Source organism: Sceloporus occidentalis, unplaced genomic scaffold, assembly GCF_023333645.1.
Source record: "Sceloporus occidentalis isolate IW3139 unplaced genomic scaffold, rSceOcc1.0.p SCAF_127, whole genome shotgun sequence".
Lineage (NCBI taxonomy): Eukaryota > Metazoa > Chordata > Lepidosauria > Squamata > Phrynosomatidae > Sceloporus > Sceloporus occidentalis.
In genome coordinates this window covers 1,432,989-1,721,346 of record NW_028317107.1, presented here as the reverse complement: position 1 = coordinate 1,721,346, position 288,358 = coordinate 1,432,989, and the positions used below count along the sequence as shown (strand labels likewise).

Genomic DNA, 288,358 nt, shown 5'->3' with positions numbered 1-288,358 from the left:
TCCACCAGCAACCAATGGGTCCCTTTCTCTAAAGGGGCTATATCGTAGCAAATCATTTATTGTGAAGAACAACACAATAAACGCTTTATACAATTCTATGACTACATGGGCGCTTTGCGTCTGTATACAGGCACAGCTCCGTTTTGAAATGTTTTATTGGATGACCCAAGTCAAACGTTTTTTTACTACGAGAAAACAATTTCGGATGAACGTGCGCAGGTGTTCTTTCTAACTCGCTGATGTCTGTATTCGGTGTCATCAATTTCCCAGCTGAGGCCTGTCTGTGAGACTCTTAATATGTGTAAGGATGTTGTTGGACACAATGTGACGGCTTTTATAGTTTTATTTACGGGACCTTCGTCGAAAGCGCTCAGCATTGGGCAAAGCGCCTCGTTCCGCGGGCAGGGGGTTCGTTTCTTCACCCGGATTCGGTGTCCGGCAATTACTAAAAAGTCTTTAGTTGCAACAACGACCTTCTTCATTCTATCTAAGGAAGAAGAGACCCCTGATGTCTTGTCACATGACATCACTAACGTTGGCCAGAAAAACGCCGCTTTTCCGGGAAGCCCTTAAAGTTGTCCTTTTTGTTGAAGGACGGCGATTAGAACATCACTTCTTTAGCTGTCAGGCAGTAATATTTGCATTGCCGATAACGTCTGTTCCCCCCCCCCCCGTCCTTTTGTTTACCCAAATATAATCTAAAAACGTTCCAATGTGTATCAAACATCCCGGAGGCGTATTGAAGCTTATGATAATCGTGGGCAGCTTTATTCTGCCAGAATCGGTTATTCTCTTCTTTCTTAATAAAACGAGCGTCTGTTCAACGGCCACGTTCTAGCCTGTGTTGTCGATAATTGCACAGAATACATTCCAGCCTTCGCAGTGAAAGGATGGATAGTTCTCTTTTTTATTGTTCCAAAAGTTGCTTGTTATTGTTTGTCCATTGTGCCGGGAGAACCCTCGTTACATTCACTTAATGTTTCATTATGTGGCAAGCTTTCTGGGAATGAAGATTACTGTTATCAGTGAACTCATGTGAGGTGTACAAGTCTTAATAACGTATAACCGTAATAAACTGGAGGGTTTGAATTACGGACCCCCCCATAACGGAGAAGGAACTTATGTTCTGAAGGTTGCGTTCAATTGTCTAGACATTGGGCTTGCGGAGCGCTAATTGTGTCTTCTCCTAATAGTTCCATGATTGAGGACAATTATTTGTCGTTAAAAAATAGAAGCACTTAAATGTGGAAGGAGCTGTTCTATTATAGTGATTATAAGTTTGCATATTTCAGTTCAAGAAGACTGGCCCAAAGGAGATAGACAACATAGAGAGTGGACATCAACCTTCACATGTTTGGGAGGTACTAGCAGCCTCATATGTGTTACTAGCGTTAGACAATTAAGAAAGACCTAAGGATTGACCAAGTTTCAAATAGTTGATATTAATCCATCGATACAAACAGTATTTTAGCAAATGTCACCCAAATTTGGCAAGCTTTGTTGAGACAACCTGGAAGGACTAGAGTTGAAAGACATTGTTGTCCTTCTAGTGATCCTGTATAGACTCATGTGTCATCCTCGGAATGCCTTATTGTGTATGGGATATCAGCGAACATGCGAGGAACTGAGGTCTAGCCAGTGCTGGGCGAAGACTCAATGTAGGGTGCAATGACATATTATGACCTATTCGAGACCTAAAACAAGGAGAAGGAGTTATTAGCAGTGTGGGAATGGACTACGGTCCTACTTGAGAAGGTCGTCCCTTAAGAATGGGACACAAAAATGTTCCGGCTGGAGTTTTAGGAAATCCCAAAGCAATACTTAACCCCACAGACATATTAAATAGAAAAAAAAAAAACTTAGGATGTTCAAAATGTGGTCCAATAAGGCGTTTTAAAGAGAGGGCATTTAAGGAGAGTGTGGGTTCCACGTAGAACAACAAAGGAGGAAATAACGTGAAATATTAAGATATGTGTTGACTTTGGAACCACTTGGAAGAATTATCGTGGTGGCCAATTCCCATCAGGAAACAAATCTCGACAAAAATTCAGGTGCAGATGGGGATTTTTTATTATTTTTATTTATTGTTTTATATAGTGCCATCATATTCCATAGCGCTGTACAATAGGCTATACCCAATTAATTAAAATGATCATAAAGAGTTCTTAGTTTCATAGCTCGGCTTGTTTTTATGATACATTCCCTTTGATACATAATATTCTATGCATCTGCGATGAGATTTGTAGCCCATGTTAAAAAAAAACATTAAAATTTCAGCATACTTACAAAAATAATGTTACAAAATGAAAAAGCGAACAGTTGGCGTTCGTTACCGAAGGGTTGTTTTGAGGGGGCTTCTGACCTTAGGGAAAAGGGGGGGGATTCAGCAGGGGAAACAGCCGTCTGTAGCTCATCCACGGGAGGGATTTAGAAATGTCCAGTGTCACTAAATATAAAAGTATAAAGATAAACCATCGGATGTGATGAGCATCAGACGTCCAAAAACAAAAAACGAGCAAAAAATGAAATATTGTCAAGGAAAATAAGTACACAAAAGTGCATAATTCTTACATTAAAAACATTTGTTTCTTTAAGAAGGATATTTCTGAAATATTGATTATTATGTAAATTAAACGTTTTGGTGTACGGCTAATGTGATATATTTATTTTAAAATATAATATTTAGTATCTTATAATATGGACATAATTCTGCCTTTTACATCTTTTTTTTTTTGCCGGGAAATCTTAATTACCGTGTGACAAAAAAACAACCAAACAAGCTGAGATAGGTTGTTGCCATGGCAACTGAAAAACTTTTTTAAACGTATCTGTGTTGCTTTTCTTCAGAGGAAAGGATAAAATCACAGCGAGAAAGCACCCTTAATGTACATAGATTTTGACAGATTTACTTGTAATATTATAGCATTATTTTCACTATTCGTTCCTTTAACCCCTTAATGACAAAGCCTGTACATGTACGGCTCAAAATGCATTGTTTTCAATGGGTTTAGGGACCGCCCATTGTCCTTAAGGGGTTAAACCCTTGTACAGTCATTATTATTATTCCTTATTATTTTAGGAAAATATTTTTTTTCTCAGTAACCTTCTGGCATTAAAGCACAAACCCTCATTTACTGCATCTGGTATGTCCAAATAATCACTTAACAATGTTTGTTAGCACTACCGGAAAACTACATCCCAATTATAAATGAAGAATTCATGGAGGAAGAGGTTACTGGTAGCCAGGTAACACGGCAATAGGACGTAAGTAGGTGCCATCGAGTAGTAATTTTATTTCTGTAGGCATGGAAGCGCAAATAAGACTGTAACTGTTCTTGGTTTTTGTGGAACCGAAGCTTGTAGCATGTCCAACGTAAGCAATATGGAAAGACGTGGTCCTCAAGCTCTTCAAGCTCCTCAAACCTGTCCTGGAGAACATCCTCAAGTCTGTACTTGACACCATCCTCAAGCTTTGTCCTTGAGACCATCCTCAAGCCTGTTCTTTGAATCTGTACCTTGAGAGGTTTATGGGGATATTAACCTCAAGGCATTCTAGGCTATTGTCTATAAACCCTAAGTAAGGGTCATTAAAAGGTCTCGTGCAGTCATTGTGGATTCCCAATAAGTGTTAAAATGCAAACATGGAAGTCATAGATTGGTACCCAACATAAAACACAATGGAATCCTGATTTAGGTTTTCAGAATAGTCTATGTTTTCTTAAAATCCCTTTTGGAACACGGTGGATAATCCCCAGCTCATGGACCATCGGCCACCAAAGCAAATCAACCCTAATGCCAATACTTGGCCAAGAAGCCTATCTCTACAGACCAAAGTAACACTTATTTTGTCTGGCATTGCCCTAGTTTAAAAAAGAAAGAAAGATTATTTTAACATTGAAAGGAGTTAAAAAAGATCAAGGTCATTTTTGAGCAGGTAATGACCAACGTTACACTTGTCAGAGCTCATTAGCTGCCTATTATATTTTTGATAACATCATTTAAACTCATAATTGTTCTTTAAAATTTGTTTTAACCGCAGGTATGATGCCTCATTAACTATCATTGTTCTACAATGGCCACGTTGGCACAAATAGAGTTAAGCTGGGTGCTTTCAAGACGAAAAAAATGTGTTTTTGATTGGAGTTTTGGTCGTATTATTTTTGCTGTGATAGATCTCTCGACTCAAAATTGCATTTAAAAAGTAAATATTCAAAATGCTTTCTTGTTTGTCATCTCGTCTTTTTGTTTTAAATCGAAATTGTTCTTTTGCACTTAATGGATACATTGGAATATTTTAGCTCCACCAGAAAATTAATTTGTTTTTTTGAAAGAGGATTAAAAGTATAGTCTATTCAACCCAAACCCCCCCCCCAAAAAATAATCAGGGTCATGTAAAAACCATGACCTGTAATCATACTAGTTCAAAAAGTTATCCTTCGTCTCCGGAACCTGTGGAAGCCGTGGAAGTGTAAATGTATCTCCTATTCCCTGCTAGGCATTCCGACTCCTAGGCCAGGAGGAACTCAAAGAAGCAGCCAGATGCCGGAGACTCCAGAGGACCATTAGTGCTCCCTTGGGAAAGTCATACACAGATGAAATGCCCGAAACAATCTCGGAATGTGGTAAGTGCCACGTGTTTATTCATTATTACAAAAGAACCACAAAGGTAAAAAAAAATTGTATCACACACAAGCAACGTATGGTCTTCTGCATTGCCATGCTCTTCACCCAAGAACACTTTAAGGGATACATCTCTCGAATGCAAGCTTTCAGACATTACGAGTTCAACAGTCAGAACTTTCTACCCCCTACTTTTCTTTCCTTTGGGCAAGTAGACTGAGACCTGCAAAGGTTTTGGGTGGGCATGTTATCTTGTAGCTTCTAGATGATTGTACCATGACTGGTAATGGACAATAAGCCACGAGTGGCCTCCGTAAATTTAGTAACCTCTTTGCCTTGTGATCTAGTAAAAGGAACCAGGAAAGCTGCATCTCTTAAAACAGTGTCCACACCAACAGCGACTGAGGACACCAGGATCCTGAGCTCGCTACTTGGTACAAATCTTTGGTGCCCTCAATCCTACTGAACATTTTGAGGGTGTCTGGTACTCGTCATCCGTCTCGAGGTGCCAGGAGATGCGTGCATCTGTTGGCTTGGCTGGCCTGTGGACTTGGTGTCAGGTTGAGATGCGTGTCCTCAGCTGGTGGTCCTGTGTCACGTTCAGAAACCTTCTAGCCAAAAAGGTGAGCCTCAAAGATAACGAGGGCACAGATAGACACAGTATCAAAACACATACATGTAGCAGCAAGGGGTATAAGTAGAAGAGAAGATAAACCAATGGTCGGTGTCATTGAAGAACTGGACATTGCGTCATATTTGCATTTTACAACATTATGTTCTCTTGTCTGTGATGCAAATGTAGAACCAAAAGCTTCAGCGAGGATCAGGTACCGCATTTATAATGTCATAACCTGATAACATGAATTTCTCCTGACACTTTGATCAAGGCGGGGAAGAATAGAAGGAGGGATATCTGAGCTGACGGAGGCCATCTGTATCCCAAAAGACCACCAGGCATCCAAGGCGTTCAGGCCACTCGTGCTTCATCCCCTTTCAGACCTCTAGCAAAAGCTGCGTTTTTGGCATGGATGGAAATGATTGAGACTTTGCAGTAGTTACAAAGTCAATAATTGAGGACAGACCCTTTTAAGAGCCAGGCTAACCGAAAATGCCTAGGAGCTCACGTCTGGAGCATATCATTTCTGCGTAGACAAGAAGAGACAGATTTAAACGGTATGGTGGCCTGATAATGCCCTCTCTACGGAAAAAACCCATGTATGTTTTTAGAATGTAAATTATAGGTTTCTGTAATACCACGACCCAGGGAAAGCGGGAGGACGACCTCTAAATTGTAAGGATCCAGCTTAAACAAAACATTTTTTCTCTCTTACAAAAGAATTTTTCCTACGAGTGTTTATACCCTGGTTTTCATTGATTGCGTCTGGCAGTCACCGCTTCTCCATTGGTATTTGGTAAGGAATGGTTTTCAGCAATGAGATAGTTTTGGTTTCCTTTAAATACTGCCCGGTGTTTTCAGGGCTGTTCATCTCATGGGACTTAACACGATATGTTTCGCAGTAGCTGAATCTCTAGGATTATATCAGCATTTCATACACTATTCATTTATATGTATATACTTTTTACCTTGGGTCTAACGTCCCAGAGCGCACTCTTATACACAGGTACAGCCCGATGGGGAGAGCAGATATCCCTTAGCCACATGGCAGCCGTGGCACAGGAATAAGTAGATCTAAGGAGCGTCAGCTCTTGGTCACAGACACTAGTGGGGTCCTCAGCAATCTTCCTGCAGAGACAAATCACCCCTCTGTCTTCTACTTGCAGCCACGTTTCTCTCTCTCGCCCAACTCCTACTAAGCAGCTTGGGGGGGAAAGAAAAAACCCTTACTTCCTATTGGCATCCCAGAACCAGGACGTTCCTATAAGAGCAACTCACAGCAATCCCAGCTCCTCTATTTCTTAGTCCGATGCATCTTCAGGCACTGAACTCTCATCTGCTAGCTCCTGCTCCTCAAACATCTCCAGGATCAGAAAACATGAGCACAGATGTGGTTTGGACCATGGCAGAAGACTCTGGACCGCAGTCATGGACAGTGATGAAGAGGATGAAGACCTTCCAACTTTGGATAAAATCGTGGGGCTGCCATCTTCATCAGAGCCGCTTGCAAAGAGGAGACTTCTGAACGTCACCAGTAACCCCCGATATGTGAGCAGCTCGGAGAAGCTGCTGGTGGCTCTTACGGTTCTCATGGAGAGCGAGGGCCACGCAGAAGCTGGTGGAAGAGATGGGGTTTTGGGCTGAAGACGACGAGCTTCTGTGACTTGATAAACAAATGTTAAACTTTAATACGGTTTATGTTCTCAGTGGTTTCAAAACATAGGATAACTATCTTAATAAATGAGCGTTCATACTAAATTACATTTTATTTTCATATGTAGGAGGGTTTCCATAGCGGCAGAAAAACCTTCTTAAAAGTCCTGGTTTTGTTCTTATGTTGAAAACCACCGAAAAAAAATAAAAAAAATACCAATTCCACTCAATTATGGTTACACAACACACTTTGGTTAAGGTGGAACTATACCTGCCAGATAAAAATAATATTACAATTTATTTTTAACTAAAGTTGGAAATGTAATTATTGATGGAATGTTTTGCAGCATACATGTTTCTGCACGTGGAATTAGAATAAAATAAGTATTATAGTCTGCGGTAATACCATTTTTATTGGACTAACATTTTGTTTTTAGGATGGGCTCAGCAGAAAATGCCACAAATCAGACGTTTAAAAAAGGAGGACATTATTTAAACACCAGAGGGTGCTTTAAGACCTTTCCAGGCAGAACACAAATATAACGACTTTGTGTTCTGCGTTTGGAGCGTGGAGAATGCACTTAACGCAATCAAACGTAAGGTGGCTGGCGTTAATCCAACGGTGAATCCTAAAGAACCAGGACCTACCAAATTCAAGATCCCTTAGAGCTCCCGGCTTAAATGCAAAAGCTGCCTCTGGTCGCCGGGTCTTTCTTTTCTCACCATAAATTTGGAACACCAAGGACATTTATAAAGTAACAATGTCCTCCAAGGTTCCTTAATGGACAAGAGGGGCTGCTGCTGGTGTCATTTGTCATGTTTTATTACCGGCTACGTTGAAGGTGCCTGTTATCACATCGCTGACTTATTTTCAAGCAAAATTCTTGGTTATTGGATTCATAAAATAAGTGACCGTAAACGCCAATCATGCCGATGTGCAATGACACGTTTCCAAGACGTGGCCTTTAAAATTCAGAACAGAGTGGAACAACACAGCTTGTAAATTACACTATGGAACCCTCTCCCCTGACACACAAATTGTATCTGTGTATAGGAATATAACAGATAATTGTGCCTTGTGTGCGCCACTTCATCTGTTGCCACCTACATCGGCCATGACAATTGCATTCAGGGTTTGCTCCAAGCCAGTTCATCGGCAAGCTGTTATTTATAATAAACCAAATAAGCATTGGGTTACAAACCACAAACCTGTACTGCTCGCTAAGGAGCACAAACCGCAACATTGTCACTGCTTGGTTCTTTAGGTCGGAGCCGTTCTTATTCTCCATAGGATCCAATAAGCTTCTCGCTCTTTTGTTGCTGAGGTTTCCAGTAGACTGTTGGTTTTGCTGGGGCCCCAATATTTAACTGGTTTAGCTATACTTAACAGGCACGGTTATCTAGAAGTTCCCATTTCCGGAACAAGGTCAGAAGACGTATGGCTAACGTTACAGGGGTAGTGACTAACCGCAAGCAGCCAAAATCCGGGCAGAAACCGGCCAAGATAAATGTCCCTCACCACTCCAGAGGCTCCATAATCCAGGGGTGAGCCTAGTGTTAGTGGAGTCTGGGTGCCTTATTTGTTTGGCAGTGCCTGTATCTAAAACACATACTAACATGCAAACTCACTCTAACACCCACTCACTCTTCATGTGAGCTGTCTTGTGCTGCCGACTTAGAACCATGAGGAGTAGACCCATAGGTTCCAGAGTGTAGATTGGCCAGACCTCCTCATAACCAGGAACAGGTATAGAACATGTATAGCGTTACTGGTTAAAGAAGCCCCTTGATCGTCCAATACCAGTGGTAGTTCCTCCTCCAATGACCTCAATACTTAATCACACAGAAAAACGATGTGAAAGTCGACCCAATTTTTCTAAAAAGAACTTTCCCTTTCGTCTTTCTTAGAAGTCGCTCTTAAATTTCAACCAAACAACATTAGAAGTAGGATATTAATTCTGAGCTTGTGTAGATGGATATCCCAGGGTGAGCCATATTGTATGTATCATAAATGGAAATAGAGTTTATAGTTTCTTGTACAAAAGGGAGCATTATTCTTTAAAAAAAAATGTACGCCGAGATCCAATCGGCGAGGATTATAGTTTTGCATTTTGACGGTTATTCTGTTATGTGTTTTGTAGAACTGACATTTTCGATCTCTCCATGAGGTTTCTTTATGCAGCAGGTTTCTGGAAGAGCGTTGAATTAATACGTGGGAGGAAGAATAAATGTATAGTTTGTGGCTTTCGCCCGCACGCCCTCGGCTAGGTCTATGTTTTACTGTATATGGCCCCCTACGCTGGTCCCTAAGTGGTGTTAGCGCGAGTGCAAAAGGTGATAAAAAGTAGACTAAATATGGAAGTGATGATGGAAATCTTAGAATGTTGTTGACGATGTTTAATGTTTAACAAGGTAGCCAAAGAGGGACTGTATCTGCCTATGAGAGACAGTTGGTAGGTATTTAACCCCTTGGATAATTTACCCTCGCATATAAGGTGAAGGTGTCCCAGTTGAGCCCGATATATTACCCATGTGATATTACCCATGTGTTATCGACGGACGATTTTGACGGTAAGAACCACCTGGGATCTGACGTAATGGAGACATCCCTGATCCCAACGGTATAATATATCATTGCTTGTCATTGATTCCTTAATGAGCTGGCTTTCTGTTAGGTGTACAATTATTTGAGATTAATTCCGCCATTTATAAACAGTTCTCCAAAGGATTCTTTGTTGTCAGACATGGTAGAATGGCCCAATTAGTTTTCACCTTCCATATTAAAGAACGCAAAAAAAAAAAACCGTGTAAAAATGGTTCATTTCTCTAGACTCGGTTTGTATCCGTCTGAAATACCAATGTCTTTTTTTTTTTTTGCTAAAAATCTTATTAATAATATTAGTTTTGAGAGCTTATTCTTTATATATATATATATATATATATATATATATATATATATATATATATATATATATATACATATACACTAAACCCACGTCTTTCCATAGGGAAAAAGTTTTGTTAATTTTATCAGAATATTATACCGTTAAATAATATAAATAATATATATTAAACACATTTTTACTTTAATATCACATGCACTCAGCGATGTATTTACCTAGACCTGACCTGAGACAGTGCCATAGCAGCCCATAGGACTTCCCTATGTGACCTTTATCCTTATAGCTGTGTTCTGAGATAATATTACAGTCCCTACATGAGCTTACACTCTTGAGATATTACATCATACCCTGACTATCCACCTTGGAAGGATGCCCAACACTGGGTAGAAGACGCTGAGGCTGTAGGTAGTGTTGCTCTGGTGACCCTAATTTCTCAGTAGGGCACTCTGCCCTGGAGTTTGCAGCAGAGGGACCCCCTGGACTTGCTGCCCCGGCTTTCATCGGCTTAGGCCAGCATACACCACTCACGGTATCCAAGTAGAACATGACTTGGTTTCAGTTGCCAAAAAAAAAGATATTTTATTTAGTTTTAATTTTTTAACTCAAAAATAAAAAGCTTTTATTGTATGTGTGGGCACCCCATCAGGACCCCCAAACTGACCAAGAAGGACCAAGACCAAGACCACCGTTTCCTCAAGTGGCCTTCTGGTGCTTTGTTCAATCTGGGGAAAACAAATCACAAAACCGTGGGGAAAAAAAAACGTTTCTTCTGCGACATTAAAAAAAGACCACACTTTAGTTAAAGTAAACCGCGCTCGTGGGTCTAATTAAATGTGGATTTTGCTCCCTTCGATTTCACGGCTCCTTTTAAAATGTAAAACGGCTGCTGGCAAAGTTCAATATCCTGCGCAGAACAGGACCGCGTCCCTAGGTACAGGATGCTGCCGAATCACAAACAACAACAAAAAAAATATATAGCTCCTTGTCTCGTTTTTTTTTTCTGAAAAGCTGAATATTAAACAGAAATGTATTTTCCGTTAACGGTGAGCGATGCCCACATTCCGCAAAAGGAATATTTTATAGACGTGTCTTCAGGCCTCCTACGGTCTTTTGGGCTGAAGATGCGTTCTTTATTCTTGCAGGAATCCATTAGTTAAATCAGGCTGAAGGAACGCTGTATGAGCCTCTGCCAACTACTTTGAGAAGCCGCAGCAAACACCGCTCAGAAGTCCTTGGGCGCTCATGCCATATACATTTATTTTGTTTTGCGCTCAAGCACAAAGACCAATATTCCTGCGGCCGTTCCAACGAAAACCAAGTAATTAATCTAAGTACTTACAATGCAGCTTTCAAAGCCTCGTGCGGCGCTGGGTACATGAGTTATTATAGTGTTGGATGGAATTAAAGGGACGTTATCCCCATTTAGGCTTAATGATTAACATAAGAAGCCAACAGTCCTTTCGACGAGTGTCCTCTGTTCTAAAAAGGCAGACAAGAGTCGTTTGCTGGGGGCAGCCATTTTGCGTTAGCTGCTGAGCGTTGTCGATGTTTGAGTGCTAGGGTTTGGAAACAAATATTGATTTTAGAATAAATTAGAGTCTCAAGTTCTATCTCTTTTGTGCCATTAAAGAGGAAACATCTTCACTAACAAATCCGTCTGATCTTGCCCACAAGGGTCGCCCAGAACCAAACATTTTAGCCTTCATGAACCTCATTAGTGGGGTGGGGTTGGTATCTCTCAAGACACAAGTGAGCAAGGAACTCCACATCTGAACCTTTTAACTTAGGGTGAACCTCAAGAGCTCCTCAAAGGGAGAAATAGAGTGCAAAGAGGTATTAGACAACCTCAACCAAGAAAAGATGTACCCCACTTAGTAGAATCTCAAGTTTTAGCTCTGGTGGTCTTATTTGGGCAAGTATAACTCCAAACTTTGGTGGTCTTGCGTGGGCATGGAATAGATTTGCCCCCAGCAGAGAGCTTTCCTCTATTCTCCCTCCAGTGGTCTTCCCGACCACCAGTCTCTGTTGCCCCATTACGTCGTAATCCTTCTAAACGGTCCATAGAAAGCTTATGCAAAGAGTAAAATTATAATAGTATTAATAAAAAACAGACTGTAATGAAATTAAACTGGCAGCCGCTATTCCTCGGTCATAAAAAAAAAAACCAGTGAATATATTTGCAGAACAGATGAGAAAAGAACAATGTATTAGAAGGTTCGAGAGTCCAGAATTTCAAAAAAAGGAATAAAAAATGCATTAAAAGTAAAAACACTGACGCCAGGACTACATCACGTCCACAGCAGAGGGGAGAAAATAAGCAACTAAGCAGTTTTTTAACTAAAGGCATTTAGAGGAATAAGAATGGACTTTATTTACCCCGTTTAATTTATAAACCCGTTCCCGGTGTTTCTATACAGATTATCGGGGCTTTTAGGGCTGTAGAACCCTGCGATCCCCTCATACCCAGCAAACATTCTGACCTCCTAGAAAAGAGGGGCATCAAGGGAGGAAAGAGGGGCATCAGGGAGGAAAGAAGGACATCAGGGGAGGAGGGAGGGGAATCGGGAAGGGCCTCCCCCCTCCATGGTCGGCGTCCCAGGTACAATAAAATGACATCATATCCTGGTGCTCTGTGTCTTAAAGGCACACAGCACCTTTTAATGAAATCTATGGAGGATGAGTGGGCTCAATAGAAGATCTTCCTTGTAACCGGCCCATTGTGTAGAAGGACACCGGGGGGTTTAATCACCTGAGAGGGTAATCCGCACCCCTAGACCTGCCCCCCTGGGCCAGGATATGTCACCGCTTACATGTTTAAGTCATTAAGATGCTCTATTTGGCTTGGGGCTCAGGAGTTAACTCCTCTTATATTAATATATACACATCCGGTAATCCTGCCATAATTTAACGTGCTGTCAGTCGCAGCCGTTACGAGACGTTTTGGAAGGATGATTATGTATGCAAAAAATATGCACGATAAGAGCAAAACTGTCTAATTAATATGCAAAACGTATGCGCCTAAAAGCTTTTCATTTAATGTTGAATAAGTTTAGTACTTCCTGGTAAGGTAGAAAGCCAATTAGCTGCTAAAACACATTTGTTGTTCAGTTTAGATACAGATGAACTATTTATTGAATTTAACGACATGCGAAGAGAAATATTTCAATCTCTACGCGATAATAAAATGTATGCTCTCAGATGAACAGACAGATAATGGGGGTACGTGGGCAGCTAATTTGAAAATTGATTTTTCCGACAGTATTTAAGATGAAAAAAAAATATAACATTAAATGTATCACACTATATTTTTATTTGATGGAGGTTTTCGGGGGGAAATGCTCCAATTTGGCGTGTTTACTTGGGGTGGCTTGGAAAGGCTGGCGGCCTGGGCAGGGTTGGGTCAGTTGTCTATGTGCTATACATTTTTAATAAATTGAATAATTTGTAGGCCTTAACCCTAAGATTTGGACATAATTTTTTTTCGTTAAAAAATGGCAGTCTTTGCTTATTTGTCCTTCTCATAATGCACTGGGGCAAAGGTTAACGGATTTCTTCAAGAAGCCATGATAAGGAAAATAATTGTAGCTTTATTAGTAGCTGTCAGGTCAATAAAAGGTGCCATCTTCCCCTAAAAACTCCATCTCAGGAGGCTACAGGAACGATATCTAGTTTTGGGGCCTCCAGTGCAGTCCTTTTTATAGTCAGAAAGAGTGGGAGTGGTCCCATGTGGTTCCGCCCACTCCCTGCCAATTCTACCTACTTCACACATCTACAGCTAGTCCTGCCTCCCTTGGCTTAACCCCACCCCCATCATATAAAAAGGAATGATTGCACCATTTCTAGGATCGTCACAGCTAACACATTACGTAGCATGTTGTTCGTTTTTTTAATTTTTTTAATTTGCCTTAACGATATCACTAAATATGCAAATTTAGCCGATCCCGCTCCTTTAATCTTAACCTGCAACTGCGTTTTTTATTTAAAATGCAATACATATATACATAAAATATAAAAACTCATTAAATTATATTTTTGTTTATTTTTTTGGGGGGGGATTGGAAAAATACGTTGTTTTTTTTTTAAAATGGACAAAAGGCAAATATATTCAAGCGATGTTCTGCTCCCAATTTATATTGAAATTTTATAAACCGAGCTGGAACTATGAAATAGTCCGTTTAGATTTTTTCGAACATAAAAAGCTGCGCTAAAGATTATTATACGGTAAAAGGATTTCAGAATAACAACCCAAGGCAAGCTGCAAGTGATAAGAAGATGTATTTTTTTTTTTAAAAAAAAGATAACCACTGGGACAGGTTATACTGACCTGAAAATAAATAACAGCGTCTATGACTGATAACGTTATTACCGTGATCATACTGGGTGGTCAGACAAAATGATTTAACAGTGTTACTTCTGTATTATTCCAATGGATCCAAAGTTTTTTAAAGTAATAAAAAAACAAAAAATGGTGGGGTAATTAGCAACAGAACTTGACTGAACCTAGCAATAATTAACAGACTATAATAATTGTATATTTCATGACGTTATGAAAAAATACTTTGTCGGTTCTACAAACCAAATCCAAAACCTATGACTCCCCCAATTTTTTATGTTATTTTTTAAAATAATTTTATAAGAATTTTTGTTTTTTGAATTGAAATGAAAAATACTTCTTCCTTGGTGTTCTAAATTGTGCTTTGATTCTTTTTTTACTGTGCTCCAGGAAACCAAACTTTTTTGACTGAAATTCTAAAAGAAAGATTTTCCGATGTTTTATATGTAAGAAAAAAGGTGATTTATATCAGATTTATCTGGGATAAGAATTATTTAAAAAAATTGTGATTTAGAACACATACGTGCGTTTTAGTGTAAGAATATTTTAAACTTTACAGCAGAGGCGTATGTACCTTGGGTCCAGCATTAGGGTTGACCCAGGAGAGTGCCCCAGCTGCCCCATTCATGGTTGCCATGCTCGTTGCAATGTGTCAGGATATGATGTCATATTACATCATTCTGTTCCTTTAAAGAGGGCCGTTTCAGGAACGGTCTTCCTTAGCGTAAACGGGCCAGTTAGGGAGATCTGCCCCCCTGTTCTCCGTCAGGGGGGGTAATTGACCTATGCATGTCACTGCCTTACAGTCCCTTTAATTCTGACCTGGTATAAGTGAAAAATGACATCAGAATGTACAAGTTTTTCTTATATTTCTCCACATTTCCAAGGTAGGTTCTGGGCTTGCGTGTTCCTCTCAGGGCAGGACACAAGGTCCATCCAACTCATTCTTGTTTTATAGTTGCGTCGATCCAGCGTCCCTCTGGAGGACCATCAAAGTCCTTCAAGGTACTCATTTCTCTCATTCTAGGTGCCTTTTTTTAGGACTCAATAATGTAATAACATTTCCATCCTAAAGGTCTTCTATGGCTTGTAGACAAAAAGCATAGTTTCTTTCCAATAGTGAATTTCATTAGCACCGAGATGCCTCCAGCATAAAAGCTACAACCAAGGTAAATTCAGATTAATATCAATTAATAGAGAAATATGGGGGCCATTAAAATGAGCCGAGACCCCTGGTTCACCAATACTGTCATTAAACGCTAAGTATTGACACATTAATTATTGTAACCTGATGGTTCTATCACGCGTCCATTGAAAATTATATTTTTATAGCTCATACACAAAATCTGTATATGTTATTATACGTTAGCATTCTGAATTGTTTCAAAGAAAATGTTTTTCTCCTTAATTATAAACCCCAGTACTGTATACAGTAATAATCCCCCCCAGCATTGTATACAGTAATTTAACCCCCCAGCATTGTATACAGTAATGTTGGTCGGTGACAAAAACCTGGTTTTATCTAATTTTGCTCCTATAAACTTCCTTTTATCTATGGACCTGGAAGGCGTCATAGTTGTCAGTCATGTAATATTTTGGGGGTCTTTCCCGGCTCAAACACCACACTGCGCTAATGGTTTATGGCAATGCTAATGAAGCCCGTTCCTCCATAGACTAGTAAGTAGCGTGTCTAGCTGGATGATTAAGACTGAGCCATTCTATTGTTTCCCCACAGGCAATATGATAAGGAGTCGCGGTGTTTAGTAGATCGGGGATCAGATAACAGAGCGAGAACTCATACAAATGGCTGATATGCAGCTGCCTGAAAACATTATATTATGGGGCAAAAACTACAACTGATTTAACAAAAATAGCACAATTTTATGGAAAACATATTTTTAATTTGATCCTAGTAATTAAAAATGTACGGGTTCTTGATCATAGACTATAACAACCACCCATGTATTGTACTTCAGATAATAGGATATGTTCAGTCTGGTAGGAAACAAAATGGCGGCTCCCACTGGCAATATTTTGCTGATTTGATTAACAAAACTTTATTGATAAAGCGAACACCCCAACTATTTACATTATTGTGACATTTGGATTAAATATTGTTTTTGGGTTATTATTATATACCTTTAAGGATAGCCCTTCTAGAATCATTGTTCCTTGTCCATGGACCTCTATTAACTGACATTTTCAATCATTTTTTTTCTCTGAATTATTCCTATCTTTAACAATAAAAGTAAGTAGCCTGATTCTGAATGAATAGAACTCATTATTAGACATTTACCTATAATTTTCTAAAAAAATGAGCAATTGTTTTAGAAGTACGGATAGCGACAGGTGACCTTTTCTAATATTATTCGGCCCCATCGTTGATTATATATATTTTTTATTTTTGATTTTTTTCGGAGCTGTAAAAAAAAAAACTTGAAAGATTTCGCAATTGTCTTTGACATTTAAAAGCTTATATTTTTTTTCTCCCTTTAAGATAATCTTTTGCTGTAATTTTTTAGCATTCAAACTAGACTCCCACGTGCAAATAAACTTTCATAAGAAAAACCATGCAGTACGGCTCGTTCAGAGTTCAGAGTAACTACAGATCCCAGCAGGTCGAAAAACATTTGGCTGCCGTTTCGCATCCCACCCACCCGCAAGCTTTTAAAGAAAATAACCAAATAATTGGGGGGGAAAAAATAAATCTTCGCAAATCCTTTAAAAAATATATTTTGGAGTGCCAGATTTTCACTGATTTTTTGTTTCTGTGACATTAATGTGTACCCATCTCCAAAATAAACCTTTCAACTAAACTGAACTAAAAAAGCCTGAAAATGTGAGAATTATTTAAAAATGTTTTTAAGTTATTTTAGATAACGTATTTCCATCTTGCCGCAATGGACCCATCTTCTAACATTGCGCCTAGGAGTGGGGCTTCATCAGGACTTTTTTTGTTAATTTGTGACCTGTTGGCAGCTATTGGTGTAACTGAGTGGGGCATTTAGAAGAATAATAATGGGGTTTTATTTACCCCGTTTAATTTATAAAGCCGTTTCCTGCTGTTTCTATACACATTATCGGGGCTTTTAGGGCTGTAGAACCCTGCGATACCCTCATACCCAGCAAACATTCTGACCTCCTAGAAAAGAGGGGCATCAGGGGAGGAAAGAGGGGCATCAGGGGAGGAAAAGGGTACTTACCAAAACTTTCATATATCTTGTATTGAGGCAGCGGCTAGATGATACATTAACAAATATTAACTATATATATATGTTCCAATAACATGTAGGAATTGTGTATACATTCAGTTGCGTAAATAAAATTCATTATTTTATTCATTTAAAAAAAAAAAACCCCTAAAAAATAGCATAAAATATGGAAATATTTAACATTAAATGTTACTTTATCATTTATGGTGACCTTTAAAATACTGTATGTTAAATTGCTGATATATTTAATTTTACCTTTTTTTTTTTTAATTCCCATGACTACCTATAAGACTATTTTATTGATTCAGTAACATATCTATTGTATAATGAAGTCTATCTTCAAAAATGGAAGCCAGCACCCTCTATTGTATTGTAAGTAGAAAGTACTATGGAAAATCATCTTTTCAAAAGGAAATCCCCTCCGAGTCCCGGCAGGACATAGGCAAGCGATTGGATTCTCAGGCTAATAACTTTTCCATCTTTTTTTTTATAACTTTCAATGGAACACAGGCAAAAAATGTATTTTCCTCTTTATTTAATACATTTTTCCCCCCTTTTTCACTTGAGTTAAAGATCCGGTCGCACAGACTGTAAGCCAGCAGGATTTATCAAAATTGCTGCTGTAAAAAAAATCCACTCCGAAATCACAAACGAGGTAGAGGTTCAGGACATAGAGGGAGAAATAAAGAGGAGCAATTATAGAACAAAAGGAACAATTATGGTTTTTCAAAAGAGCATAGCCATTATATGCAGCTTTTAAATAGGTTTCCTCAGCCAAACGCCCCCTACGCACAACAGTATTTGGTATAAGGATTAACTCTTTACAGAAGCAAGGCGGGGGAATTTTTGACCTGAAAATATATAATTTTTTTGGCCAACTCAATTGTTCACCGACAGGTTCATATAGATCTGGTTGTCCAGTTGTAAGACTAAGTCAACCTTCCTCAATCAGTTACACTTCACCAAAAGCAAACACCATCTTATCTCTAAAGGTTGAGATCCCGAGTGTCTCTCATTTCGTCTTCTGTTGACTGGATTGAGTTGCACTCTACAGTTGAGTTGAAACCAGTCCAGGCCATCTTGACTTTACTTGATTTTCTGTCAATGAAAGTTATTCTATTTTTCTATGAGAACACTCTTTGAGCATAACCCCCGCACTGTATACAGAAATAACCCCCTAGCACTGTACACAGTAAAAACCCTCCAGTGATGTATACCATAATAACCCCCAGCACTGTATGTCAGTCGATGTTGACAAGAACCTGTTTTATCTCATTTTGTCCCAATAAACTCCCTCCACAATATTGGAGGCCGCCATTGTTGTCGCCATATTTTGGGTGACTTTTCTGGCTCAAACACCACACTGAGCTGATGCTTTATGGGAATGCTAATGAAGTCCGTTCCTCCATAGACTTTCATTAGTCAGAGAGTCTGTGTGGGTGATTAAGACCAAGCCATTCTATTGTTTCCCACAAGCAGGATGATAAGGAGTCAGTTTGCTTGTCTAGTAGATTGAGCTCAGATAACAGAGCGAGAACTCAAACAAATGGCTAATATGCAGCTGCCTAAAAACATTATATTACGGGGCAAAAACTACAACTGGTTTAAAAAAGAAAACACACCTAAGACCTACATTTACGTTACAATCAGTAGGACAAAAACAAAACCTTCAAATTTTATAATTTACAGGTTTTTACTTTTAAAAAAACACAACTTCTGTCTTCCTCCTCCTTATTACTGTTCCATAGTTGGTAGAGCCCTCTTTTCGCTTTCTCCTCTCATTATAAAATCCAATAATTGAGCAAAAAAAATAAAAATTGAAAGTACATTCATAAAGCAATTGTCTTCCTAGAACAAATGATATCACTCGCAAACAACTCATCTGCCGCATTGTTTTCCTCTGGGAATAACAAAAAAAGTTTCAATTCATCTCATTGTCTAAATCCGGAGTCACTTATCATTGATATCAGTGTTTCTCTGCATTTTTACCCATCTGCCTGTGGAGCATGGGAGTGGTGTTTGCTCATGCGCGCTCCCCATCCTATTCCTTTCCTGATTGCATAACTATAGTCTAACCATTTTCATTTCCAATTTCTTGTTTTCTGCACCAAAACTGGTATTGCTATTTGCTATTTAATAATCAGCCAATAAGAAGGAGGGGCAGACCCGGACTTGGAGACTTTAACGGAAGCCCCGTTTCTCCCGGTCACCTGGGTGGTGGCATCAGTGTTTAGACACGCCCCACTCCCCGCCCATGTCTGTCTCCCCCCTCCCACCCTATAGACATATAAAGCGTATGGGGCTTGCCATTGCTGCATAGTAACCGGTCCCGCCCCCCTACAATATCAACCCGCCCATGGGCCGCCGTATCTCCAGCTGTCATCAGGCAGCCGCTGGCATTAAAGTGCCAGTCCACCCCTGCGAAGGGTGTTCAGTTGCATGCTGGGATACATTACCCTGTAGCCGATGCATCCCCTTTGCGCATGTTCAGATTATTTTTTTTAACGCTCTGATTCTTTTTGAAATAGATCACAATCTTTCTTGTCTCATTTGCGCAAATTACTCTATACCATGGCGGGTCTGGCCCGCAAAGTCAGCATTTGCTGTCATTTTTGGTATCAGCATGTGTTCCGCCATAATAGTCACCTCATTACCGTCGGCACACTTCTTTAGCGCAGAAATAAGCGGGGCGACCATTGAATAAATCTAAGTGGGCGGTAGATAAATGGAACAGCCTCTCAGGAGAGGTGGTAGAGGCTAACACAGTGAGGGGATTTAAACATGCATGGGATAGACATACGGCTTCTGAATCCTGAAGACGAGACCAACGACTGATTAAGGTTTGAGGAGAGACGGGCAGTTTTTGCACCGGGCACCGGATTGCCCAAGCCCAGGATTAACACCGGCATGGAGTCCATTTAATGCCATCCTGGGTCATGTTTTTAAATTTCCAGGCCACCTTGTATCTTAACGCACTAATAACCCGCCTCGGCATTTGTACCTAATGACATCACATTTTAGGCTTTGCGGAAAATGCAATTAACTCCTCGGTCTCTTAAACAGCCAGAAAGTCCTGCTGCGTGACAGATCCCCCACCTCTCTAATAAAGCGAGCGTTTCCGACGGCTCGGAAATATATGTAATATTTGACCATATGTGTTCATATACACTGCCGGCGTCTGCTATGTTACTTCCACAGACGCACTAGAGCCTAAAGCATTTCAAAGGAGAGAGCGAAAGAGAGAGAGAGAGAGAGAGAGATAGAGAGAGAGAGAAAGAGAGAGAGCGGGGGGAGAGAGAGTGGAATGCAGCCTGCAACTTTAAATTTGATGCATTGAGAGAATGCTGGAAAGAGGCCCTGGATGCAGCGAATCTCCCGGCTATCGAGGGGAAAGAGCTCGGGGAAATACAAAAGAGAAAAACGCAGTCTCCACATGAGTCTCAAATTCATAAATTAGGCGAATCGGCCGAGGGAGACGTCCAGCACAGCCTCGCAAACTGGATGTTGTTGTATCAGAGGATGGACCCCAAAAATCTATATGACCGAGACAACTTTAACGGTAAGAGAGAGGGAGAGGGAGAGAGAGAGAGAGAGGAGAGAGAGAGAGAGAGAGAGAGAGAGAGAGAGAGAGAGAAGGAGAGAGAGAGAGAGAGAGAGAGAGAGAGAGAGAGAGAGAGAGAGAGAGAGAGAGAGAGAGAGAAGGAGAGAGAGAGAGAGAGAGAGAGAGAGAGAGAGAGAGAGAGAGAGAGAGAGAGAGAGAGAGAGAATGATCACAAGACTCTCGTACTTTCTAAATATCTAGCTCATTAAACCAGGGAGCTCATTGTTTTACGTTAATAATCTCAATATTAAGCATTTTGTTGTCTGTAACCAGTTGAGTGCCAGAGGGCAGTTGTATTATTTTTAACCATTTTTTAGTTTGGCGTATGGTCTAATTCTATTCTGAATGTTTTTGTTTTTTAAATGGTATTTTATGGTATTTTTATGGTATTTTAATAAGTTTTGGATGTTATGGTGCAGGATTCAGGGAAACATTCGGTCGTGAAGCTCACGTGTCGTGTTATTACTGTATCTTGAGCTCGGATCATAGCAGCATATAGAATGATTTCACTGTATATATATACGGTATATATATTATATATATATATATATATATAATATATACTGAGAGGTGGATATATTATTATATAAGATAATATAATAAGATAATAAACATGTCATTACAATTAAATTTATATTTATTTATACAGTGCTTTATAAATTAATACATTTATGAAATTAATAATAATAATAACAATAATAATAATAATAATAATAATAATAACCAGATGTCGAATGTGTATATTCTTGGCATACTTAGGAAATGTATTTAGTTTTGTGCTGTTTTTGATAGTGTGTTCGGATTTTTGGTTTCTGCCAATTAGAAGTGATCAGTGCCTGAAAATGAAATATATATATTGGGGCAGATTTTTATGAACTGGGAAGAATGTTATGTACCCGTTGGGAACGTGTTTGGCAAAAGAGAGTTGGAGAGAACCGAGTTTTAGGAGACAGGCGGAATCACGAGTGTGACTGCATAAAATTGTAATGTGAGACAGTTTTACTTTACTGTGAGGGTGGTAGATAAGTAGAACAGCCTCCCTGCTGAAGTGGTAGAGGCTAATGCAGTGAGAAGATAAGACCCATTCGGCCCCCGTCTAGTCTGCCCATATTACCTGCTGTAAAGACTCAAACCTTAATCAGTCGTCTGTCTCGTCTTAGATTCAGGAGCCGTATGTCTATCCCATGCATGTTTAAATCCCCTCACTGTATTACCCTCTACCACTTCTGCTGGAAGGCTGTTCCGTTTATCTACCATCCCTCTGTAAAGTAATATTAATATCTCTAGTTTTGGATTATGACCTCTTGTTTTACGGGGGAAGCCGGAACCCACAAGTCCTATCATCCAGTGACATCCACCGCCAGTAGCCGGCATGTGGTTAATCTGACGGGGCCAGAGTTTAAAATATGTTCCGGTATCGGTTAAGCAGACTGCAGAGGCTTCGGGGATTATGGATATATTCTTTAGTAACTGTAACCCGTTAGGAGCCAAAGCAAACATTGTGTCACAAACTTTAACCCTTTCAGTGCCTGGGAAGAGAGATCCTATATTTCATTCCCATTTACAGAATAAAATAAGCAATGCGTGCATATTAAAAGCCCACCGTATGCGGATGCTACGGGAGCAGTCATCTTGACTGTTCTCAGGCTCTACGTTGTTATTCCTCCTCACTGAATGATCCCTGCCCTGTTGTTAAGTTGCTGATTGTTGCTGATTGGTCCAGGCAGCCTTTGTAAGAGAGAACTTCAGGACGTAAATGGACCAAGCACCGATGGTCGCCATCTAGCGGGCGATTGAGGTATTGCGCTCAGGTGCGGCCAGCACCCGCATTTCCCTTACAGATCTGCAGTGACATCATATCCAACCCCTTAAACCAATATTAACCCCTCATCCAATACACCTACCCAGTGCTTTAAATAATAATTAAATAATATGGAATAAAACAGCTGCCCCCCCCCCCATCCAATAGAGGTGGTGACTCTATAAAGTCAGCATTTTCCAAAACAATAAAAAACGAAAAAAAAAAAACATTTTATAGTTGAAGGGAAAACCTGAACCAACATTCTGTAGATTAGTATTTATGGGGCATATAAAACAAGAGAATAAAATAAGTAATTGAAATACGGCCGAACAGATGCAATTGTGCACGGGGAAATGACAGCAGATAAATGAAGCATGATACATACAACACCGTAACTCACGGCGAGGCGAGAAGTTATGGCTCTCGAAACTTTGCTCTAAAAACTGGTTATCATCAATATGAAATATGGCACCGCCTAACGCCGCGGCGTTGATTAAAAGGCGAGTTTATCACATAAATGAGATTTCATGTTGCAAGTTTCATTCTATTAAAAAGAATAGAAAGACACAAATTCCTAAACATATTTCAGTGATCAGCAGAAATTTTAAATGGCCAGGAGAACGACGCTTCTGTGGCCCCCTGTGGCTGGGGCTTTACCAAGACTTTTTTATGTGACTTTGTGCCCTATTGCTGGGTATTGGTGTAACTGAGTGGGGCATTTAGAAGAAGAATAATGGGGTTTATTTACCCCGTTTAATTTATAAAGCCGTGTACTGCTGTTTCTATACACATTATCGGGGCTTTTAGGGCCGTAGAACCCTGCAATCCCCTCATACCCAGCAAACACTCCGACCTCCTAGAAAAGAGGGGCATCAGGGGAGGAAAAATGGACCCATAGAGGGACTGGCCATACTTGGGAATTATGAAGCTGAATAATCTAAAAATGCCAGATTCTGGGACAAACAGCCTTAGCGGCTCAGATTACAAAGTAAATGACCAATATTAATAAACGCGGATTACATGCTTTTAATGGCCGTTCCTTGGCCCTTCTTGACCTTCCCTTTTCATCGTGCAGCCCGGTAGCTACCGGCATAGCCCATGCAAAGTGTCATTTTACCAGCGAAAAACTTGGTGAAAAGGCACAGCAGGTTTCAAAGGAGATTTGCAGCTATTCCGGAGAATCTATTCAGAGACAGAGATGAGAAGAAGAATCGCGGAATATAAAGAGATAGAATGAAGCGCGTATAATGAGAGAAAGGACAGACCAAACACTGTGTAGTTGCCAACAGTCCTGATATTGTCTCCAGGCAAATTCAGTCCTTGGTGGAAGAGTCTCCGATTGCCAGTTTTTTGTGTGCTCTTGGTCTTCCATGGTAGGACTCCATCATGTATCCTACTGAATGTACTCTATAAGAACCAGGGTTTGTTATCAATCCTGTGTTAAAAGTCGAGGCACTTGGAATGCATAGTATCTCACGTGATAGTTGGGTGCCACCCATTGCCCTCTAACCTGATTGTGGGAATTGCTTTCCGGCAAAGGCAGATGAGTCCTTAAGTCCTTACACAGTAGACCTTGGTTATGATGCTAATGCCTCCTTCCTAAACCATGCGTTTTATGAAACAATGTTGTATCTTTCCTTTTAATTGAACATTCTATGAACACCCTAAACCTAACAAGGCATTTCCCATTACCCAAGGGCAGCCATCCCTTTACCCAAGGGCTCATTCTTTGCGCATGTTCTTCTGTACCGCGCCTGCAAACAGCTGCCTTCCCCACACAGAAGACACTTCAGAACGTTGCTTTATCCCTCAGCCCCTTGACAGAACCCTTTCTTTTAACGACGCGCTAATGTTCTACTAAAACAAATACCGAGTTTGTCTAAATACTGCCTGCTTCCCGAAGTCGCTATTACTAATCCGGGGGCACAATGCTGCTTCTTTAACGCAATAGGGGCTCCTTTAATAAACTAACCCGGGTGTCAGTCTGCCGAAGAAGTCAAGAAGATATGTGATCTTGCATTAATCCGGGCCCTTCAACACACAAAAAAGGCATTTGTAATAATCACGGGAATAAAGAAAATGTCAGCGGAGCGGTCCCCACATACTGTGCCACTTTAAATTTAAGCGTGGATGAGTGGGTGGGACTGTCACTTTAAATACTAATGGTACATGTTGTTTTCCAAATATATATATATATCTATAAAAAATAAGGAACATTAGTGATTGTTATGCGCTGGCATCGCTCTGAATCATCGATAGACACAGCGGGGTCTCACCTAAAAGACAGGATTTTTGTTCTTACTTTCGTATTATATATTCCATCACCATCGGTGTACAAATCCCCGCTGGCGTGATGAGTGACATGCATACATCACTCCACAAGTGTGTGTGTGTGTTGGAAGAGGACTTTATTTAAATGGCAAGAGCACCCATAGGTCACGAGCCCGGATTCATGGGTAAGGGCTTGGGCACCCAGCAGCTGATGACCATTGTCCATGATGCCATGTTGGCCAAAGAGAAGAAGGATTCCGTAGTTGTAGGACCTTTTTTATTAGACCGGCATATAAAAAGAGACGCATTTCAGGCTTTCAAGATCTCAGAATCTAGAATTATTGTGTATCTAAGATACACAATAGAGGAAACATTTGGACCAACCTCTCTCTCAGTCCTCCAGTGGCCCCCAAAATGATGTTCTGGATTCGAGCCCATTATGCACGCCGTTAATCCATTGTTGAGTCAGTATATCAGAAAGAGCCGCTGGGTGACAAGCGGTAGCTTTCAAAGCATGATTTACAACACTATAATATCTCGGGTAAATTGACCTGGAATATGGATTATATATGTGCGTAGTCATATTTTTCCTTTGAATACCTCTTTTCCATGATTTAAATCTACACACCCAAGGTGATCAACAATATTGCACCAGTGCTTTGTAATAACTGAGATTACGGCTTATTAAGTGCATTTATTTGCATACACACGGTGTTGGTCCATGATGGATGAGCCGCTTGCCGCTCGGAGCTGTATTAACGGCTGAGAATTTAAGAGTGGCATACATTTCATTTTCTCTGATTTATCCTTGGTAAACATGGAAGGACTGGGTCTATCAGTCAAAAGCGGCAGCAATACAGCTTCTCAAAACATTTAAATGGAAGGATCCAGTCCGGTCCATTAACGGACTCAGAAAGTATCAACACCGTGTTGATACTTGTAACGGGGCTCCCCTAGTGGTTGTGTGTGGAATTAACAGTAGAACACAGCGCAAATCATGGGGGGGGGGTGATTTTATCTGCAAAACAGATTATTAAAGGGGAAATATCAGTGAAAAGATATTTTTCTCTTTGAGCCCAGCCCCCAGCGCTGTATACAGTAATATTGGTCGGCGACAAAAACCTGGTTTCATCTCGTTTTGCTCCAATAAACTCCCTGTATCTGCAGTCCTGAAGGCCGCCATTGTTGTCAGTCATGTGATATTTTGGGACTTTGCCTGCTCAATCACCACACTGAGCTGATGCTTTATGGCAATGCTAATGAAGCCCCATATGCTTTCACTAGTCAGGGAGTCCTACGGGGGGATTCAGACTGAGCCATTCTATTGTTTCCTACAGGCAGTATGATAAAAAGTTTCTCCAACTGTTTCTCCCATTGTAACAGATGCTTGTTTGATATGGAATGGAGATTCTTTTTGCTCTAAAGGTTACCTCAGGCTAGGACCTATAGTTTCTATGGATCTCAACCAAAAGCAAAAACCAACTGAAAAAAAAAATTTGTCGACTCATTAAGTAGTATTTACAGAGAGATACGTCTCAACAGAGCACCATCCATCCACATCGGGAATGTCCGGGAGTGGACCAAAGAGATGTTTACAAAGATTAATGACTTTACAAAGTTCTCCGTTATATAAACATGAACTCAAGACACTTTAACCGTATAGTGAAGAGAGCTCCATGTGAAAAATTTTCCTGAAATTTTTATTAACGAATCCCCCCAAAAAAGCTTTTTCACATAACAAAAATCCTGACTTGAAATAAAACTTCCATTTAATATTTTATTCTTAGTTGACCAAGCGAGTCTATTATAACTCCGCAAAACACGCCAAAATGTTGTTATTTTGTAATAAATTGGCTTTTCTGATGTGACCTCTTCCGGATTGTCGGGAAGACGCTTCCATTAATATTCACCACCGGTGGTACTGCTGGATCTGAAGCTCGTACCGTGATGGGTTGCCACTTCAATGTTCCAAAAACCATTTTCATTAAAACTAATTAAAATCAGAGAGGTGGTATATTTATTATCTTTTTTTTTTTTTTTCTCGAGGAAGGGCAATTAATAAAGGATTAGAAAGGAATGGAGTCTTCAAAAATGTTTTCTTATTTTTCTTTGTTTCAAGCTGAAATCAATTCTCAGCTTCTTGGATCTTCTCCAGGGGTAAAATGCTTTTCGCTATCGACACAGACTTTATGACTCCCCGCTAGACTGTTATTTATTGGACAGTGATTTGGAGACTTCAAAGTTCTTCTTATGTAGCTAAATAATATGGTTGTAAACTGAGTTTTTAGTTATAACCCATAAGATCTGGCTCGTTTTCCCAGTTGCGTCTCTGTGATGGACATCCATAATTGCTAGCTGGCACATACTAGGACACGTGGAGATACCAAAGCTACTGATGGAGCCTACTAGCTGTTCCAGCTTATGATAGTCGGTGATCCCATTCCTACTGGACACAAATTAAAATCCTTGGGTACCCGTATGGCATATGTGGTTGCATGATGAGAGTCGTCATTGATAGCATGAACCTGTAGGTAGGTAAGCAATTCAATTTGCTATTTGGGCGATTATTGGTCGAAGAATACCACGGGGTTCTATAACGGAATTGTGCGTTGTAACATTAATGAAAGGTAGAACATACTAAAAACTTTTTTTTAGATAAAAACTGATTTACTATTCTTTCAGCGTCAGTATCATGGATAATTAAAGAAGGGTTGGTATTCCCACACCTTCAACTGTAAAGAGATATCTGGCACCAAACCTGGAGTTGATCCCTTTGCCTACAGCCTATCTTTTTGGTATTAAACAATAAGAAAAAAAACAAAAAAAAAAAAGAGAATAATGTATGCATTGGGCATTGAGCATAAGGGCTTCAAAAGCAGGAATACAGAAGGCTGGAGGGGAACCACTCGGCCTAGGGATGGTTAAATAATGAAACTAGGTCATAGCGAAACGCAAAAAACAGAATGCACGAAGGTGAACGTATTCTCTTTGGTTTCATGTTAATGCCTAATAGAGAACAAACAACGTATCTTGTAAGCTGAACAAGGAGTTGGTTATGTTGTTTCCACCTTCGTTGAAGGCGATTTTTTTATTCTACGAGGCGTCATCATCCTAAACTGGACATGGATATATAGCCGGAATTTTAAGTAAATTTAAGTTATTTTAAGTAAATATGAAACGTAGTGTTTGATGCATGGAATAGACATACGGCTCCTCAATCTAAGACGAGACCAACGACTGATTAAGGTTTGAGTCGTTACAGCAGGAGAAACGGGCGACTAGACGGGGGCCGAATGGGTCTCGCAGAAATCATTAACAGTGAAGCCCATAGGAATTGGAACTGGGAGTGGGTGGAACCTGGACTGGGAGTAGGTGGAGTCAAAAAGACGTTCATCGAAAACTACAATTCCTGCTGCTTTTTGGATCCTTCTCCTTGAGGTCCCTGTTGCCCACTTTCCTCCATTCATAATCTTATCACGTGCAATTCTAAGGGGGTCCCCAAACAAAATCTAAACAATTTCCAGTATTATAAAGACATCCCAGTCATTACATTTGACATTTTCAGATTTCACCGCAGGGTAGCCAACGGTCCCTTCATTTTCTTACAAGAAAATTGGTCTTGATGGAAAGGTTGATCTAGATAAAGAAGTAACAGTTTGTAAACCGGTATAATACAGAATACTAACGCATGCGTTTGCTTCCCGGCCAAATCATTAAAATAAATTATAATCTTTGGAACGCAAACCACACCTGAATATCCCTGCATGGCGTCCTCCTTTCCAATCTGTTCTCTCGTGCTTTTGTTTGAATGGAAGCCTAGTTTTCTGCAATCTACTGATAAACCACATGAATTATACACGTTCAGGGCTTGAAGACTTCTGAGTGCTTACCAAAAGCATGAGGACAGGCTTCCACTGAGCCGCTTAAAGAGTTAAATTCTAGGGTAAGCATCCTCCGGCCCTACATCTTCATTGTGAACTACAATTCCCACAATGCACAGCGTAGCCAAAGAGAAAAGGGATATAGCTTAGTATTTATTTATTATTATTATTATTTTATTTCGAAGAGTCCTGGTTTGGTGGGGCATTTCCAAAAAGGGACCCCGGTCCCACCAGTAAAAGTTGCCCCTCGTTGTGTTCCACGTTTCCTTGGGGATGCCAAATAAAATGGATACTATAGCTCGTTATGGTGTAATTATATGAAATACCATGTGTAGCTGGTCAATCTCCCATGCGAAGCTCGTTAGCCGATGATTGTCATCAAGTAGGCAACGGCATGCGCCGGCGGCTAAGAGTCTCCTCGAGGAGGCTGCTTCTCAGAACGTTGCGATTTGGCCAAGTTCTAAGTTGGAAAGAATACCGATTAATATTAACTTTTTTCCTTCTTTTCTTTACTTTTTTTTTAAATAGATTTAGTCCCCTCATAATCTTACACACACACCAGGCTCATAATACAACAAAGTACAACCCGCGGGATTTCCAATTTTCTTCTAGGAAGCCACGAAAGTAGCTGTTATTAATAGCAAACGTAAAATGCCATTAGTATCTTGTCAGCCTACGGCCTAGCGTACAATGTGCTATTAAAGAATCTTTATAAGTACGAATCCGCTAACATTTCCGACATATAAAAATAGAATTATGTATACTGCATATTAACCCAAAACGACAATGCTGCTTAAAGACTGCATAAAAGGCATTTCCCTGCTATTTTACATATTTCTTACAAATATATATATATATATATATATACTAAATAAACCTACATAATGGTGTTTATAAATTAAATCAAGCAATGCGTAGGTATTAAACCCCCACCTTTATGTGTATAACACGGGAGCTGCCGAAGGACCAACATTATTAGATTATTAGTCAACGTTACGTTATCTCTTCCTGTTGTTAAGTTGCTGATTGTTGTTTATTGGTTCCCACAGCCTTTGTAATGGTGGATGCAGGAGGAGGCAGAGAACATCAGGACAGGAATTGATGAGATTAGGGGTGGTCACACAGTCTGAAGCTGACTCTTTCTGACTCTACACTACTGTGATCTCATCTGAGACTCCCAATTGGTGTTTTTGCTACCAGTATGGTTGATATCCCTGCTTGAATACAGGTGACTTAAGTAATGACAAGTCAAGGTTTGCCCGAGGCCTCCTTTTAGAGGCATTTGGGTAACGCATTTGGCGAGTCACTACATAGTATCTTCATGATGTATGTATTATCTTTATTTCAAGCTGTCGATGGCCGCAGGAGGCCATTTTGAAGTTATTTTAGGAGAAACGAGCTGTGTATGATGAATGATCAGACTCCACACTCATCCTGATGTGTGGTTATAAATCATTAAGAGGTATCTCCCTACCAAATAACCATTACTTTCTTAATTACCGTTGGAGGTAGCGCAATGAAACCGTAGTAGCGTTAAATTCTGTGACACATCCAGATATTTTGTGCTTTCTCATCTAAAACGTATGCGCCAACATTCATTAATCAGTTAGCAATTACCTAATTAAATTCTATCCTATATGTTTTTAATTCATTCAGTTCCGGTTCTAAAAATGAACTTAGTACATAAACAGTTTATTTTATTGATATTCAAGCTGGGAAACGGCTAACGTCCCTCGCTTGCCTAACTTTCTGGTCGGGAAGCTCTCTCTTTCACTAAATATTAAATATATATATTATATATAATATAAATAATATAATATTAATAATATATTAATAGTATTAATTTCAATAATGGTACATGCACCAATGAGGCGCCTACAAATATACACTCTTGTTGTTACATTTAATGGTTAGAATGGATTTTGGACGGAGGGTTCTTTGCTGGAAGAGCAATAAAGATGTGGAATCTACTACCTACAGAGGTTGTGCTATGAAATAGATGCCTTTACATATGGGCTGGGCGATTTTATTAGCAAAGAAGAATATACAGGGATAAAAAGGGTTATAAGGTCATGATTAGTTATAGAATATTGATCAAGTGAGAAGTCCAATTTTGGAGTCGAGAAGGACTTTTTTCCCCCTTTGTCGCTTCAATGTAGGGTTGTTGCCTTCTTCTGGATCTATAGCGAGGTTGACCTTGATCGACTTTCAGCCTAAACATTATGTTATTAAGAGGAAAGGTAACATGACAATGGGTGGAATTCTTGCGGGATTTAAAGTCTTTCATGTGTCCAATGAATCCTCTTCCAATGGAATTAGAGATGTTTGTCTTCTGCATGGTGAAGAACTGAAGGTAGGTCTTCATGAAACAGCTTCTCACCAAACCAGGAAAGGTGAAAGAACAAGTGATGCGGAGAAGACATGGTGGTACTTGGTGATAAATGGGTAGCCCTGTTGCTTCATTAGCCTTCTACAATTATTATTTAAAGGTTCTTGGACACGTGATTATTGTCACTTTGAGCCAAGACCATATTATAAACAACTAAACGATGTTTATTTATCGTACAAGCGCTCGGAATTGTAGTATTTTATGTGCCGAGTCCCTTGGATCCTTCTGGTTTCTCCCCTCTAACCGTTACTTTTTGTCAACAAGGTCGGTAATGAACAGTAAAGCGAGTAAAACACAGACTGTATTTAGCTAGCGTTCAACAAACTGTTATTAGATGTCCTGCCTCGTTGACTCACATAGCGAATCGCGCGCATGGAGCTCTCAGATGACCGCGTTGAGTCATAAGATAGGTGGGTAAATTGTCAAGTCTTCAGCTGATGACCCCCGCAGGCACAGAATCTAAACAGACAAAGCTATTTATTCCCCGGCGGTGGAACAAAGGGTCAGTAAGTGAGAGCCGGCGATATATGTAAAGTTTAATTTAATAGGACAACAACTTTTATTCCGAACAAAGCCAGTGGAACTCATTAAATTGAATTCGATGAAAGCTAACAAGCTCTTATTTGAAATAAATTTCATATTCAGTCGTTTTTATACAATTACTTGAGGGACAACGTAATACAGTAGTCTCTCGTTTTTTTTTTTTTTTTTGTTATTTGTACAATTCGGGAGGATCTTTTATATTCACCGGAGGGGTAACATACTTACTATGGTTCTGTAGTTCTTATTGGAGCTCGAGGAGCATGGTTTCCCTGATTCACATTTCTTTTAACTGCAGAGTGCCTTTTTAACATAACCAGAGCAATAATATATGTAACGGGGTGACAAAAAAAGAACCCACACATGGCTGTTGGTAGGCTTCATGCTCCGTTCATGATGTAGGGTGGGAAAGAGCTGACCTCCATACCAGTTATGGAATCACCTACCGACAGGAACAGATGTTTGACTCTATCTACTCTATAAAAAACATTCCATAGTTTACTTTTCTCCCTTATCTGACTCCGTTAGACCTCAAGATCCAGCCCTATCATGTCTCCAAAGGAAAGGACATATGAGGACCTTCAAGAAGACTCATAGCTATCAGCTATCATAAGTGGCTCTTTAGTTGATATTTATTGGAACCTTGGCGGTCTCTTTGATTCCATCCGAGGTCGAAAAAGCTTACTACATCTTCTTTCTATGTTGCCCCCAAAAAATGTATCAGCTTTAACTTATGACTCCATTTTCTCTTGGGCTAATATGGTTATATCTTTTTTGTTGTTGTTGTTGTAGAAGTGAGGAGTAGAAAAAGGGGCGTGTCCTACAGAGACAAAATGGATCCGTACATACACAGTATCTAAATCAATAAAGCTTTGTAAAAATGAATGGAACACTCTCATTTAACAACAGAAATCTCAGCTGTATGATATATATATCCTTTAAAAAATATATATTTTTATGTTTTACCTCTAAATAAATTCGCACATGAGCCACAGGTGTTGTAAGTTGCTTAAACAGGAATCCACTAAACTCTTAGACTAATTTTTTTAAATAATGACATTGATTTCTCATGAAATTTGCAGACCATTTTAAATTAGGAAGGTCATTAAATTATAAAGAATGTGACAGTTTGATACAGATGGTTTTAAATAATGCAGCTACCTGGGCTAATAGATTGGAACTTTGCTTGCTAGTTATAAATTAAAAATCATAAAGCAGGAAGAGGCTTAGAGGAATCGGCGTAGAGGCTTCCAGTCTATTAAATCAGTCTGTGAGTTTGTTAAATGAGCGTTGACCTCTTTGACGGCATTTTGGGGACATCTAACTATTTAATGTCACACGACGTTCTAGGACTGCAGGCTTATCTTCTAAACCGGTCCTTTCCGCAGAAACCCGGCGTATGACGTTATATCCGCTTAATGTCACTGGGATTTATTGGGAGACGTGGATAAGTAAATGATAATTTTAATGCTAAATGAGCGTGATCATTTTTATTAAGATATTTGGGTCGATTTTGATAAAATTAATATTTCGTAGAAACAGTTCTGATGAAAATGTATAAATAATTAACATAAAAACACAGAATCTGATGATTAAGACCCATTCGACTCACGTTAATCAGTCGTTGGTCTCGTCTTAGATTCAGGAGCCGTATGTCTATCCCATGCATGTTTAATACCCTCACTGTAATACCCTCAACCACCTCTGCTGGGAGCCTGTTTCACTTATCTACCACTCTCTCTCTAAATTTACTTTTCCTTCGCTCTTAACGTTACTTGGTTTTTACCTGCTCCAAGGCAAAATGTAATGTGTTGCATTTTTTAATTCAAACAAAGAATTAGAAACTAGCTTAAGCAAAAAATATTCCCTTTCCTTTAAACCTCCTAACAAAGTACTTACATCTATGAAAAAAATATATAAAATATCCAGTTTATTTTTATTTTTTTTGTTGCTACAACTAAATTGCTATCTACTCATACAAAACACGCTCCAGGCTTCCTTCTGAGATTTTCGCAGACAATTTGCCAAAACCTTGTATATAAACAGAAATGTTTTTCTTTTTTTTTATTAAAAGGGCAGAATTTTATGTATTTTTTTTTTTTAGTACATAACTATCCTGATAAGTCTGGAAATGTATTCTAGACATAGGCAAGAAATATATTGGTATAAAAAATGTATTCATAACCTCAGCGAAAAAAAACAAAAAAAACCAGACCCGTCAACTGTGTTTCTAAACGCTTAAAAGCCCCAAATATTGTCTTTTTTTGTTTTTTTATTCCTCGGGATGGTAAAATATGACACGTTGTACCTAGGAGGAGAAGCAGGGCTTATTGAATTTTGGCAAGTCTTAAGAAACTACGGAAAAATATGAAAATAACAAGTTCCCAAAAGTACATAAGGCATTGTACGAATTCAAACCGCTAGCGTCTGGACTTGTTCGAAATAAAAATGCGCTCTAATTGTCATGTAGATAACTGCGGTATAATGGATGATTGATGCATCCGCACCGGTTAGGGGAAAAAACATATTTATATTGCATGTAACATTCAAAATCACTTATAAGGGAACAATATTTTCATGGAGACATTGAGAAAAAAAAAAATAGAGAATTTAGTTTTTTTTACCTTAAAATTTAAATGTTAATGCATGGTTAGGGCTGCATCAATGTGCGCCCCCCCCCCCCCCGAGAGCCCATATTTCTATGCCACATCAGTGAATCCTATGGCGATATTAACACAGACCAGACATGGAGCAGGTGAAGGGTCATCAGGGTTGGCTCTAGGTTTTTAGGGGCCCTAAGCCAAATTATTTATAGGGGTCCCATCCTTAATGTAATAAAATAACTAATTAATTATAAACTAAGGAACTCAATATTAATGACCACAAATGATACTACCTTCAAGGGATCTGTTACGTTTCTATAAGTGCCTTCCTGTAAGAGGCAGTTGAGACCACTGGGGGCGCCCACATGCAGATGTATCTGCTTATATTATAGCACCACCCCTGAGAATCATTTCCACCACAGGCTTGCCAAGTAGACCACCATGATTTCTTACCACGGATGAAACCCACCACTGCAGAAAAGATATGTTTCCTCCAGTGGAGGCTGGCTTTGGACTTAGGATATGGAGTTCTCAGCGTCATTTTGGGTCCTGGCACCAAACTGTTATTGTCCTCTTCTGTTGATATTGGAACCCTTTTAACCTATGGCTTAATGGTTATTTAACATGTACTTTTTAGTGTGCCCTAGGCATTTTGGAATTGTTCCACTGGGTTCTCTACGTCCGTCCAACAAACCTACAAAAGTTTGGAATTTGTTCCTGAATGGCGTTTCCTTGGAAACCTCACAATTTTGAACAAGGACACGCCGGCAGTCATCGTTCCTAAAACTTGGCGTGCATCATAATTTCAGCCTTAGTAGAGAGCCTTTTCAGTTAAGTTATTGATAATTCTCTCCTGCAAAAGTAGTTCTTCTGCTTTGCAGACAAGTTTAGAGAGTTCACGACTTAATTCCTCGATGGCTGTGTGATAAATGGCTATGGGCATGCTTCACAAATTTAATCTTCCCTGGTATGCACTATTGAGTTGAATAGTTTCTGCTTTGATTGTTTAGGTAGGGAATTTCAAAGCACAGAGAAACCATTACAATGGGCAGCATCCATCATTTCCAGGCTAATTCCACATAAGTTTCATCCTCACGCAACTAATCTTCTGCCTCAAGTACAGAAAACACATCGGTATGTAATGTACATTACTTGGCTCTTTCTGTTCGGTATTTAATCTTAAAAGAGAATTAGGCACCAGGCTAAAAAAGTATCTTTCTGAAGTATACTGCAATACACTCACAAGTACCATTATACTTATGGCTAATGTGTTTCCACCCTACCAGCGGGTTGAAGGTTAAGAAACATCACACATGAGAAAATCCCAACCACCTTCTCTAAAACTACTTTGGCTTTTGGTGCAGAAGTCTTAGAAGGTGACTTTGAACCAGCTCTCCATGATAAAAGTATAAGATGCCTATTCTTATAATTATTCGACCCAGAGACAGGGCCAAATATTTCATTGGGTGGACCAAGCAGCTATTTGAGGATTAGAAAAAAAGTAATAAAGACAATTGGGCGACCACTAGCCGCCTTATGTCACGTAGATTTATGTCCTTCCTATAACAATCAAAATATGATTGCGTTTGGTGGCCCTTGTTGTAGTTAAGCTTTGAGTTCTGGGACATTTGCTGTGGTTAGGACATGATATGACCACAAAAATTCATCATTTGTGATGTTTAAGGATTCAGAAGACCCCAAAAGGCAACAAACACAGTGGAAACCAACCACATGCTTCTCCTAGACCTCCAAGACCTTCTAATATTCTAGACCACCATTTAATTAATCAAATATTAATGGAAACCAATGACTTGTTTCTCCTAGACCTCCAAGACCTTCTAATAACCAAGACCACCATTTATTTAACAAAAATGCGAGTGGAAACTAAGACATGTTTCTCCTAGACCTCCAAGGCCTTTTAATAACCCAGACCACCATTTTATTAATAAAAGATCAATGGAAAACAACGACTTATTTCTCCTAGACCTCAAATGCCTTCTAATAACCTAGAGCACTATTTCATTAATAAAAGATCAATGGAAATCAACGACGTGTTTCTTCTAGACCTCCAATAACTTCTAATGACCTAGACCACCATTTCTTTATCAAAAAGATGAGTAGAAACTAAGACTTGTTTCTCCTAGACCTCCAAGGCCTTCTAATAACCCAGACCACCATTTTATTAATAAAAGATCAATGGAAACCAACGACTTATTTCTCCTAGACCTCAAATGCCTTCTAATAACCTAGAGCACTATTTCATTAATAAAAGACCAATGAAAATCAACGACGTGTTTCTTCTAGACCTCCAATACCTTCTAATGACCTAGACCACCATTTCTTTATCAAAAAGATGAGTGGGAACTAAAACTTGTTTCTCCTAGACCTTCAAGGCCTTCTAATAACCCAGACCACCATTTCAAGATGTATGGAAGCCAACAGCTTCTTTCTCCAAGACTCCCAAGACCAATTAAAGAATTGGACTGGCATTTCTAAAAGTGAAATCTTTTGATCTTTGATCCAGAGCACTCTCATTCCAAGTTTTCTTAGATGATATCTCTAATCCATATGACTCAGCTAAGGCCTCATTGTCACAGATCACAAAAGTTCAGTTTTCGTCCCCAGAATAAGTCTAAACTAAATTCAATCAAGCACACAGTACCTTCTTATAAGATTCCAATGAATTAAACTAGGGTTCTTACCTCTAGTTCTGTCGATGAATGGTTTTCCAGAATGGAAGCCCTTTTGATGGTGGGTTAAACACAGTTTTCAATGCAGTCACACCAAGGAAGAATATATACTGTATACATACAATCTACATATAAATATAAAGGAGAACCAGCTATCATATGCATTAAAGACTACCTAAGAGATGATTTCTTGGGAAGCCACCTTAACCCTACTTATTTCTCTGCACTCTTTTGTTCCTCCTCAAATTCCAGAAAAGAGCCCTGACCTCTTTACATTATTCATTTTGGTGGCACGCCAATGTAATTATTCTGGGGCATCTCATACAATCCGCTCCGTACTAAAATACAACTATAATTTGGCTATCATAGCCTCATTAAATTGGAACAAAAGCTGCATGTTTTTCCTGAAACTAGAAGCAAATTCTATGCTTCTATGTTGATATAACGAAGAAAGAAACTGTTAATCGGAATTAGCCATCACCACGTCAAAAATAGTTGATGGGTTTCAATGGATCTTTGCAGTTGGTTCCCAAACTTAAGGCAACCTAATAATGATAAAGATACATTTTGATGAAGATCTAAAAGCCGCGAGGGAGGAATTAGGGAGAAAAATTTTTTTCATTGTCAGGAGTGAAAATGAATTGACGTATTCCCTAGAATATTTTTTACAGTTTCATTCTTAACAGCCGCTCATGACTCCTATTAACAGATCTTATGTAAATTAATGGAAAATGATGACCTTTCAAGGACTGCCAGGGGTCCTGGAATAATAATACAATTTAGAGATATTGCATATTGAGATATCTCCGAACGAGATAAAATGTGACCCCGTCCGCACCTCATTTATTTCAGTTTGATACGTCGTAGTCGTAGCGGGTGCTGGCACCTCATTAGCGCTTGACATCTCCTGCTGTAGACTCCCGGAGTCGAGACGCCAAACCAGTATAGTTAGTTAAAATAACACGTCTTTTTGTGATGAGTAAAGTTATGTTTGCTATTGATCTTCCATAACATTCAGCAGAACATTGAAAGTGGAACTCTAATATATTTATTTATTTCAACAGTCTTGATTTGAAAAGATTCGTTCTTTTACATGCACCCTGAAATAGAAAAAACAGAAAAAAAGGTAAAAATTCTACCGTTGTTATTACGGTTCCTCTAGATAGTTTCTTAAGAGAAATAAGAAAAAGTTTGGCCAGCAGTATTGCTGAAGACCCCAAATGGGGTTTCTTGAGCTTTCCATATCACAGAATGATTCCGATGGCCATCTTTGTTCCTCTTGGTCTAAAAACTACGGGAGTCCCACACCAGGACACTGGAACCGATGTTATACACATTACGTGGATGGTCCTCACCGAATGCCCCATATCTACTCCTTTCCTGTATGCACGGGGTCCCAATTTGGGCAAAGTGCCTCCAAAAGCTGCCAACAGTCCCAATATACTGACTCGTGTATCACTCCCATAAAGCAGCCTGTAAATTCTAAAAAAGAGTTGATTACAAAAATGATTTTGGCTTCTTTAAATTTTTTTTATCAAAAAAGTATATTTAAAGCTAATAAAAGTAGTAATAAAAGGAGTAACCAACTAAGCACTGCTGAGTCTATGAGTAAATTAAAAAAAAATACACAAATACATAAAGAAGACATGGAAAATTCAGTTAAAGTATAAAAAATATATCGCATACAGAATGTTATAGCGCTCTCTAAGATATTTAATATTCAGCAGTAGTACACGCGCATGGACAGGTTGGCAGAACACAGCATGATGTATGGACACAGCGCGTAGAGACCTACATATCCCAACATAGAGTAAACTTCTCGCCGGAAACTATTCAAAGAATGTCAGCGATATTAAAATAAGCCGAGCACCCCGCTGTCTTATAATAACGGAGGGAGGCGGATAAAGTGCGGATTTCTTATTAGACAACAGCAGAAGCAACGTATCACAGTAAGGAATCTGAATGGGTCTTATTAACTATAACAAGGTTATTTCTAAAGACTTTTCCATTACATAGTGAGTCTTTAAAATGTTATTTAAAAAAAAAATACTCATTTTTGTTTTATCTTTAAAATTTTCATTTTTTTTTATTTTCGGTTTTATTTAGCGACAGAAAACGACTGCAATATTTGGAATTTTATTTTTATTTTTTTATATTTTAATTTATGTATTATTTAAAAACAAAAATCTATTCCTCTACTTTTCCATAATTTTTTTTTTTTTTTTTTTAAATCTTAAAATTTCTGAATTTTTCTCCGTATACAGACAACTTTTGAAAGGAAAGATGTAAGAGTTCAAAAGGTATAGAAAAAAATTGACCTCCATCTTAAACTCTTAATACAGTAATAGTTAATTTGTAAAATTTTAATTTCTAAGAAAAAAAAATCATGTTGCGGAAAGATCCCAAACTACTAAACCTTTTTTTCCCGGTGATCTTGTTTTATTTGGGTATTTTGATGGCAGAAATATAGTCATTAAAACAATTTAACATCTGCACTGTATACTCTACGTCTCTAATGATGTGGAATTTAATAATGAACTGGAATAGAAATTAAATTTGACCTGAGTTAAACAAGCAGTATGCGGGAAAATATTCTAAGCGGATCAAGCGGATAGGGTAAATCATACTCTCAAGTGTCCCTCTTTTAGCTCGCAAGTCCCTCTTTGTGTCCCAAATCCCTGATGCCCTCTTTCCTACCTTGATCCCCCTTTTTCCTCCTCTGATCCCCCTCTTTCCTCAACTGTTGCCTCTCTTTTTCTAGGAGGTCAGAATGTTTGCTGGGTATGAGGGTATCGCAGGGTTCTACAGCCCTAAAAGCCACGATAATGTGTATAGAAACAGCATAAAGCGGGGTAATACATCATATAGTTTGGTATTCTTGACTTAGATATCTATAAAAAGAATAAATTCATTAGATATTAGGAGGTATGGTATATGCAAACGACTTGTTATGTTATTTATTCATTATATAATTAATTTAGCTATCCACGAAGAAGTGATCCACTTAAGTTCTAGGTTGTCCAACTCATCTGGTACTCAGAGGGTTCTAAGTAGAACTCTCTGAGTAGACAAGTGGAACATCCTCCCAGCAGAGGTGGCAGAGGCTAATACAGTGAGGGTCTGGGTCTTTACAGCAGGGAAAACGAGCCAAATTCTAGGTTTCTGTGTTCAACCTGTTCTCCCCTCCACAACGCTTCCAACAGCTCAATGATTAATTCCCAGTTGGAATTCGCATGAACTTTGTTTAAAGCCCCACCGTGTCTGTTAGTACCATTTGTTACAAAATGCTGCTCGTCCAGTAGCGAAGAGAATAACATTTTATGGGAATTCAAGGCCACCTTAAGACCCAATTAACCATCGTTTGTAGATCTTGATATAAATAATACGGAGACTAATTTAATAAAAGTGTAATTGTAAATAAAAATAAGAATTACCCTGGCTTAGGGGTACATGATTAATTGCACGCTCTAGTTTAATCAAACAACACAAAAACTTTCAAGAAAACCAGTTTTTATTACAACAGCCAATCGGTGGCTGCTCTTTGCGTCACATGACAATTGAATATTCCCGGCATAATATTTACGTGACGACATAGTTATTTCTGGGAAGGGTTTGTGCCTATACAAGCACTAGAAATAATGTTTCATTTTACAAGAGTAGGCGAAGCGGTACCTTTAAAGGAACAGTACGCCATTTTTTATGGTGACAACCAAAACGGACTCTCTAAAGATCATCATAATTTCAAAATATGCCAAAGAGGGGCAATTTATTCACAAAACAACATGGGAATATTATCTTATATTTTCCATTTTTGGCACGGTCATACTTAAATATGTGTTTAGTAAATGCATGTATGTAGGTAGTGTGTACCGTGCATTGCGAACCCGATACCATTTAACCCACCAAATAACGACTCGGAGACTGAGATTGGATAAAGCAGGCCACAGCACCATTTTATTAGAAACCATAAAACACTGTGTTGGCCCAAAACACCATAAACCAATAACAAGAATATACAATAACCGATAAATAATAAATACAAATATACAAATATACATAACACATTACCGTAACATATTCAAACATAACCAACACAGGAATCTAATTAACCCCGTCCTTGCCGGCCTCTCACACTGCACAATCCAGACCACAGGTACTCACCTCCCCCCTCGTCCAAACAAAATTGACAGCTACCTTTCGCTGTCCCACCACCAATGCTAACCACCAGCCGTCCAACAAGCTCGGTGGGCACGTTCAATAAAACACCAGAGGTTAGGGGAGGACTGAGCCTTCCATTACACCAGCATCCAAACTCCATCACTTACCAAACCAGACCGGCAAGGACACGCAAACCGCCAGCTGTGACAAAAGAAAGAAAGTCAGTACACAAGAAATAGGGAGGGAGGGTGGGAAGCAGGTAAGACTGTTGGCCGTGTCTGTAAAAAAGGACAGTGACCGGGGTCACCCATAGGGCACCTTATATCACCTAGGGTCTCCCGCCCCTCAATTAACATACCCCAATCAAAACACGGACATGCCCTGAGCATGCACTCACCCACACACATACATGCTCCCTGTCCATTTAGCTACGCTGATTCCCAGGGGCCTTCCATATGGCCTTAACTGTCCCTTTAAGTTCGCCAAAATGTTGTAATTTTGATGTGTTTCCAAGCTATTTCCTACAGATATATATAAATATATAAATTTACTCACAGAGTCCATTGCACACCATTATATAAATATATAAATATATAAATATATATATATGAATGACATTTAAAGTGTAGCAAATTCCAAGTTTTACAAATTTACTGAAGGTTTCAGAAAAAAAAAATTCCCCAGGGGATCGTTTTGTCGGATTTTGCTTCTCTATTCATGTAGGTTTGAGAGCAGAAATGACAAAAAAAATGAACTTTTACTTTTACTAAAAGTATAAATAACATATCGGAATTTAGCCTAATCTCCTTACTGTGAGCTACGCATTCCTGGCACTTCTGCTCTAAAAATTCTTTTTAATTAGAATTTTTTTTTATAAAACAAGTCCAGTTTTTGGGCCTTAAAAAATATTTTAAACACAAATACATTTAAAAATGTTTAAAAAACAATATATTTATTATTATTAATGTTATGTTATTATTAGTATTATTGTTATTATCAGTAGTATTATTGTTAATATTATTATTTTTGTTATTATTAATGTTATTATTGTTATTATTATAATTATTTGCAGCATTATATTAGGTATAATCACTAAATACATACAGAAAAGTGCCTCTTGCTTCCGTTATACAGGTAAGGACACGTTTCGAGCTGCTGGGATGTGATAACCCAGGGGCAAAATGTCCCTGGAATCCTCTCTTTCACTCAAGTTTTGCCCTACAGGGGGGATTTAAAAGGCTATTCATGAAAGGCGTGCGGCTATAAAGCCAGGAAAAAAAATATTTGCCCATTCTTCAACTACATATTAAAATTGCGTCCTAAGGGCCCCTAAATCAGTATTAACCCCCCAATCTTCTACGGCTTCATACTATACGGCCGGTAATATGCCTCGGTTTTCTTACTATGATAAATGATACAGTAACAAAAAGAAAAAAATATTATTCAATGTTACAGCCCCCCACAGCAAGCTACCAGATGTAAGGTGCATTAGCCCCTGGCATTCATAATACTTAAAAAAAATGCTGTTTTTGGTATAGACTTGCATCTGAAAAACGCTACGTTATTTTGCCGCCACGCAGCAGAGAATTCCTAATTTTCTCAATTTTTAAAGAACTTTTCCCATCCAGTCTGCATACCAGGATCTGCCCCGAGTCTCCGAGCTTCTGCCCTGGTCTCAGGACGTTTGGGGGTGAAGAGGCAAAATCCCAGGGCCACACAGTCTGGAGGAGACTTGTTCATACTGCACACTGATCTGATGATATCCCAGTAAGTGGAACAGCCTCCCCGCCGACATGGTAGAGGGTAATACAGTAAGGGGAATTAAACATGCATGGGGTAGGCATAAGGCTCCTGAATCTAAGACGAGACCAACGACTGATTAAGGTTTGAGTCTTTACAGCAGGAGAAACGGGGGGACTAGACGGGGGGCCGAATGGGGGCCGATCTGCCGGCAGGTTCTATGTGTCTATGACAGATGCCGGACTGACGTCTCTGTCGGGGATATTTTCTGTAGTGACTGCGGTTGCCCCCCCCACCCCTCCCCTGCCTGGTCCAGGCACCCCAGGCAGCTGCCTGACTCGCCGGGCACTAAGACCATCCCCGCGTGGAGGCACGGAGGCCTGGGAGCGGAGAAGCGGAGGCAGCTCTGCCTGTGGGGGCCGTCCCATTTAGCAGTGCTGCTTATTCACTGTCTGCAGTCATTCATTTCACTGCTGCTACAGGAGCTCGGTGAGAAGCACGCCGGGGCATTCGAGAGATCTCCGACGGCTAGGAACGGCGCAGCAAAAAAAAGAAATAATAATAATAATAATAATAATAACGTTTAAATGCCATCGGATTTAAGGAGTTGGAGGCTGAAGGCTGTTTTAAAAGGAAGGGGGGGCAGCCCAAAACGAGAACGCATTCAGGCTCCTTAAAGGTCTACAACCACGTCCAGAGCTGTCTGCCTGCGTAGCAGCGGCCGGTGGCTCCTCGGACACCCCTGCGAGAAGAAGATCGGGGGGGTGGGTCCACGTTCCTCTGTGGCCCCGCAAAGCACCGGCACCGCCTTCCCTGACGTGGTTAAAGCAACAAAACCTTGGGCTTTTAACTTAAGCCACAACCAGCCTTGGGTACGAGAAGAGCGGAAGGGGGTATCCGAATACCCGACGACTTGTTGATTTTTTTATTTTTTTTTAGGGGGGTGTGGGGGGGGGGATTTTTGGCTTTGAAAATGGGATTTTTCTGCAATTTCTCTGGGACGTTATCCTGCGGAGAGAATTGCCCTTAAAGGTAAGAAAAGTGCCCTTTTATTTAACTCCTTGAGTTCCAGGGGCAAGGAGAAATATTTGTCAAAGTATCGGAATGACTGTAATAGCTCCGAGAGGTGGTAAAAGCTTTGGGTAAATATTTTGTTAACACTCCCCCCTCCCCCCCTTTCAGTGTGAAGCAGAAGGTGTTAAAGTTGCGAATGTGGGTTTTGAAACACGTTCTGAATTGGTTACAATTGTAGTTTGTATTTATTTATTTTTTTGGCACCGATTTGAAGCCAGGTGGTCGATTTTCGCATTAGTCGGAGTTGCAGGCAGGAGCTAAGTTTAGAAATGGGGGCACATATTGGGTTGCAGGCTGCAGGAGGGGAGTTCGGAGGGCTGGAAAATAGCTGTCCTGTCATATTGAGGCTGTTCATTCAAAAATGACTATTTTAAAATCAATAAGGAGAATACGGACTATTTTAAATATTAAATATTCTGATTGGAAGTTGAGGCATCTGTAATAATATTACAGTAATAAGGTTTAGAATGGGCAGAAGGGGCAGATTCTCAGAATAAAGGGGCAAAATTCCGGGTCATGCGTTCTTGAGCTGGCATCATCTTGCTTGACTACAGGTGACTTTACTTTACCCTTTATGTACACTGGGAAGTTAGGCTATCTATCCATCTATCTATTTATCTATCTATCTATCTATCTATCTATCTATCTATCTATCTATCTATCCATCTATCTATCCATCTATCTATCCATCTATCTATCTATCCATCTATCTATCCATCCATCCATCTATCTATCTATCTATCTATCTATCTATCTATCTATCTATCTATCTATCTATCTATCTATCTATCTATCTATCTATCTATCCTGTATATCCATCTATTATCTATCACCTCATTTCCCCCCTTTTTTTTTAAAATACCATTTTTAAGTGAAAAAAATCACATTTTAACATTTTACATGAAAATAGGACGTGCAAACTAGCCTCTTGGTATTCAAAGGGTTAAGGGTACCCTGTATTATAAATGGATGGGATTGGTTGTGTGCGTCTACATACTATGTACATACTACCCAGGAACTTTACATACTAGGTTTTTGAGGGATTTTGATTAAATGGGTTTTATTTTTCCGCATAAACGCTAATAAAGTGTAGATGAGTCCCAGTACATGTTGTTTTGGGGCTGGAATCAGTGACGGAAGCCCATGTGTGTCTCTTCTGTTTCTCATTTGCCCACAGAGGTATGATGTCATATCCTAGAACTTTATTTACCCCCCTGAGGCGCGGTACTTGGGATAGGGAGATCTCCAAAGCCGTGGAAGTTCTAGCTCCATCACCTTAGGGCTAGTATATGTTGTCAGGGTCTCCTCGGAGGAGCGCTGCTTGATCGTTTGCTAATTAGGTAGACTTGGGTAGAGTTGGGCACCAACATTAGGGAACTCTGTTGTGATCTGGGGCAGCTAGGAGAGAGAGAGTATGTTTCCAGAATTCCAGAAATGTCTACATGGGGTTGGGGTCGGACAAGCTTCCGAGGTGGTGGGTCTAGAGAAGGTCATGGCGCAGTGCTGATGCAGGCTGACAAGAAAATGGGAATAACTGGGTTAGTGGAGAAGATACTGATGTCCTTCAAGTGGCCAGATTCACACTGTCTATGCTCTGCTACGCTGCTGCCCTATCCCAAACCGTTCCTCAAGGTGTCCTTATCCCTTATCTCCTCACCCCATGCAGAGCATCGAGCTGTTTACTCACCAAAGCAGAACCTCATTGTATGTCCTCCCTGTGGCCTCCTACTACTGCACCATCACACCTGTAAAGTTTTGTCCTACCACCTCACCCCTAGCAGCAAATTAAGACCTGACCGGTTTGCCGAAGAGTAACGTCTATGGCTTTCCGTAAAGTTTCAACCTGATTTCTCTCCTCGCTACTAAACCCTACGATACTTTAATACAGCAGGACTTTGCGCTCGGAGAAAAGAGACAGATCCCAGGGATTTGACTGCTTGTGCACCAATAATTAGACCGTTCCAACTTCCGAGATCATCGAGAAATGTCCCACTGAAACATTTTTAGGGTTACCAATGGTTTCCCCAATGGTGATCGCCCGGCTTTGGGTGCTGACAAGGAACTCAAGGCTGAATGAAGGCTTTCATTACCTGGAGCTAAACAGACAACGTTCAGGGGTTTGCAGGTGACAACATGTTGGACGTCATGAAGGAACAGACTGTAGAACGGAATGTATCTATAGGCTCTTTTCACAATTTAAAGCAGACCCTGGTGACTTATTGCAAGCAGAGGGGTTCTGAAGCTGGACTGTCCACTTGGCATGTATTGAATACATTAATTTGTCCATTTCCATCCGTGTTCATTGGCCAGGTTTCTTAGTTATTCCTAAAAATAATCAGGTGGCACCAAAAAAAAGACCCACCGAGAGGGTGGAAGATAAGTGGAACAGGCTCTCAGTAGAAGTGGTAGAGGGTAATACAGTGAGGGTATTAAACATGCATGGGATAGACAAACGGCTCCTGGATCTAAGACGAGACCAACGACTGATTAAGGTTTGAGTCTTTACAGCAGGAGAAACGGGCAGACTAGACAGGGGCTGAATGGGGCCGATCTGCCGGCAGGTTCTATATTTCTAGATATGGTAGATACGGAAGTTTATTTTTTCTGTATAATATCGGAGCCCGTCAGCTCCAGTAACGGTAATGCTATTAACATTTATACCAGGCGTCTGGGGTCCCTTTTTTTTGTTGTTTTTTTTGTTTTTTTTATGGGCAAATATTTATTTTGTTTATTTTTAGTCCAGAATATCACAAAATTAAACGACAGACAATATATATATATATAAAAAAGCTTTTCTCTGGATTCTTTCATATCGGTGACATTTAAATAAAAATGTGAATTAACAGAATAGTTTAGACTTCGGGGATATTAACGTTAAGAGGTTTTTTTTTTAAAAAGTGGAAACTTTTTTTTCAGCAGGTTACCGTGTTTTCTGCTTTTTAAACGTTTAAAATTTTTTTTCATTGCCGCTATACTTTCTGTATTCCATGGTCTGCGAGGAACAAAAGAGTCTTTCACTATTTCTATATGGTTTTTTTTGTGTTTTAAGAGCACTACAGGGCAGTGGGAGCAATAAATATACATCGACAGGTGTGTTGGCGTCCAGGAATGTGAGGTTTTATAGCGCTGGTTTAACCTCCTGTAGCTTACACGTGGTTTACTCATAAACCCCACCACAGAAGTGGCTGCATGGCAGGGGAAGCAGGCAGCCGTGGCCTTAAAACTTCAATCCAGGTCCAAAGACATACAATAAACTCCCTTTCTCTGCAGACCTGGAGCCGCCATTGCTGTCAGTCCTGTGATATTTTGGGTGACTTTCCTGTTCAATCACCACACTGAGCTGATGCTTTATGGCAATGCAAATGAAGTCCATTCCTCCATTGACTTTTATTAGTCAGAGAGTCCAACTGGATGAATAAGACTGAGCCATTCTATTGTTTTCCCACAGGCACTATGATAAGGAGTCGGGGTGTTTGTCTAGTAGATTGGGCTCAAATAACAAAGCGAGAACTCATTATATTATGGGGTAAAAACTACAACAATTACTTTTTGGTTTTTTTTCCGCTTCGTTTGATCTGATCCTAGGAATAAAAAAATGGTAGGAATTCCACTTTAGAGATTATCAGTTCTGTACTTTGTTTTACAAAGATTCTCTTTTTTGGACAGTGTCAAAGGGGTAGGTATAATATTTCTTAGCAAGTAAACCCATTCCTCAATATTTCTCGGGTACCTACCCTTTCTGCCAGCTTCTGCAGCTGTAAATTAGCAGCTAAATGCTCCTCTGTGCTTCTACCTTCTCAATATGTTTTTTTATCTCGTAAATCTGTGGCATGTTCCTGGCTTAAACTCATCAATGAATGCCATATACTGTGATTTAAAAAAGGAATATGGTGAGCAGGGGAGTTGTCTAGACTTCTAAGCCTGGTGGGTTTCCCCTCCGTTGGACCAAAAGACTTTGGAGATGCTTTCCTCTTGGATGCGAAACGTCTTATCTCGTTTCTCGCCATTCTTCCTCCAACGTTATGACCGACCTTGACTATTGATCTGTTATCTACAGTAGGACATTGGTTCAGCAGCACAGCCGTTACGGCCTCGGGCTTTCCGACTTTCGATCATTCCCGTTCCTCTCAGAAGGAAACCGGTCTTCTTGTGTTCCAAGTTGCAATTCCTCTCGTGGTTGATACATTTTGGCTTTTGTAGAACATGCCCATTTTTTTCTAGAACCGAAGCATAAACCATAGCCTTGTTTTCTTAAGAGTTGGAGGAAGTCCTGAGGAAGTCTTTTATTTGATGAAGCTGTAAAAAGCGTAGATATTAGTCTTGCGCACGAGGACAAAAGACAATTTGGACAAACTTTTTGTTTTGCTTTTCAGCCCTTTCGGGTCCAACTCATTTCAGAGGGTTTTTTGTTTTTTTGGAAACGCAATTAGTAATTTTTTTTCTTACTTACTATCACTTATTCTCTCTCTCCCTCCCTCCCATCTCCAAAAACCGCTTCCCTGTCTCCGCTTCTCTTTCTTCATTTTTCTCTCCTATTCTGTGCTCTTTAGAGAACCGGGGCAAAGCGTCTTACGGGGACAACCTCTTCTCCCCATTCCTCCTACCTGATTAGAAGCGGTTTTTCAGAGAAGGTAGGGAGAGAGTAAGAAAAAAAAAAATAATAATTTCAAACTAAAATTTCGAGCTTTTCTCCTTTGTCTTTTTTTCCTCCTTGTTTTTTGTTTTTTTTTAGCATTGATACGAATTAAAAAAAACTATGTAACTATGCATTTTTTGAAGAAGAGACATTTGAGGTCCTATGTTTTTCTATGTTGGCCTAATAATTTATATCAACTTCAACTAACTTGAGTTAATAGTACGTAACATTAGGCTTAATATTTTTCAAGGGACAGCCTACTGCCGGTGACAACCATCATTTCTCGAGGGGTTGAACAAGCAGACCCCAAGGCAAACAGCCAGCGTGTATATGATCGGCTGGGTTTACCTGCGATTGTGGATTTCTCTCCCCTCCTTTATTTAGTATTTGGGGCTATAAACCTTACTAAATCTCCGTGAAGCCGACTGTCAGCTCTGTAATAGCGTGGATTAGACTCAAACAGATTGTTCTGTGCTGCAGGATTCCAGACACACTGCAGTATAATGCAGACTCAGCAGAAAACTCACTGCATTGCTGCTTCGAAGAAGCGTCCGGATTAAAGTTCTCATTCATTTGTTTTATATTCACCTGCAGAGATGCTCGGTAACACCATAGACACCGACATGTATTCGGCTACAAGACGAAGCAGCGGGCGTTTTTTTTACTAAAAAAACAATAATTCCTCTATTTCTTTTCAAAATAACTATTTTACAGTAAAGAATTACTGGGAATTTGGGGTTTGTGGGAATACAATTGAGATTGTTGAGCGACAATCTACTGCTTTCCCCAGGGTCTTATGTGCCTAACGTTTCCACTCCTATCACCCTTAGGCATAGTTCGTTTCAAGCAGTTAGGTTAGACGCGGAGTCTCCGGGTCAATGTCCTCATTCTCTGGGAAGAGGACCCGCCTTTAGCCACACCCACTCTCCACCCACTTTCCTTCCTACTTAAGGTTCAAGAGGGATGTTTCCAGTTGTGGTCTTAATTATAAATGTTATACAGGGGCTTAACTCTTTCCTACCACTAAAAAATAAGAGTACCGCCGGGCAGAGCCAAATGGTGGAAATACATTTTTGGTAAACATATCTACATGCTAATTTTCAAATAATTTTAATTTTACATTAATATTTTGGAGTTACATTGTCTCTTGTCTTTAGAATGTTTTCCCAGCATGCACCTGATTCATTTCTCTCAGCATTTTTGGAACTTGTTTATATATATATATATATATATATATATATATATATATATATATTTATTTTTTAAATGTGCATATATGTATATATATATATATTTTTTTATTTTTATTTTTTTTTTACAAATATATATACATTTATATAGATAGATAGATAGATATATATGGCAGATGTCAATATCACATGAATATAATATTCCGTAAACTCTGAATTGAATAACAATTTCAAGAAATATCTAAACTTTATAAAAAGTCTTTAAACTCTATAAAAAAAGTTTAAGGTTTTAATGGAATAGGCACATGGCGTATGTCAAGTATATCGTTCTTTTATAGCTGTGTCCAGGGTAAAGCCTCTCGCCCGTGCCCACCAGACTGTGCAGAATGGACATTATAACACGGATTATCGGCTTCCCGAGCCGGCAAAGTTAGACGTACTCTGACCGAGGACCACGTCGATACTTCAACGGAACGGAAAGAATGCTGATATTATTTAAGATTTAAGACTGAACGTTAAGGCTGGAATCGTTATGAAATATATTTTGAATAATAAAATCATTATTTTAGGTCATTTTTTATTTTAATGTTAAATCTGCATTTCTTTAACTGTTTGACGGTGAGAGAGTGAAATCATACTGATACATGTCTTTGAAAAAATTTTTTTTTTGTTTTTATAGAAGAGAAACACTTACTGTTAGAACGCAAGCCGCAGTTCAGTTATTTCAAAATTTTCTGAAAGACTTTGACAAAATTCAATATGGCGGCTGTGACTGGCACCCCAATGTTGATGATGATATCTTGGTGTATGGTATGGGAAATTCCTTTGGTAATGGTTTGGGACGTGATCCAGTTGACCACAATTCCATTTTTTGAAAGGTTAGTGTTGGCCAAGTTCCATATCAAGAAACCACAAAGTATTTTATGCAGCTTTAAGCAGGGGCCGTAACTTCCATGGGGCAAGAGGGACATTTACAAGTAGAGGGTTATGCCCCTGTGCCCCTTATATGATGTCAGCACAGTTTGGGACCTCCGATCCTGAACCTAGTTGCCCCGGAGCCCTAGTTACGGCCCTGTCTTTAAGAAATATAGATACTGTTCAATGTAGCCAAACATTAAACGGCACCCAGAAGATACAGAAGAAGCTACTACAGATGGACAGTAAGGGCAAGCATCTTACCAACATCTCCAAAAAAACTTTTTATAAAACTTTTAGTTAGTTTTTTATATTTATTTTATTTATATATATATATTCATGTATTTAATATATATATATATATAATGTCCAAAATTAACAATTGCACTCCAGTTTCTGGAGTGATTATTTAAAGAAGTCCCTGGAGTGCCGGTAACTATTTTTGGATGTTTTATATATATATATATATATATATATATAAAAAAACTTTTAATAAAACTTTTAGTTAGTTTTTTATATTTATTTTATTTATATATATTAATGTATTTAATATATATATATAAAAAAACTTTTCATAAAACTTTTAATTAGTTTTTTAAACTTTTATATTTATTTTATTTATATATATAAATGTATTTAATATATATATATATATATATATATATATAAACTTTTTATAAAACTTTTAGTTAGTTTTTTAAATTTATATATTTATTTTATTTTTTATATATTAATGTATTTAATATATATATATATATATATATATATATATATTTTATTTTTTTTCTATATAATTTCTCATCTTCAATGTAATTTTACTCTCTAGCTATCACTTCTGCTTTGGAGCCAATCTTTAAAAGTTAGCTCTCCGGAGACCCGTTACGTTATTAAATTATCTGTCTGCGTTTTTCCTTCTCCCCCACTCGGTGTCGTCTTAGTGACTCCGGCCCGTGGAAGTATATTGAGGTCCGCGATCTCTAAATGATAGTTTATGTCACACTGAGCTGGTTATGTAAATATAATTAAAGTTGGTAATTTGCGTGCAAATGAGCATTTCTCTAATTAACCCCCCTGCTATGTACATTACCATTTTGGATACAGAGTGTCCTATATTTTTTGTACGGGGCTCTTTGACATACGGCAGGGACTTGGGGGGGGTAGTTATATCGCGTGTCCCTCATTTTCCTTTTGCATGGATAATGAGCTTCTTTTGTGACAGTCGAAACTGACAAAGAGGGGGGATTGCAGACAGGTGCTGCCACCCCATTCCACGTCTCAGCAAAAGCGAGGATTTATCCGTCTTCCACATCAATTATTCAGTGAGGACGACTGAACGTACGCAGAAGATTTAGGGTTATTTGGCAAAGCGGCTTAAAAAGATTTGAAAAATGAGGAGGAAATGAACAAGCGTTTGAAATAGTGCCTGACAAGAGCCATTTACCACGGATATAGGGAAGGTTGAAAGTTTTTTTGCACGGTTTTATTATAAAATGTTTATAAATGGTCGATTTTTGGATTTCCTTAATCCATATCCAGGAACTCGTAAATTTCACCCACGCTGGGCAAATGAGTCGGGGCTCTTATCATTTTTATTTTGTTTCCCCCAGGGTTTTTAAAACATTGAAATCGTCAATACGACAAATAAAGTACAGGATTTCCCACGCGTTTAACTTTACATTAATGGCCAGTGACGTATTCTGTTCCTAGTTGGCCTGGGCCTAGGGCAGCAGCTCCAGGAGGGAGGTAAAACGGGGGGGGGGGGGCAGAAAGCTCTGGGACGTAGTGCCGGACGTGCGATGATTGGGCGGCCCTAGCACTTTAAGGCCAACGGCCGCCTGATGATGATAGGGCATTTTCTAGATGGCCAGTCCGGGCCTACTAGAACGTTCTACCCCTTGGCTGTGCTAGAGGAAAGGATTTTTGTCCATTTTAATATTAATTGAGGATTCTTCAGAGAGCTATATTTTGAGTTTATTGTTATACTTTGGCAATTAAATTTAATAATTCTATAATCAAGCAATTCATTTTCCGATGTTAAAAAAAGATACATAATAGAGATAGAAGAAAGGAAACAGTTGCCTTTCTTCGTTCAACGTTTACTTCGCTGAGCATCCCGAGCTTTCTTGAATCCTTTTACCTGGTTTATGGGCTCATTGTCACGTCTGCTGACCACTTCCAGGGCAAATCAACATCCCAAATGGCCAAAGAGGGGCACTTTTCTTTTAGGGAGTATAGTTGGAAGTATGGCTCCAGGGTGGGTTTAAGATGACTTTGTGAACTTTTGTATAGAAATTTGGAAGAAGAATAATGGATTTTATTTACAGTTTAATTTTTAAAGCCGTTTCCTGATGTTTCTATACGCATTATCGGGGCTTTAAGGGCTGTAGAACCCTGTGCTACCCTCATACCCAGCAAACATTCTGACTTCCTAGAAAAGAGGGGGCATCAGGGGAGGAAAGAGGGGGTGCAAGGTTTTGGAACGTGGGAACTCTGACATAATGACAGTTTGATCATGAAAGTAAGAGGGTAAGTGCCCTGATTTTTTTATTTGCATAATATTATAAAAATATTATTATAAAATATTTGTCATTTGGACTATTGGAAAGATATAGAATATATCCCCTAGCGTACGCTGAAACACTTTACAATTGCGCTGCTTCATATAACTGGACCTAGGACCTATTTGACATAATATAATTTTTAAAAAAAGCAAATAATTTAAATAGTTTTAAATTCCTTCAAAGGTGGGTTTTTTCCCCTCAGCCTTTGAGTACCTATAATAATAGTAATTATATACAATTGAAGACTCGGAGTAAATATACTTTATACACATTTTTACAGTGTGGCTAATGACGGCTTTTTTCTTACCTTTTACTGAATTTAATTTAGCTGAGAAGTGGACATTAAAAAAAATATATTATATATTGACTCTATGGAGAGAAAAAGCATTTTAAATGATTTACTGTACAAAGAAAATGAGGAACACTAATGGCTTTTGATCATTTTTTTTCCATTTAGAAATAAAGCTAATAAAATGTTTGTTTTTTTTTAACAAGTTTCCTGAATGCAGGACATCCAACAGTTGACTCTATGAATTCATGAGTTACACTTAACTGTATGGTAAAAAAACACTAAAATGTAAAAAGTATATATAAATTGGGAACATTTGGGAAATATTGACCTCCTCCTCCCCGCCTCCCTTATAAAAGCTGCCTGAACCAATCAAAAACAGTCAGCAACCTAACCACCACTGCAATTGCACTCCAGCTCTCGCGCTCCTTATAGGAGGCGGGGAAAGGGGGTGGGCCACAATAATGGGCATTGTGTGGGTGGAACCTAGGTGGGGAGTGGGTCTGACCAAACACCGTTCACCCCGCCCCCAAAAAACTTAAAGGCATGGTCATCAGATCTGATTTACAGATCGTCCCGGTGAAATATTGCGAGGTCCCGCTAAAAAACCCCCGTTTCCGCGGTCAGTTAAATTATGCGCATTATTTTATTTCAGATAAATACAATTATATTGTTCTAGCCAAATTTACAAATAAGAACGGAATTTTATTGCCCGCATCGTTGGGATAGGGGGAGCCTTTTACCATTAGTGTGCATTATCCTGGGCTTCCACCAGGGGTCCCCACTGTACCTGTGCAATACAGGGCAGGAGACAAGAAAACTACCAAATAAAATCACTTATTTTTTCTAAATTCCTATAAATTTTGTTATCTTTTTCAATGTTTAATATCTTTTTTTTTCCATTTACACAAAAGAAGCCCCTCTACATATAGATGTATTTTTTGTATATGATTCTAATTAATATAGAACCAGCTGGTGCTGTTTACCTATAGATTATCCCATTGAACAGATATATTTTATTTTACTCCCAGACCCCGATAAATCTACCAATGTTCCGAAGTATTTTGACAGCATTATGAAGCAAATGTGCAAATCATAAAGCATAAATGGTTATTTTTAGAGGTATTTGAAAGTTTCCTCAGTGCGAAATTTAATGGCTTTGTATCTTGGCTACCGCAGAATGAATTGCCTATTATTCGTATTGCTGGAATGACTCGTTCAGCCTTGACAAGTCTCATGGTTTCTGTTGGCATCTTGTTCCGTTTCCCAGCGCTTCACAAATAAAACTATGTTTAGATGTGTAATAAGCGAGGGGGGGCTTTCAAGAGCATGACCACACACGCTGATAAAAAAAAAATATATTTTTTTTTTGTAGAACTTTCAATAAAAAAACCCCTTTGACTTTAAAAAGAATCTGTTCTGGCATTAATTGTTCAAACCCGTGAGCGGCATCTCCTGTAGAATAAGGTGGACACAAGCTTTGCTAGGGAAGGATTCATGATATAAGCTTTAGTTTTTAGAAGAAAATGTATTATTTATATCAGAATAATGAGAATTTCATAAATGATTATGCTTTTCTTACATTAGAGATGGACATGGTGGTCAACTGCATGGAACGTCAATGGGTTTTGGGATTGTCTTGGGTCCCTTTAAACTCTTAATGGTTTCCATCAAGAGGTGGACTTCACCTCAAGTATGTACTTTAAGGTTTGTACATCAGGAAGCCAACTTCCGAACTTGACCGCTACCAACGGTTGGAAGTTCTAAAGGATGCTGAGATGTTCTCATCAGTGTCTTGAGTTGGGGTGGTTTGGAGAAGACATAGCCAAGCTAGTTATGGAATGTCACCAAGGATAGGTACCTTCTGGCACGTCAATCACTGTAGACTCCAAAATCATTGTAGTGGATCTGTCCTTCCAAGGCTGTACGACCATCATTGTAGTCTTGGGCCAGATCCAGACGTTGCCAGTCTGTGATTTTACCCAGTAAAGCATCGGATTCTCCGACCAGCTCTCTTATTTAACAGGTAATTACTCTCAAGGGCTTTTCCTTCTAATCAAACCATAGCAAGCACGGAAATGATTTCACGAACATAACAATAGTCTCAAAGGAAAGAGACGCCCTCTTTAATCATAGAGGTCATTCTTCCGTATAGGCCAATTAACATCCAGTCTCAATTTATGTCCCTTCCTTCTTAAAATAATGATTATATTCAGCATAAAAGGAAACAGAAGATTTGGCACATTCTCACCTTTATTCTTTAGTGTCTAGTTAAAGTTTTCCGGTGCATGAAGATTAAAAGTTGCTCAGTTGTGGTTGACTCTGGTGCCCAAAGACTGTTTCGGCTCGTGGATTATGATAAAAGTTATAATCAAGCCCACAAAGCGAGTCTACGTGATAATGATACGCTGAGGGCATCTCCAAAGTTGCTCTTGGTCACAATAGCGGTTAATTCGGATGTTAAATTTAACTTTACATCAGATATTGTGGGTGGGTTGGATCAGCTTTGGATCATAACCGCACGCATGCACTAATAATTAGGTAAAAGGTCCACTTTAACTCTTTCTACCATTTAAAAATACACTTCACCTTGATGTAACCCCTTAAGGACAATGGGCGGTCAATGAAAACAATGCATTTTTTCATTAGGGGGTTAATTATTTCACTCTTATTCTGTTGCTAATCTTGTGTTGTATCACTTGTAGAATTTCCAATTACACAAGTATCAAAAACGCTTTGCTATGTCCATTTGTAAAATATTTAAAAGGCTTCAAAGGGTTAACACAATTTTAAAAGATAATCTTAAAAACTCCTTTAACCCTTTCTAACTAAATTGATGTAGTCTGAGTTCCTTTAACCTAGTTTCCTATATTATTATATATTTATTAAACTAGTATTTCACGTTATATATTGTTTTTAGGAAAAGTAGGGTTTCCTTTTTTATGAATAAAATCCCCCCCCCAAAAGTTTTTTTTTCATTGTATTATTTATTTACAGGTATATAAATTAAATACAGCTATTGCATACTGGAAAAAAACAATAAAAATATGTTTCTATGTATTAAATTGCCCTGGTTGGGAAGCACTCTATATAACTTCCATTTATTTGAAATTTTTATTTTTTCTTTCTTTCCCATACACATTATTGGGGACTTTTAGGGCTGTAGAACCCTGCGATCCCCTCATACCCAGCAAACATTCTGACCTCCTAGAAAAGAGGGGCATCGGAGGAGGAAAGAGGGGCATCGGGGGAGGAAAGAGGGGCAACAGGGGAGGAAAGAGGGGCATCAGGGATTTAATTAGTGTCTTGACTCTTTAGAACACAAACACAAGGCGCTTAAATCGGATACAGTATCCTGGCGGGGGGGGCATGCCGTTAACACATGGCTTCAGGCGCTATGGTACAGAGCTGGAGCTGTGAATACTGATAGTTCAGGGTGTCAGCTTTTTAATAGAAGCGTCTGAGACTGTTATGTCTACAGCGTGTTTGCTCCGGGAACACTGAAATTACTTCCTCCCCGGACCAGACCTTTTGTAAATAGAGCAGAAATTTTGCACTCAGCTTAAATCAAGCGCAGGGGTTTGTTACGTCCCCAAAGTAAAGGGATTTAACAAAGTACAGGAGGAAAGTTTATTTAAAAGGAGGAGAGAAGTTAGAACGAGAGGCCATCATTTAACACTAGAGGGTCAGAGGCTTAGATGGAATGCAAGGAAGTTTTACTTTCCTGAGAGGGTGGTAGACAAATGGAACAGCCTCCCAGCAGAAGTGGTAACGGGAATGTAATCATCCATGGAATTGACATATGTCCTGAATCAGCAGGAAAAACAGGCAAACTCCATCCAAATCTTAAAAGGAGACATAATTGGGGTGCTTGTTTGTTGTAAATTCAAGACTGCTGGCAGCTATGTAGTTAAGCAGAAGGAAAAACTTAAAAGAAGAAGAAGAAAAAAAAAGTTTTGTCCTTGAACTGTTGCAAATCATCTCCACCAGCATCTAAAATGTATAATCTGATTACACGGGCTGACTAACCATAATGAGTACTTAGAATAAGTTCGTTCGGAGAATGGTGATTTGTATGAGCAGAGAAGCTCGAGCGAGTTAATGAACAAAGATGAAACTGCCACTTGGATTGTATTGCTTGTCCAGATCATCGACCTCTAAAGATTCTTATTTAAGAGCTGGCTGCTTGATTTATTTTAGAGAGAGATACAAACTTTTCTTACAATAGCTCTCAGCTAGGAATGAAGAGCGTACCTCCCGGGCGTCTTGATTTCTGCAGCACAGTCCCGTTTTTCCGCCACTGTCCTTCAAAGATGTCCCATTTCCCGGCCTAAAAAAGGCTAATATCTCTATAATGCCAGTAAAAGGGCAAAGAAGGGCAAAAGGGCAGTAAAAGTGCCTCTAGGGGGTGACACCGGTTATCAATCAATAATATTGAACAGTGTATTTGACTTTGAAGGTAAGTTGGCGTTTGGCCAATTCATTTAGTTTTAAAAAGTCATCGCCGAGCTCTTCTGTTTTATAAACAATTAGATGACATACTGTGTTACTCGCCTAGTTACCCAAGTCTATCTTATTATAGAGATATTGCAGAAAAGGCACTCTCTATGATGATTACTGGGGGTTTTTTCTGTTATGACTGCAACAAGTTAACTACCTGTAATGCCATTACGCCTTCCGAGTGCGCAAACCTTGTTTAAGAGGATAAATGTTTTGACACGACCACCGCGCAGGGTTAATTAATACGTCTGTATGAATAATCGGGACACGTCTGTTCCTTTTAATTTCGACACTCGCTATTCAATTCCTTTCTCTGATAAGATCAGGATTCCTCCCGTCAATTGAAATTTTTCATAGCGTGAGACTGACATGCAAATGATTTAATTTGTCGGGAATCTTACCGTTCTGACGGTCGCCTCATCACTGGACTTAGCCAAGGTAATTATGGCAAGAAACTGATACAGAGAATCTGTCCTTTGCCTCGGTAGCTTTCATCGCAGAGTAAAAGGTGTTGAAGTTCTTACTGATGCGACTCGAGCGCTAAAAGAGTAATGTGCCCTTCCAGCCGAGGAGCAGGACGGGAGGTGGGGAGTCTGTAGGGGTCCGACGTGGAGCTGGGAGATCCGTACCGCGTACAGTGATGATAGATAGAACCTGCCGGCAGATCGGCCCCATCCGGCCCCCGTCTAGTCTGCCCGTTTCTCCTGCTGTAAAGACTCAAACCTTAATCAGTCGTCTTAGATTCAGGAGGCACATGCCTATCCCATGCGTGTTTAAATTCCCTCTGCTGGGAGGCTGTTCCACCTATCCACCACCATCTCATAACAATGCTTTATTTCTTTAATGCCCCTCTTTTGTAGGTGCTCAGAATGTTGGCTTCCTCCCACAAACACACATTCCTAGATACTATCCAAGTTTGACCCGGAGTCTCCGGGTGAAGTCCTGCTTCCCTGGGTCTCCGGGTCAGTTTCTTCTTTCTCTAGCCAAGGGAAGCACTGGAGGCCTATTTTGCGCAGGCGAAAAACCTGTTATTTTTGCGGGAAGAGACAATATTTGCAACGTCCATGTAAGTCTGATTTATCTGCCCCCGGTTGCTTAATCCTACGATAACAGAGCAGGCAGCTGATCCAATAAACATTATTCACCTTTTCTGATACAACCGCAAAACCTGCATCTCGAAATTACCTGCTATCCTCACTTCAGCGTAATTAATGGCGTTCCTGCTTCGTCCTTGAGATGCGTTCGGGTCGCTCTTTATTAGAAGTTAAAATATATTTGTACCACGATAAATCACACAAAGTAATCAGAATATTGTGTACGGATTCGAGGGATATGCAAATGGGGTCCCGCTCGGAAAACCGTAATTAATTAAGCGGCCAATACTTCAGCTCAATAAAAAATAGTCCCGATAGTGAAGTGCTGATGACGTCCCGTCAGTAATTAATATTTGAAGACTGTCACGGTCGCCTCTCTGCGGCGCTCTCAAACCCCAATTGTAATGTTACACCGTCAATTTAGATTTTTATATTGGACGCTTTTTTACTTTATTTAATAAAAAAATGTAATTGCTTTTTGGCAGAATTGGTAATGAGGAACTGTGGTTAGCGCAATAGATTGTAAGCTTACAAGACCAGTACCCTTTCACTTTCTGTACCGGTACATTTTAACATGCCCCCCCTCCCCCCAGCTAAATGCTGTGTTGTTGATATGTTCGGATGATGTACACGTGATATACCTACCACCGGTCAGCTCCAGCGTTGTCTTCATGGACATCGGCCATTGTTTATAAAACCGATTAGAAAAGACATCTCTATTTCAAAATATAGTCCTTTTTTTGGGGGGGGGGCTGGTTTCTGTATGTTTTCCTCTGAATTGCCCGTTTTGCTTCAAATGCACTTAAATAATGGCAAAATGCCCTAAACCGCGATCGGATATTTATCACCATTAACATCATCATCCTCATCGGTGTCATCGAAACCCAAAAGAGAATGGAATTTTGGCAGGGCTGCGGAACCTTAGTGAATCTATAGTTATATACGATACAATTTATTCTGATTCATGGCGTCGTTAAAATGGGTTATTGTCCTGAAACGCGTCGTATTTGTTTGGCTTCCGCACCTCCACAAAACCTTCCGGAGCGGCACGGCGTGTTTACCGCGATGTCAAGTGCCTTGGGTGCTAAAGAAGAAGAAGGGATGGAGATTTATCTGCGGGCTTCGGCGTGAAGTAGAATTAACAGAGCGTTCTGCGAGGCGTCGGGAATTCTAAACCCGTGAAAATGATAGAAAGTGAGTATTGGACGCTGTCGGGAGCGTCCGACGGCTAACACAGAATGTGACGGCAGGTCGGCCCCACTTGGCCCGTTCGGGGACAGAGGTAGAGCTTGGTGGGACAGTTTGAGTGACGCTCAACCTCCCCAGCTCTGCCCCACCGGCCCCACGATTCACCAGGGGGTAGAAGTTGGGAGGGATGTTTTCAGCAGGAGGCAAAGATATCCTTAAGGAAGTCACCTGTATTCAAGCAGAAGTTTCGGCTGTGATATAGCGGTGAGAAAAGCACTCAGATTTAATCCAGACTGTGACCCCCAGAATCTGCCCATTCACCCCAAGACGATGAGATCAGCCATGAGAATCTGCCCATTAGGGTAAAAACCCAGAGGATCTGTCCATTAACCCCGAGATCGGGGGGGGGGAATCTTTGAGACCCGAGGGCAGCTCCTAGGTATGCCCCCCTCCTCACTCCTCCCCAATTTGATCCTGGTGATCTAATTATTATTTATTGTTTTATATAGCGCCATCATATTCCGCAGCGCTGTACAATGGGTAACCACACATGACAAGAAGCATATAAGATAACAATTTGGCTTACGGGACCAACGGGTGAGGAGGGCCCTAAGCGTACAAGACTGCTAATGGATCTTGGGGGTCCGTAGGGACATAACCTTTTATTTTCACAATTTTGCTAATTTTACATAAAAAAAACTGATAAAATTAATTCCGAGCTCATTGTCGTCAGCAGTTTGTGAAATAGTTTGCGTAACGTGAAAGTTTCCCCCGATGCGAAAATCTTGTGTCTGAACTTGTTTCTCGTTCCTGCAAGAAAAGTCAAAGATTTCTGCCGGAAATTGGAAATTCTCCGTTTTCTTATTAATGATTAATTAGAAGAATTCTGCGGGGTTAAGAGTTCAGCGAGTTCTGTGTCCTCTCTCTGCCCCCAGCGGCTGCGTGTTTCTCGCACTGGAAATAGATTTTTTTTGGAGATCTCTCCGTACCTTTATAACGAGAGAAGCTGCCGACGGCATCCCCCGACAGCGGCAAATTCTCAAACCTGTAAGCGAGCGTGACCGTCCGTCGCCCCGTCGGGGGCGTATCGATCGGACACACGGATAACACGTGTGCCCCCAGAACGGAGTCCGCGCAGCGAAATGAAGACAATATTGGGGTTTTTTTTTTGCTAGTGAGAGAAAAAAAAAATGAAACTTCGGGAAATTTTATAGAAGCATAGAACATGCCGGCAGATCGGCCCCATTCGGCCCCCGTTTGTATCATTTTCCATAGAGGGGTTAAAACTTTTCTCCCAGCTATACTAATGCTAATGTGTCCGTATTTATCATCTTTCCTGATAATTCCCCACCCCCGAACATATCCAATTAGTACTTCTCGATATCGTGCCTAATTATCATAATTAATCTGTTTCATTCTTTGGAAGGAGACGATTAAACGGTTATAAGATGATTACAACAAAATCATGAGGTGCTCTTTTGCATGACTCTTTCTGCTAATTGCAAAGTGTTCGAAATCTCTGTTAACACTCGTTAATTTATCTAATGTTTCCAGCGCAGACCAATTAAATTGTAGCTTATTGTAATGACAGGCCTCGACTTACATCGGCTTGACTCACAGGGGTTCACATGTACATTGGGGGTTAAGTATATCATTTCCCTCTTTGGGCCCTAAATCCTTGATGCCCCTTCTTCCTCTCTTGATGCCCCTCTTTCCTCCTATGATGCCCCTCTTTCCTCCCCTGATGCCCTCTCTTTCCTCCCCCGATGCCCCTCTTTCCTCCCCTGATGCCCCCTCTTTCCTCTCCTGATTCCCCTCTTTCCTTTCCTGATGCCCCTCTTTCCTCCCCTGATGCCCCCTTTCCTCTCTTGATTCTCCTCTTTCCTCCCCTGATGCCCCTCTTTCCTCCCCTGATCCCCCCTCTTTCCTCTCCTGATTCCCCTCTTTCCTCCTCTGATGCCCCTCTTTCCTCCCGATTCCCCTCTTTCTTCTTCCGATGCCCCTCTTTCCTCCCCCGATGCCGCAGGGTTCTACAGCCCTAAAAGCCCCGATTATGTGTATAGAAACAGCAGGAAACGGCTTTATTAATTAAACGGGGTAAATACCCCACAATAGGTCACAAAAGTGCCCCCCCTAGTTGTTAACCCATCAGCTGCCACATGAGCCCCACTCCTAAGCCTTTCTTAAATTGCCCCCTAGTCCAACACAAAAAAAGTCAATTTACTATGAAAATCAAAAGGCTCTGAAAATTCTTGTATTCCAGAGAGGTAAAATAAATGTATATATCTGAACCTTTATGTAAATTTTATGTACACTTTGCTTCTATAAAGAGCTTCGGCCATTTCTCAAGCTCCGCTTGGCCCGCCCGTATTACCGGTAATTCATTACCGCCGAGACTTTATTAGTAATAAACAATTAAGCCATAAAGCGCGAGCTCGCAGACTATTTAAAAGTTGGCGTATCATCCCGGACGCTATTTGTCACTTGTCAGGTTTGCTTATTACTTTAGTAAAACATATTTACTGGTGTCCGGCCAATTTCAATGTATAAATTAGCGTCTCGGGAGAAACAAACACTTGGGCGACATTGCGGTATTTGGCTGAGGTCTAACATCAAACGAAGAACCTGTCTCTAGATCTCTCCTTGTAATTTTATCACCGATGAAGCGTTCATGTATTTCAAGATTCTAAGTACGCTGGAACCTCTTCCTCCATCTCCTACTGAGGAGGTGATGACATCATAGGTGGCAGTACAAATGTCATAAGATGGTAGTTCGACGTAGGGACGTGATCTGGGCTTCAGAACTATCATGCTGGCATCCGGTACTGGATAGCGATGGGGACAATGTTTTTGTGATCTACCCATCGATGGAAACTATGGTCCAGAACAAGGTTTCTTTTCTTTTAAGTATTCCCCTATCGTGGAAAATGCTTTTTGCCCATTTTTACAGATGGGTAATTTTTTGGGACAAGGTGTATTGCTGAACTATAGCCATGGGTTCCCCTGGAGAACTTTTAATTGGGTCCCATCATCAGAGTCTTTAATGGGCCAATAGACCAGGTTGAACGCGAGTCCTAAGGTCTATCTGGATTCTAACATAGAACATTATGCTCTGCTGTTGATACCCACTTGCCGAGTTCATTTCTGTTCACGTTGTTCTACCCTTTCCAGCCAAAACAACCCTTCTCCTTACCAGTCTATCACCTTCAAGAACCAACGTCCCTCAACCATGGTCTTCACGACCACCAATGGTCCTGACTCATGGTATAATAGTATGAGTGATTAGTTCTAGGAGCAAGCTTGTACGTGATTTAGATTCATAAGGTTGAGGTTACCAGCTGATGTAATGAATGGTCTTCATCTTACCGCAGATGGAGAGTTGAGTTACAATGGCAATGGAGAATGGGGAAAGGCTGAGTGGTGTTAAAGGTGCAAAAGGCTGGGAGGAGAGGTACAGGGAAGCGGTGGAGGGAATGCTGGTGCCAGGAAAGGGGTTGGAAAAAGAGAAAAAGTGTGGGATAGAATAAGAATGGAGAGAAGGTTTGGGGGTAAATGTGAAGGACCAAGGAAAAAAAGAAAAAGGGCTCGAAGGATCCAAGAAGAAATATATTTGCATATAAATGAAAAGAAATAAGGAATGTGCACACCGTAATACAAAGGTTTATTAATCCCCTTTGCCAACGCTGGGTGCGTGAGGATGACTATATTTATTTAGATTTTATATAGATCTCCATATGTCTTTGTTGATTTCTTGTATGTTGAGCATTGTGTTCGCTACCGATGCTCTAAACGCTACTCATTTGTCTGTGTTATGCACAGCAGTTTTCAGTAAAAAAAAAAAAGATTTATTCACTGAATGTTCAACACGAGGATTAACATTTTATTTTTTTTCTTCATTTCATGACCTTGTCATCCGCGGGAAAGGCCTACCGCGTGGAAAAAAAAATCTCACGCTGCGCTGTGTTTGTGTGTACTAACACCAATTCCCCGCTCATTCACAACTACAGCGCGGAAAAACGCGACCTCCGCCACCGCCCCCCCCTACTGAGTTTGTTCTCATCTACAAATATGGCCGCCTAACGCGATGTCTCTCGGCGATGACACCTATTAACAGCCAGGTTTTGAAATCTGTTGACTGCAAAAAGAGGATAAACTGGGGAAACCCCCCCCCCAAAAAGATGTCTAAGGGGATTTGTTGACGAGTCCAGGATGGGATCGTGGTCGTAAACTCGCACATTCTTAATAAACTCAGTTGTTTGTCTTGTATCAATGAATAATTCGGTGACATTCTAATGTTTATACAAACATTCTACTCGCTTCTTAGAAGAACTTTGAGTGAGATTATTTCATCCGTGAGTCTTTTTCCCATTTGAAGACATTTTTGGGCTCTCTAAATGTTTTTCTTCTAATTTATGGGGAGGGGGGGCTGGTTTAGGGAATACTTGAGGGGTAATCTTATAGTACACATGTAAATAGTCATGGAAAGGCTTGGTCCTAATTGACCCTTTTAGCTTGTCGAGATGCTTCACCTAGTAGAAGACTAATCCTCCCCCCCCCCCACTTTTAGATATTTTATCAAGAAAAGCTTTTTGGGTCAATATAGAGAAGTCAAGATGAAGAAGAATTATAATAAATCAGATAAGTGGAACCTTTCAAGAAAGTGGGTTTTTATTGGACGCACAAGGGCACGTGACCAGAAACGGGTGGACATATTTGAGGAAAACGAATGATTATGTATTTTAGATTAAGGTATGGGCAGCTCGATAGGTGAATGAGGTCTGGAGTAATAATAGAAAGAGTAGACCCAGTCCCGTCTATAATGAGCACATTTCTGCTGCGGCTTTGCCTCCGTATCACCCATAACGCGTAATATTAATAATTTTCTTAAGGTTGGAAGGGGCGTCTCCGGCGTTGGTCCTCCGAGGCACCCGAAACGTTATTCTATTCTTCACAGTCGTAAACTCTGATGACACATCTTTAAACTTTTACTTAATGCATCATTCATTCGCATAAACCTTTCGCTTTATTCCCTCCTGTGATTAACGCAACGTTGTCTCATCCTGGAAGCGGTCACATCGCTAAATTTGGGACGTTCTTGAAAAAAACGAGAAGGAGGCTAAAGCTTTAGTTTAATCTTTGCCACGGTCCATTGAATAAGTTAATTGGGGTTCACTGGCTTGTCTTTTGACATAACTCAGTCCTGCCTTTCCCTTTCGACAGAAGACTAATGACATAAACCCAAGCCTTACCAGGAGAATTAACAAAAAAATGATCTTATGCTCGTAAATCAATGACCCTGAAATGGAAATGACTTCTCTTTCACGTCGGTGACGGCAGAAATACGGAGCTCTTAAACCAATTAGTAACTAATGTGCGTTCACAGCCGAGGGGGGCTCTCAGATGAGATTATGTAAAAAGTATTGACCGCGTGTGACAATATGGAACCCTTTGGCTTTAGGAATGAGTTTCACGCTTTTGGTAAATTTTAGGGATGGAATATAAGTTTTACCCAATACTCTTAGGCGTTAAGGAATATTTTACCCATACGTTACAAAGTAACCAGAATGGATCAGCATTCCGCTTCTTTCCTGGGTGCTCGGATCTAGAATTTCGACAGACCGATGTCCCAGGAAACGGTGAAGGAGACTTCAAGCCCTTCTAGATCCTTCTAGATTCTTCTAGATTACATTATCATAAATCATTATCGGGCGAGCTAAGCCAAGTCTTTAATTTTATGTGTACCTGTGAGGATCAAACTTTTTTTTCTCCATATATTTACGGGTTTTTGGAACACCCAGACACTCATGATGTCATGCAGGGTTGTGTCTACGATATATGACCGGCAGTGATGTCATAGGAAGTGCCGTGTCTCGGTTCCATTAAGCGAAACCTACTGGCAGTCCCAATAAGCTGGTCATCAGCTGGGGCATAAACCCAAACTGCCACTGACTGTTGGCAGCTATGATCTTTTTTGTTGTTGTTGTCATATACAGAAAATCATTAGCAGCCGATGAGAATCAGGTGAATGTTTAAGTTTCCTAACAAATCAAGGACATTTTCTTAGTAAATGTCACATCTCGAATCGAACAAAGAACGTTTTGCAGCTCCTGTATACTTAAAGACGGTGAGTCATTTAATCGTTTTCAGTCCAATTACACGTTCTTTTCATCAGGAATAAATGGCTATGATGCCTCTGCAGAACAGTAAATAACATTCCTTGAGTATGCGCAGCCCGGCGCAGAGAAATGAATGTGCTGGCATCTTGCAAGCTAATGACTTAAAGGAATCGTACAAAATATTCACCTCTTAATAGCCCATCACGCGGATCCTATTGGCCGCCAAACGGGTCTAATAATGGTCGTTATGAAAGCATGACTTGTCAGCAGGAGAATTTAATCACCTGAATTCAAGCAGGGATATCGGCTGTGAGACCAATCGGTATTATTAAATCAGAGAATATGTCAGCTCCAGACCCTGTGACCCTGAAAACTTGCCCTTTCGCCCCGAGACCCTGAGATTGGGGTAAAAACCCTGAGACTCGGGGGGCAAACCCTGATAATTCCCACGCCTGGATAATAATGAAGGATATATATATTCTATAGTCCAGATCGTGTTGAACATTTAAATTCAGACGATTTCTCGGTATTAATTCTATCCAAACGGTTCTTTATTTTCTCTCGGTGATTCAGGATTGTTGAGTTTGTAGTCGTAAAAATCCATCGCGGTAACAGAACTCCCGGCCTCATCAAATAATGCATGAGAACAGGTCCTTTATCCTCACGCTGCTGGAGTCCCTACACGGCTGTTTGAAGTTGAAGCTGGCAGATTACTATTATATGTGGGGTGGAGGGGAAATTAGGACGACATGTATATATATATATATATATATATATATAGACATAAGACCCTTTGTCTTTTTGTTACCTCTGTGCTCGGGTATTTTGTATAAAGAAGGCTTCTTAAAAGTGAACAAAAATCCTATAAAAAAACATTCCAAAGGGTTTTATGACCTTTTTGTGGGATTCTAAATTATGGGAAAACCAGCTGTTCTCAATCTGATGTTATAAAAATGAACCAACACCTAAACCCAAACTCATCCGAAGTAAAAAAAAAATGGGAGAACCTAATAAGAATGTATTTTACAATAAATTTTAACATTCGAGGCAGCAGAGTCCTCTCTCCCTGCCTAAAAAAAAGCGTCCTTGAATTTCATGCCTGATGTTTGATGGACAATCCTGATTTTCAGCCACAGTCCCATGTAATTGCCCCAGCAGTGGGAACCATTGGGCTGTTGGGGAGATCCAGTGAGCTCCTCTGACCAGCCCAGGGAGGACGGTTCCTTTGCAGCCAACACATGGTCAACACATGGGCATCGTTCCTCGTTCCATGCGGTCACCTCCAAAGTTATCACCCCCAGATGTTCATGCCTTTGTTTCAATGTTTCTACCACTTTGGGAAGTAATGCCGGAAGCCTTCAACTATATATTTCTACGTTCTATCTTCGCATTACTCTGAATGTTTAGAATGTCATCAAATTTTCTTTCCTTTCCAGTTGATTTTGACTTGGGGACACCAAAAATCTTTAGTCCATTAAGAAACAATCATTTTTTAGACACTAGAGACACGCAAAAAGTCTTCGTTGAAAATCAAAATCGGCGGACAGGATCCAAAAGAAGAGGTCTTCTTCTCGGATTGTTACTTGTGGATAATTTCCCATTTTTTTTTCATTCATGTTAGTAACTACTTCATAATGCTGGATGTTAAATGATATCACGAGCCATCCTGAACATGGGTCATCTTTGACTGATCATCCGCCATTTTGGAAATGATAGGATTGGAGATAAACAAGATCCTTATTCATACAATCGTCTCCAAAAGCCTATTTTTTTTATTCCTCTCCAACACTTGGTGGATACATGTGGCCTCCCTTTTCTATCCATCTTTGCTCCCCACTGGTGTAAGGTAACTCTTTCTATTGTTTAGAACTTTCCAATCAAGCCTACATTCCATTATAGAATAAAAGTCCAGCCTCTAGCATACGATGTTGCACGTGTGGCAAATTCCCGAGGTTAACATTCATAAGATGAAGACACCTGTGTGTTATATCAGCCTCGATATCTGTGCCTTAGAGTGGAGAAGTTAATTATAGACTGAGAGCCCTTGGGGTGCGTTGAAGGGAGAACTGTTTGTCAATCAAGTAGTTTGTTGATCCTTATCCCGCGTCCTTACGATAGAATGAGTGCATCTGAAGATTGGTGGACGTATCTTTGGAAATCTTTCTAAACAAACGATGACCTTGTATCGATCTTGTGTATAAAATCAACCTAAAAAAACGAGCGTTCTAGAGCTTCTAGAATCTTAGTAACAAAAGTGCTTTTTTTGGTTAAACATGGGTTAAACCTGCAATGGGGTATTATAAATATTTGCTTTTTAATATTTTGACACCTGTATTTTTTGGTTGGGACATTGGTGGAGCAACATGTCTCTAAACCCCCATTCTCATGGGTCCAAAGAACGTTGGGCGTTCTTAACAAAGCAACCCAATGTGTCCTACTGCCTAGGGCCCTGGAAATGTAGGTGGCTCTCTTTAGCACGGTGTTGTAAACTTTAGCGGGACAGTGATAATTAAAAATCATAAGTGCCAGTGCATACCCCAAAAAACATGTTTTATCACCCAGAATTTTTGTGATAAAAAAAAGTTCTAATTAAAATGGTTTTAATCTCTCATCCCTTCTAGAAGATGATGGTTTTAAGGAAAAGGGCATGGCTGCCCACACATTTGATGAAATACGTCTGATGACGAGACCTTGGAGGTCATTGTAACTCCATATTACCTGCTAAATAATTTAAGGTGTTCAGAAATCTGATGTAAGGAATCAGAAGGGATAAAGATGTTGACCAACCTAACTTGTCTTTATTTCATACGGTTTTTTATATGGATGAGAGATATCAGACACATCATTGGGGATTTCCCGTCGAAGTCATTTTTTTCTTTCTATTATAACAAAGAAAACCAGAGAGAGAGAAGCAAAAAAACACATTTGTGCGTGAACATTACATTTGTACTGTAGGGGACAGCTCACGCATGGGGCGGCAATGACAGTTTCACACAGGTTTCCAACGTAAAAGCGTGTTTATTTAGATGTTGTAATCACAGAGCACCTTGTAAACAAAGCAAACTATAAGCCTGTCCGGCTCTAACTAAACAGCAGGATACCTCTCTAGCAGCCTAAGGTCTGACGCAAAGCAAAGTAACCAGTTTTGTATGGGGTAAAGCTTCATACCTGGTGGGCTGCAGCGCTGGCTGTAGCTGCTCCTTCATTCAGTGTCTCCCTCCCTCTGAAAACCTAACAGCCCTTTCTTTTAAGGCCTCCTCCCCAGTAACGAGCTTAGGAAGCCTCACCTGAGAGCACCTGGGTTTGCTACCAGGCCTGGCTGAGGTAACCAGGTGAGACATATATCCCATCAACCACTCTCCCATACACTTTACCACAGTACATTATTCAGATATTCCTCTGTAGTGTATCCGCCAGAGATCGGCGTCAAAGGAAGGAAATATCATTATTTGAAGGCAGGGCCGGCCCAAGGCAAAATGCCGCCTGGGGCGAATTTTAAAATGCCGCCCCCCCCCCTTATCTACCCTTCCTCTCCCTCTGTCCCTGCCGCCCCCCCCCCCCCATTATCTACCCTTCCTCTCATTCCGTCCCCCCCCCTTCCCTTGTACTTACCTTTCAGCAGTCCTGCGGCGAGTCTCCCTGTTCGGTCTCGGTGCCGGCTATGAGGAAATCTTCCGGCACTCAGCATTACAAGCCGGCACCGAGACTGAACAGGGAGACTCTTTTGCTTTTTAAAAAAAAAAAAAAGGGCTTGGGGCGGCGAAGTGCCGCCCCTTCAAAAGTGCCGCCTGGAGCAGTTGCCCCACTTGGCTCCATTGTCGGGCCGGCCCTGTTTGAAGGAACTGAGTATATATTTTTCTCCTTGATCATAAACTCCAGTGCTGTATACAGTAATATAACCCCCCCAGTGCTGTATACAGTAATATAACCCCCCAGCGCTGTATACAGTAATAACCCCCCAGCGCTGTATACAGTAATATAACCCCCCAGCGCTGTATACAGTAATAACCCCCCAGCACTGTATACAGTAATAACCCTCCAGTGCTGTATACAGTAATATAACCCCCAGCGCTGTATAATAAATAGTAGCGTCAAGGAACACAGACTGAGGGCCACCCTTTCATCTGGAAGGTCCACCTGCCACAGCTCTTAGCGATAATCAATTAATTGTTACCGTATCGATCTCCTTGCGTATCTGTGGTCAAAATCAAAAGAAATCCTGGAGGCAAAAAGGTTAAGTAGTTTTCAGCGGATTAAACTAAAATTTTACCTCCATCAAAGGACCTCTTCTCCGCAAAGAAGATTTTATTTACCAATCAATCGGACTTTATTATTGCCAAATCACTGACTTTTCACCATGTTTTATATAAAAAGAAGAAGGACTGATGCCTTTAGAAGAGAGATACTCGGCAGGTACAATGTGTTTTTCAGTATATATTTGTCCGCCAAGACGAAAACTTGGGAGGTAGGAAATCGCGTCCTTCTGCTGGCCGCTGCTCTGATTTCGAGCTTTTCATCTGAACCCTGCATCTGTCCTTCTCTTGGCGGCTGCTCTTTTGCCCAATTTAGACCTATTAGCCACCTGAAGATTCCATCTCTGCAGACAATTAGAAGCGGTAACAGGTTGTCCATCGCTATCATGTCTTCCGAGGACGAAAAAAGGTGATATCCATGTTGAGAAGGCAACTAGCGAGTTCTGGAAATAGAACAAGCGATGACCGTCTTCTGGGAAAAGGTCTTCTTCAGGCTGTATAAGGAGATGGAGTCCATATAGTCGCTCATAACCATTAATCCTAACGAGCAGAGTTTCTATGTCAATAATACATACAGCCGCCATGTTTTCTTTTATGTTGTCCATCCGTCCGTCCATCCAGTAGGCACGGGTCTCATTTCTCAATCGTCGTCAGTCAATATTTTGCTGGAAACCAGTTAGCACTTACATGTCGACATCTGAAAGGTTAACACTCCTGTCTTTAAACGTCTGCCTGAATGTGATTGATTTGTGTCTCAATAAGTAATCCTTTGATGTTAAAATTGACGCCAGTTAACCCCCTGAGTGCCAAAGCGGTGTATGACATGATCTAACCTGGGGACTGCACGACCCCAGTCCTCGATTGCCGCAAGTCACGGGAATTACGTGAATCCTTTCCTGAAGAGTTTAATACATTTTTCATTGAGGTGTCCAATATCCTGGATATCCAACAAATCTGACGACAAGTAGAGCCATGCCTCCACTAGCCCCTGCCATGTAACCACCAGCCACATCCCCACCATCCACTGCCATGTTCCCACCAGTCCCTGCCATGTCCCCACCAGCCACTGCCATGTTCCCACCAGTCCCTGCCATGTAATCACCAGCCACATCACCACCAGCCACTGCCATGTTCCCACCAGTCCCTGCCATGTTCCCACCAGTCCCTGCCATGTTCCCACCAGTCCCTGCCATGTAACCACCAGCCACATCACCACCAGCCAGTGCCATGTTCCCACCAGTCCCTGCCATGTTCCCACCAGTCCCTGCCATGTCCCCACCAGTCACTGCCATGTAACCACCAGCCACATCACCACCAGCCACTACCATGTCCCCACCAGTCCCTGCCATGTAACCACCAGCCACATCACCACCAGCCACTAGCATGTCCCCACCAGTCCCTGCCATGTCCCCACCAGTCCCTGCCATGTTCCCACCAGTCCCTGCCATGTCCCTACCAGCCACTGCCATGTCCCCACCAGCCACTGCCATGTCCCCACCAGCCCCTGCCAAGTCCCCACCAGCCACTGCCATGTCCCCACCAGCCACCGCCATGTTCCCACCAGTCCCTGCCATGTTTCCACCAGCCCCTACCATGTCCCCACCAGTCCCTGCCATGTGCCCATCAGGACCTGTACTGTCCCCACCAGCCCCTGCCATATTCACCTGTTGGGCTGATAAAAATGGAGCTATTACAGGTGCTAATGAAAGATGTTAAAGACAGAGAAGGTATCATTTCAAAATCAACAAGCAAAGAAATGTTAGAGCAAGAGGTCATAATCTAAAACTAGAAGATCAGAAAATGGAAGGAAGTGGTAGAGGGTAATACAGTGAGTAAAATTAAACATGCATGGGATAAGCATATGGCTCCTGAATATAAGACGAGACCAACCACTGATTAAGGGCCGGATGGGGCCGATCTGACGGCAGATTCTAAGCAGGATACATTGTAACATAACACAGTAAATGTGAGCATTGCACCTATATCCCTGTAGGGGGCAGCATTGCAGCAGATATAATTCCAAGGCTTGCATAGAATCCAGAAAGAACTAAATTATGTTTTCTACAAAATATTTTAGAAGGCGCTTTTTTCCCCCAAACCGGTTGCATCTGCTCCGCTTGTGATAGGACGGCTGCTTCCATTTTTTGTGTCAAATCCAATTGCGTTTGTCTAAAAAAAATGAATTATTGGAGGGGGGCAAAAAAAAAAAAAGAAAAAAAAAGAGACAGCGATTCAAAATATTCAATATATATGTATATATTCAAATGTGACCACACAGGCTCTCGGGGGGGGAGCGCATTAGTCATTTCCAGAGACATGAATCCTTACGGCACGCCGGAGAGCGTTTATTGTTCACGTCTTTCAGGTGAGTTGTAAATTAGATGCTTACACGTTTGTCCATTTGATACTGTTTCTTTAAGAATATACATTGTATTTCCCAAGACAAACCCATACGTTGTCTCCGATTACTGAAAGAGATATCCTGCTTTGCTTATTGATGTATACAGATGATCCCGCTGCATATATTTCATCTGAGGCAGCATGGGACATTTTAGGGCCAAATTCTGCATTTTTAAGAAATTCTACATTACTGAGAGGGTGGTGGATAAGTGGAACAGCCTCCTGACAGAAGTGGTAGAGGGTAATACAGTGAGGGTGTTAAACATGCATACGGCTCCTGAATCTAAGACGAGACCAACGACTGATTAAGGTTTGAGTCTTTACAGCAGGAGAAACGGGCGACTAGACGAGGGCCGAATGGGGGCCGATCTGCCGGCAGGTTCTGTGTTTCGGTGTTTCTATAGTGTTGTTGTTGATTGGTTCAGGGGCGCTTGTAATGGTTGGAGGAGGAAAAGGGAGAGACCTTCAGAACAATTAAGCTAAATCTAAGATAAAACATTGATATTGGGAAAAACTTTTACAGATACCCAGAGAATAAAACCATAAATCATTAAATTAAATCTATTTTCAGTAGCCACACCCCTAAAACAAAAATGACCATATTTGGTAATTTCAAATGCTAATTGGAAGAGGCAGCGTTCCTTCGAATGTTCTGTGGATTTTAGTGTTCACGGTTTTTGTTTTGTCCAGCTCTCAGGGGGTTAAAACGATCCTTTCTCAACTCTCCGTTTGATTTTGTTTTTCTCACCTTTTTCTACCAAAAAAAAAATAAAAAATCGAAGAACGCTTTAAAACACTAAAAGGGAGACATTGATCTCGGCTGCCTCATCTGCCTCCTTCACAGCCGGGCACCGAAAAGCAGAGAATCGAGAAAAAGAAAGAGAGCGGGGGAGGGGGGAGTCGCTGCCCACCTGGTACCACGTTTTATATGTAAGCGTTGGGTTATACCGGCCGAGCGGCAGCCGTGTCTGGACCCCAGAGAAAAAAAGACGCGTTTCCTCCCGCAGAGATGTTCTGGAGGCTTTTCTGCTAAATAATAGCCTTTTATGTTGTTCCGCAATATATATATATATAAAAGAGTAGATGGAACCTCTTATGGCACCCTTTTAACCCTTTTGGGCCAAGGACAATACAAATAAACAAGAGGTGGAGTGCGTAGCTTGTAATTTAGCAATGCCTCCTGTCTCCTCTGGCAAACAGAAATCTATAACAGGTACTGAGAGGGTGGTACATAAGTGGAGCAGCCTCCCAGCAGAAGTGGTAGAGGGTAATACAGTGAGGGTATTAAACACGCATGGGATAGACATACGGCTCCTGAATCTAAGACGAGACCAACGACTGATTAAGGTTGTAGTTACCGATGATGTCATCATACCCCATCACCCCCGGCCAGCTGTTGCCTTGCCGCTGGGGGTATCAGGGAAGACGGTTAAAGGTGTGATGAACAGATCCAGCGCTTCTCATGTATTTATTCACCGTCATGTTTGTAACTTTTTTCCGTAGCTGTCAAACCCGGCGATCGGGACAGATTCATCGCACGCCCGCTCTCACGTTCAGCATGGCATAATTAATCGTTTATGAAAGTAATTTGCCACGTGAGAAATAAATCAAGTCTTCAGATCTGAGGCAATGGCGGAAGTAAAATGTACTTAAACTTTAAATTAGGGCAGACAAGATGCGCCAAATGTTTTTTTCTGCCATCACTTAGGATATCAAAGTATGCACGTAAAAATTCTAACCATCAATTATCCTTTCAAACTTAAACTTGGACCAGCGAACACAACGTGCCATTGGAACACAGGAGTGATGGGAGTGATAAAGGGCCATTGGAACACAGGAGTGATGGGAGTGATAAAGGGCCATTGGAGCACAGGGTGATGGGAGTGATAAAGGGCCATTGGAAAACAGGAGTGATGGGAGTGATAAAGGGCCTTTGTACATCTATGAAGAGATTCCATTAAAAATAGTCATTTACAACATTAACCCCGTCTCCGCTGGATTTCTGATCCATTTCATGTTATTTTTGTTTTTCTTCAAAAAACAAGCACATTTCTAAGTCACCCTAAACTTTTGATCTGCAGGTAGATAGGCGTTGGTCACTTTCATTGTACTTTAATACCGGGGGCAAAGTCTTAAAAACTTCAATCCAAATTTCATCCGTAGTAACAAAAGGAGTATCGCGTTACATTCCGTCGTTGTCCCCAGTTGGATCATCTTAACTAGACATGACTCGGCCGGTGTCAGGCTGGATAGACCCCGGGGAAAGGTTTCTCTCCTCTGAAATAGCAGAAGATGAATATCTTTTTTTTTTCTACTGGAGGAGGGGATTTAAACATTTCCATAGGACTCAGACCAAGTTGTCCTGGAAAGCGATTCTCCTAGGGACGGTTACTGGACGGTTACTGGACGGCATCCACCTGGATTGTCTCTGCGTCTTCTAGGATGGGTGAGGCAGGAGGACGTTCTGAATACTGCGTCCATTTCCACTGAAAGGTAAGTCGGCTCTTTAGTATTAATTCTCTTCTCCAACGCAGGTTGGTCTCTTTACGACACAGGTAGCTAAGTATTAACCCTTGATGGACCACAGGTCTGTAGACCCTCCTTGGAAGTTCTTATTCTATGACTTAGTAACCAGGACAAGCAAAGTGGTCTCCCTTAGTGAATTTACATAAAAAAAAGGGACCATGCGTACCGGTTGGAGCAGGGTGACCTAAATGTTTAAAACAACAGAATTAGAGGAATGAATATTCCGAATGAATATTCCGAACCCCCACAAATTAATTTATATTATACACTTTCTGTTGTGAGTCACCTTCCCAAAAGGTCTACCTTGGATGGATTTTAAAGATCGTCCTCTCTCCCATTAAGTTAAAATCATGAAAAAAATATGCATTATTCTTAAGAAGAGGCACAAGAAAGAGGTTAAATACTTTGTAATTAATATATCTAACATATACCTGGCAGATTCTCGAGGTCACACAGTCTGAGCATCCCGATTAGTGCTTTTCTCCTTGCTATATCACAGCTGAAATCCCTTCTTGAATACAGGTGACTTCATTCGGAATAATTTTACCCTGTGCTTTCCATAAGCTCTATTATTAGAACCATTTGCCACTAATAGCGAGTCACTATCGAAGGATCTGTGTGATGGGCTATTAAGAGGTTAATGTTTGAAGACCATCTCGTTAACATACAAAGTGTAGCTTACCTGGAGTTTTTCCTCTCCTGAGAACACTTTATGGGTTGGGAACGGCAGGGAAATTTGATGGGAAGTGGACATGGATAAAGCAGCTCCCCGGCCCTGGAGATAAAAGGAGTGTGACTCAGAGACCTGGTGAAGAAGAGCTTTACCCGGAGACTCCAGGTCAAACCTAGAGAGCTCTCATGGCGATGCACACGGATAAATCATATGTCAGGCCACCTAGTTCTAAAATGTTGTTTTTCATGCTTGTTTCTTCCACTTCTGTTCTGAAATGAATTATGAATGTGGCTGAATTCCATTCCTCAGTCCTTCAACATTAATTTGTGCCTTTATAGCGCAGAGTTTGTGTCGAGCTGCCTCTGAGCTTCTTGCAAACATATCTGAGAATCTGTGATTGAATTAATGAGAGGAATTCTTCAGGGACATATACTCCAAATTAAACATTTAGAACTGTGATGGGGAAAAAATTGACGTTACTTTATGATTATGTGATTACAATTCACCCCTCCCCCGCATCCCAGAAACCATTGATGTTTGACCCAAACCTATTGACAGGCAGAGAGGCGCTGGGCGGGTGAGTATTTGTAGGATAATAAGTTTTTGAAGGACACTACCAGACAATTTAAAACTTTATGACATTGAAAGAACATTGATGACATTTCGAGAAACAAACTAGTAACAAAATAATAAAAGTACAATAATAAATAGTTAATAATAATACAGTAAAAATAATGTTTGAATAGCTAGGTAAAGGTTTCTATATGCATCACAATTATTTCATTTTTTTATGCCGGGGGGAAGCAATTTCCATGCGCCACCATACTTTATGAGCACTAGTCCATTTTATAACTCAGGAGAGTGAAGTGAGCGCAACAAAGAATTGCTTCCCCCATCTTGATCATAGGTCATAGACACTAACAGTTTTGCTCAATAACAAATTGCATTCATACACTTAAGATTTAACTATTTAATATCCGTTCCATTTAAAAAAATAATTTCAGAATTCAATGCAATAAATCACATGATAAAAAAGACATATTGTGTTTAACAGTGTCATTATATGACCATGTAGCAAACAATACTTGTCTTCAGAAAGTACCTGACAATCAAGGATTGTAATTTGTGTTTTTATTTATCATTAAACAAACCAAAAAATGATAATTTGTAAGTTATATGTAAAAAAAAAAAATATTTATTCATAATAATAATAATAATAATCAAATTTAACCTGTATGCAATATAATTTATTATGCTAGGGCTATAATATTATTAAGCTTATATGCTTAAGGTTTGAATTTATCATTTGTTAAAATAGATATAAAACACAATTTTAACAAAAAAATGCAAATTTATAGCCAATCAGGAATAGCGGTCAGATGCATGCTGGGAAATATTATGTTCTTGATGTAGGAATTAAACGCCAAATGCTAACATTTTTAGCGAAAAACTTGAAATACAAGCACATTTGTAAAGCCGACAAGGATACCAATGCCCCGGAGCAGGTTGCTGGAAGTTGATAATTCTTTTCAACCTTTCATCTCACCACTCGGGCAAAACGCTCTCAAGCTGCTCTAGAAATAGCCGAGAGATTTGTGTTAATAACTACTAATACATTTGTCATCTTTAGGACATTTTATTTTACAATGTTCCGTCCTCGAAGCTCGCTTATAGCAAGGTTAGCGCTGAAGCAATTCGTAGGAGTTCTTTCAAAGAGCTCCGTTGACTTTTGATGGATGACTTTGGATGTGTCTTGATGCAGTAGGGTGGCTTGGATCCTGGGTGGTGGGCTTATGTAGATAACGACATCATATTAATTGTCGGTGAGTAAATTCAGCAGATGAAACACAAAGCAGACCAGTGAACATCTGGGAACGTAAGATGTTTGGAAGAGGAGGAGATATGGCGTAACGCAACTGTCAGCCGGCAGATTCTGTATGGAATGGCGTTAGGGTTAAGGGAATAATTGGTAGAATGTTCAAAGCTTAAATGGACCTCTAAAGAACCGAGGATTTTTTATAGATTGAAAACACATGGAATGTAAGTCATGGGATTCCAGAATGTGTTACCTATTAAGAGATTTAACGAGGGGGAAAAAAGAGAGCCTCTTTCTGTAATGAATGAATAGTTGGAGGTGGCTAAACTTTTGATATAAGGGTGAGAAGGTAGCAAGAATCAGGCAAGATGTGTAGGATTTTGGCATATGTCCCACCACACCACTTTGAGTCCAATGGTCCATTACGACCATTGTCCCACTGGTGTCCTCTCATCAAAGCGCTCTCTTAGGAGATAACCTTTCATAAGGGGTCAACGGAACTCCATGGAATAACGAAGGAGAAGGTTCCTGCATCCTTGTCGTTTATTAAAACTATCAAGAGGAGTCCATTGAAAGTCTAAGGGGCAATGAGCTTCGGGAATCCCATGGTGCTGTCCGCATAGTCGTGGGTCACGTTATCTAAACTGGGTGTAGCACTCGGAATCAGTGTGTTCCAACTTATTGTCATCTGGGTGATAAGAATATTTTACACAGTGTGTTATTTCATAACAAAAAAAGAAACTTTTTGTTGAGATATACTCTGCGGCTGCTGTGTTTTAAAGGGCAGGTAGGATCCTCTGTAATTTTGTATTTAATCCAATTTTGGTCCATTTGATTTTCGGTGATCTATTGCGGTTTAAATGTAAGAAACAGCCCTGAGCGCCGTTAAAGGCTCATTTTGGATTTATTGCAACTGTCAAAAGGAAGCCATTGATCCAACTGCACCAAGAAAAGAATCCATAGGGTTTATTATACATTGACATATGTACTCATGGCTAGGAATAACTACTAAAGTAAACCTTCATCAAAGGGCAACTCCTGTAATTTTTTTTATTACTAGAGATTAAAAATAACTATAATTGATAATCAATATCTTTTTTTTGTGTTATAGTACATACTGTATGACTATTTGAACTTACAAAACCGCGAATACTGGTCCATAACGTGTTACAAAGTATCAATTTTATTCACGGACCTGGGAAAAAAAAAATATAAAGAGAGTAATTTGGTGTCTCGGTCTATTTTCTCATTGTGTTAACTAACTTTTAATGATACCTGCAGTGCGTCTTTATAGGGAAGAGAAATTGGGTTCTAATTCAAATGCGGAGAGACGTAATGAAACCGCAACCGCGGTCCTAAAAATGCCCCCCACTCCCTCGTAGGCATTAACTTTGATTTGTCCTCCTCTTACTGCCATGCAAAGGCTGTAAAACGTCTTTATATAACGGTTTGGCTGCACGGAAGGTGATCCCGCGTGTTACTTTTGTGTATTGAGATTTAATAGGGGCCCCGTTTATAGCAGTAAACTTAGGGCCCTTACCCTTGAAACCTTACAATTCATACTAAATTGCTGGGGCCCTAAACCAAAAACATTTGGCCAAGAGGTTTTAGATATGCCAAAGAATCCCCAGTGACTAGCTCCGCCCACTTTCTACCCACCCATGGCTAGACCCGCCCCCAAGGTCCCGCGCCATATGGAGAGGGAGAGGCATACATGCACCACGACTAAAGGCAGTCAAGAGTCTGTAGATCCACACCCTGGAAGCATTTTTTGGCCATCTTCCTTCACCAACCTTCTCGACCGCCAGGATATGATGACATTTCCTGGTGCCGCACTTCCTTTTCGGCATAAGTTTGCTGCCAAAGGCGTACCAGCCAGCCATGGCGTACATGAGCTGGTTACAAAGGAGAGAGATCGCCCCCCTGCCAGCCCATGGAGCGGTCACCAATTGCTCCGCATTAAGTTGTTGGCGCCAGAATTGTTCTTTGCCAATATGGTCCATTGGGTCTGTTACAATGTTACTTCTCTGTAATTTCACAAGCCAAAGCCTTTTTCCTCCCCCGGAGGATTCATTTTGCTGCCTTTTATTTCGATACAAAAACCTATGAAATAAGAGATAAGCCGTGACCTAGGTGTCCGATTTAGCGGATCCTATTAGCCTGCTCATGCTTCCATGTACATTTTATTTAAATAAGTGACGGGAATCGGATACGGATATTGCGTATTATCCCATATCGCCACGCGCTGTGATCTCTTAAATCATTCTCTTTAAAAGGAATCCGTCAGGCCGCCGTGGCGTCTCAAGCAAATGATCATTTCAGCTATTTTCAGCTAAAAAGCCGCTATAATATGAATTTTTCAAGCAGTCCTTTTTCCCCATTCCTTATAAAAATGAAAGCATTCTTCTCCGTTAACGTCGATCTGTTATTCTATAGGAAAGACGTTGTAATTTAAATGTTTCCCAAAATCCATCTTCCTATTTCCAATTGGCTGCTCGTTCCAGATATAAAAAAAATCACTGTATATTATTTTATAACTGGTGCAGGACTCATCAGAAGAGATGTCCAAAGCAGATCATTTGAGGTTTAGAATAGATACGCGCTAGTTGAGCGACAGTCCCCTTAACTCAGAATTCTACCTGGCTGATCTGTCTACTATAATTGAGTATTTGCAGCTTCAGACGCTAATTAAGATTGGCGCCTGCACCGCGTGACCTCCGAATTGTTATTGGCAGGCGATAGACGGCGCTTGGCTTGTGACAACCGGCAATGTTTCTACTTAAAGGACTTGATAGTTGGGTTGCTGTGGATTTTAACAGATCTGACGTCCAGTAATGATGAATCTCTGTAATTGATTACCGGCATATTGATTTAGGTTTTTGTGCTGCATTGCAGGGGGTCAGCCTGTTATGCACTAATAGTCCCATCATTCCCAGGGGTATCTCTGATCGAGAAGGGCATTTGAAACGGATGCTTATGGAGCGGGGGCCCCCACCAACGTTCGCAAGCAACTACCCCAGATACACATTTTGGTCTCTCTTTAGCCTCTAGACACCGCAACCAAAAGGTAGATGTCTGATTAACCCTTAGAAACCAGTTTCCCCGGGCACTGACATTCTGTGTTATCTACCAGTAGCCAAAACTGTAAAGTTAGGGATTTTTTGTTTTTGGAACCTCATCCATCCACAAAAATGAAGCACATTTTGAGAAAGAAGCTAAAATTGTCTTGCCAGTGGCTTCAAATATTTATATATATTTTTTACATTTTTTTTTTTTTTACTTTTTAATTTTAATGTAAAAAAAATATATATTATTCTTATTTTCCCATTAAAATAAATGACGTACGCTTGATAAAAAAAAGAAAATATCTTCTTTTTATTTAATTGAATCCAGTAAATATTTTTTATTATTATTATGATTATTTTTATTATTAATATAATAATAATAATAATAATAATATTATACAGCAGTCAAAAAGAACATTGCCCCTGGGACTGGCATTGTGTGTTTTAGGTTCCCATTACATTTTGTCCCCCCACCCCTTCATTCTCTCGTTACACGTCTTTTTTTTTTCAAGTGGTTTGGAGTACATTTGGTGAACATTAGTTGCACCGCTGGGTCTCTCTGAACTTCATTCTAAAGAATGCATTGCGGAAGCCGCTTAGAACGGCCCTTCATTCCATCGTGTGAACTTCCCTGGGAGAGAGCGCAGCCATTGTGTGTGTACAAGTCACACCAAGCACAAGATACTTTTTTTGTTACATTTATGCTTTTTGACAGATTTCCCAGGACCCTTGATTTCACTCCGGGAGTTATTCCAGCGGAATTTTTCTGCAATTTTTTTTTTTTTTTTAATAGTACTTTTTATTTTAAGTACTGCAGCTTATTATCTTTTGGAAGAAACTCCGTAGCGACTTAAACCGAGTCCTAAACCGTCCTCTGTTTAGACTTGCCTGCTATTTGAAATCGAAGAGCTGTACATGTATTGCTTTTTTTTTTTTTAATGAATATCGTTATTGGTGTTTTTTTTTAAATTGGACGTTTTTTGAAGACTTTGAAACTTTGGACCGTTCTGCTAAAGTAACGAAATGTCCTTGAACGGAAGAAAAAATTCGGGGAGACCCTCCTATTACTACAGGTTACTCGGACGCACGCAACTCCAGAGGCAACGGAGCCGGTCGCGAAGCCGAAACAGACCGACGAGAAGGGGTAATGTGTCAAAGTTGGGTCATAATGTTTGGCTGCGGGACGGTGTCGCTTGCTTTGTAGGAAGTGTATAAATAACGGTGCTATTTCTGGTACGGATACTTTTTTCACGGTGCTATTCACTTTTGTCATGTTCGTACTATTTATCAAATAAACGATTGACTCGGCTTCCCAAGTTTTTGGTATCTGTAACGTTTTACGAAATGGAACGCTTGTTTTTTAGAAGACCCTTCTGATATTCTGCATTCCTTTCTAGAAGAGTTAAACCCTTAGGATGACAGGGTCTGGAATGAAGGGTCTGCCGTGTATGTGTGTGTGTGGTTTTTTTAGTAGATGTAGAAGCTCGGACTGGCCGTTGGGCAAACTGGGCAAATGCCAGATGGGCCAGGGCGGGATGGTGCCTCCAGTACCATTATTGATGCCCGTGCGGCAGATTTTCCCCGCTGGACACGCTGGACCACACGCTGCAGAAGTGTAATAGCGTAGCATGTGGCTATGTGTACCCGGCAGACAGACGGACACACATTATTTTATTGCCCCGTAGCGTTCCAGGGCTGCCTGATTCCAACATTTTGAGCCGGTCCGTTGGCTGATCTCCGTATATCGTCTCGTGTCGCGGCTATTTATTGCATTCCCGATGAAATGGAAACATTCTATTATTCATTTACGGAGATGCCGGACAAGTGCGCTCTAGAACTGTTACATATCGTTTGGCCAAGTGCTTTTATGTTACATATCGTTTGGCCAAGTGCTTGAGTTATTTCTCCGTCTCCACTTAAAACAAGTACAATAATAGGAAATCTACTCGAGCTTCGGGAATGTATCCACAATATACTATTTTACCAACATGGCGTAACTGAGAGTAACGTCGTGAAAAAAAACACGGTCTCTTGGAGCTACTGAGACCAGAGATGGTCAGCTGGGTCACCATGGGTCGGTGATCTGGTTCCTTGTAGATACCGGCAGCAGTGCTATTTTCATTTATTTCACCCAAAGATGGGACATTCTCCCCGCTGAGAACATCCGCAAGATAGGATCGACAGGCTTCATCAAGCCGAGTTGTAGAAGACACAAGATGGCTCTGTCACCACCAGTGGGGGGGGGGGGCAATAGGCTGAAAATGGTGTAAAATCACATTATTTCTAGCTCGTTAGACAATAATTTAACGATTTTTAATTAGCTGCAGATCCGTAGCTTGCACCTTTTCAGGATTAATTACCTTCATCACGATCAAAAGGAATCTAGAGCCACCATAAGAGTGAAGCGTCGATTGGGCCACTTTCATGGTGATCTAGTGGAAGGAGGGTCAAGTGAACTCATCGCCAAAGAAGCCAATAGAATGCTTCTGCTGATCTGGGTTCTTCCGGTTGGCTACCCCTCAACCAATGAATCTTAAGGTCATATCAGCTTTTATTCATAACTTTATTTCATGTAAAATAAATAAATAAATAATAAAGTCACTCGTCTGTCACTCGGGGACCAGGATGGATGGACTCGCAATCTCGGTGCCTGCGCGTCTGCCTGCTTTACTGTCCCTTTAATATCGGGTCACCTTTTTTTAAGGATTTAATATTTCCAGAATTTTACACTGATTTACATAAAAAACCCACATGCGTCGCGTATTCGTGGGTTTCTTGCCCTATCCTGCTGGCATTTGTAAATACCTTCCATTATAAAAAGGTAGAAAATGTTCCGCAACGTAACAAGCATTTTAAAAAGCACTTATTATTGGGGTTTTTTTCTATTTTTTGCCTTTTGGAACTTTCAGAAATCTGTATGTTGTTACTTCATAACATTTCTATTTCTCTAGAATCAAAGTTCTATGTTTTAGGGTCATTCTGCCCCGCTTCCTTTCTCTGAAATCTGAGAATAGTTCTCTTCCCCCCAACCTTAAACATGTCCCAAGGGCACAGGTCTAGCTCCTCATGATACATCTATTAGTTAACTGAGTGGGTAGTAGATCAATGGAACAGCCTCCCAGCCGGGAACTTTTAATTGCCATGTGATGTAAAAGCAGTCACTGATAGGCTGTTGCCAGAGAAAAAAAGCATCTGAAACGTTTCAAGAATTCTGAGATTAAACCTTCAGCGTAAAGAATAAAATGAAAGAGTTCACTTAATTTATTGACTAAGTGGCACAGCAGCTTTAACACTGTTTCCATTTGATACATTAGGTGTCTTTTAAGGTATATTTTTTATGTTGATATATATATATACAGAACCGCTCAAAGGTTTGGGGTCACTTGGAAATTTCTGGCTGTAACAGAATTGCAAAAGGTTTCTAACCATCAATTATCCTTAAACTTGGATCAGCGAACACAACGTGCCATTGGAACACAGGAGTGATGGGAGTGATAAAGGGCCATTGGAACACAGGAGTGATGGGAGTGATAAAGGGCCATTGGAACACAGGAGTGATGGGAGTGATAAAGAGCCATTGGAAACAGGAGGGATGGGAGTGATAAAGGGCCTTTGGAACACAGGAGTGATGGGAGTGATAAAGGGCCATTGGAACACAGGAGTGATGGGAGTGATAAAGGGCCATTGGAACACAGGAGTGATGGGAGTGATAAAGGGCCATTGGAACACAGGAGTGATGGGAGTGATAAAGGGCCATTGGAACACAGGAGTGATGGGAGTGATAAAGAGTGATGAGCGCCTATGAAGAGATTCCATTAAAAATCATCCGTTTCCAGCTACAATAGTCATTTACAACATTAACCCCGTCTGCGCTGGATTGCTGATCTATTTCATGTTATTTAAATGGACAAAATCTGCTTTTCTTTCAAAAACAAGGAAATTTCTAAGTGACCCCAAACCTTTGAACAGTGTCCGCGGAGCCGCAAAAATATTTGTTTTTAACAAATTCGAGCAAGTGATGGACGTTTTAATCTCCTTCTCGGACTTTTATCAAGTTAAGTCATTTATCATCCCGGATAAACCGCTCTCTTCATGTCAGCAGAGCTGCTCCTCCAATCGCGCGTTTTCCTCGCATCACCTTTTCAACCATTCATTAAAACGTGCGCCGCGCGGTGACCTCCCGGCCTCTCTCTGCGAAGCTGCGTCCGCTTACAGAGAAAATAATTATCCGCGTGCCGCAACTCGCCCTGAAACATTTGCATGGCGCGTGTCGGTAAATTTCTATCCCCGGCGTTTTTTTTAAGTTTAGCCTTATTTTGATGAAATTGGCAACTTTAATAAATAAATAAATAAATAAACATAAATATTTAAGTTCAGCTGTTTAATAAATTAAATAATTTTTTTAATTAATTATTGAATAATGTACCCAATCTCCCTTTCCTAACTGGGTGCTAATTTTAGATATTATTAGATAAATTATTAAATATATTATTAAATCCGTTTTATGACCAGCATGATGTCATAGGATTGGCTCGTTCATCTATAAACAGACCAACGGGGAGATTTTAGTTACTAAAAGGTAAGCGTGCCCTACAACAAAGGCATAGTATTGGTAGGGAACATACCTCCCAACTATCCCTGTACAGAAGAGACAGTCCCTATCTCTGTACCCCTTTTTCCTCCCCTGATGCCCCTCTTTTCTAGGAATGTTTGCTGGGTATGAGGGTATCACAGGGTTCTACAACCCTAAACGCTTCTATTTCTTTACATTTAATTTGCTGATAGTTATCACAATATTCCTTTTTGTGGAGAAAATTGATACATTTTATAAATGGCTATTTTTTTTATTCTGCTTATTTTTTAAGTGGTCATTCCCCATCAGGTTCTCGAGGACATTGCGTCCCCCCTGAGCCGCGCATGTCGGGAATATCGTTTGCCCACGCGTGTGAGCAGAGAGATCCCTCGAGGACTCATGAACACTGACATTTTCATTTGTTTCCCAAAGATAAAATTGTAGAGTGGAGAACTGCGGATGATTTGCTGGATTGTTCTTCAAGAGCCAGAACAATGAAATGAAATGAAAAGTTCAAACATAAAAACACAACGGCATGAAATTATCCCATCGACTGGTTACAGATGCTTGCAGTTAATCGGGACGGCGAAGTGTGTTAGTAGAATTCTACTGCCACTTATTACTAAATAACTCATGCATTTTAATTAAAATCATTAAGACGAAGTTTCCCGATCTACCAGACACACCCTGACTTCTTAGCATTTTGCCTGTGGGAAACAATAGAATGGCTCAGTCTTAATCACCCGGTTGGACTCTCTGACTAATGAAAGTCTATGGAGGAAAGGACTTCATTAGCTTAACCCTAAAAACATCACCCCGGTGTGGTGTTTGAGCCGGGATCAGAATATCACCTGACTGACAACAATGGCCGCTTCCTGGTCTGCAGATAAAGGGAGTTAATTCAGACAAAATGAGATAAAACCAGGTTTATTACTGTATACAGCGCTGGGGGTTATATTACTGTATACAGTGCTGGGGGGTTATATTACTGTATACAGCGCTGGGGGTTATATTACTGTATACAGCGCTGGGGGTTATATTACTGTATACAGCGCTGGGGGGTTATTACTGTATACAGTGCTGGGGGTTATATTATTGTATACAGTGCTGGGGGTTAAATTACTGTATACAGATCTGGGGGTTATATTACTGTATACAGTGCTGGGGTTATATTACTGTATACAGCGCTGGGGGGTTATTACTGTATACAGCGCTGGGGGTTATATTACTGTATACAGTGCTGGGGGTTAAATTATTGTATACAGATCTGGGGGTTATATTACTGTATACAGTGCTGGGGTTATATTACTGTATACAGCGCTGGGGGTTATATTACTGTATACAGCGCTGGGGTTATATTACTGTATACAGCGCTGGGGGTTATTACTGTATACAGTGCTGGGGGTTATATTACTGTATACAGTGCTGGGGGGTTATTACTGTATACAGCGCTGGGGGTTATATTACTGTATACAGCGCTGGGGGTTATATTACTGTATACAGCGCTGGGGGGTTATATTACTGTATACAGATCTGGGGGTTATATTACTGTATACAGTGCTGGGGTTATATTACTGTATACAGCGCTGGGGGTTATATTACTGTATACAGCGCTGGGGGTTATATTACTGTATACAGCGCTGGGGGTTATTACTGTATACAGCGCTGGGTGGGGGTAATAACTGTATAAAAAAAAACTTTTAAAAATCACACCTTATTAGGTCTCCTGCGGTCGGACAAAATCAAAAATAGTCTCCAGCTGGAGGAACGAACAGATTCTGAAATTTAAGACTAAATGTGACTTCAGATTAGGAGATGCATCTGTTTGCCTGCAGCAGTTTGGGATTCAGGTTACCGGCATTTGTATTTCTCCTCCCGTCATTAGGCAGGTGTACGTCATGTGATATCGGCCGGCGCATTCCCTGGATGTTTTTTTTTTTGTGTGTTTGTCGCTGTTCTAAAATCGATACGCGCCCCCCCCCCCGTAGAGACGTTCTGTGCCCCGCGTTATTTTTAGTTCTCTAGCGAGGTTTGAGATTTCTTTTTGAAACTGGGAGCCAAAGAGGTTGTGAGGCAGAGAATAATTTAAGCATCGTTTGCGATAATTCTGGACTCCCGGTGGAATTAGCCGAAGAGATATATTTAACATCTACGCTACGAAGGACACGCAATTTACTCGGGACTTCTGAAATAACTATTCAGCATGGATAATGTAACAGTATCACGATGCACAATACGTAATAGGTGAGAAGACACAAGGATTGGTTCTCGAGTGGTGAGAATTGTCGTTACGGTCACTGAAACGTTGGCTTTCAACCACAAAGACGGTTACGATGGATATGATCTGGGTCCATTTTCCCCAAAATACTTTTTGTATGTTCTTCGTCAAGGATTTGTTTTTCGGGAGAGCGAGTGAGCCGCATGATTTTTAAATGCTATCAAATATACCAGATTTGGGGGAAAAAGAACCAGGATGACACCCAAGCTTGAACACCGATGGTGGTCATGAAATTTAATAAAAACTAAGCATCCTGAATTTGCCTAATTTTGACTGTCTGGGTTTAGGACCAACCATCCAGAGTTGCTTCTTTGGATGTTACCACAGCTAGCAACACATTAGTCTTGGGAGCTCTCCAATGCCGGAAGGCTTGGACGGCGTCCCAAGCCACTATCTCCGTTGTGGAGCGCCAGGATATGATGTCATATCCCAGCGTTCCATGTCTTAAAGATGTGCAGCTACTTCTACCATCCCATGGAGGCTGTGCCGGCTTGGCCTACATACTGTAAATGGGTCGCTTGGGGAGATCAGAAATCTCCTTCATATCCGGCCCACCGAGTAGTACAGAAGCAAATGGCCCCTTGGGTCTCGAAGTCGGTCTAGACCAGACCTAGCACTCAACACATGAAACATGGACAATGTTCTTCGGACGTATAGAAGATCTGGCTAAATGCGACCTTTGACCCAGACAAAATGTACATACATTCATTCTTCATTCATTCATTCATTCTTGTTTATTGTTTTTAGGTGACTGCGGATTATTATTTATTGTAAGAAGTGATTAAGGTAAATGGGAAGGTAAATGTGTCGGGGAGGAAGCATATTTAGCATTCACTTAACAAGTTACCACGACAAAACATTTTTTTTTTAGCAGTAATGAGAAAGTTTTGGCATTAAGAGCCATTGTTCTCTTAGTTCAGCGGCGAGAGTGAACGTTTGAAACAAACACCCTTTCATCCTGTTTTCCTGTTATTCACTTCCAGTTAAATGCAGGAAATAGCTTTTTTTTGCAACAAATCTTTCTTTTTTCCGTCGAGGATAATTGATTTATATCTAACCTAAAATAAATGGTTTTTTTTGTAAATTAACCAAAAAATAATAATCTTAGTTTAACAAATTCTGACTGTGCTTAAAAAAAAGAAACACCCACACTCACGCTTACACTTTCTCATACTCGCTCACTCTTACCCTCACTCAGTCTCTCTCACTCACTGTTACTCATGCTTTTTTATACTCTTACTCTCTCTCTCTCCTAATACCCGGTAATAAAAAATGTAAACAAATAAATAAAAAGACATTAATTCCATTTTTTTTCCCCCCAGAACCACAAGTCTCTTAAATTCTGTTAAAAAAAAATAAATCAGAGGATACATCTTGGTATCAATTGCTAGATAATTTACCCAATTTTATCCTTCTCTGTTTTTTTTTATACTTTTAAAAGTAAAGTTCTGCTCATTCAAGCGCCTTTCTAGAAGCTTCCTGGAGACTCGAGGACACGTATTTAGCGAAGGAATTATGCACACAGTGGGATTAATAGACCGTCATATTGCTTGAGTCCTTCTCGTATATATAATTTATTCAAGGATTTGAACTATACGGAAATCAAGTCATCATTCCAACGCAGTGTTCCTGCGCGTCTTTTAATAAATGCAAAATCAATTAGACATGAATTCCTTTCAGGGATTTCTTAAATACTCTGAAAAGACGGAGAAACCGTCCTCTGCCTGAATGCAGAAAAATAATATCAAGATGAAAAAGAGCGGTGCGCTAGCGTGAATTTATATTGTTTCAAGGACTTTTCTGACATTGTCGTTATAGTTTTCTGGAATAAATAATGAAATGTATTATCATAGAATGTGACGTCCTTTCTTAGAAATTATTGACCTTTTAGAATGCTGTTTTTTTCTGAAATATTGTTTTTTTTTCTTCTTTATTTTCTTATTTATTTCCTTATAATTCCCCTCTGCGGAAATGAACGTTTTTATTTTTGATTGCCTTTTTTATTATTTAAAAAAATAATAATATTGTCTATTCTTAACCCTGCCACTAGGGGCGCACAGTGTACCCAAGCAGTGCTGTGTAATAGAAGGCGTGTATAAATACCATGCAACCTCCGAGGGCAGTCTAGCAGGAGCGCTCTCTATCATGTGGGAGTGGCTTCATATAGGGGAGGGGTTTAGTCACACATAGGGGTGGGGCTCGCAACAAAATAGCTTTTATGGGCAGGGATCAGGCAGAATGTGGGTGGGAAGTGGACATGACCACACCCCGCTCCCCTGCCAGGGGAAAGAAGAAGAAGCTCACCCGGAGACTCAGGGAAACATGGCTTCACCCGGAGACTCCAGGTTAATCCTGAGCTCCCAAGAATGAATAAATATGTAAAAAACAAATATTAAACATTAAAAATTCGCTAGAATTCTTATTTTTCTTGGCAAATTTCTCCCTCCCAGTCTGTGAAAAATGCTCGAAGGAAGTCATTATTTACCGTTAATGCGACAGGCATCTTTTAACCCCCTGTCATTGATATAATTAGAATTGTGTCAGCACCCTGTCCAAACCCCATCAGTGCGGTGATATTTACTAACACTTCAAAATCAAGGTAACTGGGGCACATTATATCTGAGCTCTCGGCATCGACCCTTCCTTCTGTTGGTTTTAACCCTTTGAGTGCTAAAAAAAAGGTTGCAAGGCATTGTGTGTTCACCCCCCTTTGGTCCTGGTTACCCCCCCCCCCCACACATTTTCTTCTTTTTGTTTTTCACACAAGACAACTGAGATTTTCCTTCAAAAACCTTTAAATGTCTTGCTCTGCAGTAGAAAAATGACATGTTCCCTAAAATTAAATCATGCTTAGGGCCTTGCAGTTGCCATAGCGACAGAATCCTGTCTTTTGATGAGTAAAGTTGTGACCATGGTAACGAGGCTAATGCCCGTGTAAGAAGTGAACGATATACTCTCTTTAGCAGCTTTTTTTTTTGCTTAACTTTCTTTTTTTCCTGCACTGGAGGAGGCAGCTACAAGGCGAACATCAGTCCCCACAGAGCTTCACTTCTCAGCTTCCTGTAGGAGCGGCAGATCGGCCCCATTCGGCCCCCGTCTAGTCGCCCGTTTCTCCTGCTGTAAAGACTCAAACCTTAATCAGTCGTTGGTCTCGTCTTAGATTCAGGAGCCGTATGTCTATCCTGTGCATTGTTTTTAATGCCCTCACTGTATTACCCTCTACCACTTCTGCTGGGAGGCTGTTCTACTTATCTGCCACCCACTCTGTAAAGTGTAATCTGATTATTACAGCAAACACAGGCACGCATTAAACTTCCTTAACCCGAAGAAAGATGAAACTGACACGGAGACCTGGGAAAGCAGCACTTCCCCCGGAGACTCCAGGTGAAACCGGGAGACTTCCTGGCTAAATCAATAGCCAATAACCTCATATAAAAAAAATAATGTTATATAAAAAATATTCAGTTGGGTCGACTAAAATAAATAAATGAATTAAAGAACCCTAGACTGACGAACAATCGTCCTAGAAAAAAGTGGATTCCAAGAAATTATAATTAAAAGAAAACCAAATTTATAATTTACACACTATTGGATTATTAATTCAACTTAATTATTACAATTATTAATGATTATATTATATATATCTACATTTTATATTATTATTAATTATTAAAACTGAAAAAAAAGAAGGTGCAAATGCTTAAAAAAAATGGCAGCTTCAAAAGTGAGCAATGCAGAATTTTTTTTTGACATTTACAACACTTTCTTCTTTGCCAAGAATAACAGATAAAGTAGGAATTTGCAAATTGTTTGAACTAGTCGAAGAGATCTTGCCCAAAAGCTGTTTATTTTCAGGAAAAAAAACTATTCCAACTCTTCAGACACTATAAAGTCTTTTTTTTTTTTTTTAAACCCAAATCTTGCGTTTTTAGCAATAGTCGTTTTTTTAATACTCTGTGGATGTAGAATTATTAACAAGGGGGGAAAGGTTATAAGCCCAACAATATAAAGAGTTATTGATGGACTATTTTTGGGTGATCTTCTAGAACATATTAATCTAGAACGGAAATTTAAAAGTGAAGTCTAATGGAAATAGTGTTCTTATTTAGAACGCTAATATATATATATATAATATATATTATATATATATATATATAATATATATATATAATATATTGAGGTTGTTTTAAACTATATAAAACATGTCGTTTCTGTCTTTTTTCTGTTTTATCGTAAGTATGCTATGGAACTAGTTGGTGTTTAAATGGAAGTGGTAATAACATCTAATTACGCTCATCTTTTACATCGCTTTTTTTCTTAAAGCACAGATAAAATAACTCTAGCGAATGCGGATAATTGATTGCCACCTTCAGAACTTACTGTTTTAACTCGAAGACCACCCTCGGTTAATTTCTGGTGAAATATGCATATTGGATAGCTGCTATATTTAAAAAGCACCACGAAAATCTTTGCCGGATGACAACGGTGATGGATGGATCTAATATAAAATTGTCCGCTGAGCTGACGTTTTATTCTTCGAACTAAAACTAAATTCACATACGGGGGTATTTATATTATATTATGAGGCCCCCCACCATTATTGAGTATAATAGCCCCCATGCCTTACACACTCACCGTCGCAATTACATTGTCAAATCTCGTTGCTAGCCCTTAGGATACCATTTTAATGATAATCGGTTGAGGGGGGCTGGGGGGGGTTTAGGGAAAATTTATCATCTGCTTATTATTATTATTTTTTTCTTTGTTGCTTTCAAAATGAGATAAACATCATAAATATTTTAGTGACAACTTAATGAATTCAAGGCAGAATTTTTACAAAAAGAATAACAAGTCCTCGTTTTTATTGGTTGTTACCGTTAAGTCGGAATGGAACGATATTAAATTAAAAGTTATTATGTAGCCATTCTGCCAAGAAATGAGATTCAATTAAGGTAGTGTTTTTCGGTAGTGTTCTTGGGGTGATGTTGAGATGGATGAGCTAGAAAAGAGAACGGCTTTGCTCGAGTTGAATGAAGTAGGTCTAGCTTAGTAACTGGGTATCGCAGACCGGTGAAAGAAATCCCACCACAAATAGACCTGTTTAGTGCGCACCTCCCAAGATCCTTTGTATGTTTTAACCAGTCCATCTTTGGGTCCCATATCCCTATGGCCCCTCTCTTTCCTCATCTGTGGCCCATTTTTCCCTCTCCTGTGGCCCCTCCTAGGGGCATCTGGTTGATGTCCTCGCAGGACCTTTTGGCCAACGTTAGACCAGGAAAAACGAATAAAGCAGATAATGTCTACTTCCTGTCCTCTTTCCTCACCTCTCTCTCTCTCTTTCCTCATTGCGATTACGTCTCTTTGACATTGATTTCCACATTTGTCACATTTCTGGAAATAATACACTCACAATGTTGGAACTTCACAAAGGGTATTTGTAAAAAAAAAAACGCCACGTTCTACATCTAGATAAACAAGGTTCAGGCAACTTCTGGACTATCATCGTAAATTGAAAGAGAACTAGTTGGAATCTTGTGGTTGCAACGTTCTCACGAGCTAAAACAAAAAGAGTTAGCTTTTGGGAAGTTGTGTTTTCATAATTATGACACATTGGAAGACCCACCACTTTCTGCCATGTCCCACAGACATATCCATCCAGAATGGGTGTAAGTGCGCAAGTACAAGTCTGAGGTATTTATTGCCGGTCAAGGTTGAGACGGGAAGTGGCACCCTACGTAAGAAATAGTATGGAGGAGAGCCTACGTCTGCCAAGCTTCTGCTTCCATTGTATTAAGTACACTCGTTAAGTGCCGGCAATGTGAGGGACATGGGTATCTGGGACATAGGGGTATCTGGAATAAGAGTAATTCAGAAGGTCCTCTTTGACTGTATCCTTGCTGTGGTCCTTGATCTAATGACCATTTCTGGACAGTGGAGGTGAGGCAGAATTGGCCACCTTTTTCGGTAAGACCAGGTTCCAGATGTGTTTGTGTTAATCGGCTGCTGTATTATTGGGCAACGGGGATGGGCTTGCTTCCACCGATGAAATTTGCCAAGCCACTCCTTAGTGAAGATATATTTTGGCCCTTACATACTCCTGTAGAACTCATGAGTTACGTATATTATATAACACAAGCACAAACGTTACATGCTGCCACGTGTATCCAACCAACAGCTGCATGTACGTCATTTGGTGGCCACTGATCCTCAAGTGCCTTCCCAAGTAAGTTCTCATTCATTCTACAAAGTAACCAGAATCCTTTCACGGAGATAATATCTTAAATTAATCAATGACTCTTATCACTTCAATTCTTATTACTGGAATCAAAGCCAGAAAAGAAATTCTATAGCAGAACTTTAGTCAACATTGTAAGACTGTCCAAAGCCTGAAGCATCAGTGACCTTTATAACACAGAGTTAATTACCGGTGGGAATATCCACTCCAGATTTAATCAAGTCAACTGCGTCTGAGCCAGAATCTGTTTTAAAATATGTCAAGCTGTCTCGGCCTCTCACTTTTGACCATTACTGGATGCTGTTTATGCCTCTTTGTTAAAGAAACAGGTCATTAAACTTGGAACTAATGTGGGTTGCCGCTGGACCACGCGCGCTTCGGAGGTCGTAGGAAATTGCGGAGTAGGCGACACTTTGTGTTCATTATCCAGACAGGCATGTTTAATGAGCTGGATGGAGGTGATTAGCAATTTTACTAATGCCTAGCTAATATCCGAGCTCTAGAAATGATGTGTTTGCATGGGATGCCTCTAGAATTAGATGTGGATGTCTGTGTGTATATAAACATATATCCTGAGCATACCACCCAACTGTCCCACTTTCTACAGGACAGTATTGATTATGGGCACTGTTCTTCTGTCTTGCTGAACAGTTACACTGTCCTGCTTTTGATGTGGATATCATGGACCATTTGGGGGGTCCTGACTGCCCACTGAGCTGTGAAATGAATCAACATCACAGATCCAAATCACAGCTTCCACACTACAATGTGAAAGGTAAGGCAATAAGGTTGCCTTGACCTGCCTCTAGCCCCATCGCCACCCTGCCTCTAGCCCCATCAATACCCTGTCTCTAGCAACACCTCCCAATGAAGGTGTCCCACTTTTCACACCTGAAATGTTGGTGGGTATGCCCAAGTGTCTTTTTTGGTGGTGGACTCTTTAGAAAACCCATTTCCTGATATTATTGGGAACATTATGAGTTTCTAGAAAAGAGGTGCATCAGGGGAGGAAAGATGGGAATCAGGCATTTGGGTCCCCAAGAGGGACTGACCGAACTAAACAGGGACACCAGAGAAGTTTCCCATAAAATCAGTGTCTAACTTTATATCTCCCAAGACTTGAAGCGTTGACATTTTACTGCCCCCCCTCCACATACATAGTTGCCACACCTCATTGGAACTTAGGAGATGCATTAGGACCACATCTGCTAACGCGATCTACGGCTTCAAACGACTTTCCCATGGTTGTATTTTTTTCTTTACCCCTGCCTTGAACTTTTTAACTTTTTTTTAAACTTTTAAACTAAGAAAAAAAAAATGTGTCGAGACTTCCCACCGAGCTGCATCCATCTCCATCTGAGCTAATGTGTTCAAACTAAACCACCAAACTAACACCTATTTTGCCTTCCTCCTCGGCTGAAATTGTAATCATCTCACTTCTAAAATACTTCTCAATTTGCTAGACTCTTTTTCTGGCAGCTGTAATTTTAGATGTAGCATTCAGGTCAACACGGAAAACGCTCATTGCAATTTTCAGCCTAAAAGAAAATAAAACTCAAAATAACTATTTTTTTTAACACAAAAAGCATTTTCAGACCTCAATCTGTAATTTCTGGTGTGTGTTATTATTACTACGATTTCCCCCCCCTGAATATTAGTTCATCAATCATTTTTTTTCCCATTTGGCAGCAGAAAAATCATCTTTTCTAGAGTTTGCATGTCAGAAGAAAGTTCCTTTTGAAACTTGGATGCCAATTACAAATATCCGCTGAATAAATAATTAGAATATCTTTCAGCTGAGAAAAGATTGAAACTTGTATGAAGAGTTTAAATAAAGCATTAATTTTTGCCTGGTATTATCTTCCTATACTTCTTCTTACTTTGGTCTTACGGGGGAGGCATGCAGCCATTTGATATAAAGCCACACCCACCAACTTTTTGAGTTCCAAATAAGGACAGTTTTATTTTAGTGGGTGTGGTTAACGGAGGGACATTGTCTTACTGAGACTTTTTATGTGACTTTGCAGCTTTTCAAGTCTTCATGGCAACAACCTATCAGCACCTGTATTTTGTGTCACATGACAATTAATTGTTCCTGGCAAAAATGAAGAATGAGCCAGTATTTGACTTGATTAAATCGTTATTTCGGAGAAGTTTTTGGACATTCTACAGAATCTAATGCTGCATTTAGTTGCAATTGTGTTAAATTCAGCAGTAGATGGACCGGCTCACTGAAAAGCACAAATTATAGGTATTCTTCTTAAATGCACTTAATGATCATGTATCAGAATAAATGGGTTTTTTTTGGGGGGGTTGACCTGTTTGGATTTTTAAAATAAAACAAGATATTTACAAAAAAATAATATTCTATCCTCTGGGGAAAAATTCAGAATCACACAAAATGTCATTAACACTTTGCATTCTGCAGACCAATGCTTCGGAGAGTTCAGGGTGATTCAGGCAGTTGGGTTGCACAAAAACATCCAGCGACGGTGCAATAGAAGGTCTCTCTTATTGTATTTCTTCCCCCCTGTGTCTTAGTTTACAAAGAATTGGAATAAAATGGTAACAGGGCTGCCAACCTATTTTTTTTCTTTTGGGGCATTTAGTCAAATGTCCTTCACAAAAAAAACCCATTGCTGGTAACTCTAGTCCTGAGTGTCTCTGAAAAGTAATTGGTTCTAATATATTTAATTATTGATGAAATATTGGTTAACTCCCCACCCTACACTGCTCCGGGTGTAATGATTATAATCACTTTTTTAATAGGATGCAATTCCATGTCTGGCCACTGGGCGCATTAACAACAGGTGATGTCAGGTAGCCTCCGAGCAAGGTATACATGCCAAATACATTAGAAATGCATCCAATATGCCGATATAAAACAGATCATGTCATCTATAGAAAAAAAAGTATGATGGAATGCCTTGCGGATCTGCATGTTAATCCTCTCTTTTTGTCTTCTTTTATTTGACTTATTTTTATTTGAATTATTATTTTCATTATAATTGTTTTCAAACCTACTGTAACCCAGGCTCACTTCTCTGCTTTTAATTCATGGAAGCTAATGAGACATTACCCATATTAGTGGTGGGAGTTTTTATTCTCTCATCATTAACGCATTATTCCGCTTGGTAATTATACACAAAAATAATGGTTATATTTTAGATGATTAGAACAGGGGTTAATGCCCTCGGATTTCAGAACAACGTTGTTAAAGTCACGTGGACGCTATCCCTGCATGTTCAACTCTCCCTCTTCCCCATTGTCTTGTCTCCAATTTATGAAAGGGTCAGATTCTTCTACAACCTCCTAAACTGCTGAAGGGGTTAAGTCGTGTATCAAAGAAATCACAAAACAATAACAAAAAGTTAGAATAAAAAAACAAAAGCAGAAAGGGTCGAGCGGCTTGTGTCTGGTAGCGCAATTAAAACACAAAATGTGGATTGTTGTTTTGCCCTTGCTGTTATGTGGCAGTTTGAGTGTTTGCTAATAACGGGCGACTTTTATTCTCATGTCTGTGTATTTGTGCGTCAAAGAGACGTCCAGAAGTATTTATGAGGGAAGAAACGCAGTGGATTTAGGATAATTTTCGAAGTCGACAAGCAGATCTCTCCTATTTAGTTTCTGGATGGGGATCTAGAAAAAGGGATATTTTTTAGAAGTTTTTTTGGATCCACCCAATCACTACCTGTGACGGTTTTCTGCATCTCATATCTTAGAACCTTTATTCCACCCAGTGGCATATCTTAGGGTGGCAGATCTCCGGGGGGGGGCTGGCATCCCCTCTACCGCAAAGCAGGAAGTCGATCACCCTACTGGCCAATCAGGATGCCTGTAGTGCCACTGCTAATTGGACCATGTAAAAGATCACTGATCTGCCCAACTGGCTCATTAAAAGTGCAGGGGTATGATGTCATATCCTGGATGGTGATCATGGATGGTGGCGTGATGGGGGGTGACTGGTGCCAAACATTAATACAACACTAGATTCATCTGTTCTAAACATGGTTGGAGGTCTCTTTTTTAGAATTAAGGGTCTGCTAAATCACTACAAATAATCCAAAGATGCATGAAGGCAATTCCCAAAATGTATAGTAAGATGGCTGTATACATTCTTGGGACAAGTTAATTTCGGTTACTATAATGGCATCTCTACCCCCTAGAGAAATACCCTGTGCTTCGAAAAATGTATACTTTCCTGGGGTGCTGAGTAGGATAAAATAAAACAATGAACCAAAATGCGGAAATCTTGTCATTCCCAATACTTGTCACAAAATAACCAAGAGAGACAACCAATCGTTGGTCCATGTTCTAAAAGAACATCTCCATGGCAACAGGTCTGCCGTTATCACTATAACTCTAAGAAGCAATAAGGAGAATACTTTAGGACGCTACTTGACTCAAGGACACAAGGAAAAATGTGCTGTATTCTGAAGATATTTGATTGTGTTACTCTCAATATTCTGAATATACCGGTACTTACAATTTAGAGTAACTGACCCAGAAAATCATTCTACGTAAGTTTCTTTTATAACGTATTATGGCTCATGCGTTGTATACAGTAGCGCTGGGGGATGAATAAATATTTATAAACTAAGTGCTAAACTTTATATACAACTTTGTACAGATGGCTCATAGAATCCATAACAAAGATACCAAATGAATGAATGAATAAATGAATGAATGAATGAATGCATCAATAAATAAAAACTCATACTTTGTTCATAGGATTGTTGTTTTACTCTACGGCATCCTCCTCCCTTAAGAGCATGAACAAATCCCTATGCCCCACTTTCTTCCCTGATGCCCCTCTTTCCTCCCCTGATGTCCCTCTTTTCCAGGAGCTCAGAATGTTTGCTGGGTATGAGGGTACTGCAGGGTTCTACGGTCCTAAAAGCCCCAATAATGGGTATAGAAACAGCAGGAATGGCTTTATAAATTAAACTGTTATTAAACCACATTACTCTTCTTCTATATGCCCTACTAAGTTGTATAAAAAAAATCTATAGTGTATAAAGCCCTGCCCCAACCACACCCCTAACCACACCCATTACAAAATAAACGTCCTTTTTTGGTCATTTGAAACACTGGGGGGTGAGGAATAGAATGAAAATAACAATAATATTTGTTTTCTGGCCTAATAATATAGCACTACTTTCAATTTAATGTGCAAGAACACCCGAAAATCTGAGCTGAGGCTTCCTAAACCCTTTTTTAAAACTCGCCTCCGAAACTCATGTTTATTGTTTTTTTTTTTCCTCCCCAGCTAATTAACGCATTTCATATCATTTGCAGCTACTGATTTACACAGCATAGAAGATTCACTCTGTGTACCAAAAAAAAAAAAGATTTTAAACTCATTAGCTCTGACAGTATCTCCCATTCATCTGCCTTTCAAAGCCATAAACCAGTTTGTTGCGACTCAGGTTGGCCTCGATGTATTCGGGTACCATCTGGTGCCGAATCGCGCAAGAATCGCAAATCAATGGCTTCTGTCCGTCCGCCTCCCTTTGGGTTTTCAAAACCGACAGAAGGAGTTCTATGCCGGCTGAATCTTTTACCTTAACTAACAGCTGTTGCTCTGAATACAAAGCACACAATAAACATTCCTTTTTTTTGACATTTACAAATTAAATTTCGTTTTTTTTTTTCATTTAGGGAAATTAGTCTCATTTCAGCGAGTAACGTATATGTCTATTCTTATAGTATCCCCGTGACACTTTTAGATTGTAAGCTCCTTTGAGCAGGGCCCTCGTTACCTTTTGTGCTGATTGATATGTGATGCGCTGCTCGTTATGTACTGCTTACCCATTGTACAGACCCTGCGGAATATGGTGGCGCTATATACATCAATAATAATAATAATAGAAATGTGACATTTGGGGAAACTGGAGCTATCAGTCGCCAATTCAAAGAAATTAACATAAAACAATCAAAACACTTTCCTTTGTCAATTTTAATGGTTGTTGAAATACTTAAATGCATTTAATTGATCCCTTTGGTCTGTATCATGGGAAAAAAAAGATAATTTTAGATCAATGCAAAAAAATAAAAAAATAATTCAGTGGGGGGTTTTTGGTGATTTGAAGATTTCTCCAAATTCAGTTGCATAAATATGCTGCAACACCTTGATAAATTAGCATTTTAAACTTAAACTTGGATCAGCAAACACAACGTGCCATTGGAACACAGGAGTGATGGGAGTGATAAAGGGCCACTGGAACCCAGGAGTGATGGGAGTGATAAAGGGCCATTGGAACGCAGGGGTGATGGGAGTGATAAAGGGCCATTGGAACACAGGAGTGATGGGAGTGATAAAGGGCCATTGGAACGCAGGGGTGATGGGAGTGATAAAGGGCCATTGGAACACAGGAGTGATGGGAGTGATAAAGGGCCATTGGGACACAGGAGTGATGGGAGTGATAAGGGGCCACTGGAACACAGGAGTGATGGGAGTGATAAAGGGCCATTGGAACACAGGAGTGATGGGAGTGATAAAGGGCCATTGGAACACAGGAGTGATGGGAGTGATAAAGAGTGATGAATACCTATGAATATATTCCATTAAAAATCAGCCGTTTCCAGGTACAACAATCATATACAACATTAACCCCGTCTGCGCTGGATTTCTGATCCATTTCATGTTATTTTAATGGACAAAGTTTGCTTTTTTTTTAAAAAACAAGGACATTTCTAAGTGACCCCGAACTTTTGAACTGCCGAGTATATATATATATACATTTCTTTTCTTTCTATAAGAATATATTTCTTTTGATACTCTCTGTGGGCGAAAAAAGAAATAATATTTCCTTGATTTTAAACAAGGGCAAAAGAACTTTAACACGAGCACTAAAAATACAACGTTAAAAGTGGTCATTTCTTCTCCGAAACAGCAGATAAATCTCTATTCCCTTAGTTGTGATGTTTTAACAGAATGTGATTTCCTTTCAACTGCTTCTGAGTCGTTCTACGGTGTAATTTAATGTTCAAGTACAGGCTTCGTTCTTTTAGTTTAAAAAAAAAAAATCCATCTCTTGTGAAAATTGAGTCATTTTCCCTTTTTATCTGTCAACCATTCATTGATAGGAGCATGGTATAGAATTAGCCGACTAATATGGCTCTTCTTGGCTCTTCTTGGCCATTCTGAGGTCCCAGAAGCTTACATGACTACATATTTTTCCATGTTGGCTCAATAGACTCCGACTGAAGACTCTTTCTGGAGACGAATTTTGTGAATACAAGGAGTAAAAGTTTGTCAAAGCTACATAACCTTTTGTCTACAGAATCATAGTTTTGTGTTAATGTTAATGCTCAATAAATATTAAGACAATGGTTGTTTATTGGCCAAAAAATCCCCATATAGGTTGTAATACTAACTTCTAAAATGTTATTTTGTGGAACGCAAGAAACATGACTTCTTGTTATTGCTGGACCCATAAAGGTAACCTTCTAAACCTTTGGTTTGGCTTGAGTGCTATAGGGCTTGACAACTGTCTGCCAGACCTTGAGACACTTTTTCTAGTGGTTTTAGAGTATTTTCAGATACTTTTGTCTAGTTTGCACCTCCTTCCCTGCCCTATACCTGCTTACCAAACATGGAACCCCAATGCTCCTACCCAACACAACAATTTGACCATAATTAAAGTAAGAGTGGCCACTGGCCACCCAACGTTTCCAGATATTATGATAGTATAGTCAACGCTGCCACACGTAATATGGATAAGGTGATTTAACCTAATGTTTTTATTTATTCTCTCCCTCTCCAGAATCGCCTCCAGAAAAACCAGGCAGGAGACGCAGCATGCCCGGAAGCGCCTCCGATAAGAGTCCCACCATGGAACAAACGGCTACCACGCCATTCCGAGTCACGGTATATATGCCGCTTGCTATCTTTTCTTCTCTTTCCCCTCGTCTCAAGGTTTCGAGTTCTGTGTGCTGGATATTGGAAAATATCTACACAACCTTCCCCAATTGTATATTTATAATTAGTATGTCATAGACGGAAATCTTGGTTGAATACAACCGCCCCAACTAATGCTATCTTTAACTTCCGATCAGTAGGAATTCCATGAGGTCCACAATTCATTTAGAAAGATCTCCTGCTCAATTTCCTCGAATGTACTTTTAATTTTGACTCATGACTCAGGCATCAAACCCCAGGTTCCACCAATAAAGGATAATAGATGGTTTATGACGGCGATTCTACCCTGTTTTCTCATGTCTCCCACGTACAGTTTTATTGACCTTGTCCCTGCAAGACTTCATGGATTTTGCGCGGGTTTCCATGATGATGTCTATTTCTTCCCACTTAAGTAATCAATAAAAGATCACTTTAAGTATTATCTCAGTTCAGCGATTTGGTTGTTCGGACAGATATAACGCTGACCTGTCCATGTGTAGTACTCCCAGCTCCGTTCACAGCCCCCCAGAGCTTTATGGGAAAACGCTAGCTATAAATCTGACCTTGAACAGATGAAACATCTCATCGTTGAAAGTAAGGTAGAAACCTAAGATCCATTCTTTTGTGTAGGATACATGGAAAGTGATATATACTGATATACGTATGCTATTACAAATCAGACCATCATTCAACTGAATAGAAAAACACGATTAGAACACAATTCACCTAAATTACCCTTCTATATAGAGTAAAAAATTGTTCTGCTTAATAAAAATAATAAAAAATTATGCTTAAAACACAAGGAATACATTAAATATATTTAAAAGTAGCCAATTACAAAATATTAGTGAAAAAGCAATGACATCATGCATGACGCCATATGTGTTGCGATGTCACATCCTCATAGTCACCCTTTATGCCCGATTTCGACATCATAAAACCTCTTTGTAACCTTAACATGCCTTATTTCAAAATAAAAATAAAACTCTCTGATCGAATTACAATATTATATTTTTATTATATATTTATAATTATTTAGTTCAAAATTGTTCACTTTTGGTAAGGTATCTTCACGTCTCTCTTTGGCTTAGAAAATTTCCCACGGTGCATCTAATTTCCTTTTTCTTATAGGCCGTGCTTTTTCTTTCTAAATGTTCATCTTTTATCTGATAAAAAAAAAAATAAGTTTGGCTTCAGAGTAGTTTATTTAATGAAAATATAACACTTTTAAAATGACAATAAAGTTTGGCTAAATATGTTAAATTATAGGGGGGGAAACTAGGGTGAAAATTAAAATTATTCATTTTTTTCCTAAAAATATTGCAGATATTTGCTTTAGAGTAGCAATTTTATAATTATTTACTTTAATACTTTAATACTACCTTCAGGTAGCCTTATAGTTTCATTAAAATTATCTAAATTATCTAAAAAAAATAAAACAAAACAGGATCACAGTTTAAATAATTTTTTGTCCTAAAAAGCATTGTAGAATTTTATAATGGCCTTAAAGTTTGGATACAAAAAGGTTAAATTATCAAAAAAAAATAAAAAATAAAATGATTCACTCTAATCAATGGATCTCCAAGCTATCGATCTCTTTTCCTTATATAATTTCCCATGATGCACCTGAATTCCTTTTTCTATAGGTGTTACCATTTCTACCTTCCTGGTGTGACATGTTATCTAAATGCTTCCAATGGCTTTAAAGTTTGGCTAAAATTTATTAAATTATTTAAAAAAATTATAATTTTTTCTTAAACACATTGCAGAATTTTGATTCTGAATACATTTTTTATTTTCCCATTTCTTGGTAATTGGTGCTCGGGATTTAGGAAATTAATTGTGTTTCTGTCTATCAAGAGGCCAGATTTAGATTTTTTCTTTACATTCACTAGCCAGAATACCAACACACACTCAAGGCTGACCAATTCCGTGCTAATTAGCTACAAAATCTACTCTGTCGCAGCCTTCAAATAAGATTTTCTGCTGTTTTTTGTCAACTGTAAAGGAAACGCATGATGTAACGGTAATATGCAATTATAATGGATTTAATTAATGTGAAGTTGACGCTATGAGTAATAAATGTAACTTAACACAGATTCATGTCATATCTCCCTGCATTGTACTTTGTTCGTTAAGTGATGAAATAAAAAAAACCAAAAAACCCTGATCTAATTAAAAAGAAATTTTGTGCAAGGTCATGCTTCAAGATCTGATTTTCTGCTGGTTAACGTATGACAAATTCACGGACATGTCCTTTATGTGCCTGATGTTATGAAAGTGATTTATTGTAACTAAATCATTTATGGGTATTAATTTTAGCAGCAGATGTGTTTGTAATTAATTTTATATTATATATAAAATATTATATAAAATATTTATTTTTATGAACCTCACTGTTGATACCAAAACTCTATTTTAAAAAAAAATCTATATATTTTTTTATTTTATTATTTTTTTTTTTTTAACCTTGTAAAGGTCGGTTCCTTTTCCCCAGCACCTGGAACAATTTGGAAAAGTTTTCTGTTCAACTTCCTAAATATATGATTTTTGGGTTCCTAGAATGTAGTTCTTGAAATGAAGGGCGTATACCCAACATCATGATATTATGATTTGATAACGAAGTGATAGCATAGTGTGAAACGCGTTGAGTGTTCTTTCCTTCTATTTGTCTCTTGAACCAGTTTGCACTTTATCGTAAAGAATTAATAAAGTTCTGTGGATTTTGATATAGTAGATTAGTTCTGGAATACAGACCTGGGTCCTATTTACATCACAGGCTTTACCCATATACAAGAAATACAGCCGATAAAAAATTACGGTAGCCCAGTATAGGTGGAAAATGGGCAGCGTATGATCAAATATGGGCTTATTACGTTAAAATGGGAAAATTATGAAAACTAATTGACGGAAATCAAAGGATTTGCAGATGAAAAAAACACACTTGTTTGATTCTCGGAATCACACAATTCTAAGATATTTTAGTAAATTTGTCACAATGTATTAAATTTTTTAATCACTAGTAAAGCTTTAATCCCAGTTGGACATCATTCCAGCTCCAACAACACATTGACTTGCGATATTCCGGTTATTTCCAAAATGGTGTTTTATCTACATTCTATTTAAATGTTTCTTTGGATCAGTTGGAGACCTATCTTGTTGTCTGCCCACTATTCAAATACCGAAACAAACCCCAAAACGAACTGCAGTAACCTTAACAGTTCAGATTATTAGGATCTTCCAAATTAATCTGGTTTTAGAGGAACCTTGTTGGGGTCTTCAAAACAAAAAGAAGGCTTAATTAGGAGATAAATAATGAAGGTTACAAGATGGCCAACAGTTTGATCCATACAATGTGTCCATACATACCTACAAATACAACACCAAAAGGCAGACAAAGTCACAAGATTTTCCTAAAAAAACCTGTTAAACATGGTGATAAATTTCAAGTTACTTTTGGGTGAAAGATCAATTTTCATTTCATTAGCTTTTTAATAGAATTTCTTCTTTTACTTTGAGCTGTTTAATTATTCAGCACATTTGTGCAAGCAGAAGAGGATATGTCTCACCTGCTTAGTCCAGATGATGTTCTTCGTAGGGTTGCTCGTAGACATTGAATAACTTCGAACTCTTCTAGAATCTGCCTCGGGCAAAATACAGAAATATATATATATATTCTGCTTTTCTGTTTCTTTTTTTGGCAGTTTTCTTGTGTTTAGAGTTTGCAGTTTTTCCGCGTTTTTTTCTCAACGGCTTCAGTATTGTGATGAAATATTCATAGACTAAAAACCAAGAAAAACATTTTTCCTGTTATTAATTCTTTGTGAGAAATCAGTTTGTTACATTTCTCATTCGACGATTAATTATTAGAATTATGCCCCATCATGCTTGCCCCATATTGTCCAGGCCAATCAAGAACAGGGACCATACCTCCTGATGTTCCAAATTGTCAAAAAAAAGAATACTTTTGTTTTAGGCGGTGTGGTTAGAGGTGTGGCCAGGGGCAGGGCTTTACCAGGACTTTTTATGAGTTTCTGGCTTGTTGGTAGATATTTTTGTAACTGAGTGGTGCATTTAGCTCAGCTAAGCGGACAAGGGCCATGTGTGAGTGTGGGGGAAGTGTAGGGAATGGAAGGGGGGGAGGTAGCCATTGATAGGTTGCTTGATAAGTGGTGGTCTTTGGGGTCAAAAGGGAATATAAGGGTTTTCTACCTCCCCCTTCCTTCAGCCACTTTCCTTAATTTACCCCGTTTAATTTATAAAGCCGTTTCCTGCTGTTTCTATACACATTATTGGGGCTTTTAGGGCTGTAGAACCCTGCGATACCCTCATACCCAGCAAACATTCTGAGCTCTTAGATTTATCTTTTATTTATATTTAAAGAAAACACTTTTTTTGAAAAATGTAATTAAATACTTTACTCCAAGTAAGCGTGGCTTACTAGCCTCAGATTGCATTAGGTGGGCGAGGAGTAGATGATATGAACGGGGAGGGAACATGGCCAAATGCTTCTTCCCTGTCTGAACAAAAGAGAAAAGCGACCCAGAGACCCCGTGAAACAAGGCGTCTCCCGGGGTCCCCGGGTCAGACATGGAGAGTTCCCAGGTATGCCCACATGAGATTTTCAGTCCCAAATGCAAATAGACTTTATATACCCCAGCTCGTGACGGGCACAGTATGTGAAGGGTTAATGGTGGTTATCAGTCACCCACTATCCCATCCAAGTCCATCTGGGTTCCTCAATCCCATAATGTCTTTAATATAAATTTGGGATTGGGTATACCACTCCCTGGGCAAAAGACTTCCTCTGGGCTATACAGACCTGTTAAATGTACCTGCTGACCAGCAGGTGGGGCAAAAGAGTTGCTCTAGGGGCATCTCTGTGCCACCCAATGGTCTTCCTATACATTAGGACAGGTGTATATGCTGTATACACCTTGATAGCAGTGCTAAATGAACACTGTAATTATGGTAATATTTGCACTAATTATCAGAAATAATAAAATTGTTAGATTTCACAAAAAGCTTCTATTTACCAATCAAAAGAATTTAGTTCACAAATTCTGCAAAAAAAATTAAAAAATCATAATCAAACATATTATTGACATATAAAGGCTTCATAATTTAGGTTTCCAAACCTGTATAAAATTTTAATAATGACACTTCTATTCGGCTCAATATTTTCTTATTCTTCTAAATTCCAGCTTATGAAATGTACACAGAATCTCCATAGCAACTCGCCCTTTCCACTGGCCTTTAGATTCATAAAATTTTAAAAAACCCACTATTTTTTATTAGTTTTGGAAATGAATTTCACATAATAATAATACTGATTAAAAAAAAAATCATTAAGTTTAAATATTTTTTTAAACCATCACAAGAACAAAAAATAATTGTCATATTTATTAAAATATATATTTTTTATGTAATAACCTGGGATATGTTATATTTGGATTTTAATATAACCCATGCTTGGTTAATATGTCCATGGCTGCATCTGACGCTAAAAAAAAATTCCACCATCCCCCACCGAGAGGAGACTAGGAAATGCCATTATGGCTTAATATTTCATCTGGCCGAAAATGTCATCACTAATTTTTGTCTTTGGTGATTATTTTAGGTAGATCTTAGATCCCTTTAATAATCTAATTTAATTGTTTCTCTTTTTTGGTACTTTATCACGCGAAGCAGATGATAGTGGACACAGATACATCAATGACAGTTTTTCTGGCACAAGACAAATGTTTTACATCTCCAAAAAAACCTATTTTCCATTATAAAATTGAGTATTTAATTAGATAGTAATGATCTGCTAAGTGATTTGGTCAAGATAATACTAGGGAGCCAGGCAAACTATCATTATTATTTTTATGCTAAATGAACACATTTTGACACCCCTTTTGAATTGTAAGAGAGGTTTGGAATTGTATAGAGAAGAAAGCAGAAGAGTGGGGTATAAAACAAGCCACCATGATGGTGGAACGTGGTTTACTTCTCCATTCATATAGTTATTTTATGCCTCTTAGTACCTTAAGATTCGTAACGGTATCTTGGAAAGCTCGGTTGGACATCTTGGGTTTGACCTCCTCCACTAGGTTATGTGACATTAAATGCTACATCAAAAGAGACAGACCAAAGGGGGAGAAGCTGGGGAGAACCCAAACATGACCTCATGAGCTACCAACAATGCCTTAGAATGGGAGAAGAAGCAGAGGAACCTGGGGTTTTGTTAAAATATCCAAGAAGAAAGGCTGGCTAAGGCCACCATTCTATGGTTAAAGGCCATCATTCCAATTGAAGGATTGAATTGGGAGGCCAGTTGAGGTTTACGTAAAAATCCAACATTGTAAGAAATATGTAATTCATATGTCATGCAATCAATGTTTTATTTATAATGGATAGTTTGCATTTTTTTCCCCCCATTGGCTGTAATTATAAAATTTGAATAATATTTCTAATTTCTAAATCACTTAATTCTTAATTTAAGGATTTCTCATGAATAGTTTTAGTTTAGCCCTTTCCATGTTAGAATTCTATACACATTACCATTTATTCATATACTCATCAATACATTAAATAAATGTACGTGTTTGTAAGTTCAGGGTTGTTCTTTGTTCTTTATAATATGGTATTCATTTTTTTGTAAATATTGTAATATTTAGCAATATAATAATTGCCTCTTAAATCTTTTAGTGGATTTTTAACAAACATGGACTTTTGTCTCTTAACAGTTTACGTGATGGTTCCGTCGACATTTCTCTCTTTGATGGCAGATTGTAAATTCTATTTTAATAGTTTAATTTGTTTGAGGATTTTTGTTGTTGTTACTTTTGTAATGAAATTGGTAGAATTTCAGCAGTTTATTTTAAACCGACCCTTCTTTCTTTAATGGAAATCTAAATGTTTACCAAACAATTTAAAGCAGGAATAAAAATTACAGTCATTTTGGTCTTAAAGCATATGAATTAGGGCATCTGTTTTAATTTCTCATTTTTTTTTTAAATTTGTATTTTTTTTTTTTGGAATTGGATTTCTTTAAATTCAAAACATTCTATCAAATGATATGCAAAGAGAAAACCATTATCATTAAATTGTCAGCTGAGATGGAATTAATATGACTGTGCTAGCTGCAGAGAAAAAAGTTATCCGTTATTTTTGAAGACTTTGGAATGTTTTTGGGCAGTAAAGGATACTCCAAAGGATGGATTCCATAAACATCTAATTGGTCAGGGAGAAGGTAAGAAGGCACGTCACTGCATCTAAAGGATGAAAACTAGTGATGTCATCATATGTCATCAGAGAGAGAATTATGTATGAGTTACTTGTTAGACAACAAAAAAAACATTCCAAATGAATTATTCTTTTTTAATAATCATCTCAGCCCTTCTTGCAGGAGAACGTCAACGAGGCTGGCCGTGCATAACACCGCTAAATTGCTCAAGATGAAAGGTGTTTCTGTTGCAGCAGTTGACCTTAAATTAATTGTTTAGTGAATAAACCTCTTTGCCAGAGTTTTCTTTTACACAAATATGCATCCCATTGAGGCTTTTTAAAGGAGCTGACCCTGAGAGCCTTCAAATATTAACCCTTTAATAGTCCATCACAAAGATTCTATTGGGATGATGCACTAATGGCGGCGACCAAATGGTGCTACATAAAGGTTTTTATGAAAACCATAACTTGTTAGATGGGAAAGATATTCTGAATGAAGTCACCTGTATTCAAGCAGGGGTTTCCATTATGGTATGGCAGTGAGAAAAGCACCTATTGGAATGTTCAGATAACATGAAATCATAGTAAAACATGAAGGAGTCTACTCCAGACTATGTAAACCCTTAGACATGGATATAACTTACCCCATACTAGACCATACTTTACTACCAGTGCTGTCCTCTGGATTGAATGTCATGCTAGGTTACGTGGTTAATTGACACCATTAGATTCCTTAAAATGTAAATTAATTCTCAGAGCCTCTGGCTATTATGGAGGATAGAACCTTAACCCCAATAAACTAGTAACAATTACAATACAATTACCCTGAAAATGTTTGATTTTTTTTCTTTCTTTTTAAATATGCTGCTTTAATTTGGACTCTTTAATTTAGCACTATTGAAAAAATCATTAAATTCTGCTAAAAGCATTCTGTAAGTCGGCGCGGCCTGCCAGTGGGGTCATGTGTTATCGAAGCAAAGCGGTTCCTGGATATTTAGATTACTGGAATTTAAAAGTTATACTTTAATGTGTCTTGATATTATTAAACATTTTCTGTGACTAACTGTGGAGACATCTTTTTGTTTTATTGGTGACATTTGGCTGTTTTGTATTTGTTTTGTATTTTTTTTATTTTTTTTATTTTATTTTTTTTATTTACTTTTTTTTTACTGTCTTTTTCTGGGTGTAAAGCTCTTATCTAAATTTCTTTGATCAAACCCACAGATCTTCATTTTATGGAATTGTATTAAAAAGTCTTGGAACCTGGAAAGTTGAGTTGGGGAGACTTTTGCCATGTGTACCCCCATACAGTAATCTTGGCAGGATCACGGGATACTTTAAAACATATTTTATTTGGTATGTAGGAGAATGTGGTTGTGTTACAGAGGGTTTCACCCAAAGACTCCAGGAGAAGTGCCGCTTCTCTGGGTCTCTGGGTCGCCACCAGAAAACTCTGGGCCGTGGGAGCAGTGCCCCACTCCCTGCCCATTTCCCAGTCCAACAACTGTGTGTCCCTCAACATCAGCGGGAACTCTCACCGACACCAGTGAGACCACCCGCCGGCATTAGTGAGACCGCCAACTGACACCAGCGGGACCTTCTGCCCACATCCTGTAAGGGAGGGCTCCCAGATATGCTCATGTCTACGCTTTATGGAACAAATTGCTTATGTTCCATAAAGCAGTGAGGAAGTTAAGTTTGGGAGACCAATGTGACTGCCAGATAGCACGTGACAGCCTTCAATGGTGAACCTCAGCAGTGCCGTATTTTCCTTCGGCGCTGTCCTACACCTAACCCAGGGCAGCACTGTCTACCACCCCCTCGGTGACTGTGTTCTTTCCAGTGGGTATTGGGATATGACATCATATCCCAGCACAAAACTATGGAGGACCGTGTCGACTCAGCACAACCTTCCATAGTGTTGACGGCCAAGGTGCTTTACATGGAGCCTGATCGCCCAATAAGAAATTCAGTAATTTAGGTGTTCTTTGGTCGTTCTGTAAATTTATTGATGTAAGTGACCTGAATAATATATTATTTTATAGTTACAAAAATATGAAGTATGAATTCTAACAACATTGGAGTGGCCCTCTTTGTCTTATGCTAAATATCATTCCTCTGTCCAATCTTTTTAATATTTCTCTACGTTGGCAGCCTTACTCTGCTACCAATCTATTCTGGAAACTGGTTTATTATAAAGGACTTTTTTTTTTTTTAATGGCACGTCTGGATTTATCATTTTTTATTTCCTTTGAGGTCCCAGGGGCTCTTTTATATGTGCTGCTGTTCACCCGGGCGTACAAGTGAAAGAATATTATGACGTGCCGAATAATTATCATATAAAACCTGACAATTCATTCTATCATCACGTTTTAACTTTGTATAATATATGAGATTCTGACATGGAAAAGTGAACTCATTTCTAACTCCACTTTGAGAAAAAAAGCAATAACAGTTTAAGGCTTATTTTCTTTGATGTATGCATTTTACAGGAGTAGTGGACACCTTCTGAAGATGTCTAAGATTCTAACACGTCAGTATATTTCGCAATTTGGAAGTTTTATTTGATTCCTCAACTGAAAAAGGGAAATTTCAGTAAGATGGAAAAAAAAAAAAGTGCATTGCCAAGCTTGCCGGGGATGATGCAAATGGCCAAACCAGGACACAGTAAGGGCCCAGGGTGTCTTGGCAGTCTGTAGGTATGACCCTCAAGCTCCTAGGCAAGTGCTACAACCTCATTGGGATTGTCTTCGTCTGGATACACGGCAGGAAGCCACTTATGGATTCCAGGATTTCAGGAATACTTCTTAAAATGTTAGTACTTTACTTCTTTGTGGATAAAACGTGACTAATTCCTGTTGGATTGGGGGATGAGTTGTAATCAGTGTCCTTCTGGGGATAGTCGAGTCTAGAGGGCCTCGCTAAGTAGGTAAAAATGAGTAGATCCAAATTTCCATAATGTAATCAGAGGTCCACCACATAGGAAGATGGGTGCCATGTTCTCCACGCCTCAAATAGGACTTCTGGGGCAGGTTTAGCTATTCCATGCAATTTTGTACAGGAATGTCGGTTCGGCATTGAGAAAAACCTGATTTTATCTCATTTTGTTCCAATAAACTCCCTTTATCTGCAGACCTGGAGTCGCCGTTGCTGTCAGTCATGTGATATTTTGGGTGACTTTCCCGGCTCAAGCACCACACTGAGCTGATGCTTTATGGCAATGCTAATGAAGTCCGTTCCTCCATAGACTTTCACTAGTCAGAGTCTCCAGCTGGATGATTAAGACTGAGACATTCTATTGTTTTCCAAAAGGCAGTATGATAAGGAGTCGAGTGTTTAGTAGATCGGGGTCAGGTAACAGAGCGAGAATCATACAAACGGCTGATATGTAGCTGCCTCAAAGCATTGGGGCAAAAAAGAAAACCGAGCAATATTTAAAAAAATGTATTTGGATATGAGGAATAAAAAAAAAAGTGCATGTCTCCTTTGAGTTCACACCTCTATCTGCCTGCTAAGCTATTATCCTGTGCTATGTTATAAAGTCCAGTAATGAAATAAGGTTAAAATCATACATTTTGTGCATTACATGGGGCCTCTTTCACAACAGCCTTTTTTTTTTTGTTGGAGAATTTCAAATTTACTAGAAGAGTAATAAATTGATAGACATAGAGATCCTCCGGCCTGCGCTCATTAGAAACGCGTAACATCTCGCTGAAATAAATAAGCATGATTTTGCACACTCTGCAGTATATTAGACAAGGGACTAGGAAAATTAGCTTTTTATACAGAGATGTGTAGTCAACGTAACAATAATCGTAATTATTTTTTTATGGTGTTTTCCTCCCATCGGAAGTTCAGGCTCTTCGCAGTTAGAACCGAGGCAAATGTCTAAAAACAGAACAACAACAACAAAAAAAATCTAAATTACAAATATATGGGAATAACTGAATATTCAGCAAAACAAGATACTAAAGGGAGCAATGGTGATTTTAGGGAGGCGACGCGTTGGTCGAACGCAAACCTGTTTCTGCGCAAAGACGTGTTTTTTTTTATACTCGCAAGCAAAATTATGCCTAACTTTGAAATTTGAAAGTTATTTCTTTTCTTTTTTTTTCTAGCAGGCAGGGGAAGCAGTGGTGAAAATTTAACCAAAATAGTCTTTCTTTTCTATAAATATCTTCTAATTCAAACATCAGCCCTCTGATATATTATATAGACATATTATATATCTATCTATATAATATAAACATATATTAATGGCTACAGGAGATGTCTTGGTGTACAAATGTTCATTAAATCTAGATTGTAAGCTCAATTGAGCAGGTACCTTTTGTTCCTGTAAGTCCTAATTGTTATGTAATGCACTGTTATGTATTGTTTAACTATTGTACAGCGCTGCGGAATATGACGGTGCCATATTAATAAATAAATAATGGATGATGGATTCCAGTCCCTTTTCATCTGGCCCACTAGGCCAGGATACAATACTGGGTATGAGGGTATCGCAGGGTTCTACAGCCCTAAAAGCCTCAATAATGTGTCTAGAAACAGCAGGAAATGGCTTTATAAACCCCATTATTCTTCTTGGTTATGCAAATAGCTACCAACAGACCACAAAATCAAATAAGAAGTCTTGGTAGAGCCCCCCCCCAAGCTATGCCTCTAACTACACCCCCTAAAACCAAAGTGCCCCATTCTTTCGCATTCCAAATAACGGCCATTTTGAACATGGTGGCTGACATGTCTTTTAGAACTCTGGATTTGCCTTTTCAAAGTTTAGAAAATGATAAGCCAACAATTCATTTCTCAAACATGCTTTCCAGTCGGCCGCGAGAGCGACGGGTTTATCTCATCAGCGTAGTCTTTAAGCCTCGGACATTTATCACGGGCAAGGCTTGTAGCGCACTGTCGAGTCTGGCTTTTATTATTATTATTTTTTTAATATAACCCATAAAACTCAAGGTTCTTTTGAATTTTCGGCCGCGGTTATTAGAAAGGCCGGCCGGATTCATTAATGGCCAGGAGGAGAAGTCATTCTCTATTCAATCATTTTAGAAAGGTGGTTCCTGGTGTGATCGTGGGATTTTCGGACGCTTGACAAAATTTGGGGGGGATTTCACCTTGATTAAAGTGTCCAAATTTTTAAAAAATGAAATTCAGGAAGACTTTTTAAAAAAAGGATCAGGAAGGAGACATTATATTGGGTGGAATAAAAAAGAAACGTAGCCACCCGTGATATGTGTACATCTGAAAAATTAACCCCTTAATGACAAAGCCCTCAAAATGCATTGTTTTCAATGGGTTTAGGGACCGCCCATTGTCCTTAAGGGGTTAATATTAAAAGACACCCATCACAGGGGGCAAGAAAAGCAAAAATCATTTATAGCTCAAGCCTGGACTGGCCATCTGGCACGGTGTGCATATGCCGGGTGGGCCACTGGCCACCAGCACCTAACCCCCCCCCCATACTACAACAAGCAGCTGGATATACCCGCTCACAGCATAAAAACATCCAGTGGCCACTGGCCTTAAAGTGCCAGAGCCGCCTCGTGCTGCTATACCTTAAATGAACATTTTAAGTAAGACTTTTAAACATGACCTCTGTTTTTTTCCCCCAGAATGCGCTGGGCCCCAATTCCTGATTGGCTGTTTATTCTCAAATCATTTCAAATCTCTTAATTTTTTCAGCGCATTAGGAAACAACTGGTACGTAAAAACTGGTACCAAAAACATCTAAAATACTTTTTATAAATATCTAAAGTATATTAAAATATATATTTAATATATATATTAAAATCCTAATTTTTAAGAGTTTTTTTTGTGTCTTTGGCAACAACCTACAAGTGCCCGTTTTATTTTTGCCACGTGGCAATCAAGTATTTTTTTTATTGGATTAAATAATTATTTCTGTTAAAAGTGTGGGAATACTAGAAATGACAATTCTAACGCTGCATTTAGTTAATCATTTTTTTTATGTTAGTTAGTTTTAATAATAGTTGTTATTTGCAATTTCTGCCCCCAGTATATTTACCTTGTTTTAAAGGTATTTATTTACCCTCTTCAAAAAAATAATTTAATTTGAAAGCTTTGCCTCCTCCGTCATTCCATGCGAATTTTCTGATGTTGTCGGCCTTTTTTTTTTTTTTCTGAAAACACAAGCAAAATTTCCCCGCGCTGATTGCTCTATACAATTTCAGAACGTAACAAAAGTAATTGTCCCCGCAGCATACTGTTAATTTTAGATTCCATCATTTCTGCTTGTTACGGGTTCATTTGGTTTCCAGAAATTCTTCCGACCGTGCAAAATCGTGAAACCCAAATTAAGGTGCAGCGGGTGAGAAATGATTTCGGACCATGCAGAAATTCAATTTAACCATTTTGCCTGTACCGACGAGCACGGCTTGTTGTTCAAACATCAGATTTCGGGGTTTTTTTTGGACAGTTCGGTGAATATCACGACGTTTAACCCCTTAAGGACAATGGGTGGTCCCTAAACCCATTGAAAACAATGCATTTTGAGCCGGTACATGTAAGGGCTTTGTCATTAAGGGGTTCATTGTCAATCAGAACCTTTTAGTGCGTATGTACAAAGCTCCGTCGATAACAGTCAATTTCAGCTTGTTAGGCTTGAAAATAAATTAATGTTCCGAAAGTGAGTGGCTACAGAGAATGTATCCTCGTTAAAGGGACACTCCACTTTAACCACTTAATGACAAAGCCCGTACATGTACGGGCTCAAAATGCATTGCTTTCAATGGGTTTAGGTACTGCCCATTGTCCTTAAGGGGTTAATAGATATAATAACTGAGATTTCCTTTAAGGTTTTCCCCTTGCAAATGCATGGGAAGCTTCGGCATAATCGCCCCATATGAATTTGCCCAAAGCCAAAACCCCTATTTTTCATGCAGGGGACATCTTCCAGCTCGGAGAATGTGGCTTTGGGGGGGAGGGGGATCTAGTGAGACCCCTTGTGTGTAAGCGAAGAAAGCCCTTCTGTTGCAATGACTCTCTTGCCACTGATTGGCTGCTTCAAGCAGCCAATCAGGGAGAATTGTTGGACCGTTGAAAAAGCATGGTGCTTCAGCTCTGGAGCTGCAGCTTCTGTCTAAGGTCAGCTAGTTAAATAAAAAAAAATATAAAAACAGCACAAAACTTTTGTAGTCATTCATTTTGATATTCTATATTATAGCTATTCTTACGTCATGGAATAGGTTTTTCGGGGGGTGGAATAAACAGCCCAAATTGAAACAATTTGGTCGTTTTACCTTAAAGAACCCTGCTTTGCGAGCGGACAGAAACCCGCTACAACACACATTTGAAAAAGTAAGCAAATGCGCCTCGGAAATGATCGAGATTAGTCTCATAATAATAAGCCCTCTCGAAATGAATTCTCGGCAGGGAGCGGGAGCTTCCGGTACTTGATGTGTCGTGTTTGACTTTGAGGCTCTTTCATAAAATACATCCATAATAGAACCCGTTCGTCTTCGTAAAAAGCAGGACTTGGTTGGTGTTCACGGTTCAGCGGTAACACCCGGATCCCGTATATACTTTCCCTCACTACGCTATAAATTGTTTGTCGGATCCTTGGTGAAATTGCTCTTGTAGTCGTCAAGCAGGGCAGATTTAATTTACAGGGGATACCAAGAGGCCAAGTCATTATTGTGCCGTAGAAGAAAAAAAAAAATATTCTAAAGTGTCAGATTTATACGAAACTGAATAATTTTCTTCTGTCTGGGGATTATCCCTTTTAATCTAAAAAGTGCTTTTTTTCTCTGCCGAGCAGCACTTTAAACAAATCATACTTCCAAGTGAAATCTATGGCTCTCTGCCGTCACGTAACATAACGATGACTAGTCGGAAAGTTACCGGATTTATAGCGGGATGGACCCCTCGACACATTTCTGCGGCTGGCTTGGTCATCTTTGGTCTATTTGGCACAGGTTTTTTGGGGGGCGGGAGGAGTTTTAATGTAATATGTTTTAAAAAGGATAAAAAAAAAAATGTTTAGTTCCAGAAAATGTTATTTTGTGTGATTCAGAATAGTTAGGACCCCCTGAGGGGTTGCTTGAATATTATTGCATGTAGGTATTGCAAAGAAGCCCTTTTCTCCCTCATTAAAACAAGACAAGCGGTCAAACTATATTACAGAACTGTGGTACCTTCAACAAACCCATCCCCCATACCTTTCAAGCTAAACAGCTCAACCCTGAATTCAACAATTCTTACCCTCTGTGGCATATTTATCTTCAATGCACCCAGGGCTGTGCCACCAGCCACTGCCAGAGCACCACCATTCAGGCTCCGGCTACCCAAAGCACTCCCTTTTCAAGATGCGGGTCAGCGGTCCCACTGACGGATCAGTCTGCTGATCTCAGGGGGCGGTCCGCTAATGTCATTTAGTGGTCCCACTGAAAGCCGCCAAGTTTTTGGAGGCGAAGTGGGTTGGGAGAGGACTGTTCTCGCAAGTTTCTTCATGGTGACTCGAAGACTCAGGAAAGCAGCACTGTGGGCAAAACCTGAAGAGAGTTCCCAGGTATGAGTATCATATCCCGGCTTTTTTATGGACGTGCAGCATTGGGAGGAACTGAACTATGGAGGCTGTGCTAACTCTGCATGTTCCTCCATAGTGTGAATGGCCCGGTTGGAGAGATCTGTGATTTCCCTTTTAACCAGCCAGTAGAGCAGTTGCCACCAAGAGGGCAATCTGGCTCCTTGATATGTCACCCCCTTGACCTGCCGCCCCTAGACCTAGGCCAACCAGAATACACGACTGGTTAACCCACTTCTTGTTGCCCATCTTTCTAGGCGGCTCATTGTTGGAAGTCTATGCCTTCTCCTATAGCCCAGAAGCCTTTCCTCACTATGTAATGTCTCTGTGCACACTGCTTGATGTTAAATACCAGGATATGACATTGTACTTCTACATTTCCATTTTGGAGGGTATAGAATCTGGAGGTGAAGACACCGACCGCATGTTCCTTTGAAGACCATGGCTCAGTCTAGTTCTTCTGGTCCTCCTAACTGACCGCCTGTGGGACATGGGCAGTCGCAAGAACCCTCATGGCCACCTTGTGTCAATGGCACCTACACTGTCACCTAGGGTGCCTAATGGGTACACTTAGTGCCGAGTTTAGTGCGAAACGCGTTAGGTGATTTTCATCATCTCTCCTTTTCAGGCTGTGTAACCCTGCTGCTACATATCAATGTTGTGGAACATTGACAATAAATAAGCAATTATTATACATCATGGAGTTTGAATCTTTTTTGGTTCCTGCGGAGGTCTCCCGCTTCCTGCTGTTCATGCCGTGTGTTGCCCAGTAGTCCAGCTTTGCCCTCTAAATCCTTGTTAGAGCAAAATATTTTCCTCCTTCTCGTGGCAGAACCGGGACTTGCACCCATATGGCCTTCTCCACTCTTTTTGTCTTTTCTCCTAATCCAAAATCTTTCCGCACGTTTTCAGAGAGATGAGACACGCTCTCTGGCATTATTCCGTAGGATTGTCTAACGACACGTCTTAAGTCTTGCATCACAGGTTTTGGAGACCGAGAAGTATAAACATGTAATTTAAAATATATCACGCTGAAAAATTACTGAGCCGTACCGGAGGCGAACATTCCGCCGCCATGGTTAAATCATTATCTCTTTATTCTCAATTTCCCTTGTGCATCCTGCCTTGGTCCAGATACTCTTTCTTTCTTCTTTTTTTTTTTTTACTTTGCTTAAACTAAAATCACTAAGTGGAAGATAATTACCGGTAATTGTTAGCCGAAGCAGGACGTGCTGTTTTATACACAGGGAACAAGTCCAATATCTAGAATCAGTCCCAAAAGCAGGCAAACTTGACAAGAGGGCATCTTTCCAACTCACTTCTCCTACTAGCCATTAGTCGGATTCTGGTGTGAAGTTTGACTTGGAGGACTATGCCGGTGGGATATATAATCACATATCATTTTCCTAAGACGTGGAACCTATTCACGTCCTGTGACCGTGGTACCCTGCCAACTCTCCGTGGTTTATCGTCTCTTTAAAGTAAATAATAATCTTTTCCAAGGTCACGTAATTCTGCCAGCGTGTTTGCCGTGCCGTGTTTGTGCCAGCCGCTCATCCGTGGTGATACAATCACAGTTCCTACACCTTCCTGCATAATATTCTTCCGATAGAAGAGCTTCGACAACAGGATTATCTGTGTAACAAGGGAGAGAGAGAGAGAGAGAAAAAAAACAAGTGTGTTATTTTGATTTGAAGAAAGTTTTTAAGAAATTACATTTGAGGACATTTTTCAAGAAATTTAATTGGAGGAAAATTTTCAAGAAATTTAATTTCAAGAAATTTAATTTCAATAAAGTTTTGAATAAACTGCGCCAGGAACAAAAGAAGGAATGATAAGCTTACATTGTTACTTTCTAAATGAACTGACCCTGAAATATTAACCCTTTAATAGCCCATTGTGAAGATTCTATGTAGTGACCTAAATGGCTCTGATACCGGTCCTCATGCAAAAATCACCTGTGTTCAAGCAGAGATATCAACCATAAGTTGATCGGTGTAGTGTAAAATATAAAGGAATCCGCTCCATACGGTGAGACCCTGAGAATCTGCCCCTTTACCCTGAGATTGGGGCAAAATCTCTGAGATTTGGGGGTGAAACCCTGAGAGTTCCCCCAGGTATGTTAATAAATACAAATACGGCGTGGGTTCCCCTTTAGTTCTAGGGGCCCGGTTTTGGCTTGACCCCCAAGACTATATGCCAGTATGTGCATGAACCATGCCCTTCTGAAAAAGCCGTGGTCAAACCAATAATCCCCTTAATTTGTAAACAGGGATGCGATGTGTTCTGCGGTTATCCTGGATTATACCGCAGTGTCTTTAAAATATTACATCGTAGGACAATCTTTTTTTTTTGCTCTAATACGTGGTTTTTACGATTGCATCTAAAACTGACAGGCTGTATTCCTGCATGTAAACCTGTCTTTTTTTGTAAATAAAATGGTTAGATTACTAGGAATCTTCCCCATAACGGAATTCGCTGCCTTCCCGAGTACCATTCATCAGAGCTTTTATATTCTCTTTATCGGTGCTCTATAATAAGTCAGTATCAGCTTTAATGCCCTCAAATCCATCCATATTTTTTTATCTTATTTTCGTTTGGACAGCGCTGCGGAATATGATGGTGCCATATAAATCAACAAATAATAACAACTGTTTATCGTGTTACCTGCAGAAGTGGACGCATCATCTTCGCCAACACACAATGTAGATATCAGTATAGGATCTTCGGGACCAGAAGCTGAGATTCCAAATGATCTTAATAAACACATTAATGTTATCTGAAAAGATCATGTGATTGATTAATCCTAATAAAATTATTACAGAGGGACTGAAAATAATTGGGATCCAAGGGGCCAAAGGTAGGCGCAGCCAGCGGCTCCGTGCCCTCTATACATACCCAAAAATGTATCTTTCCCACCGGATTAAAAGGGTTTATTAAAGAAAAACATGTAGTATTTTACTAAGATAATTTGTATCTACTTAGGGGCATGATCAGTGATGTAGGTTTGGGGTCACTGCCCCAGGTCTGACCCAGGGTAGCTCCTCCACCACCATGACCTACGTCTAGCATGGACTGGAGAATATGGCATGGATGATCTTGTGGCTGGAAGACAGCTCTGTCGTGTAAAAAGACTGGTTACAAAAAAGATCTCCGATCTCCCCAACCAGCCCACCAGGCAATATACTGGTGAACTACCCCTTCTAATGCCCCCTTGGACCTTCAGCCCTGGAGTCAATGATGTTTAACGATCATTGGTCTCTCAAACGTTCTTTGAACTCAAGTAGCTTCCACTTTGTTTGGTTGAGCACCAGTTGGGATTCCTTGGCGGATCCCAGATGGGTTTTTCGTAAGAAGATCTCGAAAGATATCCTGGATTCCTCCCCAAAAAACTCAACAGATGATTTCTCATCTCCTTTGACTGCCTAGGCAACCATCATTAAGACATGATAGTAAATAATCACCAAGTGATTGGTAAAAGTCTCATAAGTACGTCTACATATTTCCTTAAAAAAATGGCGGAGAACTATACGTTACGAGAACTATACGTTACGAGAACTATACGTTACACGCTCTCCTTACCTACTCCTTACAAACCGTAGCAAAAATAATGTAAGATCACCTGTTATATGACAGCCAGGTGAAGGCTTCACATTATATTATTTTTCTCCTTGGCTTATATAGCAAGTCGTTTCCTTCGCCTAAGAGAAGAAGACTTGATAGGTGCCAAGAGCCTGCATTCAGACAAGTAACAATTACACGGCTTCTCTCATTCTATCTGGGATCGAGCGGGAGGCTGGGATTTACTGGTAACGCTAGGAGAACGGATTTCTTAACTTACAGCGCCTATTTTTATTTCACTAGCCGCATTTTATATTAAAAAAAAAAATAGATTTTTGGTTAGAGGTGGCAAAGTTTTGATGAATCTCCTAACCCCGCTAAATCTATGCTATGATTTTGGAACTTATTTTTAAAGATCAAATTTTATTTTTATGCAAAGTTGTACGTGGCCGTCCGATTGACAGCTGTTGGGCCGCAGACGCTGGCTTATGATGTCATTGCATGTCTCAGCCTGATGTCATTGCAGGTCTCAGCCAATCAGAGACCGAATGCCCAACCAGTAACTCACAAATGGTAGAGGGGATCCAGTTGAGATCCCTACTATAAATCTAGTTTAAAATTGAGCCTCATGGGAGTCAGGAGGGAGCCGAGCCATATCGGGGTGGGGATGGGAGGGTTGGCTGTTTATGGGACAAACTAGCCCCCGAAATATATGAAAGTGATGGAAGAAGAGTTACCCCAGAGGCAATAATCAGACGTGATTATTATCTGACGTGCCAAATGTTCTCGGCTCCAGTACAGAAGACCCCCTTTGTCAATATATATATGAAATTAGGAGGACATAATTAGGTTCCGTTCATATGTTATGCGCACCGTTTAGATGACAAAGTCCCCTTAAGACCTAATCTCTTAGGATTCAAGGCTTTTATAAAGAGCAGTGTTGCTAGGCAACACCTTCACCTTGTCAGATACTGCATTTCTTTAGTGTGGCATGTGACATCATCAAATACCTTTCATTTGTAGACTACAAACCATTCGAGCCTTTAACTCAAAGAAGGAAATGAAATGGCCACCCTCCCCCATCTCTATTTATATCCCAAATCCTGCATTTTATAGTTTTATACACCAAATAAACCCATGTTTTTGTTTGTTTTTTAATCAAAACAACCAATATATATATATTAGAAACGCACATGATGTGCTTAGCACAAGAGCAGTCATCTTAACTTCCTGTTCTCAGGATTATTCCTCCCCAATTAGTTATCCCTCCCTTGTTGCTAAGTTGCTGATTGCTGTCGATTGGCCCAGGCAGCCTTTGTAAGGTTGGGGGGAGGAGAAGGGATAAAAAAATTGTGATCGTTTTTCTACATTGGATCAAAAATTCCCCTCAAATGCTTTTGTTTTCCTACTTTTGAGAAAATAAAATAAACAAAAAAAAGGAACTTTCGTTTTTGCCTAAAATAGAATTTTGCTCGGGATAGACACTCGCCTCCTGAATCTAAGACGAGACCAACGACTGATTAAGGTTTGAGTCTTTACAGCAGGAGAAACGGGCAGACTAGACTGGGGCCGAATGGGGGCCGATCTGCCGGCAGGTCCTATGTTTCTCTGTATGACTTCATTGCTTATCCACACACAGCACTAATAACGCGGACGCCTCGACCGGGCAAAATGCCGCTCCTTTTATCAGTTTTGAACCTGATCGCGTCAGGCAGAGATAACGCAAGTTCTTGGCTCAGAATCAAAAGATCAAATAACAAATTATTTTGCCATTTAAAAAAAAAAAAGGATTTATTTTCCTCTCTGCCAAAAGCCTCGGGGATGCGGTTCCACCAACTGTAAAGATTTTATTTCTTCCTTTAAACATAATTTTCACTATTACATGTCAGAGCTAAAAAAATAATTATAAACTAAAAAACAATATGTGATAGGGCTTCTCAAACTCTGTTTGGTGCATAATGAAGTATAATATATAATTCATAGAATACAATTATAAAGATTCATTATCCTTTTTTAAACATTTTCATTTTAAATTTGTATAGCATTCCAAACATCAAATAATTAGTTTTATATTTAACTGTGAATACAGATTTTGTTTTAAAAAAAATGGAAAATAAAATATTTCACTTTTTATATATTTACTTTTTTTTCAAAATGTAGATTTTAATTAACTAAATATCAGATCAAATATAAGTTTTCAAAAATATTAATTTTTCTATAGCGTTTTTTTTTTTTGCCCCGGTATCTGAGCCTCAATCTACTAGACAAACACCCCGAATACGTATCATACAGCCTGGGTTGAAACAATAGAATGGCTCAGTCTTAATCACTCAGTCTGGCTCTCTGACTAGTGAAAGCCTATGGAGGAGCAGAGTTTATTGGCATTCCCATGAAGAATCAGTTCAATTAAACCTCAAAAAAAATGAAAACAATATATTTAACATCAGTCCATGTTTTAGGGTCTTTTTGGGTCTTTTTTCCTTTGATCTTTGACCTTCATCTTCATTCTAATGACCAGGAACAACATCGTTACAACTAACCCTTCATCACACAACACGGTGACCATTTGAAAGCCATTTCCAATTAAAATCTTCTGGTCTAAAGACTATCTCGGTGTTATCTTTCAAATAAATGTACACGGTAACAATATATAGTAATGAGAATTGATAAGCATTTAAGTGGAACGGCCACCCTGCAGCGACGGTAGACTAGATGGGCCGAATAGTTCTCATTTGCCGTCAAATTCTATTTTTCTGTGTCTCTAGAGCTGTTTCATCGAATAGGTCTGGATTCATGGGGGACATTTTTTTTTATCCTCTGAGATGAATGGCAGATGAATTGACTGATGTGGCTTTTTGGGGTATGACACGCTAGTCCCAAGTCGGATTTTTAGCTCAAGAACCCTAAGACACAGGCTCTGTTTTATGGTTCTGTTTCTCAGGCGGATTTCCGCTATAGTCTTTCCCACACACGGAAAGCGATTGTATATATCCATGTTCTTTATTTACATGTAGAAAAAGTGTAGAAATAAAAATAGTTACCCTTTAGAGCAGAGGTGTAACAATCACGGTCCCAGGGGTCCGCCACTCACAACCATTTCTTGAAAGCTGCCTGGATGGAGGGAGAGAGGGGCACGGGCAAGATGTTTGGGGGGCTAGGACGGCACAGGAAAGCTGCTTGGGGGCAAAGATGGCACAGACAATCTGTTTGGGGGCTAAAACGGCACAGAGAAGCTATTTGGGGACAAAGTTGGCACTGAAAAACTATTCGAGGACAAAGTTGGCACTGTGGGACACGTGGCTTGGAGAATTGCACCAGGACTTGTGGTTTCTAGTTATGCCCCAATTTAAAGGGACAGTATTAGTATTCATGACGTGAGGATGAACCATATTTGTGTATTTTTTTAGACAATTTTAATATAACAGTTGAGGTTTTGAGTGGGTTGGACCATTTCTCAACTTTGTACCTCATGAAATCATAGAAATCTTAAATTTAAAAAAGAAATGAAATTTATACGGGTCACTTAGAGCTTTCTTTGTTCCAAAATAAGGTAATATAATCCCGATGCAAGAAAAGTTCATTTGTTTTTCAGTTTTTGTTACAAGGATGTATAAAATAAGCTCTTTTCTGATTCCAACATTCCTCCGACGTTCTTCCAGGGTGCTAGGATACGCTATATTGTCCCGGTATCTACTGCTTGGAATTCCAGGACCCAAATATTTACACTCTGAACCATTAGTTTGTGTTTATAGAAGCCATTCTGGGGCAAAGTTCTAACCGTGCACCAATTACCATGGAAACCGGTGGGATGTCCCTGTTCGTGTATTCTGGGCATCTTGCTTAAATTAGATATGAAATAAAAGGCTAGTCCAATTGTCATCAGGCCCAGGTCTGTCCACTGGAGGAGCAGAAGCCCTGCCACAGGATATAACCCAACAGGGACCTTGTGCAGGGCAACCCTTTTGCCCGTAAGGCTTGATCAAGGTCGTGAGGATAGGATGGACTTTAGAGACTAAGGCATGGCGATAATCAACTCTGAGTCCATGAAACTTAAGAATTAATGACTCTTACTTCGCTGAGAGTGTGGTAGATCAATGGAGCAGCCTCCCAGCAGAGGTGGTAGAGGGTAATACAGTGAGGGTATTAAACATGCATGGGATAGACATACGGCTCCTGAATCTAAGACGAGACCAACGACTGATTAAGGTTTGAATCTTTACAGCAGGAGAAACGGGCGCCTAGACGGGGGCCGAATGGGGCCGATCTGCCGGCAGATTCTTTGTACCTATGAATATTATAATATTCTGCAGAATACACAACATTGATTTACTATTAAAAGACCTTTAACCTTTCCAGTTAATTACAATCCATAATTTATTGTTTTGATGATTGAAATAGATTTCTCAGAGATATAAATGTGATATTGGAGTGCACGGGATGTATAAATAATGGGCTGAGATTTCATTGTATCCTCAGTCAGGGAAATATTTTGTCAAAATCATTCTCTTACCGAATTGGAAGCGGAAAAAAAAAACACACTCTGCGTGTGTTTACTGCTTGTCGATGACAAGTATCTTTTCAATTATTCATAACTACCCAACATGAGTGCAATTTATAGCTGATTTCCCGTTACATCAGAAATGTTTTACATGCAGAACCGCGCGGCTCGGTGTGACTTTAAGGAATTCAACATAAAAGGGGCCAGTGCCACAACCAAAATGGCTGACATTGGCCAGCCAGTAGCCCGTTGTTACTAAAGTCTTAGTCTAAACGCTTAGACACGGAGATGTGTTCTGGCCTAGGCCAACTAGACCTAAGACGGCAGGTCCAGGGTACGGTAACCCCCCTGCCACAAAACCAAGGGGGGCAGATTGCCTTCTTGGGATATCTGACCCTCCACTGCTCAGCTGGTCAATGGGCCAGTTTCTAATCTACCAAACTGGCCCATTTATAGTGGGTCAGGTCTATGGTAGTGCTCAAGGCCAATACGCCGCAGCTTAGACAGTATAAAAATGAAATTCAGATTAGTTTGGCCAGTCCCTCTTTTGGGCCCCTCTTTCCTCCCCCCATGCCCCTCATTCATCCCCTGATGCCCCTCTTTTCTAGGAGGTCAGAATGTTTGCTGGGTATGAGGGTATCCTGGGGTCTACAGCCCTAAAAGCCCCGATAATGTGTATAGAAACAGCAGGAAATGACTTTATACATTAAACGGGGTAAATAAACCCCATTATTATTCTTGTAAATGCCCCACTCAGTTACACCAATAGCTACCAACAGGCCACTAAACTACATAAAAAAGTCTTATCCGCAGACATGCCTCTTACTACACCCATAAATCAAAAGTGCCCCTTTTGGGCAGTTTGAAATGTTGAGAGGTATGTTTACACACACATATATCCTGGTCGTCTTTTTTCAACACTTACGTTATTAAAGAAACACAATGAAACAGTTTGTTTTGTTATTTGTGCCAAAAGTACTAAGAATTTATGTAAAAAAATAGTGGATTACGGCTACAAAACCCTGTTTCTTTTACAACAGCGAGCCTTCTTAATCCGCTCTCGACTAAGGATTTGAGGGGAAAAAAAAAACCCCCAGTAACGTCTTCCCGAGTGTCTGCCGTCAAGTGGACACTTGTCTGTTGGGGACGAGAACGAAACAAACATTAGAAGCTGGGAGACAGCTCCGATTTATAAGAAAGAATGACCGCTCAATGCTATTGATTTCTAAGTCACAACCAAATTTGGTTTGATTTAAGACAATTGCCTTACACATCTCGGGTAAGCTGATCCGATCTCCCAAAGCAACCGTTTCAGCCGCTCAATATCTTTTAATTTTTTTTGTACACTTTTTATTCTTTTGTCTGTTGTTCTAGGCTATTTAGTGACAAACAGGTGGTTTTAAGCCATGGGTTTGGGCAAATTTCTATACTGTGTAGTTTCTTCATTCCGTTTAATCCTTGTCACTTTTTACAAGGTCCATGTCGTACTGTCAGGGTTTTTGCCCAGAGTCTCAAGGTTTTTGCCCCATTCTCAGGGTGAAGGGGTAGATTCTCGGGGTCACACAGTCTGGAGCCGACTCCTTCCTATTCTACCCACTGGGATCATATATAGAAACTCCCAGTTGGTGCTTTTGTTACCTGTATGTTATGTTGATATCCCTGCTTGAATGCAGGTGACTCAGTTTACTTTAAGGAGAAGTCAAGTTTTTCATGAGTATTTGGTTAACACATTTGGCGAGTCACTACCTTTCACAACGGGCTATTAAAGGGTTAAAAGTTCAAGAGTCTCAGGGTGCGTTCACTGATTATTCATATACCATGGGAGCAGTCCTCTCAGCAGCTAGATGATTATTTCTCTCCATTGGGTTATCTCTCCCTTAAGTCGCTGATTGTTCTTGATTGGTTCAGACAGCCTTTGCAAGGGTGAGGAATAGCAAGGGACAGAATTCTAGAAGAGGAAATCAATGAGATAATGCTGGCTCTGCCACAGGATGCCGCTGATCTCAGCTTCCACAAGGTGACCATTGGAACCAAGAATAAGAAGGACAATGGACACCAATGATTTCATTCTAGAACAATCCTCTGCCTCTTGGTTGAACTTTATACTATTTATTTTTGAGCCTAGCCTTTTGTGTTCACTACCTGTACGGCGCCATGAAAATATAGACAAATAAAGAAATTACAATTTATTTGTAATGAATAAAATGGTCTTTTGGTAAAAAAATTACTGTTTAGTATAATGGTGGTATTTGTGCCATTTTTTAAAAATTTTTTTATAACTTTAATTTATGAATATTGTTGTTATCTTTATTTTATTATTATTATTATTATTATTATTATTATATTTATTGCCAAATATTTATTATTGGACTCGCTGGCTCCTTGGTGCCTGAAATTGAACACATTAGATAAACATTATGCTTTATAGCGGTAGATACTTAAAGAGACATGAATTTTAATGTTCTCGTTACGTTGGACATTAGGCAATAAGAAAAAAGAAAATATTAACGGTTTGCTAGCAGACCGAGAAATACTGCCAGCAGTTATGTCTGGCATATTCTGTACAAATTTTGTGTTTCTTCGTGTTGATAACTAAATTACCTGTAATAAATACATCTTCGGGGCGGCCATTTTAATTATGCATAAACTTAAACAAAATGTGTTGAATGTTAACGGTATCAGGTGTGATGCATAATTAAGCTCGACATTTAAAAAAAACCAAATACACTTTTATTTGTAAACGGGACATTAAGTCTTCTCAACATGTTTAGAATCGGTGTACACAATCGCTTGGAATGTCTTCGAACTTTTCCAATTATTTTTATAAATACGTTTGACGCTTTAGTTTATTAACCCCTTAAGGACAATGAGCGGTCCCTAAACCCATTGAAAACAATGCATTTTGAGCCCGTACATGTACAGGCTTTGTCATTAAGGGGTTAAACCAATATAAGTATACTCTACGGTAGTAATCTAGAATTTAAAACACCATCCAGGACCTCATTGTGGGAGTCTGCCAGCTACAGCTAAGTTAATTTATTACCAAAATGCTATTATTGTTATTATTTTTTTTACAAAATTGGCGAGCCAGCCCGTATCATAGACATAACAGTGTTGGTTAAAACATCTCCTTCCCTTTCATGTTTAGGTACTCCAAGGGGAATTTTGGTATCTCGTACGTGAGTCCAGCTTTATAATTTTTGAGCAATTTATACCAGGGGAGAAATTTCTGTCGAAAGTGCAAGCCGGCCAAATGACCTGTGATGGCTATAGAGAAGTAGAAAATGGGCAGCATGTGGACATATATGGGCATAGTATGCTTGGGGGTGGGGCTTGGTCAAAACAAGGAGATGTTCTGATTAAAAACAAATGGTTAAAATTATACCAGGGGAGGAATGGTGACTTTCTGTTGAAGGCGCAAGCCGGCCAAATGACCTACGATGGCTATAGATAGGTAGAAAATGGGCAGGATGTGGCCATATATGGGCATAATATGCTTGGGGGTGGTGCTTGGTCAAAACAAGGAGATGTTCTGATTAAAAAAAAATGGTTAAAATTATACCAGGGGAGGAATGGTGACTTTCTGTTGAAGGCGCAAGCCGGCCAAATGACCTACGATGGCTATAGATAGGTAGAAAATGGGCAGGATGTGGCCATATATGGGCATAATATGCTTGGGGGTGGGGCTTGTTCTGTAAAAAAAAAATGGTTAAAATTCTACGGATCCTGTTTCTGGAATATATAAAGCTATCACATAAACATCGAAATAATAATCACTTTTAAATGATTAGGGGGAATTCATTATTTTAGGATAACACTTGTGTTTTTAAATAACAAAAGCCACTTAAAAAGAGTGACATGAACACTTTCAATGAATAATAGTAATAAAAGAAATCCGGGTGATTTATGCTCCACTTGAAATAGCGCCAACATTTTCCATTGCAGAAAGTCAAATTAGTCAAATTATTTATTTTTTAAACAAAAAGCAGAAAACTCCAATTGTTCAGATGAAATACAATAGCGGCAGCATAGGCTGCATATTATGCTAATTTAAATGACAGTAATGTATTTTGGGCATACTGCCCCTTAATTTGTTAGGATAGGGGTCACATTTTAGAAAATGGAACCGTGAACCTCTATATCAGCTGAGAAGTGGGATAAGAGCGCTTATTACATGTAATTAAAAGATAACCAGGTTAGATCTGCTCACAAGCTGGCGGTTTGTATTAATGTCCTTGTTAATTAGACCTTTCTCAACGCGGCCTATTGACGGCAGTGAGTGATGTTTATTGGTAATGGACTGCGTTGGCTCCTTCTCCAAAAGCCCTTTCAAGTACTGTCCATAGAACTACAAATATAGGGCTGGATAATTGCCCCATCGTCTATTGGAAGTCGAACATTGGATGCTGATGAAGCAGAAACCTATACAGTAAATCACCACGATTTAGAAAGAAACCACTAATTACTAGAAAAAAAAGAAATAATAATTATATCAGTCTTACTATGATAGATACCCAAAAGTGTCCCTGTTTAGTTTGGGCAGTCCCCCTATGGATCCCAAACTCCTCATGTCCCTTTTTTCCTCCCCTGATGTCCTTTTTTCCTCCCTGATGCCCCTCTTTCCTCCCCTGATTCCTCCCTTTTCTAGGAGGTCAGAATGTTTGCTGGGTATGAGGGGATCGCAGGGTTCTACAGCCCCAAAAGCCCCCATAATGTGTATAGAAACAGCAGGAAACGGCCCGTTATTCTTCTTAATGCCCATTATTCTTCTTAATGCCCCACTTAGTTACACAAATAGCTACCGACAGGCCCCAATCACAAAAAAAGTCTTGCACCAGCTCTCCCTGATTCAGATAATCGGGATGCTAGCCCACACAGCCGACAACCCTGGCATGACCCAGTTGTCGGGACTCTCCTGGCAGACTTGGGACTGTTAGCATGTATATATCAGAAACAATAACTTTTACGTATTTTCTGCTAAATAAATAATTAAAATACTGTATGGTTGAGCCTGTATATCACTATATTATGTCTGCCTCTCTGCTGCTCTTCAAAGTTTATTTTGTTTAATTTTTGTCTACATAAAAAAAAAAAAATAATAATAAAAAAGAAATAAAAATAAAAAACCCATTTACAGACCGGTATGGTTTTCCATTAAATCAATGTATATTTATGATGACAGAAGGACAGAGATATTCACATTTGGAATATTTTGTATAATGTAAATGTAGGGGTTTTTTTTATACATTGGGACACAAAATGAGATTTAATGGGATAAATATGAAATTTTTTAGTTTGCAGCAAAAAAGTGCAAGGTGAAAAATCGCTTATGAAAATGCAATATTAACACATAGGAGATGGTAAGATGTGATAAGCGTTTCCTTCCCCTGGCAAGTGTTGTTTTTTGTTTTTTTAAGTTCCCTTTTTTTAAATTTTATTTTATCGAATGTATCATTGCAATATATGAGCAAAAAAAAAAAACAAAAGAAAAATTAAACAAAAAAAAAAGAAAAATCAGAGTTTTTATCAACCTCTCTGAGAGTTGCAATACGCCGAGCTCGTCTGAAAGACGGTATTTTTTATGCGAGCGGATGGTTGCCATGGTAACAGAGGCTCGCTGGCCTCTCGGAGCAGATGTTGCACGGAATCCTTAGAGCTCTGCTGACAACAATGTGCGGCGTCCTCCCCTTTGGCTGCGAAGGCAGGTGACGGGAGAGAGGCGGCTCCGGCACCGTGGTGCTCGCGCGGAAAACGGAGACGGCTCGGGTTTGTTTAACGTTGGTGTTCTTGTCTCACCCCGCAGGGGTTTCTCAGCCGCCGACTCAAAGGCTCCATCAAAAGGACAAAGAGCCAGCCTAAGCTAGACAGGAACAGCAGTTTTCGGCACATAATACCTGGCTTCAGGAGCGTGGACAATGAAAGGTAAGAAGATGTGGGTCATTTAAGCAATAAAACTATCTATCTATCTATCTATCTATCTATCTATCTATCTATCCATCCATTTATCCATCTATCTATCCATCTTTCTATCTATCTATCTATCTATCCATCCATCAATCTATCTATCTATCTTCTATCCATGAACGTAGCCTCCTGGCATCCCGTTTAAATACTATGTATCATTCCATACATGCATGCGTGATAAACATATGTATCGCATCCCAACAATTAGTTGTAATTTAGATTCCAAATTCATGAATCCCCCCCCCCACCATACTCCCGGGGGGGGGGTAATAGATCGGTTTATGACCTCCTGTTACCCCGTGCTGGGCTGGTGTTGCGTCTCTCTCTGTTGCAACAATTGAGAAGCTTGTATAGTTTGGAGAACAAGCAGTGTTTTTTTTGGGGGGGGGGTTGTTACTCGGGGAGGCAGTCAGGGCCATCAGCATTTTGTACTGGAGTTTGGAAGAGAGAGTGTTGGGGGTAAAGGTGTGTTTGGGGTAAGTGAAGTCGGGGTGGGGGGTTATTTTATTGAAGTCAGGATGTGTTTAGTGGAAATAGGGGGAAAATCACATGAAATCGTGAGGGGTTTTGGAGAAGATTAAAATAAAAGCTGCAACACTGATTTGTGGCGCTTGATGGGTTAAAATTAAAATGACGGTTGTTTACGGTGGTCTTTAAGGTGCATATGGTGTAGATTACTGGGGCAACGGAGGATAACCTGTCAGTTGTTAGCTGGTAACAAACCCCATCACCCTTGGCCAAGAGTCCATATCGATAGGATAGTAGGCGTTGTGGTCCTAAATGACGCGCTTTGTCAACCAAGAATTGCTCTCCAGGGGACAACCGATGCTCAAACTTCATTAACTGTTTACTTCTTTCAGCAATGAAAGGGTGTAGACAGGAGTGGGTCAAAACACGAGAAACCCTGTGTTTATTCATCAATATCCGAAAGATATTATTCACAGAATAATTGGACTACGTTACCCATCATTCTCAGATTGCTATATTCATTACAAATATCTCTTGTTAATTGTAAAAATCTGAGATTATCCTAAAAGGATTATTTGGATCACTTCCTTTTCTGACAAGGACCGATGATCGTGGTGTTTCTATATGTCACCTAGTCTGCTAAACCCTTGTCCTGATTTAACCCCTTAAGGACAATGGGCGGTCCCTAAACCCATTGAAAACAATGAATTTTTGCTTTGTCATTAAGGGGTTAAAGTCCTGTGGCGGTGTTTGAACGCTGCTGGTAAAAGTTTTAGAGATGCCGTTACATCTAAAAAAAAAATTCACACAATATCTCTAATATTAACATTTGATTTATTCGTTTGGTAGGATGATGATATAGGGCTAAACCTATCTATTATCGCCGATGTTTTAATCCCACATTTCGTAGTCCTCTGTGATTGGGGCACGCTTGGCCCAGGTCACCGAGCAGTCCTGGTTATCTCGAAATGCAACTGGCCCCTCTGCTGATTTCCCATAAACATAAAAGAATATTAAGTGGAATCTGAGATTTACCCAAATCTCACATTTTTCAGTTCAGTACACTGAGTGATCTCGTACGTACTGTTTACACGTAGGAGCAGTCGCCTTAACTTCCTGTTCTCGGGATCTGCATGATTCCTCCCCATCACCCATTAAAGTATTTCTCCCCTATTATTAAATCGCTGGTGGTTGTTGCTTCTATACTCTTAATAACCTATGTAACAGTGGGCACGGATTAAAATACACCATATGTATATATTAGAAGCCCACCTTATCTACAATAGGAGCAGTCGCCTCAACTTCCTGTTTCATGTTCTGCAGGAATAATCCTCCCCCAAGTAATATCTCCCATATTGTCATATTGTTTGAGTTGTTCTAGAAGCCGGGGGGGGGGGGATGAGAAAGAACCTCAGGGCAGGAAGTTTTGCCACCTTTTGCCACACATCCCAATAAGCAGTCCCCCACTTTTTACCCTTTTATTTTTTAGATGTTATAGATTGTAGTTCACAAGCAGAGGTCAACGTTTCCATCTCACAACTTGTTCTTTTTTCCCCCTCTAATTGAAGAGTTTGTCATTAGCACGCCTCTCGTCAACCTGCGGAGGTTGTTATAATAAATTTAAAAAAAGCCGAATGTTCCAAAGAGCTGGCGCTTTAATGGACTCGCACATCGGCGTCCAATCAGTTGGCCGCTTAATTGAATGCTTTCAGAAGAAGTCGCGTACATAACAGACCCCTCTCTACATTTCTTTGTGTTTGATTATGTTTACATTTAATATTCATGCGGAGCCTGGGAACATTGGATTGCTGAAAGGCCCTGCTGCCGGTTTATTGGAAAGGCTCATAAATATTGCATAAGAAGAGATGCTTTGTATGTTTAGTCTATAAGGATCCGTTCTTCTGATGCGAGCCGGTAGGGGCCCCGTGTTCCCATCCAGGACCGCATTATTCGGGTTAATTACCGCGTCGTACGTAGCAGTGTTGCGGTTTCACATGGAGATAATCACCTTCAGCAAAACGTTTTCTAAAAGGCATGAAGAAAACTGTTTGTTCTCCTACAGGTTTTGTTGGATAATTTCATTCCCCCCCCCAAGCCTAAAAGATAAATCCATGTATACAAGAAATGGTCAATGGCGTCCTACGTTGGCCACCTTAATTGTATCTAGGAAAGCACTGGGAAACAGGGACAGTTGGGAGGTATGTAGGTCTCGGCAGATGAACAAAGAACTTCACCTATAGAGATTTCTTTTGTTCCATTCAGTTCGGTTCTTTATAAAACAGATATAAGGCCAACTTCAATGGCTACAGTGCTACCCCCCCCTCCCCGACCACTCTACCTCGAGACTCTAAAAGAAAAATAAATAACATTCAGCTGTTCGGAGATTTGATCTGCTCCAGCCTTCCAGACAAAAAGGGCCGTGTGGATAAATCCTCTTTGTATTGCTGGGTAAAGCCAGACGTTTTTAGGTAAGATCACTCAAAAACCTAAATTTCATCAAAAAAGCTTTGAACTGGTGAAATTGCTTTACTGTGTTTTGGGGGGAGGTGGGGGGGGCAGGATGTATATCAGATGCCCCACATCTGGAATTGGTGTGTTGTTTTCCTTTGGCTGATTTAAAGGTATAATTTAACATTGGTAGTAAAGCATATACCCGTCATCAGGATCTAGTGCTTGGTCTTCTACTTGTTCATGGAAAAAAACACCACTTTCTCCGTGAATTTAAGAAAATTGGAGACATTTTGTGCCCAGCTGTACAGGTAACTATTCTCATGGGAAAGCCTAAAATTTGGAATACGACATGGAATTTTGGAGTGTCCGACACGTGCCACAAAAAGGAATTTGTGCCATCTAAGAATTTAACCAAATCCCCCTAAAGCTTCTAACCAGACAGATGTCTGATTGAAACCTGAACAAGAATAATTTCCCCAGATGCGTGGACACCATTAATTCTTGCGATCGGGTTATTTAACCTGCCATTTTGTTCAGAATTAATAAAATGTTTTTTTTTTTCTGTTGGCCGGCATCATAATGAAAACAAATGATTTTTCATTATTAAATGCTACCTTGCTATATTCAGCGTTGATACATTATACTCGCCAAGAACGTTATTGCGAAACAAATCATAGTCGAATGATTGTCAATGAAGGACCGCGCCAGTTCTGCGTTAACGTAACCTGACATGGTCTACCTAGACAATGTTAACGCCAACTCCAACTAAAGGAACAGTCCAGCTCTACTGTATAGCAAAGTTGGTTCCATACCCCCAACTCTTCTAGAGTCCTAGGAGTTGAGTCTTACCATTTCCAGTTTTTTCAACGGATATCATGCAATTCTGAGACAGATTTCTTCTCGATGAGGATGTATGCTCAGAAATCTGGGTCCATGTTTACAAGAAGCCACACATACACATCTTCTCTCCCAGAATTAAGATTCCGGATGTTGGGAACCATGGAACAATGGAACATGGGTCTTGCGGCTGGAAACCCATTGTATGTTCAGCCTCTACCACCCTCCGCATTGGAGGCTGCTATCTGAACATCTCCATATAACCACGTAGCGTGTCCTCTTTCTTCAGTAGACCATGTAGGTACCATTGGATCATCAGGAAGACGTTCCAGGAATTTATCTCCCCATCAGATACTGACTCTGATTCTGGATAAGGTACTAGTATCCGCACATTGCAAGGTTACCGCCTTGGAATGATAACCGTGAAATAAAAGAAACCGTGGCAGAATGCTAAACCCGCAGTAATGTGCTTTTACATTATTCATTTTTTGTAAACAAATTCTGGCCCGTTTCCGTCTTATTTGGCACTTTAACGGAGCACAGATTTTCTGTTCATTTAAAGACTCTGATCTTCATAGCCCTGGATTTACTTTATAGAGAGAGCCTAGAATATTCACGTCCTTCTGTTCGCCGCTACAGTCAGATTTCGGAGCAGGAAGGCGACGGGGGGTAATAATGAAGACATATCCTATCCTTATACTTTAAGCCGTATATATATTATTAAGAGGATAACGTTTTTTTTAATGGATATTACTTGGCAAACCCAGTCCTTTTTGTTTGGCGATATCATATCCTCACGTAGGAAGCAAGAGGAAATATTTTTTCAATAAACTGAAAAGTGACAGATTTAGTGGTTATTTTTCCTTCGTTACATTTGTACATTTTCTCAAATAAGCTTATTTTTGGAAGATATTCATAAGCGATCGGAGTCATTGGTGGCTCTGCTTTTCAATAGCAACAGTTCCATGACTAATGCTTTTTCTCTACACATTTGATTCGGAACACTCTGTAGGGGGAGAAAATGGAATACATTTTTTGGTAACCTTTTACTTTTTGTAAATTTGTATTTATTTAGCACTGGTAGATAACTGAGTGGCTCCTTTAAAATATTACGGAAAGTGCCCCTATTTAAATCAATGGGAGCACTTCTCTGCTACCAATTGGCTGCTTTGAACAGCCAATCAATGGTGATAATTGTAGAACCAAAGAGGAAGGCAGTTGCAGCCCTGTAGTTGAAGGTTCTCCCTAAAGTAAGTACTTTAATATGCATTTTTTGGGGGTTGAGGTGATAGGTATAGCATTTTTTTTTCATATAAAATCATGTATTTTTACGATGCTGATAACATTGGATATTATGTTTTTATTGGTCCATAAAAACAGTCTGTGATTCAGCGGCAACCATCAGGTTCTATATATAGAAGCTACCAATTCCCATTTCTCTAATTAATTGATTAGAACACTTGTCTTCGAACATTTCTATTGTTGAAATCGTTAACAATATTCGAGTTAATTACCCATCTGTTGGTATTTAAAAGTGTCTGTTTTGCTTATTAAAAAAGGCAAAAAATATTAACAAAAACATTTCCTAGACAATCGAGTTATATTTGTAGATGACGGGAAGACACGCGCCATACCGCCGCCTCTAAATAAGAAGTCGTTTAGGACCTTCCGTGTTCTATTATTGTTGTACGAGAAGCTGCATTGGTTAAAGAATGGGTCTCTTGACCAATTGTAAAGAATGTCACAAAGTATGCAGCCAATGTCAGATTGAATCTCCACCCTGCTTATGCCCCATTGGCTATATAGTTTTCTAGTTCAGAACACTAAGCGGAAGATACTTACTCATCCAACTGGAGATATGTTAGAACAATGGGTCATACTCTAAAACTAGAGGATCAGAGGCTTAGGTGCAACGTAAGCAAGTTTTACCTTACCGAGAGGGTTGGTAGATAAGTGGAACAGCCTCCCAGCAGAGGGTGATACAGTGAGGGGATTTAAACATGCATGGGATAGACATACGGCTCCTGAATCTAAGACGAGATCAACGACTGATTAAGGTCTTTACGACAGGAAAAAAAGGGTGACTAAATGGGCCAAATGCGTCTGATCTACTGTGAAACTCCATGTTTCTATATAACTTATCAGTCCAAATGATCTATTGTATTTATTTCCAGCAAGGCATAGACCATGGATTATGGCCACCCTTGAACTGGTTGGATACAGGAGGACCTACAAATTAGGTCTGGGCTTGTAACAGACGATAGACTCCTGGTTGGAGTTCGGGCCACTAACGCAGTTGGAGTTTTCATGAACGGAATACTCGGCAGGTACATGGAAGTGGAAAGTATCCAAAATCACCTTGACAAGGAGGCTGAAGCGCTGCTGGATGTGCTCTTTGAATTACGTGCATGACTTTTTTTTAGACAGCAAAGAAATTGAAGTGTTTAATAGAAAATGGGTTATTTCTAGGCTGCGCTCCGTACTGATTTCTCTGGTAATGGCTGACGTGACAGTGAATCAAGGTCATTATTAGATCAGATAACGTAGAAGGGAAATATTAGGCATAGTTTATGGAGTTTGTTTCAATAACCGTTAAAGGCGCTAAGTACGTGGAAATATCACGTTATAATTTAACCCTTTCCAGAACATTCAAAGGAATTTTCTAATATTCAAGCTATTCGTGTTTTAACCAGAAATCTTAATCACAATTTTTAAAATATAAATAAATATACATTAAAATATGTAAAAAAAAAATATTATTAAAATATGTAAAAAAAAAGCATTTGAAGGGCAACCAAACATTTCCTCAAAATTCAGATCATCGCCAAACCTCAAGACTCGAGGCATACAGAGAACAGGAAGTCAGGTAGAACTTCCTGTCTGCGCTGACGGTAGGATCCAGTTCTCAATGAGGGATCATGGGAAGTAGAGGAGAGTTTGCATAAAAATCACCATTGATGGAGGCAAATATTAAAATATGGTTGGAAGATAAAAACTAGGGTAAGGATAAAAAATTATTTTAAATAGCAATATATGGTTTTCAGCGTTGTTTCTTACAAAGCAATATATATTTGTCCTTATTTGTCAGCGTTTCTATGTTTGTTTCCTTAGCTACGAACATATCGTTCGGGGAATTCTCCACACTCTCACTGTCTTAACGAACTACTTGAAACTATTTAAGTCTTTATGGGAAAATGACCTTTGTGTTCAAAACATTCATTCATTTCGAAGGGAGCTGAACACATTACCAAATTTAGCACATATTTTCCCATCTGGAATTTATGAATATTGGAATTCATCCAAAATGGAAGAAAAAAAAAAAAGAAACATCAAAAACTCCCCGGCTTTAGTTACTTTGACATGTAAGAGGAAGGAAAGCATGGGAAGCGATGAGAAAGAAGAAAAATTGGGAAAAATAGGTCTTATGAAATCTTTGATGGGAACTAGCGATTGTGTCACATTTAACATTTTGGGTTAATGTGCCTTAATGGAGGCTCCTTTGATGTTTGGAAGCTTAGTCCCTCCATGAAGATCTGTGGAAGACTGCAAAGCCAACGAAAAATTGGGTTTAAAACCGTAATAATCATTTTCTTGACAAAGTACAAATTTGCCTTCCCTTAGAATACAGAATGATGTCATAAATTAATCCTAACTAAAAATTCATTGAGAAAATCAGTATGTATCCAATTCTACTAAATGCCTTCTGAGGTCCAAGAAGCTTGTATGAACCCCAAAGCTTGAGAAAATGTGTGACTCTTTCATACCCCCTAAGTGTCCCAGTTTTCAAGGGACAGTACTATCTATTTTCAGACAATGACCAGCTGTCCCACCGAGTAGCCCCACAGGCCCGTGTTTGTGAGCAGTGGACATAATGGGCTGGTTGAGCTGGTTGATCTCTCTTAACCAGCCCAGGAGCTGTATTATCAATGGAGGTCTGTATTGTTGCAACACTACCCCCCCCCATTGCCGTTCCTATGTGGCCTCCTCGCAACGCTTTGGCGCAGAGCACCATAGGGTGGCTCTTTGGGTAAGGTGGGCAGTTAATTCCATCCTGCCCCTCCTCGCCTCTGGTCCCACTCCTCACCATCTTAGGTCCTGCCCCTCTCCACCTATACCCCGCCAACACAAGTGTCCTAAATTAGACAAATGTTGGGGGGTATGGTTTGGGTAGATGGGTTGCTTTGAGATCTTAGCCAAGGCTTGACAGCATTAAATTTACAATAGACTCCTCTCACTAATCAGAAGTAGTCTTTGGCCTGGCTAAGGTGGCTTCACAAAAAACGTGGTCTCTGCGCATGAAGGATGATTTTTTCCCAAACATTTTAGTTGGATATCACTAGTTATCTGTACTATAGGTACCTGCGTTCTTTGCTTTAAATAATCACCATTCACTAGAAACTCCTCTTGTTTTGTTTTTAAATTATATAATAGCTTCCCAATATCTGAAATGCGCAAGTTCAATTTATTTATTTACAGCAAAAAGAATTCCAGTTCTGCGACAAGCATGACTCTTTAGTTACCTTTGATAATACTGCTTTCCATCCTGTTATGTTCTGCACTTTTGGGAGACGGTCAGACCTCATTTACTGTAACTTTGTGCCCTTTGGACAGAATTATTTTTAGAACCATTGCTCGTCGAGGTCTTGTCTTGTCCTCTGCAGTAGTAATTCCGTAAAAAAATGTGAGTTTTAATGTTTAAGTTGAAAAACGATATACTTTTCATAGATTCGACTGCCTCTACGCTAACTCCATGGAGACGTTCATTTTTCGTGGTTCTTTCCATTAGAAAGCGTAGCGTTCCTCCACTTTTTCCACCGAGCTCTGCCAGTGACAGCAGTAGGATAGTCTGGTGTTTGATGGAACTCTTATCTAAAATGTTACTGGTGTCCAGTGTAAATTATTCCTTTACATGTAAGCATCATGTACAAGAACCTATGTAAGAACAGAAGACCCAGACCAAATACAGAAGGTGCCCTTTCCAGATACTTCGGCTGATCCCTGGAAGAAGATGGGACTTTAGACTTGGTGTCTTGGGAAGACCATAGATATCCATATATCTTTCCTCGATATGGACCTGGCTTTGATTCCAAGTTGGGAACTTTATCTAATTACCAAAATATACCCCGCCCCCATTTGTAAAAGTTGCCGATTAACTTAAGTCAGTGTCCCGTACAGCCTCATCAATGAAGAATGCATATCAAGGTACTAAGGTAGTATTTTAATAGGCAGTCTTGAACCCATATGGAAAAACCATACTCTCTGTGGTCCTATTTCTTGCACCACCTTTGGCCGCTTGAAATCAAGGAGAGCATTTCTGAGTATGGCCGCAGAGGGTCTCATGAGACCCCCTAGAAGGGGTTTTAAGTGTCCTCTTATAATGAAGTAGCTTTTTTGTCTCATTACAATCCAATTGTAGCTGTTATAGATACATTTGTCTCATAGCGAGTATCTGGCCTTTTACCGTTACCCTTTTCCGAACAAGTCGAAAAATGTAGTCTTGCGCTGATCTGGCCTTTATCTTCATGACGGATGGACCCAAATTATCAGATCAGGTCGCAATATTTCTTTCTATAACAAAATCCCATTCAGCACATGGCATTGATCTGCGTACAGATACAATAGAATCTGGAACGAGACACTGGGCGATCCTGCTGCAAAATATTGATCCAGATTATAGATTCCCCTTTCCTTCTGCTTCTTGTAGATAAAAGCTCACTTGATTATGCAAGGGAGCGCAGCATGCAGAATTAAATTAATATACCCGATCGATTTGTCAAGTTTTAGAAATTTCTCATTTATAAATCATATCTCCCAAAAGACCCCGTTTAGTCTGGCCAGTCCCTCTTTGGGATACAAATGCCTCTTTTCTCCCCTGATGCCCCTCTTTTCCTGGAGATCAAATGCTCGCTGAGTGTACAAATAATATTTTTTTAAAATTATTTAATTTAATTACATTTATTAAATTTAATTTAATAAATTTAAAGAAAGTTGACCCCCCCAAAAAACACGCTGAAACTGTACAGCAATTTTACATAAAAATTAGAAGAATTAATTAGAATCCATATATTTATTTGTATGTAAAATTCCATAATTTTCCCAACCTTTATTGCTTGTGCCAATTCGCCGTCCGACATATTAATTTCGTTAATTGCGTTGTGTATGGCAACCCCGTCATCATTACAGCTAATTTAACAAGATATCGTAATACTCGGTTTTGATACGAAGGACAATGGGCTATCGGAGCGTGAAGTCACATTTCCAAGTGTCCGCTAATAAGGGATAGTTAATTTCACGCTTGATCTTTTTGACATTCATAATCAATGCACCGAAATAATAGCCCGTGAGCTCTCTGCAATATTTATTAAGTACGTACCATTAAAGGTAGTTTAACAAATTGCGCAATTTGTTCCTAAGATCCTTAATAATAGGCATTACTGGAAAACAATTTGAAGCGATGCTGCCAATTCTGGGTGGTAGTAGTTACAGGGTCAGGTAGCATCCGCTTACAAGCTTGTGCAATACATATAAATGTATGTATGTATATATATATGTATATATGTAAAATGACTGCACTGCGTATATAGACGGATATGCCTCTGTACTAGATCTCTATAACAATTATGGAGTCAAATAGATGAAAAATTGTGTCGATTTAGCAATTTGCCAGTGAAGTAAAATTACGTTAAAAGGAGCATATCCTCGGTGCCGATGCTACCGGCAATTGTAAATCAATTAAAAACCTTTACAATGCAAATGAAATTGCGGAACTGTTGTTACATGAAGCAGAATCTCATAAGAATGCAAATTGGAGGTGCTCCCACGCAGACGCCGTCGGGCTCGTTGAGTTCCGTCGCTCTGCACTAGTACTTCTTTACACAGTTAAGCCAGGAGACAAAATATCCAAAGTTTAGCGGACACGCATGAAAATGTGATGGTTGTAGTCCGAGGCGGCTTGTCGTCAGAGTACAAATGTGTGCGCGAATTCGTCAGAAACAGAATAATGGGCAATCTATTTAATACTGAGGCAGAGGCGACTACATCAAAGCCGCAGCTGTGTAGAACAAGTTAGGGGAGGGTTAGATGCCAAATATGTTTCCTTTCCAGTAGCGTTCTGGAGGTATTGGTACAAGCCCCCAAAAAAGAGAAAGAATTTTAAAAAAAAAACAGGATTTAATGAAAATGTATTTCTCTTAAGGTACTTCTTGGGGTATTTCTATGGTTTCGGCCCGAATGTCAGATATTTTCCCAAACTTGTCCCCCAAGTCCATACTTTTAATTTGTCTACCTACAGTAAGTATCAACCATGCCCAGTTTATAACCTCAAATGGATATCTTGTTCCATCCACACTTAACTTGTCCCAGCACTCCACTTGTGCATTCCTTTTTAAACCGCACCTGTGCTTGTCCCTTTCAGCCCCACCCATGCTTAGTCCCTTTCAGCCCCACCCATGCTTTGGTCCTTCCATTTCCATCCTTGCAATCCCACGTATGCATTGTGCTTCACACATCCACCCATGCTTAGTCCCTTGCAGTCCTACTTATGCTTTGTGCTTCACATATCCACCCATGCTTAGTCCCTTGCAATCCTACTTATCCTTTGTGCTTTACATATCCACCCATGCTTAGTCTCTTCCAGCTCCACCAATGCATATTCACCTCCAACCCTACCCATGCTTAGTCCCTTCCACCACCAGCCATGCTGTGTTCCTCCCACCTTCACTCTCGCTTAGTCCCTTCCAGCCCCACCAATGCCTAGCCCTTGGCAAACCCACCCATGCTTTGTCCCTCTCAGCTCCACCCATGAGGTATCCTCTCTGACTATGCTCACCCCTCATTTGAGGCTATCCATTGGTAAAATCAATTCAAATGGAGCCTTGTAACGCTACTTTTTAAACAAGTTGTTCATACATTTCTTAATTTAAAACTGGTTAAATGTTCCTAGCATTACTGGGCTCACTTTTATATCTGTAGGAATAAATATTTAAATTTTATCAATCATGACATTTAGTTTGCCTATGAATTAAATATTATTTGCTACTAGCAAAGAATCCATTTAGAAAGCACTTTAGAGGTCAAAAAAACCTAATATTATCTTACGTCTGCCTCTGTCTTGTAATAGATATTGAAATGACTTTATTCCAGTAATAAACCATGTTAAGAAATCGAAATAAAAGACGTGAACTAGTCCAATGACAAATGAATTTCTATAAAAGACATCTGATACCTCCTATTAATAAATTATACTTAGGATATTTTTTATTCTCTTCATGCTGTTTTTAACAAAGTATTTTATTAGATTTTATATCAGAAGTTATCTGACTTTATAAATCATTACAGTATTTATTTTGTGTGAAAAGAGATATGAGATACATGTTTTTAAACATTAAATTAAATATGGACCACGAAGTAGAAATATTTTAGTATTCTATATAGGAACCTGATTTTTTTTTGGGGGGGACACAAGCTAATTGGAAATGGTTAGACAGACTAGGGCAGACAGAATCCTTAAATCATACAGAAAAATGTAAAAAAATTTGGAAATTGCTGAGATTGCTACACAAGGTCGATGCAAGGGGTACAACCAACTCCAAAGCAAGCAGGGTCTGTTATGGACCCCCTCGGTGGCCCTTGTGGACCTAATACCTAGGAATGGGAACTGGATTCTCATGGCCCACTACATGAGGCTGGGCCTTTGTGGGCTTTGGGTCCCAGATGGTCCCTATCAGGGAATTGGGGACTGGTGGCTCCTTTTAAGGGGTTGGAACCCAGTGTCCTGTTTTACGAGCTTTACGGCCTGATGGCCCCCCATTGAGTGCAGCAGAAAGAGCATGGGGCAGGTTGGTCAGAGGAGCATGGGGTGAGAAAGGGCAAGCTGGTCGGAGGAACATTGGGTGGGACGCGCCAGGAGGACCATCTCTTTAAGATTTCTTTTTGCTGTGTGGCTACCATATGTGATTGACGCACTTAGGACTTAATAGAGCGCATAGGAAGAAAAAAATCAAGATCAGACGATAACCACTGAAATTACTTGATGAATCAACTGTTTGATCAAAATAATAGGCTCTATCCTTTGATGCATTTATGCTCCCCTTTCCTTGCCATGCAAGGATGTGTATTAAACATTCTTCCGCTACAGAGAGGTACGTTGATGATTTCCCATCGTCAGAGAGGTGATATCATTGTTCGGTCCTTTGATCGTTCAGAAATCTTTCTCTTTCATTGAATTTTTATATGTACTGCTTGACATTTCCTTTTTAAAAAGACAGCCCCCTACTGCATCGAGTTTCAAAAGATTTAATCACCTCTGTACTTGACCTGGCTCTGGACCTGATGATGGACACAGCGAGCTGAAATCCTTTGTACTCTAGAACCTTTGTCTCCTTTTTTTATAATCTTCTTTTGGTTCTAATAATTTTTGTTAATATTCATATAAAGCAATGGCGGAGATAGAGTTTTTTTTTCTGACATGTTCATTAATCCACCCAGTACTCTCTTATCTTTGTTAGTGATCATGGTAGAATAATTAGGCGGGAAAAAAAAATACAAGAAATTAAAAACAGTATAATTTAATGATCTTTCTGTGTATAGAATTGTTTGCTCTATTTAATGTGACAATAAGAAGAATGCTTTTAGCGTGTTCCATACACTAATTAACCAGGAGTGAATTGATTTTTTAAAATAATAAAAACATGGTTACATCTCGTCATCTCGTCTGAGTCTTATCCCCACTTCAAGTATTACTCATATCTCAAAAAGTAACGCAAACCAACCTGATCTAACCCTACAGAAAATCACTGCTGTGTTTGATTGAGAATAAATAGGGTATTAGGTTGGAAGGATGAGGATGCTTGTGGTTCTTCCTCTCTCCTCCTCCGATCCCCTTTTTCTTAGGAGTTAATAATAATTACCCCCTAGCGCTGTGTACAGTAATGACCCCCCAAGCGCTCTATACAGTAATAACCCCCAGTGCTGTATACAGTAATATAACCCCCAGTGCTGTATACAGTAATATAACCCCCCAGCGCTGTATACAGTAATAACCCCCCCCCCAGTGCTGTAACCAGTAATAACCCCCAAGCCACAATTGTTGTCAGACATGACATTTGAGCAGATGCTTTATGGTAATGCTGATGAAGTCCATTCCTCCATAAACTTTCATTAGTCAGAGAGTCCAGCTTGCTGATTAAGACTGGGTCATTCTATTGTTTCCCACAGGCAGTATGATAAGTCAGGATGTGTGTCTGATACTAGGAATAAAATATTTGACATCAGTTCCCCTTTAAGTGTTAGATCACAAGTGTAGAGCAAACTTAAATTTCTCAAATTTTGCATTGCTCAGAAACTCTGGGAACTCTTGATATATCTTGATATATTTTCTTGATTACAACCATCCTATTAGCTAGATAAATTACAATTTTGTTCATTTGATGAAAAGCTTCGAAGTTGCCTAATTATGTCAGGTAGCAAAAAAGTGTACCCGTTGCTGGATTTATTACCTTTAATAGAAAAGGTTTAATTTGCAGTTGTAAATAATGTTCTAGAATGAATAGAATAAAGAATATCAGATACTTGATTTGGTTTGAAGACCACAGCGGAGAATATGAAGTATCCAGCAGATTCCTTTGAAGCTGATGTTGAACCCTCAGCTTCCTCGATCCTTGGCTGGCTTTCTGTCAACCACGTGTTGTGTGAGGATCATAGGAATTGCAGTTTAACACCAGATGAACATCAACCTTAGAAACTTTTCTAGAGAAGAACTTTACACTATTAGAAAGAGTAGAAATTACCAAATTTAGGAGATCCAGATTCTACCTATACGGAAAGGCATGTCGAGGTAGGATAAAATATTGTTCCGTCTGTAGTATCTAGACTAGGATTTTATTGTGTGCCGAGGGGGCTTAGTGTCCTTTGTGGGTAAAGGATATGGAATCATCCCACCCCCAATGTAATAAAAATTTGTTGGCGAGTATGGTGGGTGGCCAATGTATATTGGGTAACTCGATCTGGTTGGGGCAAGGACTTTGGCCAGGGGAGACGGTGAAGCTATTGGAAACCATCTAAACCCTAGGCTAAAAGGTATAATCTCCTAGAGAACCAACTGGAGGATTCTGGAGTCTTTTGTAGAAGATTTTTTTAGAAATGCCTCATGGCCCTTAATAGATTTATTGAGGTCCTTCTAACTTTCTTCTTTTAGACTTTTCTGTGTCTGGATAAAAAAAAGAAAAAGTTGAGTAACATCGAATAAGTAATTGAATTTTTAATTTAATTACCTTTAATCAATTTTTCTTCTTTGTTAAAAAAATAAACAAAAAAAAAATGACTAACCTGGCACCTAAGAATAAGACAGATTTATTTATGTTTGAGTTTGGAATAAGAAATCCGTCTAAGTGCATATTTGAGGGTATGTTTGTATGCTTAATGTTAACCGTAACAGTATTCACGATCATGTCTTGGGGATTATCGAGACGGAACAGTAAATCCTACCGAGCAGTGGAGCAAGAATCTAAGCAACAAGACAGGACTTCCAGCTCTCAAATTTTAGCGCATTTTGTTTTAATCTCATTACCTGAGGGAACAATGCTCGAAACAAGATGATTTATAAGCCAGCGCCAACAATAGAATTAACTCTTTTGAGATGCACAGGCATTAAAAATTTTGCTGGCGCTCCGAGTGTTCCAAAAATATATTTTAAATGTAATTTGCCAAACGGCACTAAGTAACCATTTCAGCGGGTCCCAGTGTCGCTTCCATAAACACCATAAGGTCAACCACTATCTCCATTTTGTTTGTACTCCTTCAAGGTCAAACTGTCTGGATGTTGCCTTCTGGTAGCCAAGCTACTCCTGTCCACATCAATATGTTATAGTTAAAACTTCTGGGAAAGCAGAAATATTACGATTTTTTAAATAAAATTGATACCAGTTCCGAAAAGTAACAAACAAATGTTATTGATGAGGAACCACATCTCGTTCTTAGAGGGCCAAGAATGAAACCAAACAAATCTTGACGAGTCTAAGAGTTTCCTAAAGGTGGCAGTCCCCCACTTGAGCCTCAAATCCTTAATACCCTCTTTCCTCCCTTGATACCCTTTTTCCTCCCTCGATGTCCCTCTCTCCTCCTTGATACCCCTTTTTCCCTACATGAGATTCCTTATCAAGGAGCTTGGAATGTTTGCTGGGTATGAGGGTATCGCAGGGTTCTACGGCCCTAAAAGCCCCGATAATGTGTATAGAAACAGCAGGAAACGGCTTTACAAATGAAAACGAGGTAAATAAAACCAATTACTCTTTTTTTGGTGTTTCTCAATTACATCAATAGGTCACGAATTGACATAAAATTCTCTACTGAAAGAGTTAAAGCCGTATAAATAAACAGCAGGGTTGTCTCGCATTGAATTTTTATTGGAATGATTACTTTTTTTTTTCTCTAGCCATTTTTATTTTTAATATGCTTTAATAAGCTTCGCACACACAAGTGGAAATCAATTTGAAAATGGATCATTTTATATTACAGGAGCTTCACGTGTAATTAGTTCATGTGATTGATGGCTTCTTCGCTAGACAAAAAAAAACCCCTAATTTATCTTTTTTCCTTAAAATAGCATATATTGTATTTGTTCGGGCAGTGGTTTGGATAACAGCAAGACTGTTATAAAGGCAACATTTAAAGCGTAATGCACGCAAAGGGGCTAAATACTATGGCTTCCCCAAAACTATGGGAAATTGTATAAATAAAATTACATTTTATTTTTCTTTGCAATAAAATAAACCAATCCCTTGATAACGTATCTTCTGAATGTTTTGTCCGAGGAACTTTAGTATTTTATAGTTTACATCAACATTCAATGCATATTAGGTATATTTTTGGTACTTTTTATCCATAAATTTAACCCTAGGTACACTTTAGGGTTAAAAATGATGGTATGCTATGTGAAGAAAATATGTCTCTTCTTGCCCAATTCAAAATGGCCGAAAAAGGCAGCGATTGCCTTGATAAAGAAAGACAAGCATAATTCAATGTAGATATTATTGGGTTTCAATGGGTTATTCTGCATGAAAAAATATTAACAAAAAAACCCCACAAACATCGAAAGTGTTAATATGCATTAATTGTCTGTAAGATTCAGGGCAACGCGGTGACATCATGTCGCTCCTTTGTTTCTTTTCTCACGTCTAGGGAGGACCAGCTCGATTGCAATGGAAGAGGAGAACTGACACCCGAGGGCGGATTGGGGCCATGTAATCGGTACATTAGTCTTCTTAATTTGTCAAATCCTAATAGAAGTAAAATAATTTTCTAACATTAACCCATTATAGAGCTAACTAAATTTTGACTATTTTGTGTACTAACAAACTTATGTATTTTTAACTTATTTTTGGGCTAATGGTGTCAAAAACTATCATTTTGTAACCTACTTTCTTTTTGCTGAGGCCTATTTCTTTGCTGTCCCGTTGGTCACATGACCTCTATTTTATTTTTAATCCACATCAGGAAAAATATGAAAATTTAAGCAAAAATGAAAAATCGTCTTGATTTTTACTGATAACTTTTCTACCGTCTGTCATTTTACTTAATTTATGTAACCGTGTCTGCAGATTAAAATAAAAGATAAATATATGTTAAAAATTCTTCTAATCTGTATGCTCATGGGAGCAGCCATTTTAAGTACCAGTTAGGAGATCCCCCAGAGGAACTTGACCTGGCAGCTTTGGGAGGAGACTGAGGAGAAGACAGCCAGGGCAGGGAGCTAATTAGATATCCAAGTTTTCCCCACATGCCTCCATACTAATCTATACTAATGTTTTAAAAAAATTTTGCGAGTTTGAGATGCTCAACCAAAGACGGACAGCAGCTTCTTAACCTGTCCTATGTTGCGTCCCCACTTGGGAGCAGCTCTCGTGTCATTACAGAGAAAAAATGTCCATCAACATCTCGGTTTGATTCTGCCCCGAGGGCAGTCCAGAACCAGATTGTGAGGCAAATTTCCCCTGCACAAGAGAACCAACAACCCCCCCCCCCCCGATACGGCCTTTGGCCTTGTCGGGGGGTACGGTTAGACACAAGGAGGTCCACACTTGGATTCACCTTTACGCTTTTTGTGACACGTGTGCTCTAGAACTATAGGTTGTAGAAATGCCGTGTGTCCTTAAAAGATTTGCCCTAAAAAATTTGGCTCCTTGTAGCGTCAGCAGTCCCTACGGTAGGTTTGCAAAGTATGCGTGTTTGTCTTTCCCATTAAAATCCAGAGTCGCGCAATTAAAGTACATAAGCGTGAATCATTCAAATAATGAAAAGAAAATAAAGCAGATCTTAAAGATGGCATTATGAGAAATACTTAGAGAAAAATCGGCGGCTATTATTTTCGATCGCAGGGATGCCATTAACATCCCTTCTTCCAATATCACACTGAGAAAACTATGCTTTTTTCCCTTTAACGTAAAATATAGAAAAATATAATAAATATTTTTTTTTTCTCTAAGCTGCAATCCTATACAATTAGAAGTTGAGCTGAAAAAAAGAATTGAGACTTTAAGAATTTGATCAAAGTAAGAAATGCTGGAAAAGCCCACACCGAGAGATTTATTCTCATTCAGAAAGGACAATAAGGAAGAAAAAAAATGGTTGAAAATGGCTGTAAACCAAAAATTCTGTTCGTTTTGTTTAGTCATCTACCCTGCTTGATATAAAACATTGATTTGATATCCATGGTACTAGCTGTACTGTCCTCTTTATATATTTTTATAATCTTTTGAAGAGTTATACGGAAGATAAATTCTGGAAACGGAAAAAAAAATTGGGTTGGCGAGGCGTTAAAATGTCTGTTTATCTTTTGGACATAGGATTTATCAGGCTATATGATATTGGCCAAAACAGGAGACTTTGTGTCCTTGGTAGACATAGGTTCTTCAGAAACCACATCCATTATGGTTTCTCTTAGTGTTGATGAAAGTTCTCGATAAGACCGGTGGGGGACATTTTTCTCGACAGCCCTTGCTAGGAGAAATGAGTTCGATCAGGGACGTCCAACCTGCGGCCCTCCAGCTGCTGCAGGACTACATCTCCCATAATGCTCTTTCAGCTAAGGGGCTGGCTGAGGAGGATGGGACATGTGGTCCTGCAGCAGCTGGAGGGCTGCAGGTTGGACGCCCCTGAGTTAGATGGTTGAACATCAAAATTACACTTTTCTGAGGGCACCTATAGGTCTAGGGTCATCTCTGGTTGGGGTTAAATAGTAGGTAAAATGAGTTAGATGGTCGAACACCGAAAAGGCCAAGTTTCCGAGGGGACCCATAGGTCCAGAGCCACCTCTTGTTGGAGTTATGCTTCATGAAAATGTACCCAATATGCAGGTTCTGTAGCGGACCCCTCGACATCTGCTATCGTCTATAGATTACACAGATTGCCCCGGTCTGCCAGCTGCCCCCTCCGTCTTCTGGACAATTTACCCACACTATGATGGTGTTACAAATGTCCACAAATTATAAAAAAAAAATTTCGCCAAACATTACCACAACCAAATGCTGACACCTAAAAAAAAATGTAAATAGAGAAAATAATGAAGAAATCACCAAAAAAAAATATAATGCATCCCACCAGATATTAAGGCCACCTCAAGATGTCCACTCATACCAGGTCTAAGCGTCCATCACGCCTTGAAACCTACCTCCATACCACAATGAAAATATGGCGTTTTCCATCATATATTTATTTATTTTTGTACAGTTTTTGAGGTTATTGTACAATTTGATCTCGTTCAGTAACACTAAGCTGAAAGCCATGGTTACTGTGATTCGCCCGGGATATAATGTACAATTTATATTCAGAGTATAGAGTGTTGGTGTAACACATGTACATTCTCAGTGTATCTACATTGTTATGTTCTCGTTTTGTATTTACATAGTCCTGGACAAGGAAGCATTTATTGTTCATTCTTTCGCCCCATCGTGGCTTTCACCGTTGCCATGGAAAATACATAAAGCTTCCATGGTCTTTTATCTTTTATCAGATATAATTCTTTCTTTAGGAGCTGCGTTCAGACTGTGGTCTAAGTTGGCAGCCGCCGGGTGACAGATACCATCGTTTAAGCCATGGCGTTAACTTGAAGTTGCTCCGGCTGGCTAGCGTGATGGGAGTTGTAATTAAACTATTGCTAGAGTACTAGCTTCTTGACTTTAGAGGCATTTAAGATGTGGAGCTTAATAGAAACATAGAACCTGCCGGCAGATCGGCCCTATTTGGCCCCCGTCTAGTCACCCCTTTTTCCTGCTGTAAAGACTCAAACCTTAATCAGTCGTTGGTCTCGTCTTAGATTCAGGAGCCGTATGTCTATCCCATGCATGTTTAATACCCTCACTGTATCACCCTCTACCACTTCTACTGGGAGGCTGTTCCACTTACCTACAACCCTCTCAGTAAAGTAAAACTTTCTTACATTACATCTAATAGAAACATAGCAAATTGCGCTCTTTTTAGAAATTGGCAAATTTATTCCAAGTACTAGGAGTACTTCTGACAATTTAATGTTCAATAGTAAATTGGATTCAGACGTATTATATATAAAAGAAAAGTTAAGCGGTGTTCTTATAAAATTCATATGTATGAAAAATCTGTATAATTGGGTGTCAGCGGGGGAAACTTGTTCAGCTGCTATTTTGGGTCAAATCCAGGTCTTATCGCCAAGTTCTTCAAAGTGATCTCATCTTAAAACGTCTTAAAACCGGCCGGCCGGTTCATGTCACAAATAGTTAACATGATTATGGTTTGCTAATACCATATGTTTGGTATATACAACCCATAAAAAGCTGAAAAATATGAAATTTAACCCAATAAGCCTCTTTTCGAGCGTGTTAGCATTTCAAAATGGCTGTTAAAATGCCGTTAAAGGAGCGTCGGTAAGTCATCAGCGCACACGGGTTTTACGGGCACAATTTACCCGTTTTCTGCAAAAGACGTAAACGTGGAGTTGATATTGTGCCATAAAATATGGAATCAGCACTTGATGGGAGCTGTAAATACGCCGTACCGTATGGACACATGGCAATTTTATGAACTCCGATGTGATATGGTAAAGCCGTCGGCTGCCGACCATTCAAGCAGCGCTGCGTCCCTTGAGCGTTTTTCTCCAAAATGTTTTCCTTGTCGGCTATTAATGCTACTTTCTAAAGTATGTCAGATATTTATAGCTTAATATTCTAAAAAAAATAAAAAATACTTATTTATAATAAGTATTTTTTTTTTTCTAGAATATTAATATTATTTTCTAATTCCGCGATAACATAGAAAGACCCTTTTTTTTTGTAGCTCTGCTGATGTTCACGGTGATCGCGTTCCTTAAGAATTTAGTGGCCAAATTAATTAATTTTTAATGAATTAATAATTTTTTTTCTAGAATTAAATGCAGCGTTTGGACTCCAGCATAGAGAGGCCTTGAATTAATGGGCCCTTTGGTTCATATCTTTTGGTTCAAATCGGCCCTGGCCCAGGTCGTGCGGATTGAACGGGAGAGAAGGGATTTCGGCTCAGATATCGACTATACATTATCTGACATGAACATTAACAAAATGGAGCAGAGCTTCAAGGTGAAAATTGCTTTAATCTGTTTACTTGAAAAATCACCTCCGTGGATTAGTGCATCAGGCTTCATACTAATAGCTGAAATTGGGCAAGATCATTAATTCGGGTCGATGGGTAAAAAAAAATGAAAAGCTAAGAAAAATAAAAAGTTGTTTTTTTTAGTTATGATGCACTGACTTTAAATAACTAAAGGGTTGACTATATAATATCCGCTGGTTAAATCACATTATTCCATCAGTTATTGGGATCATGGTGGCTCCCTGGAAATGTAACAATTTGACACAGAAATATATATATTTAAATAAATATAACTAAAATGTATAAATATATATATCAGATATCAGTGTTTGGAAATCTTTATTAAGGGCCGGTATTAGATATTGTAGAAGAGCAGACTAAAGGGTTGGACTGTTGGGAAAATGATACAATATGGTCCACGGGCTTTTTCTGGAAAACCAAAATTCGATCAGATTGTATATAATATGCAAGGTTCTAGTTGGAAAATGTATAATAAATTTGTGATTTTTGTGCAATACAGACGGCTGCTGATGTTGTATGATTTAGGGATTTTGTAGGAGCTCAGAAGTGGGGGCTTGGAGGCCATGTCATGGTCTTCTAAGGTTCTGCTTAGTGGAGAACCTTAGAACGGTACAACCATGATACAAAACAGATGAATAGAGAGCTCCAGATAAAAAAAGCAGACAATAAAACTTGACATATTTGTACTAGAGATAGACAAAGACTTAATACAATTTGAGTTTTTTCCAGCTGTAAAAAAAAATAGCAATCAAGGTGGTCCAAATGGATTTGCCATCAAAGTCTACGTTTCAAGTACTCTAGTTTGGTGGGCCATACCATTAATCTTTCCAACCAAGAGGCCGTACGACCTTTCCGTACGATAAAAGCCATAGGATAACCTTTGAGATCGGAATGATTTCTGTACATAAAGATTTTTTTTGTAGCTTGTGAGCTATAAAGCTAAATGTTGAACACTCTACTTTACCGATCTTGCAAAATGTTTTGAAATCTTTGCCTTAAGGGAGAAATTAAGTTCCGTACAAACACGTTAGAGATATACGATTCGCAATTTATTATAAGAAACCGATTTATATTCAACCCAGACAATACGTAGGAAATTACTGGAGGGAATATATGTCTGTTTGAACGTTTTTCTCTCTCTCTCTCTCTCTATTTTTGATGGAATACAAGCGTCTTTAATTTTCAGATTATTGAAAAGACAAATAAATGAGATAATTTTTTTCAACAACATACCAAAAAATTCAATTGATTTTATAGCATCTCATTAATACTTTATATATCCTCATTTGGAGATCAAAAAAAACATTTATACCACTAAACTGATTTATATTTTTCATCTGTCAGTATAACCGTAAGCATAACATTTATATATATTGCTCATTTTAAGCGGGGGAGGGGGGTATGGTTGTCCTATTGGCCTAGTGTGAAGCAGGTAGATGGGATCTTCTGCTTGTAAAGATGTCTTCTCCTGCTCCATGATGGTCCACGTGTAAAGGGGACACGAAGAGTTCAGCATAGCTGGTTGGGGACAAGCTTTCGTATAAACGCCATAGAACAATTTCTGAAAGATATAGAGATTTTTACCAGAATTCTAAAAACTTGTTATTTAAAAAAAAAAAAAGTTTAAATAGAAAGGACGGCTGCCATAGAAACGGAAAGCTTCTGAAAAGTTTCTGTTTTATGTACTTAAACAATCAAAGGAAAGAATAAAATGACAGACCTAAGGTTTATTGTCTTAACGTTCTAAGGAGCGCTCAATAGTTGTGTTGTTCAAGTTGAAATGAATCTTTAAGACTAAGGAAAAAGTTTGCAGACGTTTCCATCTTGTGAGTGAAGGGCAATTCCGAAGTGGACCTGATGCGGCTATCGATCACTTCTCAGTTTTGCCAACGGAAGGCATTTTTGGAGAGTCACTAAATCAGCCCATTGTCAAAAAGGCTTATTTTTATTTGACCGTCACCGTGAAGTTGATTCCTTCCTTCCAGGGTCCTGCTAACCACGAGCCCCGTTTTATAAGAGAAGACCGATGTAGTGATTTCTCACTTCTTCTGGCACTCCGGAATTATAAATTAGACGGTGCTTTGGTGGTTCCTCAAATAGTCCAGGAAATAAATGGGATTGCGTTGGAAAGGTAATTGAGCATAGTTTGGCAACCTCAATATTTGCCAAAATTCGCGCTGAACCCCAATCTACCAGACAAACACCCCACTCATACCACCTGTGGGGAACTGTGGAATGGCTCGGTCTTAATCACCCAGCCTGACTCTCCGACTAATGAAATTCTGTGGAGGAAGGACTTCATTAGAATTGCCATAAAGCATCAGCTCAGTGTTGTGTTTGAGCCGGGAAAGTCACCCAAATATCACATGACTGACAACAATGGCGGCCTCCAGGTCTGTAGATAAAGGGAGTTTATTGGAACAAAATGAGATAAAACCAGGTTTTTGTCAATGCCGACATTAGTATATACAGCCCTGGGGCGTTATTACTGTATACAGCGCTGGGGGGTATATTACTGTATGCAGCGCTGGGGGGTTATATTACTGTATGCAGCGCAGGGGGGGGTTATATTACTGTATACAGCGTTGGGGGGTTATATTACTGTATACAGCGCTAGGGGTTATATTAATGTATTCAGCGCTGGGGGTTATATTACTGTATACAGCGCTGGGGGGTTATATTACTGTATACAGCGCTGGGGTTATATTACTGTATACAGCGCTGGGGGGTTATTACTGTATACAGCGATGGGGGTTATATTACTGTATACAGCGCTGGGGGGTTATTACTGTATACAGCGCTGGGGGGTTATATTACTGTATACAGCGCTGGGGGGTTATATTACTGTATACAGCGCTGGGGGGTTATTACTGTATACAGTGCTGGGGGGTTATTACTGTATACTTTGCTGGAGTTTAAGGCTTAAAGAAAAATATTTATAGCTCTGGTGGGAATGGAATAAAAAGCCCCAAGTTTAGGTGCAGTTAGACTCCGTTAACGTAACGCTAGTATGGGCGCCTATCCGCCATAATGAACACAGAACCTCATTTTACCGACCATGGACAGCCTGACCTTCTTGCAGCCGTTGTAACTGCATTGACCTCTGTTCTGAACGCTCATCTCCTTGGGTTTTGGGTTTATGACTTTTTAAGTCGCTCTTAGCTGATTATGTATTTAAAAGAGAATCAGCATGCGCCCAGAACAATCTCTGCCATTTTAATGACAGACCTGAACAGTTCTCATTTGCAGTTACGGCTGCATTAAAATGTTTTGCCCTTGAATATTAGAACCACTTCATCTGAGCACCAAATTAATAATCGCATCTTTGGTTCAATCAAAGTTCTGCGGAAAAGAGACGATTGTTTTGTTACCTCCGTTTTTTAACCTTGAAAACTTTGGAATTTAAATGCTACGCGGAGGTGAATAGATGCCTCCGCTCGGCGGCGGAAGGCAAACAGTAGGACCTTCTCTATAATGTGTTTTCTGGGGAATTTTATGTTTTTCTGGTCACTTATTTGCTTTAACTGGGGCGATATTTTTGTGCTATATTAAAGGGACACAACAGTGTCCAAGGGGGATTCCTATGACATTGTACCCACTTTCCAAAGCCTTCTTCAAACCTGAGAAAAAAGCCTTAAGGAGAAGCTGCAGCCACAGAGCTGCAGCAGAAAGCCCCCTCTGTGTTACAATATTTGATGTAACCGATTGGTTACTTGAAGCAGCCAATCAGTTGCAGGAAAATTCTTCAATAAAAAAACTAATGGCAGCACTTTCTTATTAGACACCCCCAATGAAGCGTTCAGTTGGCCAAACTCATCTCCTCCATGATAAATGGCTGGGGGTGGAGAAGGGGCAAATACATGTAGGGGTATTCTTCATCCCACTAATATTTAAAGGGACCTCTCAGCTGCATTAACCTCTTAAGGACAATGGGCGGTCCCTAAACCCATTGAAAACAATGCATTTTGAGCCCGTACGGGCTTCATCATTAAGGGGTTAAAAGGCCCATGATGGCTGCCGTGTCCCTTTAATTCCTTAGATATCCTTAATTCCTTAATTCCTGGTACATCTGCCATTAGTTTAGGGAAAATGATTTGATCCTTACATGAATGTAGTAGCGTCCAGTTTCGGTACCTCTTTACAAAATAAAACAAGAGACACTTCTTTATTTTACAAGCTTTATTAAATGTCAGATATGGAATTATTTGTCCGCGGTGCGGACTTGAAATAACTTCAGCACCGCGACACTCAACCTTTATTAACATGTTACAAAGTGTCAAATATTATTACCACAACCAATTTGACACAATATATATCAATAACATAACCAATTGTAAACATTTTAATAACCACTTAATAACCAACTTAATAACCAAATAAGTAACCTGCTGGTATGGGCGTGTCCACCTGTATCCCTGCTGGTATGGGCGTGTCCACCTGTATCCCTGCTGGTATGGGCGTGTCCACCTGTATCCCTGCTGGTATGGGCGTGTCCACCTGTATCCCTGCTGAAACTGCCGGCGTCCCCTAGCGCGGCAGTCACATGACCTTACGATTCACAGAGGCGCATGCCCCTGGAGTGTCCTGCACTTACACCTCTGTGCACCACAAGTAACCATACCTAGATGGTTAACTCCTGCGCCGTACCAGCTTAAAACCAGAGTACCCGGCAAAATGCCAAAATCAGGGGAGGGACGGGCGGGAAAATTTTCTTTAAAATGGTTGCCCCTATAGGCCACGACCCTTCCTTATATACCCCTAAGGGAGGGTAATTACCCCCTCCCTTCTGGCCCCTGCACGTGCCACTAACTTAACACTTTCAGTACCAAAATTTTCCTTAGTCATGCCTTAACCCCTTCAACAGGCCTGACCATGGGTACCTTGTCCGCACTAAATTCATGTGGCCCCTCCGTCCAATTTTTTTTCCCTCCGGGGCTGTTCTAGAACTACAAAGAGCTCCCCATAAGAAGGAATGCGACCCTAACTGCAGATCCGTAATTAGGAAATATTTTTTTTTCTCCCCCCCCCCACAAAAGACGTACTACAATTAATACGTTGAAATATGTCTGAGAGGAAGGAAATATGTGGAGGCGTATTTCCTATCCCTGCCAATTTTCTGCATAATATTCCAAAGGAGCTAATTGTTTTCATTGTTTGTTTTGGGGCAATTAACTTTAATTATCTGTTGCTTTCAGGAGAAAAAAAAAAAAAAGAGTTAAGCAAACGCCTGTTCTTAAACAAGAACATCCCCCTGTATTTAAGAGAAAATTATACCCAAAATAAGTGGTACAAAAAATATAATCTGTAATAATTCCTCCTACTGCACCGTTCTGTTCAATGGTAATTTAGTATGTGGGTAATGGCGGCGGCCATGATGCCTTTTAGACAGGCCTTGTGTGAGGTAGTGTATTTGGTGGTAGACTGGCCATGGTTTACATTTCAGGTACAATGAGGGTCATGTAGGGTCAAACTAGGAATGATTACACAGTCCTGTCCCTTTAAGGCCAGCTGCCACCAAATGACGAAGGTGTGGCTGGATACACGCGGCCCCACAGTACATTTTAATACTCATTTTGCCTGGGGCTAGGCACACCCAGCTAGGCACATGAGATGATAATTTTGAGTCCGACAGCATTCACAGGGGTTATTAGCTGTGTTTATTGACTCACCTGTGTGTTTGCCATCAAATTAGTTTATGATATTAAGCAAGACCCACGGTTGTCTGGGTAACCGGTCTTATCAGTATGAACTTTGGACTCGACCGGTGGAATTTACAGTTCAACTCTACTGCTTTTAACTAGTAGTTTGGTCAGATATGGACGTGTGTGATATCTAGCACAATGAGGTGAGACAAGAGGTTAGTGGACAAGAAAACAGATTATAGTCATCAAACCACTGCATTTATTGAAGCCATAAGTCAGGTTGGATGTCTGCCATCAAAAGTCAGACCATAAGGCTCGTTGGTCACCTGCGGTCAAAAGTCAAACCTTATGGAAGGTTGGCCACCTGTGGTCAGAAGCCAGATCATAAGGCGGGTTGGTCGCCTGTGGTCAAAAGTCACACCGTATGGCAGGTTGGTCACCTGCGGTCAAAAGCCAGACCATATGGCAAGTTGGCCATTGGCAGTCAAGAGTCCGACTGGAAGAGAGGTTGGTCGTTTGAGGTCAAAAGCCAGACCATAGGGAAGGGCAAGAGTCAGATCAAAAGGCAGGTTGGTCGTCTAAGGTCAAAATCCTAGCGGATTCTGGGCTGACATCTACAATATTTCTAATTTAGTTAATAAAACTGATATTTGAATGTTTTAAAGCGTATTACGCGAGATGAAGCAACTGAACCGTGTATAAACTTTCTTGGCTCTGTATCGCTTACGATCCCTCAGTGTATCAAAGTCCCATTAAATACATATCACGTAAAACAACCCTCAGAAATGTAAATACTTTTGGCTACTCCAGTTCCCAGAAAAGTGTGTATTTCACATCAAAATGCTTCGGTTTATGATTTCAATAAATATTGAACTACAAAATTGGGTCTAAATATTTTAAAAACCAACCATAATTTACTTTCAGATTTATTGACTATTTTAGGTTACCCCAAAGTTGGATTAAATGGTTACCTGCTTCTGGGCAGGAAACAGAATTGGACTCCCTTATAAGGGCAGGTTTTAGGCAGATATAACCCCCTCCCCAGGCACAATTCCCCCATACTCAAATACCCTAGGTATTTAACAACAAAAAAAACATATCTGAAGTTAGGATGTGGACTCCAGCAGGATGGAGGCCTCCTGCACGGATCTCCCGCCATGGCTCCTTTGTTCTTCATGGTGTATAGTAATAAATAGGGTGCCCTTCATCAGGCCCTGTATGAGCATGTTTTCCGACACTCTGGTTCTCTCATCCAGGAACCCCTAGGACAGCATTTGACATCATGTCAGACTCATGTCAGACTCGACGTACATTACCTATAGGACAACCCTTTCTAACGCCTCCTTTACGGATGTTCAAGGCCCAGTTCAGCCATTGGAGCTACCATGAGTCCCAATAATATCGAAATAAGATCTGTGGTCAGGACTGTCCCAACAAATTCAGAAACGTGGGCATTTTTGAGTATAACACACCCAGGAGCATTAAGGAGCCTTCGCACCATCAGGACCATATAGTCAACTGCAGATCTGATAAAAAGTCACCAGCCGGTGGCAATGCATCCCCCCCACCAAGAGGCTAGTCCTGCCCTTCACGCTTACACTTTTAGAGTTGATTTGAAGTAAGGAGTCTCAGCATAAATGCTCATGGTGGCCCAAAATTGCCCCCTATTTAACCAGGACCCCTAAGCAATAGCCTAAATTACCTTCTGGACTACTCCCCCCATGATTCATTGGATAAACGTCTTTGGTCCTCACACAAATCATGTCCTATACGCCGTATCATTAGCAAGCTTTGTAAAACCGTTTTTATTTATTTTTTCCCTTGTGCGTCTTTACCTTCATTTTGGTTATTGACCTTTCCTTTCATCTTGATACGATTATTATTTATTAATGCCATTTGGAGGACGGAACCGATGGGGACTTCTATTTATGCACCAGAAATTGCTGGAAACATAATCCAGTAATTGAAAAGGCATTAACGTCCTGTTTTATTTTCTGTGAATATACCATGGCATCACTGCGCTGAGATTATATCAGTCAAATAAATACAGCTCCGGAACCTGAAAGAAAATGTAAAGTCTTAAAGTGGACGCTTTTACCCCCTCCCCCCCCAATTCAATACATGTCAAAGTTCTATACATGAAATAGGCTAATAAAAAGGGGTTTGTGATCACCTTAAGCAATGTATATGCATTAGAAGCCCACCTTATGTGTACACCATGGAGCAGCCATCTCCCTGTTCTCAGGGTCTCCCCATTATGTTATCTCTCCCCCCGTTTGTAAAGTTGCTGATTGTTGTTGATTGGGTCTAGTAGCCTTTGTACGCGTAGGAAAGGGAGAGAGCTCCAGGAAAGAGAGTAAGGATAGGCTCGTTCCCACACTCTACTTGCAGGACAGTCTCGATTTTCTGCAAGAAATGGCGCAGTTGGGATCATGGGCCCATTGCAGACCCCAGACCCAGACTCTCCGCATTGCTAAATATTTTTAAGGGGGTTTTCTATACACCCTAACACGGGTGTCCTGCTTTAGACGCGTTAAATGTTGGGGGGGGGTATGCAATAAAAAACCTAGAAACTCTGCCGTTACTTCCTTTTATCCCCAGAATCTAACATGCATTTGTTATATTTCTTTTCATGTAAAAGTTGAAATGTAAAAAAAATATATATATCTTTAGTTTCGTGTATCCCATGCGGTAGGCTGAGGAGGAACATTTAACAAGCACATTTCAGCCCAAGAGGAATGGAATTGCTGGTTATTAGGAACGATATCTAACGTCCCCCTTTTTGTTCTCCCGTACCTGCCAAGAGAGGTTTACAGCACGTAGCGAAGTGTTTGCTTTTCATGTTATTAGTATAACCTTCAATTTTTCTGCCAACTGAAAAAATAGCTGCTGTTCCTCAGTGGGCAACATGGAATTCACTAAAAGTATTTGTATTTAGATATGTCGAAAGAGACAATTTGTTCTATTATTGAGACATTCCCATTGGCAGTTAACCTCAAGGCGAACTCTACTCAAGGTGTCCGCCATCATGAGCTATTGAGTATTAATAAATTATCTAATTTCACACCAAAATTTTTTTTTTACTTTTTTAATAATCTGATCCTTCCACAAGGGCAGTCCAAAACCAAAAATCAAAAAAGCAAGGCCATTTTTATCTCCAAGGCTGAATGAAACATACATCTGGGGTTGTTGGGTCCTTCATGCTAAGGAAGGTCATCTTGCATTCTTGTTCCCAACCAAACAGGATCCAACTGGTATTTTAATAGAGATCCTTTAACCACTTCTGCTGGGACGCTGCTCCACTTATCTACCCTGTCAGTAAATTAAAACTTCCTCCTCACATAGAAAGCTTAGATGGATCTAAAAGAGGACAATCTCCTTGAAACAAGCTCTGAGTTAAACCTGCTGTCACTTGTTCACACATACATGCCGCATGCTGGGAAATAATCAGGATAAATGACTACATCCTCCTGATTAAACATGATCTATTTAGCATTATAATCAGCCCCTGAGCGCGAGAAGTGGAAATGGTTTGTTTTTCCTACTTGGATTGTCTTCTGTACGCACTTTCATGCCATGAAACATTAAGATATTGATATACACCCTGGCGAGCTTTCCCAAAAAGAAAATCACGTATTTCAATCGTCCTCAAGAAACACTTAACAAAGAGAAAAAAAAGAGAGAAGAAGAGAAAAAAAAGGGGAAAAAAGGAAAAAAAAAAAAGATTCATTAGTAAAGCTCTTTCAAATGTCTTAAGCCCGTGAAATCACGTTTCCGAGTCTCGCAAACAGAAGACCACGATGGATTCCTTTAATATTTATTATTATATTAGGTCAAAAGTCGCCTATTTTACAAGGTTTGATATTTGACTGTCCTTTGGTGAAACGCGGTTACAATTCTTACAAAGCAAAATAAATCAGGCCGCCTGTTTAAAGAAGATTAATGATTAATGAATATCGAAGATTGAAATTATCCATGGTGAGCTTTGTACAAATAACCAACATTACAATTTGTGGCCTGCAAAGGAAAGATGAATATTTGGGGTTTTTTATATCAGTTTTTACCGTGACTTAACATATTTGGCAAATTATTTCTCAAATACCCTGCTTTTAGAATCACCCTTTAAGTTGTAATAATATCTATTTTACAAGTTAAGATCCTTGTTTCCGTTTTTCACTTGGCGGCCGGGAAAACATTACCTTCCATAACAAAATGAATAGTAAGCTTTCTCTACTAATAATATCATTCAGCATGTTCTAATATTACGATTCCCCTGGTAAGTAGAATGAGATGAGTGTTTAAAAGCTGCCATTTCTTTTATTACTTTTATCAGATAAAAAAATAAGGTTTTCTTTTTTAAAGCAGTTGTAGTTTTTTCCCACATAATATAATGTTTTCAGGCAGCTGCATATTAGCCGTTTGTAGGAGTTCTCGCTTTGTTATCTGATCCCCAATCTACTAGATAAACACCCCGACTCCTTATCATATTGCCTGTGGGAAGCAATAGAATGGTTGGGTTCACCCAGTTGGACTCTCTGACTAATGAAAGTCTATGGGGGTAGGACTTCATTGGCATTGCCATAAAGCATCAGCTCAGTATGGTGTTTGAGCATGAAAGTCTGCAGATTAAGTTCAGGGAGGTAGGTGCTCGTAGATGCTACATCGGCATGGACAGAATGGATAAGACAACCTGGCTGTGATATACATTTATACCATCAATCATGCGCAATCATGAAACACTCACTGTTGCTTACTTTGCTTACCCGTGCGTCCGCTTTTAATGAAATCAGTTCGTTTGAAATCTGAGTGTCTGCTTCACAATCCAATTGCGTTGTTTTAAAAGAACATTGTAACCCCTTACACACCTGGGCTTAGGGTCATAATACATCACTCGACTCCTTTGAAATACAAAGCTGGGTTTCTTTTCTGCTGCCTTCCATCGGCTTGGCATCAAATAAAAGACGCACAGCACACCCATGTCTCCAGTGGATGTGTTTATTAGCGGCGCGCCCAGATCAGACGACACAGACACAATAGTTATATTACTAATCTCTGTATAAAGTGATTTCTAGCTGCCCTAATGAACACTAATTATTTAACTGCATCAATACATCTAAATACTTCACTATAAAGACTGAGAGATCGCAATATGTCCGAGGGAGAAAAGAGACGGGATGGGAGAGAAGAGATAGGGGATGGGAAAGAAGACGGAGAGGGGATGGGAGAGAAGAGAGAGAGAGAGAGAGAGAGAGGGGGGATGGGAGAGAAAAGAGAGGGGATGAAGAGAAAAGAGAGGGGATGGAGAGAAGAGAGAGGGGATGGAAGAGAAGAGAGGGGATGGGAGAGAAGAGAGGGAATGGGAGAGAAAAGAGAGAGAATGGGAGAGAAGAGAGAGGGAATGGGAGAGAAGAGAGAGGGAATTCTCAGCTTCTATGGCAACAGCCTATCAGAGTTTGCTTTTGTAACATATGACAATTAAGTGTTCCCTGAAAAATATATTAATAAGGCAAAATTTCAGATGATGGACACAGTGTTAGAAATGGTGTTTCTGATGGTGCATCTAGTTAAAAAAGTGTTAAACTCAGCAGAGAAAAGCACCTGTCTACAAGAAGTCCTCTATATGTCATCTCAGCAGACAGCGAATATTGGGATTCATTAGAGTTGCTAACTTGGCCATGTCGAGTGACTTCAAGTTATAATATAGTAGTTATTGCTCTGCGCATTATGTCACCGTTATCGATACCGGCTGAAGTCAGTAGAGATACGTTTGACAGTAACTCCTAAAAATGCCAAGTCCAGCAGAAATTCTCTCCCTCCTCGCTGCTGTGATTAAAGAGTTAGTGGGGGGGGGGGAGAAAAAGATGTTTTGGACGTAAGCATGAATCACTGCCGGCTGACCTTTAAAGAGAGAATATAATCTATATTGAGAACAAAAAATGTTAGACACAAAGGCTTGTTGTAAGATCTTCATCAGTGGACATTAGCCCAGCTGGCAAGCCAACTATATTGATATTTTGGAAGATATGGAACCTACCATCCTCCATCTAATGGATTTTTTATGCCGGTGGAATCAGGTCAGGGAGGACTATTGATCTGTAACAATGTAACAATTAAATTGATTTAATTATATGGGAATTGCGGAATGTCATACACATGATGACATATGAGTAACATATCAGTAACCATGTAACATTGTGATTAGTCTTATGTGTTATTAGATCCCTCGCTTTCTACCTGCATTACTCTACAAAGGTCCTTCTCAAACTGTGGTGCCTAAGACCTTTCAAGGTGGTTCTTGGGGTGATAGAAGAAGTGGGGGTTTTTTGTCCTTAAACAGAATGTAGAATTTCACAAAAATAGATACTGTTGTATTGGTCCAAAAGTCTTTAGAAATCAATATATTTTTGTACTTTCAGTAGATCAATGTTCGTGGAGATGATGTAGGGTCCCATCAGCTTTTAAGACCCTACAGAGCTCTTCTTCAGACATAATCACAGAATAGGGAATAAGAGCATTAAAGTAAGATATTGTATATTGTTCATACATATTTTTAACAACTTTGTTCATCATAGAATTTGGTCTTTGGGATTCCGGTGTTCCATACATAGAACTGAGGACTGGGGAGTAAGTGGCAGAGGGTTCTCCAAAGCCACCAGGGTTCTCCAAAGCCACCTTGACAGCCCTGGTGACAGCCCTGCCTCCAGTCTGTATGAACGTATGTTCTCCAAATCACGTTATTGCTGTTAATGATGTGAAGACTAGCTTTCATCACTTCTGGTAGCCATGAGAATGTCATTAATGAATAGATCTGTTTCACGCCTGGTGATATAGTGAAACAAATCGTAAGACAGGGAAAGGTTCATATATGACCTTTATCTTTATACCAATGTGATTCTGTGATGAGCTACATGATCCTGGGCGCATGGTTGGCTATGACAGCCCAATTTTAAAATTTAGTGCCCTTCACAAGCAAAGAAGATTCAGCTAAGATAAAACTCGATGGAACTCAAGGAATCTTGGGGTAAACTATTGCATGTCTCAGTCTTAATCAATAGATGGAAAGGGCTTCATTAGATATACCAAGAATGGCTCAGTCTTAATCACCCAGCAGGACTCTTTGACTGATGAAAGTCTATGGAGGGAAGAACTTCATTAGCATTGCCATAAAGCATCAGCTCAGTGTGGTGTTTGAGCCGGAAAAATCACCCGAAATATCACATGACTGACAACAATGGCGGCCTCCAGGTCTGCAGATAAAGGGACAAAATGAGATAAAACCAGGTTTTTTCCATGCCGACCTACAGATTCCATATAAATTATATTGTTCTTCCATAATCCTCTCTGTCTATTGCTTGATATGTTCTTTCTGGGTTTACTGTATTGCTGTATCAACAAGAGTTCAATTAAATTGAGATTTATCAGTTTGGCTGCTTGTTCAGTTGATGCGGTTTTGTGGGTTTTTCACTCGACAGTGCAGCTTATTTCTCAAGAAAGCACTTCGCAGGATTAGACGGCGTATCTGTGTGGACTCTTCCCTGACACCTCTGTACCTTAAAGTTTTTAATTACTTTTCCTACAGTTTTATTTGGAGAAGTTTTAGCTATACAGATACTCATACCTTCTTTCCTCCCCTGATGCCCCTCTTTCCTCCCCTGATGCCCCTCTTTTCTAGGAGGTCAGAATGTTTGCTGGGTATGAGGGGATCGCAGGGTTCTACAGCCCTAAAACCCCCGATAATGTGTATAGAAAAAGCAGGAAACGGCTTTATAAATTAAACGGGGGAAATAAAACCCATTATTATTCTTCTAAGTGCCCCACTCAGTTACACCAATAGCTGCCAACAGGCTACAAAGCTCACATAAATATTCGTGGCAAAGCCTCGCCCTCAGTGTTGCCTCTTGGCACCATTTTATGTTTTACTTTTAGTCAAATAAGCTTTTTTTTTTTTTAGCATTTTTTCAGCTCTCTGTCTGACAATTACAGAAAGTGGGAATTTTAATTAAAATATATAAATACTGCAATGCGAAAAAAAAAAATCTTTCAGTACGCCAGGACTTTAAAAACCATTAAGAGCAAAGGCTGTATGAATAGTGTAATTAAGATCGTTTTTCTATGTTTCAATCTGGTGATATAAACCAAAAAAGTGTTGGGTTTTTTTTTTAGTATACACATGTATAACTCCTATTATCCTCAGCCAGCTTTGCATTTAGTGCAAAGTGACCATATATATGTAATTATATACATATTTAATGATATTATATATATAAATATATTATATATATATATAAATATATATTTATATTTTATATATATATATTTTAGGAACTGTGAAAATTTTTTAGACATTAAACATTTTTTTAATTAAAAAAAGCTCCTTTTTCTTTTTAACCGTAAACCTACATCTAGAAATCTTAAAAAATATACACATTTTTAAAATATTTTTAGATCATTTTTTTTTGTACTATTATTATTTTTTTTTTTTGTATTGGCCGTAGCTGCTAATTAGCGCCGCTCCAGGACTTGAAATGTTGAACGATCTCCGTACTTGAACAGCTAATACGTGAAAGTTTGTCTGAAACACCCGGGAGCGCAGATGCGCCGCGTTCATTTAAATTCAATTATTTTGCTGGAACCCATAAAACGTCTGGAATTGGGTCAGCGCCGTTGCCGGGCTAAGCTGTTTGGGTACGACAGACCCACTTTGCTTTGTCTTGGGGATATAGACTGTAACAGAGTGGCAATTACCCGCTTACCGATGCCTGTCTCCCTTGGCATTGTGGGTAGAAGCGATATTAGGGTAAGCAGAGATTTCTGGTCCTATCGCCTGGGGAATACAATCCGTCATTGACATGTATACTCGTTAACCATTTATAACGGGGGGGAGGGTGGATCTCGGCCACCGTGCCTGAATGCTAATTTAAGCATCTCATTTGCATAAAGAGCTTGGGAGAGATAGATCTGTTACTGTAAGGACTTTACTCGTTAAATCAGGTCTACGGTAGGAACGTTCATTTATCAGAACTACAAGCAAGTGTATAGATCAAAGGAAAAATTTCATGTGTTGGTACGCCCCATGTGACACCACCGTTCCTTATGCAAATGATGTATTCGTACCTGTGTACACTTTTGAAGGACATGTTTGTGTTAATGGGTGTGGTTATAGATGTGGCTGGGGGCGGGGCTTTACCCAGAATTTTTATGTGACTTTGTGGCCTGTTGATAGCTATTTACCTTGTTTAATTTATAAAGCCGTTTCCTGCTGTTTCTATACACTTTTCGAACTGTAGAACCCTGCAATACCCTCATACCCAGCAAACATTCCGACCTCCTAGGAAAAGAGGGGCATCAGGGGAAGAACGAGGGACATCAGGAGGGGAGACAGGGGTATGGAGGAGGGGCACCAGAAGAAATGAGAGAGTCATCTGGGGAGTAAAGAGGGGCACCATAGAGAGACTGAAGAAAAAACCTGGGAACACTAGAGAGGTATGTGTGGTTGGTGTGTATGTATGTGTGTGTCTGTAAGTGTGTGTATGTGTGTGTATGTATATGTGTGTGTATGTGTATGTATGTGTTTGTGTGTGTATGTATGTGTTTGTGTGTGTGTGTATATGTTACATATTGAGGTAATAACACAACCTTTTAAACACAAGCTCCTGGGGCTGAGGTTATGGGGGGGGCTTTGGAAGGTTCAGGTTTCTAAACGATTAAAGGTTCAGGAATCCAAACTTTGAAAGCGATACCAGATTCATCAAACTAGGAAACAAAACCCAGGAGGAAGTCATAATGACGCAAAACATTTACACGGATGGCAGATTAAAGACATGGCTGCTACTTCGGGGAAACTGATCATCAAAACATGCTTGGTGCTTTATTTCAGTATAACTGGGTGTAGTAATCTGGTCTACCTAAACGGCATTTGGAATGAATTCCGTTTGAAAAAGAGACCTCTGAGGTCTTGAAAGCTTTTGTGACCCAAAGTGGCCAAATAAAAGTATCAACTTCGACCAAAGAGGCATCGTCTTTTGGACCAATACAGGTATTCAATACCTCTTAAACATCAACAATATATAGAAAGAGAGATCTACATCTCTGTAAAGTTATTCTCGGTGAAGAGAAACCCCTCGCCCTGCACATTAGTGGTGGTATCCCTGGCTCGATTGAGCCCTGCTATATTTACCGCCGCAAATGGCAGTTTAATAGACTCCGGTTAACCCCCTGAGTGCTAGAGGGGCAAAGCTATAATATAAGACTTCATTAATCCATTAAATTCATTTATTCTATAGATCATCAAAACCTACTTCTTTCCTCCTCACTCCTCCAGACACAACCAGCCAACCGCTTTCAGATCGTGCCCTGGGGCTAAGTGAATAGACTGCGTGACCTTCAGCTTCCTCTTCTGACCGATCAATAATTCTGTTTGTTACTTTACTTCCATTTCATATCGTTTGATACAATGTACCGTATCAGTAACCACAGTAAAAAGTACATTATTGGGGTTTTAGGGCTGTAGTATACTGGCAGGTGTTTTAATAAGGGGGGCGGCCGTGTATATTCCCCCCACGACTACAACAAACCCCGGAGCAGTTTGTTTAATTTACCAGCCTCCGGATGATTGGATTTTAGGGATGTGTTTATCCCCCGAGCTCTTTGTCCAGATAGGAAGGTGTTTGCGAAGTTCCTTAAACTATGATAATTTGCATTGTTATCCAGGTAACTTTCGCTACCCGACATCTACGGACCTCATTTCCCTTTGTGTACGAGACAATGGGACCGTCCCCGAGGACAAGAGGATGGATCAGGACTTATCTGAGCATTAAAGGGGATCTGATGACATCATAACTTTTAACAAAACTGCCTGTAGCTTATTGTTTTTTCTTCCAATCAATCTAATTGTTTTAAGATATTTGTCTTATAAATAAATGACTGTTATATATCAGGGAAGCTGATAATCTGACACAAAAGGGAAGCAAAACGGGTTTATCCCATCAATTCCCTGTCCCAAACCCCCCTATGTTTAATGTGTTGGAATAATCCCTGGCGTGGATGCTGGGGGCGGAGCTTGGCAGGTAGCGCGTCACTCGAACAGAGTCTAAAACAGGGAATGTGGGATTGTGGTCCTGAATCCCACTGACCCGCCGAGCTCTACATCTGTCCCTGAAAGAGCTCGGTGTGAATGCAGGATAGAGTGGCAAAATTGGGTCTGTCCCGCTCAAATCGGGACTGTCCCACGCAAAGCGGGGCTGTTGGGAGGCATGCTGTAAAGGGACCGGGTTTCCTGTAAAGCCCCTGTTCCACGGACTGATCCGTCTCCAAAGCTTCCATCCGCCCGGCGTCGCACATCTTTAAAAGGCGGAGCGCAGTGATATGATGTCATATCCTGGCGCTCAGCATTACGTACTGCAGCACAGAGTGGGTGGCAGCAGCAATCCCCTGGGTTCAGGTCTAGGGCAGCTTGGAAGATAAATACGGCCCTGGTCGCTGGCTATCGGTGTCTAGCGAATCAATGAAAACATTAACCCATTACATGGAGGCTACTTGGTAGCCATTTTCCCGAAACAGTTCTATACTTTTCACAACTGTTTTCGGGATCCTTCCTACTCGAGCTGAAAAACCAGACTTTCCGCAAAGCTTCGAACTCTCAGTCCAAACCCAGACGCATTCATTCCAAAGCCGTGCAAGCCTGCGCATGTTCCAGCCTCCTATCCTAAAATCTCTGGGATCCTTACAGCGAATAGTGTGACCATAAAACGGCATATATTTTTTTATCGCACAAAAAAAGTGAGTTTTAAATTCCAGAAATTCAGATATAATTTCGATAATCTTTACATCCTTTAGAAACGTTCATCGTCTCATCTTCCTCTTTCTGATTTTCGCACAAATCAATCCACTAAAAAATACTTGATGCCAAAATTTGCCAATTGTCATCACAAATTATAATAATAATCAATAATTAAGAAATATTAATAATAATATTCAACAATAATCAATAATTAAAGAATAATAATAGTCAATCATTGAGAAATAACAATAATAATAATCAATAATAATAATAATAATAATCAATGATTAAGAAATAATAACAGTAACAACAACAATAATAATCAATAATTAAGAAATAATTATAATCAACGATTAAGAAATAATAATAATCAATAATTAAGAAATAATAACAATATTAACCAAGAAATAATAATATTCAACAATAATTAAGAAATAATAACAGTAACAACAACAATAATCAATAATTAAGAAATAATAACAGTAACAATAATCAATAATTAAGAAATAATAATCTGCAATAATCAATATGTAAGAAACAAAATAAAAATAATAATAATACAAATAACAAACGGGGATCTTAACAGTAAACACCAACATTTTTAATTGCGAACAAAGATTCTAGCGGGAATAAATAAAAAAAATAAAAAATTAGCTTTGACTCCAGAAAAAGTTCGGAGCGATTGGTTAAAAAAATGGAACGCGGCTCCCTCCTCGCCTTAAGGTTATTTGTTATTGTCATCTTAAGAAGGGGTTATATATTTTACTTGGAGCACCTGATCCTACACCGCTGGGACAAAGAGCATCGCATGGGGGGCGGAGGAACGAGAGAAAAAATCCCAGGCTAAGCCTTCCCAAATCCACTGGCTTTCAATGACACCGGGAAGTGAGAGATCAGTGGAGTTCCTTCGCTCGTAGAGGGCAGTAGTCAGCCGGCTCCAGTAATCCCCGTATCCACTGCGGAGGAAGTCAGGCATTCTCCAGGCAGGAATGCGTTCAAGGAACTGGCAACTGGAAACAATACCGAGCCGGGAACGAGAGCGCGTCTAGATGCCATGGCTTTCCAAAGGATTTAATTCACGCCGGGTACCTCTTAGGATTACCGCTCCTCTATCACCGCCAGATCACTAAGACAAGAAAAAAAAAACATTTGGTGAGTCCCACTCTGATTGTTTTCGGGTTTAAATCCCTCGATTTCTTCTTACTTGAACGCAGGCGGTTCGCGAGAGACGCGTTTTTTTTGGGTAAATACAGAAAGGGAAGACGTTAAAGAGGATCCCTTCTGCCTTCTCGTTCTAGACGTCGTTTTAGAAACCTAAGATACATTGTAACACGTTGTAAGGTCCTTCCGTTTCGAGCAACAAAATAGGTTCCGATTGGTTATTTTTGTTATTGTTTCGACTTCATTCATTTCCTGGTACAAAAAAAAAAATGACATTAAATTTTTTTATTTTTTTTTTAAAATGTAAAACTAAGAAAATGTAAATGTTTTTGGGTTAAAAACATGCAAAAAAAATTGGGATTGTACAAAAGGTTTGTATTTTTTTTTTTAAAGTTGCAAAGGCAGATGTTGTTAATGGATTGCGAAAACGTAATATCTAAACAAAAAAAATCGCTCGCGTTTCCCGTAATCAACCTGGAAAATTAACCCCTTAGTCACCGGGGAAGGAGCTGCTCATGCATTGGGCTAAACTGACAGTTCTGTTCAGTGTCACTTGGCGCTTTTGCAAGGCAGAAGATTTTTAACCCCTTGGGTGCTACACGGGAGTGGATACCCCTTATGGTCTCTGAGAGGAGCAGAAAATGTTTTGTGTCTGGTTTGGGAAAAGCCTGGGTTAGATACGGCTCCGGCGTACGGCTTAGAGGGCTGCGTAAGCTCTTCTGGCGTTGTTAGGGTTAAATCACACCCGCCTCCTGCTCCCGGCAGGACATGCAACATGCTTAGCAAAGTGTGAGGTTCAAAAGCACGACACAGATATCCCTCCCTGTCTAACCTCTGTGTATCTGTAACGCTGCTCAGCATTGCAGAATAGAGCCGACCGCCAGCAGACGCTATAAACTGTGAATATACAGCCAGCTTAACCCTTTCACTGCTAACAGGGGGAAAAGCCCATTCCCTTTTGAGTCTATAAGGAAGTGGCTTTTCCTTTACCGACAGGGTGGTAGATAAGTGGAGCAGCCTCCCAGCAAAAGTGGTAGAGGGTAATACAGCGAGGGAGTTTAAACATGAATAGGATAGACATACAGCTCCTGAATCTAAGACGAGACCGACGACTGATTAAGGTTTGAATCTTTACAAAAAACAAGCAGGCTAGATGGGGCCGAATGGGGCCGATCTGCCATCTATGTCTCTATGTCTATTATATCCCAGAGTCATTTTCCAGGACTTTTGTGTTTTAATTACCGGCTTCTTGTTTGCTTACCATCGTTAAATGGTTAATACCGCTATTCTGCCCTGGTCTTGGGTACTAATTATGGGGGGGGGGGTTCTTACCCCGTTCCGGTTGGACCCCCCGTCTATCAAAACTGATGTTTATCGGCTGCTGCGCCTGTTTAACAAGACGTATAAAGACAATGAAGTCTTTCCTCCGTAATAACGTCTTTTTTTCCCCAGAAAGGCAGCGTTGTACCCACTTGCGCGTGGCGGCCGTGGCCTACTGTTATAGGTTGTCATTGGCTGTCACTTTACGCGATGATCTGTTTAGAACGTCTTCCGCTGAATGGAACGCTAGAAGAGTTGACGGTTCATTTCTTTCTCCGCTGTCCTTGTTAGTTCATTCCAGAGCGCTAATGCTTTTAGAATTAACTGTGACGTTAGTCAGGAAAATTAATCTTTTCTGGGGGGTTTTGCTACGGGAGAAGATTGTTTGCGACTGATTGAGGTCGGACGATAGGATCGCCGGGTCGTGTTTGCTCGGCGTCTCGCTAGAAATGTAGCTAATTTAGCTTTAGAACTTTTAAACAAAGATTCATTGCTCCAGAAAGAAATGGTTATTTCAGGTTAGATAACTAAGCATCATTGTTCGAGACAGTTTTATAATCGGGGGGGGGAGGGGGCCGCATGTGCTTACATGGGTCCAGGGCTGGACTAAGCGGCCCTGGCACTTTAAGGCCAGCGAACGCCAAATAGTGTACGTGCGCCCAACCACAAATTCTTATGCAGATGCCCGTATCCATCTGGTGGCCGCGCACCTCAGGACCCAATATAGTAGGTAGGGGGGCGCTATTGGCCAGTAGCCCATCGAGCATTTGTCCAGTGTGGATGGCCAGTCCAGACCTAGACAGGTCTTTTTCTTAATTGAATTACAGACTTTTCTATCCCCGGTTAATATATTTATGGATTGCAGATAGAAGGGATAGGTCCTGAGCGTTCACCAACCATTGGGAAGTGGCAGAGTTGGACTTCTGCTTGGCTGTCTTCAGGACCCAACCAAGGCTGGATTTGGTTACGTGAACCCCTTGGTTTTCATTCTGGAACTTTCTGTAGTGGTATGGGGAGAGTTTCTATTTCACTACCAGAGATATATCTATCTTAATCCAGGCCTACAAGGGAATGACATATGAGTTAGATCCATACAAGTCAAGATGTATTTGGTTGATAAAATATCAATGGGTTATAGAAAGGTTTGCGGTAGAAACGAGACATCATTGTTTAAAGGGACACTCCAGCTGTCATATGCGCTTTAAAGCAGAGGGCCTTTCAGAGGCCCCTTAAAATCTCCGTGTGGTCCCCTCACATGAAGGGGTTCTGCAGAATCCCCCCTCTTTCCAATTGCCCCCTTTTCCCCGATCCCCAGCTCCTTGGTTTGCAGAAGACGCGTTCAACCAAACGCATCTCGAGGTGTCTGCACCCATGTGTTATACTGACTGGCAAGGGTTCCTGGGGAGGTCAAATAAGACCCACCGTGTGCATGTGCAGAAAGCTGTTCCATTGAGGTCAATGGGAGCACTTACCTGCCACTGATTGGCTGCTTTAAGCATCCAATCAATGGCACGAAAACAGAACCACAGAGGAACGTTGTGCAGCAGCTTCTCCTAAGGTTGCGTCCTTTGATATGTATTCTTCCTTGAGGAAGCCCCCTTTAATTTACTTCTCCCCCCGGCAGTTTATTACTTATATCTGTTGCTAGGTATTTTTTTTTAAGTTTCCTAAATTACCGTTCGGAATACACATCTGTAACATGTTTCTGAACTCCATAAATATGGAAACAATTATCCCGAGCAAAATCGCTCGGAAGAAGACAAGAGTCGCGAAGTCTGGGAAAGGTGGAAATTCTCTTTGGAGCTTTAAGCATTTGCGCTTCCAGGTTCTTCCATTTATTCGACTACCGTGTGTGTTTATAATGGGATTATGGCTCCACTCCAGCTCATAAATATTCATCAGATGTGTTACAAACCGTGTCAGTGGATCACAAGATTGTATACACTCATTAAATCACAGAGGGTTACTAGTCCAACAAACGTTACGGGGGAAAAAGCCGTGTTTTACTGATCTGCGTGCCACATAGAGATAGAATGACTGACTGTGTGTTAGCGTGTATATATATATATATATATATATATATATATATATATATATATACAGTATCTATAACTGATGGGTAAAGTCAGACCCTAAGAAACGTATCTATGTTCCTTAAAGGAACAATACATTAAATATGTATCCAGTTTCCTTAACGGAGCAATAAATTATGTATCCATTTTCTTTAATAGGACAATAAATTAAATATTCACCGATAAAACCAACCTGTCTCATCTCAGATTTAACACTAAATAAATCTTGGTAATTGTGTTTATAGATTATGATAAGCAGTATATATATATATATATATATATATATATATATATATATATATATAATTAGAATATATATATATATATATTAGAAACCCACTTTATGTGTATACTAAAAGGAGCAGCAACCTTAACTTAATGTTTGCAGGCAGTTACCTCCCCATTAAGTTATCTCTCCTCTATTAAATTGCTGATTGTTGTTGATTGGTTCAGGCAGCCATTGATAAGGAGATGATGGGGAGAAGGGAGAGGAGTTAAATAGAAAATTAGACCGTTTTGCCCTCCATAGGCAATATATCTCAGATTTTTCTTCAAAAGAACAAAAAACAATTATATAGAATAAAAAAAAGTTAAGTGAATGCGTAGATTTCATGAGATGTGATGAGTTGTGTTAAAAAGGCTACGGGGGTGACAGATCCCCTTTTTACGTATAATAAAAGATAGTATTAAGTGGGTGCTAATGCATCATTAAGAGATCTCTGTGGCCATTTAAATGAGATGCTGGCAGGTAGCCACCACTTCCTTTGTCTGTTCTGTAATGGATGAGCTCATTCTTGTGACTCATCTCCACATCAGAGGGAAGCTTGTGGCTCTGACAGACCTGGGAGTGGATCGTAAATTTTAATGAATCCGGGTCCACGATGAAGAAAACCGAAATTTCTAATTAAATTGACTTTGTTAGTTTAAAATATAAAAAATAAAAAAATAAAAAATAAATCGTCCTTATTGCACTAATGACATCTTCTCTTACGCTTTCCATTATCATAGATCGACTTGATACATTATCGTGACAACTAATTAGTACAAAAGATTCCACCCCCCTCCCTAAGTAGATCAAGGAAACAGGACGAGGGCCCTTGAAAGTTTTCTCGGTTCCCCTTAAGATAAACTTAATATTATCATAAAATATTATTAAATTAATATATTATTAAATTAATTAAATTAATATAGTATTAAATTAATTAAATTAATATAGTATTAAATTAATTAAATTAATATATTATTATTAAATTATTAAATCAAGAAAAAGGCGTCTCATAGGCTCTTGTGTGCTCACTTTCTTAAAAGGACCCAAATCTCCATTTTTTTTAATCTAAATGTGGTTTACAAAAAAAATAATCTAATACAAAATCCTTGCAATCGCCTTGGTCGCCCCTTTGCTGAAAACACCCTTCCTTCTTAAAGGTTAAATCACATTTTTATAAAAAAAAAAAAAAAAAAGGTGTCAAACCACAAGAAAGAAATATTTTAAGTTGATCTGAGAGATATTCCCAAGAAATAGAGAGAAAAAAAAGAAAAATGGAAGAGCAGGAGAATATTAAATATTGCCAACGCGTTTCGCGACCCCCATGGAATAAATATCGTGCGCTCTCAGAGGTTCAGGTGGACACTTTGTGATTAAAATTTCTTCCTTGAAGCTAGAGCATGAGAGATTGTACGCCTTCCTTATCTCTACAGGACTTGATTTATGGGTATCAGTTAATTAGGAGAAGCATAAATTATCGGCCGTAAATGAAAACAACGCATTTAAGAGTAACAATGTTATGTTACGCTTTTGTTACAGCGTCTGTAAAATAGAATCTGTTCCATCGCCAGCTTTTTTTTTTTTTTTAATGAGAGAATAAACCGGATTGGGTAAAAAAAAAAAATCACAGTTTATATAAAATGACCGACGTAATGGACTTGGAACTAATTGAGGATTTAAACCCATGTCTAGCATGAACTATTATTATTATTTATCGAATCATATAGCGCCGTCATATTCCGCAGTGTCGTACAATAGGGTTTCTAGGTAATAGTTTAGGGTAGGTCTGAGGCTGATGAAGGTTTTGGTCCAAAAGTTGGCAACTGTACTCATCCGCTTATGCCGGACACTTATGAAACTTTGACCAACGTTTCTTTTATTTTGGCTAATAGAATTCTACTTAAAAATAACAATGTTGCAATAAATATTCATGAAGCGCTGACACGTTATGTTATTTCTCCCCTTCTAGCCTACTTTTAACACCGAAGCGTGTCTGTACCCTACAGAGGTTAGCTGGATAGGGGAGGGAATGTTAAATTAGCAGAGGGTGGGTTCTGAAGAAGAATTCCCGGTGTGTGTCAAGACAGCTCCCAGCTGTGAACACTCAGCCTTATGAAAACCAAGAATCCCTTCCAGTAGGAAGAAAAAGTGCTTTTGTTCACGCAGTTTTAGTAATAACAGTGTTGGATTCACTGGTCATTAGCAGGAATAGCCTCCCAGCAGAAGTGGTAGAGGGTAATACAGTGAGGGTATTAAACATGCATGGGGTAGGCATACGGCTCCTGAATCTAAGTCGAGACCAACGACTGATTAAGGTTTGAGTCTTTACAGCAGGAGAAACGGATGAGTAGACGGGGGGGGGGGCGCGAATGGGGCCGATCTATGTTTCTACACCCTCCCATCCAGTAAATTGCCCCATGCGTAACCTCTGAGTCTTTACTTTTGGAACTGACACTGATAAGCAGCGGGTTTTGTGCGGCTCCGTACACTCCCCGCGCAGTAACTTCAGGCATTCGTATGCTTTCTTTCTCATGGGTTTGAACATGCCTCGTGTGCCTCCAGAATGCGTCCTCCCCGGTTCAGAGACCAGTCACAAATTCATAGCCCCGGGGCAGAGATTTCAGATTGTGAAACTGCATCCTACAGGAAGTTACTTTCATTTAAAAAGCTGCAACAAATTAACAAATGATAAAAATAAAAACAAATTTAAACAAAAAAACAAGAAATAGAAACATAGAATATATCTGCCATTTCTCCTGCTTAAAGACTCAAACCTTAATCAGTCGTTGGTCTCGTCTTAGATTCAGGAGCCGTATGTCTATCACATGCATGTTTAATACCCTCTACCACTTCTGCTGGGAGTCTGTTTCACTTATCCACCACCCTCTTAGTAAAGTAAAACTTCCTTACATTACATCTTGTAAGTATGAGTAGAAAATCCTTGGGCTGCTTCCGATGTCTCATCATATAATCTCTAAATAATAGTAATAATCCACCGGCTGGATTTCAGGATATGAACCCAAAATGTACAGAATGTAAAGAGGGAAACAGACAGTTTTCTGAATTGACTTGATACGGGGGTTGGATGCTGCAGTTAGAGGGAGACTTGCGTCTATTAAATTTGACAAGCGAGCCCCGGGGCGATATTCCGAGGCACTCCTAAAATATTCCGAGCCCGGCTTCCTCCTCGCGTCTGAAATCAGCTATTTAGGAGTAAAATGGAGACGCTGCTTATTAAAACGACAATTGATTTCAGTCTTATTGTCAGCACAAAGCAATATAGAGCTGTCTGTATAACGTCGATCTCCGCGGATCCCCGTATTTTATCCGTTCCTCTTCTCTCTCTATCTAATTGGTATTCTTTTTTAATTCCGTCTACCGGCAGGGTACCTCTCCCAGTCTGCGGAAAGCAGCAGCTGAATATCGCCTCGGCTGTCATTGCAGGTCCGTGTCTCCTAATCCCAGTGCTAGAAGCTGTCTGTTTAACCCCTAGGGAGCTAGTAGGGCAAAGAAGCAAACACAGGACATATATTGTACCAAGGCCGAACTGGGGATGACTAGGCGACGCTGGCACTTTAAGGCCAATGACGTACATACAGCCCCCGGCACATAACGCTTTTATACTCCCCGCATATCCGGTCGGCGGCCGCACGTTCCGGGGCTGATCTGCTGCTGGAGCAGCAGTATTGTTATGTATTTGGCCCTACCGGCCCACCAGGCATCAACCCGACGTACCCGATGGCCAGTCCGGGCCTGGAAGAGTCTCACATGATCCCTAACTCTCTCGGCGTCCATATTTACTCCATTGTGTCACCCCATTTTTATCCCTTCCTATTAAAGGGACACTTTACAATAGTAGCCCACTTTGCCCCAAATTTACGCCTAGCACCATGACAGGGGTTTATTGTATGTATCTGGAAAACTAACTCTGAGAAACAATGGGCCCTGTTTATGAAGATCAATCTTGGTGTGAGGTTCTAAATGTGGAGTAGTCGCCGTAGCAACCGGCAGAATAATATTTACCAACATACTGTGCTCTCTGCATCAAGGCAGCACTAAAAGTGAATTCCCGGGTTACGCAGGCCTAATTATCTTTGAAAACTTGTTTTAGTGACCTACTTTCATTCTGTAAATATGATGAAATGCTGTGAATACTTTACTAAAAGTTCCAAAGATAAAGCTAATGGAAGCCCTTTAGATATCACAGGAGGCATCAGCTGAGGCTGCCTTTGTTACAAAAAAAGATTGGTTTTAGAGACATCACAATACAAGTGCTGTTAATCCAAATGTTACCCCTTCCAAGGCTCTCCAAGATAAGCCAGATGCCCCATCCTTACAGGGGTCCACATGTTCTAAAGCAGGGATTTCAAAGTCTTGTTACTGACCAAGAGTTTCTCCTCCACCATCAGCTTACGTTGCTCATGGAGAAGCATCTATCTGCTGACACCTGGGTCCCTGTGGTCCTTCAAGTTTGTATTTTTAAACAAACATAACATTTCCGGTGTTTCTGCGCTCTTTTGCGTCTTGCCACCAACTGAAGCCCAACGCCCTATTGAATAGAATGGGGGGACGGCATAGGGGCCCTTTTTGAAATCAATGCTGGGCATGTAGATTCCCAGCTCCACAATGAATGGGGACAATAATGTTTTCTTATGTCCGTCTCCCTTGGCCCGGCGTTTTAAGCATCTATGGCCGTTGGCTATTCTTACCAAGAATCCAGAAAAGTGTTTCCAGATGCAGCTGCCCCCGAGATATTCCACCCCCCCCAGGGATCACAGGACGAAAACACAAAACATACTGGTGTCTACAGCCCAAGAAGCCAACATTATCATCAATATGATTCAATCATGACGTAAAAAATACTTTGTAGCTGAGATGACATGAATTGATTCCTAATAAATCTATAACGAGCAGTTAATTTCTTTTTGTTGCTTACACAGCATGCAAAAATCGTGTCCCAGGAGCTCCTGAGTGCTTAAAGGGACAGTACACTCTTTCCCAGATCTCTTTGATCTTAACGGCTAGCTATCTGTGTAAAGCATTTAGAAAACGAATAATGGGTTTTATTTACAGAATTTAAGTTAAGTCATTCCTGCTGTTTCTATACACATTATCGGGGCTTTTAGGGCTGTAGAACCCTGTGATACCTTCATACCTACCAAACACTCTGACCTCCTAGAAAAGGGGAGGAAAGAGGGACATCATGGGAAGAAACAGGGGTATCAATGGAGGAAAGAAGACCCAGGGGAGGAAAGAGGGAACTAGGATTTGGGTCTCAAGGAGGTATGGCACTCCCACCCTGGTGAGAATAGTTGTCAACCCCCTTAGACCTCAGTAATTATTAACTCCAGCAACATTGCTTTCTCCGTCTTGGCCTAGAATTGCTTTCTTACACACCAACAAGCCAATGTATATATTTTTTTTTCAACTGGAGAACATTTTGTTGATCAGAGCATTATTCCCCACCGCTTACAGCGCCCGGAACAGTCAAGCGCCAATAAAACAGTATATCTAAGTCGGGAAATTAGTCAGCGACCAATTTTTACGGTTCCCTAAATGGCCACATTCTCGGAGACATCCAACACTGGGTTCTGGTAATAGAACATGTCAGTTTCAGTAACAATGTTTCTGTTAAGTGTTTGAGACATCATAGAATATCCTTCCTTTGGTTGTTCAGCAATTCACGTAGAACAATTTTCATTACAGTTACGTTTTTGGCGGCGATCGAGTACCACCTGCGTTTCTCTGCTTTTGTTTTTTTTCCTAAGACTTGGAAGGAGGATAATTTTTTTATGCATTGTTTTTTTGATTGAAAACACATCCTCTATTTCCTAGTTGCTCACAAAGTGTCACACTCACTCTTCCTGTTGAAAGCACTTCCAACGTTACAAGTACCTTTCAGCGTCCTTCTTAAAGGGAAACGCCAGCAAAATACAAATATTTAATATGAGAGTAAATATTTAACTCTTTTTTTTTTTTCTGGGGAGTTTATAATAATACAGAAGCCTTCTTCTGACACGTCACCTTCCAGAGTTTTTTTATTCTAGTCTTTATTCAGATTTTTTTTTTTTAAATGCAGAATTTCGTTAATCTATGAAGTTGTCTAATATTCTGTGCAATATTTCTACGTCTCAGAAACCAACTTATATATACACAACGGGAGCAGCCATCTTTACTTCCTGTTCTCAGGATTTACTTTAGTGTTTATCTCCTGTTGCCCCTCCCCTCTTGTTGAATCTGATTGGTTACCATGGCCCTTAGAAGGGGTATATATGGAGTTTAGCAGAGCGCGGTAATAATTAGTCGTGAAGTTACCCCCAACCAGCATTAAACTCAAGCTGCAGGGACAAAATGCTCCTTGACGTAGATGACGGTCTGCTCCAAAGAAAAAAAAATGAAGTGTTAGTATGAAAAGCACTAAAGATATGTTTTGCACTAAAATGAGTATATAAAGGCTACATATTTCGAAAGAGTGGCCCCATTTTGTCATCATGATAATGAGAAAGGAAAGGAAATCAATTTAGTCAGACGACAGATGAGAATAAGGTAACAGAAATTGCTCAATATTAAAAAAAAACAAAAACGCCTTGAAAGGCTTCCCTCCCTCGAGACCCCAAGAACAATGGATCCTGTATCCTGTTTTTATGTTTCTCAAGAACGTTCAACGCGCCGGGCCTTTTCAGACCAAGTGCTGTTATAGGAAATCCAACATTTTTTTCTTTCTTTTCTTGAGATAACAATTATCGTAAATGTTCGAGTTGCCTATTTACCAAAATTCTTCAAATATGAATATTTATGGTTACTGCGGACATCTAGTCAAACCTTAGAGATAATTCCTAATCCCCGATCGGCGCTAAGAGAGGGTAGAATGTGGATGTGTCTTATTTTATTGTCTGTATCAATTATGCTTAAATATATAATAATAATAATTAATATATTCATTTGAATCATATTAACTTTAATTATATTAATATTATATACAAGATGTCATTATATACACTGTCCTTAAAAAAGGTCTCCTTTATAGGTACATGTATTGTACATACATTTCTTTAGTCTGTTTAATAATACATGATATTATTTCCAGGATCAGGCTAATAATTGTATATTTATTGCTATAATAATCTTGGAGAAATTGCTTTCATCAAGTGAGGATTTTTATTTCTGAAGGGGTACGCTTTTAAGGCAATATGATGTCCTTATATACGTTTACATTAAACAAGCTGTCATTAATAGGGTAGGCCAGTATAGTCTATAGGGGTATATCTGTATTTTATTGAAGAATAAATCTTTTATGTGTTAAAATTATATTAAATAATAGCAAGAATATTTTCTATTAGTCCTGCACTAGGATATATCATATTCTTGCTCGAAATAATGCTGGTTATATATAAATATATATATACATATTTACTTGTATTCTTTTAAAAAAAATTTTTTATTTTTTTTAAATTATTTTTAAGATTCTATTCTGATGAATTTAAGTGTGTTGAATACCCAAACCCTTCCCTGAAATAATTCTTTAATCATGTGAAATTTTGGCTGTTTCATACTATTTAAGGGAATGCTTAATTGCCATGTGACCCAAGAGCAGGCTCTGATTGGCTGTTGCCATAGACAGTGAAAAGAAATGTTTCTTAAAACGTTTCTGTGTTGCTTTTATGTGATTAAACCTTCCGAGGAAAGAATAAAAAAATAACAGGTCTGCCGAATGCTTTGTCTAAGTGAAACTGCATATTTATTAAGCCTTTTTAAATTATAGATATTTTTACATTTTAGATTCATATCTATTCCTTATTTGAACCTACTCAAAACTAGTCCCCTGTAATGAATAACACCCCTGGCCCCTACCATTCATCGTGGCTTCGGGCCAGACGATCACAAAAGCCTCTGATTTCTTAGCGTGTCGACGAGAACCTTCCATTGTTCCAGTAGCAAACCCAACATCACGCCTGCATTGTTTGTGAAATGTTAAATAATTGAAAACATCTAACTCGAGGGGAAGCTGGGTTATTTAAAGGTTCCTGCATTGTTCTGTTATGAGCATATTCTCACAGAGGAAATACACCAGGCTCATGTCTTATTTATTGCCGTGCATTGAAATTCGTCAGCAGCGGCTGGAGGTTCGGAGCCGTGAAAAGCCTCTCGGAGAAAGATGGAGAAGCCGTGACCAGGACAACCCTGGGGGCGGAAGAAAACCTCTTCCCTATCATCACTGCAGCCGGGCGAAGACATTTGCCCATCTCGGAAAGTGTCAGTGGGCGCTCCTGGCATTCCCAGTCACTTTGTGGGAAACCCCACCCATTTAAAGGGGTAATGGGTGGGCAGTGGGCGTGTCAAGGCCTTGCTTCCGCGTCCCGAAGAGTGACCCAGAGAACTGAAGAAGCAGCTCTTCTCCCTGGGTTCTCGGGGCCAAACCTGGAGTGTTCCCAGGTATGCTCATCACGAGACAAGCAGGGTATGAGATAGTGACACGTTCTGCATGACATCATTGAGAGGAAAGTGGTGGTTTCCACCCTCAGACTCGTCATGCCTTTCGAGGGAGTTCTAAGTAAAGCAGGTGCAAAAAAACAAATGTCAGAATTTAGCGGTAACTACAGCAGAAGGTAACCTTCCGGGTGAAGCCCAGCGCTGCTCACCATACAAAGATTCAGAGGATCCATAAAGGGAGACAAAGTGATTTAGCTTGAAGCCGAGGTGAAACCGCTTCCATTTCTATGGAGAGAGGGGGAGGCCTGAAACCAAATGCCCAAGAACAGCCAACGTGGATCACCCGATCCCAAACCCTGATCTTCTGAGGCCGCATTTCCCGAAGGTATATGCGATGCCTTCCTCCCCTCCCTGCCAACAGACCTGCGTGAGGTCAGGATCTTCTTGGTTCACCTCCAACTAGAGTCTTCAACGGGAGGTAGGAGTGCAAAAGAACAACCAGCTCCATTGTGACCTTTCCGGTGAAAAACTGGGCAAAGTGATGAAATAAATTACTTCTCTGATCTCACTCTGCTGCTTAGAGGTTTCCTAATCACACCTCTATTCTTCCTCCATGTCGAGGAAAGAAGTCGGGAGGTCATCTCCCGGGGCTTTAGAGCAGGTATGCCCATCTTCTACGATTCCAGAGAACCCTAGTAGTCTTTCTAGAAAACAAGTAAACGTGTCATTCGGAGTCCTCAGGCTTTTTGGTTAGTAGTAATCTCCGAGTGGTGAGTAACGCAGGAATAAGGTTTGATTAATAAAGCCCTAAAGGTACCGATCCGTACAGAGCCGCTTTATACATCATCACTTTGTAATGTAGATTTGGTGTATTGCATGACCTCATAGAAAGCCTACCTGCGGGGTATTAGCATTAATATTCATTTAATTCTTCGGACTTCTTGATTCCCAACCCCTCTCCACACAGCGAGGATGCTGGACATAAAACCCAGATCAAAGGTTTATGGATTAAAAGAAGTGAGGATTGCATTTCTGTACCCCGTTGATGACATCATAATCCCAAACTTGTTACAAATTAGAAAAATGACTAGCACGTGCCGTTTCTATATCTGAAAACCTTTCAGTCTGCACAATGTATAGATAGAATTCATACACGCGACTGTTCTATGGAAGGTGTGTGAGTGTCTCGTTGTTTTTCCTCCCCCTTAACTTGATACTGTGTGTCCTTGTTGTTCCTTTTCGATTTCGAATTTAGGCTTTGTTTAAACAAAGATGATTGATCCCAGCGGACGCTGCAGCTTCTTACAAAGGCCTTTGGGGACTAGTTGCTGGAGGCAAAAAGCCAGCGTGCGGCTCAGCCCGTACATGGAGGAGGGGAGGCTGCCAGACGCATCTGTTTACTCAGTGCTTTTTTTTTTTAAGGGCTAAAGCCTCAGGAGGCTCTAACACTTAGGAATCAGTTTATTACCCGGTATAACAAGGCGGATTAGGGCGCCTTCACCTAAACCACTCCGAGGACAGTTTAGACTCATTTTTCCAGGTCGACGAGAGCCGGCAGACCTTAACTAATGTAGAATGAATCTACTGCAGGGTTCTGGCTGAGGGTGTTGGGAATTCGAATTTGAAGACAATCTACTAGTCGGTCGCCACTACCACTTTCTGTTTTCCTGTGGTGGATGCACGGAGTGGATACCCAGTATAGATGGTAGACCAGCATAGGAATTCTAGCGTAGGGTTAATGCTATCATGGCCGGGGATGAAGAGAATAATAAATATTAAGCTCTGGAGATAGGGAAGGTCAAGCTGGATGGGCAGATAAGTCCTTATCTGCTGTCATATTCAATGCTTCTACGAAAAGGAGCTCCGGACTCTTCAAGGATGCACAGCGTCCAATTTATTTGGTGTTTCATCTAACTAAGGAGAACAGACGCGGTTTCAACATAAATAGCAGATCGACTCTATACGTACAGAACCTTCATTGTATAATCTTAAAGTAAATCATGACATACGTACCAAATATCCCTATGTAGGAGGGACAGTCCCTCTTTTATTATCTCAGAGTGTATTGCAGGGTTCTACAGGGGCAAATAAAACCATTATTCTTCTAAATACCCCGCTCATTTACACAAATTCTCAGCAATCGGGCACAAAAGTCACATTAAAAGTTTTGGTAAAGCCCCGCCCCCAGAAAAGCATCTAACCACACCCCTAAAATAAAAGTGCCCCTAATTGCCCTTTAAATTGTTTCGGTTATAATCAGTACAAATAATTACATCTTTCTAATTATTTAGGAACATCGAACCTGCCGGCAGATCGGCCCCATTCGGCCCCCTGTCTAGTCTGCCCGTTTCTCCTGCTGTAAAGACTCAAACCTTAATCAGTCGTTGGTCTCGTCTTAGATTCAGGAGCCGTATGCCTATCCCATGCATGTTTAATACCCTCACTGTATTACCCTCTACCACTTCTGCCGGGAAGCTGTTCCACTTGTCTACCTCCATCTCAGCAAAAAATATAACCTTTGCAACGCAGCATCTGCCGACGCTCTCAGAACCACGTGTGATGTTATGGCATAACATTAATTACAGCCCCCCCCCCCATCGCAAGGCGCTCAGACGCAGTTCTTCAGCACAAAGGCAATCAGCTCTAAAATAACGCGGGGAGGAGGGGGGGGGGCTGGGGTGGCTCGGCATCCATTCCTCTCCTTGTGGGAAATAAGTAATTGTTTCTGTTCATTGGGGGGGGGCTTATTACATTCATTCCGAGAAGAAACTGTAACAATAGAAACCATCAGACAGAAAGATCCGCCCCGCACCGCGTCTCCGTAATAAATACCCCATGATGGGTTTGCCCCAGTGAGCACAATACAGATCGGGACCCTGGAATTTTATAGAAAGCACCATTTTTTGTTTATTTTTATATATACTTTTGTTTTCTCGTATTATTTGCAGCCGTCGAGGTAAACGCCGGGTTGTGGAAAAAGGAAATGATGCGGACAGATGTTGGCAGGGTGAAGCCGGAGCGCACGCTCCCCGGCATCGAGCGCACACTCGTAACCCCGGCTCACATACTCGCAGCGGCTGTCAAATCTAGGTCATTCAAACATAGAATGTAACTCGGGAGACGTGCGGAGCTGCAGCCGCGCATGGTGCAAAAACAGATCGAAATCCTTGATTTTGGAAAACAAAAAAAAATATATATGCTTAATTAATATTTTTTTCCCCGGTTTTGACTTTGTGGGCTGTTGGTAGCTATTGGTGTAACGGAATGGGGCATTTAGAAGTAGAAGAATGTAATTTATTTACCCCGTTTAATGTAGTTTGGTGTTATTCCCGGTGCCAGGGCCGCCGGCAGCTGCCCCCTCCCCGCCCCCCCTGCTTTGCCCTGTATCTGTCGGAGGCACAGCGCATGATGGACGTCTCCGAATTGTCACCCAGGTCAGAGTCGTTTCAGAGCAGGAGTGATGGGCTGGGAGCGAGAAACACATTCAGACGCCTGCAGTCTGCTCGGCGCCGAACACAATTTATGATCTTTAATACTGGCGAGCTGTCCCGAGTCCTGCTTCTGTTTTAATGAAAAAGCAGTGAGGCTGACTCCGGTTCTTATTGACCACACTCGTCTATCTGTGGCGTATTCAGGCCAGGGGTAGGGGGGACAGATCTTGGGAGGGGGGCAACCCCACTGCCAACTAACTGGTAGCCAATCGGGCGCTAGATCCCCTGTGGCGCTACTGCTCAATGGACCGGATAAAAAAAAAGAGATCACTGTTCTCCCCAACCGATCCATTAACACTATGAAGAACCGAGCAGGACTATGTCTTCATAGGATGCTCACAGCTACTGGCTCCGGGGAGTGCGGTCGCTCCATAAGGCATTCTACCCCCCGGATCTGCCCATCAGAATACCCCAACGGTCATCCCTTCGTTAGCGTTTGGGATTGACGCATTCGCGCGCACGCATATATATACGCGCACACTCTCACGCAGCGTGTTGCCGAGGAGTTATGCTAACGCTGTATGTGACGGAGCGACAGGAAGCTCACAATCCGTTAGCTGCTACAATAACAGATGCGGAATCCACAATGCAACTTATTAACATATAAAATAAGGGCTCGGCGGCCTCACGAGACCATAAGCCAGGTGCGTGATACGGCCGGATCTCTATCCATCATCCTGCTCGCCAGCACACAACTCCGCACCGCATGGCGGCGAAGATACTTTAATGTGGAAATATCATTCAAACTCGTTGCTAAATCCACTGAAATTCTATCTCGGGCTTGCGATACATCTCGCGTTAACCCTTTCAGCACAAACCTTATTTCAAATCAACTATTTTAAGTGCATCTTTTGTACTTAACACGCAAAGCGTCCTCGCCGCAGCCTACGGAGAATAACCCGGAGAAAAGGGAAACGGATGGAGAGTAGACGTTTGCAAGGGTTAATTTACATTTTCACCATCTGGTGTTGGAAAGGGGGGGGGGGCTTATAGATCTTTAACCATAATGTACTGTCACACATCGACCATATGGTCCCTTTAATGCGGTGCGTAATCATCGTGCAGAACAGCGATGGTTACAATGTAATCATTAATAATACATGAAAAAAGGAACTACTCGGGGTTAAAGGGACATCATGCGCGAGTATAAAGACGCATGGCCACGGATATACTGCCCGCTGGCCTTTAAAGTGGCAGCTAAAGGGTTAAATGCATATGGCAAGAGGGGGGGGTTGCATTTGGAAGGGGACCATATGAACATTTAAAGGGACCACTCAGCATATGTATCAAGGTGGAGCGTCCCTTTAATGAATCCTCCTCCATGTGACCTTCACCGTTCTGTTTTATTACTATGAGCGAAGGCTCTATGCGAATTATTTTAATTAAGAACGCAGACGGCAACCGAAATCAATGGCTGGTGGGCCGGGCAGCATTTTGCTTCATTCCCTTGATTGTTATGTATCTTTGATTTCTGCTGATGGATGCAGTTGACGTTGTTCTTTTCAGATTTAATTAAAATAAAGGACACGTAAGAGGCCTGGGCTCCTTCCAAAACTGTTTGCCGTGTGTAGTGATGTCTTGTCAACGGTCTTGGATTTTTATGGCGTGTTTTATAGTAAAAAAAATAAAAATAAAAATAATATCTATATACTTAAAGGCTGCTAATTCGATTTATACCTGATTATATTATGCTTGCCATTTAAAAGGATGAGTCCCATGGAAAAATAATTCTATTCAGTGCTGTATACAGTAACATAACCCCCCAGCGCTGTATACAGTAATATAACCCCCCAGCGCTGTATACAGTAATATAACCCCCCAGCGCTGTATACAGTAATATAACCCCCCAGCGCTGTATACAGTAATATAACCTCCAGCGCTGTATACAGTAATATAACCCCCAGCGCTGTATACAGTAATATAACCCCCAGCGCTGTATACAGTAATATAACCCCCCAGCGCTGTATACAGTAATATAACCTCCAGCGCTGTATACAGTAATATAACCCCCAGCGCTGTATACAGTAATATAACCCCCAGCGCTGTATACAGTAATATAACCCCCCAGCGCTGTATACAGTAATATAATCCCCCAGCGCTGTATACAGTTATATAACCCCCCAGCGCTGTATACAGTAATATAACCCCCCAGCGCTGTATACAGTAATAACCCCCCAGCGCTGTATACAGTAATAACCCCCCAGCGCTGTATACAGTAATATAACACCCAGCGCCGTATACAGTAATATAACCCCCCCAGCGCTGTATACAGTAATATAACCCCCCAGTGCTGTATACAGTAATAACCCCCCAGCGCTGTATACAGTAATATAACCCCCCAGCGCTGTATACAGTAATAACCCCCCAGCGCTGTATACAGTAATATAACCCCCAGCACTGTATACAGTAATAACCCCCCAGCGCTGTATACAGTAATATAACCCCCCAGCGCTGTATACAGTAATAACCCCCCAGCGCTGTATACAGTAATATAATCCCCAGCGCCGTATACAGTAATATAACCCCCCCAGCGCTGTATACAGTAATATAACCCCCCAGCGCTGTATACAGTAATAACCCCCCAGCGCTGTATACAGTAATATAACCCCCAGAGCTGTATACAGTAATATACCCCCAGCGCTATATACAGTAATATAAACCCCCCAGCGCTGTATACAGTAATATAACCCCCAGCGCTGTATACAGTAATATAACCCCCCAGCCCTGTATACAGTAATATAACCCCCCAGCGCTGTATATAGTAATAACCCCCAGTGCTGTATACAGTAATAACCCCCCTGCGCTGTAAACAGTAATAACCCCCCAGCGCTGTATACAGTAATATAACCCCAGCGCTGTATACAGTAATATAACCCCCAGCGCTGTATACAGTAATATAACCCCCAGCGCTGTATATAGTAATAACCCCCAGTGCTGTATACAGTAATAAAAAAAAACCCCTCTGTATACAGTAATGTCGGTCGGTGACAAAAACTTGGTATTATCTCATTTTGTTCCCTTTATCTGCAGACCTGGAGCCGCCGTTGCTGTCAGTCATGTGATATTTAGGGCTCAATATTTCCAGCTCAAACACTACACTGAGCTGATGCTTTATGGCAATGCTAATGAAGTCCGTTCCTCCATAGACTTTCATTAGTCAGGGGGTTCCTGCTGGGCAATTAAGATTGAGCCATTCTGTTGTTAAGTTGAATAATTAGAATTTTCTCTCATTTTTCTTTTATAGTGTACATACATTTTATGTTGCTTTGGCTTTTACCATTATGACTTCTTAGATTAGCATCTGTAAAATTATTCCAGAAAAGCAAATTTAGGATTTGCCAGACTATAATCCTGTTTGATGGCCATTCATTCATTTTACTTTTAAAATTCAGCATGTTTAAGCATTCTACCATGGTTTATAAATGTTTAAAAATTGCTTTGTGTTCCCTAAAGTAATTTTGACAAGTCTGACAGCTATTGATTAAAAAACTTGGAATTATTCAGATTTCCTGATGACTTGGGGGATTAAACAAAAAACGTTTTTAAAAAATACGTATTTTGTTTTAATTTTTGAAGAAATGAGGCGTCAGACAGTAAAAATATATATTCCAGAGTCTTCCTTAAATCCGCCACAGCTGTGAAATTAAATTTAAATTAGATACTTGGGTTTGTGGATAAAAAGACCAAAAGCAACCTCTGTCATCGTGACTATATTTTCTAGAGCTCTTTAAAAGGGCCTTCCGAGCTTCAAAGAAAACCAGAAAAAGTTGCGTTCACAAAGTAAAAATCTGACAAGTGAAGCTTTTAATTTTTTTTATAGAAACTATTGAAGCGCTTGGCCCACCCCCTACGCTCTAGACTCGTGCAAGTGGGTCAAAAAAACTATTTTGTTCGTTTTGTTTTTCGTCTATTCGTTTTTGGACAATGATTTTTGTTTCCTGCCCTTTTGGATGGACAAAATTCGAAAAGCTTTTTCCATTTCGAAATCCGTTGCCTTCTCACACTCTCATTCTCTCTCACACTCCTTCCCCATCTCATTCATTCTCTCTCACACTCCTTCACCATCTCATTCACTCTCTCTCGATGTCTCCCTACTTTCTCCACCGACCCATTCTGTGTCCCTTTCTCCTTTTCCGCAGCTCCGATGTGACTTTAGTCACCGACGTTTGCACCGAGGAGGACACCTTGTAATTTGTTTGTAGGGAGCGATTCCTTCAGTGAGCAGCTGCTGCTTCATACCTTGTAAAAGTGTGTTTGGGGAAAAAATGTAAATAATTAACTAAAAGTTCAAAGGTTATAGATAGTGAATGTGGGAAAAATGTGTATCCAATGTATTCATATAATGGAAACTACATTTAGTGCAATAAATCATATTGCGGGCACTTTTAGTTAAAGAGACACTCCAGCAGTTGATAGCTGAGAGGTCCATTTACATTTTCGGGATGCCCTCCCTCTAAATTCATTGGGGGGGGATTCTACAGAATTCTCCCCATAAACATTTGCCCCTCTGCCATGCAGGAGATGTTTTCATCTCCTTACAGGTGATATACTTAATGCCAGACAGGAACACTGCTGGTGGGGGACTTGTGGGAGCACTTTCATGCCACCGATTGGCTGCTTCAAGCAGCCAATCAGTGGAAAGAATTATCAGGCAACAGAGGAGGAGATAAATTCACCTTTAAATTAAAGCTGCAGGTCTTGATAAAGACCGTCAAGAGGTCACCTTGAGACTTATAAGAGATATTATGTGTTTTAAGGAGAAACACTTAGTTTAACCCTTTAGGCCCTGCAGCATATATGGAGGTGGAAAGGTGAAAGCATCCCATTGAGGGGATTTAAACATGCATGGGATAGGCATATGGCTCCCGAATCTAAGACCGACGACTGATTAAGGCTTGAGTCTTTAAAGCAGGATTAATGGGCAGACTAGGTGGGCCGATTGGGGCCGATCTGTCAGCAGAGTCTATGTGTTTATGTTTCCTTATGAGAGATATTTACAAGCGCTCGAGGTCTTTATTCCTAATTTACATTTTCTTTGGCCCCACACCACTCCAGGGATGGCCCTGGGAGCTGGATATTGGGGGCCGGGAAAGTCAAGGCTTATGACTCCTATCTTGAGGAATTTAAGACACACTGGGATGTTACACGCGTGTTTCAGTACTATCATCATGTGCTGTTTCAGAGAAAGCTGACATGGAATCTCTAGTTCTCTTTGCCGCAGACCAGACCCTCGAAACTGAACACAATGTAACAGTGACCCAATTCCGCTCTAATAAACCTATTAATGACATTTGTGTCTCCGGGGCGGCTTCACCTTTAAATAAGACTCGGAATAATTTATGTCAATGTTTTCTGTGGATTGAATTATTCTCAGACTATAAACGATTAGGAATTCTGTCTGACATTTAGCAATTACTCCAAGCTCAGCGGTTTTGACCACCCAGCCGCCATAAATCGCCATATTAGACAATTTCTGTGCCTAGATACCATAGGACAGATTATGCGTTTGATTGTCTCTACGGCAACAGTCGGAAAATGCGTTATTCTGAGCCATGTGTATTGCGAATGGCCTATGTATGACACATTTAAGAGAATAAAACAACTATATATATATATATATAAAACATTACAAAGAAAAAAAAACCATGTTGATTAAACAACAGCCCTTTGGAATCTGTATTTCATACTTTGATTATTGACTTAATTTTGATTTAATTGGGTTTTTCCCACAAACAGAATGACTACAGTTCACAGGACCTTTGATGCCATCTGAAGCCCCTGCCCCAAATGGTTAAATATATAAGTAAAGTGGGTGGAGCCCAAGATCAGAGGGAATTGAGTGGACAGTGGATAGAGAGGGCGGATCTATTTGCGCCTCCTGGTCAGAGATCATAGGGAATTGCAGCATCCAGCTATTAACCCCTTCAACACCAGTAGTGTTCTTTTGAAGGCAATCTTGACCTTAAAGACCTCATGCTGGCAGGGAAAGCTTATGTATTAAGCGTTAAATTCCCTCACTGTATTACCCTCTACCACTTCTGCCAGGAAGCTGTTCCACTTATCTACCACCCTCCATCTAAGCCTTTTAGACCACAGCCTCATTTCCATCACACCCTCTCTCTCTCTCTTTTCGTTCAAGCGATACACGCTGTTGGTGCTAATAGGGTTAAATTCCAAACGCCCACAGCAAACCCCTAAACTTGCCGGGTGTTCTCTCTCTATGTTCTCTCCTTTTCGCATCACTATTTGCTTATTATACAGCGTATCAATCAATACAATACAATAGAGACAGGATATCAAATCTGGTTATGATCTTTTAGTAAATATCCAGCACTTTATTTTGATATCATCCCTTCCTATAGCTTTCCTCATGCTGAGAGCCAAACCAGCAGGCGAGAGGTTAAGCTGGCCATACATTTCATGTTTTTTTGTTTGGATTCTGGTCTCTTCTTGATATAGAAAGGAATGCAGAGAGATTCAGCTGTCTGTTGGAGGCATGTAAATATATTCTGCAGCACAAGTATGTCCCTAATATCCTGATTATACGCAGACGCAACCCCCACATCGCCATGTCTGCATAACTCGGGTACCAGGCTCCGGCATCGCGGGCGCAATTCCAAACACTCCCGTAAAGATAATATAGGACCGGCCCAGACAGTAAATACAAGAATCGGGTTTGAGTCATGTCCTGCACGGAGCATATTTTGGGATCCAGTCACCCTTTGCGCTATACATTTTAACCATTACCGTGCTGAAGCAAGCTCTAGGTGCTGAAAACAATAACCGATGTTTCCCTTCCTTGACTAGCAGTTAAACGGTTAAGTGATATCTTACTCTTTCCAGGGTGCTGAAATAGTTAAACAATGCTCCAGAAAGCCTCTGCTCTGGCATTCAAACGGCTAAACCGCGCACCGCTGACACCCGCCACCAAAAGGATTTAACCTTTTAACCCGTCGTACTGAAAGGGTTAAGCGGTGAAGTGTTCAGAGTGTTAAAAAGTGTATAATTTGCATACTCTGGCATGCAGAGAGTTAAATAGTTAATGGCTAACTCTTCTCCTGCCCACTAAGTCAGACTCTGCATTGGTCCAGATTTGTAACCCTTAGTCTTTCATGGGGTTAGAAGCTGCATTGCCCACTTCTTCCCATGTGGCCCCCACAGGGTTAACCGGCAGACATGCTCACTAATGAGAACGTAGGATGCAGCCCACTGTCGGTACGAAGCGTTACCTGCGCCCAGTGATACGTTAAATAAATATCATTTGGCATCTGTTCAGCCTCAGACATCGCTTTGACAAGTAAAATCAATTCACCCCAATCTAATACGGGCCACGCAGCGCCTCCATCATCTGTGACACCGGCACCTGCCACATCTCAGTTACATCATTATGGTCCAGAATTGGCCCAGAGTCTATACTGTTTCCTACGGTAACCTGGCCCCCATACTGACTGGTCCTAACGGGCAGGAGCCTTTTACACCCGCTTCCTGTGACGTGCCCCTTTTTTATTACTCAGTAGGTCGGGGGGGGGGGGGGTGTTAGGGGCTTGGATAGCAAAATGACTTCGTATCATCCTGCTGTGGAAACAATAGAATGGCTCAGTCTTATCATCCACCCAGACATTCTGACTAATGAAAGTCTATGGAGGAACGGACTTCATTAGCATCAGCTCAGTGTGGTGTTTTAGCAGGAAAGACGCCCAAAATATTACATGACTGACAACTATGATGGCCTGAAAGGGACCCCATCCCATGACATCATACAGACAGTGCTGATACAGTTTCTGTCTCTTTTTCCCAAGGAATGCGTCTCAGCTTCTGTCCGAGTCTGTGCGTCGGAACAATACATTTGGTCCAATATTTTACCGACTCTCGCTCTGGGATTTGCTGATTCAGACATACGAGCCGCGTAGCAGCCCTGCCTAGGGGCGTCAGTAACGTCATTAGATCATACCCATTACGCGAGATTCAGCTTTACGTGCTTCCCAAGTGCCCCTTTTAATTGGAACCTCTTTTTTTTTTTTAATTTACGCTTAAAAAGAATGTTTCATTTTTTTATTTATAAATAAAAATAGATAAAATATTTTGTTGTTTGTAGCAGATTTTATTGTTGTTTTTTTAATGTTTAATTATTAAATAAATTATTTTAAAGGCACATTAGCACTTTCATTGTCTCTCTACTCTCTAATATGTATATATATATTAAAGGACCATCCTTTAGTTTGGGGATTTATAAACTCAGAGAAGGGAACCAATTACTCAAATGTCCCCTCTGGCACTGAGATGGTTAATGCACCCTTGCATTGGTTTAAACTAATATTTAAACTAAAAAAGACCCCCTCCCCCCCCACACCAAAATTCAGCTGGAAGAGTCCTAGTAAGACCCCCTCGCACAGGTGTTTCCTCTCCAATACACAAAAAAGTAAAATGAAGAACTTTCTTAGTTAAATGTCCCTTCCTGCGCCCCCCCCCTTTTACTCCCCTGACCCAGTAATTAATTTAATGTTTGCTTGCAATTTTTCAAAGTGCGTTGAATGCCTTCAAAGTCAAACAAATCCGCAGCTGGATCAACAACCGCAGAAAGCTTCCGTCCAACAATGGAGTCCTTAGCAGTCAGGGCTGACCGATTTTATTTAATGTATTTATATGTAATTATTGTACATTATTGTTCACAACGGAAGAAGGCTAGTGAGGGTGGCACGAGAGAAAAATTTGCAATTTATTTATTGTATGTCATAGCTGCTCCTCATTTGACCTCATGGCAGTGTCAAAGTCAAATTAAAGCCTGATCTTTGAGGATTCCTACTTAGACTGGATCCTTTCTGTGCTCCTCTCTGTGCACTGGATTGTTGTTTATTACAGAGGAGAGCTTGTGACGATGGCAATAGGAGTTTGTTTATTGTATCTTTCATTGCAGTTCCACATTTGACCACCCGGCGGTGTCAAATTGAAGCCTGATCTTTGAGGATTCTTAATTAGACTGGATCCTTTCTGTGCTCCCTCTGTACATTCCTATTGGTTGGATTCTGCTGTGCTTTTTTTTCTTTTCTCGGTCAGCATGTACTAAACTATGGCTACTCCTGGTGTTTTTTGTGTTATCCCTTCTGGGCTGAAATATTCCAAACATCGCCTAATAATAAATATAATAAATTATAATAATAAACGATAATGGCAGTTACTGTGTGAAATGTAAATATAATATTCATGTTGGGTTTATTGAGGCGTTCCGTAGATTAACCAAAATAAATATTTCCTTTCTGGGACAGGTCTGAACCAGAAGGGGTCCTCGGTGAAAAAGTAACCATTAAGTATCCTGCTTCCTATATGAGTGTTTGAGGTTTTAAATTCAGTTTTTGGTTCTCTGGCTTGGAAAAAATATATTTTTTTATATAAAGCAATAAAAAGCATCAGATTAGTTAATTGAAGTCTGCGGGATTTGTAAATCACTGGGTGAAAATGACTTTTATTAGCACGCAGCGCTTTCCTGCTTAACCACAAAGACACAATGTTACCTCCGCTGTGCAGTATATTGGGAACGCTGAGACGCTCGCGATCGGAGCTCCATAACATTAAAACAAACGGCGTGCACAGAAATAATGTAACATTGTCCCAGAACATGCCCGGATTGGCCCGACTTCCCGGGACAAAGTTCTAACCTGCTTCTCATCTCATTCTTTTGTCCTTGGCTTGGTTTTCAAGAACAAAATGCGCTCTGATTACCAACAGTTCTTTTTTTTTTGTGTGAAAATTCCACAGTTGTAAAAACGGGATATTTGTCAAGTCACAGTTTGTGAAGGTTTCCAATGGCATTGTCTACTTAATATGTATCCAAGTGTTAATCGTGTGGTTGGGTATACAGTCGATGGAGCTGGTTGGCTGTTAATTAAGATTTGGTAACTTCTATTGATCTGTATTTAGTAAGATTCTGTAATCGTGGAGCTATAGTTACGTGTCTGTGTCAAGGTCTTCTTCTCGGTGTCTGCCACCACTCCGACGTTCTTCCTAAAGTTCCTGGCGTCCAGAATAAATCAGCTCTCTTCTTTCTTCCCGGAAATGCTTTCTCGAACCCTGTCTGTACGCACCAATTATCCCATGAGTCTACATTTATTCCAGATTGTGCCGCTTAATAACCGTCATGCTCTTAGAACAATGTCACTCAAAAAACAGGTCTCCAATTTAGCCGATCAATCCGATTAGACAATTAGACGGCAATAGAACAGACCATTTGTCATCACTGCGTGTTTGCTTTTAGACGCTTACCGCCACAAAACATTGACAGAAATTGAAATTTAGATTGTTTTCAGAAGCCATGAAATATCTTTTTTTTTTCTTGCTGTATTTAAGCATCAGGGCAAAGATTCATAAAATCCATTCTTAAGCTCCACCAGCTCGATTTAACATAGACGCCAACGCGTACATTTTATTTTAGTTTTTTGTAAAAGGAAAGCAGATTTTTTTTTGTTCCCGTCACTTTTTGCCCTACATTACAATATCACCCTCTTATAACTGGTCCAGGTGGGGACCAATGGGGAGAATTGTATCTGAATGGGGTACTCATCATCTGTCTTCACCTGACCAGATAAAACAATTCCAAATGATTTGGGGCGATTGCTCAAACAATCTCCTCCACCATTCCACTCCTGATTCTGGATAGTGTCATACTGCAACGAATTAGCCGGGATGTTATTTTTATGTAGGGGCGTCTTGTTGGGAAATCCAGCGTTGGCCTCCATGAAAGAATTAGGAGCCCACTCTACAATCCTTTGTTCCTCCATCGCTCGTGGTAAAGAATATCCCCATCTGCTTTCAACTCTAAGCACTCTTGAAACAATCCAAAATATCATCCTCCCCCAAAGACACAATGGCAGTACCCAGTTGTCCAAGCCAATAACTGTCAACCACAGAAGGTGGTGGAGCTAACATCTGCCGTATGACCTCTCGAGAACCCTTTTTCTTTATAAGCTCTGTATATGTATTTTTTTCATATCGTTCTTCCTTATTCGATAACAGCTAAGATGCGCACAAGCGGCTATTTTTTTTTTTTGTAAATAATGTCCAATCCATTAGCCGTAAAACAAGATCATTCAGATTAAACAAATCAACTGGAGGACTCTCTACGATTGTTTGTCCTTTCAGGATTCATAGCTTCTGAATCTCTAAGTATTGATTCCCTTCCATGATGTTCTTCTGTTCAGGAAGAAGAGGACAATTTTTACTTTATTTAATAGATATATTTACTTTGTTGTCTGTACCTCTGTTTGATTTAAGACACTCAAAGCCTAATTTGCGGTCTCGCTGCTCAGTCATGTAACATGACATCTCCAGATCTCCAGATGAGATATTTCTGTCTTCGTGGAGAGAGATAATTTTTTCCCTGTGTATTTCGGTGTTTAAAAAGATTATTCTCTTAGAATTTTATCATTTTTTTTACAAGTAGAAAAACTTTGCGCAGAATAAATATAACAGTAAATCTATAATTATCATCCCAAATGTCTCTATTTAGTTTGGTCTGTCCTTCTTTTCTCTCCTGACCTGTTGTCCTTCTTTCCTCTCCTGACCTGTTGTCCTTCATTCCTCTCCTCACCTTTTGTCCTTCTTTCCTCTCCTGACCTGTTGTCCTTCTTTCCTCTCCTGACCTGTTGTCCTTCTTTCCTCTCCTGATCTGTTGTCCTTCTTCTTCTCTCTCCTCACCTTTTGTCCTTCTTTCCTCTCTTCACCTTTTGTCCTTCTTTCCTCTCCTCACCTTTTGTCCTTCTTTCCTCTCCTCACCTGTTCTTCTTTTCCAGACGCTCAGAATATTTGGTGGACATGAGTTTATCACATGAATAAATCTCGATGTTTGATTAGAAATCTATAGGGATTATCTGTATCCATGCCTGGATCCGCTATTTATTTATTTATGAAATAAAACCACTTTTTTATTCGAAATGTTGGGATTATTTATTAAAGTCAAGCATAAAGGTATAGGGTTACTCACTAAAAAGGGAAAAAGTCATGGATTTAGGCGAGTTTGTTGGGGAAGCCTGTGACACATATATGAAGAACTTCGACATTATTGTCTTTGAACTATGGCATGAAAAAATAATAATTTTACCTTCTCTAATCTCCATTAAATTTTGTAAAAAAAGATATATTCCCCCCATGTTTTATATATACAGTACTAGGCTACATGAGATCCATAAAAAAAGAAAAAAATATATATTTTAAGCAAATTTTTACTTATTATGGAAATGATCTCCAAATCCCCAAAATGATAGAGTTGAGAGGTTTGGTTACATGACCACAGGTCACCTGTGCACAAGTAGGAAGTTTATTATAAAAGAGATAATTCTGAGAAGCCCTGAGATTACTCATAAAGAGTTACGCGGTACGATACAATGTTTAATTCTTAACAAATTACAGTTTTATTGTGCAATTACTACTGCAATAAAATCCCGTTCTCTAAATCCTTGCGGTAGACTGGAGGAATTTATTCAGTTCCCCCCCCCAACAGAATCACAGCTGTGTCCTGAAGGAAATCTACATAAATGTTTTGTCATTCAGAATGGACGGTCTATTTAAATACAGTTACATGTAAGTCTTTTAGTGAGGGGCCGTAACGTCTGCCCAGTTGTCTTCCTTGGTAAATTGCCAGACACTGTCCTTTAATGGAAAAGGTTATTAGGAGATTCAGACGTGGAATGTGTATTTATAACTCCGCTGCTCTAAAAATGTCAACGCTCAGCTGAATCTTCTTCTAAATGCCGGATGAATATAAATGATATTGCATACCTCCTAAGTGTCTTGTTTTATTCGGCTGCCCCTCTTTCCTCTCCCCTGTCCCTCTTTCCTCTCCTCTGTACCTCTTTCCTCTCTTCTGCCCCCCTTTCCTCTCCTCTGTCCCTCTTTCCTCTCTTCTGCCCCTCTTTCCTCTCCTCTGCCCCCTCTTTCCTCTCCTCTGTCCATCTTTCCTCTCTTCTGACCCTCTTTCCTCTCCTCTGTCCCTCTTTCCTCTGTCGCTCTTTCCTCTCTTCTGCCCTTCTTTCCTCTCCTCTGCCCCTCTTTTCTAGAAGCTCACGTAGGATTGTGTAGGCTTAGATAAGCGTCTTAATTTCCATAGGGCAAGAGGGGCTCCACGCATGAAGGACACTGCCTTGCAGCAACCATCGACCATCTCTAGTTGGATTAAAGGGAAAGATAGGGATCACCTTCAACTATAACCCTTGCCAGGTTATCCCTAAAAGGAACCGGGTTGTCTTGGTGTGACCGTGCTAAAAAACACATTTGGTTAGTTTAGCAATAGCTGCCATGTTTCCTGTGGCTGCCCTCGAGCGACTCACCCCACCCTGCTTTCCATTGCTCAGAAATATAATCATTTTTTTTTGCAAATATTCTATTTTATGGGACTTTTTTTATTATCTGCAGAGGAGAATGAATTAAATGTTCAGATACCTTTAATCCAGAATATATTGCTTCTAGATATAAAATAAATGTAGAGCATGCTAGTTCCCTAAAAGTAATCTCCTCAGCCCATCGTACACAGAGCTCCGTTAAGTTGGAAAGGAACGCCGGATATTTCTAGGTAAATAATATTCACATTTGTCATACAGCATTCTGCAAAGATTACAATATGATAACAAAAAGCTATACACAAGCAACGTGTTCTCGGTCCCTGGGATGATCTCCGTTATTCAACAAAGCCCTAATTATAATTCTATGGCCACACAATCAAATAAACAAAGGTTAATTTGGTTGTCTACACGTGGATCAATACATCTCCTTTTTGTGTTTTGATGGAATGTAGAACAAAGCAAGAATTCAGTGAATACCATTGAAAAAATACCTATCTGAGGAATAAATATTGGGGGTCCCGTCACACTATATGGCCATATATTGGTTATCCCGCCACTACGTCAATGTACCCTAAGTTTGGCGAGTCCGATCTAATGTTTCACGGCTATATTGCTCACCAATGAGCTGAATCAGTGGGACTGCACCTTAAGCCAAAAGAGGCTCTCAAGTCATTTAAAACCTTCTCTGGACCCCATTAATGAGGCTCCTGTGGTTTTTTCAGAACCTGCACAGCAAAAGAAATTGATGGAACCTAGGTCGTTAGAATTGTATCTCCCACAGGGCAACAAAAGGAACAGTTGTCCATCGCCAAACTAACAGTAGGAATTGAGAAGAAAATGTGTCGAGGCAGGGAGTGTAGGAAGCTCTCAAATCTTTTTCCGAGTTGGAGTTCTCTTGATCTTCAGCTCACTTCAGCACACAGTCCACAGGAAAACCATTTTTAATGAGAGCACGATGCGTAAAGTGCTGGAAGAAGTGGATAAAGTGGTGGAAAATGGACACTAAAGGGCCACCATGTGGCGATCATGTTACAGACAATGAGGTTCTATTTATTATCATTAAAACATTAAAACAGAATTTTGTTATGATAATGATAAGGAATATGAAGACTTATGAAGCACTATAAAGGTTCCTCGGAGCCCCTGGTTGTATACAGTAAGGACCGGTGGTTATGGTTATGGTAGACCATCTGAACTGGACCTCTGTAGGAACCTTCTGGCCCCCAGAGAGGACCACTGGGCCTTGACTTATCACCTCATCGCTGCGGTGAAACAATGTAGCAGCTTGATGTCACTTTTCACATGCAGGAACTGATTTCATCAGCCGGAATATTTCTCAAGGAAAGAGGAGCATTATGAAGTGGTGAATTAGGTTATGAATTCTAATAACTAGGGATTGCTTTTGCGTTATATTCCAAGATTCCATTAAAAGGACATAATCCATCTTGTTTAACTGCTAAATTAAATCCAAATTGCTTTGTCAGCTCAGTAACAAAGCTATTCATTTACGCCCATCTTGTGATATTTTATACGTTCCGATCACGTTACAGACAATGAGGTTCTGGAACATGGTTTTAAAGGACAATCGCATTGTATATTTTACTTGTTAACCATTCGAGAGTGGACCTCCTTGGATGGGTGAAGATGCCACCGGGCTCTGAACAGGCTGCCAGACCTTGTCCTAATGCTTAGAACTTAATTTGCAATATAGGAGCAGCAGTCAGCATGGATGACCTTCTAATGCCCCTGGCTTGACCAACCTACATGGCTAGAGGTCCTAAACAGTAGCCTTGTAGGCAATCCTTCCATAAAAAGTGGACGGCTTCCAATCCTAGTTAGCAAGTTGCCTTTTCTTAAAATAGACCGTACGAGTACCTCTAGAGACGTGAAGTCAGAAAGCAGACAAGATTTCAAATCCCAGCATAATCCATCCTCGCTGTTTCTACATCTCTGAATACAGATGCAGCAAAGCAAGGAGAGGGCCTTTTATTCTCGAGAAGAATCCCCGAAAACCAGGCAAATTGGGGATTATGAACAGAATCATTTAGAGATGATACGATGGCAGGGGGAGGATTATGAGCACGGGCGGGGGGCTCCAGGCACAAGGACCCCTCTTCCAATATACGGCATTAATGCATATCAGACAGCCGATACATCTATCCATTAATTTATTTTAATTTAAGGATCCTTTCTGTGCTCTTCTCCCCCCCCCCCCCTGTAAAGGTAGGGATAGTTAAGCCGGGTGCCACCACTTTCCCAACGCTTGGATGTAAACTAAGAAAAAAATGCACAAAAGAATGAATTCCTTGATCTATACAATTTAATAAAACATCTGCTCTGTACGACTCCCAAGCGACACGTCGATCATCCGGCTCCGTTTCCTAGACTATAACGTGGCATCAGACACGAGGCAGACGCTCCGTGTGAAAATACAACTCAGATGAAGTTCTTTTTATAGCAAACTCCTGGGGATCGGGTTGCGTCGATCCATTTCTAGATCCCATTTAAATAGAAGAATATTTTACCCTATTTTGAGGTCAATTATAATTTTTCACCAATGCCCTCCTGCTCTTAAAGGGGAACAGGGAATCTTCTTTTGTGTTCAGGCGCCTCGTTTATCGAATTGCCACCGTCCGCACAACCCTCGCTACATTGGGTTATTGTTTGACCTAACACAGCTTCTTGCCCCAAACCTACTAAAGGTGCACAAGATAGGCAGATATGAGTGTATTAGCCTCTACCGCTTCTGCTGGGAGTCTCTTCCACTTACCTACCACCCTCTCAGTAAAGTAAAACATCCCTAGGAGTGGAAAGGGTGTTGTTTAACCCAAGGAGTTCTTCACACCATAAGGACGTAGGAGAAAAGAATCTCATCCGCTAGGCTGGTGCCTTCAGACAGGTCGCCTGAATCCCTGAGCTATTCAGTATGGAGGACAGGCTCGCCATTCACCCAGGCAGAGAGCAAATAGCTTTTTCCACTTATCTGACTTGGCCGGCACCCGATTCTTATCTTATTTAAATTCCGTCCACGGCCTCCCGCTATTGAATCGCGAGCGTTTCTGAAGTCCCTAAAAGCTTTTTTGTCGCTACCGTATAAAACACAAGTCCGCTTAATTAAAATATGTCGGAGGCGTTCTGCGAGATGACCCGCTGTGTAAAGTTTCGGGAAATGACATGGCTTATCTCTGACGTGTCGGCTGCTCGATAGAAAGCGTGTGCGCGCGTGTGCGTGTGCGTGTCTCCGACATTTGGAGACTAAATACCGAAGCAACCTTTAGATTAAGCTCAAGGGAAGAAGCGGCGAATGCATGACGGATTGCGGGGAGCGGTCTAATAATGCCAAAAATGCCTTAATTACCCAGATCGGCCCCATTCGGCCCATGTAGTCTGCTGCAAGACTCAAAACATAATCAGTCGTTGGTCTCGTCTTAGATTCAGGAGCCGTATGTCTATCCCATGCATGTATAATACCCTCACTGTATCACCCTCTACCACTTCTGCTGGGAGGCTGTTCCACTTATCTACTCCTTTGAAATAAACTTCCCTCCTGTACTTTGTTAAATCCCTTTATGAATTTTAATGTTTCTCTCCCATCCCTTCTCTCTCTCTCTCTCTCTCTCAAAGCCGGACCTATTGAGATCCTCTTAGTCTTTCCTGGTCATTTTTATCCTGCAAACCATTCATCATTTTAGTTGCCCCGATATAAGCAAAAAATGTTTCCTCCAGCTCCTCTGTGTCAGCGAAGAGACGTTTAACGATCACATAGTGAGCTCGATTTCCACGGCGTGTTTCTCTCCGGTGCGGAAATGCATTGATTGTAACGACGCGGTTTGTCTGCCCGGCTACAGAGCGTCCAATAAGAACCGCTTGCCGTTAGGTAAGGTAATAGCGGGATTACATCGCGGGCTCTGCCGGTGCCGTCTACGGAAAATGTCGTGACGGAGACGGGAAAAAGCTTTATGATCTGAGCTTAGACGTCGTGCAAGAGTGACATCTGCAGATAATTGTCCCTGAAAATGGCATCGCTCGACGCGCTTCCTCTCTGCCAGCAGCTTCTGCTGAGTAGGTGTCGGCAATTAAATATTAGGCGTTTTTATTTCCAATGCTTTAGAAATAAATATAACCCACGAGAGGCGGTTTAGAGCTCTACCGGGAACACTGGGAATCGGGCAGTCCGGCCGCCGTGGACTTTGTCCTTCGTGGTGGTCGGGCGACTGGGATTTTTAGCTCCAAGCAGAGAGGAGACTAAGAGCCGCCTTTGTCTTCCGGTCTCTAGAGGGTTAATTTTTAACTTTTTACGCACTGAGGATAAAGCATCCGATGCACCAGGTTAAGTCCTTGTTGACTTTGTTGAGGATACGGTCCTGATGATGGAAGTCCATGTCATAAAGGACCCTGGACGGGTGAACCGGTAGTCCTACCGGAAGGACTTCACCTTCTGAATATACTTAGTAACAAACATAGAATCATAAACTGTATCTGTGGTTCCTGCTGTAAAGACTCAATCCTCAATCAGTCGCTGGTCTCATCTTAGATTCAGGATTGACACGCTATCTAACACACTAAGAGTCTGTTATTCTCATTACACATTTCTAATGGCTTCCCATCTCCATGCAAGACAAGAAAACTTATAAAAAGTGGTCTCTTTGGGTCAGAAGGCAGAAATCTCATATACAAATATTCTATATCTCCGAAGATGTTTCCCCAAAACTCGTAACCTGTGCTTTTTCTGCTTTGGCATGTGTTGAAAGCATGTGTTGAAATGTTTATAAAGAAGAAACGTTTTTAGATTCTCTGGGTCTTTTTTTAGAATACAGGGTTAACCCTTTAAATGACAATTCACTGTGCTCTCCTCAATGTGTTCAAATTTTAAGAGAAATATTTATAGAATATAATAGATATCTAGATCATAGATTTTGTTAAAGTACATATAGAGAAGATAAATATTTGTTTATAATATATTTATATTAATATATTATATTAATATAATATATTAATATAACATAATAATATAATATATTTCAATTAATATATTATTTAATAAAGTACATATAGAGAAGATAAATATTTGTTTATAATATATTTATATTAATATATATTATATTAATATAATATATTAATATAACATAATAATATAATATATTTCAATTAATATATTATTTAATAAATATCAATAAATAATATTTAATATATTTATTTAATAATATTAATGAATAAATAATTTTTATAATATATTTATATTAATATATATTATATTAATATTATATAATAATATTATATCATAATATAATATATTTAAATTATTATATATCTTCTCTATATCTACATTTAAAAAATCTATGAATATTTAGATATCATAAAATAGCTTCTTTAAAATATTTCTCTTAAGCCTTTGAACACCATTGAGGAGAGCGCCGTGAATATAATATATTTCCTAATTTTTTGCCCCCTAAGACCCTAGAAGAAGCAACCAAGCCGGTTGACATTGTATAGGGGACCAAAACTTCCATATCTCACGTTATCATTTAATAGCGCATACAAATGATCTCATATGTGTGTTAATAGAGTCTAAGAGCCGCAGCGCATCGTAACACATGGGTGAGCAGGGCCAGCGCTGGTAAACCGTGGCCACTAAGGTCGCCCGTTTTATATATTAAGAAGATTAAGTGCGATTAAATTATACTAAACCCAGCGTCCCGGGTAGAAAGAGCAGTGGGGCACAGCAAGAATGTGGACAGAATAGTATAATTTTCTTAATAGATCCACCAAAGAGATTTGTTTTTTTAAATCCGGTTTAAAAAAAATATATTTTCATTAATTTACTTTATAATCCATCGCTAGGCAATTTCGTTTTCCATATAGGAAGTTATTTTTAGCTCCGGTGTTATTGAAAAATAATGTCGTTTATATAGTACAAACGAAATAGTCGCGAAATATAGAAAAAATGATTGGATTCCGTGATACTACAGAGACCCGCGTGCGTTTGTATTTCTCATGGAATCGTTTAAAGTACCTTACGGATAAAGCTTAAGTACAAAAAAAAAAATAAAAAAAAAATACCCTTATATAAATGGATTGCGAGAAGTGCGCTTAAAACGTACCGGGAATTTATTCTGTTTATGGGATTATTTGCGGGATCTGGGAAGAAATGTCTCTCCCGAGAGGTTTCTCTTCCGAGAGAGACGCGGATTTGTAAATTATTTTTGTTTTAAGTACGTTTTTGAAGGCACGGGCTCATAAGGAGAGGTGTCCAGACGTAGTATATGTTTTGGAGGCAACCAAGATGTATTTAACCCCTTAATGACGATGCTCAAAATGCATTGTTTTCAATGGGTTTAGGGACCGCCCATTGTCCTTAAGGGGTTAAGAGGCTTTAAATGTGTAATATAGATCATTTTTAATACGGTCTTACATAGTGGGTGATCGCTTACCCAAGGAGGAACGCCATCAAAGGCTGTAGAACTATCAGAACAATCATCGTCCTGCCCTGAAGTCCTCTCCCTTCTCCTCCCATCCTTACAAAGGCTGCCTGAACCAATCAACAACAATCAGTAACTTAACAACGTGGGAGAGATAACTTGATGAGACGGAATCCTGAGAACAGGATATTCTGTTCTCCTTGCTGCTCTTTTAGTAAAAGCTCCTATACATAAGGTGGGCTTCTAAAACATTTATCGCGTGTCTGGATCATAGCTTTATTTGGTGAGCTAAAGGGGAAAACGTAGGATTTGGGCAAAGTGATAGATCTGCTTTAAAGGAAATTTTACAGAATATGCATAGCTGGGAACTGTCCCGGTTTTGCCCCAGAGTCTCCCGGTGAAGCTCTCCTTTTCCGGTTCTCCGAGTCACCGTGCCGTGTCTCCAGGTTGCGGAAGCAGACTTTAGACACGCCTACTCTCCGCCCTATTCCCGTCTCTCTCCCATACAGATTTAAGTTAACTGGAGTTAGCCCCGCCCTTATAGATGGCTAGCCCCCCCCCCCCCCCCCCCGGTGCCAGGAAGTCCCCAGAAAAAGTTAAGGAATAAATTATGGGAATATTACGGAAATTATAATATGGACTAGAATTCGGCGCATTCCTGGAAGCACGTTAATATATATGACATTTAATATGTCAAAGCATCATTATTTGGATGTGGACCTTATACCCTTATACCCCCCCCCCCCCCCCGGGAGACGGAAACTGTGCAGTCAAACCTTCCTTTAAAACAATTCATATTCAGGAAACATTTCACATCATTTTTATAGTTTAATACGTTATATTTCCGCTGTACCAGCCGGAATTTGTGTTTATTCCGCCCTCGGAGACCCGAAGCATCATTTTTAAAGGTTAATGACCTATTGGAAGGTTGGATTGCGATAATACATTGTAAAATATATAATACTTTAGGGCATAGTGTGTATATTCTGGGACGACATGCGCAGCCCGGTTCAGCGATTGGTTCGAGGCAGTAAATATTTTTACTAAATGACGTTCCATGATATACAACAACAGAAATTGAGGCTTTTGTGTTGAGAGGAAAGGTCAGAGTAATTTACAGCGGTTTTCCAAAATTATTTCTCTGAAGCTGTGTATGTTCTCGAGCAGCGAACAAAGTGCTACCTGAAACTGGATTATTTTGTCTCTGCTGCTAACAATTCCATTTATTGCTTTTCTTGCTGCAGTTTAACCATACTTGGGTTTGCCCCGGAGTCTCAGGGTTTTTGCCCCAATCTCAGGGTCTCGGGGGGAGGTAGATTCTCAGAGTTACAGAGTCTGAAGCTGACTCCTTCCTATCCTACGCCGCTCTGATCATATATAAGATGGACAATTTGTGGTTTTGCGACCAATATGTCATGGTTGATAGCCCTGCTTGAAAGCAGGTGACTGAATTTAAAGATATTAGAGCCTCGGTATTAGAGCCTCACCACATAGAATATTGACAACATGCTATTAAAGGGTTAATATGCCAGGGTGTCACTGGGTCGGCTCATTTAGAAGGTTCCGAAGTATGAATATCACAGCTGAAATCCCTGCTTGAATGCAGGTGATTTCATTCAGAATATCCTTACCTCCTGAAAACTCAAGTAAAAATCATTTGGTGCCCACCGTTAGCAGGTCTTTATTGGTAATGGACCATTAAAGGGTTAATACGTGAAAATCGTGGGCTTAACTCATTTTCTAAAGCATACAATAGTAAACGGAGTCATTTTTATATAAATACATCCCAAATATCAAGGCGGAGAATTCCCCATTCCATCAAAATAATGGAATTCTAAAAGCAGGATTTAACCCTTGGTGTTGTTGGATTGTCTATGTTGACTTAATTACGTTGAATCGGTCACATGCCTCTGATCAAAAGAACAGACTAGACGTTCCAGTTCATTCTATTTTTCTTGCTCGTCCCATTGTTCCATCGTATTGTTTATATGAAGACGCGATCCGGTCGACTCAGAAGACAGGGCTTATGCATTTACAAGGAGGAGGTGTGCAAGGCTTGTAATTATCTCCCGAGTCCATTGATGTGGTTCATGGTGTTGTTAGCAAAGAGATTTACAACAGTCTGATGCAATTTTATAGACAAAGTAAAGAGCGCGGATTACATTGTCCTCCTGCTTTGTGTTTTTCGACAGGTCCCACCTAATGCCCAGATTGAAAGAATCGAGATCCCACGAATCTCTGTTAAGCCCCAGCGCTGCCGCCGACGCTCTTGATCTCAGCATGGAGGAAGAAGTAGTCATCAAACCCGTTCACAGCAGCATCCTTGGTCAGGATTATTGTTTTGAGGTAAGCCGATTGGTCTTTCTCTAAGGTTGCCGTGTCAGCAGGGTTTCCTTAACATCACAAAAGCCAAGAAGGTTGGATATGTCTTAGAAAGGGTGCTTGGTTATTGCCACATGAGCTTAGGGTGGGTTGATTGATTTAAAGAAGAACCTAGGAGGAACAATTTATGTAGGTTGAGGAACATTATTTTGAATTCGTTTGAATTACATCCATCTGCCACAAAAAGGATTCCATTCCACATGCGAAACAACAGCTGATCCTGTATGGAGGAACGTGATTAATGAAAGTCTATGGAGGAAAGGACTTCATTAGCATTGCCATAAAGCATCAGCTCAGTGTGGTGTTTGAGCCAGGAAAGTCACACAAAATATCACATGACTGACAGCAACAGCGGCTCCAGGGGTGCAGATAAAGGGAGTTTATTGGAACAAAATTAGATAAACCAGGTTTTTCTCAATGCCGACCGACGTTACTGTATACAGGGCTGGGAGTTATTACCGTATACAGCGCTGGAGGGTTATTACTGTATACAGCGGTGGGAGTTATTACTATATACAATGGTTGGGGGGGTTGTTGCTGTCTACAGCACTGGGGGTTATTACTGTATACAGTGCTGGCAGTTATTACTGTATATAACGCTTGGGGTTGCTGCTGTATACAGTGCTGTGGGTTATTATTGCTGTATAGAGAGCTGGGGGTTGTTACTGTATACAAGGCTGGGTGGTATAACTGTAAACAGAGCTGGAGGGCTATTACTGTCTACAGCGCTGGGAGTTATTACTGTATTACTCTATACACAGCTGGGGAGGTTGTTACTGTATACAGCACTGGGGGTTATTACCAGGGCCGGCCCAAGGAAAAATGCCGCCTGGGGCGGATTTTAAAATGCCACCCCCCCCTTATCTACCCTTCCTCTCCCTCCGTCCCTGCTGCCCCCCCCCATTTCTACCCTTCCTCTCCCTCCCTATTATCTACCCCCCCCCCCCTTGTACTTACCTTTCAGCAGTCCTGCGGCGAGTCTCCCTGTTCGGTCTCGGTGCCGGCTATGAGGAAGTCTTCCGGCACTCAGCATTACAAACCGGCACCGAGACCGAACAGGGAGACTCGCTGCAGAGGAGAGAGAGAGGGGCGCCGAGCGGGTACTGACAGCTTGGTGAGCGAAAACCACTCGGCGCCCCTCTCTCTCTCTTTCGCTTTAAAAAAAAAAAAAAAGGGGGGGGGCTTGGGGCGGCAAAGTGCCGCCCCTTCAAAAGTGCCGCCTGGAGCGGCTGCCCCATTCGGCTCCATTGTCAAAGAGAGAAATATTTTTCCCCATAAGACCCCTCTTCCATTTTTTACTATAACGTATTGTAATTTGGAACTTTCAGCTCCCACTATTAGCTCTCTCTCTATATATTTGCTCTTTTGTGAATATATTTACTACCTCTGCAAGGTCCGAACCACAATGGTCGAGGATTACAATACTGTAGAGCATCACACCGTCACAAAAACCGGAACTGGCAAAACAGCATGGAAAGTAGCTAGATAAATAATATGCATTTTGACTTACTTTCACCCAACATGCACGATATCGACATGACCGAACTTGTCATTTCTTTGAGTAAAAAACATTGAGCAGACAGAACGCTAGAGATTTTCAATATCCACCAAGAAAATCACGTAGCTTTTGCTCATCTTTTTACAATTTTGTCGTTTCTCTGTTCGAGGTGGAGAAACGCTCTCTCTCCAGTCTCTCTCCGATGTAAATTTGGCAGGTTGTACGGTAGTTGATGGCATTGCAATCTGCCTGGCACGTGTGCCCAGGAGACTAAGCATGGCAGACAGCCAAGCACCAGCATACAAGTAATGATCAAAACAGCGGGCATCCGGCCCCGTTCTATATAGCATAGCCTCTGAGAATTAAGGATGGGTGGCAGGGACGGGCACGCCAGGGGTGCCAAATCCCGACAGCGGCCGATCTCCTGATACAAAAATCTTTTCAACAACACCACTTGCATACTATTGTTCATCCGTATATCCTTCTCAAATGCCCAGTTATGAGCCTCATTCCTATCAGAGGTTCCTGCAGTTTAACCGGGCTCGGGAAATCTTATCTAATTTGCTTTGCTGAGCAAAAAAGAAACGTTTGGCCAAAAATTCTGCGGTTAAAGGAACATTGTATCCATGAACTAATCATGCTGAAACACGTTACATCTTGCAGTTGCTTCCATTGCTATAGGATATATCCCTGCTTAGTTTGCACAGTCAACCTCCTAAATCCCTGTGACCCCTTTCCTCCCCTGCCCCCCCTCTTTCCTCCTCTGCCCACCCCTCTTTCCTTCCCTGCCCCCCCTCTCTCCTCCTCTGATTCCCCTTTCCTCCCCTGATGCCCCTCTTTTCTCGTAGCTCGGAATGTTTGCTGGGTATGAGGGTATCGCAGGGTTCTACAGCCCTAAAAGCCTCTCAGAGTTAGCATAATAACCCCGAAAGCTCTGTGCATGCGTAAGAAGCATACACTAATATTTAATTGCATTCCGGTTTCTTGTAGGTAACGGCTTCCTCCGGGAGTAAATGTTTTTCGTGTCGTTCTTCAGCCGAGAGAGATAAGTGGATGGAAAACTTGAGGCGCGCAGTTCACCCAAATAAGGTAGAGTTTTGGGGGCATTTTTGGAGGGGTAGGCTCCGCTCATACCTGGGGTATGTTGGGGTTCTACATGGTGACTCCGGGGATCCGAGTTAATTAGCGGGTAATTAAAGAAGACCCCAGATGTGTGTGACTCCACTCACCCAAGCTCCACCCAATCATCTCACCTTACCTACCTGTTGTGGTAGCTCCGCCCCTGCACATGTTAGCCCCTCCTCCTCAACCCAAGAAAATATTTTGCAATAGTACCTTTTTGTTTTACGTGTTTTTCTTAAAAAAACTATTTTTATTTTATTTTTTTGCTTTTTAGGACAATAGCAGGAGAGTGGAGAACATGCTCAAACTATGGATTATTGAGGCCAAGGATCTGCCAGCCAAAAAGAAATACTTGTGTGAATTATGTCTAGACGATGTACTTTATGCACGAACTACTTGCAAAATGAAAACCGATAATGTGTTTTGGGGGGAACACTTCGAATTTAATAACCTTCCTTCGTTGAAAAGCATCACCGTCCATTTATATAAGGAGACAGACAAAAAGAAAAAGAAAGACAAGAACAATTATATGGGACTGGTGAATATCCCCATTGGAGCGGTGACGGGGAGGCAGTTTGTGGAGAAATGGTACCCCGTCGTATCTCCGAACCCGAGCAAAGGCAAATCTTCCGGCCCCATGATACGCATTAAAACGCGCTACCAGAGCATCAGCATACTTCCTATGGAGCTGTACAAAGAATTTGCGGAGTACATCACCAATAACTATATGGTGCTCTGCTCAACGCTCGAAGGAGTCCTTAGCGTCAAGAATAAAGAAGAAATGGCGTCCGCACTGGTTCACATTTTACAAAGCACTGGAAAGGCCAAGGTAAGCACTGAAATGTATCTAGCTCAGTCTGCGAAAACAATGACCACAGAGAACAGGAAGTGGGTAACAACTTCCTGTTTTGGGTGGCAGTAGAATTCTACAGCGGTCTTCATCATGGGAAATGAAGGTTCATTTGAATTAAGTTGAAAGTATATGCTTCTGGTGGAGTTGAATATCAAATCAGACAAGATGTCCTTTAAAATGGTATGAAAAGGTCATAAGCAGCACGAGCACCAAAAAGTTGCCCTTCTATCTCTAAAATTTTTAATAGCAAAAATATATATATTTTTTAATTTACATTAACAATAATTCTGTTATCACAATTCCATAGTGTGGAGGACTGTCTGCGTATTATGTACGCACTTCATAGCGCTGAAATCCTTTTTGACAGCAGATGTCTGGCCAAACTACCATTAACGATCATATATCAACCCAAACTGTATGTAAACATCAGTGTTTTAATTACAAGCTTCCGCGAGTCCTATCGGTTTCTCCCACACCCCTGTTTTGACACAATTTCTTGGCAAGGCTGGAATAATTTGTGGATTGTATATCTGGTGTTGAGCGTTAAGCTGGCAGTCGGCTCCCAACCCTCATTCGATTTTGCCTCTCTGCCAATTTTAGCGGGCCAGAACGTAGCATATTTTGTCCGTCTAATTAATTTTTGGGAATGAACCCTCATTCTAGTGGCATGGAGTCTGATTCTAGAATCCTCCTATCTGCCCCTTGGTGGTTTCTCCATAAAACTAGTAGAAATGTTGAACATTTCTACTGAACACCTTCTCTATGACTTATGAAAGGTCAACATTCGGTGACCCTTTCCTTTGGTGGTAGACGTCTTTTTACGGTAAAAACATTTTTAAAAAAATATTTTCTCATTGTGATATTTAGAAAGGGTCTGAAGTTTAAGTTACATTGAAATATTGATATAATATTATAGTATTCCTTTTGATTCCAAGCTCTGATTTCAGAAAGAATCCATATTTTACGGTTCAGTACCCAAATGATCCACAACGCTCAACTTCTGCCCACTCGAGCACCGCGAATGAGCATAACAAAGATTAGATACATTTTCAGAACTTTGCGTTTTTATTGAATTAATCTGCAAACATCTGTCGGATGGTTTTCTTTTTTAATGCCAACCTGGATAGGGCTATAATTTGGAAGCTGCGTGGCATCATCATTCAGCCTGGCATTTGCATAATACCTGCTAAGCCTGAATATTTTAGCCACCCGCATTAGGGCAAATAAATTAAACCTTCAACCAGAAAGCCAATTTTCTTCTGCCTCTGTTAAAAAAATGTAGGCATGTCATAGATTTCTTTTACACCATGAAAGTCTTTTTCCCCAAAATAATAATTTTAATTGTTTCAAAAAAAATTACTAATCGGTGTATTTATTATTATTTTAACTTTATTTAATAAAGTTTAATAATAATATTAAAATATATATATATTTTTTTTTTTTTTCTGTATTTCCAAATTGAATTCCGAGTATATTTTTGGGTATAATTGTATCTAGTTAGTTCAAACGAAGCTGGAACAAAACCTTTAAAAGATTATGGATTTTTTCGAACTTTCTAACGAGAACATTGCTCTATATGGAGAAATTCCAGGCCGGCAAAACTGTGATTAAAATATTATGTAACAAAAAAAATACATATTTTACTCAATTACAAATTCATCATAATATGCACCGGACCTATAAAAATAAAGTCTGCATTTACAATATTATTCTGAATTTCAAAATTGAAGGTTTTTCTTATTTTTATTTTTTCCTTTGTTTTTTTTTCTTTTTTTTTAAAGCCCTCTTTGTCTTCTGACATTTCATAAGCAGACAGATGATAGAATTTCCTCTCTACTTAACGTTCGAGATGAAATGCCTTTGCAGAGCACAAGTAATCCAAGTACTTTGAAGTTCTATTTCATTTTTATAGAAGAAATGAGCGTCCTTTGATTTCCGTACATCCATTCAAACGGCTGTTTAAATAGCGTGTTTAACTCTTAAACTACCTTCGGATTTTTATTTATTTTTTTACGTGAATTTGCCGTCATCTCATTTTTTGATCTACGCATTTACTTGCATTTTCACAAATAATACGCATAAATCAAGTTCTTCCTGTAGTTGATTGGTCCACATTATAGACAACATTCTCAAAACAGTAATATATTGGGGGGAAAAAACACATTTTAGTTGCTGGGATTGCAATCTTCGTAATAAAAATCTGTTAATAAATTGTATTGCCAAGTTCTTTTTTTTTTTTTGACGTGACATTTCGGCTTCTAAAAGAGATGCCAGGATAAGTCACTCGCTCCCCAGGCATATGTACGTTAAGACAGCGAGACCTCCCGTGACGTCAACGTGAAGAATGCCAACATTTCTTCTGAGCAGAAGAATCCCGAGACAGCTGGCCATAAATATGTATAGTCATGGGCGCTGCAAGTGGTACATCGACGATATCTTTTCTGTGTTACAGATTACAATTAGCGTCAAGAAGAAACCTTAAAATAGTCGGAAAATATTTGTTGCTACGTAGATGAAAATAGATAATAAATAAAATATTTTGCTGTCTGAATTGATTAAGGGTCTTAAATGTGATGGCATGGGATATGGCTTCTGAATCTAAGACGAGACCAACGACTGAGTAAGGTTTGAGTCTTTACAGCAGGAGAAATGGGCGACTAGACGGGGGCCGAATGGGGCTGATCTGCCAGCAGGTTCAATGTTTCTATGTAGCTTAGTGAATAAACAGCCTTTGTGTCTTCTTGGCTCGCCCGTAGTACTTTCCAGCCACGTTGACATGGAGCTAACAGGGCGCGAGATGGTCTTTAAAACCCACATTGTGATGTCATGTAGACCACGATCATTCTAATTGTGTTTCTTTTGCCTTCCCTCATCTTCACTACAATATGAGTTAAGTTGTCCTAATGGTTTGGATTCTCGTGCGGAAGAGTCACCGCTTTTCAGAATGATCCCAACGCAGCGTCCTGTAAGTTTAGGACTAGAAAGGTTAATTGCTCTGGCTGTGCCGTAGAAGCGCAGATATTCCGAGCTGTCACTCTCAGCCCCGACGCTACAGCTAATTTTTATGCTAAAGCCAATGAAAAGTGCCATGTTACTTTTTTTTTGACACGTCTATCACGATCTCTAGGGCTGTTAGCATAATGGCGATGTTTGCCAAATGAGTTTAAAGAAAAAAAAATTAAAAAGGAACCGCAACATAAAAAATTATGGTTTTGATCAGAAATGGTACTTCTAATTCTTTTACATAAAACATAGTGAAAACATAGTTTTAAAGTGTACATGTAACATTATTTCAACGACCACATGCCTTATTATTTCAACGACCACATGCCTTAAAGTGGCAGCGCCACAAAGTCATCCCCAGCCATCCCTGACAAAACACACCATGGGCACTCAGAGGGTTAAAGCACAATGGCCGCCGATTGCAGCTCGGTATAATTTACTTTCTCCATGGTTCTCCTTGGGCTTGTCTTGACCAGCTTGATTTAAGTGAATATTACTAAAGATTAATGTCTTCTCTCTAGTTTTTGCTCTCAAGGACATCACAGAATCACTTGTCATGAAATTTTTTTTTTTTTTTCCCCCGCCATATTTTTCCTACTCGTTTTATTCTTGATGCCTCACAGAAATATTATTAGACAGAGAACTGCCCCGATATGTAAAATTATGCAGATTCCCTGTCATTATTAATCCAGGGTCCTTTGCAGGTTCTAATATTGTAGTTGACCAAATCATCAATAGTTTAAACAAGAAGGGACATCTGAGGTTTTAAAAGCTTATGTGACGTTAAATTTTGACCTCAGAAATGCAGCGTGAATTAAAATACGGATTAACCTTTTTTTGTTGTTTTTTTTTCTTCATTTTATTACTCTACGGGTAAATAATTTGGGGAAATTATTCCTTTTTGGCACCCCCCCCAATGCCCCACTCAGTTACACCAATAGCTACCAACAGGCCACAAAGTCACATAAAAAGTCTGGGTAGAGCCATGCCCCCAGCCACCCCTCTAACCACACCTTCAATATAAAAGAATCCCTCTGGCCATTTCGTCACTGAGAATTAAATGGGGCAATAAAAGAGCCAATTTAGGCAAATTTACGTGAATTTTTAAGCCCGCTTTCTCCTGATTCCCGGACAAATTAGTATTCAAAATATTGTTCTGCTGCTCAGAATGTAATTACAGACCACAAACAGAGCAGGCCGGTCCCATGGGGTGAGAGGAAAAGGAAGGGATACCTTGCAAGAGGGTTGCCATTAGCAACTTGGCTTTTTTCTAGGAAACTGAGAGGTATTTTGTGCAAATAACCATTTTTGTTGTTAATTTCCTGCAAATGAATGCGGCCAGAGACGTGTTGGGTCAAGTAGCCTCCTGAAAGGACTTAGCAGATCAGTCGGGATCTACAGGACCGTGCTTGAAATGCACAGAAAGTCAGGTCTTGTGATCGAAGGTGGATTAAAGTGGCTCCTCTTCTCAGGAGGGCCAGTCCCTCTGTGTGCTCCTAACCTCTGATGCCCTCTTTTCCTCCCACGTTTCCCTCTTTCCTCCCATGTGCCCCTATTTCTTCTCTTGATGCCCTTTTTTCCTCCCCTGAATGCTCGGAATGTTTGCTGGGTATGAGGGTATCGCAGGCTTCCACAGCCCTAAAAGCCCCGATAATGTGTATAGAAACAGCAGAAAATAGCTTTAAATAACTTAATACACTACCCGCAGTTCACAAAGTCACATAAAATGTCTTGGGTAAAGCCCAGACCCCCAACAGATTAGAAGGTCCGTCATTCTGGTTTCATGTACCGAGATGGTCTTGCAGGAAAAAATCATTTTCACGTTGAAGTTGAAGCTGAGCCTGCCGTGGTTTGCTGCTCTTCACACATTACTTTATTACACGGAATTATTAAAGATGAAATACATGGGATGTGGAGTCGGGAAGGCTCGTCCTCCGTCGGGACGCTGTTCTGACGGAACATCTCTTGCTAATTGTAGCACGGTGGTTTAAAGTCTCCACATTCTATGTGAATTTATTGAGAGGACCAGATTCGGTTAGCATTTGAATATATTGTTGTTAAAGGCAAATAACCAACACTTGAGGTCAACGTATATGTCAATGCTAAAGGGCAATGTCACTCGGCTTCATAAACAGTCCCGTTTTCATGGGACTGTTCCCTGATTTCCATTTGTTCCCAGAAATTTTCCATGAACCCCTTTAAATTCTAAAGTTTAATTATATTTTTTATTTTTTTTATCTCTGTTGAATGAAGCACTCCAGTAATGATCCTGATATATATATTATTATTAATATATATATATATATATTATATATTAGTATAAATTGTAGAATAAACATTGTACACATAGAGAGATGGGGAATTAATATGTTCTTATTCCTTTATTAGAAATTACCCACAATCCCACCGAAATAACATCAGGGCTGGATAATGATCTCTCCGGCTTCCTTGGGAATAAACAATCAGCTTTATCTTGACATTAATTGCAACTCCGGAGCCAGACTCGTACTGTCTCGTGTCTCTGGGCTCCACATTAAGAGAAGCCTGTCAACTTCTCTACAGAATCCCGCGTCTTCACTTCCAGAGGCTGATCAGCCATTAGAACATCCGAGAAACAAAAATCTATAGAATATCTTGTACCCAAAAGAGCTTTTACCAAAGACGAGGGCGCGCCTATATGTGTCACCCCAAGACGTCTTGCCTATAGGAATGCCCCTATGCATTTCTTCATCCTAAATAAATTATTGAAGCGATTTATTAACTTTAATTTATGTTGTTACTTTTAAAAATTTTGAATCTAAAAGCTAGCTTTGAGTCGTTTTCCTCCTCGCCGATGACCTTCGCTTAGTAGAGTTCCCACGGAGAATTCGGCTCTGTTGAAGAACATGTCACTTCCGTGGTAGTTTATTTGGGCCATCGCTTGGACGTGATTTTAAAGAAAGTGACAGTTTGATGCGAAAGACCAACGCTAAAGTCTGACTCTTACAGTCGACGGATCAGAGATTGCTTTGGGTCTCTTCCGAAAGTCAAGTAATTTGTTGCATTGCACATTCGTCTTTGCCCAACACTCAAAGGAGAGGAAAAAAAAATAAAGGATTTACGTAAAGCTAGGCTGCCAAATACTTTTCTTTACTTCTTAACTTTTTTTCAGTTAAAGAGAGAACATCTAGAGTCAAGGTGAATGTCAAAAAGGTCGACAGTATTGTTTCAATTGTTTAATTGTGATTTAATAAATTAAAATATGATTTGTATTCATTACGCCGGAATTTATTCATTAAATATTTGAATTTAATATTTTAATTAAATAATAAATATTAATTTTTAAATACAAAAAAAAATTATAAATCTAGCAATATGTTATTCATCCTTTATTCCGAAAAAGGCTTCAGCATTTCATAAATTACATTTGTAATTTTGGTAGATTTAAGTAAAACTATAGGCTATAGAATATATATTTTCTTTTTCTTCCTTATGTTGGTTAATTTTAAGGGTTTTTTTAAAAAAATATTGCTATATCTAAAGATAACTTTAAATGCAAAGCTTCTGAATGATAATTATATATAGTTTTCAAAACTGTTTTTTTTTAACTATTATCTTTTCTGGAAATGTTAATGGTTTTTTTGGGGGGGGTGGATTTGGCGGTGAATTTACATTTAAATTTCGAATTTAAAAGTGTATCAAGAATCTGTTTCTACATCTGAAGTCACGCTGCGAATGATCATCTCTAAGAAATAACCTCTTTGTATTTAAATATTTATACAAAAATAGGCCCTGTAATTATAAGTAATCCGCCTTTATCATGTTTGATATGAATACAAAGTAATAATTACGTCTTTTACCGACACAAACAGAATGCTTTGCTTTTTTCGTGAGCGGGTGAGGAGTTTAATTGACAGATTTTTTTTCCGATTGTAGCGGTTTTTTTCCCGCGAGTTAGATAGGAAGGCATCTCGTATTTATTTGATTCTCACCCTGATAATACTGATGCCAGTGGCTGTTGTTTCCACATTGTGCCATGGGGATAAGTAAGGATTAATCACTGCATTTATTTTTAGATTTCTAGAATTTTTTATTTTTTTTTTAACAATGAAGGTCACTTTGCAACAGGATAAACATCACGAAAATGATGATGGATTCAAAGTGAATGGCTTTCAGCTCCGATATCTCAATTCACGGAGCAGGCAGAAAAACAATCATCGTAGAAAAGATGTCTCTGACCATCGTAACTAATTCAGTAAATGTGTATTACAGGGAAAATTGAACGGCAGAATGCAGATTCTCAGAACGCAACAGACCAGGGGAGTATGCATAAAGAAATCTGGTTCCTCGTAAAAGGAACGGAAGGGCAGCATCTCGGAAACAATGGGAAAGGGGTAGAGACAATTCCAAACATCTCCTCTGTTGACCATAACTATACTCCGAAAGAATCTCTTTCTAGGGTACGAGCTTCTCCTGCGTTATGAGAAAAGCACCCTTAGATACCTCCATAGCTGCTGCTTGTGTGATGTCTTATCCACCATGTTATAGTAACAAACCAACAACAGGTTGACTATTAGAGCAAAGTTCCTGACGTTGGTCTTTAAGTACCTCCAACCATGTAGGTTCTCTGGTTTCTTCTCACATGAGCACAAGCAGATCTTCAACTGGACCAGGTCATTTGGCCGGCTATGGTTGACCCATCTGTAGGACGATCTGAACGTGTGTACTGATGGACATTCGCAACACCTTGTCAACTTTGTTTGACATAAAAGAGTAGGACATTGTTTTGGCCGGCTGTGTTTTGTCTCTCGAAGGCGTAAGACCAGTACTAAGAAAGATCAGCGGATCAAAGTGAAAGCCTGACATGTTATTGATGGGCATTACTGAGTGGACTCGAGTGATCAATTCCTCATTACTCCCCTGTTATCTTGTGCCACGACGGATGAGCGCAACAGTCTCGTCAGGAGATAGTAATCATATTACCGTGTTACCTCCTACCACTAGGCAAAAATTTAGCTAGGGTGGATGAATTTTAATGTCTTTGTCCTTTTTCTAAAAGTTATGGTCCGATCAAGTACCTAAGGATAATGTTCTACGTCCAGCCCTTAAATATCATGTGCGTTTGTAGCAGTAACGAATTTACCCTTTTTATTGGAATTCCAATTATTTTAACAAAAAAATTCTGTTCACATATCTTAGCCAATACAGGTAATCTACTGAACCTTTTATCATCTCTGTGCTAGACTAAAATCTAAGCAATATATTTATATGAATATTTTTATTATTATTATTATTTTTTAATTATTATTTCTCTTGACCCATTAAAAAAAAAAAATTCCACCGAACCAAAACCTATTTTTGTTCATAAAACATTATTCTGGAATTATTCTTTACAACAGAGAAAAGTTCCGAATACGGAATTCGGTTATATCTCTTAATGCATTCCCAAAACGCCGGGGTCTGGATACTTCTAACATGAATACTGCTGTTGCTTTTTTCCCCACTTGCCAAAGGCTTTATGTGTCAAAATTATTGATCGCAAACAAAAGTGAGCGATGCATCCTCCTGGTCTCGGACAATCTCTGGTGGGATAATCCTTTTTTTTCTTTCATTATGTTTTTATTTAATTTTGTTTCTGCCTAAGAGTTATATCATATTCTAAGCTGTACTGACGGAGCGAAAAGTATTTCTATTGAGTGAACAGTAGCAAATTTTATAAAGCCGAGACAAGATGATGGAGAACGTCGTCAGGTTGATATCAATTTGTACCTCCTGGTGTTTTAAAATAAAGGCAGGACTTTGGTCTACTTGAGGTTAAGCCGTTGGTAGGAGATTAGACGAGGAGCCCGAAGAACCAACCTATCCACCAATAAACGCTGGCCGGGGGGGGGGGGCTATACACAATATAGAAAGACCACCCCAGAACCGAGCGAGGTTGCCCCTTACAGCCAACCAGAAAACTATTGGAATGCCCATTCTCTGGCCAAGGCCAGTAGTCATGTTTCCCCTTCCACACCTGTCCAAGGGGGCCTCTTTACAACCAGACGATAATAACTTTACTCTTGTTTCCGTAAGTGAATTTTTGATATGATTTTACTTTTTGTACAGTACTGCGGAAAAAAATATGGCGCTATATAAATCAATAAAAATAATAATAACATAAAAGCATGGCAGGAATTCACAATTTCTTGTATTTCCTAAAAATCACTAAAAAAAATAAAAAATAAATCATAATTATGATGATGAGGTGATTAAATTATCACAGTTTAAATAGAAAAAAAAAATTAACCAGGGCATATTTTCACAAATAACAGGTACCAGATCACGTAGTTTCAACTATAACATACTAAGAGGAAAAGTAAAATATAAAACATGGCCATCCCTGTAAGAATATTCTAGTATTAGAATACCAAGGCTTTTATGTATCTTCTCCTATCATCAGAGGTCTACCTGCATTGATCGTATACATATCAGAAGCGATTAGATCTAATGGCGTCAAACGAAAAGATTTAATATTTATGTTGTTGCCGTTATAAGACTGATCCCTCGCATGATACGATTTATGGTAGACTGAAAAGAAACCCGCAAGCCGAAGCACATTTATAATATCACTGTTGATTTGAAGGATTTGTTTTTATTGATCGTACCTTTGAACAATAATCTCTTGTTGGAGAAAAAAAAAAAAACGCAATAAAGAAGACACTCGAAGATATGAAGTCTTATTTTCTCCGTAATCAAAAGCGACCGCAATGTATACATTCTCAGGGCTTATAGAACATTCTTTCCAAGTATTCAGATCCTTAAGGGAATTTATATGCTTGATGTGATTCAAAAAAAAAAAAAAAAAAGCTTTGCAAAGTAATATTCGGTACAAAGGTATAAAATATCAGACAGGAATGCTTATTATAACCCTATTCCACCCAAATACTCGCCAGAGAATTCTGTCTCACAAATTTAATACATAAAAAATACAATAAGTACTTTTTTTTCCCACATAGCCAGAAGCTCCAATCCGAAATGCCATTGACTGTGTGCCGCCGACGGCTTTATTGGTTTTCATAATTGCATTTGACTGACTCTGCTTAGCGCATGTGTGAGAGTTTCACGAAAAAAAAGTCAGCTTCTTGAAAGATAGGTTATCACTGATCCGAAAATATATATTTTTTTGCCAACATTACATGTGAAATTATTGTTTTTGCTACAATAGCTTTTTTTAACCTCTTAAAACAACAGGAAAGTCTCACCTTAAATCGGTTATCGTAAAGGTTAGTTGAAATATTAATTGCACTCTTCACTTAAAACAATAGAAAAAAAATTAAGACTCTAAGATTCTATGGCAACAACCAATCGGTGCCTGTGTTCCCAGAAAAATACAAATGAGGCCATATTTTGCTTGATTAAAACATTATTCCTGGCAAGGGTCTGGGCATTTGGCATTACTAGGAAAGATGTTTCTAATGCTCCATTTAGTGATAAAGTGTTGAGTAGGTGGAACAGCAGCTTTAAATATGACGCGGGTGCATAGTTCTCTCCTGGTTCTTATAAATGTTACAATTTAAAGAGCTGTCATGTTGTCTCCTTTAAGCGGAAGACAACGTCGGAAGTCAGTGGTCCATTTGGGAGGTCCATGCTTGCTTCTGGTGGCTCATACATAAGGCGGTGAAGCACCACACAACACCAGTACATATCTTCTCAAAGCATCTGTATGGAAAGTGTTCAGCTTCAAATCTGTGATAGAGCCTAAGCTTAGTTTCCATGTTAATATTAAAGTATAATGCCTTTTTTTTTACCGGGAGCATACTAATAAAAGTCGGTATTGAAGAGAATGACCACTGCAGAGGTTACAGATAGGACCACACATGATCCACTATTGTAGCCTCAGGACACATTTTCATTTTCAAAATGAGCTCTTTAAATATAACCTCTGAGAACTTCCAAGGCGTTCAGGATGAAGAGATATATTCCAGCAAACGTAGACAGAAGATCCAGGCATCTCTGATCATTGAAATGTTTGGACAGTGACAGTGACAAGAGATGCTAGAGAGAAGCTAATTAAAACCATCATTTTCTGTGCGAGAAAGAATTGGCAAGTGTAAGCGTAGAGGAGAAGATTTTGGTAGATGGACAGGATAACGGGGTAAGATAACATTTTTTTGTTCAGGGACACGATTCTGGATAGTATCCAGTTCTGAAGTCACTCTGGATAAAAGATTATGCATTATTTTCTTCAAATATCCGAGGGCAGAATTAGGTTTATGATGTAAAACAATATTCATCCAAAATCTGCGTAATCTCTTAAAAAAAAAAACCACCATCAAATTTTAGATTTCATATTGAGTTGAGATGATACATAATATTCTGTTTTTGGATAATTTTGTTTGTATTTATCATGACTGATGAGAGATATATCTAACTTTTTATCAGTTTTGTGTTAGAAGATAGATATCACCAAATGTTGTTGGTCTTCAACTAGAGGGTCAGTGGCTTAGATGGAAAGTAAGGAAGTTTTACTTTACTAAGAGATGTAGTTAAGCCTCCCAGCAGAGGTGGTAGGGGGTTAATACAGTGAGGGTATTGATCATGCATGGGGTAGGCATACAGCTCCTGAATCTAAGACGAGAACAACGACTGATTAAGGTTTGAGTCTTTACAGCAGGTGAAATGGGCAGACGGGTCTCATGTTATATTTCTAAGATGTCATTGTCGTGTCCTGAGATTTTGGATTAACCATTCGGTGTCCTAAGCACAGTCAGAAACGGAGCACCAACCATGCTGGGGATGTATGGAGAAATCTGTGTTGCGCATGAGCACAGCCGAAAAGCTGCTTCCATGCTCAACGGTGGTGACCGCATAAACTCAAGCAAATTCACATTGTCCAAGCGTCTAGGCAGCAACTCCACAAAGCCAAGTTTGCGATGATAACAAGTAGAGAGTCCGTCAAAATTCACTTGGTTTCATTAAAAGGTGACATGTAGTTACTGACTGTCTTGATCTAAGCTCTGGATATCCATCAATACTTTAGAACCCTGGTTGGTTTTACTGGTTTTAAAGACTGTACAATTTGTTTTTGAATGCGTAAACTCGATTATACATTTTCCGTACCGTACCATACTGTGGATGGGCATTATTTGGTATCTACGACATTGTTACAGCATTCACTTAGAGTCCGTATATTCTTGGCTTTATTCGGTTGAGCTGGATATTATGATGAATGGCATTGTGATGTACAAAGCAATTAGACACATCCCCGGCAAATGAGCACATCTGAATGATCTATGCCACTCATTAGCCATCCTGAGTATGTATCTCATTGTGCCAATCCATTAACTCTTTATTGCATGGAAGAGCGGCGCTGGAAAAAGATTCCTCCGGGCTGTGTGTAGGGTATTGATTTTACCTTTGACCTTAATATAGGGTGGTAACAGTATGTATTAGCCTTGTGGTATAGCTCTATATCTGACTCTTGTATTTCTGCTCTGTCTAGGACTTCCTTACGGACTTGATGATGTCAGAAGTGGACCGCTGCGGCGAGAACGAGCACCTTATATTTCGGGAGAACACTCTTGCTACAAAGGCCATCGAGGAGTACCTGAAACTAGTAGGTCAGAAGTATCTACAGGATGCTTTAGGTAATTTTATTTTTGTAATGCTTCATTTTGAGTTTCTGGTTAATGAATATGATGTAAATAAATATATACTGTGCCTACCCAAAAATGTGTATAAATATTTTGTTTAGGAAAGATAAACATAAAATGCAAAAAAAGTAGTCACAAAAAAAAGAAAAAAAGAAAAAAAAAGTTTAATTGCAAAAAAAATATTCACAGCCTGGAAGTAGAACCTCAGGGGTGGTGCCCTCTTCTCAAGGGAGGTAAAAGCTCCACCCACCACCATATTAAGCTCAGCCTGTTCTCTATGCAAACCATGCCCACTCATAGTCCGGGGGATGCGTTAATCATCAGAATAGAGTCCAGATCACGATAGAGTTTCCTCCGGTGTATTAAAATGTAATTTACATTTGAGCTTTAATGTGGGGTAGCTAAGCACCCCCTAAAGCCTGTGGCTCCTAGGAAATCTGCTCTGGTTGGTTCATTATTCTAGATGTCTACAGAGCCACTCAAGGTCAAACATTTCATCATTCGGGAAGCAAGACACTCTCTAGAATTCAGTCCTTACTCACTACGGATATTCCATTTAATCTCACAAAAAGCATTAGTCTATAAACCCACCGGCAGTGCCGAAATGCTTACATCTCAGAGAAGAAAGGAGACATCTCCTGACAGGGACATCTCTGCTCCTCTTATCTTGCATGCTCTTCATGCCAATGTTTATGGGACGGGACTGTGAATGTACTTTCATGGGTGTAAAGCTCTTATCGGCTTTTTACACTTCATTAGCAGAGCTGTAATTACCAAGTTTTTTTTTTCCAGTCTGGTGGACCTAAGTTGTGACTTTGAAATTTTTCCTTTCCGTGCCCAGAAGGAACACTTTCATTCAGCATACAAACACTCGGTGAAACGCTCCCTTATATCTTCTGTCTACATTCACAGCTCTAGCGAAGAATAAGAATTTTTTTGCAATGCCTAAAAATAGCTACATGTTAAGAAAAATAAACCCCGGGCTGATTTCTCGGATAAGGAAAGTTGGCGGCAGTAAGTTAGCAAATGATCTCGGCTGATTTTTTTGTAATTCTAAATTGTACGAGTGATCCGTCTCTTAAAATATTTTTTCCTTTATCGCCTGATAATTGTTGATATAATCTCCCATTAAAAAATCAATAAATAAAATAATAAAAAAAAATATTCCAACGCATTATTAAATTTAATATATATTTCTAGGAATAAAGCAAATAAAAATATGTGAGTTGAGAATAAGATTGACGCATGTTAAGACGTACCGGTAAAGAAGGAGAAGAGGGTCCTGCTCTCTTACAATCTATTAGGAGGTTGAGAGAGAATGACACACAAAGAGAGGGTTTTCTTCGGTGAGGATGATTTGATTTTGGAGAGGGAGAGGTCAATTAACAAATTTTAAAATCTTTAAGATGTAACAGGTTCCTGAAGCCAACCGTTCAACATCTTTGAAGTGTTTATCTCTTACCATCACTTTTCTCTCCCGCAGGCGAATTTATTAAGGCCCTGTACGAGTCGGATGAAAATTGTGAGGTGGATCCCAGCAAATGCTCATCTTCCGACCTGCCTGAACACCAGGGGAACCTGAAAATGTGTTGCGAATTAGCATTTTGCAAAATCATCAATTCCTACTGGTCAGTATGCACATTCTCTTCCATCCCAGTGATTCCGACCGAGGTATGACTACAATCCCTATGAGCCAAAGCTGGATGACAGGGCTTGCTGTTCGAGACCCACAGAAGAAAAATGAGTTTTATTTACCCCATTTAATTTATAAAGCCATATCCGGCTGTTTCTATACACATTATGGGGGCTTTTAGGGCCGTAGAACCCTGCGATACCCTCATACCCAGCAAACATTCCGACCTCCTAGAACTAGATTTACTTTGTTTTTATATTCAAAAGAACAATTTCTAAAAAATAAAAAATCGAGTTAAATACTTTTTTCTAAAACCCATCCATGGCATCTGACTCGTTATAAGCACAACTCAATGGCGCCATCTGGTAATAACTTTTTTGGTTTGGTTTTGTTTCTCTATGTTTGAAATTGGTGACACGGTGTGTAATAAAGAGTTCGAAAAATAAAGAATACAAGTTCTAATTCTGCACAAACATTAGTTTTCAGCATTTAAAATAAATAAAGTTAAATGTAAAGGAAAATTCAGGGGTTCGAGCTGCCGGAGTGACTGTGCTGTTTCAGCAGTGCAACCTTGGACGGTATAAATTATAGAGAGCCGAGTGTATTAATTAACATTAATATGCACACTTTTCATAGTCGAACACATATTTCACTCTACCTGGGGAATTTTTTAAATATGATTAGAGAGAAGGAAAAAAATAATAGGAAATTAGACAAATGTATGTCCAAGATCCCCCCCCCAACAAAGTGCTTTGCCCTGAAATTCCCCAAATTGTTATTACAAAGTAACGACATTCCGGGTAATTATTTTTGTGAGACGCGAAGAAGGAGAAAACCGTTTTGTGCTAAACTTTGTCGACCCCTTAGCAATCGTATATCTTGTCATTTTGTCATAAACGGAAGGTCTGAGATTAGCGTAAAATGTAGACATCTGGTATATTTCGGAACTTGAACGCTCAGCAAGACTTATGAGTTATGAGGATGAAGAAACATTGTAACACCGCAGTTAAAAGAGAAAATACATAAAAAGGATACTTTGATTTCATTTTTGGGGTGCAGAGTTGGATGTTATCGGTATAGTAATGAAAAGTGGTGGAATGGTTGAGGTAGAAGCCATGGAGTGTCCCAAATGCCCTGTTGAGTTTTCCAAAGACAAGAGGAACCGAAAGGTCCATTTATTGGTTTGCGATTGTGTGTTGAAGGAAGTGATGTCATATCTTAGGGCCCACCTAGGTTCCCACTGAGGAACCTCACAAAAAGAGCAGATAAAGGTAGTTCTTGATCCTTAATTCCATGATATCATCCGGGAAAGTATTGAACGTATGGATGGGTGGCACTGGTCTCGTGTCCTAAACTGTTCCAACAATGGGACTCAACACTGCTTGGCGACACCCTCCTGAAACGCATCTTATATAAGGGTTTCTTTAACTATTTAGGGGGCATGCCGACATTATTTGGAAGGTTTACTTTAGTCTGTTCCATATGTAAAGTATATGGAACGAATGTAAAACTGAGCCAGAAAGGACTCATTTGTGCACGAGTGTCACGCAAGTGACCTTTAAACAAACAGCCAATCACCGTCACTCGTTTAAGGAGCTATACTATATTATTACACGTTTTCAGCTGTTAATTAGTTATAACCATTTATACAGCAGCTAGCGCAGGGCATCAGGTAATCACTGGGCTTGTTCACTATTTATAAATCTCTTCCGAATGTATATTTCCATGGCAACGATATCGAGCAATGAAATATGTTAATGCATTCCCGAGCTTTGCATCTGTTTATCATATTTTATATAAGGTAGGCTGCCATTACAGGAAAAAAATGGGTCACACACACAAAAAAAAAAATAGGATTTCTGGAACCAGCTCATCTCAGGAGTAAAAAAAAACCAATGTTTCTGAGCGTCTCTGCCTTTTGTGCGGTAAAAACATCATTAACAAAGTAAACGAATGAAACCCACGTAGGCCGTTAAAGAATGAAAACAAACACAATGCAGGTATACAGATCATCACGGAGCTGCGAGCGTCTTTCACGGGACGGATCTGTTAAGACACGTTTCACAGTGGAAGAAAAAAAAACACGTTTAATTGTGTAAATGTTTAATTGCAGTGGAAAAGAAATGAGCTTTTGTATCGATTTCACCTAAACACGGATTCCTGGGACTATACGATTACCTTCCTACACGTAATATCTTCAAATATGTGGGAATTATATACAATTAACAATTCTCGTGTTGAATGTGGTCTTCTCACAGTAGCCACCATGGAATGGTGCAATCAACAGTAACATTCCTCTGGTTGCCATGGCGATTTAATTCCACTAGCTGTTTTAGAGCTGATCTAACTAAATAATATATAAAATGATAATATATATATATTTTTTTAAATGAATAATCTCTCCCGCTGTCAGGGGCGTCCTACCATTTTAATTTTGGATCTTCACCACTGAAAGTCAGAAACAACGTAACAAAGTTACCAGGATTTTTTTTAAATGTTGTATTGGGATTCTATAGGAATTGTGAATTTTTTTTTCTATTATTTTTAATCGATCATTTTTGGACAATATAAAAAATTGGAATTGTAGGGTTTTATTTTTTTTTGTATAATATTATATTTTATATTTTTTATATACAATATTTATTGCATAGTTTTGGATCTCACCGTCCCGTCTTCTTCTATCTGCAGCGTGTTTCCAAGGGAGCTCAAAGAGGTCTTCGCGTCGTGGAGACAGGAATGTAACAGCCGAGGGCGTCCAGATATCAGCGAGAGACTTATCAGTGCTTCCTTGTTCTTACGCTTCCTATGCCCGGCCATCATGTCGCCATCATTATTCAACCTGCTCCAGGAATATCCGGACGACCGGACGGCGAGAACTTTGACCTTGATCGCCAAAGTCACCCAGAACCTCGCCAACTTTGCAAAGTGAGTGTCTCTTCCCCAGGGACCCCCCCCCAACTGCCCCCCCCACACCGCCTGCTATTTTGGAAAGCTCAACCGAGCCAAACAATTACCAGGGAAATCAATGACTTTCAGTCTTATAGAATTTACACCTTATTCTTCAAGCAGTCAATTATCTCTGCTCTGTATCAGCTCAAAGAGAGCGCACACTTAGCTGCACACTTGGGAAAACAGGAGTTAATTAAAACACTTTTCCCTTTTATTTTATTTTTAATGCTCGTACCCTATAGTATCAGATGAGAGAAGCCGAAAGAGTAGAATGAATAACAAATGATTAGCTCATTCTAGAGTTTTGTTTTTAACAAAAAAAAAAAGAATGGAATCCTAAAATTATAGGGGAAAAATAGGTGTGAGATTTTAATTCATTCTGTAGAAATTGCAGGGATTTTGTCTTCATAAATAGAGTATTGTAGAGTATTTAAGTTAATTGTGAATAAAAATCATATTATAATAAAACATATGCCGTGTGTGTAGGATGTATACAACAGTTTTGCATTTTTCTAAGTTGTAACTTAGTGAAATTGATTTTTAAATATTAAAATCATTAAAGATAGGTTTGTGAGCATTAAAATTCATCATTTGGGCTAGAATCGGAATCTCTGATTTAAAGATCTCCAGCACTCAGTAGCATGCGCTGTTCTGATGACCCATGACAGTCATGGGTTTTGTATGTTTTGTAATATAATAAGCTTACCAAAAATGGAATATTAAAACACAATAATTGAACAAAATGTATAAAATAGATCTGAAAGCAGACTCCAGACACGTGTGTTGTCTCGGCAGGTTCGGCAGTAAAGAGGAGTACATGTCATTCATGAATCAGTTCCTGGAGCATGAATGGACCAATATGCAGAGGTTCCTGCTGGAGATATCCAATCCGGAAACCATTTCAAATACTGCGGGCTTCGAAGGCTACATTGACTTGGGCCGGGAGCTGTCAACGCTGCACTCTCTTCTGTGGGAAGTCATCTCTCTGCTGGATCAGGTACTGGGAAACCTGTGGCTTTTTATATTATTATTATTCCTGGAATTTGGAATTCCAACCAAATTAAACTTGTTTTTTTCTGGATAATCACATTATTTCTTGACACCTTTAGTTTCATTCTGCTTTTTTAGCCCGACACATATTCTCCAGATTGCCTACACAAGTCTACAGGAGGCCGCCATCTTTATTTTTGATGTAAAAGTCTCATAAGAACTTGTTTTTGGTACAGCGGCTCTATGTTATCATTAAACTAACTTCTGATACAGTTTAGTACTGGCAATTGGGGTTTATCTGCTACAAAGTTTCTGAAATTGTCTCATCACCATAGCAACCAATGGAATGTTCCATTCAGAAGGAAAATTATGTTTGTTGCTAGGGTGATCATTATGAATTTATTAAATTATCAATAAGGGTTGTAGGGGGGTATGGGATTGTTATTTCCAGATATATTAACTATTCTATTCTCTTTTAACCCTGCGTGTTGTGGTCCATTGGAATAAACCACTGCTAGAGGCTGTAAGTCAATCATTACTCTTAGGGCAGCCTCTAGTGGTAAGAGAGTTAAGGAGACCTCACTGAATACGACGACCTCTTGTTGGTTGAGGATCAGCGGAATTTTAGTTTAAGTTTAACACTTGAAGGTTAAATATATTATATTATTATTATTAACCAAATGATTATATGTGTTAATACATATACTGCACATATACAATAATATATATATATATATATATATAACAGCAGAAAAATGATCTGTCCTTTGGAACCAATGGTTTTAACATTTTTTTATGAGTGATATATTCATTGTGGCTCATAAAACCAAACCAATGGAGGTGAAGATCAGAAATATCCATTTTTAACACTCCGCCGAAGGATCCTGTTTTCTGGTTCATTATAGATTATGAATTTGGGGCTTTTTCCTTTCTCCTACACTTAGACCAACAAACAAGCTACAATGTAACAGTGCTTTATTTCTTCCCAAGAGGGAAAACTGTCACTTGTAGATTAAATGCTAATTCGACCCACTTTCAAGTTACTGGCGCGTTTTGGAACGGTGAAAGTAAAGAAATATTTGGCTTGAAAATCCAATAAACAAAAGAAATGAATGTTTAGTTACTCTAATTCTTTTTGAATCCCAGCTGAAGGTAAAATGATTATTTATGATTTGTCTTTTCTTATCATATTTGGGGTAGTTAATTCTGCCATAATAAGTGGCATTAAATGCATAAATACGAATTGGGAAAAATGTGATATTATATACTTTTAATCTTCTTAAACATAAGCTTGTGAGCTAAGTGGGTGAGAAGTTCAATCTTTTATTATATATATATATATATATATATATATATATATATATATATATATATATAAAGCAGATCGGCCCCATCCGGCCCTGTCTAGTCTACCCGTTTCTCCTGCCGTAAAGACTCAAACCTTAATCAGTCGTTGGTCTCGTCTTAGATTCAGGAGCCGTATGTCTATCCCATGCATGTTTAATACCCTCACTGTATTACCCTCTACCACTTCTGATGCGAGACTGTTCTTCCTATTAGGGACCCATAGGCCTGCATCAGAATCACTCAGCCAATTTCCATTTATTCTCTTCCTCTTAAGGGCACGGTCGCTAAACTTGGACCCCTTCCTCGAATTTTAAGAGATCTTAATACAGCTCTTAGCAATCCATCCAGCATCCAAGGCTCCGTCACAAGCGATCACTCCGCAACGACGCCAAACGCAAGCAACAGCATATCTGCCGGACTTCAGAGGATGGTAATCGAGAATGACTTATCTGGGTAAGAGGAACGGAGGCGCGCTTCAGTGTCCGTCTCGCGGGGAAACAAGCTTGAGTGTCACCGATATATAATAATAACCCCCTTTACAAACATTGATTGACCCGTTTGTAGATTAGATTTAAAATAAACGCTAAAAAAGATGGGTTGGAAGTTAGTCATCCCGCTTACTGCTTAAGGAGAAAATATGCTCCTCCGTTGGGGGATGAAAAACTTTTCCCCCGTTATTTTTCACTTAAATAAAACGTAATTATACTGATCAAAAGAATAATAAAATAGGAAGGGTAAAAGCAGGCTACGTTGTATTTAACAATTTAATTAAAAGAATGAGCCGGTACGGCTGTCTTTATAATCAAGGCTTTTATCCCTAATTCCGCACAGCATGCGGTACAACTGTTTAAAAATCTATTTAAATTTCACGCGGGATGGAACCACTTAGAACAAAACGCTGAATGTTGATGGATCCCCCAGCTTTGATCTTACATGGTTGTCCAATCTTTCTTCTAAGAAATATAAGAAAGTAAAAAAAAGAATAAAATATATGAATATTTGTTGGAAAAAAAGGACACCCCCCCCCAATACCCCATACTGAGTTTCTGGAACGTGAAATGATCAATATACCATAGTCTCTGGTCTTATTCCGGCAGCTTTTTATGGTGGTCTTTAAAATCCATCACATTAGAGATGGAATTACACTCAACATTGAGCCGAAGGCATGGCTGTCCTCCGTAAACTTGATTCTTTTTTTTTTTAATCTCATTGGGATGGAGCCAATATGTTTAAGTAATTGGGTTTTCGCTTAATTGCAGTGTAGCGTTTAAAGCTCGTCTCCCTTTGTTTATTTATTTCCCCTTAGTCTAATAGATTTCACAAGGTTACCATCTCCAACTCCTGAAAACAAGGACTTATTTTTTGTCACAAGGTCCTCTGGGGTTCAGCCGTCACCGGCACGAAGTTCCAGCTACTCGGAAGCCAACGAGCCCGATGTGCAGATTACTAATGGCAACAAGAGTTTGTCAATGGTTGACCTTCAAGACAATCGGGTTTTGGACATTGGCACGAACGCTTCATGTATGGGGGACTCTTTGAATGAAAGCCAAACATCTTTTAGCCAGTTGCAAGCGATCTGGACTGCACGAACACCACAGGGCAATATCATGACCATGACCACGGCTAGAAGAACGGGACAGACACCTTCAACTCCAAATGCAGATACGCCACCGGGCAGGCCTCAACTTTTGGCACCTTTATCGTTCCAAAACCCTGTGTACCAAATGGCATCGGGTTTGCCAGTATCGCCACGAGGCTTGGGAGACTCTGGGTCAGAATGCCATAGCTCTCTGAGTTCCCACAGTAACAGCGAGGACTTGGCCGGGAGCAAACACTGCTTCGTTAATCCCGGTAGCAGCGAGGATTTCAGCAGACGCCCCGGGGATATGTCTCGGAGGCAATATTCCTTAGGTGACAAAGCTGGCCAACCTACTATGCCACGGCAAAACAGTTCAGGCCCCCAGAGGCGAATAGATCAACCGCCCCCTCCACCTCCACCGCCGATGACTAGAGGAAGGACACCACCAACGTTACTCAACACAACACCGTATCCAAGGCCGTCCAGTGGAAGTATGATGTCATCTTCCCCAGACTGGCCTGGCAGCGGGGCACGGATGAGGCAACAGTCTTCATCCTCCAAAGGTGACAGCCCAGAGATGAAACAAAGAACAGTACATAAGCAGGTTGGTTACCATTCCTTTTACCTACTGCAGCCTCTTAAATATTTTGTAAACTCGGACATGAGTTGGATACTTTATGGACCACAAATCTAGCCCAAGAACCTGTCTGTCTTATAACTGCATTGTGTGATAGTTCCTCTTAAGCAACCTTTTTAGATGTTTGCCATTAATAACCAGTATATCATTTACGTTTCTTGCAGGCAAATCATAACTTTTCCTTTAAACTTAACTCAGGAAGTTTTAAAGGAAAAGTTTTCTGATGTCTTATTGGGCAGCCCTGTATGGGTTACAGGACATAAATTGGCTTTACTTGTGTTGTAGGTTTTATTATTATTATTATTATTATCTCAGGGAAACAAATGTTAATAAAAAAAGTACTTTTAGGAACCAATATTTGGGATGTGCATTCATAGTGATAAAAATAGTAATCTCAAACGATAGGTTTCCATAAACTGCTTAGTTTACAGGAACAATGTGGCACACGGATCTTGGCCTTTCCATGAAATTGGTCAAGATATGGATTTATTCTTTATAGAGGGCATTGTTAATACCGATCTATGGGCAGTTCTGGAAGGGGTTAAAGCGAGAAGTTTTTCTGTAAGCCCCAATTGAGACCACGATATGTTTGCATGTGACTCAAGGCAACTATGTAACAGAATTAATGTTGTGAGTTGCTTTGTTTTTGTAATTTTTAGTCGCTGCCGATACCTTTTATTGGGCCAACATAGAAAAAGGTACATCATAGGTTTCTTTTTAAGATGAAGAAGAGTCTTTGGAGGTTCCAGAAGTTTTTGTAACTTTACATCTCTTCCTACGTTGGCCTAATATCATCTTCACCTAAAGACTTAATTTTCTCTTGGGATAATACGACTATATCATTTTTTATTTTCTGTGTCTCCAAGGATACTACTTTACACAAAACATAAACTTGTAGTCCGGAATGTTTACAGCTTAATATCTATACCTCTGTCCTTCGGGGAAATCGTCATGAAAGGAAGCAGCCAACTTACTGAAATATTATTTTTTCTTTTTTAAAAAAAAAAAAATTTAGGAAGATTTGTGTAGAAAGTTGCAATAGCCACAGCCCAGGACCTGCAAGATTATATTAAGCAGAAGTAAATGGCATGTAATTGAGTTGCTATGAGCTTCGGTTCATTGGCTTAACTTTTAATCAAAAAACAAACTACAATGATCAACCGAGCATTCAGGAATTGGAAGAAGAGCTGTAATTATCAACCAGTTAATGCCAAAGTAACTTATGTCACAATTTGGGATTTTTTTTTAAAAATATTTTCCCAAATCGTACTGTAGAACTCTCACCGTTTCACTCAGAACCTTTTGATTCTTGGTACTTGGTATGGTCCATGGAGAGCAACCATGTTCTCTGGGTCTCTATGGTTTCCAATTTTTATTACATCTTTGGATTCCAAGACTTTGGAATCCAAATTAATATAATCAATGGGAATATTTTTTGTGACTCTTTTTGGAATCCCTATAAATCACCGGAAAAAAACAATTTACCTTTCAAATGAATACTCCAAAATTATCGCCTCGCTCGGACCATCCAGCCTTGGCTTTTGTCGACAAACAAATGCATTTTGTACTGTTGTGTTTTCGGTTAGATTATATTTTAGCGAAGAAGGACAGGTGAATGAATTATTGAAGTCGAGGACAAGTGAATGACCTATTTGTCAGCGTTTATGACATTTAGCACAGCTTTGCTGCTATGTAACCCTTAACATATCAAACACTTCATCGACTACACAGTTTGAAAAGGAAAAACAAATATAGGTAGGTCGCATGTCCTCAAAAAAAAAAAAAAGCCAATTACTGTATAATTTCTGTTCTTTTGTTCAAAAAATGCCATTATTAAATGTTTTGGCCTGTAGTACATACAGCCATGGGATTCTTCTGAAACGAAACAGAATACGCTACTCAAACTGTCCCCGTTTGGCTGAAATTGGCCCTCTAGGGACAACGTATCATTATATGAGTGGTTTTAATGAGCATTTCGAAGCATTTTTATGTATTATTAAAACAACGTTTTTTTTAATCATTAACACATTCATAACGACTTTACAAACTACTAATGAAGTAGAGTGGAGAATTTCACCAGCGCTAATAATATTCTGCTCCAGAATATACATCTGTTATCGTAATTGCCTCAACTGAATGCTACTTTAGATGACCGCATGTATGCTTAAATCTCTTTAATAATTAAGGACTAACATTCTACTCCATTGAAGAGAAGAAAACATACCACAGTCCGTTCTCTTAAAAATGAGAGGGTTTGTTCTTATTATAGCTTGTCAAAAATGAAAGGGTAAACATGCAGGTTATTAACGGCAGAGAAGACAGTCCCATCACTAAAAAGCAATTTGTCTGCCTGAAATTTCAGTTTTAAGGTCATTCAGGTGGAAACGATCAATGGTGGGGAGAAAAAAAAGACATTCTAATAGTTGTGTTGTTGAAATAGATATGATTGGAAGGGTAATTATTTATTTGTATCATATTTTAGAACATATATAATAATGAACAGGGCATAACATCGCCATCGTTACGACGGCCATTTTTTTTTCTCCATGGCATCACCCAACCCTTGCCCATTAGGACACAGGGTTCCAGTCTCTGCCCTGGCATGTGGATGCATTATTGTTTCAATTGAGTTACATGGCCTCTTACTCTTGGAAAGTTAGTATTAAAAGGTGTTCCGACTAGAAGCAGGAGATTTGGAAATGTCTGCAAAGTCAACCCAGAGTCCAACTATGGAAGCTGCTGATAAGGGAGAGACCCAAAGCTGGTCAGACCTGAGCACCTCTCTAGAGCCAGTGCCTTCCATGATCAGAAGGTCAGAGCTTTTCTAGCTCAATAAAACCCCATCTTGTCATACAGACCCATCATTAGGGTCTAGATGTTCCTCTGACAGCTCCTGTTCCTCCAACGGTTCCACAAAATGTATCAGTAAGCCCAAACATAGAAGGTCTTTGGATCTTAGAAGATTTAAAGCCCTATCATCAGCAGCACTGAAGAGGAGGAAGCCCAACAAACTTTGACTGACATTATGGACTGTCCTCTTCATCCCGGTTAATCACCAGATCCCTGTATCTAGGGAAATAAAAAATGGTGCACATTTAGCTACTTAAAGATTTAGGGAAAGAATCTAATATTGCATTATTAAAGTTCTTTAGTTCTTCTTTGTTATTTCTTGGTGATACTGCCTCTTTATAAGTTGCACGGCAGAATTGATTGTTAAAGTGAAGGTAGACATACATCGGTCTCTCGGAACCATAACTAAGCCATCGTATCAAGTCTGATCATTTGATCCGAATCGCTCCTTTTGTTTTTCGAGAGACTCTTTCGCTTGCCTTGTGGCCGGCTAATATGCTTTCATCATGCAGCACTTCATCAAGGCTTTGATCAAAGGCTATCAATCAGAATGTAGGTCTTTTGTTTACAGCTATTGATTTATGAGTAATAACTGTGCAAGTGTTGACATTAGCAAATGTACCATTTACCCGTATGTGTACTGTAGCGATCAATACTAATTTTAAGGACGCTGTTTTGCAAAGCATCTGGCTACCTGTTAACGCGGAATGAATGAGAATGAAATTGTAATTGTTCCAGGCATAATGGAAGCCGACCATTTCCTTTTTATAACCCTGTATTTAGGGCAACAAGCGACTTTAATGGATATTTTTTAGGGCTCATAGCTGCTCTTCATACTTCATTAGTGGTGGTATAATAAGTACCCCCCCCAACATTTTAAATGGCCAGAGGGACTTTTTAGGAGTTGTGGTTAGAAATGGGGTCTTAGATGAAGAATAATGTATTTAATTTACACAGTTAATTTAAAAAGCCATTTCCAGCTGTTTCTATACACATTATAGGGGCTTTTATGTCTGTAGAACCCTGCGATCCCCTCATACCCAGCAAACATTCTGAGCTCCTAGAAAAGAGGGGCATCAGGGGAGGAATGAGGGGCATCAGGGGAGGAAAGAAGGGCACAGAGATTTGGAAACCAAAGAGGTAATGTCTTCTCTAAATTGGGTCTATGTTGTGACTTAGGGCACAGGCGTTAAATTAGGTCCTTATTCCTGATCCAAACATTCTGTCTGTGGTTTGGTTTAGTGGGATAAATATTCTCAGACGAGCCAAACTTTTTAATTCTCGAAGGGTTGTTTGAATGTCACCCAGCAAGGAATTGCATTGCACTGTATGGTAAAATTTCCCTTCTTTATCTGTAATGAATTTGGAGTAGCGTTAATAATAATTCAAATATTGATATAAAAAATCAATTCGGCCTCTTTTCCCTAAATGCACGTGGCAGGAATAGCTGATGACGGAGCAGCGGGATGTCAGATCCTAGATGGCTCTCGGAATGCTTATGAGAAAGAGATACTTCTTTAAAAAAATTCATCAGGTCTACAGAGAACATAATAGAAAAAAAACCATAAAAAATAGCAGCCAATTGTGACTCCCTGACCAACACAGTGATCATCATCTTCTGGGAGGCAGCAAAGCAAACTAATATACCCAATGTATATAGAGAATGTATATAGAGAATGTATATAGAGAATGTATATAGAGAATGAAGGAACGCGCCCGACCCATTTGCATTTAAAATGGCTGTACGTTTGTTTTGGCCATTTTTCTTTTAGTTTTAGACTTTTTTGTTGTGTTTTCTTTTTGGACATTCGTAGAATGTACAATAAATCATAGCTCCCACATGTCCTGCATTTGCGGGGCCAGTGGAGCTCATGGGGCAGTTGGGGAGATCCTCGCCACCTCACGCCCCATTCCCACCCACTTCTGCGTATGGCCCACCCACTTCCACCTATGGTCCTGACAACTTTGCCCTTACAAAAAAAATACTGCAGTTTTTCTGAAGTAATACTGCAGTTTTTTGGACATGAAAAAACTGCAATACTGCACTTTTACTGCAGTATTACTGCACATTTACTGCCGTATTACTGCATTTGTACTTCACTGTACTGCAGTTGTACTGCAGTTATTTTTGTACGGAAGTACAAATTCAATAAAGCTACAGTACTTTGAAGTACAACTGTAGGTTTGCAATATAAAAAAAATATTGCAGTAAATGTGCAGTAATATTGCAATAAAAGTGCAGTATTGCAGTTTTTTCATGTCCAAAAAACTGCAGTATTACTTCAGAAAAAACTGCAGTAATTTTTCGTAAGGGTGTCCTCTGACCACCGCCCCAACATAGATGTCCCAATCAATCTATATATATCTATACTTTGATTTACGCTTGGCGTTATTGATGACACCAGCAGGTACGTCGCCAATAACCCAAAGATTGGTTTTTACCATTGGGCCCTAATACAGGCCATTGCGCCTTCTTCAGATCTCTTTCCCCAGCTGGCCTGTTAAACACCAACTTCAATTTGCCGAAGACAGTCAAAATACAGGGATATATTAAACAATTTGCGTTCAGCGCGTCTTAAGTAATTCTTTCCCGGCAGTTCTTTGAAAGGTACGCCTGTTTGAGTTCAACGCTAAATTTCCCCAGAGAGCTTATCCTCCAGAAGGATAGATTATGATTCAGTTACAGAAGGCTGTAATTATTTTATTTTGCTTATGTAATCATCTCTACTTATGTATCCTCCATCATTCAGTCTTTTGATAGTTTGATACCCAATTAACTCTCCATATGCAGAAACGTTAATACTGGATCCCTTTGGCCGATAATCCTAATGGAGTTCACCTCTTTCCAGTCTATCCCTCAGTGTCCATCGTGTCCATCTTTGGTAACCCCAATTGATCCTAATAATAGTCTTATCTTTCCTCATCCTTCCTCCGCTTTCCTTTCCCACCTGCTGTCATTGGGGGCCATCTTTGAAAGATTGATTTAGTAAAAAGCGTTGGACCCCTGAAGGTGTCTGTGATGTGGGCAGATATCATTTTTTGGAAAGGGCACCCATCATTACATAAATTAAATGGGTAAAGCCATTGCTTTCTATATGAACGGCTGTATCGGTCATAGAGAACCCAGTTTTCTACACCTCCATTGCTGTGTTCCATGGTCTTCCACATATTGAACACTTGACTAGATTGCCACAGTAGACACTCGTTAGGCCCATCGCCAGAAAAGACGTTTCTAGAACGTTACGTGTAATCTCACATCCATTTTTTTTCATTATCTTTTTTTGTTTTGTTTTCTTTATTTCATTCATTTCTTTTGTTATGGTTGTATGTTCTGTTTTAGGCCCCCTCACCCGTGAATCCCAATGCCCTGGACCGAACTGCTGCTTGGTTGTTGAATATGAATTCGCAGCTTTTAGAAGATGATTCTGCAGACTCAGATATCAAGCACAGGGATAAACTCAGGATTAAGGATGAATTCACCCAAGCAGAAAAGGTAACACCAAAACGGGATAGAACAACCAATCAAAAAGACACAACTTCCTGATGCCAACCATGTGGCATGGAAAACGCACGTTGTCAGTTTATTCCCTTCCATAAGGTCATTAGCATTTTTTGGAAAGACATTATGTGGAGTTTTACTTTATTTAAAGGGGGCCCGTCCCTTTCTAATGTTTTATGGTTTTCAGGTCATTATATTTCATATGAATGCTTAATGATGATTATCAATCAAAATTAAATGATAGGTATCAGAAAACCATGTTTTCTGTACGCCAATGAGAGCAGCCATCATAAGGATGTTCATCCCCTTAGGCTTCCCACCTCCTATTGCTGAAAGCCTAGAAGCATAGAATTTGATGGCAGATGAGAACCATTCTGCCCCATCTTGTCTGCGTATTTCTCAATCAGTCCTTGGTCTCGTCTTCGATTCAGGATAGCTTTATGCCTATCCACTTTATCTGCCACCCTCTCGACCGTCTTTATAAAGAAATGAGTGGGTGACAGATCAGCTTGGTCTCAAATGCCAATTCATGCATTGATCTTCTTGAATACCAATAGACTGACGTTTACCGATGCCACAAAGGAGGTAGCACCCACCGTGCTACCTGCAAGCAATTGGAAATCTGTCCTCTTCTGGTACAGACCTCCATGCTTTGGGCGGCATGAATGGATATAATGCCGGTTCTCGAAATTTTGCAATGTACGTCTCCTAGTGGGAGAAAGTCCAGTCCCTTTAATGTCCATCACAATGATGGACCCATAAGAGAACAGGGGGTGTTTTTTGGGGGGGCACCTAGGTGTGCGAATGGTTGTTGCTCTTGGTCTGGCATGGATTGGAACTCCATTAAATGCATCGCTGGTCAAGGTTGAAAAGGGTGGTAGTTTTACAGAGCTTTTTGATACCTATTTATTACCAAGCATTTGCCCCTGGCTCTAACAGCTTTGAAGAGTTAGACGCTGTTATCCTGGGAAAATATATATTTAAACAACAAGATGCCCTCAAAAGTAAAATTCTAATACACACTGAACTAATGGATGCTTTATTCTGACATATACCAGTCTCTGATGCTCACAGAAAAAGTTTGCCCGTTAGTAACACAAGCAAAGAATGCATTTCTTTTTTTTATACTGAAAATGTATTATTTTCGAAGCTCCAATTCTATATAACTTATACCGTGTGGTACACGTTTCAATTAATTCCGTAATTTTATAATTTAAATAAAAAAATCTTGGAAAATTCAACGCAGAGGCATCGTGATAAATTACAGCAGGTATCATTTGCATGCTTTTGTGAAAAAAAAAAAAAAAAATTGTAGAAAAAAAAAATCACAGTGCCTGCCGGCTTTGAATTTTCATGAGCTACCAATTTTGTTTCAGGAAAAAAAAGAAAATTCCAGCTGGGTATAACTCCTCATTAAAAAAAAAAAAGAAGAATATGTCCCTTAAAACCACTATCCTCCAGGTCCAAGGAATGGTTGGAATGGGAAGGCTGTCCCAAGCAGAGAGCTCGCCCGGAGCAAACAAAAATTGAGTCGGAATTTTTTTAGCGCTACTCGACGAACGGGCTGTATATCTTAAACCCCCCACTGAGCGGATACTAAGACATACTGTACTTACAATGCACTCTAACCTTTCTTAGAAGCCTCGCTCCCTATAAACTCTTAAAATCCCATCACATGGACATCTTTAAGACTCATAAATGTCAAATCCGTCACCTGCGCCGCTCGATGACTCTTTCTCATTTTTTACCGCTGTAGGTTTTCTTTAATAATGTCCCGTATTCCAAGCTGTGAAAACTAACTCATACTTATACCATAATATAAATTGTTTGTTTTTTTTAAAATTAATTATTTTTCTTATTTTTTTAATGAATATTTGTGCGATGCAGGGGACCTGGATCCTGCTGTGTATGCCCCCCCCCCCAAGTTACCGGTGAAGGAGGGAAGGGGATAGAGTGTTAAATGGGGGGCATAAGGCATTTCTGGAGGCAGAGTGGCACATAGGGGGTCAAAAGGCATATCATGGGGCACAGTGGCATATAGAGGGTTAAAAGGTGTATCATGGGGCACAGTGGCATTTAGAGGGTTAAAAGGCATATCATGGGGCACAGTGGCATATATGGGGTATAAGGCATTTCTGGGGCAGAGTGGCAAGCCTGGGGGCAGATGTGCATAACTGGGGGGGCAGGTTGAAAAAATAAGAAATAAAAACAAAATATTTTTCTCAATCGTAGCTTTTATTAACAAACAATAGTTCACATAGTTTACATGAATTAACATTTACTGGTAAAACTTTTTTCCTATAGGGTCGTCTTATATTCAGGCTTTTTCTTTTTTTCATAAATTAATATTCAGATTTTGGGGGGTCGTCTTATAATCAGGGTCGTCTTATAATTGAGCAAATACGGTAGTTAAAGTAGCCCTTAATAATAACTGTATTTCGTTATCTATGTTTTCTGTATTTACTTAATTTCTTTCCCTCTTGTGATCTTCTGGTAATCTTTTTTTCTAAAAAAAAATGCTGGTTTTCTTTGTCCTGCGACGGAGCGCAGTGGGCAGTGGGCGCATTAATTTCCGTTACTTCAACATTCCGCGTACATTATTTCACTTGATACCTTGTTAATGAGAAACAAGGAATGATTTAGATATGTCCACACGTTCGCCATGGCAACAGCACAAGGCAATGTATCACTGGGTAATTGGTATGGAAACACTAATGGTTAAATACCTATATACATTTCTAAAGAGAATGTTCACTTATTTCCCAAGACGATCGAGGCAGATGATGGTGGCTCTTAGTAACACTTCAGGGCCACAATCTGATATACGTTTGTTTAATTCATTCGCAAAATAGTACAGACAGAGATGACAAATGGTCCAGTATTTGCATATGCATTCACAATACTAGATATAATGAATGGGTTCTCGTTCTGTTTTCGTAGCCCCAGCCTAGGAGACAAACATCCTGAATCATTATCATGCTGCCTGTGATTGAATTGAATGGCTCAGTCTTAATCACCAATTTGGTCTATGGAGGAACGGACCTCATTAGCATTGCCATAAAACATTAGCTCAGCGTGGTGTTTGAGCCGGGAAAGTCACCCAAAATATCAAATGACTAACAATGGTGTCAATGCTGACCGACATTACTGTATACAGCGCTGGGGGGTTATATTACTGTATACAGCGCTGGGGGTTATATTACTGTATACAGTGCTGGGGGTTATTATTACTGTATACAGCGCTGGGGGTTATATTACTGTATGCAGCGCTGGGGGTTATATTACTGTATACAGCGCTGGGGGTTATATTACTGTATACAGCGCTGGGGGGTGATATTACTGTATACAGCGCTGGGGGGTTATATTACTGTATACAGCGCTGGGGGTTATATTACTGTATACAGCGCTGGGGGTTATATTACTGTATACAGCGCTGGGGGTTATATTACTGTATACAGCGCTGGGGGGTTATATTACTGTATTCAGCGCTGGGGGTTATATTACTGTATACAGCGCGGGGGGTTATATTACTGTATACAGCGCTGGGGCGTTATTACTGTATACAGCGCTGGGAGGTTGTTACTGTATACAGCATTGTGGGGTTATTACTGTATACAGCGCTGGGGGGTTATATTACTGTATTCAGCGCTGGGGGGTTATATTACTGTATTCAGCGCTGGGGGGTTATATTACTGTATACAGTGCTGGGGGTTATATTACTGTATACAGCGCTGGGGGTTATATTACTGTATTCAGCGCTGGGGGGTTATTACTGTATACAGCGCTGGGGAATTTTTTTTCCATGGGATTCCTCCTAAAATTTTATTTTTATGGGGATAACTCTATAGAAACCTAGCGTGTCATGCAAACCAGTGCCGTATTGAGCAGATGGTAAATCAGAAACCGGTAATAAGCGTTAACATTCTAAACTTTGGCTCTTAATTCTGTTTTAATTGCAGTAATTTATTTCCAGGCTATCAATACAGTATGGAATTATAGCACAGCCACACGTTACTTTTGTATGCTCACATTGCGTGTAGCGTGGCACATTGGGCAGTCTGGGTTGGTGTGAGGGGCTCTGTTGACCAGCGGCCCCCCGGGCATTTGAATTAGATTGTTAGAATGTTGTTGATACAATGCTGACAATTTACGCTTTATACTAAAAAATCTAATTAACTTTTTTCTTTTAAGGATCTTTTTTTTGGAAGAATATATCCCTGTTGGCTTTTATAATAAATAAATAAATACATAAATAATGAAAGATTCCGCTAGGAATGTCAGCAATCAGCGGTGAACTAAGAGCATTCTCTGTCTATTATGATTACCGAGTGATCAAAGAAATTGCAAATTGACATTGTTCCGGTGCTTATCAAAAATATCACACCAGTCGATTGATATCAAGAAGAATCTTCTTGCTAACAATGTTTCATTAAATAGGGTACAATAAACAATTGGATAGAGAATGATAATAAAGAAACGGTTAGCTCTTCTAACCTTCCAAGATGTGTGATGTAGACATAGGGAAGCACCAAACTCTAGGTCTTCATATCTCGATTTGAGGTCATTCCTGGGAATATTGGTGGATTTATGCTTTAATAATCAGATTACTTTATGGGAGTGGAAAGCAGAAGAGGTTTGGAATGTCTGGAACATGATTTATATCTAGATAACGAACAAGAGGCCAAGCGAATGAATGAGAAATCCCATAGTATCTGTAGAGTTCTGACGTATAATTGTCACATGGATCTGATACTGGATATTTGAAGCTAATATTCTGTTTTTGTTTCCCTGTAGTACCAACAGGAGATCATGGTTCTGCAGGACAAATTGCGTCTGTCGAATAAGAAGCTGGAAGATTATGAAAACCGCTGCAAGAGCCAGGACGAGCAAACCCAAAAGGTACTTCTGGAATACCAAGCAAGGCTGGAGGAAAGTGAGGAGAGACTTCGGAGGCAACAGGAAGACAAGGAGATGCAGATGAAAGGAATTATAAGCAGGTATGAATATGAAAAGTTTAATATAGTATGGGTCTTTGGACCCCCCCCCCAGAGGTGTAACGTTAACTACTACAACTTAATGAAGACAAAAGAAGCCCTGAGCAGCACCATGGTTTCTGTTGGTGTGTTCTCATGTACCCTTAAAATCTGCTCTCTTGATTTAGATAAATAGAAGAAATGGGTCCCCGGTAATTGTCTTCTCTCAAATGCGAAAGAGGAACCTGGTTCTCACCTCTAGATCCGCAACCCCAACAATATCTGAGGGCGATGGGGGATGTGGACGTGGCCACAAACCACTCCAAAATGAGACAAAGGGTTAGACTGGCAGGTCTGAGTGTTTTAATTACCATCCATACTCATGGGATGGAGGTTACTCACCCACCGAAGATGTGGCTGGCGCATCACTGGTACTTGGAAGGATCTCCTCGGTCCCCAGTCCATTTATTTAGAAAGAAAATAAAGTCTCAACCCCATTAACAGGAAAACGCGAAGCCTCTGTCTTTTTTGTAAAAATACAATTTTACCAACACAAACCTCAATTTTCCCACATTTTAACATCTCTTTAATCAATTAGGGTTCAACATACCACGACCTCTGTTCAATCTGAAAATCATATCAGCGATAAACTCAGGATTTGCTGATTTTATCTGCTAAAAAAGGATTAGCGGAAAAAGTTGCTGAACCTACCAACTGGCTGCTAATTGTAAAACCGCGTGGGTATCAGAAGCAAATTTGCCTTTAGGATAAGATGTGTATCCTGCGTCTTCATTGTTTCAGCAAGACTCCCTTTTAAGTGGAGATTATAACAGCCTGAGCATTCATTATCTATGGTCCTTAACGTTCAAAGCACCTCAAATTCTAGAATCCTTAATTGATATTAAACGAGCGATTTCTGCGATTTCCGTTACTAGAAATAATTTCTATTGTGAATTTTTTTTTTTTTTACGGGCACGTTTTGCTGTTCCCCCCCCCCCCCCCATTCGCTTGATCTAAACGTTTCTTACTGGAGAACTATCCATCATAATGTAACAAGCACCCGCTTTTCTCCGAGTCCGTGTCACCCTCTCATCATGTAGTAACACTGAACGGACACACAGTTAGAGGGGAATTGGGTCAGATGACAAATTGCCATCCACCAAACCCCGTCCAACTTGAGAGCTCTACATCATAACAAGTTTCAATGTCGCTCTAATAGAAGAATGTATTGATTTCTATATGGCTTCTTGAATTACGCAATCTTTTATATGGTCTCATCGGCTGGTCGCATTACATTATGGGGATTTTTGCTATTCTGTAGGTCGGCGGATCAGAGGCCATAGTGAAAATGTGAACTGTTATGGAGGCTTGAAAGAATGCGGTTGGGGTTGCTGTTCCAGGCCATACCCTCACATAAATACAAATAGGAAATATTTAGATGGTACATGAACCAGACATGGTAGAGCTATAGAGATTAGCCAAACCCCATGTTTACATTTTGGGGGTTTTGGGTATATCAACTAAGGAGACCATTGAAGGAACTCACTGCTCCTCTTCTGAATTCTGTGAGATCCCTCAGGACCTCAACGGAGGGTTGACTTGACCTTAGTTGCCACCATGAGCTTGTTGATTAATACTGAGTATGTTTTTCGTTCCAGATTAATGTCTGTGGAAGAGGAGTTAAAGAAAGACCATGCCGACATGCAAGCCGCCGTGGATTCCAAGCAGAAGATTATCGATGCACAGGTCTGGGACATATTTTATTAATCTTACTTTATGATAGGTTAAAACATGGCTGCCTCCATTCGAATATAAGGTACCCTTATGTTAAGTATTTTAAATGAATAGACCCGCAGAGAGAGGCATGCCTTAGGCAATGAACAAGATTACTTATTATATCGAGGTAAGTCAGCTAATTTAATTCTTTCGTGCTAAACACTTCCTTTCAATACCTAGACATCGGCATGAAACAGCTACTTACAGATAACATATCATCAGTGCTCACAGCCCCTTATCTTTGCACAGCGGGCACGGGGAAATTGTAGGTTATGTCTCTAATAACTATGAAATTAATGAAAACCATTATCGTTGTATCATGTCCAACGTTAATTATAATTTCCAATCAGGGAACAAGCGCCAAGTCTGATCTCTCTGGCAAGACCTATCACCGTGCCCTAAAATGATTTCATGGATCTCGTTTAGATTTTTAATAAGCAACATTGTAATTTGTAGGTCATTCTCAATGTACATTTTCGTAATTATTAGAGCAATGAGCCCCTATTAGGAAATTACATCTGTCGGACTTAGCAGTCTCTCGCCGACGGATAAAAAAAATAAATCTTTATGTAAGGAAAGTCAAGGGTTCTAATTTCCTCAAGAAGGTTCTTTTTTAATCATTTTCACGTTTAAATAAATTTAGAGCACCAAAAGGTGGCAAGGGGCTCCATACTAACCCCAAGCTCCATTCCACCTAAACTGGTGGTCTACTAAAGGGTTGTCCAACCATTCCTTGCATTGGACCTTTTACCCATCAAAGCAAACCCATATTAAGCCAAAATATGATGCATTATAACCTTTTTTGCTGAAATATGAGTTTGACGTGTATGTTCAAAGAAAAAAAAGACATTTTAAAATACATGATGATCAAAAACCTAGTCCCATGAGTTTGAGGGTCATCAGCCTTAAGGAAATATCCTGCTTAGACATCAAGAACTTAGTCCCATGAGTTTGAGGGCCATAAGGAAATATCCTGCTTAGACATCAAGAACCTAGTCCCATGAGTTTGAGGGCCATCAGCCTCAAGGAAACCTCCTGCTTAGACATTAAGAACCTAGTCCCATGAGTTTGAGGGCCATCAGCCTTAAGGAAACCTCCTGCTTAGACACCTCAGGCACCTTTATGAACATGTCAACTTGGTATTAATGTTTCTCTGTCTTTTTGATCAGAGGACACACGTTGACCTAGACGTGTATGTCTTGTGTGGGACAGAAACTAGCACGGGTTGTCCCTCGCCCTGTCCGTTCCTTCTTGAAAAGAATATTGACCTCCTCTCACTTCTCGTTTTTTTAGGAGAAACGTATCGCATCCCTGGACGCGGCCAACGCCAGACTTATGAGCGCCCTCACGCAACTTAAAGAGAGGTACAACATGCAGACACGTAATGGAATCTCCCCCACAAACCCAACTAAATTGCAGATCACAGAGAACGGAGAGTTCAGAAACAGCAGTAATTGTTAACAAAGCGGGAACACGTCAGAGATGAACCCCAACAGTCATGAACTCAGCTGCCAGCAGCACTTCAAGGGATACCTGCTCATTTAATGGAAGCAGCGTTTGACTGATGCATTTTGTGGATCTAATACCCCTAAAAAGCGAAAGCCAATGCTTTGGGGGGGGAAATAGTAAAGAAAAAAAAACCAAAACAAGAAAAACAAAACACACACACACATACAAAAAAAAAACTTGTAGAAAATGTGCCATAACAATACATATTTGTATATGATTTGCTGTCCTTGCTGGTGAATTATTTCAATGTTAAATGTCTAAATAATAATTATAATTAGTATTTCTTTTTATCCGATTCTCTTTGATCCCTTTGACAAATTTTATCCAAAAGGTTCAAAGGGATAACTAAAAAAGAAAAATTGATTTAAAGACGTAAACAAATGTTTATGTTTATTTAAAGGGAAAAAAACCACACACAACCAAATCTCTACAACCAGATTAGTTACTTGGGCAGGTTGTCCATACTTTCTAATGGAATTAGAACATCCTCTTGTTTTGTTTCAATTGAGAAATAACATTTTCTGTCAATTGTGTTGCAGCAACAACTGTGTTAAGTCCCCCCCCCCGGGAAATAGCGTTTTATTGAACAGCCTTCAATAATATATCAGGCTCAAGCTCGAGAGTTGGCCAGTTTTGTCCATTGTACGCACGCCTTTAGCCACCGAATAAAAACCCATATAAAAAAAAACTATTTTCAGCAGATATACAGAGCTGTGTTATTCCTCTAGCCCACCTATTTAATGAAAAAAGAGATTATAATTTTTCTCTTTCCCTCTTTCCCCCTTTTAATAGAAAAAAAAATGGATGTCAGTGGTTTTCCAACTTGGAAACTGTTAAAAACATTTTTTTTAATAAAAAAAAAAGCCTTTGGCAGGTAGAGCCAACAGCAGACCCCTTGCTCAGATTTGACAACAATTTACAATTTTAAATATCTACAACCCACAAAGACAGCGAATAATGGGGGGTTTTAGGAGGTGTGGTCATGGACAGTTGAGGTTGGGCACATGGGCATTTGGCCAAAGTGGGACCTAGCGTATTTTCTGATCAGTGATCATAATGGGGCCATGAGGCAGGGCAGACACATATGTAACACACATGACAGATTTTGGGGTAGGTTGGGATATAAAAGGGTTGGGACTTTTATGAGACATATTCACTTCCATCCATTTTTGGTCACACAGCACCCACATATCAGCATACTCCATCAATATTTTGAGTTCCATCATCTACAACCAGTTCTCATCTGGGACTTTTGTATCCAGAGTCAAGTTGAGTTCCATCTAAAAGAAAGCTTCCCAACATATGATACTCCTCATGTTCTTTTCACCAAACAAACCCATCGTCCTCAGCCAGGGACTGTTATAATTTAACAACAACGGTTGCCTATCCTTGTTCTAGAATACCAGTGAACTCCATCATACTTGGTAATGGCAGATTGGCAAAGATTTCTACTACCCCATACATGTCTGCGGTATGAAAACAAGTACAATGGTCAGTTGATTTGTTATGATATTACAAAGCTGGGATTCAATCCTTATGGCTCGTTGTAGAATAGAATGGTTTCAAAAGGAGTAATTTGTAAATTGGAATAAGCTTCATTGGTTTATACTTTTAACCATAAAAAAAGAGTTCTTTTTGTTTATAATTTTTGCCCTAATTTTCCAAGCCAGATACAGAGCCAGTATGTTAAAATATGTTAAAATACCTATTTAGGTGGACTTTGCAATTAAACTTTGAATGGAGGACAGGCAGGAGAACGTTGTCTTGAGACGCCGGCCCTGTCCACATTCAATTAACTACCTCTCATAAGCAGATAAATTAGGTAAAAGTACAAAAAAAAGGGAAATGTATATTATTATTTTTTTTCAGTGAAGATTGTAGTGTTGTGTTAATGAAATAGTATGATACGGGTTTACAACACAATAAGAAAGAAAAGTTATTTGACCAAAAATATGGGGATTCCACAAGAGAAGATGACTTACATGACCAAATTTTCTTCTTTGATAATATGCTAGATTGTCACCTTTATCGAACATAAACAGAATTATGAATCTCTTAGAAAACCTTTATTCTCTTTATATTTCTACTAAAAAAAAGTACTATATTTAAAATAGTGGATTTAAATACCCCAAGCCACTCCACTCCTTTATGGACATTATTTTAACATGGCAGAAGTATATTTTCAATTATATGGCTCCATATGCAAATGAGATCTAAAATTTACATACGGAATCATATTTCCTAAAAGGGGTGGGGCCAAAAAATATTTCTATGCTCTACATTCACGGGGCATACACTGTTTTAGAGGCAGAGTCTCTTTTTAAAGGGGTATTATTACCTAGAAATAAAGATACATATATTAAAGAAGACATGTACCATTACAGCCCCCCTAGAAGTTTTCCTTTTTTCTCCACCGTGATGTCACCGCTGATTTGTGGGGGGCTGTTGACGGCCTTACGGGGGGACAGAGGCTGATAGTTCCTGTCCTGCCCATAGGAAATATGGTCTCCCCCAGCAGAAAAAGCAGCCCTGACATCGCGCAGGTGAAGAAGATTTTTTTTAATTCTTTAAAAGATATCTTTATTTCTAGTTTGGGAAATAGTTTCCCCCTTTAAGATCAAACTACTATACTGTACATAGATTGTACCCTACAACGTGCTTGTATTATAGGAACATTATAGCAATCAAAATATGCATATATCTGAAAACAAATGCAAAATTTGAACTTTATTTTAACGTGATGGCTGCATCACTGAATGTATTTTTGTGCAATGTGCGATGTTACGCAGGCGAGGTCTGTGCAATAAAAAAAAAAAAAACAACTTTCACCAAGGATGACCTTTTCTCGGATAAATACGATATACCCGAACGACCGTCATATCGGACTTAATCAACTTTTCTGGCCACACTCCAGAAATTTGACGCATTTTTTAAAAAAAACCATCCAATTTAAAGGGAGTTTGGGAAAAATGCTTTAAGAGGTGGAAACAAAGCAGAATATTTTGGGGAAAAATTTGAATATTTGGCAGGTCAACGTGTCAACAAAAATACAGGGAAATAAATACTATATTTATACATCGGTGTTGTCCATGGGTGGCCTGCAACCCTTATAAATGAACAGACAAAATCATAGTTACATCACACGATCAATGCTATAGGATCTGGCCCCTTGAAACCTATTTTTCTCAATGACGTACGGCCCCCTGCATTAGCAATTTGGACAGCGCTAGTGTTCGTATCAGTCAATACCGCAAGTCACACTTAGTTTTTTTTTTTCCCCTAAAAAAATAGGAGAATTTATATTTAAGAAAATACGATAAATTATCCCTAAAATGTGGTTAAGCCGTCACTCCGCCTAATTTCTTACAAACTTTAAAAACTACAGAGTTCTTTTTATATATGGAAAATGTTTTTTCTTCTCCGTTCTTGCGCTGCTTGTGCTTATACTGAAGCGATTTTAGATTGAGCCTTAAAGTTCCAATTTGCACTTAATAGGCACTTCAAGTATCACTCGGAAAATCACAGACTAAGCATTCTGCAGAAGATATCTGTCACTTTTATGGCCAAATTGTTTTGACATTATAGCTCTGTATTTTGACGTATGGGCACAAATTAACGCCAAGGGACGAAACAGACAACTTATAGGCACGAAACAAAATTCCAGCTCGTCGGAGGACAGGGCCAATTAGCTCATAACTATCAACGTAAAGGGAAACTTGCATTCTAATGCTTAAAGTTTTCTTTAAGATACGTTTTGTAGCATTCCTGAGTAAATACGTATATTTCTATATACCCCCTTGACCCCCTTTTTTGGTATTTTAAACAAGCCTGGGGGGTCCATTTTATTTTCTAATTGAATTTCGAATCCCGGCAGGAAGCTGTCCCAAGTAATAACAGGAAGTGGAAAGTGCACTGAAAAAAAGCAACCCCCAGCTTGTTAACAAATATTATAATCTGTTAAGAATGCTGTTTTTCTTTCCATTTCAGAGAATCCCTATTGATAGTTTTAATTTAAGATTTGTTTTATGTAAATAGAATTGAAAATACTGCAGACGTAATTAAAATTATTATTTTTTCTTTAATAATCCCACAACTCTGATATAGTTCAATTTGCTTTATGACAATTTTTCGATGCTTTCCATTTTTCCCGCATAGCTTTCAGCTTCCATGATCTCAAAAACATTTCTAAAGTTTCTAAAACTGTATATATATTTTTTTGTATATATATATATATATATATATATAAAACTTGTTTCAGTTCATTCTGGGGTGTTCTCTGTAAATTATATTTTTGAGAAATGGAATGTATCACAAAAAATGTAAGAACAGATTCAGAACCTAATCTTTCTCTAAGCTGTCCGTGTTTGTTTTAGCTGATTGTAATTCCGTGGTCATCATGGTAACAGAAAAAAGATGGCCGCTGGCCTAGGGTAGGTTCTCCTCCTTCTGAGGGAATGGCTTTACAAGGCAGCGGGATGAGAACTACCCGTGTGGGGGGGGATAAGGCCAGCCTTTAATGGTCTGGCAATGGGAGCGGGAGTGAGTGGTAAGTCGCCATGGCCAAATACTACTTCCTCTCCCGCAGGAAGTGACCCAGAGACATGGCGGTTCAACCGGAGACTCCAGGTATAGTCTTATAACACTGATAATTGTAGAACTTCATGCAACCTGAGTGACAACAACTGTAGGTGAGATACTGGTATAAAAAATTACCATAATTACATATATTTACCATAATTACATATATTTACCAATACTGACTGTTTTTAAAATATAATTTTAGATTTTTTGTGATGCATTTCTTTTTTTCATGGTGTTTGTAGCCGTGTTCATCCTGGTAGCAATAAGGCTGCTTTGTGGGTTTCGTTACCATTTTTTAACCAAGGCAGGTGGAAAAGCTTGCAAAATATCCAAAAGGTACCGTAAACCTTCAAAGCAACTTCCAAAAAAAAAAAGTGTGACAAGTAAAAGAAGACAAGTCGATATTGGGTAAAATATATCTCTTTTCTTTCACAGTATTCCTTAGAAAAAAAAACAACCGATATTCGGGAGTACTATCCACTTAATATTTGGGATACGCACTGCTTGGAATGTTAAAGGAACGGAAGACAAAAACAAAATTTACAAAAAACAATTAAAACAAAACAAAAAAGCAATGATCATTAAAGTGAACAGGAGCATCAGGATATACCAACGTCCGTATCCCATTGTCAAAAGGCTGGGCTGGCCCCAAAACAGGTTGATATGTTTATATGTTGGATCGTATAAGTTCAGCCCGTTGAGATGGGTCGCTGTTTGACGATAAGCTCTAAATACCCCAAAAAATGGCTTCATTTTTGGTGGTCACTAAAATAGGCTTTGGCTCTGTACATTTATTATCCTCGGTCTGGATTCTACCCCTTTGTGGACGACTATGAAAATTGGAAAGGTTTTTGGGGTGACTTTGTTGGGTTTTTTACCCCCCCCAGGTGGCCCGTGGACCCAGTAAAAAAAAAACAAAAAACTATGTCTTTTTTATGACAACAGGGGACGGAGAAACAAGCCTGGTGCCCGAAAAACGTCACGTTGACCATATCAGCTTCCGAGGAGCCAAAAATAGTGAAATTTGGGAATTCAGGACAAAAACACAAACATGTTGATATGTGCTGCTTTCAGTTGATGCATTTGAGAACAGTTCTATATATACATATTTAATATATTTATATTTATATTTAAAAAAAAAAAAACGCCTACTAAATTGTAAGTCTGCTACCTCCGCTTGTGGAAGAGACAGTGTAACGTAGGCAAACCGAGAACCGAGTGATGAAAAAATATGAGAAATACATTTTAAAAGTGACAGCGCGTGTTCTCATTCATTAGCTAATCTTAATTGTTGAGTTTGTGGCTTAAAAAACACAGAACAATCGAATTTCGATCTAGTCGTATGTTTACATTATCGCATATGTTCACGCTGTATATTATATATACACTAACAGTCCGAAACCCCGCACACACATGTACCCGCGACAAGCACATGTACGCCATCCCATTAAAGGGAGTCTATCATGAAAAAAAATGTCTTTATTGTGTTTATTACATTTAAATATATATATATAATTGGCAATGATATCTGAAATACAGTGGAAGCTCCATTTTTTTTTATTTTCTTTTCTTTTAGAATGGTAGTAATTCTGTTTTTCATTAACGCAGATAATTGCCGTATAGATTAAGGCTCGTTTAATAAAATAAACATATTTTTAGGAACTGGGGAGATAAGAATTATACTCGGGCGATATAAAAACATGGAATCATATAAGAATGTCAGTGGCTTGTTTATAAAATATTATAGCTACTGATTAAATGGAAATGGTATATATGTATATATATATATATATATATATATATATATATGTATATATATATATATACATATTTATATATATATATTATTGTCATTAATTAGTAATGGGATTAAACACTATTTACAAAATTTTCTAGAAATTCTAGAAATTATGTTTTTTAAGACGAGCGGTAGTATTAAGTCTACAACGTTCCCAATAGAAAGGATTTTGGAGTCCAATTTAGAGATTTTAAAATCTCAGTTTATGTTCTGAGAATGCAAGAGATGGCATTTAAAGATGCGGTTCCACTTAAATAAATTATTCATGACGCTCTCTAGTCAATCTTAAGCAAATAAACTTTGGCAGATCTGTCGTATTTTTATTTTGTACTTTCAATGTTTAACCACAGAAGAGAAAAAAAAGATACAGGTTCAGTTTCTATGGCAACAACCTATCAGTGTCTGATTTTGTGTCACATGACAATTTAGCATTCCCTGAAAAACAATAGGCGAAGGAGAAATTTTGCACGATTAAAGAATGATTATGATTATCATAGTAAAAGTCACAAAAAGCTAAAATATTTTTTTCAGAGAATATTACACATAGACAGAAATGTTAGAAATTCATTTTTATTCTGAATAAGTTCACTATTATGATTTGTAAAAGAAAAAAACACCAATCGGTAATGGCATAGATAACACATTTTGTCCAAAAAGTGTCTTCCATTTATAGCCATTTTTGAAAAGGAGTCGTTGGCTCTGTAGGAACAACATTTAAAGGGAAAATAAAACAAACACAATAAACATTATTGAACAAAAAATAACTTATACATATAGTATGGGATATAATAACTTTAATATACAAAAGAAACCATAAGTTTAATGTAAGATTATATGACCTGAAATATAAGAAAAAAAATATTGGAATGTATTTTTTTAGTTTCCATACCAAAATATTAAGGCTATTTCTTTTTTTTTTCCTGTTCCTGCTCTGAAATAAAGAATTGCTTTATAAAATTTAAGATTTTAATATATTTTGAGTCATATTTAGATTCACTAAATGACAAAGGAATGCATTTGTATAATTTAATAGAGACAAAGGAATATATATATATTTTTATTATTATTATTTTTTTTTCAATTGTATATATATTTTTTTTTTTTCATTTGGCAAAACAAACCAAACATATTCAGTACAGTAATTACTGATAATTACAGAAAACATGACAAAAGGAGATTTTATCTCCTCCCTGGCTTCTGTCGTGATCACAATTAGGAATGATTAGAAGCAGCAAGTCTTCGTAATATAAAAAATCCTTTAAAGTTGAATCTTGCAATAATTAAAACGAAATATACACAGTTTACTGTTACTGTAAGTATATTGAATTATATTTTTTTGTTTGATATCTTTTCATGAGTATACCTATCTTTGATGATATACTTCGCTGCTCTGTCTATACGCTCTTCTTAGCTGCATTTCGGAAACCAAAAGAACTGAGACAGAGGCAGCGATACATTTTTTACCTGACATAATCGCGAAAAAAACATCTAGGACGACCTTTTCTGACATAAGTAAAGGTTTTTGGCAGGGGCTCTATGGGTCGAAGTTGTTGTACTTTACAGAGTTAATTCTCCGTACTAATTATACTTTTTTGGGTTAACACAGCATCCAGTTCTCAATATAGTAAAAGAAAGGAAGCTAATAGAAGGATGTAGCCACTACACCATAGACACAAGATAGAAACATACAATGTAACCGCAGATCGGCCCCATTCGGCCCCTCTAGTCGCCCGTTTCTCCTCTCAAAGCACAGATTTAGGGGGGGGGGGAATATACTAATTAACGGCTCTTTCTGAAACAAATTCTATTTGTGTGTTATTTTCGTCCTGAACGTACTGCAGAATAATTTAAATAAGAAATCTGAAAAAGTAGTGGTTGCTTTTTAATACCCACAATCCACTGCGACTCAGAAAATGGTAATGGATGCCTATTCCCGTGTCCGGAATTAACATGATTTCCATGATTTTGTTGATTGTTAAGGATCACCCTAAAAAAAAATTCCAGACGTGGAAATGTAGAGATGTTTTTACTTTTAACGCACGTCTTATATTCTTTTTTTAGAATGTCTTTCGTGTTTAAATCTGTAATATTTTGCAGAAAAGAAATTTTCTTGATGCTGTGTGCAGGGTCGGCCCAAGGCAAAATGCCGCCTGGGGCGAATTTTTAAATGCCGCCCCCCCCAACTACCCTTTCTCTCCCTCCGTCCCTGCCCCCCCGAACAGGAAGACTCGCCGCAGAGGAGAGAGAGAGAGAGAGAGAGGGGCGCCGAGCGGGTACCGTCAGCTTGGTAAGTGAAAACCACTCGGCGCCCCTTTCTCTCTCTTTCGCTTTAAAAAAAAAAAAGGGGCTTGGGGCGACAAAGTGCCGCCCCTTCAAAAGTGCCGCCTGGAGCGGTTGCCCCACACGGCTCCATTGTCGGGCCGGCCCTGGCTGTGTGTAGACTGTATCTTACACACGATATTATTTTTTATTTCTGTAAATATATATATACAGGTATGGGATGAGGATATTTGTTATCAACGAGAATTCTTAACTTGAGGTGTATTAGGGTGTACAGGTAACAAATATGGATTGCACGTATTTCAGGATATTACACGATATTCCATCACAAAACATGATCTAAAAATCTGATTACTTATACGGCGCTTAATTTTTTTATTTTTTTTTAAATACTACACCTTGTATTTAGGTGTAAATATCTATTTTGAGGGTTCTTGTTATGGTGGGTTAGCACCTATACCCTGCTTTTCTGCTACTACTCCCTGCATCATGGCGACTGTTGGCGGGACATGGCGAGATCGAATGACAGAGAGAGTTCCTGATCAAAATATCAGTATAGAACTCCATTGTGTTTTCTTTTGGGGTATAGCGGTGTCCAATCGGAACCAGTGGACTTAAAAATGTCCATTATAACATGAAATACATTTTTCATAACAATGATGTGGACTGTTACACATACAGAGACATGGCATAGCAAGAGGGAATGTATGTACGTGTAACAGTCCACATAATTGTTGTGAGAAATTAAGTATTTCATTATTATGCTGCCAAATTTGCTTTCTTTGTACTAAAGAAAAGCTTGGGACCATTCCATGAAAAGCCTAAATGTCTTCTGTGGTTGACCTTGATGCAGGTTCAACAGAAGTGGAGCTTCTACTGCATTTCTCTGTTACTTGTAATAGTTTGTTATTTGAGCCCATCTAAATAATAGAATGGCTCAGTCTTAATCACACAGAAAGACAACCTGACTAATGAAAGTCTATGGTGGAACAGACTTCATTAGCATTGCCATAAAGCATCAGCTCAGTGCGGTAATTGAGCCGGGAAAGTCACCCAAAATAATCACATGACTGACAGCGGCTCCAGGTCTGCAGATAAAGGGGGTTTAGATTAATGCCATTGAATTAATTAGAATTGTACAATAAAAATTGTGAATTTTTTTTTTCCTGTGTGTCGGGACAGATAGGAAGAAACCTGGTGATTTTTTTTTATTATCATAAATAATATTTATCTTTTTTTTTTTTGTACATACAGTATGGTAGTCAATGCCAAACGTTTAAAAGCATTTGTTGAAGAAATCCTTTGGCCTGTAATAATGTACAGAGACAGACGTTGCTAGTAATGTGGCTGTGTGATTCATGTACATTTGCAATTAGAATTATTAAAGATTTATTTAGCTATTTCACACCGATTTCCTTGTTTTTTTTGTTGTTGGTTCAATATGGAAAAAAAATACCCACGGGCATATAAAGTTATGGTAAAAACAGATACAATTAGCTTTCTAAATATATTTCAAGATCGTGGCCCCCGGTATTGTTTGCCATTAGGAGGGTTCCCTTATTACACATTTACATGAACTGACTGCTATGTGTTTCCTGATCACGCATGTACGTGCAGGCCGCTAACATGTGAGCAGTTTGAGAGACATCTGTTAGACATACCTGGTATTAAATAATTAACTGCCCCGGTATAAGTGGTAAAGTCGTTGCATAATGCAGCTGAGACAGTTCTCTTATAGTTAACCTATAATTCGTTAAAGTTAGGGCTGTTCTGCCCAAAAAAATGAAAACAGACTCTGAAGACCTAACTTCAAATACTAGAAAATAAATGTATAGCAAGCAGGCAACCCTATAAGGCGAGAAGCATGTTAAAAAGTGGTTCAGGATGGATTCAATATTTGGTTTGCTCCTAAATCGGCCCCTTGCCCCCCTGATAACACACAAACGCACTGTTACGCATTATCACACACATTTGCACAGACTTACACACTCACGCCAACACACATGCACATACTCAGTAACACACACTCCATATACCCTCTATATACTCCCTCTCACACACACCTACACATCCATGCTTACACACCCATGCTCACACACACTTATACAAACACATTCATGCTGACACACACATACATGCTCACACACAATAGGGAGAAGTTGGTTCCAGATTGTGTGACCTTGAGACTCTGCACCTTCACCTTGAGCCTGGGGTAAAAACCATTTGACTCAGGGGCAAACGCTGAAAGTTCCCAGATCTGATAATTTCCATGCCACACTGCTTACCTTTGATGGAACAAAGAACCCCTTCTCTTCTGCTCCCTAGTTTGTGAAATCTCAGGTTCTAGACCATGGTTGAATTATTTTTGAGCAAATGAAACGTAATTTGCACATTAATAAGAGTAATGCAGATCTCGTCTGACAATATATACGTAGGCAAATATACCGCAGGGCAAAATCAATTTTTGAAATATATGGTCAGTCAAGCCGGGGGAGGGGGTATGATCCTGGTGCTTGTTGATAACGTGCAGACAATAACCACATGGCTTCTTCAAACAAAAGGAATGGTGGTTGTTTATTGCCGGCGACAGGACATAAATTCACAGGAATGGTTTCCTAAGAATGGCACAGTTGACAGTAATTGGGCAAATCACGAGGATTTCCACCCCTGTTCTACAGGCAGGTTATTAATCAACGGGATCTCCAGGGAACCAATTGCTGACACTAATACCCACGGCTACAAGGACGACTGGACACCGCCGCAAGGGCAAATTCTTTCACAGCTCTGAAAAGCGTTACTTTTCATAAAAATTCTTTTTTTCGCCATGTTTTATCATGTAGTGTGTGTTTACACAATGAAACACGATTAAATACACTTAAAGTGTCCGTAAAAATGTGAAATGAAGGGCTTCCCAGTTTAGCTGTTTGGGGCAGAAACATTTAAGACTTCAACCTACAGAGAGACCTTTTGGAACCACATTAGAAGACTAGCATTCCATCTTATCAGTCCAAAAGAGGAACAGGCCCCCTTTCCAGGGTCAAGTTGGGTACGGTGATGGGGGGGACAAAATGCTGGAAGTGGGGGTGCGCCTCAACGCCATTCTCGAGACCCGGACGAAACTCGGGGAGAGTTTGGTTTACCAATTGGCCAGTCCCTAAGGATGTTTCTAACGTTTAAGAAACACATCTCTCAATAATTAGCTGTGAACCTTCATTATGGATATTTATTTTTGTCACCATCGCTTTTGTCACCAGACGCCATCTAAAAAAAAAATAAAAAACTTCCTCTTGCAAACGGTATCAGATTTCCGGAACCTGTAAGCCTGACTGATAACACGTTTCCAATAAACTTGCTAAATCATCCTATTTGCATCCATTGAATAATGCGTTAAAAAAAAAAAAAATTTCTTGCCAAATCCGTTCTTCTACTTTCCGCCCCTCTGAGTAATTTTACGCTCCAAGTGCAACTGTAACAAGACTTTGGCAATTCTTTAAAAAAAAAAAAAGAATTTTAATGTTCATACGGAATGCAAAGCATTTAAATAATGTATAAATACAACGCAATTTCCACATAGATGAGCGGCATAAATATTTTATTATATACATAGGCAATATCATTTTACAATCTTAAACATTATTTTCGGTGTGAGTTAACATCTTAACGGCTTACTTCTAAAAAATAATTGGTGTTCTTTTGAATGTCATCTGAACTCAATTATGCAGTAAGATAATTTGGTTCGTAATCATTTTCTCGTCTGTCGTTACAGGGAAGAGAACTTGTTGACATCATTTTTGAAGCTGCACTTGCCCCAAATAATGTATATTTTAGGCAAAGAAGATTTGTGACCCCCTTTTGTAATTTTTAAAGGATTTGTGAGTAGAGGTATAGTCAAAAATAGATGAGATGATCTAGATGGAAAGGAATGGAGGATACCCAAACATTTGGTGGAACAATGGAGAGCAGGGCATATAAGGGAGTGGGTAGGGTTCTCGGCATCACATTTTAGGATCAACAAAAAGGGAGGACCTTAATGACAACCCTACCCGCTCCCTTATATGCCCTGCTCTCCATTGTTCCACAAATTGGTCTAGTCTTCATTATGGAGAATCAGACCATGGTGAGGCCTTTGTGAAGAAGCATTACGTGTAGCCATGAAGACTAGCCTTTCAACAAGGTACGACGAGATCGGTGCCAAAGAAGAACATCTTTCTTAACGAGCTACATTTCTGGTCATGCTTGTTCCAAAAACATAACGGGCAGGGCATGGGCAGAGAAGATCATTAACCGTACCACCTTGCCGCTACACTGCCACCAAGGCTGTCCAGTGGTCTTGACGTTTTCTACGGTTCTAGATGAACTGTGTCTCCAGCACCCCTGTCTACACGAGTTTGCTTGCTAGTTGTTGTACCCCCGATGAGCTTGGGTCCCTAGGATAAAAATATAATAGGGGACAGCCATGCCCTGGCATAAAAATACAACTTCACACAACATTCTAGAATCTAAGCTATGTTCTAGATCACCTGGCCACTAAACAGGACGTTTCTGAGATGTAGCTACCCTTCAACAACATGTCCATGGAGATGTATTACTTTTTTGTTACAATGCACATTAATTAGCATGAGGTTAGTGTAGTCTTGTAAACAGAATTATCTTTTGTGTCTTCGTTGTAAGTATTATCTTCTAGAGCCCTCAAGAAGGTGAGGGACCCACCGCTCACGACGTAAGGAGAGTTTCAAGGGCAATTTGCCTAGTTCTACTAAATTAATAATTATTAATTACAATTCTGCATCGAAGCCACAAACACTGAAGAGAAGTCATTATTTTCTTGCATCTCCCAGTAGGCTGTCTACTATTTTTTTCCCCCAGAACACGAAGAAACCCTAAGTCATTGGACAAACAGAGAAAAATAAATATAATAATGAAACAGATTGAAAACGAATTTGCGCGGAAGGAACAGTGGGGGATTGACAGCTGTGGATTCAGCTCGTTCTGTGCCTGAAAATGAGATTTGGCTGATAAATATTTTCATTTTGAAAATGGGTTAGGAGACAAGAAGATCTAATTCCCTCTCCTACCTTCTCACATTGAGAATTTCAGAAAGTCAGCAGTTTTTCTTTTTTAGTAAAGTGCCAGAACGTTCTAAAGTCTTTAATTTATGAAATTAGGGTGACGGTAATGAGTTAACCTTGAGAAAACATATATTATAGCGGCATGTGAATGGACACTAGACAGAGGGTCAGAGGCTTGTAAAGCAGATTTACTTTACCGAGAGGGTGGTAGATAAGTGGAACAACCTCCAGTAGACTAAGGAATTTAATACAAGGAGGGAATTTAAACAAGCATGGGATAGGCATATGGCTCCTCAATCTAAGACGAGACCAACGACTGACTACATCAGGAAAAAATGGTGGACTATATAGGCCGAGTAGGTCTTCCATCGACACAGTGGTGGATGAAGAAGCCACGTCAATGTTGGAAATCCGGTTGTGTCACAGCCAATACATTAGCATAGGGGTCCAAAGAAGAAGCTGAAATAGGATCGCTTCCCACCACTTCTTCCATCTTCTCAACGTCAACCCGGCTTTTAAGTTTCCCTTCGAAACATTTGCCTTCACCGTGGTATCTATAACTCTTACTCGTCAGGAGCCGCAGTGCCATTACCATCCAGCTACCATTACGCATTAAATGACCCTTGGGGATTGCGGATAGCTTATCCTGCAGAATAATTATCTCAGTATTACCATTCGGGTGTAGAGGGCACAGCAACCATTTTAAATGTAGTTGGTTCTCGGCTAATGTACGTTTCCTAAGCAACCTGTGATTTACGTGCCTGGCTGACTTTTTATAAGTACATTAATGGCTTTCTTAGAGATGTAAATGAAACAATACCTTTCTGGAAATGTACGTCTTCTGTTAATTATAGATGATAATGCCCTGGGTTACTGCTTAAATATTTAATGAAGAGAATCACTTGTTCCACATCATTATATCTGTAAAATAAATAAAATCTACCAAGAATTATGGATTTATGGCACCCATGATGTTCAGTATTTTTTGTTGTTGTTTTTTGATGTGCCGGAAGTATATTTCGGAACATTTTCAAGGTATTTCCATAAGGAAAAACTACTGGTATGTAGAAGAAGGTTTCACAGCTGAGAAACAGCTGGAGTCATTAGGTGACCGAGCGGAACTGATGTAAATTAACTTTGGATGAATCTCCGTTGGTACCAGCTGATGAAGTAGCTTCATTAAAGTCAGCGACTGGAATCTTTACTAATGACTCCAAAACATCCGAGAAATACCGGCCGATCACAGACGCGGGTTCACATGTTCCGTGTGAAGGTTTCCTCCCATTAGACTCTCATTAAAAGCCTGGCTGCTTGTATGATCGAATTCATTGACGCGATGGACGCCATTTTGTTTTTTTACCCTATAATCTTGAGAACATGTAACTTGTTGGTGTCAATAAAGAGACTGGTACTTAACTCTTACTACTAAACTATCGAAATTACATTATACACACCAAAAAGGGTAAAAATGGTACAAAAACCCCTCAATTTATTTAATTGGTATACTAGAAATTACTAATAATTAATTAGTGGAATGAAAATTGTGTTAAAATATCATCACATAATTTAATATGTTGTGAATTATGATGCAAAGGCCCAGAGGGCCGGTGGCAGAGAGCACTCACATACGGATCTGCCGTTCCAGTTGGTGCAGCAAGTTGCCACCGACCGGACTTGCCCGGCCGTAAGCTACATGACCACGTGGCGTGCAGCCGCGCATATTCAGCAATTGGCCCCATTTGCATCATCAGGCAGCCACAGGCCTTAAAGTGCCAGTCCGGCCCTGAATGTAATAATAATATAACATCAGATGTCCCAGGAGACGATTTTTTTAATCAAACAGATAAAGAACAAAACCTTCACGGCCGCTTGGCTTTTTCCGTATCTTGCCGAGGCCACACAATAGCTTTGCCTCTTTTTTTTTTTATAAAAGTTTTAACTTTTCAAGGTAAAATACACTTAAAAAGAAAACTCTTACACGGTATAAGGTTTTGGTTGTAATTACAGGGTGTCCGGCCACAATGAAAATGTATTTAAATATTTAAAAAAAAATGATATTAAATATTTTATTTGTGAAGCTATTACTTTTTTTTTGAAGAAAGATAATCTCCTAGCAAATAAGTAAAGAGAGAAAAATTCGAGACCCCATCAACGTCCGGCACAAATTAGCTATCATTATCCGCTCCGCTGCACTGAAATGAAAAGGCCTTTTTAGATCGCACCTTCTTAATTATAAAGCGAATGAAAGTATGACAAACCACTGAACAGTGGCCGCTTCTTATGAGCTACGTGCCGAGCCATTATTAATTCGTAAGCAGTGGCGCGGCAACCTGGGCTACTAAGATTTTACAAATCAGACAATATTTAAAGAGACAGCGTGGATGCCTATTACTTCTTTACTATTACTAAAATCGGCACCTATTACATTTGCTATACATGCCAAATTAACCCCTTAATGACAAAGCCCATACATGTACGGGCTCAAGATGCATTGTTTTCAATGGGTTTAGGGACCACCCATTGTCCTGAAGGGGTTAAAAATGGGGCACAATCTACTCAAGGTGGGGTGACTCCCCACATAATGTACCCAATTACAGACACGAAGCTATGGGCAGTTGCATTAAACATGTGCTAAGATGGCTGACTAATTCGGGACTATTGGCAGCTATGATTTTACATACCGCAGGCAGAATACCATAAAGTCTGAAAAAGTTCTAATAACAAACCCTTAATTTCATCTACGCCTCGTTTTCTCTCCTTTTACTTCATGGTAGGCAATCAAAACATAAAAACCAAAACCAAACTTTTTGTGCTCAAAATCCGTGAGCGTTTTGTCCACGTCGGGCTTTCGGTTCCGAAAGTCCGTTTAAAAAGTTCTGCATCCGCTCCGTGTTTTTGATTAGCGTTAACGACCGTCTTTACTCTTTAGCGGGATCGATTTTTTTAAAAAAAACAACAAAAACGGCTATTTACAGGAACTAAACCGAGATGGCAATAATTAGGCAGCGCAAGGAATTAGCACCTGCTTCTCATTAAGAACCGACGGTAATTAGAAGGAAGATAGTCTGACTCCAGCATGATTTATGAAATATATTAATAATGTGGATACAAAAAAGAAGACGGAGACGGGACAGCAGAAAAGACGCAAAATCAAGAAATTTGTTGCTCGTTATACGCTGAACTTTTCATCCGTCCTAACAAACAAGATGAAAAAAAACATTGAAAAAGCGAACTCTGAGAGTACATTTCTTGAAAGAACTAAAAAAAAATATGCAACATCGTTTCATGGCTTTAGAATAATTTTGTGATATTGAGAAATGCGAATAAAAAGTTTCCACTGGCAAAATATTCAAAGTTTTGGCTGCACTTCCTGTGTGTCGTTTTTTGGACAGGAATGAAGACCACGGGGGTCAGAATGGGCCTGAGTGGGCAGTTGACTGGGTGCCGAGCAGGGATAGGCCTTGGCGGCATTTTTTGAATGTTGGGGGAGGGGTTAACGGTGGGGCTATTTAAGTGATTGGCGCCAATGGGGTAAGCACCATTTTCTGTCACTTACCATTCCTGTTTGTCGTCTTTGCTGTCTCCTGTCTCTCTTCTTCTCTCGGTGTGTTTTTTCTCCCCTCTTGTCTTCCCTGCAGGTCGACATGGATCCGGAGGTGGAGAAGATCCTGGAGGGAGTTCGTCAGGCGGCTCTGCAGCGTGGTCCGGAGTGGCTGAAGGAGCAGCTGGTTCCAGTCTTCAACCGGGCCGGAGTTCCGAAGAGGCCTGCTCGGAGGATCCGGCCGCCACGTCGACTGCAGCAGGACGAGGCCTCGGGGGCTGAAGGTGGAGTCGTCGGCACGCCTGGCCGTGCCGCCGGAGTTGAGCCCGGTCCCTCGTGCTCCTCCGGTGGTGCGGTTGCAAGCGGTGTGCGCAGCAGACGGAGGAGGCGTCCGCCGCAGCGGTTGAGCCCCGGCGGGTGCTCACCGCGACATCCGGAATCCAGTGGCGTGGAGCGGTCGGCAGTAGGCCGCGGCGGCACGGCAGGCCGCTCCAGGGCTGGCAGCGTGTCCGGGGTCGTTCCGGAGGAGCAGGCAGGTCCGGAGTCGGAGTTGGAGCCCAGCAGGGATGCTGCAGCTGATCCTGGGCTGTCGCCCAGCGAAGATTCCTCCGGCAGCGGTGTGCGGGAGAAGCGTGGTCGGCGGGACGGCCGTGTGTTGCCGGCACAGAGGCCTGTATTCCGGCATTCGGGACGGAGCAGCGCTGGACGGTCCAGGCGAGTTCCTGGGGCAGCGGGGGGTGCTGGTTCCGGCCCTGCCGTTGGTAGTGCTGGGGGGGGGCTTAGGAAGGGGTCAGCTGGGGTTCCTGGTGTTTTAGTTTCAGGGTCTGCTGGGTTGCTGTCAGAGGTGGCCAGTGGTTTAGCATTGGGGGGTGGGGGGTCACTTCTTGGTAGTGAGGTAGTGCTTTCCAGGGGGGGCAGCCCTGGGTCTTCTGCTGGTTCCTCGGTGCTGGGTGGTGGGGGGGCTAGTGTGGAGGGTCTGCGTACTTCCAGGCCTGGGGTTTCTCCCGCTAGGGTTGCGGTTCGTTCCTCCCGGGGTAGTTCTCGCAGGCGTAGGCGCTCTGGTAGTGGGGGTAGAAGGGGGTTGGGTCGGCAGTCCTCTGGGGTTTTGTTTAGTGGTTCTTCTCGGCGTCGGGCTCGGCGCTCTGTTTCTAGGGGTTCATCTTCTTCTGAAGGTTCCCATATCGGGTTTCGGGGTAGGCAGCGTGGGAGGGTTGGTGGCAGGCATGGGGGTCAGTGTGATAGGGACCGTGGTGGACAGGGGGAGAGGTGTCGGTCTCGGGCTGGGAGGGTCCGAGGGCATTCTTCAGCGGCTCCGTTCAGGCGTTTGTCTACCTCCAGATCTCGTTCGGACGATGGGACCAGGAGACCAGCGGTGGAGCAGCCCAGGAGTGTGGCTTTGGAGTCGGCCGCTCCGAGGGAGTCAGCAGCAACTCATCAGGATGCTACGGCCCAGCGGTTTGGGACGGCCAGGGGCCAGGCTGGTGAGTGCATAGAGCAACATGGCGCAGCGATTTCGGTGGCGCAGGAGCAAAGTGGTTCAGTTGCGGGCCTTTTGGATGGGTTGCGAGCGCTAGTGGCTTCTTGGAGTAGTGGGGGGTGTTACGGGTTCGCATTCTGGGGTGCAGCGTGCATAGTGGGGATGTGGTGCTGAGTAGTGTTCCGGAGGCGGCGCGGCAGACTGCTTATGTTTCCTTCTCGGGCCCTTTGGGGGTTCATTTGAAGTTAGAAGCGAAGGAAAAGATATGGAAGGGGGAGTTTGTAGAGCTATTTTCCTTACTTCCTCTGGAGGAGTCTTTTGAACCAAAAGAGGACGATAAGAAGGAGGATAAGAAAAAGGAGGAAGAGGATAAGAAGCGTAGGTACCGTAAGATCCCTAAGACTTTCGGGAATTGGCTCCGCGCCTTTTGTATTTTGGCAAGTGTCATCGGTGAGAAAACGCCGGACAAATGTTCGGCGTTATTCTGTTACGTTGATGGGATTTGGGAGGCTTATCGGGTGTATGGGGGTTGGGCATGGTGGCGTTATGATGAGCAATTTCGTCAGCGCTTAGCGGCTAACCCTGGCATGCGGTGGGATCAAATGGATCTTCCGCTTTGGCTCAAGCTCATGATGGCGCAGAAGGCGTCCCCCTTTCAAGGGGGGGCCGGTGGTGGATCTCAGGGGTCCACACCGGCCGCAGGCAAAAAGGGAACTTGTTGGCAGTTTAACGAAAGCCAATGCAAGTGGGGGGCCTCGTGCAAGTTCCGACATGAGTGCTCCGGGTGCGGTGGGGCACATAGTTTGTCCAAGTGTTTCAAGCGGGCGAAGGCAGCCGGTTCCACTGTTCAGGCTGGGTCTAAAGGGGACAACACCGGTGAAGCGCGACGCGATGCTTCCGTGGCTAAACCGCTACGTTAGGCGGGATGATGCGGCGTTTCTGGACGCTGGGTTCGCGCATGGTTTTCCTATCCCCTTTCTGCCTAGGGAGGCTAGGCTGTCTCGTCGCAATTTGAAGTCGGTGGCTGCTTTTCCTGAAGTTGTGCGTGACAAACTGGCTAAGGAGGTTCAGTTGGGTCGTATGGCTGGCCCTTTCGTTGAGGCCCCGTTGGCCGGTTTTAGGGTTTCGCCGTTGGGGGTAGTTCCGAAACGGGAGGTGGGTAAGTACAGGTTGATACATCACTTGTCTTACCCTAAGGGTTTCTCTGTCAATGATGATATTGATAAGGAGCTCTGTTCCGTTTCTTATACTTCGTTTGATAAGGCGGTTGATTTGGTGCGAGATTCTGGCCCCGGGGCTCTGATGGCGAAGGCGGATATTGAATCTGCCTTCCGCCTGCTTCCGATACATCCGGATTGCCATCACCTTTTGGGGTGTTGGTTCGATGGGGCATTTTATGTTGACTTGTGCCTCCCTATGGGGTGCTCTATTTCGTGTGCCTACTTCGAGAAGTTTAGTACCTTTGTTGAGTGGGTTGTGCGGGAGGAGGCAGGTTGCCGTGCGTTAGTGCATTATTTGGACGATTTCTTTTGCGTGGGTCCAGCGGGTTCGGGTCAATGTCTGCATTTGTTGCGCACCTTGCGGCTGGTGGCTCAGTCGTTTGGGGTTCCTTTGGCGGCGGACAAGACAGAGGGTCCTTGTACCTGCCTTAGTTTCTTGGGGCTGGAGATTGACTCGGTAGCGGGAGTTTGTCGTCTTCCTGAGGATAAGTTAGCTGCGCTACGGGTTGGGGTTGAACAGGTTCGTTCCGCTAGGAAGGTTACCCTGAGGCAGTTGCAGTCGCTGCTGGGGCGGCTAAATTTTGCGTGTAGGGTCATCCCGGTGGGTCGTGTTTTTTCTCGGTCTTTGTCTCGGGCCACTGCTGGTGTGCGGTCAGCTCATCATAGGGTGCGGGTGTCTCGGAATATGCGGGCGGATTTGGCGGTCTGGGAGGTCTTTCTGTCAAGGTTCAACGGTAAGGTGTTTTTTCAGTTACCTTCGGTGTCGGCTGACTCGTTGTCGCTTTACACGGACGCGTCTGGTAGTGTAGGGTTTGGGGCTTATTTTGGTGGCCAGTGGTGTGCGGCTCGTTGGCCCGATCATTGGTTTGCGAGTCCTTTAATTCGGAATTTAGCGTTTCTGGAATTGTTCCCGTTGGTGGTGGCTTTGACGTTGTGGGGTTGGCAGATGCGCAATCGCCGCGTGGTTTTCTTCACGGACAATCTGGCCGTGGTCCATTCCATTAATTTGTTGTCGGCATCCTCCCCTCCAGTGGTGCGTTTGCTTCGGTGGTTCGTTCTTTTATGTATGGAATTGAATGTGTCTTTCAGAGCGCGGCATGTGCCTGGTTATTTGAACGTGATTGCGGATTCTCTCTCTCGCTTGCAGTGGGAGCGGTTTCGGCGAGAGGCGCCTATGGCCGAAGCAGAGGGTTTACCTTGCCCGGAGGTGATGTGGAATCTCGGGACCGCATGCTTGCGGGATGGGTGAGGTCTTCCTTAGCTCCGGCGACCTGGGCTGCTTATGAGAAGGTTTGGCGGGATTGGGAGGCATTGGCTAGGGTGGTTGGGGAGGCTGTCAGTGAGGGGGCTCGTTTAAATGTTCTGTTGTGGTTTGTGGCTAATTTGGCATTGCGTGGGGTGTCACCTTCCCAAGTTGACAAGTGCATGGCAGCATTGGCCTTTATGTTTCAGTTGCGTGGTTGGGCGGATTTGACTAAATCTTTTCTGGTTAGACGCATGTTGCGGGGCATGAGGAAGGGCAGGCGGCGCCCGGATACTAGGCGTCCGCTTTCTGCAGGACTCTTGCGGAAGTTGCTTCAGGTTTTGGGGGAGGTTTGTAGAGATGGTTATGAAGTGGTGCTATTTCAGGCGGCCTTCGCGTTGGCTTTTTTCGGGGCATTTCGGGTGTCAGAGTTGGTCAGCCCGCGAAAGTCGGTTCAGGGTGGTTTAGCATTTACGGATGTGGTGTGTGGCGAGGGGCAGGTGTCGGTCTGGTTGAGGTCGTCTAAAACGGATGTTTTTGGGAAGGGTAGGCAAGTGATGCTTTATGCTCTTCCGGGTGATTCGATTTGCCCGGTTGGTTGTGTGCAGCGGTTTTTGCGGGTACGGCCTCGCGGGGGTTTGTCTTTTCTTATTCACTCTGATTTCTCACCTTTATCTAGGTTTCAGTTTTCTCGAGTGATGAGGTTGGGTTTGGAGAAACTTGGTGTGGGGGCTCTTGAATTCGGCACACACTCGTTCCGTATTGGGGCTGCTACGGAGGCTGCGAGGCTTGGTTTGGGGGATGAGGTTGTACGGCGCATAGGGCGTTGGGAATCGGGATGTTTTCGGAGATATGTCAGGCCACAGAGGTTGTGGTTGGGGGAGTGATGGGTGTTGGTTGGGGGTTGGTGGTTTTCTGGTGTACCTACCCTCTCCCCTGTTTTCTTGTCCTGTTTTTTGTTTGCATTGCAGGGTCCCGGTTCATCTTGTGGATCATCGGCCATTCTCACGTTTATTGGGCCCGGAGGCGAGCCGCAGTTAGAGACGACGGTCTGCAGCTGGGTTTTCCTAGGGACCAGGTTGACGTGAGGTGGTTTGGGGTGCGGGGTATGCTGTGGGAGGGGGTTCTCTCTTTGTTCTCACGGCATCTCCGTTTGTGTGTTTGTCCTGACGTTGTGGTTATTCATGCTGGGGGTAACGATTTGGGGGTTATTCCTCAGCGGGAGTTGGTTTGCCGGATGCGGTGGGACGTGGAGCGCATGTTGGCGCTGGTTCCTGCTGTTAAAGTGGTCTGGTCTGAGTGTATCCCTCGGTTGCGCTGGCGCCATGCTAGGGATGGGGTTGCCATGGAGCGCAGTAGAAAGAAGATCAATAAGCTTATGGCTAGCTTTATTCGCGGTTGTAGGGGCGTTGTAGTTCGCCATGTGGCCCTAGAAGGTTTTGGGGCGGGTTTGTTTCGTGGTGATGGGGTTCATTTATCGGACCTTGGTTATGATTTTTTCAATTTGGCTTTGGTTGAGGGTGTGGAAAAGGCCTTGTTTTTTCTTGGTGGGGGAGCCCATCCAGCTTAAGGTGTCAAGGGATGGGGCTCATGGCGTATGCTTACCAGGTATTCTAAGAGGTTAATGCTGATAGGAGAGCATTGGTGGTGGGAGGTTTTCCTGGCAGGTGGAGCTGGGAACCTCAGGTTTTGGGTTGGGCATCTCGGTATGTCCTTCCCTGTGTGTTACCTGGATAACCTGGTAAGCTTGGGGTGGTTTTGCATTTAAATGGTTAATGTTTAACTATGTTAATTTATGTTATTTATGGTTCAGTGTTTTGGGCATTGTCCTGTTAACGCACCTATTTTGGTTTTAGGTCTGCGTGGCAATGTCCTGCATTTAAATAAAATCGGCTGTGGCCTTTTCTACCCAAATTCATGTGGTCGTGTTTTTATTGGGTGGTGGGGTTATGTGTGCTTTAATGGATGCCTAGCACGGAAGTCGAGGCTACTACAGTCATGAAGACCACGGGGGTCAGAATGGGCCTGAGTGGGCAGTTGACTGGGTGCCGAGCAGGGATAGGCCTTGGCGGCATTTTTTGAATGTTGGGGGAGGGGTTAACGGTGGGGCTATTTAAGTGATTGGCGCCAATGGGGTAAGCACCATTTTCTGTCACTTACCATTCCTGTTTGTCCCTCCCTCCCTCCCTTCTTTTATTGTCTTGTTTGTCTTGGATTGCTTGTTCTGTCACAGTCGTGCGTATGCTTACCAGGTATTCTAAGAGGTTAATGCTGATAGGAGAGCATTGGTGGTGGGAGGTTTTCCTGGCAGGTGGAGCTGGGAACCTCAGGTTTTGGGTTGGGCATCTCGGTATGTCCTTCCCTGTGTGTTACCTGGATAACCTGGTAAGCTTGGGGTGGTTTTGCATTTAAATGGTTAATGTTTAACTATGTTAATTTATGTTATTTATGGTTCAGTGTTTTGGGCATTGTCCTGTTAACGCACCTATTTTGGTTTTAGGTCTGCGTGGCAATGTCCTGCATTTAAATAAAATCGGCTGTGGCCTTTTCTACCCAAATTCATGTGGTCGTGTTTTTATTGGGTGGTGGGGTTATGTGTGCTTTAATGGATGCCTAGCACGGAAGTCGAGGCTACTACAGTCAGGGTTTTCTAACCATCAATTAAGCCTTTTAAGCCTAAACTTGGATCAATGAACACAACGTGCCATTGGAACACAGGAGTGATGGGAGTGATAAAGGGCCATTGGAACACAGGAGTGATGGGAGTGATAAAGGGCCACTGGAACACAGGAGTGATGGGAGTGATAAAGGGCCAGTGGGACACAGGAGTGATGGGAGTGATAAAGGGCCACTGGAACACAGGAGTGATGGGAGTGATAAAGGGCCGTTGGAACACAGGAGTGATGGGAGTGATAAAAGGCCACTGGAACACAGGAGTGATGGGAGTGATAGAGGGCCATTGGAACACAAGAGTGATGGGAGTGAAAAAAGGGCCACTAGAACACAGGAGTGATGGGAGTGATAAAGGGCCGTTGGAACACAGGAGTGATGGGAGTGATAAAGGGCCATTGGAACACAGGAGTGATGGGAGTGATAAAGGGCCGTTGGAACACAGGAGTGATGGGAGTGATAAAGGGCCATTGGAACACAGGAGTGATGGGAGTGATAAAGTGTGATGAACGTCTATGAAGAGATTCCATTAAAAACCCACCCTTTTCCGCTACAATAGACATTTACAGCATTAACCCCGTCTCCTGTATTTATGAATGGAAGGTAATATGATAACCAATTTTCGTCCAACTTTTTTATGATTGGAAAAACAACAAAGCAAATGGGAAAGTGTTAATTAGACAAATAGCTCGATTCGGTTTGAGATTGGAAAAAGGTTTTCTAGATGACCTTGGTGTATAGCCCATGCTTACCCCTGGGTCCTTTAGAAAAAACAGAAATAGTTCAGATTATGAGGTCACGTTGCAGGGTGGACGTTGGGGGTTACTGTGTGGTGGATAGAAGTGAGAAACGATAATAGGTGAGATTGCAGCAAAGCCATAAATGTTATGTTTAGAGAAAATATTTGAGAAACAGCAAAAGGGCTGCAAACAAGTAAAATGTAATAAGAAATGGCAGCCAGTTTAATGGCAGCCATATTCCCTCTAAGCTTTGTCTTGGGAGCTGACACTTTACAGCCGGTCATTCCAAACCCTGGATTAATTGGTCACTAAGATAACAACGAGGGTCTCATTAGAGCCCCCCCCCTTGAAATGATTGCCTAGCCGGAGCTGTGAGTAGATCACGTGCCGGGATCTGCCGATCTCTGTTACCGACAGACAGGACTGCGCTAATGTATCCGGCAACCAGGGGGTTAAATGTGCATTACAAAACAAAATGTACTGATAAATGCGTATTATGACCCAGAAATACCTCCACGTTAAACCAAGCGTAAAAATGCTTCAGAATAAAAAGTAAGAACTTTAATAGCCCGCGAGAAGGCGCCCGCAGTAATGACAGATACTCAGGGATTATGGAAACTCGCTCGGCCTCGCGGGGGCCGAGCTGGCGCGTTTAAACGGATTCATGTCCGCACGTCCCCTGTGCAAGTGGCAAGATAACGTAAATAGAAAGAAATATTTGCATAAGCACCACCGGTGCAAAATACCATATCGGAGGAAGTACTTGGAAAATGAGCCGGGCTTTAATACCTTCCTGCTTCCCACCAAAGCCTTCTAAAGACTATTAAAGTGTTCGGTAAGAATGGCCAAGTCGAGATAGAATTTCTTATTAATTGTGTTTCCAGCTTAAAAAACCTCTGGGGGGCCCTTTACAAAATACTGCTAATGCTTGAGCATCCTTAAAAGGGCCGTGTCACCTAAACGGCGCGACTTCATTGAAATACACTTTCGATGCACATTAAAATAAAGCTCTTTTCATTAAGCCCTGCAAGATGCATTCATTAAAGCGGAAGTCTAGGTGTTCACGGTTTGAAGACACCATGGTTGCCGAAGGCAGTCATAGCTGCAAACTTCCCAGGGTAGGTTACTTGGGACGCTCTCTTTTTTCCGGGGAGGGGGTGGATTTGCCAGAGTGCGGGGCTATCCACCAGTGGAGCCCCCGCACCCTATGAAGTGGACAGAACGTTGGAGGAGAAGTAGGCAACCAGTAGGACAAATTCTGCCCTCCCCCCCCCCGAAAAAAGGAGAAAGTGACCCGGAGACCCAGGTCAAGTAAGGCTTCACTCGGAGACTCCGGGTCAAACCTGGAGCGTTCCCAGACTATAGTGTAATGTAACAGGGTGTAAAAGAAACTAAAATGGTGAAACCAGGGATTATTGTGTAAAAAATAATTACAATTTTGAATTCATGCATAAACATACAAATTCATAAAAAATACATACAATAATGATAAATACCGCCGGAAAACAAACATTGCCGCGACTGTTGTGTGTTAAAAATGCTTTTCTCTGTATTTATGACACATTCAATCTATTTAGGACAATCTGGTTCCAGCTCCCCCCGTCATTAGTATTCATCAACAGCAATACTCTTTCCATTTCATTTCTCTAGAACACAGAGAGAGTTCTTCTGCAGCCCCCTCTCGTCAAACAGATCTTAACCTATTCTCTGTAGATGAACAGACCTAGAAATACAAAATGTCATTTATCTAGAAACGGTCTAAACACCCAACGCATCAACCCCAACCCCCCCCCCTTCTCTCTGCCGGTTCTCGTTACAAATTCAAATCACGAAAGAGAAAAGATATTTGAAATCAGCCGTCCCCGCCTGGCAAACGTCGTCGCCATAAATATTACGGAATTTATAATATGATTGAAAGAACATTAGTGTAATAATTGAACGTTTCCACCGTTTGTATTCTGGATCCATGTCTCGGGGTTTAAAGATGTGTTTCGAACATTCTGAAGGACACGATGTTTTCCTTTTTTTTTTTCCTAATAAGATAAAAAAAAGCTACAGATCTGCGTTAACCGTTTGGGGGGGGGGGGAAGCAAAATTAAATTGAAATGTAAATTAAAAAGAAAATGTTTACATTTATTTTCCTTTTTCCCCCAAGTAGAGTAACTAAAACTATAGTAAAAACTATGGGTCAGATAACATCTAATGTGGCATAATAGTCATCCACTAAAACCAACAGCTCCTTCCTTGAATGAGGTCACACAACTTAACAGTGACATCATATGAGCTTTGAAAAAAGAACCCCTTTAGTGGCGGAAAAGGTGGAGGACGGAAGCACAAAAAGGACAATAAAGCAGACTTTTTTCTCCAAGTCCTTCGATTTTTAGTTCTGTCTATTGAGGTAACAATTATATCTTCCAGATTAAAACAAGTGAAATATCTATGTTTCCTAACCTAACTTCTGTTGCAACTTCCTGTTTACTGTATTATTTACAACGGGCTCGTACCCTGAGTTCTAAGGAAGTAGATTGTGGTGTGACATCACCTCCTACCTTCCATAGTTGCATGTGACATCATAAATCAAGTCCTGTCTTCCTCAGGTGCATGTATTATTAAAAAAAAGTCCTGTTCTTAAGTGTCCACCTTAAGCAGGAACCACTGTTCCTGTTCCGTATAACATCCCGCTGGTCAGACCCAGACTGGCCATCTGGCAAACCAGGAAGTCGCCCAATGGGCCGGTGCCCGATGGGGTGGGTCACTCACTTAGTGTCCCAGATCTCATGTATCAACACACTGCGTGGGTACAAGAATGTGGCCACTGGCCTTAAAGGGCCGGGTCCCTATTTCTTCCCAAGCCTGGCCCTAACAGTTGCGATCAAGCCTTTAAGTATTTTGCATTCATCGTGGGGCCGGTGAAATTGCACATCTGTGAATTAATTGGCTTTATTCATTTGGTATTTGACATAATCATACATTTGCACACGCTGACCTGCGCTGGGGCGAATGCATTTATACATAGCTATTGTTGGATGGAACACCGAAAATTTCTCTGCATTTTAATGCTCTCGACGAGATGCCTCGGTACCGTGGATAATGACTTTGCTCTTGTACTAAAAGTCACCCTTTTAACATCATCATTGCTTTGAAAATCATGGTAATTTATGCTCGATGTAAATGCACATACTGTGGGTAACGTGGAATTAAAAGCAATAATTGGAATGGAAACAAAAAACAGAAGACGCCGTTCTTATCTATAAAAATAATATATTATTCAGGATATTTAAAACGTTAAAACGCTACCGTAGACGTTTACTGAACTGGGAGGAAAGGTCATCAGATGTCGTGGATGTCAAAAACAAAATTAACTTAACTGTACGGAGGGCACGGATGATCTGATCCTCCGGCGGGAGAAATACATGTTGGTCTTGCGCCGGTTAAAAGGGACCAGGGGCAATTAATACTCGCAGAGTGATCACATTGTGAGATCAATCACCTGGACTAAACTAACAAAAAAATCCCAGAACAATGACAAAAATATATTATATCAATATAATGAAGTGTTTGATCTGGCCAGACTAAAATAAGACAGGGGTAAATATGCCCTTCTCCTGAGACCCCTCTTTCCTCCCCTGATGCCCCTTTTTCCTCTCCGGATGCCCCTCTTTTCTAGGAGGTCAGAATGTTTGCTGGGTATGAGGGGATCGCAGGGTTCTACAGCCCTAAAAGCTCCGATAATGTGTATAGAAACAGCAGGGAACGGCTTTATAAATTAAACGGGGTAAATAAACCCCATTATTCTTCTTCTAAATGCCCCACTTGCTTAGAAAAGTAAGCGCACAGCACAGGAATACAATACATAAAGCAAAAATAATCTCTCGCGATTCAGTTACGCAAAAAGACGCGTCAAGAAATGATCGCGCCGCCCCAACGACGTGATAAGGAAAGGGAATCGCTGAGTCCTCGTCAGAAGCCATCTCCTGCGGCAGCCAATATAACCTCCTTCGTCGTGTCGGTAACTCTTTGCATGAAGGGAACAGACCTGCCGCTTCCTATTAATTTAATAAAACCAGCCGGGTTTCAGATGTCTTTCGCTTGACAATACGCTCCGGGTCAAAACAGCCTCCCTGCCGAGCTGATTCGCGGTGCGTCCCTTGGTAAATAGATTATGGGGCTGCAAAAACCGCCATCAATCCTAGATCCACTGTGTAAGCCTTGCTCTGCTCCGCAAACATTAAATGAATTTACTTGCCTGGTTATTTGTCCTCTGTAGTAGTTCTAGACAGAAATGGAAGAAACTTTGTCTACTGCTGCTATGGCAACAAAGCCTTGGAGCCTATCATTGCCCTCTCCAGTAGATAGCTTTACTACAAATGGGGACGGATTTCAGTTACTTCTCAGCTTAAGAGTTGTTTTCCACATTAAGATACTACACCTGTTAGGAGCTTATTGACGTTCATAAAGAGGATAGAGATGGTGGGACACAGCAAGATCTGCGCTGAGCTTCAACAAGGGTAAAAGAAAATAGACAACCTATAGATGGCCCAAATTTGTACTATATTACCCCAAAACACCCCATACACACAGGTCATACTCTCGTAAATGGCCGTTATGAGCGTCCGAGTGGTTCCTTGTCCTCTCTACTCATCGTTCTTGTCTTTGTCTGTTGAGAAACATCCCCGACGTGGTGTTTATTCCTAACGTAGCCCAATTCTCCTTCCACCAACGTCCACCATTACTTGTTGGGATAGGTTTGGGAAAAACCAGGATAATCTTTTTTTATTGGCCGAGTCTTCCAGTGGCGACTGAATCTTAGACATCTTTTCCTCCTTAAGGAATATCATCGTGTGGACGGTTTCTCCGTTACACTAAACAGGTCATAAATTGTGCTCTACGCAGGTGTCGGAAACAATGTTTGGATGACAGATTTATGTTATTACTATGCGTCCAATCCAATGTGTGCGTGAAAGATATATATCACGCATTTCAAACAGGATCGTGTAGCATTTTTGTTTATTGCCCCTGCGGAAATAAAATTGTAAGTTAAAAATTAGGCTGATGTTTTTGCTCTTCTTTGGGAAACATAGCGATATAAATATCTACTACCCAAAACTTAAGGTGGAAAGTTAACCATGACTAAATTATAATGTCTGCTTCTCCTATGGCACGTCTCCGACTCTCACCCCGTCACCCCTGGGGAAATACGGCGAATACATTCACTCTCCATCAACAATTCTATTTTATTTTTTTTGTCCTTTTTTTAGGGAGAAAAAAAGCTAAATTAGATTTTTTTTTTAAAAGACAGACTTCAGAATTCACATTATTAGTTCATACATAGCATTCGATCATGTAATCCAATTTTGCTGCAGTCAATTTTCCGAGCCGAGTGATAGAATGTGCGAGTTCAATCAAGTCGCGGTATTGTTTCGAATTAAAAGGTAATTCTTCATTCTCAAGAGTGCAGGGAGAAGAGGCTGCTTTATATCCACAAAATCGGGGGTCACATGACTAGTCTTGTTTTAGCTAACATTACTTTACATTCTTGGTGGTGCTGATGGGTTACCGTTCTCCTTTAAAACCATCGATGGTGCCTTGTTGAATAGAACTTGACCAAATACCCATCTCTTGAAGGACTGCTGAGGTCTTCAAGGCTTCCATGTATCCGGTTTCTGGAATATGTAGGTCACTGTAACTTCTAAAGACTCTTCTAAAGCCATTTCCATTGAGAAGGTCCGTCTCTGATGGAAGACGTTGGAGCGTTACGGGACCTGGAAACATTGTACATCATTTAACTGTTTCAATGTGATGTTTCTAACGGTGCATTGAGTTCTTCTATTGTTACATTGAACAGGGTAGATAAAACCCTTTTAAAGAATTACGACGCTAACCCCTGTTTACAGAGCTCTACAAACAGAGAAGAACCTTTAAGTATAAGGACATTTTAATTAATATAACGTAGCTTGTCATTGGCGTCGGGAGAGAAAGTACTGTGAGCCAGCAACAAAGACGCACAGCTGTTCTATGAATTCCTCTTCACATCTCATTGTCTGGCTTGCTCTGAAATATGCCTCTTACAAACGACTTCTTCCTATTCACCCCATCTGTTCACAACCTCATGAATCTGTTTCTATAATAAACTTGTGGGTTTTGAGTTTCAGAAACAGTCATTTGTACACATACACTATATGGACAAAAGTATCGGGACGCCTGACCGTTACACCAACAGGGACTTTGATGACATCACATTGTAAATACGTAGACATTAATATGTATTTGGTCCCCCTTTGCAGATATAACGGCTTCCGCTAGAAGGATTTCCACAAGATTTTGGGGAGTTTCTGTGGGAATTTTTGCCCGTTCATCCAGCAGAGCGTTTGTGAGGTCAGGCGCTGATGTTGGACGAGACGCCCGGCTCGCAATCTCCGTTCCGGTTCATCCCAAAGGTGTTCGACGCGGTTGAGTTCAGGGATCTGTGCAGCCGGTCAAGTTCTTCCACCCCAAACTCATCCAACCGTGTCTTTATGGACCTTGCTTTGTGCTTTGAGTTTTGTAAATTATTATTTGTTTTTGTTGTTAGAAAAGATTTTTACTTCTCATCAAAAATAGCAAAATACCGAACAAGCGAAAGCAGATCTCAGACCCAGGCTGTTATTGCTGCGCCATCGACGCGCCCTTAAGGGTTAGATGAAAATGATTTTGCTGAGTGCGTGCAGTTGTTAGTAATTGTTACATTTAAATGGTGCATCTCTTTTCCCTGCTGTGTCTATTATACTGCCCAAAACACAGTGAAACTGATTAGCTTAATTGTTCCAGAGCCACCCTTCCTTGTTTTAGTCTTTGCAGAGTAAACATTCCTTCAGAACATTGTTATAGACAATTGCAGAAACCAAAAGGCACCTTGTACTTTTTTTATTTTTTTTATTTTACAATAGTATTGCATCAAAAAAAGTGTTTTAAGTGAATATGACGAATGCGCTGGGTATTTGTGGATGCAGAGGAGGCGCCTGTAACAAGACACCAAGTCCCCAGAGGTCCCATGGCTCTGCGTTCCTTGTTCTTCCGCACCCCATTATAGACACGTGTCTCCATGGGAAACTACTGGCTCATATCTGAAGGAAGTGAGTAAGTAGAACAATTTACCAAAAAAATGTATGCCCCGGGCATAGACTTTTCTTAGTTACCTGCAGTGTTCTAAGAAAGAATGTCTCAACGTTGTTCTTCAAGCACGTGCCCCTGGATCTCCTTAAAACATGAACCAAGAGGTCATTCCAGGAGCACAGATGGACCTAAGGAGATCTGAAGACCTGGACCTGAGTTTAAAGCTAATTGAATGTTCATCGATCTGCTTACAGAACCAACATTTGGTCTAGAAGTCAATAACTACAAGACAATGTAGTCTACTGCCCGAGGCTCTGCTTTGGGACATAGTTAGATCATTAGGTGTCCATACAAACTCTCCTTTAAATCTTGAATGGAGTGTCAAGCTTCCTTCTTCATTGTCCATAGAGGAACCGTTTTAAGTTGACAGGGGCAAGCCAATGGATAAAGTTGAATGGAGATGGGGTAAGAGAACGTGGTTAACGCTCAATGTATCTCTGCTCATATGCTTTCTGATTTGAACCTTCTTGACTCTAGTGGTGAAATACTCCCAGATGCTAAACTTGAAGGACACTCACAGTGCAAATAATTCAGATGTCGAGTGAAGTTCATGCTACACTCAGCAAAGTCAGGAAGCTCAAGGCCGGACAAACTTGACCAATGGTTTTGATGAGTACTCGAGTCTGTAATTGGTGGGATCAATGGATCAAGGGTTCAACTCACCAGTTGGACCACCAACTGTGAGGTCATATATATATATATATATATATATATATATATATAGTCCTTTAAAAGGCTCTGTTTCCGTTCATATAAATATTTTTCTTTCTTTGTAATAGAACTTTTGAGATCCTATTGAACACATTTCGTTCCATTTCTTACGGTCGCACGCTCTCTGCGGTACAGGAGCCATCTGTACTTGTTAACAAATAAGAAATGTGATTCACGGGCTTTTATTTTAACCAAACAAAAGTGTTACGCTTCGGGAATAAAAGGATGCGAAGAATCCATTGAATTGCCAGCCAAGCTACAGAAACAACGGTGTGGTTTTAGTATCAATAGAAAGCTACCTGGAAGCTATTAAAGAGTGAAAGATCCGACAAAGCGATGAAGTTTCCATTAGCGATTAATGTTAAGGCGTTAAAACAAGGTTAAGCGCTGTACATCCATGCCGGAGCTCCGTCGGAGAGCCCCACGCTGATACTCACAATGGAGACAATAGCGGCTCATTTATCAACTCGCTACAAAATAAGACAAAGTTTGATAACATGTAAAAGTGGTGAAAAAGTTTAGAAGTTGCTATGATTCCATGACGTTCTGGAAGGACTGAAATAAGTTGCTAAGGTTGAGTTTCCGAGCCGTTTCTGGGATTATGTTGTGCCTACGACATACATAACTTTCTTTCTCAAGGCCAATTATCACCTTTCTCTCACAATTACGGAACAGCTGTTCCCGGGGACATGGGTCATTATCGGAGCGTAAATGAAAATAAATAACCGAAAATAAATAACGCTCCTGGGGAGACGGTTATGTATACAGAGAGCACATCTGGTACGATGCACATTCTCTGACTGTAATTACGCGCGCTCAAATGTCCGTGGAGCCAGAGGTGAATCCGAACGCACGCAGGAGCGGAACATACCACACTTGTGATTTTATTCTGTTTCTTTTAAGAGAGAGAGACAGAGAATTTTTTTAAAAAAGTTGAAATTAATGAAAATATTGACTACCTTTTAAAGGTTTGGGGTCACTTAGAAATCATGTTTTTGAAAGAAACACAGATTTTGTCCTTTAAAATAACATGAAATGGATCAGAAATCCAGCGCAATGCCGTAAATGACTGTTGTAGCTGGAAATGGGTGATTTTTAATGGAATCTCTTCATAGGCGCTCATCACTCTTTATCACTCCCATCACTCCTGTGTTCCAATGGCCCTTTATCACTCCCATCACTCCTGTGTTCCAATGGCCCTTTATCACTCCCATCACTCCTGTGTTCCAACGGCCCTTTATCACTTCCATCACTCCTGTGTTCCAATGGCCCTTTATCACTCCCATCACTCCTGTGCTCCAATGGCCCTTTATCACTCCCATCACTCCTGTGTTCCAATGGTCCTTTATCACTCCCATCACTCCTGTGTTCCAATGGCCCTTTATCACTTCCATCACTCCTGTGTTCCAATGGCCCTTTATCACTCCCATCACTCCTGTGTTCCAATGGCACGTTGTGTTCGCCGATTCGAGTTGAAGTTTAAAAGGATAATTGATGGTTAGAAAACCCTTTTGCAAATTATGTTACAGCCAGAAATATTCTAGTTTTCCAGGAAAACAGCTGAGTGACCCCAAACTTTTGAACGATAGTGTGTGAGAAACTGGCTTAACTGAGAATGGGCAATGCAGATCCGCCACTTATCGCAAATCCTACACTATGATTTAGTAAACGAAATACCTCGGGAGAAAACGTATAAATAAATGCAAAAAAAAATGAAGATATAATTGATACTGAGACTGATCACTGACACATAATACATGCATTTCTCTTTATGTTTTTGCCCCTCTTGTGAAATCAGAGAAAATTGAAATGAAGACATCTGTTTCATCAGCATCAGTAAAAATAGTATCAGAGAATTAATTGTGATCGTTAATTAGCATTTCTTTAATCATACGACTGATCGTAATCATGCCAGGTTGCCAAATGAACTTTGCATTATTACCCAGAGTTGCTCTTAACCCCTTAAGGACAATGGGCGGTCCCTAAACCCATTGAAAACAATGCATTTTATTTTAGGGGTTAATATATCCGGTAGAATGATCTCTGCACATTAAATCCTCTGCCAAAACCGAGTGCCACTAGGTACTGCCAAATAACCTTTTCCCCCACTGAGGGGTAGACCAGAGCCCCCAAAATATTGAACATACCACCCAAAACTTGCCTGCTTAGATATACCCCCCCTTGGCCAGAAACTATAGCAAAATAAATCAAGTAGGTGGAAAATCGATGAGTTGTTAATTTTGGTTGGTGATGGAAAACTCTATTTTTGAAGTTTTAACCCATGATAGAGAAAACGATCTAAACTCAGTGAGTGAACCGACTAAAACTCAGTTTTGGCGCTTTTGGTCCATTCGTTTTCCGGACAACAAATTCGGTTTCCTGTCCTTTTGATTCGAACGAAATTCTGATGAAACTCGGAGGGTTTTTTCCATTGGGAAAATGAAATTAATTGACGCTCAACTTCATTTACGATCTAACACTCTCTCATGCTTTCTCGTTTTTCGTTTGTTTCTTTGGGGTTCCTCTTTTCGTTTTGGGACATTTGTATGAAGCCTACGAGACACAACGTTTCCGGGGCGAGGAAGGGTTTCTTCGGAAACAAGTCGAACTTTTTCCGATTATCGTCTCAGGTGGGACCGGGTTTGAAGGCTCAGTGAGAGGTAATCTCGGCGCCCGGCATGCAGAGGGAGCCGCGCATGCAGCTGTTTCACGCGAGGCGCATTAATCACGAGCTCACCCAGCAAAACATTTGATTGCTGATTTTCTCATCAGCCGGTTCTGCTTGAACGGGAAGAAGACGCGTACTTAGATTGCCGTAATCACGGGTCATGTTTCAGAGGCGATGCGCATGCATACGAGCTGCGGCGTGAGCGTAAAAGTGTCATCGAAACGCACAATTACAAGTCAACGGGTCTCAGCTGACAGTGCAGGCACTTTGGGCACTCGTCGAAACCTCCTCCTAGATCCTGTTTTCCACCCCAGTGATATTATATATATATATTAGGTGTCATAAATACATATTAAAAAGTAGAGACAAATCGGGGGCATAACACAGGCCCCTGTGGTGGAGGGGCCCCCAGGTCTTGGGGGGGGGCAAAGCTTCTTGGTGAAAAAGTTTGAAATCCTTTAACTTTTATTACCAGGCACCTGCCAGGTGTCTGTTAACATATCATCGTGTTAACATTAGAGTGTTTCCATGGCAACAAGGGCCGTTTACCTGCTCTGAGGCACATGGCTGCGCAGATATGACATTTTTAACCCCAAAAATCCTCAACCCAGCCACTAAAGATGCCCCTAATGCCCACATATATTCTTATGACGTTCTTATCGTGGTAGAAGCACGCGTGTATGGATACAGACGTTGGTCCAGGAGACAAAACCACCATGGAATTGTAAACTATACGTTCAGAATGTTACAGGACGGGAAAACATTGTTCGGTTTAATGAGAACGTCAGATCAATCTGTCTTCTAACGCGACAACCGTCTCACGACAGGGATTCGTTACGCTTTTTCTTTGACTGTAGTGAATGGCGGCGTTTAAATCCCAGGTACAGACGGTTATCACAGCGACGTGTACGGGGGGGGGGGATGGGGGTCCCAGAAAGCCGGCCGAGATCGAGATCATTTGGCTCTCCTTCTCCTTGCGCGGCGTTGCGGTCGGTCCAAGAGTTCTCTGGATTGGTAGAACGTGTAATAAGCAGTCGCTACGAGCTGCGCCCAGGAGCGTTATTGCACAGAATGTGAACCGTTACTCCTCGATAATGTCCTGAGAACTCCAAGATGTCGCTCAGTGGGCTTACAGCACTCCTTCTGACATCCTCAGGAATACGCAGTAATACCTCCTAAGTGTCCCGGTTTAGTTTGGTTAGTCTCTCTTTGGGCTGCCAAGCCCGTTTCCTTTTTTCCCTCTCCCCCGATACCCCTCTGTTCTTGAAGCTTGGAATATTTGCTCTGTTTGAGGCTATCACGAGGTTCTACAACATTAAAAGTCACAACAATGCTTAAAAAACAGCTGTATGAATATAGCTATCCTGCGTCTGGCTACGTCATGATTAAAATTTGAGACTAGACGAGCCGTATGCTCCATATCCGCCACCGAAGTTTTGGGTTATCTGGACTGGGGCAATCGGTGCTATCGAAGGGGCATCACTCCATTCCTCAGGGACGCTCCATTGGCATACCTGGGAACTTTCGGGCTCCATCCATCCGGAGCCTACCTTTGCAGGACGCAGCCAGGGCTACCGCCTGACGTCAGTGGGGGGTCCCGCTACCGTCGCAGGCGGAGTGGGGCGCGCCAGGACCCCGCGACCCGGAGTCTCTCAGTCCCGGAGTTCTCAGTCTCTGGAAATTAACTCACCTTAGTAACCAAGGAACACCAGCTTACTTTAAAAGTTCTTTTGGCATCCTTTCGAGAACTGTTATTTATTTTTTTCTCCTCTTATCCAATATCTCACTTTTTTGGAGTTGGTATTTTTCACGCTACTCTTATAACGGAAATGCATTTGGTAAAACACAGAAGAAAGAAACCAGAATATCGGTGTCATTATTCAGCCAGCTATGAAAATAACCGGCTTCACGCGGCACATGCTAGGCCTACAACGTAAGAGATCTGTCTGCCTCTGGGCGTACGGAGGGTGCGAAGACACAAGGTTTGGTTACCACAGTTTGTTTCCGTGTTGAAGAAAGATAAAAAGAGATCGTGGAAATACCTATTTCTAGCTCTGCCTTGGAAGGCATTTAAATTCATCACATTCCAAGTTCACATCTACTAGAAGACCGCGCCGGCGCAGGTTCATCAATCACACGATGGAGAGAACCGTGAGCTATTTTCTGGGAACACAATGCCAATCATAAGACGAATGTCAGATGCCACCGAATGAGAACGTGCCATTTTTCAACTTATGAATGTCTTAAAAGTGCATTACAATGGAAGTCAGGAGAAATACGGCCCCTCCGGCTTCATTTACAGTGACAGATGACGAACCTCAAGGACCGCCGCTTAATCTTCATATTTTAATATTCTATAAAAAAAAAAAAAAAAAAGTCTAAACAATGCCGGGAAAGGGTGGAGGAATCGACGCAAATGATTTTCCCCGGGTGCGAGCGATGTGACATTTTCCCATTAGAAGTCCGGTATGGGGCATTATTCCGTTGATTAAAGTTTGCATAATGTTAATGGAAACTATTTGTCCAAATCAGTCTTTTTTTGACGCCTCCTGGCGGGAGCAGAGATTGTAGACGTAGAATTTTCCAGAGCCCTGGGACGGAGAAACGGGTCGTTAATAAAGGAGACTTGACGGGATAAAGAATTATAGGGTTCTATATATTATTCGCTGGTTGGGGGGGTTGGGAGCTGTTTGTCTGCTGGGGGGGGGACTATAAATTCTAAAAGATGAAAGAGGTGGGGGGGTAACAGATCAGATTAAAGGGAATTTATTTTAAATGGTCGAGGGGCTTTGAATCAGAAAAAAATGTGGATTTAAAGGAACATGCACCATTTAGGATTTTAATTTTTTTTTTCTTAATAAGGTCTTTATCGGAACCGTTGGAAATTGTTCCAACCCCCCCCCCCCTATTAGCCTTGATTTCTTAAAGAGTTAACGAAAACAAGGATTGTTACCAAAAAAAAAAAAAAAAAGAAACCAAATGTTGCTATATGCCGGACGAATTCCATCTTATTTTTCGCAGCAGATTTTCGCAGGTGTTTTTGGTCGGAGAATGATTTGGGATGCAGGTTTTTGGCGTTCCGCTTAAAGGGCCGCCGCGCAGATGGGTTTATTGTTTTAAGTAAAAGCCAAGAACTGTTCATTAGTGTGAGCCGAATGTTCACTCGACCAAAACAAACATGTTATTCGGGATGCTTTTTGCCTCTTTCTGTAAAGGAATCAATATTTCAGGCATTATTAATGCTCCAGAAAATGCATTTCCCATATATATATATATATATATATATATATATATATGTATTATTATATTTTATTGATATAGCACCAAAAATGTAGGCAGCGCTTCATATAATACATACCGGTATATTCAAGGGGAATGACAAAACTAGAGCAGACAGACCTAAGATAAACCGATATATTTGGTAAAGAGGGCCCTGCTCACAAGCATTTATATATATAAGATATATATATATATTTATATATATATATATGCACATATATATACTGTTTAGTTTCAAATAGTTTCTTCGGAACTTTGAGACATCAAAGAGCATCTCGTTGGACTCTTAAGAATTCTCGCATACAGAAAAGTGTCCTCTTACCCTTTATAACCATCTTTATAATTGATTTAGTGCACGGC

General features: G+C 40.2%; 1 protein-coding gene across 2 annotated transcripts; it reads left to right on the top strand.

The window, feature by feature from the left end:
* Positions 1-102,158: 102,158 nt before the first annotated feature.
* Positions 102,159-249,521, top strand: LOC149281823 (disabled homolog 2-interacting protein-like). Of its 2 annotated transcripts, XM_089498934.1 has the most exons (16): positions 102,171-102,266; positions 131,919-132,037; positions 209,548-209,701; positions 212,226-212,324; positions 212,632-213,186; positions 225,677-225,821; positions 227,311-227,455; positions 230,149-230,385; positions 231,205-231,406; positions 233,021-233,199; positions 234,053-234,929; positions 241,153-241,305; positions 242,579-242,581; positions 246,106-246,308; positions 247,943-248,030; positions 249,354-249,521. In XM_089498934.1, exons 1-16 carry the CDS (start codon positions 102,198-102,200, stop codon positions 249,519-249,521), a joined length of 3,396 nt encoding a protein of 1,131 aa, XP_089355060.1. In that variant the 5' UTR covers positions 102,171-102,197. The 2 variants fall into 2 exon arrangements, with proteins under 2 accessions (XP_089355059.1, XP_089355060.1); XM_089498933.1 differs by lacking the exon at positions 242,579-242,581 and having other exon boundaries at positions 102,159-102,266; positions 246,115-246,308.
* The last annotated feature ends 38,837 nt before the right edge of the window (positions 249,522-288,358 follow it).

Coding starts and splice junctions, on each gene's coding strand:
- LOC149281823 (XM_089498934.1), top strand. CDS start 102,198: ATGCCCGGAAGCGCCTCCGATAAGAGTCCCACCATGGAACAAACGGCT. Junction 209,702..212,225: donor GTCAGGATTATTGTTTTGAG/GTAAGCCGATTG, acceptor GGTTTCTTGTAG/GTAACGGCTTCCTCCGGGAG. Junction 227,456..230,148: donor AAAATCATCAATTCCTACTG/GTCAGTATGCAC, acceptor TTCTATCTGCAG/CGTGTTTCCAAGGGAGCTCA.